Below are 265,205 nucleotides of genomic sequence, written 5' to 3'. Positions count from 1 at the left end.
AACTTTTCTTCGAAACGGTCGCTTTTATACCACCGTTGACCAATCAAGATAATTACTCAAATTTATTTTCCTTAACCCAAAGCTAGCCAATGAAAATCGCGGTATCAGACATTATACGGAATCAGTGCCAATATGGATGACATAATAACATTTGAAGATTTCCAAAATGAGATATCGGAATTATATAATTTAAAAAAAAAACTAGATGGTAAGTGACAACGTTTCTCCCTCTTATGTGAACACGAACTATAAAATTTTAATTATAACCGGCAAAAGTTATTTTTACAGGCAATTTTATCTAAACAATTAATTTGTATAATTCAATTCCGCTACACTCCTTCCCACTAAGATCAAATTATCTGTTATTAAATTAAAGATAATGTGATCAACTAAAATAAATATCCAGATTAAATTTTATTGAAGACAAAGTCTTTGAAGTTTCAATTTATCTCCTATAGCACCTATCCATATAACATTAAATAAAAACAATATAAACATGTAAAATGGCGTTCTCAAAACGTTCAACAATTATTAAAATCTCAAAATATTCAAATAAGGAAAATAGCAATTTCCAAAACTTAAAATTGGCAATTTCCAAAACATAGAAATGGAAATTTCACAACAAAAATTTCTATCATTGAAATCTCAAAATATTCAAACACGGAAAATGGCAATTTCCAAACTTAAAATGACTATTTCCAAAACACATAAATGGGAATTTCAAAACATTCAAATCGAAAATGGCAATTATTTGAACATCAAATAACATAAAATTATTCAAAACTATAACAAAAATATTAAAGTATAAAATAAACATGTATAAAACGCAAAATCAAACAAAGTTCACGATAAGTCCATATAACAATATCACAGTCGAGGTACATTACACAATACGCTACACCACAGGAACTTGTATTCTGGGAACCATCCAGGCTTGGCCTTCAATTGTTACCTCGGTCCCAATCTCGGTACATCGAAAATGTACGCCACTTTGTCTCGAGGGACAGTAATGGCATCTACCAAATTTGGAAATTCTATTTTATGTTCAGCGGCATACCTTTTACGCTGGAGACGTGCCGCTTCTCCTGCCTCAATATTAACACGGGGTTTTACCTGTCGTGGCAAAACATCACCTGGATCCCGGTAATGCATGTTTGGCAGCTGCTCCGGTTGCACCTTTAAAAGTATGGCAATTGTGTCTTCGACAGTCAGGTGATGGAAGAATCTAAGATGACGGGTCAATTCACACCTTCTGCCGAATCTTGACTGGCTAATCGAACACTGGTATATTGGAATAACTGTGATGTGTTTTGCCTTTCAGTGTTTGATATAAATAGAAACGGATGAAAAGAAAGGGGTTTTACACCCCTCTTCTTCACATCTCATTCCCTCTGGTGGCCAGTATTCCCTTTTCTTAATGTTGCAATTATTTGCCGTTAATTGCGCTTGTGTCATTTTGAAAAACTGAAAAATATAACACTTAAATATAAATTTTTTTAAATCAAGATTTACATGCATTTAACATTATCTTTATAAACATATCTATTTAATTAATCTTTTTTTAAGGAGGCAATACATCTTCGGGAGATACATAATTATCATTAATTATATCTTAACATTAACAGTATCTTGAGCGAATTTATTTCCAGTTGAGCGCCATTTAGTTTATGAACAAATCGAATGTCTATTAAGAAGGCACTTTCTACTGAATGTCATATTACAAATTTCACATCCACTAATTGAAATTTACTGTGTGTGTGTATCTTTTTCCAATGCTTAATATATGCACGATATGAGGTATATGCCATCCAGTAACAAAACAAATTTTCATTTTGACTATTTTCGGTTTCCTCTGAAATATCTTAATCCTGTACTGAAGCATGTGGGTCTTCCATATTTTCTTGTGTGGCCATCAGTGGGGTCACAAAGAATGAAGATTTTGCATTTTCTCTTAATATATTTGACACCAATAAGCTTTCATTAGTACAATCAGGACAACCGGTCCTGACACATTTTCTGTGAGGACGCCGGGGCAACCCATCAACATTACTTTGAAGGCTTCCCTTTCTGTGCTCTAAAGCATAATCAAAAGTTTCTAAGATAGTTATCCGTCTAGCCAAAATTCCTGCTGGATCTTTGAATGAACAAAAAGTATGACTATTACTGCAAAGGTCAACTAGATCCACATCTTGCCTTGCAGTTCCAGGACCATGACAGCTACTGCAAACCAAAACTTCCAAGACCTGCTGCAGACTGAAATACCAGCCCCACCAGCAAACAGAATCATAAAAGGTTCTTTTCAGGGCCACCCAAATATAAAAAAAAGAATCTAAAGGTGTTGTACAGTAGTTTCCAAATTTCTTTTCCTTTTTTCCCCCATTCTGATAACACAATATATTTTTTTGCCCGCCCCTGACTAAAAAGAAGTAAGATAAAAATATGAAAGTACCCGATAATCATTTTACCCAAATTATTGTTGTCCATTTTCAACTTCACTCTGCATGGAAGGAGGGGATATGAGTGGCCCAAGCAGGAACTGATTGAAACGCATGACTGCCAGCTGCTGTTGAAACCATGAGGTTCCAACGACGGATGTTCGATAGTATTGCATTTCGAATTGTGGCACAGGTGCGAAACATCATCAGTTATATCAATAATAATATTCTGATGATGCACCATGTAGGCAATCATGTGCACATTCATTTGTCTCCACCCCCTGGCATCTGGAGATATACAATTAAAAACTCAATATTTGCCTTTATGTGTACATAAACCTGTCCCAATTTGACACTGCCATTTATAGCCAGGGGCAGAGCTTTCTGTTAATTTCTGACTATATTTCAAATAAAATGCATCCATTTTGAAGATGTGATGTTTTGTAAGACAATCGAGCAGTAATATATTATTAAATTATAAAAAGGACTGAAACGGGGTTAAAGGTCTGTTAGTGCATCAAAATGGCCAAAAATGCCTTAAATTGCATAATATTACCGGTTTCAAGATTAAAACTGAATAAAATTACACTAAACCAATACTATTTATAATTTGAAGTGACTTTTTGCCAAAAATGTTGGCCCTTTCTTCATTTTCAAGAATTTGGGTATCAGCCTCTTAGGCCACATACCAGATGTTCGATAGTATTGCATTTCGAATTGTGGCACAGGTGCGAAACATCATCAGTTATATCAATAATAATATTCTGATGATGCACCATGTAGGCAAGCCTGTGCACATGCATTTTTCTCCACCCCCTGGCATCTGGAAATTTACAATTAAAAACTCAATATTTGGCTTTATGTGTACACCTGTCCTTATTTAACACTGCCAATTATAGCCATGAGCAGAGCTTTCTGATAATTTCTGACTATATTTCAAATAAATTGTAATTTATTTAATTTATAACCCAAAATACGACGGATGTCTTTAATATTGGTCTCAATGGCAAATATATACCACAAACTTCTGAGTTAGCAATTCAGGTTTCTCGTTCGTTTCTCTGGGGGATTGTGTTTTGGTAGAGAAGATTCATCAAGTTCAGATACGTTATATAGAAATAACATAATTCAACATGTTACAAATTAAAACAACTGTAAACGAGATCCAAAATCAGTATAGTTATATCAAATAGGCAAAGGAAACTATACACAGTTTTCTTCGATTTCGAAGAGACAAACTTGAGCAATCAAATTAATTATTCAAATTTATTTTCCTTAACTGGAAAAATTAAAATTAGCCAATGAAAATCGCGGTATCAGACACCATTCGGAATCAGTGCCAATGGATGACATAATATCATTTGAAGATTTCCAAAATGAGTTATCGGAACTATCTACTTATAAAAACAATTAACACCCAAAAATATGTAAGACAAAACTAGATGGTAAGTTACAACGTCTTTCCCTCTTATGTGAACACGAACTATAAAATTTATTTAATATACGAAAACCCGGCAAAAGTGATTTTTACAGGCAATTTTATCACAACAATTAATTTGTGTAATCCAATTCCGCTGTACTCCTCCCCACTTAGATCAAACTATCTGTTATAAAATTAAAGATAATTTGATCAAGTTAAATAAATTTCCAGATTAAATTTTATATAAGACAAGGTCTTTGACTTAACTTTAAGTTTCAATTTATCTCCTATAGCACCGATCAATATAACACTAAAACAAAACAATATAAAACATGTAAAATGGCGATCCCAAAAGATTCAAAACAAAAATGCCAATAATTGAAATCTCAAAATATTCAAATAAGGAACATAGCAATTTTCAAAACTTAAAAAAAATGGCAATTTTCAAAACTTAAAAATGTCCATTTCCAAAACACCGAAATGGGAATTTCAGAACTTTCAAATCGAAAATGGCAATTATTTGAATATCAAAAATAATAAAATTATTCAAAACTATAACAAAAGTATCAAAATATAAAATAAAAATGTATAAAACGCAAAATCAAACAATGTTCACAATAAGTCCATATAACAATATCACAGTCGCAGGTACATTACACAATACGCTATACCACAGTCAATTGTATTCTGGGCACCATCCCGGCTTGGGCTTTAATTGTAACCTCGGTCCCAATTCCGTTACATCGAAAATGTACCCCACTTTGTCTCGGGGACAGTAATGGCACCTACCAAATTTGGAAATTCTATTTTATGTTCAACAGGATACCTTTCACGTTGGCGACGTGCCGCTTCTCGTGCCTCAACATTAGCACGGGGTATTGCCTGTCATGGCAAAACATCACCTGGATCCCGGTAATGCATGTTTGGCACCTTACAAAGTATGGCATATGTGTCTTCGACAGTCAGGTGATGGAAGAATCTAAGATGACGGGTCAATTCACACCTTCTGCCGAATCTTGACTGGCAAATCGAACACTGGTATATGGGAACAACTGGGATGTGTTTTGCCTTCTAGTGTTTGAGATAAATAGAAATGGATGAAAAGAAAGGGTTTTAAACCCCTCTACTTCACATCTTATTCCCTCTGGTGGCCGGTGTTCCCTTTTCTTAATGTTGGAATTGGCTGCCGTTTTGAGCAATATCTTATACCAACTGTTCTCGTGTCCCCTTCTACTAAATAAGAATAATTTTCACCAGAACCTCTCTTAAATCCATGATTTATTCCACCGTCAATTCATAGTCACTTGTTGCTGGTTTTCTTTCTCTGATCCTTGTCTGATCTACCTGTTTTTGCTTGCTTTTGCTTGACCATATTTTTTATACCACTTTCTCTTAGTTTTTACGTGTATCTTTTTTATCTCACCTGGCCCGAAGGGCCAAGTGAGCTTTTCTCATCACTTGGCGTCCGGCGTCCGGCGTCGTCCGTCGTCCTGCGTCCGTCGTCGTTAACTTTTACAAAAATCTTCTCCTCTGAAACTGCTGGGCCAAATTAATCCAAACTTAGCCATAATCATCATTGGGGTATCTAGTTTAAAAATTGTGTCCGGTGACCCCGCCAACCAACCAAGATGGCCGCCACGGCTAAAAATAGAACATAGGGGTAAAATGCAGTTTTTGGCTTATAACTCAAAAACCAAAGCATTTAGAGCAAATCTGACATGGGGTAAAAATGTTCATCAGGTCAAGATCTAACTGCCCTGAAATTTTCAGATGAATCGGACAACCTGTTGTTGGGTTGCTGCCCCTGAATTGGTAATTTTAGGGAAATTTTGCTGTTTTTTGTTATTATCTTGAATATTATTATAGATAGAGATAAACTGTAAACAGCAATAATGTTCAGCAAAGTAAAATCTACAAATAAGTCAACATAACCAAAATGGTCAGTTGACCACTTTAGGAGTTATTGTCCTTTATAGTCAATTTTTAACCATTTTTTGTAAATCTTGGTAATCTTTTACAAAAATCTTCTCCTCTGAAACTACCAGGCCAAATTTAAACAAACTTGGCCGCAATCATCATTGGGGTATCTAGTTTAAAAATTGTGTGGCGTGACCCGGCCAACCAACAAAGATGGCCGCCATGGCTAAAAATAGAACATAGGGGTAAAATGCAGTTTTTTGCTTATAACTCAAAAACCAAAGCATTTAGGGCAAATCTAACAGGGAGTAAAATTGTTAATCAGGTCAAGATCTATTTGCCATGAAATTTTCAGATGGATTGGACAAACTGCTGTTAGGTTGCTGCCCCTGAATTAGTCATTTTAAGGAAATTTTGCCGTTTTTTGTTATTATCTTGAATATTATTATAGATAGAGATAAACTGTAAAGGGAAACAATGTACAGCAAAGTAACACCTAAAAATAAGTCAACATGACCTAAATGGTCAATTGACCCCATAAGGAGTTATTGCCCTTTATAGTCAATTTTTAACAATTATTTGTAAATTTTAACTAACATTTTCCACTGAAGCTCTTAGGCCAAGTTCAATATAGATAGAATGATTGTAAGCAGCAATAATGTTCAGTAAAGTAAGATATACAAACACATCACCATCACCAAAACACAATTTTGTCATGAATTCAAATGCGTCTTTGTTTAATATTCACATAGACCAAGGTGAGCGACACAGGCTCTTTGGAGCCTCTAGTTTAGTTTCTGTTAACTATTTCATTCTCGTTCTGCTCTGCGTTATCGCTATTTTCATGTTTTTCTTCATCCTGTTGTTGATGTGCCCAATCTAATTCTTCAAAATCATTCAGATTGAGAACGTTCTCAACTGTCTCTTTACAGTTTAACCTTGAATTCAGACATGGCGAAAAAGTAACTGGTTCTTTTGTTCTTTCAAAACAATCAATGTTTGAAGAACTTTTATTTTGATCCATTTTAATAACATTTGTCGCAAATATACATGTTCCAACTACAAAATATAAAGGACACGCTCAAACAACTTTTGACAGATTTTTAATATATTTGAAATGAAAATGAATCACATTTAGCGCAACGAACCAATTTTTTAATAATTATTAAATCATTGTTTTATTGTACAGTACTTGAGAATCCAGTTTATAGACATTGCATAGAGGTATCTAAAAAAAATTCACGGACATCCTCACAATGACCAGCAAGACACATCTCGTTTCATCTGCAAAATGATTTAAATGAGTATGAATAAAATTTACATTTTTTTGCAATGTGAATTTCGACTATAGCTGCTAGCCATCTTCTTGTTTATTTTGTTAATTTCAATGATATCTTTTAATCGTTTGCTAACTTCATCTTCAAAAAGGCTAGAACCTACATCTTCATTTCATTGCAAAGTTGGTGGTATTCCTTATCTTTGTGTGGCTTCAAAGACATCAGTCTTTTAATTGGTGGCCGTGTCTGCGCGTACCCGCATGCTGGTACGAATAGTCATATTGCCGTCCGTAGGCTATGGGTACCCACATCCGGTTTTATAACAATAAGCTGATCGGGAATGAATCGTGAAATTCAAACGGAAATTATCGATAACATGGGAATTTTGTGGACGAGAATGAAACATAATATTTTCAAATTGTATTCACTAGATAATAAAACATAATAAACGTTGCAAATTAAATGCACACTGGTGGAAATTAAATGAAACTGTACTGACCCTGTAAACAAAAAACATGATAAAAACTATTACTAATATAAAATGTAAATGCAAATTAAAAGAATTAAATATAACTGAATTTGAGAAATACCCATATGAGATTTAAAATAGGGCTGTAAAAGAGGGGATACTGAACACGGAAACACGTGAAATAAAAATCGCTAAAACGAAAATAACTCTTTACCACCCTCCTAAAAAATAGTAATATGTAAAACAAAATCAAAAAATTCAATTATCTTAAACTACTGTCAAAATAACCCAATTTTAAAAGATTCTTGTAAATAAATGAGATTTTGAACAATTTTTATACGCCCGTCAAAATTTTTACTGGACGTATTGTGGTATACAAATGTCCGGTGTCCGTCCGTCCGTCTGTCCGACGTAAACATGTCGCACCGTAACTTGAGAACGACTTATCCAAATTTCATGAAACTTAATATAGTTGTTTCTTATGATGGTCAAATGATCTGTATATTTTTTTAATGAAAATAAGATTAAAACTTTTTGAGTTACGGCACTTTGTAACTAAAACAGGGGTGTGTTTTTTTCACATGTCGCACTGTATCTCAAAAACGATTCTTGATTATGGCTTAAAACTTTAAACACTTCTTAGTTATATTAATCTTAATATCTGTATACTTTTTGGTGATGATTCAAAATTTTATTTTTGAGTTATTGAGTATTTTGTAAAAAAGGGGGAGGGGTTTTTTACATGTCGCACCATATCTCAAAAACGATTTATGATTATTGCTTAAAACTTTACACATGTCTTTGTTATATTAATCTAAAGATCTGTATACTTTTTGGTGATGATTCAAAATTTCATTTTGGAGTTATTGAGTATTTTGTAAAAAAGGGGGAGGTTTTTTTACATGTTGTGCCGTATCTCAAGAACAATTTATGATTATTGCTTAAAACTTTACACACTTCTTTGTTATATTAATCTAAAGATCTGTATACTTTTTGGTGATGAATTAAAACTTTATTTTGGAGTTATTGAGTATTTTGTTAAACAGGGGAGTTTTTTTTTACATGTCGCGCCTTATCTCTAAAATAATTTATGATTATTGCTTAAAACTTTACACACTTTGTTATATTAATCTAAAGATCTGTATACTTTTTGGTTTTGATTTAAAATTTTATTTTAGTGATATTTAGTTTTTTGTAAAAAAAAAAAAAACAGGGTTGGGGGTTTTACATGTCCCGCTGTGTCTCAAAAACAATATATGGTTATTGCTTAACTTTCTCAGAAACTATTTATGATTATTGCATAAAACTTCCACACAAGACGTCGGGCGTATCATGCGCTCATGGCGCAGCTGTTTATTCATATATCCTATAGGATAGTTTCGGCACATTTTTCAACCCTGCACATTTCAAATGTTGCAAGTCCAAACAACAAACACAGGCCAAAGAGTCCTGATCGTGTTGTTGTTTTTTTTTTGTTTTTTTTACATTAGATACATATTACAGTTGATTCTGTTAACATTATAATTTCGCTTTTTTTGTGCGTTTCTCTTTCTGCAGCTGCAATTGACTCCGAGTTTCTCTAAAACAAATGTATAAAATTAATGTCTGGTAGTTTTGAACAAATTGGTTCTATTTCTTCATGATAATATTATCCCCAAGGGTGACTGGGGTATAGAAATATGGTCACTTGGTCTTCTCCCGACCGGCAGTAAAACGCTTGCCGAAGTGGGGCGTCCGTTTGGCTGTGCGGGATGTATCAAGTTCGCAGTCACGTCCGGTCAGAAGGGGGACGTTAAATCCGGTGCCTTGTGTAAAGAAAGTGCCACGCTCTTTGCACGTTAAGAACCCTTGCAACAACTCTCTGAGGAGTCCATAGGTGGCCTGTTGACAGGCTAAATTTCTGTCCCTATCCAATATACCCTCTTTTTCCTGTGGCAGTCCAATTTTCTCCGACCATCATCCCAGATGGCCTCTATTGTATCAACCTACCTACTGTATTTATTGTGAACTTGTTCTCGTCCTGAATATGCATGAAATATTTGCCACTGGACGTTAAGCAACCAACAATCAATCAATCAATCCTGATAATATTGAAATGTTTTCCCTACATGTTTATCACTCTTCCATTTTTACAAACCTTTAAATAAATATTAATCAGTAAAACTTCTAATAGTTTTAATCAATTTATTCACTATTGGCGACAAATTGCGTATAGAACAGAACAGAACATATTTTATTTCCAATTAAGGGCCCAAAAGGAGCATACAGAGCATACATGAATAAGAAAAAAGAATATTAATTTGATAGATATATAGATACAAACATTTTTTACATACAGTAACAATACAATTACTAACTCATATTCACTTTAATAAATTTACCAACAGCATTAAGGACCTGAGTGTCTTCACAGTTTAATAAATAAATAAATTTATGCTGATTATCAAGTATAGAAAAATTTGGAATTCTTTGGCAAACAAAGTCAAAGAGAGCATCTCTATCTGATTTAAAATTTTCACAGTTAAAAAAAATGGATCTCATCTTCAACACAGCCAGAGGAGCATTTTTTGCAAATTCTTTCATTTCGTGGAATATTTGAAAAACGTCCAACTTCAATTTGAAGTTTATGAGCAGAAATACGTAATTTGCATATAGATCTTCTTAAATCAAAGTCATTAATTAAAGAAAGATAATTTTCATAACCAGAGTTCTGCTTAAATTTCACATAATTAAACAATTTTCCACCAGAAGCTTTATTTTGGCTAGCATACCAATTGCTAATATATTTAGCGTGAATTAATTTGCTAGATATGTTCAAAAATTTATATTGTCCAAAATGTTTTACTTCTTGTTTAATTTCAAAAACTTCTAATACTTTCTTAGCAAATGAGAACCAAGAAGTTATGTTAGATATGTGAAGCTCTTGGCTGTATGTATTAGCATCTTTCAATAGACTGAATTCAGTTGTAAGATTTTCAAATCTATACCAGTATTTTACAATTGACTTTACAATATCATAATGTAAGGGGAAACGCCCCAGTTCTGATAATACAACAAAATTGACACTTTTTTTTGTGTACACCAAGTATAAATTTAGAAAATTTAAGATGGAGATTCTCACACTTAAAGATTTTTAAAAATATTTCAAGATTAAATAAGGAAGACTGTAATTTATTACAAGAAACATTATAACCTCCCAATACCTCTGAATTATATAACAGAATGGGTTTAAGGGTATGATCAAAAATATGAACACAAGATTTTATTCCAGGAGACAAACTGATAAAATCCTTTCTAAGTTTATAGTAGGCCTTAAGAGCCTTATTATAAAGTTCAGTTTTAGCTAGATGAAAACTTCCAGATGCAGTAAAGTGAACACCTACATATTTGTAATGAGCGACACAGTCAATCAAGTTATTCTGCAGTCGAAAATTCGCCTGAATTTTCCTTCCAGCCTTATTAAAAATTATGACTTTAGTCTTTTTAATATTAACTTTGAGGCACCAGTCAGCACAATATTTTTTCTAGCTGATCAAGTCTACTTTGAAGCCCTGTGGCTGATGTTGACATAATCACAATATCATCCGCATACATCAAACAATTTAATTTCTCGGAGTGCAGGGAAACTGCATCACGACAGGAGTCAAGATAAGATGGGAAGTCATTTATAAAAAAATTAAATAATGGAGGACTCAAGTTGTCTCCTTGTCTTACACCTAATTTATTGCTAAAAGGGTCAGTGAGAGAAGCTCCAACTCTTACACATGCTTGACTATTGTTATACATATCTGATATAATATTATAAAATAAAGTACCAACTTTCATATTAATAAGCTTCAGTTTAAGACCTATATGAATTACACTGTCGAATGCTTTGCGAAAGTCTACAAAACAAGTATATAATCTACCCTCTTTACTGTGACAGTATTTGTCTATCAGAGTTTTTAAAATAAATATATGATCTGAAGTTCTGGCATTTTGTTGATCATATTTGATGATCATATTTCACGTTTCATTCCCCGCAATCCGTTGCCATTTTATTATAAAACCGGATGTGGGTACTCGTAGCCTACGCACGGCAATTTGACTATTCGTACCCACATGCGGGTGCGCGCAGACACTGCCTTAATTGATAACCCAAAGTAAGTATTGCTTAAAATTGCCATAGCTTTAGAAATTTTTCTCTCATTAGTTTTAAATCTGGAGTTTTGGATTTTTCAGATTCGAATCAGTATTTTTAGATTTTCTTTCAAGGAATTGCCATATCTCAGCATTAACTGGGGATGCTACCAGACTTTTACAATTTACCGGTATCTTCATCTCTCTTGTCATTTCTGACACATCCGATTTTTTTTTAATCGTATTTTTTCATCATCATCAAAGAGAGTGCCACGCTCTTTGCACGTTAAGAACCCTTACAACAACTGTTTGAGGGCCCGTAGGTGGCCTGTTGTAAGGGTAAATTTCTGTCCCCATCCAATTTACCCTCATTTTCCAGTGGCAGTCGACGTTTTCCCGACCATCATCCTTTATGGCCTCTATTATGACAAGACCTACCTATTGTATTTATTGTAAACTTGTTCTCGTCCTGAATATGCCTGAAATATTTGCCAATGGACGTTAAGCAACCAACAATCAATCATCTTTGCTTTCAGTTGTCCTAACATAATTTGCATGTGTTGTTTGAACGTTTTCCATGCTGTCTGTAAGTCACCACATTGGCGAATCCAGGGATGGGGGTCCGGGGGTTGGACCCCCCCCTTTTTTTTGACGATTATTTTTTTGTACCGTTTTCCATCTTACAGGTTAATTTTCAAAATCGTATTAACTTATTATACATGCAATAAAAAAAACAGTAAGCATTATCGTAAAAGTCAATATTACGGAATTTATTAACTTAGTCCGCGCTTGTTTTTGCGATTTTCCAATTCTGTTTTCATCAACAATCGCCGCAATGTCACTATTTGCGGATGATTTGCAAAACTTACGGTGCTTGATAATTTTAAAAGGGACAATGCAATAGAGAATATGTTTCAAGAGTGTAAAACTTTATTGAAAGACAGGCGAACGTCAGCGAATACCTGCTTTGATGGTTTTTCGTTTAACACTTTATCAAATCCATTAAAACCAGAGGAAATGGGAACTGCCGTTACAATAGTATTATAGGGTTATTGCATGAATGTTGGGGAATATTGTCCCGAGTAGAATTTTATATTGCACGAGCTTGCGAGTGCAATATATGTTCTACGAGGGACAATATTCCCCAATATTCATGCAATAACCCTTTTATTGTATAGCAATATAATATTTGAAAGTAAAAATTGGTTTAAACTAAGTTTTTGTCGTTGATGACGTCATGAATTTTGAAGATTTATTGCACTAGTGCAATATTAGAATTTATTGCATGCTAACTTTTGGTTACTTTCTGTGGGAAATATTATTTATATTGCTATACAATAAATCAATGTATATATCAGATTAGTAGGTCCGAGAACACAATTAATTCGTAGTGCATTTCTTTTAGACCATAAATGAAAATAAATAAAATCCCACCTGCGCTTTCTCAAAGAAATTTTTAGTGTACTTTTGGGACAAATTATATCAAATTTATAGAAAACTTCATCGCCTCTAACTCAAAATATGGATAATTTTATGTTTAGGGCGTCTTGAAATCTTTTGACAACTTCCGAAGTGCTCATTTTCACCCTTTTTCAGCTGGACCAAATCACTACTTTCCTTTAAAATTCTGGACCCAAATTTTTTTACAGTGTAATTTCATCCCCCTACTTGCAATTTGAGGCATTGAACATGGAGAAATAAATTTGGAAGGGGTATAAAAATTAATGGCAAGTAACCCACTGTCAACACTAGGGACTATATTTGTATGGTGGTTTCGGACCAGTTCTTTTATTTGTATATAATATAATGGCTTGACAGTGAGACGCCACGTCGTTTCACCCCACTGCAAGGGCAGGCTGTCTTTTCCAATACATGAATTTAACCAATCACGCAAGCAGTAAACGCGTGTGCAATGACAAAATAATATCAGTATGTTTGCTTAGCCTTTGTATAAAAAGTAAAATCACAAAAATACTGAACTCAGAGGAAAATCAATACGGAAAGTCCATAATCACATGGCAAAATCAAATAACAAAACGCATCAAAAACGAATAGACAAGAACTGTCATATTCCTGACTTGGTACAGGCATTTTCAAATGTAGAAAATGGTAGATTAAACCTGGTTCTATAGCGCTAACCCTCTCTCTTTAATAACAGTCTCATCAATATTGTGAGGTTTTACTTTAATACAATAGAATTATGAACTGTTGAAAAATGAATGTGTCACTGTGAGTAAGTAAAACATGCTTGTTGTCATTCAGATCAGTCTCAAAAAGTGTATTCATGGTGACGGGGTGATGTATTTATTTACTTAAGTGTACATTATGGTATTTGATTTATATAGTTCTAAGCGTCTGCATTGTTTATTTTCATTGTTTATATGTAAACTGTATATTATGTATAAATTTTAAACATTATTTAACTTATAAAGCCATTGGCCCATGCTATGGGCATAAAGTGTTTTTCAATAAAGTATTATTATTCCCCGTCCCTAATTTTCTGAAGTAATGATTTTTGTGCGTCCGTACATCCGTCCTCCTGTCACATAATTCTTGTGACAGTAACTCCTAAACAAGCTGACATAATTTTGTGAAATTTCCATATGATATTTTTTTAAATGTTATAAAAAAAAGAAGATTGCCAATGAGACAACTATCCACAAGGGACCAAGAAATTAACAGCTATGTGTCATCGTACGGACTTCAACAATGATCAAACCCCATATCGCTTAGTCAGCTGTAAAAGGCCGTTCTCTTTATTCAGTTTGTTCATTTTTTGTTTCCACAATACAAATTAAGTTTGCATTTAATTTAATGCTATTAAATTTTTACACCATTTTCATTACACCAAACACATATTAAGTGTAAATTTGGGCGGCGTAACTTTCACCATTTTTATACGACCGCAAATTTTGAAAAAAATTTCGTCGTATATTGCTATCACGTTGGCGTCGTCGTCGTCGTCGTCCGAATACTTTTAGTTTTCGCACTCTAACTTTAGTAAAAGTGAATAGAAATCTATGAAATTTTAACACAAGGTTTATGACCAAAAAAAGGAAGGCTGGTATTGATTTTGGGAGTTTTGGTCCCAACATTTTAGGAATTAGGGGCCAAAAAGGGCCCAAATAAGCATTTTCTTGGTTTTTGCACTATAACTTTAGTTTAAGTTAATAGAAATCTATGAAATTTTGACACCAGGTTTATGACCACAAAAGAAAAGTTGGGATTGAGTTTGGGAGGGTTGTTTTTAACAGTTTAGGAATTAGGGGCCAAAAAAGGGCCCAAATAAGCATTATTCTTGGTTTTCGCACAATAACTTTAGTTAAAGTAAATAGAAATCAATGAAATTTAAACACAATGTTTATGACCACAAAAGGAAGGTTGGTATTGATTTTGGGAGTTTCGGTCCCAACAGTTCAGGAATTAGGGGCCAAAAAGGGACCCAAATAAGCATTTTTCTTGGTTTTCGCACCATAGCGTTAGTATAAGTAAATAGAAATCTATGAAATTTAAACACAAGGTTTATGATTATAAAAGGAAGGTTGGTATTGATTTTGGGAGTTTTGGTCCCAACATTTAAGGAAAAAGAGGCCCAAAGGGTCCAAAATTAAACTTTGTTTGATTTCATCAAAATTGAATAATTGGGGTTCTTTAATATGCCGAATCTAACTGTGTATGTAGATTCTTAATTTTTGGTCCCTTTTTCAAATTGGTCTACATTAAGGTCCAAAGGGTCCAAAATTAAACTTAGTTTGATTTTAACAAAAATTTAATCCTTGGAGTTCTTTGATATGCTGAATCTAAAAATGTACTTAGATTTTTGATTATTGGCCCAGTTTTCAAGTTGGCCCAAATCGAGGTCCAAAATTAAACATTGTTTGATTTCATCAAAAATTGAATAATTGGGGTTCTTTGATATGCCAAATCTAACTGTGTATGTAGATTCTTAATTGTTGGTCCAGTTTTAAAATTGGTCTTAATTAAAGTGCAAAGGGTCCAAAATTAAACTAAGTTTGATTTTAACAAAAATTAAATTCTTGGGCCTCTTTGATATGCTGAATCTAAACATGTACTTAGATTTTTGATTATGGGCCCAGTTTTCAAGTTGGTCCAAATCAGGATCTAAAATTATTAAATTAAGTATTGTGCAATAGCAAGTCTTTTCAATTGCACAGTATTGTACAATGGCAAGAAATATCTAATTTCACAATATTGTGAAATAGCAAAATTTTTTTTAATTAAGAGTTATCTTTCTTTGTCCAGTATAGTAAGCAAGACATATCTGCAAGATTTTTTTTTAATTGGAGTTATCTTTCTTTGTCCAGAATCAACTTAAATCTTTGTTATATACAATATACAATGTATATTCACTTTTTACTACCAACTGATAAATTTAAATAATCTTTACCATTCAGTGATAACAAGCAGCTTTTTTACATCTTAATATTTTATGATGTATTTAAATGAGTAGTAATTGTTGCAAACTCCATTAGAATATTTTAATTGAAATTAGTTTTGGAATAAGGGAAAGGGGGATGTGATTTAAAAATTGGGTTCAATTTTTCTCATTTGAAATTTCATAAATAAAAAGAAAATTTCTTCAAACATTTTTTTGAGAGGATTAATATTCAACAGCATAGTGAATTGCTCTAAGAGAAAACAAAAATTTTTAAGTTCATTTGAATACATTCATTCTGTGTCAGAAACCTATGCTGTGTCAACTATTTAATCACAATCCAAATTGAGAGTGGAATCCAGATTGAATGTTGTGTCCATACTTGCCGTTCAACCTCTGCGGTCGTATAAAGCTACGCCCTGCGGAGCATCTGGTTTGTTAGTTATACTTCGTTTGTGCTCTTATCACCCACAGGTCCATGTTAGCTTATACAATCACTTGGCGTTGTGACGTCGTCGTCGCGTATGCGGTGAAATATATTATGAATCTCCGCTGAAAATACTAGGCTATTTACTTCCAATCTTGAATTTAATGTTCCTTAGACTAAAAAGATTCAAGATTTTATCCCGGACAATCCGATTTTAACAACAACAAACAGCCGGCGTTGCCAAAATTAAAACATTTGGGTAAAATTTCGTTTTAGACGCCAAAACGAAAACAGTCATAGCAAAACAGAGGGGTGTTTAAATGATTAGAAGGTCAACATCTATCTGCGATAAAATGTGCAGGCTCCTTTGATAACCAATTGTTGGTTTAGTGTCTAGAAATATATCTGTTAAGGAAATTTCACAGATTTTGGTCATCATTTATATTACTGAGTATAAAATTATAGAAAGAGAAAGCTGTAAACTACTAAAACGTTAAACAAACTGAAAGTTATATTTGCTAAAAGGGAAAAACGAATGAAACTAAAACTGAATATCACCTCTTATTGAGCACCTGAGATCACCTCTAGTTTTTGGTGGGGTTCGTGTTGATTATTCTTTAGTTTATGTGTACAACTTTTTGTAATGTTTATTTGTCTTTTTCATTTTAGCCACGGGGTTGTCAGTTTATTTTCGATTTACGAGTTTGCCTGTCCCTCTGGTATTTTTCGTCCCTATTTTATTGGAGTTAGCTACCTTAAAACTAGACGATGCTTTCTTCAGACACATTTATCTAAATATAAACATATATAGTGGTGATGTAAAACTATTTTTTCTGGGTCCGTGTTTTGCATTGGTTTTTAGTGTTTATTGTTGTGTGCCTTTTCTGTCCCTCGGGTTTTTTTTTCTATTGGCTAAACTTCAGTGATTAACTCTTCCTTAAATCGACATGGGAGGTTCACAAAAGTCACCAAAAGAGCGTTTTTTTAATCTTCCATCGTCTGTTGAAAAAAGTACACAGTACTTACATAAACCTCCCATTTTCGAAGGACTATACACTAACCATGGATATTGATTTAACCACGACCGTTGAAAGGATAGGGTATACTGGGTTTTTTTTTGCTTTTACCTTTTGTAGCAACTTGCTCTAACAAGCTAGTATAACTTGAATCCGGAATAGAATGGTTCTTAAGATATTGATATTTTCTGATAATCAGTGACCATCCTTTGCGAATTTCCAATCAGATCGCCCAAACCAAATGAAGCTATCGATGTACCAATATTGAGTACCGCTGCTTCCGTTGCGTAGTAGTCATATGACACGTAGGTGTCTGTTGTAGCATTCTCGGGTTCTCTGTTTGTGTTATCTCCCAGTTCTGACACTTCCATGTCAACATCTGTTGAGCCAAACTTATCTCCGTCATCCATTTGTATGTCACATGTCGGATCATTATCAACATGTTCTTTGTGACTTTTCATTATTCTGACTAAATGTGGATACCAAAGTATCTGACAAACCTGGCAATAGAGTTTTAAGTAACTCTGTCTAGTCTAACTGTTTCTTTGCAGTCTGGGTCATTAATATTCCCTTCTTTGAGAAAACTAGAAAATGAAGCATCAACTTCTTCGTCCGAAGCAAATAATTTTATTTTTCATCATTGTCACTATGTACAGTATGAATATAAATGAATTCTGTATAAACAGCTGACAGATTCTGCAAGTTTTGAAATTTGTTTTCAATATTTCCGATTCGGATAAATTAGTTTACAGTGTGGGAACGAAACTGTACGGTTTTCAAATAATTTTGTCAATCGGGTAAACAAAATATGCAAAAATAAACTCATTTCTTTCTTTAAATTGAATTTATATAAAAAGAAGTGTAGCTATCTAAATATTAGTGTTGAAATATCGGAACACCCTTTCTTTGGAAAGTCGAGTGCACCGCGACACGTTGATGAATATAGCTAATCTACTTATACATTAACGTCGCAAAATTACTAAATAAATCTAGAATATGAAGAACACACTGCGGTGAACGATTGAAAAGTGTTACAAAATAAAATTCTACATTTTTATTTTAAACTTAACCAGTCTACTTAGAAGGGGAACAATATTTAATCAAACTTTTAGTCACTGACAAAATCTCGGCTATATATATAGAGAAAGGAGAGAGAAGTAGACCTTACTCAAGTCACTGACCAAGAGACAAACCTATCTTCGAAACGGCCGCTTACATACCACTGTTGACCAATCAAATTAATTATTCAAATTTATTTTCCTTAACCCAAAATGAGCCAATGAAAATCGCGGTATCAGACATCATTCGGAATCAGTGCCAATATGGATGACATAATAACATTTGAAGATTTCCAAAATAAGATATCGGAACTATCTACTTAAAACACAATTTACACCCAAAAATATGTAAGTTAAACTAGATGGTAAATGACAACGTTTCTCCCTCTTATGTGAACACGAACTATAAAATTTAAATTATATACAAAAAAACGGCAAAACATATTTTTACAGGCAATTTTATCAATTAATTTGTATAATCCAATTCCGCTGCACTCCTCCCCACTAAGATCAAATTATCTGTTATTAAATTAAAGATAATTTGATCAACTTAATGAATTTCCAGATTAAATTTTATTTAAGACAAAGTCTTTGACTTAACTTTATGTTTCAATTTATCTCCTATAGCACCTATCACTATAACATTAAAACAAAACAATATAAAACATGTAAAATGCCATTCTCAAAACGTTCAAAACACACATGGCAATTATTAAAATCTCAAAATATTCAAATAAGGAAAATAGCAATTTTCAAAACTTAAAAAATGGCAATTTCCAAACTTAAAAATGGCAATTTCCAAAACATAGAAACACGAATGTCAAAACATTCAAATCGAAAATGGCAATTAATATTATTTGAACATAAAAAAAATAATTATTCAAAACAATAACAAAACTATAAAAGTATAAAATAAACATGTATAAAACGCAAAATCAAACAAAGTTCACAATAAGTCCATATAACAATATCACAGTCGCAGGTACATTACACAATACGCTACACCACAGTCGCTTGTATTCTGGGCACCATCCAGGCATGGCCTTCAATTGTAACCTCGGTCCCAATCCTGGTACATCGAAAATGTACGCCACTTTGTCTCGGGGGATAGTAATGGCATCTACCAAATTTGGAAATTAATTTCTATGTTCAGCGGCTTGGCTTTCACGTTGGCAACGTGCCGCTTCTCGTGCCTAAACATTAACACGGGGTTTGGCCTATCGTGGCAAAGCATCACCTGGATCCCGGTAATGCATGTTTGGCAGCTGCTCCGGTTGCACCTTACAAAGTATGGCATTTGTGTCTACGACAGTCGGGTGATGAAAGAATCTAAGATGACGGGTCAATTCACACCTTCTGCCGAATCTTGACTGGCAAATCGAACACTGGTATATGGGAACAACTGAGATGTGTTTTGCCTTCCAGTGTTTGATATAGATAGAAAAGGATGAAAAGATAGGGATTTCACACTCCTCTTCTCTTCCTCACATTTCATTCCCTCTGGTGGCCAGTATTCCCTTTTCTTAATATTGAAATCAACTGCCGTTAATTGCGCTTGTGCCATTTTGAAAAACTGAAAAAGTATAACACTTAAATATAATTAAAAAAAAATCAAGATTTACATACATTTAACATTATCTTAATAAACATATCTATTTAATTAATCTTTTTTTTAAGGAGGCAAAACATCTCCCGGAGATACATAATTATCATTAATTATATTCCTAACAGTAACTTGGGCGAATTTATTTGCCATTTGAGCGCCATTTAGTTTATGAACAAATCGAAACTGTCTACCAAGAAGGCACTTTCTATTAAATTTCATATTACAAATTTCACAATCACTAATTGAAATGTACTGTTTGTGTATCTTTTTCCAATGCTTATAATACATGCACGATATGGAGTATATATATGCGTGTTACATGATGGCACATTGCAAGCTATTCCTTCAACAGGCCATCGTTTTCGGAGATCATCATCTAGTCTCATCATTTTATAATCCTGAACTTCTAATTCGTCCATTTTGATTTTCTTCAAAAAATTACTTAGATATTTATTTTTCAATGTGTACAGTGTATTCCGGTTTGGTAGCAGCTTCTATGAGGGCGCCGGGACAACACATCAGCATTACTATGAAGGCTTTCTTTTCTGTGATCTAAGGCATAATATGTTTCTAGAATATTATTCATCTAGCCAAAACTCCTTCTGGATCTTGACATTTTTAAGCCATATCAATAGAGGCATGGTCAGTTCGAACTTCAAAGGGTCTTCCCCACAAATATTGGTGGAAATGTTTAACAAAAGAAACAGTTGCATGAAGCTCTTTGTAAATTGTACAGTATTTTCTTTGTTTTAATTGGAAATCGGAGAGATATATAATCACTTGACGTAGGACTGTTAGAATTGGAAGCAATGGGTTACATCTGGGGCTAAGCCCAGTACATGGCTAAGGACGGAGAGACGTGTAGGCAGTTTGTTGTGGCCTTATATCCCAAAGATGATAAGTTAGAATGTAAATACAATGTGTCCGTGTCTACACTAACTTGCGACAGTTTTACAAAGTGTATGGCGGCGTTCACACAAACGCTATATACAGTTAACATGTTTTATACAATTAGTTTTATGTAGTATACACTGGTTTCCCCATTTCATGTGTTCACATCCATACGCCTTGTTAAATTAACTGTACATGAGATTTGTTCACACGTGTAAACTATATGTCACTTCAATGCTCATTACATAGAATCAAATTCAAATATCTCGGACACCTTTTCTAGAGGTAATGAAAGCCATAATGATGATTTGCAGTACTTTTGAAGATACTATTAAAGATGTCTCGATCACGCAATAGAAAACGTAGGATGCAGCAGCGTACTTGCCGACGAAGGCGGATTGAGATGTTTAGGAGATTCAGAAAGTATAAAAAAAAAAAATTCTCATATATTCGCACACATTCGCATAGACACAATAATTAAATAAATATATAATATAACGAGTCGATGCTTTAGTTAACCAAATATGCATTTTCTCAATTCAATGGTTTTGCATGAATGAAACGGTAACATATTTGAACCAAAAGCAATGACCTGATACTACCGTGCAGATATTTCTTAACAATTAATACTTTGACTTTAAAATAACAGTTCGTACATAACAAATTAATGCTTTTTTTTATTTCTTATTGCATTTTACCGGATATGGGATACTAGCGAAACAATACAATTTACCGTACACACTTTAGAAATGCACTAAATAGTGAATCGTTGATAGAGTAAATACCAGTGGCAAATATTTCATGCATCTTCAAGTTCTTCGCACAGTTGCAAAAAAAGGGACATAATTTATGTGACGCCAAATCTCTTCGTTTGCTTTAACAGTTTTCCGGTATTTTTTTGTCATTTTATGAATTCTTACTTCACAATGTTTTCCTGTTCTTTCAATGCGCTTGATTGTTATTCGTGTTGATATGTCTTTCGAAATTGGTTTCTTTCTGAACTGTTGAACAGCTTCTGAATATGACTTGTTGCATATCAAACCGCTTGTTTCTGTGTCCATTCGGTCGATTTGGGAAGACATTTAATGAAATATGTATGTAGCTTAATTATGCCCGGAGTTTTGTTAAGGGTTAATAAAGCTACCTTTATCTTTTATCAAAGCAATAAATCGAATGTAGACAAATAAATCCAGTGAAGAACTTTATTGTCTATTAATGTTATAAACATAAAATTGTATTAAAAAAGTTTATTTACCTTAATCATGAAATATCAAAGTTTAAAATATATAAGAACCGAAACTATTGCAGATCTATTTAATCGTATAAGACTATAAAATATTAAACAGAACTATCTGAGTTCAACTTTACACAATGGGACAATGGTGCAACAGTACAACATAAGAACGAATTACAAAAAATCATTTGAAAAAGGTTTAACTCATTAGATGAAAATAAATAGAAATACATGTAACAAAACACAGATTTGACGTGACAAAAAGACAAGTACTGATCTGAGACTACTCGCACTTATTGACAGCTAATTCAAAGTCACTAAAAACTAATAAAAAAACACGCATCTAAGATTAAATTATCAATCAGTACACATCCAATGGATTAAGTGTAACTACGCAGAGAACAACTTGACCTTGTGCAATGTCAAGATTCAGGTTTCGACGTATTTTTTATCCATAAAGGTGTAGATGTACATAACAGTCTGAGAGAGTGGTAGACAAGATTGTTACCCCGAGAAAACATAGTCAACCGAGGCTCTATCACCCTCTCAGACATGTGTTATTTTATTTATCGTCACCACGAGATTCAATATGGCCGAACAAAATAGGCGGAGAATGTATACAAATGGTAACAATTAGATGATACATCTGGTGATTTACCATCAATCTGGAAGCTTGCAACCGTCGTGCCTATTCCAAAACCAAGTAAAGATCATACGGATCCTATTAATTATCGACCAATTGCTCTTACCAGTTGTGTCTGTAAAACATGTTGGAATCCTTGGAAATACAGCTGTAGACCTTGAGGCAAAGAATGCCCTGGGTGACCCTCTATCTAATTGTGATATACCATATACTGATTTTAAATCTAATATTAGAGAATATGTTTTTAATATATTGAAAAATAAATGGAGTAAAAAAGATGATAATAAATTGCATGAAATTAAACCTAATTTAGGCAAACCTTTTAATAATATTATGTGCAGAAAAGATCAGTGTGTTATTACTAGATGTCGTATTGGTCATACTAGAATAACACACGAGTATCTTTTAAAAAATGGAGATGAACCACAATGTGTCCCTTGCAACTGCAAGTATACTATTAAACATGTTTTAATTAATTGTATTGACTTTGCTGATATTCGTAAGAAGCATTTCAGTGTCAATAATATGTATGATTTATTCAATAATGTTCCATTTACAAATAGTGTTGCTTTTTTAAAAGAAATTAGAGTTTATTATAGAATATAAGAATGTTATTATATTTAAATCGATTTTAATTTTTATCACGTTATTTTATTGTTGAATTTTATTTGTATATAATCAATTTGCTTCAGTGAAGAATTTTAGTATATTGAAGGACTTTTTGTCTTATTTTAAAAATATGCTTTAAATTGTAAAAATTATTCGAATTAGCTCTCGCCGCGATATAGCCTTTTTGTTCTAATGCGGCGTAAAGCAACCAACAATCAATCAATCAATAAGGAAATGAATATTCAAACATAAATAGGTACGTCATATCCTAGAAAAATATCTGACGAAACGAACTACATATATTGACAAGCTTTGCATTGATTATAAACAATAGATTTTTTGGAAAATAAGTGAGAAACCTGGGTCGCAATTCCGAACTTTTTGACATAGGAAAAATCCGTAGCTCTATGGTCCGCAAATAGTAAAAAAAATAGCATAAGGACCTAAGAGCTACGGTTCCGCATAACTGGGATGTTGATGGCAACAGTTTACCTTTTTAAACAGATTGTTAATTAGATCTTAAGTAGACCAGGCTTTATGGTGTATGATAGGAAGTCCTACATACAGATTCAAAAAGCTGTTCATTACCATAGTTTGCAGAGGCGGATCCAGGTGGTGGTCACCCGGTGCCGGTGACCACCCCCTGAGTTTACAAAAATGGTGCACCTTGAAGATTTAAAAAAAAAATAATTCGTCGATCAAATCAATTTGTCTATCGTAATCACCAGTCATAAAGTTGTCATTACATACCTTAAGGCTAAACACGTGTACCTTGACAGGTATGTTTATACAATGAACATGTAATCAACAATCGCTAATTACTTGGTTGATTTCTTTGATGTTAAGGTGTAAAAATGAAGAGACAGTCCTCAATCTGAGATGTTTTTAGCAGGAAATTTATACTTTTTTACATTACGTTTATCTAATTTTTAAAGTTTGTATAAGATCTTTTCTCGTGACCAATAATAATATCTTTTTACTGTGATGCCAAAATTCAAAATATTTTTAAAGTTTTAAAGTCACTTAAATATTCTATATTTAAAGAATACCCCCGTTCCATCATCTGTATGTCTAAAAGTTTCGTTCATTTCAATTTTTTAGTAACTAATACCCTCTATCCTTCAGGAAACGCCACAAATCAACCCCCTTTGAAGTACCAACGACTTGTAATGGACTAGCATTGATACGAAGACAAGTGATCAGATTAAAGAAACAACCCCCGACTTACATATATTAAGTGCAAACGACATTCGTTTTGTAAAACAATCAACACTTAAATAAACAAACGAAGAGAAAACAACACGCTCATGTAATACTCGAGAACATTAAACCGTTTCTTGATTTTTATCACTCTGACTTGCCTAGTCCATTTGGAATTTCGTCGGAAGTAGATAGGTGGTTGCATTTCGCGAAACATACCACATATACATTGCCAAAGTCAGCTGCTGAAACCATTAAAAATGCAACAAACTTGATTATCCCAATATATATGCAATTCTCAAAATTGTTTGCACAATGAGTGTATCAAGTTGTGAATGTGAGCGTTCGAATAGTGAGCTCGGGTTACTGAAAACATTTTTACGTGCAACAATGGACCAGGACCGACTAACTGGACTTGCACTGATGCATGCACGTGCATTACAATTTAGAGTTAGAACTTCATGTCATAGTTGTCATGTTTGCATGCAGGCATCCAAGAAAAATGAAATTGGAATCAATTTTATAAATAATGTGTAACTTTTGTCTTCTATAGTTGTAACTTTTTTCATGATACCAATAAAAAAATTGAATTTTAATTTAAGATTTCAAAAGGTGACCACCCCCTAATAAATTCCTGGATCCGCCCCTGGTTTGCGTTTCTGTCTCGGCGCCTTTGAAACCTAACCCTAACCAGTTGAAAGTGTATATAGAGGCAAATGACACACATTCTCCAACAGACGTTTGAAGCTTAAAGTTTAATACGCTGTCAAGCTAAAAGCATATACACTGTGTTTTAATCAATTTATTAAGATATATTTGCAAAAATGGAAAATTAATTTCCTCCCTTAGGAAATCGTTTAATCCACAAGTTGAATCTTACAATTCGTAATGGTCACTGTAAAACTTTTATTTTTGAAGGAGACATTCTTTCTTTTAAACCAATGAGTGACTGAAAAAACAGAAATATGGTCACAATTGGTCTCCCTGTGACCGGCAGTACAACCAGGGATGGGCACGATTACTGTCAAATATAATCTCTTAATAACCGATTACATGAATGATTTTGCTGTAATCGATTATAATCGTTTAATAATCGATTACTCTGATTTTTGTTTGTAATCGATAACAATCGATTATTTTAACAAAAATAATTACATTACTTTTCGATTACAGTAAATTACATTCTACAAAATAAAAAGAAATAACTCTGTAAAAGTTACAAAAATATTGCTGTTCAACATATTTATAGTGGAAAATAACAAAATTTACATTAGCATAAATTTAAGCTTTAAAGTCAGAAGTCAGAATTTCATTTAATCATGATCAGTTTGTGGAAAGTATTATCACTCAAGCGACATCTGTCTGGACGAAAGATTTTGCCAGCAATACTAAAAAGTCTTTCAACTGGTGCTGAAGTGGCCGGTATTGCAAGGAATCTCTTAGCTATTGATGCTAGTATTGGGAAGTTATGTTCATTTGATTCCCAAAATCCTAATGGGTTATTTTCAATGCATGGTTCCATCAAGTATTGATTGACTTTAAGTTTTATTGCATCACCAAACAAATTACGAATTATCTTCTTTTTTTGGTGTCATGAAACTTAGAATTCAAGATGCTGGTGAGTCAGTTCTATACTTTTCTATGGTGGGAGTCATCAGTGTCACATGAATCTGAATCTACATGATTTGATGAAATGTACTTTTTGGCATTTTAAAGCAATTTTTTTCCATCTCCATTGAATCTGAGCGGTTGCACCATCTTAGTTTTATGGTCGGGTCTATTTGCTGCCGATAAGAAATTGTCATCTGACATAGAACCACCAAGACGTTTCTCTAAAAGACAATTTCAAAGTTTGGACCATTTTGTTATTATAGGTAACAGACAATTCGTTAATCTGATGAGTTGAACCCATATATATAGGAACAACTATGCTGGCAGACACAGACTTGTCTTTCTGAACCACAATTGTGGCGTCTTCAAATGGTTTCAGAATAGAACAAAGTTCGTTTAAAAGTTTTCTCTCATAAGGAGACAACTGAACAGATGCCCCAGTTTTTGATAGTATTCCTCGGGTACTGCTAGAATATACCTAATCATGATTATTTGAGAGTTCCAATGAGTTGCATTGTTAGATTGAAGTCTTTTCTCATGTTCAATGATATCTCAGGCATTATCAGATTTTCTTACAAATTTAACTATATTTGCAGCTTTTGAAATCACCGTTTTTAAACTAATGCTAGTATCTTTCAAACCATCTTTCACCACTAATTGTAACGTATGGGCAAAGCAGTGACCTAGTGTAGGGAAATTATGATCTGGTTATTCAACCTTAAAATCGTCAAGTTCAGACTCGCTATCAGATTCGTCACCACTTTCATTTTCAGATTGTTCATCAATTAATGTGTCAGGGAAACCCGAAAGAGAAAAATTGAAAGCTTTTTCATATTGGCAGCATTATCACTTACAACATTTCTGACTTTCTCTGATATTGGAGTTTTTTTATCCTCAATGCTCTTCAACTTTGTAGTTGTTTGGATTAATAAATATTTTGATTTGAGCGTCACTGATGAGTCTTATGTAGACGAAACGCGAGTCTGGCGTACTAAATTATAATCCTGGTACCTTTGATAACTATATGTCATACATCGCAAGAGTTTTTTCATACCCTTGGCGGACTTTGTCTACTGTATGTCTCCCCCTAACTCGCTTACAAGAAATCATCACAGATTCTATTTTCGAATTTGAAAGAAAGTGACCAGATATTCCAAGAAAGCCACGCATTTGGCGATAAGACCACATATCAAGAATTGGGCATAAGTGTTCAATAGAGTTCAATTTATTTCTCAAATTTTCATCAACCTTTAAATAACCTGTTTCCAAATGCTTTGTTGATAACTGTTTTCTAGAGGGAAGTTCATATCGAGGATCCAAAATATTTATAAAACTCCTGAAAAATGGGTTTTCCACTAGAGAAAGTGGTGATAAGGTGCCTGCTATTACATGGACCAAGGCATTTGTCACTTATTTTGTGTGGGGTCATTTTGACCATATTTTGTACTTTTTTTGTTTACAAACTGAATTAAATTTTGTTGTTTATTTGATTCATTGCTGGCAGATGTATTTATAAATAGCTCATTGCGATGTTTTCTCTAAAAAAAAAAATAAAGTCTTTAAATGTTTGTCCAGATAATTTAATAAGTTAATATTTCAAGTAAAATTCAATTAATGGTTTGTATTATTTCTTTGTTTTGACAATCACCTTAAATACAGGTTCATTTTCCCGTAGCAGCCCAGATTTGTCGACTATTCTTTCAGTTGAACTTTATTACCAGGCCTACTTTAATATAATATTAATTTTAAATGTGTTCTCGTCCTATAAAGTATAGTATCGTGCATCGGCGAGCGTTGTGAATTATCTGAGACATGTAATATCCGTGCGATGGATCAAATGGTTTGTCACTTCTAAGAAAACAAAAATTGACAATCATCAAGTTTTTTTTTTTTTAACTCAAAATGGCCTATTTGTAACAAAACCTAGCAAAAGTTAAAAAAAATCGAATCTAAATTCGGACAAAGTGTAAATACAAATTTGATATAAGTATTTTAAAAAAAAACCAGATGAAATAATGCTTATATATCACTTTGCAAACACTGATAGTTTAAGAAATATTTTAGTTTTTCACACTCTGTTCAAAATTAGGGTTTACTTCTTGTTGCATTATTAAACACAATGAGTCCATAGTGCAAGTATGCCCCACTCGCACTATCATTTCCCATTTTCCATGGACCGTGAACTTTGGGTCAAAACTCTTAATTTGGCATTTAAATTAGAAAGATCATAATAAGGGTACATAAATACTTAGTTTCAAGTTCATTGGACTTTAACTTCTTCCTTAACTACTTTGACCAAAAACATGAACCGGCAGCGGGACAGACAGACGAAATGACGAACGGACGCACAGAACGAAAAACACAATGCCTTTTAACTGGTATACAAATGAAACACAGTCACTTCAACATTACTTTATTTCATTTTTATTGTTGATAATCTCTGGTTATAACAAAGAACCATTTAATCAGCAACTAGATGACCTCAAACAAAGGAAACAAAACAAATTGTGTTGTCCTGCAAAATATTTTATTTGATTATTCATTTATGATTTTTATAAATCACACGAAACTAATGTAATTGTTATTTTATGTATTGTTAATAACTTAAACGGTACCAATTATTTTAAACTAGAAGTAAAATTCGACACAGATTTTTCTTTCAACCGAAATTCATTTTTTTTAGCAAAATATGCTTAATTGGTATTCCTCAGTCTTTAGTGTGTTTTGTTTTGTATACTGTTGTTTGTCTTTGAATCGTTTGTCTTTTTTTTTTACATTGCTGTTTAGTTAGTTTGAGATATTCCTTTATAATTAACGTTTGGATGTATAGCGTCTTCTGATTGGCTGCCAATGTTTTTCTCTTAGCTCATATTACGTAATTTCATCATTTGACCGTGACGTCATCAACGTTTTTCCATGATTTACCCCGGTTTCAAACGGAATTTAGAATAAAATTATAAGACATAACTGTATTTTTTTTCTTCTGTTTATTCGAAATAATATAAATTATGTCGTGCATACTCTAGAATAACCCGCTATGCGGGTTATGCAGTCTGCACCACATTTTTTTATGTAATTTCTTCATAAACAGAAACATATTACAGTCATTCCTTAATTATAATGCCCCTTACTTTTACCTTAAAATGCGTTCTTTTTCAATAGTAGTTGCAATGGTGTTATTGGAAAGGGATTAATATAAGTTGCAAAACTTGTTTCCCAATCCACTATAAATAAATATGTTTAAACTCAATATGGTGTTATTAACATATATTGTCATTGAAATCGTGCTTTCTAACAAGACTAATGAAAACTTGTGTTTATATATTATATGGCAAGTTATTTCAGTCAAATCGATAGAATCATTTAGTAATATTTTCTCACCAATAACTATGTGGTCATCTTGATTTTCTGTAGAAAGAAAATTTATTAATAAAAATTAATATGTATATTAATAAGTTTGTCGTACATTGTTCCCATATTTGTTTTTGACCCCATGTGTCTTTGTTCTCTTAAAACTACAAAGATTATACTTGTTGTAAGCTTACTCTCATTTTTGCATTAATTTGTGTAAAGAATAAGTTGTTTGTCCCAAATCACCAATTCAATTTCCCTACATATTCCTGCAGATGTTTTATTCATCAGACTTCAAAATATATTTGACACAATATCTATTAATGCCAATGTTCTTATTGAATTTTGTCGGAATACACATAATTCTTGTATATGCAAAGAAACACTGCGTCAAAATTACTGTTTAAAGTACTCTCTCTTCAACGACACACCACACAATTTTCTGAATCAATAGCGGGTCTTGGTTTACTTATACAAACAACGGTGACTATGGTGAAGTAAACGGATCTTGTCATATAAGATCTAGTGCATTAACATTAAAGTCATATTTCCAAGTCTTTGGAATGTAATGATATCTCTGGAATGGTACCACCAAAACATTTAAAAATAAAAAAATAAAAATTTCTATCAATTACAAATTTCTTGAAGATTTTGTTGTAATAGATTTAAGCAGTAGATTTTTCATAGGAAATAAATTATTCATAGATATCAGGATTGAAATTTTATATTTGCGCAAGACGTGTGTTTCGTCTACAAAAGACTCATTAGTGACGCTAAAAAAAAGAAGGTAATATTTCGAAGTTGATGAGCATTGAGGACCAAATACTTCTAAAGTTTTGCCAAATACTGTTAATCGGATTTATTCCTGAGGTAGAAAAGCCTTAGTATTTCAAAAATTGTAAATTTAATTAACAGTTAATTTTCAATTATGACCATATCAATGATAATTCATGTCAACACAGAAGTGTTGACCACTTGGCTGTGTTAAAGATCGAACTACGGTATACAATACCACGCAGTGGCGGGTTCAAGGGCGTTAAATGTCCTGTATCAAGTCAGGAATATGGCGTTTGTTATCCAATAGTTCGTGTCTATGTGTTGGCGTTTGTTTTGGTGCACTTTAGCGTTTCAGTTGTTCGTTGTTTTTCTTTTTTAGTTGATGTGGTACCCTCGCGTTATATTGTAACCCAGATTAGTTTTTTCTCAATCAATTTATGACTTTTGAACATCGGTATACTACTGTTGCTTTTGTTTCATTAAACGTATTTAATTCAGGATTAAAACCTGTGGTAGGACACCAATCGTGGATTTCATGGTTAAGATTGGAACCACGAGTTGCTATGTCTAACAAATCACACATGTTATATAGAATTGTATGCAGACTTTTGCAAAACAACGAAATCAAATATCCACGAAAATGAAAATGAAAGTTTACAGTTCTATTAAAACAAACTCGAAAACGTTAGATTACCGCCTTTTTAAGAAACTTTTCGGATACGAGAAGAGTTTCGACATTTTGGAACCCATTGATATATATATATGCCAATTTAGACTCATTAACCACAGATTATCGATAGAAAGTAGATGGAAAAAACAAAATTCAGAGAGATAAAAGAATATGCGAACTGTGGGCCCTAAAAGATCCGGGAGATGAATTCCACTATGTAAAGAAGTGTAAATTTATGACGATAGAAAGACAAAAGTTTATTGAAAAAGTAAGTAATGCATAAGAGCGAAAAAAGAAAAAGAAAGCTAGAAGAAAATGTGTAAAATAAAGAGAAAAAAGTTTACCGCACTATGCTTATTATTGTATATGTTCACAGGAAATGAATAACACCTTTTTCCAAACTGTAGAGATCACAAAAAACACCTTCTAATTTAAGTATGATACAGGCCCCCCTTTTCTTTTTAAAAAGCTAAAACTTGTTAACTTTAGGTTTAAACGTGCAACAGACAGGCCCGAACAAAAATAAACTCATCAATTGTAATGCAAGTGAATTTTCGGTCTAGATTTATCAAAATGTGTATCATATTCACCAAGTATTTATATGCAAATATAAGTAACGTCGATCAACGTCATAAGCACTTTTTGTGTAAGAGTAGGATTACTTTTACAGATGTGATGAATGTTAGTGAGTAAATTGGTGGTGTGAACCGTACTTCGAATTCATTTAGAGAAGACTTTAGATTTCAAAGGAAAAATATTGTTTAATGATTTTGGATACACATACTAAGGGGTAAAACCCAACACCATAAAACACCCCAAACCATATCTAGATGTTTAAAAGTGCATTTTTTTTCTATAAAACAAAGGATTGAATGGACGTAGAAGTAATTTCCATGACCCATAATCTTTTGCGTTATCTTGAAATTAGATAATTTCTGACAAACAATAAATGTACATGACATTGTATACCTTCATTTGAACAGTGCGCTCAAATCATTTTAATTCATGAACAGGTTGGTTCTTTTTTTTAGTTGTGTGCTCGTTGTTCAGTCAAATCCTTTTCAACTGATATAAATTGTGTCTCATGTTGTACTGACTCAAGGGTGACTGGGATATAAAATTATGATCACTACAGGCCTTCTTTAGCCACTCAGTAAAACCATTGCCAAGGTGCAGTATACACAGTAATGCCAAGTCAGAACGTTTAATCCGACGCCTCGTGTAGAATATGGGAAACGCTTTCTGCACGTTAAGAACTCTTGCAACAACGTTTTGAGGGTCGTCATTGACCTGTTGCCATGCAAAATTCCTGGTTCCACCAGAAAGTGAGTCGTTCATTAATGCCTATAACTTCTTCAAACCATTCTTTACTTATTTCATGCTTACCTGTTAGAGAGGATGCTTCCCTTCTGACTCGTTTACTTGTGTAGCTCTTATATCCGGAACAGAAGTCTCTGATACGCCTGCCAGCAATCGATTCAACTTCGGCATCTGATAAAAGGTGATTGTCTGCTTTGGAGCACTGTTCTATTGGATGTTGCTGAAAGTTATGCCTAGAAAATGTACCCAAATTATTGATATTTTATTAGTTTGTGTCTCATTTATCAAAGTCATGCATTTGATATTATCAATTTTATTCGGTGACATAAAACACAATGGAAAGTCATTTTCTGTAAACGTACAAATATTTAACTTTAAAATCATAAAAAACTATTAATGTTTTCCACACGTTACAAAGATGGCCGAATCCATATTTGGGTCTATGATTTAAAATCTTCGGTTTTCGTTGTCGTAATTGATCCAATATACCCTCATTTTGCAGTGACAGTCCAAATTTATCTGACAGTTAACCCGGAAGGTCTCTATAACAAGACCTATCTGTTGTATATTGTTAACTCGTTCTCATCCTAAACATGCATGAACTATTTGAACCCAGACATTCATCAATCAATCAATTATACAAGTCTAACAAATCAAAAGTGTATTTAAATATTGGTATATAATGTTATTAACTAGTTATTTTTGCGGTGGCCCTGTTATAGATCCGAGGTGAGCTGTATTGTTCCTGAGACTAGAAGAAACGACGGCTAGTACAGAAACAGCCAGTTCATAACACTCTAATGAAAATTAAAAATCATCGGAATTGCCTTTGCCTCTAAAACTGTGACGCTTTTACTTTGAAGTTTCGTGAAATATTATATTCTAGAATGGAAAGTTGATATGCACAACTATTTTATTCAAAACATAGGGCTTTGCAGCATATTATCAACATTTATATGTCCAGATCATGTTAGAGTTTAAACTCGTACTAAAATTCTCTACTAACTTTACCTGTACTTTTTGCCAAATTTAGAAAAAAAAATTCACCGCAATAGTATATTTTATACCGCTAACAGTCACAAGTTATGTCTCTATGAGATGACACATAGAGCTTATATATAAGAACTAGTATGTCAACAAATCAATTATCTTTCAATATTATATATCTCCCTAAAAGAGGCAAGGTTTGCGAATCAGCTGTATTTACAAAGTACAACCTATAACGATACGACCGACGATAGCTGTTAAGTGAGGTTAGGCGTAAGAAAATTGAAACCGGAAGTGAACGTCCCGTATTGCCCATGGACCAATACGACTTTTTTTTATCGTATTGGCTGTGTCCGAAATGCAATAATATGAGACAGGCATTACCTGTTAAAGTGGACGTAGTCTGTTTGAATTAAAAAAGAATTGTAACCTCAAGATCTGTTAAAAAAAAACGGAAATACCGTAACGTTTCCGATTTTGTTTTAAAGGGATTTTACTTGTAACGTTATTTAAGGTATGACATCATGTTCAATGTAAACAAAGAAACGCGATCATTCAGGCAACGTTAATTCATATCAAAGACAAAGAATTATGAAAACTGAAATTGGCATTGTATTCCTTGAGTACCTAAATTTTACTAGAGTACTCAAAGCCTCATGACAACGAGACTGGAAGAAGGAAGTCGATTTCTACGTTCTTCCAAAAGCGGGAATTAAAAAAAGTGACAAAAAAAAGTTAACGATTTTGAGTTCATAAGAACAATCAAAAGCTGATTTTTTTCAACTGTAATAGGAGACTTTGTCCCCATATACTTTTTTTTTATACTAGTATCTGATTCTTTTTAAAATTTATCACACATGTTTGAAATAAGTGGAGTAAAAAAAAAACATAAGTATACACCAAAAAGTATCCGAACATATTATTTGTGTCTCCGCAGACTTTGTTTTTATCTCTAATAGGAGCATAATCTGATATCAGTAGAAAAAAGGTCGACTGATCCCACTAACTTAAACAATAATATGAATTGTTTAACTTAAGTTGTAAGGTATATAACAAATTAACATCCCACTTGCAATCGATTTTGGGATGCACCTTTTTATATTTATATGCATACCTGATTATATTATCAAGTACCTGATCAACCATGCCAATTGTTTCAGATGTCTGCATTATATAACATTCACCACTGTCAATGCTTTTGAACGCCTTCATACTCTGTAAGTATTAGTTTGGTGTTTTAAAAAAATAATGTTATATTGCTTGAAATAACGATTCTATTCGGTAAAGGTAATACGAAGACATAACTAAATTTGAACGTAACAAATAAAGAAAAAGGAATTTAATCTATGTACATTGTAATAGAGTAGCTGGCCAATTCACTTTTGTTCAGTACAATATAATTAATTAATTGATTCGTGTGATTATTTAGTTTTGTAATTTTTTGTTATTAATATTTTTGTCAGCAAATTTTTTCTTTTAAACTGATGACGTGAGAAGGAAATACTCCAAGGATTCGAGTTCATTTGCAAAATATCTAACACAAGGTTTGCGATAAAGGTCATTTATTCAGAAACCATAAAAACATAATACAACTGAATGTTATGAACAATTATGTAATTAATCTTGACCCTGATCGTGAGATAACCCCACTGTAATTTGCCTGTAATCAAAAACTTAGACAACCCCATGCAAATTTACAGTTTCATATTACTCTTGATACTAAGAATAATTTCCTGACAAAAATGTTTTTATGTCTCATAAAATGATTTTTTATTATTGTTCACTCAATATCATGCGAATAATGCATTCGGGTAAACTGGATACGTTTAAAGTGAGTAACTTCAGTCTGAAGCACACGATTTGTTACTGATAGTAGAATGTATGTAAAATAGCTAAACACAAAATGATATTATTATTGAAGATTTTCAAGCGTTTCTTGTCTTATGAGCTTAAAACCCTTTAGTGCAATTTTTGACTTTTACGGTCTGGAGTAATGGCTCTTGAAAGATTGAAAAATGACGTTTCCAGTCCTGTCCGTGCATTAAGTCATGAACCGTTCAAACAAAGCTTTTACAATTTTAATATGTGGTTACTGGCAACAAAACGGGGGTCAAGTTTAATAATGACGATTTTGACTTTTACGTTTCTGGAGTTATGGTTCTTGAAAGATTGAAAAATTGTGTTACCAGTCATGTTGTTGTATTTACTCATGAACCATTCAACCAAAGCTTTTCAAATTTTAAAATGTTGTTACTGATGACGAAATTGAGGTCAAGATTGATATTGATGATTTTTACTTTAACCGTGCATCATTTATGGTTCTTGTAATATTGAAAATGCCAGGACACGGATAAATATTAATAAATCCGGTTTGCTGTCGTTCTGATAGCCTCTTGTTTCTTATTTTGTCGCTTTTGAGATCGTTTGAAAATGTTATAATTGTACATCACCGAAGTCACCTGTCATTTATCTGATATAAAACAATCCAACCATATGTTTTGTTGCTGAAGCGACATACTCGCTTTCATTTTCGAATTATATGTTCCTTTTCAAAACTACTCCAAGGATGACAATAATTGAGATATTTGAATTTAAATTCATCAAATGTTTTATAGAAGTAAAAATGCTTACCGTATTAAAGTCATGGTAATTTGCCGTTGGCAGAAAATCCCTTGGTAAATTGGAAGTACTTGTGCTAACTATCATTGAATTATCTTGTCGATTCAGTGATATATCAACTACCAGCTGGTGGTTTTGAATGAAAACAGGAACTCTATAAATCTGGAAGAGAAAATCATAAGCTTTGCATTTGTAAATATTAGTACACACCCGCGATATGTAAAGTATTTAATTATGTGTAAGCCTTGTTTTAGCCTGGATTTTTTAAGTATTTGTGTTGTCATGAAATCATGCTGATTACAAGATGCACATTTTTCTCTGCTTTTAAAATCTATCTGTTTTAACCCGTCGACCTGTAGGCCTTTTCACAAAACATATTAAGTGTAAAATTAGCCTTACGGTATAAAAAATCAGTTGAATTGTTAAGGAATATTTCCGACTTACGATACAATCGTGCTGATTAAAATACTACAATAGGAAACAATGCGACAATGATTGAATTTAGTAGAGTCAACCCTGTAATTATGACCCGTGTATATAGCAAGTCATAAATACACCGTTTCGTGATGCGCCTGACAGATGCGGCACGTACATATAAAAGGTAATCGGTAACATGTGACATATTGTCATGACTAAAAGGAAATCGCATCGGTTAGTTCCGGAACCTATTTATTTATCTAATTGCTTATTGTTTGAAACAGGAATAGACATAAACCGGTAGAATCTGAAGTAATTATATATCATTCATTAGTATAAAACTATTCATTGTTTTCCTTTGTATTAACAAGAAAAAAAGTGATTAATGTAATGACAGCGTGTACACGATTTTATTAATTAGGAACAAGTGTATAAGAAAATATCTGTGAATTAGATTAGGCCTCTTAAATAAATGGTTTTAAAGTCAAAAGATGTACACTACATGTTGAATTTGGACGTTTAATTCGACGACTTGTGTACGAGTAGTGTCTCACTGTCTGCACCTCAAAGAACACTTAAACAATTAGAAATTTACGCATGAATAATTAAGAAACAGTATTTCTCAACAAATCATTAAGGATTTTTTTTACATGTTCGTATAGTTACTCTGTGTCTTCTGTCGACAGTCAAACACTTGCCAAATTGGATAACCGCTTAGCTGTTTGGGTTGTACACGTACGCAGCCACGTCTAGTCTGGGGACGTAAATGTCGATGCCTAGAGATAGTGCCGCACTTTCTATCCACGTTGAGAACCCTTCCAATAATTCTTTGAGGGGTCCGTAGGTGGTCTGTTTCTCTTTTCATATTTCTTTCTATATCCAATATACCCCCATTTCCCCGTGGCATTCGAAATTCCTAGACCCTAATGCCAGACGGCAAATATTTCCAGACCTGATTTTTTTTATTTTAAAATGTACATTTATTTTTTTATATTGAAAAAGATTTCATTTAAATAAAATGCTAAATATCGGCAGCAAAGGTTCGAATTAACTAAAAGCATAATCAGATGTCTTTGAAATGGTAGAAATTTATAGCAAATCATCTTTACGAATTAAAAAATCATACCTCTGATGAAAAACAAACATGAACAACCACTAACATGAGAAGAATTAGCCTCATTGTCTGAAAAGAGAAACAATATTAAGCTTATTTGATTTGATCAAAATATTTATTGAAAACGTTTCGATATAAATTATTCCGAAAAAGGGCGATATAATTTGTTTTGAATTTTGTAATATATATATTTATCTAATAATGAGTAAATTGCTTCTTAATTAATGTTCAAATATTACATCTCCATTTTATAATTACAACCTGCTAACTTACACTTTTATGGTTTTAACCCAATGTTGTTAGTTTCTCCAGCATACGTCGATTGCAACCTCGACGCAACGTTGTTTTTATATCAAGATAGTCACGAATATACACCTCGTATCACTGCTACAAGGACTGACTTATCAATACAGAATTTGACATCGTGATCAAAAGTTCACATCACTTGAAGATTTTATTATTGGAATTTCAATGGTGAACCAGCAAAAAAGAAAGTGCAACACATATACAGGCCCAAATGTCTGCCTATATCCACATTATCAAGTTACAGTCTCACAATTCTGAGTCATCACCCAAATCAACCAACTGGTTAAACTTATATTTTTTTTTTTTTGTTAATTTTTTTTCACAGATTTTCAAACAATAAAACCAGGTTCAACCCAATCATTTTCCTTAAAATGTCTTTTGCGAAGTCGGGAATATGGCAGTTGTTATCTATAGTATGTGCTTATGTTTGTTGTCGTTTGCTTGTGGTGTAGTTCAGTGTTTTTTATGTTCACTGTCTGCCTCTTGCTACTGATTTGTTTCACTCGGTTTTAGATAGTTATCCGGAATTGTTATTTCTTAAACGAGTTATGACGTATGAACAGCGGTATGCTACTGTTGTCCTTATAGATAGATACCCATGACATTAACGTCAAGCTAAACAACAATCTTGAAATCATACCTTTTTATGCTGAAGATCATAAACGTCATTTTTGAAAATTAAATATATTAGCAGAGTTATTGATTTTATCAACTTATCTAGTTTATAATGACTCTACCGTTCAGAGCTTGATACCTCCCTATTTTGATAATATAGAACCACATATAATATCATACACATATACAAAACCCAGCAGAAGTTTAATTTGTGATTATACCTCGGTTACATTAGACGTCAATATAGATAGTAATACTTCCTTAACTTGAATCTGTGAATCGTCGAAGTTTAGATATGTTCCCTATGACCATGTTATTACAGGGGACCTCAATATCGTCCAGAACAGAAAGGTTAAAAACGGTTTGAAAAAAGGACCAACATATCGTCCTTCATCCAAAATAGATTGGAAAGAGTGTCAAGTCACCAAAGATGCTCTTTCCTCATTTTGTAACAAATGGTGTAAACGGGGAAAATCTGATAAAAATCACTTGACTCTTATTTGATTCTTATTTAATTAAATACATGTATGAATGTGGTAGATAAGAGAATATCACATTTTTTAAATAATTTAGAAGTAAATAATTGAGTACTTAATACACCTATTTCCGGAATAAGAAATTAACTTCAAATACTTTCAAAGCGGTTTGTGTTGGTACCGGCCGACAAAGCAGACAAGAATGTGGTGGTGGTATGCCGTAAATACTACACGGAGGTTCTTAAAAATGAACTTAAAAATTCATCTACATTCAAGTCCATCTGCTCAACAGAGAGACATATAGTAAACAAGCATATCACAACCATATCAAAGCTTAAGGCTTCTTCTTAACATTTGAATGTCCCTACTGTGTATTGGCTACCTTAACTACACAAAACATTTAAATATCGTTTCATCTCGGCCTCTTGTGAGTGTTCTACAACTAATCTGGCAGTGGTCTTAACTTGTTCATGTACTAATATTAAAGAGCTTATCATAAACTATTGTAATAAAATATATGAACATAGTGGTATAAAATAGAGTGTAAACAATCTTGGGATGTTTTAGATAAATTACATGCTTTTGATGGTCCTTTTGGCACATCTCATCCCCCTGGAGATTATTTGGCTGTCTTATTAGTCATGGTATATTGACCCTAAAAGTTTTACTAAGTTTACATGTTTTAGTTTATGATTAGGTCAGCTCAGTGGGAACCATTTAGGGTAGGTCCCGCCCCTTGAGTTATGGTCTATTGACCTAGAAACTATTGGCATTTGCAAGTATCGTTTCAATGGAGATTATATAGCCCCATAATCTCCATGGTTAATTAGATTTGAAACTTAGGTTTACAAGTTCATGTTTGTGTTTATAATTGTTTAAGAGGAATGACTTGTAATAAGTCAGTGGCATATGATTTGCAGTTGTATTAGCTTTGGATCATCTCATATACATAGTGATTGTTTAGCCATGTACATCAGTCATTGACTTTGAATATCTACACAACTTATGAAACATGTTAATGTTTTGCAATTCTAATTGCAGCATTTGCATAATCAAAATTAGAAAAGGGCGATTCATTGCTCTGTGATAACAATATTTTCAATATTAGCATGATTAGTCTTTTTCAAAAAGTACACAAAAACTCACAACGAACAAACAGTACCTGAAACCTTAAAATGTTATTGAACAAATAGTCCTAATGAAAAAATAAAATGTTTGATCAGATAAAAAAAACTTTCATTTAGAACAATTACTTAAAATACTAAGTATAAATAAATAGATAGATACTAAATATATATATTGCATGGTAAACGTTTAAGAAATACCTTCAGGGAAAAAGTCTGAAAAATATGTGTAAGGAAGGTGTCGGACAGGGTGTAAATAAGGCGACGTTCTAATTTCGCCGTCTACTCAGGGAATATATTCTCTGAGCCGGAAATGTAGCATTTAATACCCTGTCAGAGACCTGAATAACATGTTATATTACACATGTTACAGGAGTTGTAAACTAAGATTAATTTGCTGTCTTGACCTCGATATATCGTCTTCAAATATATGGGTGAGATGGTCACAGAAATCTCCTTCACCGAAATACAAGATCTCTGTGCGCCATTTGTATGATTCTTAGGTTTATAGAAAAGTGGAAAGACGTTATAATTTGAATCAATTTATCAATAAAACAATTCAAATTATCATTATACATATATTATAAATATATTAGTTACATTTCTCTCTTTTTTTAAATTTAGATTAATTTCAAGTTCAAAATTTTAGTTTATTGAAAGACATTTTGTGTGATTTTAAAAATATAAATAAATATCAGTTGAACCAGTTGGTTGAACTGAGTAATTGCTGAGAATTGTGAGACTGTAGCTTGACAATGGGGATATAGGCATATAGTTTTGCCCTGCCTATGCCTTGCACTTTCCCTTTTCCTGATTTATCGTTGCAGATAATGAAATCTTCTAGTGATGTGAACTTTTGATCACGATTAAAAAAATATGCTTAGCACTCAGTAGACTAACCTCAGTTTGTGCAATGGAATAATTGCAGCTGTCAAATTCTATGTCTTAGTCTGTCCTTGTAGCGGTGATACGAGGTGTATATTCGTGACTATCTGGATATAAAAACAAACGTTGCGTCGAGGTTGCAATCGACGTATGCTGGAGAAACTAACATCATTGGGATAAAATCATAAAAGTGTAAGTTACCGGACCTTAATTATAAATTGTGATGATATGTTATAATTCATCAAAGGATCATTTACTCTATATTATAAGATAATGTAAATTATAGAATTCAAATTAAATTACATCATCCGGTTTATGAATTATGATTTATAAGTTTTAAAGAAATAATCGTTCTATTTAAACATGCCTTATAAATTGTTTCCGTGTTTTTTTTCCAGACAATGCAGCAAGTTCTTTTCATGTTTGTCGTTGTAAATGTGTGTTTTTCAACAGAGGTATGACAACAATTAATAGTTTTTTGTGTTAGATATCTATAGATATGTTGTTGGTCTTTTTAATTTCGACTATCTCAAAATCGTTTTCAACTGTCGAAAGAAGTAAGAACGGGAAACTTATATTGACATGAATGTGCAATTTGATCACGATTAATCTCAGTAAATAACTTCTTAAAGGTATTTCTCAGTAAAAGAGGGGCAAAAGATATTCAAAGGACAGTCAAACTCATAGATGAATTATAAACAGACAACGCATTGGCGAAATAATAAAAATACCTACAAACAAGTAATAGTACAAAGACGCAACATAGGAAACTAAAGAATAAGCAAAACGAACCCCACCAAAAACTGGGGGTGATCTCATGTGTTCCGGAAAGGAATGCAAATCCTGCTCCACAAGTGGCACCTGTCGTGTTGCTCATATTATTACAAACCGGGAAATAGTATAATTTGGTAGGTTATATTCGTTTAAAATTATTCGTTTTTGGTAGTGAGATCAATTGTTAAGGTGAAGCCATTGTTTTATCAATTATATACAGTACAACATATCTGATACATCGAAACATAGTACAATCTATATAATATTCGAGGGAAGATCATATTTAATCCCCCCTCCCCAAGGATGACTAGGGAATAGAAATATGGTCACTTGGTCTTTTTCCTACCGCCAGTAAAACGCTTGCCAACGTGGGACTGTACGTCAGAGGAAGACTTTGAATAACTTTGTTCTAATCACAGTCATCCTAGGGATTTCTGATTTGAACGTTTGAAAAAAATAAATGGATTATTTGTCATGAAAATAGTGTTTCTTAATTAATACTTAATTAGTCTAATTCGTCACGTGTTCTTTGAGGCAGAGAGCTCAAAACTACATTCATACGAGTTTTCGAATTTTACATTCCAATTCTCTTAGCATTGGTTTACTTGCGGACGTTTAGGTTAAAGTTATTTTATATCCAAGTCCACCTTTCGTCGAGGTGAACACCGTCATCACCATTATTTCTTCTCCGTGCTTATGCAAACTTCTATACATGTTAGAAAGACATTGTAAACTACAAAAAAAGATATAAAAATGGCAGTTAGGATTGGTAAACAGAGGAAAACAAATCATGATTATAAAATATTACAACTCTAGAAAGCAAAAAGTAAAACTACAAATATAACAAAAACAAACGATACTTAGTAAAGTAACACAACATGAATTGTTAAGCTTATGAAACTCTATTGCAGATTTATAGAGTTCCAGTTTTTATTCAAAACCATCGGTTGGTTGTCGATATATCCCTGAATCGACAAGATGATGCAATGATAGTTAGCACTATTACTTCCAACATACCACGGGATTTTATGCCAACGTCAAATTATCATGATTTTAACACGGTAAGTCTTTGCTATAAGACGGACAGTAGTAGATTATGACAATCCGATGCAAATATGAAACTACGTACAAATTTTATCAATTATCCTTCACTAGCGGACAAGTATAACTTTCTAAAATACCAGCTGACTGTCATACATTATAAGAGAGTGGATTATGATAAATGATAAAAAAAAAAATCAAAATAATTGATAATAAAACTAAAAATAACAAATCTGAATAACCAATTACATTATCGTATTCAACTAAACAATAGTGTATTGCATTGGTAATGTTTTATTATTAATCCAGGTTACAGCGCTTACTTTTGAAAGGAGTAATGACCGAATAAAACCTCAGTTTTGAATCATATACTATAATCATTTTGAAACACCATATAAATATTTACAGAGTATGAAGGCGTTCAAAAGCATTGACAGTGGAGAATGTTATATAATGCGGACATCTGAGACGATTGGCATGGTTGATCAGGTTCTTGATAATATAATAAGGTATGTCATATGTATTATATAAACCCCTGAAATGTACTTTTTCTTCATATGAATGTTTGTTTTGGAGTTTATTGTAGCATGCATTTTGAAATAATATACGTTATTGTTAAGTACCAAGTTGAAGACCCGTATTTGCCCTTCTGCTCCCTGTTTGTTATTTCTTTGCCATATTCCTCGTTTCCATTTTTTATCCAATGTATAACAGAACGAATAAATACCGCAGTTAATCACAAATTCAGAAAATTGGTTATTAATACAGAAACAAATATATTACCCTTATTATTTGATACATATGATGTGTTTCGGCTTGCTAAGAACTATCAATACCACTCGAATTGAAACGTAAGAAGGCGAATGTAATTACGAAAAAACTTTGCGCCAAATCCGGATGGGGCCAACTATGCAAGACATTAAAAAAAATAGAAAGTTGTCGTTGCTGTCAAAGTTTACCAACCGCTCCTTTACAGAAAATGAACATAAATGGAGTTATATGTCACTACAGAAGCATTGACTACAAGATTGATAACTTCAATTAGTGTACAAATGGCTATTCGTGACTAAAACATCAAAACTAGATAAGAGACCAACTTTATTACCAGGTAGCAAAAATATGAAAACCGTTCCAGGTTTGCAAAATGAGACACAAAAATCACAAACTAACAACTTATTAATAATTCGGGTGCTGAAGAGATACATCGTACATTTTCTAGGCACAACTTTCAGCAACATCCAATAGAACAGTGCTCCAAAGCAGACACTCATCTTTTATCAGATGCCGAAGTTGAAGCAATTGCTGGCAGGCGTATTAGAGACTTCTGCTCCGGATATAAGAGCTACACAAGTAAACGTATCAGAAGGGAAGTATCCTCTCTAACAGGTAAAGAAAAGTAAAGAATGGTTTGAAGGAATTATAGGCATTAGGCACTCACTCCATACATATGTCTCTTGTACCGGAAATCACATTATTCAGCAGTATTAGAAAAGGAAATAAGTGTAACTGCCAAATTGAAAATACTGTAGGTGTCACACCAATAAACTTACTTACAGTTAGCACATATTTAAAAAGTACCCTTACTCTGACAAAGAAATAGTGGTTTTAAAGTTGTTATTCACTAAAATTTGAAAACCAAAATTTCATATATATATTTGCTGAATGAGATGTACATTTTTACAATTTTTTGGCAATTTATTTACTTGCATTTTAATGAGGAGTTTGTTTGGTGTTCTTATGTGTTTTTATATTTAAGGATATATCGACAGTTTTATGTGACTATCGAGTCATCATTTGTACAATTCAGCTTTTAGTTTCTAAAAAGCATTTGAGCGCTTCGCTGTATCATACTTTTTAGTATTGTTAGGTTTATGTTGAACAGTAAAACATATTAAAACCAGCTGGCTATGGGATTGATAAAAATAACGTTTATCCAGGTTTCCGTTTTGACAGAAAGTAATTGACTGGTAGCGTCGTATATTTTGCATGAGAACGTTCTCTCTCATTGTAAAATGTAAACTCCAAATACAAACACCGTTATAATATACAGTGTATTTATTAAAAGTTTTTTCGTGATATGTCTGAAAAACATTGCCACATAGAGAATAAGAAGTGTTGCTGCTGCCGAATAAAAAATAAATTAACTTTGTTTTACACATCCAATCGACTTCTGTATTAGCAGTCTCTGAATTGTTAGCTTCACTTTATTTTGATCTCATCGTTTTCATTTGTATCAGATTCCTTTACGTTTCATTTTATTTAATCCATTTTATTTCCAACGTTTGTATAGATGATCAATGAAAATACTTCTGGCAAACGCTATTTCATCTTAAAATTTTGAAAACACGATGTTAAGTTCTTCCTTCACGTGTTGAAAAACTTGTCAAAGTTACAATATTTTCTGACAAAATTCGTGAAGATCAAGGCCAATAATATGTCTTTTAAAGAAATAATTGTCAGATAAGTACTCATGTAAATTTTTCCATCAAATAATGGTTCAAAATAAATTTTACGCGACACAATATGGCAAGGTGAACAAGTAAATACAAAAGGATTCATTGGTCTGATATCGGGTCGCATCATGAATACCAATACTGGAATATTTTACGTAATATTTTTGTTTCTTGTCCGCCATAAGTTTCAAATTCTATAAATCATTCTAACCAATGGAATATTTCCATTATCATTAAACATCTAATGAGAACCGATATATGTTACGTAATGATTTCGTGATGGTGTGAATATCGTACGAAATTTAAAGCTCCGCATTGAAATACAAAGTACTTTGAAGACTAAAAACTGTAACATTTGGTTGAAAGTATATATAATTTGAATAGGTGAGGTGAGACAAATAACAGATTATCGATGCAACGATGATAGTAGGTATAACAAAGAAAAAATTATAACAATAGTATGTACAAGAAGAGATGTGAAATCTTTGTAGTTTAAGGGAAACATAGACACATGGGGTCAAATACAAATATGGGATCAATGTACGACAAGCTCGTTAATAAACATTTTGAATATTTATTATTAAATTTCTTTGTACAGATAATCCAGTTGGACAAAGTATTATCGGTGAGAAAATATAATTATATCCTTTTATTTAATTTGTCCAAACTTACTTGTCATATGGTAAAAAGAAGCATTCATTAGACTTTTGAAAAATACAAGGTTTTAATGGCAATACTTGTTCATGACACCATTGCAACTATTGAAAAACTAAAAGAATACGATATATAATAAGAAATGAATATTTGAAGTCATCAATCTAAAATTAAATAAACATGCCATGTCAAATAACAAAAACAACGATCAACGGACAATAAAAAACAGTTTACAAGAGAACTACAAAGAAAACTAAAAACTTAGGAATTCCACTTAACATATTGTATTATGAAAGGTTGAAGAAAGATGAATTTAATTTGAAATAACGATAAGAACATAGTGTATGATGACTTCGACTACTAATTATATTCGCTGTCATCGACTAATGAAAATGATAATACTGTTCTATTAAAATATTCCAATAAAATCTCTTTTGCAGGACAAAATAATCTGTTTTGTCTGCTTTGCTGGAGGTCACGGAGTTGCTGAAAAAATGGTTGTTCGTTTTATCTGAAGACGGTCAACAATCAGAATAAAATAAATTATTTTGAAACGATTATGATTAATTTTTACTAATGCCATAAAAGTCTCAACCAAAACAGACTAGAATTGGGATATACAAGACCCGACAACGTCCACTCTGTGTAGTATTTTTATTTGTATCCATCTGAACAGTGAAATCTTTTTTTAACTGATTTTTAAAGTTTGTTCTTATGTTGTACTGTTACAACACTATCCCAGGTTAGGAAAAGGATTGGAATACCGCTTACATGTTTACCCAGCCATATTTTGTATGTATGTGCCTTTCTCAAGTCAGGAGCCTGTAATTCAGTGGTTGTCGTTTATTGATGTGTTACATTATTGTTTTTCGTTTGAATTATTTATTATTTGTCATTTAGGGGCCTTTTATAGCTGCCTATGTGGTATGTGATTTGCTCATTGTTGAGACCGTATGGTGACCTAAAGCTGTTATGTTTTGGGTTCATTTAGCCTGATGTGGTGATTTGTCTTATCGGTAATCATTCCACATCTTCTTTTTCATAGATCTTAAAAATTATCGTTGTTGAGATGATTGTTTTTACCTTGAGTTTAAAATGACAAGGATGAAGACAGATACATATCTATATGTTGAAGTTACCCAAAATTATCTGCAGGGTGAAGACATATTTCTAAAAGTATCATTTTCGTTTTCTCAAAAAGGTTATATTTAATCATACAAATAAACTCAGCATAGATACAAGGACTAAAACTTTACACTTACCCCAGAATCACGTTTCGTCTACAAAAGACTCATCAGTGACACTCGAATATTTTTTTTTTAAAAGATCAAATAAAATACGAAGTTGAAGAGCATTGAAAACCAAACATTCCATAAAGTTCTGTTACAGTTGAGGTAACCTATTCCTGAGGTAACCTATTCCTGAGGCAGAAAAGGCTTAGTATTTCAAAAATGCAAAGTCTGGTTAACATTTGATTTATTATTATGAACATATTAATATTAACTCAAGTCAACACAGAAGTGCTGACTACTGAGCTGGTGATACCCTCGAGGAAATAAATCTCCACCAGCAGTAGCATCAACCTAGTGGTTGTAAATAAACTCATCATAGATACCAGAACTAAAATTTCACACTAACGCCAGACGCACGTTTCGTCTACAAAAGACTCATCAGTGACGCTCGAATCAAACATGTTGAAAAGATAATGCAAACGCTTTTTTATTTTGAAAAAGGAAAATTCATATAGACATATAGGTAAAAATTTAAAAAATAACTTGTTCGCTGATGGGAATTAAACGCCCTTGAAAAATATACAAAAGTAATAAATATATCAAATAGTCTTATGGATGAAGAGAAATGTAATCTGGAAAGAGGAGAAAAAGTGGCACTGAGAAAGCATCGAAGTGGAAAGAGATACCGACTATTCAGATTGATGATGTAATTGTTTACTAAACAACGAACGGGAAGAATAGACAGGGCAGGGGAACAATCAAGGTTTGGACATGTAGAAGCTGAGCAAAGAGATTGGACGGTTGTGATATCCAGGCGGACACGGGGAGTATAAGATTGTAAGCAATGGCGACGAACCCTCGTAAAAAGGAGGGTATGAATTTAACAACTATATTTGATATGAACATCGCATTACCAATAAAAAAGAAAAAAAGAATTGATTTTTTAATCTCGAAAACTGGCCTAAAATAAATACAGTCAAATTATAAACACAAGTGGTTAATATATATTTTCTATTCTTTCAAACTAAAAACTCGTCGAACTTGGATTTGACGATTCTATGTAGGAATACAGTACCTTTATGTTTTTACGGTTTTTTTTTAGCCCGCGACGTCCGTCACAGATAGCTCGACATATTGATAGTGATTCGGCGGTGTCTTTAACTAAGTATTTAAAAGCATTGTTTTTTAGAAGGTGTAAGACATGGATTCTTCATTATTGTAAAAAGAAGCCTCATATTATGAAGTTTCCGTCGGTCATCTGTTCACTGTCCTTAACCTCCATGCCAAATCGTTAAGATAATTTTGATCTCGTCCTGAAACATTTGTGAAGGTGGATGATCATTTGCTTCAGCCATCTGACGAAGTGTGTAATAATTTTGTTTTTCAATTATACCCTACAAGAATATTGTTGCACAATTTACTGATTATACATGCATCAGATTGCCATTAATGTATTTCTAGTAGTAGTGCATACCCATACAACTTTTTGTTATTAGATGTAAGTGTGAATAAACTCATCATAGATACATAGATACCATGATACAAACATTATATTTACGCCAGGCGCGCGTTTCGTATACAAAAGACTCATGAAATACGCTCGAATCAGAAAAATGTTTAAAAGGCTAAATAGAATGCGAGGTTGAAAAGCATTGAGGAACAAAAATTTCCAAAACTTTTGCCAAATACTGCTTAGGTAATCTATTCCTGAGGTAGAAAAAACGCTATTTATTTTGGGTAGTATTAGGGATTTATTTTTACAGGTAGTAACATAAATACCAAGGTGTAGTTGACAGAAAGAGTTGTGCATACGCATATCATATTGGTTACAATACCAGAGATTATCAGTTAAATGCATATTTGCATGTACTTAAAAAACAGTTATGGCTTCTTTGCCAAGTTAGTCTGAGAAAAGGTAGAAATGTTGAAAATGCCGTCCTATTTAACTATTCTTTAGCCATATTTGAACTCTTGTTTTGCCTATATTGTCCATGTCTTTTTTATGTAATACCTAGCGGTTTCGCGGGAGGAACCATATATTAAATAATGAATATTTTAAAAGCGGAAAATTTGGCCCGGTAAAAACAATAAGTATGTTTTGCACTAAAACCGGGATGAAACTTGATATTCCTCAACACAAAATACAAAAAACAGTAATATACAAAAGCGAAAAATAAATATTTGGAGAAGAAAATAATGTTGTGTACCAACAACAAATTTGTTTTTATATCGTACCAAGAATTACAGACAAAGGTTATCCTGCAAACAAGTACAATCACAGAAATATTATCGCATACGTCTGGTAATTTGTAGGTGAAAGTCAAGCAGATCATTCGATGTTATAAAGTGCAATGCACGAAGATAACATTAACACATTGAAGAATACTACAAACGCTGTATAAGTTAATAAATAATGTAATCCAAAGTACTGCTATTGATCACACCATTGTTCTCCGATCTTTTAAAAAAAAGTTTTCAGGGATACTAGTCTTTAATTTTTTTTTACAGCATTCGCGCATTTCTTCTCACAACATTAAAACATTTGATACATATGTTAATAAAGGTCAAATTCGGACCTACTGTTGTAGTTATTACAACAATGAGTAGCTTGTTGGATTTTAATTTATCAAAACGTATACGGTATCTTTTGCCAAGTGGTCTCAGTAAATCAGTCACGTTACATAAAGGAAAAAACAACCATGTTAGCTTTTCCTTCCCACGTCTTGCAGTAAAATACGTCTGTTTCGATCCGGAATTTATGCTCATAGGTAACATATCTACTATAATATATATACTATTAAATGAGAACACCTAATTTTGTGTTTCGTTTCTTTTCCTTCCACAATAAATTAACCATTATGACTCCATGTCTTATAGGTACCATGCATAGTCGCATTTGTCATCCTTGCTTATGATTTTTTAGTTCGGGTTGTTTTGGGAGGAAAAAGAAAATATTTTTTTGTATATGTATGTTCATAGTATACAGATCTAGATAATGTTCAATGGCACTATACACATAAGACAGAATTGGCACATAAGTTGTTAATTAAGACATAAACAAGATTAATCTGTGCATTGGTTTATTCTACCTAGTAGACTCATGCACACAAGTCACGATTTACCAGATTTGTAATAACATAAGCAACATGAAGGGTGCCACATGTGGAGCCGGGTCTGCTTACCCTTCCGAAGCACCTGAGATTACTCCCACTTTAAGGTTGGATTCGTGTTGCTTAGTCTTTAGTTCAATGTTGTGTCTTCTGTACTTTTATCCGTATGTTTGTCTATCTACTTTAAGCCAAGGCGTTATCATTGTTTTTTTCGATTTATGAGTTTGACTGTCCCTCTGATATAGTTCTTCCCTAATTCAAAAGAACATGCTTCTTGAATTTTTCATCCTTTGAATTACTTAATAATTGTTAGCAATTTAAAATACCATCTATAGGACTTTAATTTCTTGCTTTGTTTGACCTTTTAATTTTTATAAGTGTAATTGAGACGACACGCACGTATGACAAACCAAGTTTAAAGCCGGTGTTTTATTTTTCGAATAGTTAACATGATCATCATGATCTTCGTGCAATTTACTTTACATCTTATGCTCTCCTTGACATTAACATACAAATAACGAGACGTATGCGATAATATTATTGTGATTGTAATTGCATTCAGGATAACCTATGTCTGTGAATTTTAATGCGACCGAAAGTATGTCGATTTTAAGTTCAATAAATGTATCATCAAAACCCTAGAATAATCTAACAAGTACAAATATATACAACTTCTAAACTGCAGACTCAATAATATAGTGTTTATGTTCCGGACCATATGAGTATTTGGACCAGACGCGTATGGTCATGACCATATGGGTATATACTCATATGGTCCGACCATACGCGTATGGTCGGACCATACGCGTATGGTCGGGGTTATTAACACTCTGTTACAGTTTACTTTTAATACTTCTAAACTCTTCATATGGTATGACCGTTCATTCAAAAGACGCTATCATATAGGTTATTGTATCATTATATTATAATAAAAAGATAAGCTAAATAAAAATAAGAAGTTTCACATTGTTTATTTTACTTAATTGTCAAATTTAAAGTGAACACATTTTATACCGATGGTCGTTACCGATGGTCATTACCGATTTGTTATTACGAGTAAATGGCAATATGTCGACTAAAAAATTAAATTCCAAAAATTTCTTAATGAACTGTTACATAAGAAGTCACTGGAAAGTAGCATACTATTAGTTTATTTAAGTTGTGTTGTGAAGATGGTGTATTGCAGTCATTTTACGATACTTGAGATCTAGAGCTTCTTAAAAACACCGTAGACATCAGAATTGCCAAAGACCTCGGTATCACTGTACGCAGCTGCAAAAAAAGCTTGTTTTTCACTCGCAAACGAAATGTGTAAATGAAAAAGATCGTGCACAAATTTCTTGCAAATGCAAAAAAGCTATGATACCGTGTGGAAGTGAATGTCATCCAAGCCTACATGCACAAATGTTACTAGCGATGAATACTAACTATGGCATCAATATTAAATTTTTACGTAGTTTTTTGGATTATAAAATTAAAAAATTGTCATGTTTTAAACCATCACTGTTTTTTTAGATAAAGTTCTTGTATTATTGAAACGTTTATAATGTCATTTGGAAAAAATAAATATACCTATATGGTTCAAATACTCATATGGTCCGGCCCGTTAATAACCAAACGAGTATTATACTCATATGGTCCGACCATACGCGTTTGGTCGGACCATATGATTATACGCATATGATCATGAGCATACGCGTATGGTCCAAATACTCATATGGTCCGGAACATTTATATCATATTATAAACGTAACTGTCATCTTACGAAATCTCAAGCTCTTTCTCTTATCTCTTCTATATCACTTCTATTCGCGCTACCAAACCGGATAGAATAGTACATATAGATAAACTAATAGTTACTAATTATTTAACCGGGAACTACGACAAATGTGCTCCAGGCTCTATTACTTTAATTCGCTTAGGCACTATTGCAAATCACTAGGTCTTACTAGTCAAACAAAAATATCTAAATATAACTCTTACTTCTTATGTCTCGTAATATATAGCTATACTTAATGACTATTAATGAAAACAAGTAAAAGTGATAAAGGTATGATAAACACTTGACTTAAACTTAAAAAAATGTAATAATGTGCATATGACGTTTAATTTCATTTTGATGCGACATGTACTAATTACCTATACAGTCAACAGCAAAAATTAATTGATGTGCGTACATGATTAACTTATTGCAATTCACTATAAACCAAATTGGAATCAAATGTTTTAAGCCTGGTGGTATTGTACAAGTGTAATTGTATGTCTATTGTAATTAATTTTGTCATATTAACGTTTTGGATATCGTCTGTTTAAGTCATTAAGTCAAATGGTTATCCTGCTATAAGAGATTAACTGAGCATTTTTTCTAAGGTCACGTACTAAATACTCTTATATGATTTATATGTTTTATTTTTGTAAACAAAGAGTTGGAGAATATTTGGAGATTATTTAGGTCAGTTGTAGAATTTGTGATCATAGGTATATAAGAGCCCTCTGTTTCAGTTATGAAAAAAAATGAAGGTGGGAAAGGAACTATACATTATGAAACGTTAAAAAAAAATATTATTCTGGACAGGTTTTATTCGATTTTGGGAGAACTCTTATAGATTCATAGAAAGTTGTGTTACATGAATATTCAACTGTATGTATTTTTGATTATTTGTCCGCTCAGACTGTTGCGTGTTTTTTTTTTGTGTGCATAGTATTGGACACTGTTGTCGATTTTATACGGAGTGTAATCAAATCCGTTTATGATACCGTATGAAATAAATGTGCCAATAAATATTTAAACTATATGTTTTGTAAACTGTATGTATTGTAAATAGTATCATGGATGGAATTTTAATAAACAGATTAGTGAATTTACTTGTATGTTTCTTTGACAACAAGACTACACATTATTGGATTATTTGGTTTTGAGTTATCAGTTATTTCAATATACCCGGCCTGACCAGAAAGTTTTATGTTACTCGACCGCCATGGCATTATCGTCCTTTTTTTCTATTCTATGTTGTACATGTTGATCATATCATTAAATGGTACTAACAAGTTTTTCTTTTACTTCTTTAAACTCGGAACTTTTTCTTGACCTTATAATCAATAGCATTACAACGAGAACTTGAAAACACCAGGTAGTTTCAATTTCTTGAGGATTATGTACCCTTCTGTTGATTCAATGCTAAACATATGGAAATTTTATAGAAAATCCACAGCCTTTATCTTTGTACTATCATATTTACAGGATTTACAGGTTGGTTAGAACTTTGTGTAAAAAATAAATCACTAGCACATCATAGAAAAGCAGGTGAGTAATCTATGTTTCAAATTTCATTACAAAAATCTCTGTATTAAAGGCTGTGGAATTTCTATAAAAAAATCTTGGTTTATTTGTCACAAAGTACTCTTTATCTTTTAAATGCAATGAAACAGTAAATTATAATGCTTTCCTTCATGTTTCCCCCTAGTATATGTGCAACATGGCCTGTCTCTATTATTCATTTTATCTGTAGTTTTCACACAATTGATGTTTGAAAAATTCGTACAAAAATGGCTACAGAAGAGGTCATAAACCTTAATGGTTGCATTTGAGGATATTTTTCATCTCCACTAAAGTATCATACGATATGTTGATTTTTACATTTCCATCTAGCGAACATATGAGTAAATGAATTATCCACAATGTAGGACCGTTCTAAATATTTTGGAGGTTGTATGAAGTCAATCGGATAGCGTTTTTGAGGGGCTTTAACGATGTATTCAACATTGTTTGCTTCAATCTCTTTTATATATCTAGTGAATATTGCGTACTTCATTTGATATGTAAAAGCTTAGTATCTTTGTTCAGTTTTTAGTATATAAAAAAGTTAAGAAGTTTGTTTTCAACTGACTAAAGCACAATTTTACTCAAATGGAATTGAATGATTTGTAAAATGATATAGTTGATTCTAGATAAAAATTTGGAAAGCGAGGCCAATTTGTGATAGTATGACATAATATATATCTTAATGCATATGCACAATTTCTGACAACCAGATCATCATAAGGTGAACACAGTCCATGGTAGAGGTATGAAACTGATATTATTGTATGAACAAAATTATCCTTTGTTACTTTCTTTTTGCAATATAATTGACTTTTATCATGTTTATGCAGCATCTATTTTTTTTCATTTCCTATCAGAAAAAAACATGTCTTTTTGATGTGTCTACTGTGTGTATTTATTTCAAACTTATTTTAGTCTGATTGCCGACATAGAACCTTTAGAAATTGCAATGCTCATTAATATAGGGTTTGTGTATTCCTTATAAAAAAAAATGCCATGTAAACATATTTAAATTATCATTTATTTTTAATGTATGGAAGAACCGCATTTTTAACAGTTGTTTATCGACACGACGATTTATTTTTATTTCTTTACACTTACTTAAGAAAAATAATCATTAACAGAAAATTGTATTTTCTCTATCTCAAAATACAAATACAAACACATTTGAACTTTTTTCTTTCTATTCTGTCTATACTTTTTTTTGTCCTTACAGCATTTTCAATAGTACAATTTTAAACTTCTCCAAAAGCTTTGATAAACTCCGCAGTATTTGCTTTCGTATTTTATTCGATAACAATAAATAATGTTAAATCATGGTTTATTTTTATTTTTTTTCAAAATCTTTAAGATGAAGAATTGCTGCTGTTTGGAAGATTTCGATTTTTCAATTGTTTGGCCAAAATAAATTATTTTTCAATCTTCAATTTTGACAATAAAATTAAAAAGTGTTTGAAAGATGGTTTTTATATTCTTTATAACATCAAAAGCTTTTCCCTTTATTCCAAAACAAGTCACTTTAAAGCTTTTAGAAATTTAGAAATTACTCATTTTTCGTAAATAAACATGGTTGCTACTTTTTGTTTATTTTGAAAATAGGAGGAAATCTTGACTCGAGAGATAATACATGATCACCTTCATAAAAACAGTTAAATGCCATGTGTCTTTTTAGATATGATTTAAACTAACAATAGACATATTTATACTTAATGTATTTACCAATCATGTTGTACTCAATATGCTTTTGACGTCTTCTATACAAACTCACTTATACTGTACATCCGCTTAACATATGGCTATACTTTATTTCATTCGAAAGCATAGTACCTTTTTCTTTTCGCATTTGCTATATGTTTTGATCGTAAAAAACATACATACAAATAAAGTAAAATATAGTTCGAGAATATACATTTGTAATTGTATACTTTTTATATCTTGAATGATACAAACGTAAAGAAATTTCAAGTACAGATTACAATATTCGTAATGAAATAATTATAACAAGGGAACACATGGTTGTATCCTAAAAAGATTTCCATATCCAAAAAGAGGAATATTTGCTGACTGACGGACAGTGATAAATTAAATTCATCTTACTTGAATGCGAATTAAAAAGTATTCACAAAACAGAATTGAATAATCTGTCAAAAAGTAAAAAATCACACAAATACTGAACTTCAGAGGAAAATCTATTCGGAAAGTCCATAATCACATGGCAAAATCGAATAACAAAACACATCAAAAACAAATGGACAAGAACTGTCATATTCCTGCCTTGGTACATGCATGGTTTTATAGCGCTATTCCTCTCACTTTTATGACAGTCTCATCAAATTCCGTTATATTTACATTGATGCGTTAACTAAACAGACACAAGACATACTTAGACGCCAGATATACTAGAAGAAATCACAAAAGCTAATTTGTTTTTTTCCTACAGCTAAATTTGTTACCTCGTATAAAAAAAAGAGAAAAAGACTTTGTTTTGTTGTCTAATAAATCTTCGTTTCCAATGTATGTTTCAATTGTCTGTCATTCATTCCAATCATATGTTAATTGCTCATTGTGTTCCGTCAACAATATGCAAAACATAAATGCAAATGAACTTTGAACGAACACAATCAATCAGTATACAGCTTCTATTATATCATTTATATCTTTACTTGTTTTAGATTTTTAGTGTTTAGACATTTCAGTTTATATAATTTCCCTTAGTTTGTATTTCTACTACACTATATGGAAATAACATATTTCACTTGTTAATATTTTCTGTTTAAAACCTATTAATTATTGTTTTATGCTTAGTGCTTATATACGAGTCCATTATTAAAAAAAGTCGTTAAAATCGATTTATTTCAAAAGGTTATGTAAATTTCATTGTGGAGGCCTTTTTAAAGGCGGGTTTCCGATAATTAAATCAAATAAGTAACAAGAACACACTAAACAACAATTGGGATTTTTTTTTCTAGATCACAGTATAAAGACAATCATGATGTATTGACTTAGTATATAAACGATAAAAAGTTTCTGTCTGAAACGGAGAAAAAGCTCGGTAGAGCCTCGCATTTCCACGTTTCTAAGCCTCATCCTTATTTTAGTCAAGTCAATACACTATTATTGTCTATATATTTAGCATATAAACAATTTTGCACAGACCGTTCGTCATAAAGGATGATCGCTAATCTTGTTTTTAAATTTCTGTCAGATATTTGGAATTCTCTCCACATGCTCCATGTATTGACCTTAATGATTTTGCCTCTATCTTTAATTTTCTTTTCATAATTTTACGATGTATTGTTTCAAAAGCCATATTTGAAAATCATATAAAATCCATGGGTTTTTTTTCATACTGTTTTGGAAAAAGGTTCCCATGATAAATAGATGACAAATCTAAAGAAAATCATTTTCCGTTAAAATTTCACTGACTTACAATCTGGCAAACAGGGCCACATACCCTACATATTTTATCTAAATCATTAGTCCTGTTTTTTATGCTCCATGTATGGGCATTATGTTTTCTGGTCTGTGCGTCCGTTCGTCCGGCCGTTTCTTCGTCCGTTCGTCTGTCTCGGTTCAGGTTAAGGTTTTTGGTCTAGGTAAAAGATTTTTTCCAAAGTAGTTTTTATGGAAGTTGAAGTCCAATTTTAATGCCAAATTACAGATTTATCTTATTTTCACGGTCCACTGAACATAGAAACTAATAGTGCAGATGGGCCATTCGTGTACTTGGGACATATTCCTGTTTATTAACTATTAATTAAATACAGTCTTTTAAAAAAGTTGTTATTTTGAATAAGATTAGCGATATCCTTATATATATGACTTTTAATTATATTTGTCTTTATTAAAATGTGTATTATTTTGTAGAATCATGAATATAATTTACCTTACCCTGTTATTAACCTTTTGGTCTATCGAATGGTAAGTTCTGACTATATCTATTTATAATTCAAAAATCGAACATTATATACACTGTTGGAAATAAGAAGATATCATCAGCCCACCCTAAGACCCTCTCCAATTCCTTTTTTTAAATGAAAATCAAGTGTATCATAAATCTGCTTAACCATCATCAGATATGTCTGTCGGCCATCGCTTTGTGTATGTTGGAATAGAGGTCGAGACTTACATTTTATTCAATTGTCAAAAGAAACCCTCTATTTTGAAATAATTTTCCCTTTCAAATATGTTTGATATCTTTACCGAAAAAGACAGTTTGCTAAAAATTTATTTTACAAATGAGTTAATGTGTGAAAAATTTCGTTTGCATAAAGCTGTTCAAATACTTTAATTTCGACATGTTTATGACGTAAACACTTAATTTACCCGTCCTCCCCTAAAAAGAACAGCATTTGTGTCACTCAAATTAAATAGTTTAAATGCAGATAGTTCCGTTTTAGCTCACCTGGTCCAAAGGGCCAAGTGAGCTTTTCTCATCTCTTGGTGTCCGTCGTCCGTCGTCTGTAAACTTATAGAAAAATCTTCTCTTCTGACACTACTGGGCCAAATTTAACCAAACTTAGCCAAAATCATCATAGGGGTATCTAGTTTAAAAATTGTGTCAGATGACCCGGCCAACCTACAGAGATGGCCACCATGGTTAAAAATATAACAAAAGGGTAAAATGCATTTTTTGGCTTATAACTCAAAAACCAAAGCATTTAGAGCATTCTGACATGGGGCAAATTTGTTAATTAGGTCAAGTTCTATCTGTCCTGAAATTTTCAGATGAATTTGACAACTGGCTTGTTGGTGGGTGCTGCCCCTGAATTGGTAATTTTAAGGAAATTTTGCTGTTTTTGGTTATTATCGTGAATATTATTATAGATAGAGATAAACTTTAAACTGCAAACATGTTCAGCAAAGTCAGATTTACAAAAAAGGCAACAGGACCAAAATGGTCAGTTGACCCCTTTAGGAGTTATTGCCCTTTATAGTCTATTTTTAACCATTTTTCGTAAATCTTAGTTATCTTTTACAAAAATCTTCTCCTCTGAAACTACTGGGCCAAATAAAATCAAACTTGAACACAATCATCATTGGGGTATCTTGTCTAAAAAACAGAGATGGCCGGCATGGCTAAAAAATAGAACAAAAGGGTAAAATGATGTTTTTGACTTATAACTCAAAAACGAAAGCATTTAGAGCAAATCTGATTGGGGTTGATGATGTTCATCAGGTCAAAATCTATCTGCTCTGAAGTTTTCAGATGAATTGGACAATTGGTTGTTTAGAGTGCTGTCCCCGAATTGGTAACTTTAAGGAAATGTTGCCGTTTTTTTGGTTATAATATTGAATATTATTATAGATAGAGATAAACTGTAAACAGCAATAATTTACAGCAAAGTAAGACCTAAAAATAAGTCAACATGACCAAAATGGTCAATTGACCTCCTAAGGAGTTTTTGCCCTTTATAGTCAATTTTTAACAATTTTTATAAAATTTGTAAATTTTTACTAACATTTCCCGCTGAAACTACTGGGCCATTCATTATAGACAGGGATAATTGTACGCAGCAAGAATGTTCAATAAAGTAAGATCTACACACACATCACCATCACCAAACACACTTTTGTCATGAATCCATCCGTGTCCTTTGTTGAATATTCACATAGACCAAGGTGAGCGACACAGGCTCTTTAGAGTCTCTAGTTTATTATTTAATGCATGCAGATAAGTGTGAAATACGTATCTAAACTACATAATTTCGTATCGGTTGAGTAGTAATGGGGAAAATTATATTTTCAAATTTAACTAGTTAACTAAAATAAATCAAACCCATGTTATAAAAATAAGACGATATGGTATCATTGCAAATGAGACAACGCTTCACAAAAGACGAAAATCCACGTCGCATAGTCAGCTTAAAGAGATACGAAATGTTAAATGTAAACCTAATAGCATAATTTATGTACAAAATAATGAATAAAAATTAGATATGTTACACAGCAACAAACGACAACTACTTAACTGAAGGCTCCTGACTTTGGACAGGCACATAAATAATGGCTTGTGGTTGAACTCTGAAATATTACTAGAATATTTTCTTTTGCAGTAAACTGTCGAGACAACAGCTATGGTGGTTTGTTGATGAAAATTTTAAAACACTTGACGTAAATCATGATGGTTTATTAGAGTTAACCGAGTATGAAAGGGTAATGAAAGAAGACGATGGCAATCGTGAGTAAGATAAATAACTGTTAATGATATCTTTAAAATGAAATTAATCGGAAGTAAACAGATAGTAATCCAAATTTTCTCAACTTTTTCCCAGAGCCAGGAATCCTATTTAACACCGTCAAATCCTTTATGATCATGTCTGCAGTATAAGATTGTAAATAAGTGTGTTAATCTAAATTGATGTTGATTTATTTAATATCAAGAATGCTAAACCGATATAAAATAATAAAACGTAATTACATTTAAATACATTGAATTAGTCTTCTACAAAATACAATATTAAGAATAACGCATGGTATGACATTCATAAAATCGTTAAAAATTTAGCAGCGTAGTTTCTCAGCTAATTTAAAGTATTTACCAAGATTGTTTTTTTCCTTAATATTTTGTGCAGATAACAATTCTATCAATTTAAAAGAAGAGGGGTGTTTCAATTAATATTGTTTGATATATATTTCATCAATGTCAGCATACATATAACATTCCAACAAACATGATTTTCACCTACAATGGCACTTGTATTACAAAAATTACATCGTCTATCTTTCCTGTCAATATTATAAGATCGGCTTGTCTCTATATTCAAATTATGTGCATAAATTAAGTATTTTATACAAATATAAGATTAGTTTGTCTGTATATCTATATACTAGTAGTTGACATTTATTTAAGACTTCAAAGAAAACATTTGCCCCGCACACAAATTAATCAAACATTCCTTTTAATTGTTTTCTTCATTATCTACCTTTTCACTCAAAGAAGTTAAGTTGAAGCCATATTTACTCAAATTATCTTAAATCCTACAGCACCAGTTCTACTTATCATTTGGTTGTTTTTTTTCATAACAGCTACTTTAAGATTTAATCATAACATTTTTTTCAATATGCAATTATCCGTACGTAATAATTTTATCCAATACTTGACCATTCTGTATTCTTTATTCAATAATGACGTCCTTCAAACGCTTTGAGTACAAACCCGTGGAAAAATATGAATATATTGTTTGGGCTTTTCCGATCGTACTCCCACATCAAATGCTTTTTTATGAATTAGCTTCCCGACGTCATAGAACATTTAAGTAAGAATATACGCATTTTAACACTCTTGTGGGACCGAAAACATCACAACAAATGTGTTATAAGCCATATTTTTTTTATATATATTTAAGATATACAAGTACATTATTATTCAAATTCAACTAAAACTATCTTAATATGTTATTATAAATAGTTTAGGGGTGTCACTAATTCAGTTTGCCTCGTTCTATTATGCCAATTTAATAGTGTGTTTATTTATGGGAACGGCAAATACTTGCCTTTCCTAGAACGCTTCGATCCAAAATAATTGCCGTATGTGTTCTATTACAATCGAAATAATTCATGGAGGCTTGAATATATCGTGATTCTACCACAGGCTGTTCCTTTATACCATATTTAACCCCTCGCTATCGCTCAGGATAAAATATTTGTCACAAAGAGCCAACCCGTCGTAAAATCACGATATATTCAAGCTCCCATGAATTATTTCTTAATTTACACTCGTAGGTATTCTACCCTGTTCACAATATACCATGTTATTAACAGTATTCCAATATTCGTTTCAAAAATATATTATGATCACCTTGAATAACTGGTGGATAATGCCCAAATTTCACTGCCATATAATAAACATTTTATGTTACCACGATTTCAAAATAAGTTAATGATAAAATCTCATAAATTATATAATGTGAAATAAATTCCATATAAACCATGCTTCCCTCATATCAGACAAAACTATGTGTTTTGGTACACTACCTAACCTGTTTGTTCGTTACAGATGACGGAGTATACACCTGTGCAGAGTATTCAAAGTTTACAGGAGAACCAAAAAGTATTAGTTATGATATTTTCAATCATCTCGACAGCAATTCAGATTGTTCAATGTCTCATCAGGAATGGTCGGCAACTTATCACCATATGGATAATTCAGGCAAGGTTTCTATTTAAGCTCATCTGGTTGAAAAGCTAAATGGGCTTTTTTTATCACTAGTCTTCCGTGGTCTGTTGTCGCTTTTGTCGCACTGTTTCATCAATTAACTGCATCACTATAAATATGCCATAACAAATCCAAAAACAATTTTACAAATAAGGCTTGCATGCATTCACAGGTTGTATAACTTAAAACTATGCGGAATGTCATTATTGACTAATATCAGGATGCAGGTTTTACTCTACCCAGATATATTTGAAGAGAAAAGAAAGGTAACAATTGCTTGATATATTTTGTCGGCACGTGTTTACGTTTTAAGATTGTTTTTGTTGCATATGTTCTTTAACTTTAATCCCATCTGGCCCAAAGGGCCAAGTGCCCCTTAATATATACTTGGCGTCCGGCGTCGCCCGTCGTCATCCGTCGTTTACTTTTACAAAACAATCACCTCTAAAACTTCTTGGCCAATTTCAAACAAACTTTGTCACAACCAACAAAAAACTAGAGGCTCTAAAGAGCCTGTGTCGCTCACCTTGGTCTATGTGCATATTAAACAAAGGACACAAATGGATTCATGACAAAATTGTATTTTGGTGATGGTGATGTGTTTGAAGTTCTTACTTTACTGAACGATTTTGCTTCTTACAATTATATCTATCATGAACTTTGCCCATTAGTAACAGAGAACTATATTTGGTAAAAATTTAAATAAATTTACCAAATTAATGAAAATTGTTAAAAATTGACTATAAAGGGCAATAACTCCTTAAGGGGTCAATTGACCATTTAGGTCATGTTGACTTATTTGTAGATCTTACTTTGCTGAACATTATTGCTGTTTACAGTTTATCGCTATCTATAATAGTATTCAAGATAACCAAAAACGGCAAAATTTCTTTAAAAATTACCAATTGGAGGGCAGCAACCCAACAACCAGTTGTCCAATTCATCTGAAAAATTCAGGGCAGATAGATATTGACTTGATTAACAATTTAACTTCTTGTCAGATTTGCTCTAGATGCTTTGGTTTCATAGTTATAAGCAAAAAACTGCATTTTACCCCTATGTTCTATTTTTAGCCGTGGCGGCCATCTTGGTTGAATGACCAGGTCATCGGACACATTTTTCAAACTAGATACCCCAAAGATGATTGTGGCCTAGTAGTTTCAGTGGAGATTTTGTAAAAGATTACTTAGATTTATGAAACATGGTTAAAGATTGACTATAAAGGGCAATCACTCCTAAACGGGTCAACTGACCATTTTCGTCATGTTGACTTATTTGTAGATCTTACTTTGCTGAACATTATTGCTGTTTACAATTTATCTCTATCTATAGTAATATTCAAGATAATAACCAAAAACAGCAAAATTTCCTCAAAATTACCAATTCAGGGGCAGCAACCCAACAACCGATTGACCGATTCATCTGAAAATTTCAGGGCAGATAGTTCTTGACCTGATAAACATGTTTATCCCATGTCAGATTTCCTCAAAATGCTTTGGTTTTTGAGTTATAAGCCAAAAACTGCATTTTACCCCTATGTTCTATTTTTAGCGGTGGCGGCCATCTTGGTTGGTTGACCAGGTCAAGCCACACATTTTTTAAACTAGATACCCCAAAGATGATTGTGGCCAAGTTTGGATTAATTTGGCCAAGTAGTTTCAGAGGAGAAGATTTTTGTAAAAGATTACTTTAATTCACGAAAAATGGTTAAAAATTGACTATAAAGGGCAATCACTCCTAAACGGGTCAACTGACCATTTTCGTCATGTTGACTTATTTGTAGATCTTACTTTGCTGAACATTACTGCTGTTTACAGTTTATCTCTATCTATAATAATATTCAAGATAATAACCAAAAACAGCAAAATTTCCTCAAAATTACCAATTCAGGGGCAGCAACCCAACAACCGATTGACCGATTCATCTGAAAATTTTAGGGCAGATAGATCTTGACCTGATAAACATTTTTATCCCATGTCAGATTTCCTCAAAATGCTTTGGTTTTTGAGTTATAAGCCAAAAACTGCATTTTACCCCTTTGTTCTATTTTTGGCCGTAACGGCCATCTTGGTTTGTTGACCAGGTCACGCCACACATTTTTTAAACTAGATACCCCAAAGATGATTGTGGCCAAGTTTGGATTAATTTGGCCAAGTAGTTTCAGAGGAGAAGATTTTAGTAAAAGATTACTTTAATTAACGAAAAATGGTTAAAAATTGACTATAAAGGGCAATAACTCCTAAACGGGTCAACTGACCATTTTGGTCATGTTGACTTATTTGTAGATCTTACTTTGCTGAACATTATTGCTGTTTACAGTTTATCTCTAACTATAATAATATTCAAGATAATAACCAAAAACAGCAAAATTTCTTCAAAATTACCAATTCAGGGGCAGCAACCCAAAACCGATTGACCGATTCATCTGAAAATTTCAGGGCAGATAGATCTTGACCTGATAAACATTTTTACCCCATGTCAGATTTGCTCTAAATGCTTTGGTTTTTGAGTTATAAGCCAAAAACTGCATTTTACCCCTATGTTCTATTTTTAGCCGTGGCGGCAATCTTGGTTGGTTGACCGGGTCAACCCACACATTTTTTAAACTAGATACCCCAATGATGATTGTGGCCAAGTTTGGTTTGATTTGGCCCAGTAGTTTCAGAGGAGAAGATTTTTGTAAAAGTTAACGACGACGGACGACGACGGACGACGACGGACGACGGACGCCAAGTGATGAGAAAAGCTCACTAGGCCCTTCGGGCCAGGTGAGCTAAAAACGACATGGCTTAATACAAAACATAGGGATCAAATGTTTTGTCTATTATTTTGAAATAGTAACACAAAGAGAAAATATGAAAGTGTGAAAAATTATCAGAGTGATGAGCTCTACAAATTTGGTAACACTTCCAAACTGTAGACTTCTTCAAACAGAGGTTATTGCCCTTAAATGATGAATTTTATCTTTTTTTTCCTTTTGCCTCTCTAACCTTAAAAACTAGAATTAATAGGGAGAAACTTTAAAATTCTAAAACGATCGGCAAAACAATTTTTACCAATACTTTTGCATAGTCGAAACAGTTAAACGAATCCTTATTAAACTTATTGCCATTTAAAAGACAAAATTTTAGGTGTTTGGGCCCCGGGAGGGTTACTTTCTTCACGTTTTCATACCCTGCTTGTTAGAACAGTGTTTTAATATACACTTACCACAGTTCAATCAATATTATACCTGATTCCAACATACACTGAACACAGTACCACCAATATTCAACCTAATTTGAACATGCAACAACCCATGTCAATCAACATTCGACTTGTTTTCAACTTGCATCGACCAAAATCATAGATACCAGGACTAAATTTATATATACGTCAGACGCGCGTTTCGTCTCGAAAGACTCATCAGTGACGCTCGAAAAAGTTTGTTTTTTTAAAGCCAAATAAAGTATGAAGTTGAAAAGCATTGAGATCCAAAATTACTAAAAGTGTTGCCAAATACAGCTAAGGTAATCTATGCCTGAGGTAGAAAAGCCTTAGTAATTTCAAAAACTTCAAAATTTTGTCAACAGTTAATTAATATTCATAACAATATCAATGATAATTCATGTCAGCGCAAAAAAAGTGCTGACTACTGGGCTTGTGATACCCTCGGGGAAATAAATCTACACCAGCATCGACCCAGTGGTTGTAAAAAAACTCATCATGATACCAGGACTAAATTTTATATAAATGCCAGAAGTTGACGTTGAATCAACGTTATGTTTTCCACGTCATATCAATTTTCAATCCATCACTACTTTTCAACATTGATTCAATGTTTCAATCTGACGTTTATTCAATGTTGATTCAACGTTGTTGTGCTTGCTGGGCCTGTTTCATGCCCTGATGGTAAGAACATGGTCGTCTTTTCATGTCCTTCTGGTGAGAACAGGGTCTTGTTTAAACAAAGTATTTGTCTAGAACAGGATCGCTTATTCAACAGTGTAAGATACAGTATAGAACCCGGGTCTAGAACTGCACTTATTTCATACGGTCTAGAACTTAATAGACCTTTACGGAGGGTGTATAGAACGGAGTATGTTTTTTTTAATATTTTGTTTTAGAACAGGGTATGTTTTTCAATATATTTTTTTATACGATAACAATTATGACAGATAGATAGACACTTCAAATCTTTTTAAATAATCAGCATAGCAGATCTACTAACAACTCAAATGTTGCCAATATAGTATGTAGGCTGACTGTCCCTCTTTAAATGAGTGATTGTCTTTAAATGTTAATAGTTTACCCTTATTTGTGTTTTGGGCAAAAACCAAAGAAGATAGAGAGAAGTTTAACAGACGTAGGTATCAGCAATTCAAGATCAAACACAACATAGATTTGTGTAATGCATAATATCCTTGTCTACAATGTTGGAGATTGTCCTTTATTGAATATGTACATTGTCTAATATTTTATTTTTTACCTGCTTTAAAATACGCCATAAAATTGAATTTAGAGGAAATAAATATTTTTTAACGTCGGGATTATCTTAATAAAGAACACTTAAGTCTCAACATTTCAAAGCCGGCGATGTGTAATATGCTGCAATGTTCGGGGATTTCTGACAAACAATTACCTTTACAGATAAACTAATCTTACCTGAGTAACTGTTATTATAAAACAAAGAAAGTATACTGCAGTGTGACCCCTGACAATTTTTCTAAGAAAAATTTAGAGTCGTTCCAAAATAAACTTTTCTTTGCAGGAGACGGCATAGTCAGCAGAGTGGAATTTGATAATTTTATAATCAATGTATGTATGATATTTAACATTTATGTTATATAATAATCAGCTAATACGTATTTCATTCAATCAAAGGAAATCTCTGATTTAATTTTAAATCCTCTGATTGAATATCTGAAAAACAGGGGGAGATTATGCATGACAAAACTAAGATATGGTGTTGCGCAAAAGAAAGCTTGTCAAAGATACCGAACTTATTAGAAAGTACGTCAGACATTATCAGAAGGACGTTTCAGCTATCTGAGATTCATCAGCGGAGCCCGAATAAAACCCATTTGAAGGCTTGATTATATACAAAGGTGAGGAGCATTTGAGTTTGCTGCTTAAGGCGATTTATGTCTTGGTGTAAAAAACCTTAGTATTTTGAAAAATTCATCAAAAAATACACAAAAGATAAATATATATATATAGGAATGGTTTTTATAAAACAAAATAATATGTGTTATGACTGCTAATGAGACAACTATCAATCAAGTTAAATTGCATAAAGTGTATGTGAGCAGTCCCCAACATCGTGAAATCCGAAGATATAAAAGGCCAAGACATGAAAAATATATAACAATTCAATTGAGAAAACTAACTTACTTATTATAAAACAATTTACAAAAAAACAAATATAACAGACACGAACATAGGACAATAACTTAACTGCAAACTCCAGGCTTTGGGACAGGCACATCTCAACTCAAGAGTGCATGGTGAATAGAGGATTGTGACACGCTCAGAACGAAACGCCCACCAGCAGGGGCATACATCCGACATAGATATAATGGTTGCATATAATCTAATCCAAGATACTAGGCTTATAATTTGGTACGTAACGACAGACGTGCGTTTCTATTATTTAAGAATCAACAATGTGGCGCTTTTATCAAACCGTTTGAAACAAAAATCCGTGTTTGAAATCGTGATTTCGATTTATTTTAGAAACTAAAAGGTATAAAGGTATAAATGTTATTCTTTTTAAAATTCATTGTCAACATAATTGCCATAGTAATATGAAATTTTTAAAAAAACATGCAAATTTTCAGCTCTTGGCGAGTTGACACAACACTGTTTATCTGATGAAAATCAATCTTACTGGTTAATTCTTTTAGTAAACTTGCGATATGATGAATACTATTTTTATGGTAAATTGTTGATATCAGATTCGTTGTTTACACAAGAGCGTTATTTCCATTCGTAAGGATTCTCTTATCTATTCCGTTTAAGAAAAAAAACAGGTCAAACCGTCAAACTTTTGCACATAAGAAAAATATGATAGAATTCTATTTAAATGCGACATGTTGTTGTTGATATATTATTCATTTCCCTTTTTCATACCATAAAGATGTTTGATGTGAGCTGTCAAAGAACATAATTGTCGTTTCCTTTTGACAGAACCGAATTCACCATACTATTTTTCTTATATCTAAATTCGAAGACTGCGAAAGTATGTATATTACGAGTTGAGATACAGACATAATGCAATGGTCAATCATTTTGTGATGGTATGCCTATTTTAATTGTTTTCCTAATAATCCTACTGGAGAGGTTGTTTTCGTCAAAAGCTTACACTTGTTATTAATGTTTATGTAGCTTTTACATGGACAGTAATAACTAATTCATTGGGATTTGTTTAAAAACACGCTTCAATTTTAACATTGGTATCAATAATGACCTAACTTTCGCGCTCCATATTTTATTTTTTACTATTGACAACCACATTTACAATAATTTTTTGCATTCTATACAAGAATAAACTTTAAAATGTGTTTGTAGATTGTGTTATTAGTTATGTTATTAATCTATAATTGTAGATCTTGACACACCTTGGACACGACATAATACTTGGAGTTCCTTCCGGAACGGAACCACGATAAGTGTGAACTCTACGCCAAAAACAAAACCTACCTATTATAAAATATGCTTTTTTTATGTTTTAGGATTATATTTCTTTATCTTTAGAAGATTATTATTTGAAGACTTTGAATATTCGAACTGTGATCTAATAAAATGGGATAATAAAATCTGACAAAAATGCCGCTTTTGTGTTAAGCAGGACTAAACACACAATAATGTTAGCAGATCATATCTCGACCTCTTATGTCCTATAACTGTTCTGTCTCGCCATTCGATGTCTGCCAAACGTATAAATTAAACTCGTTATCATTGCAAAAAGCTCTTATAATATAGCAAACATGATTATATAGTCATGTATCACAATAGACATTTTGAATTTAGAGTTGATATGTCTCTGGTGATTTGAATAAAAACGGAGACATTGCAACCAATTTGTGATGGCAATCATCGAAGTCGTATAAAAGGGTTAATGAGTTTCCATAACGGACCTATTAAATAAAGACAATAGTAGTACCGCTGTTCGAAATTCATAAATCGACCGAGAAAAAACAAATTCAGGCCACAAACAAGAGAACTACGACACAACAGAAACGCAACATTAAAATGCAACACACACAGAAACGAACTAAAATATAACAATGGTAAAAATCCCGACCTGGCACCGGACACCCTAATAAAATTCAAACCACTGAAAGCGATGTAGGCAGTTAACCAAAAAATGCAAACATAATCACGAAAACTGTGGCAATGTTGCTTCTATTTCTTTTTTTAAGATTTAAAAGAAAAACATTAAACATTCATAAATTGTTCATTTATGTTCCTTTACAGAATTAATCATTAAGGGAAAATAATTCATATCTTATCAAGGTTCTCAAAAGCAACACATATATCAAGTATATTTTTTTCATGGTCATGAGTCTACAGTGGTACAAGTTTTCAATTATTGCAGTTATTCTAGTTGATAGTTAACGATGGTACTAGTTGACTGTTAGTTGTTCAAGTTGACTTTAGTACATTCTTGGGCTTGAAAGATATGTTTTCTTTAAAATGAGCCATATTAAAACGAAAATTTTGATAGGACCCGAAATAATTCAAAATATAATTAAGGTAAATTTCTATAAACCTACTAATTTTTTTCCATCAATAAAATTTTATAATAAACAAGAAATAGTTGTAACATAATTATGTTTCGAAGTCTCCCAAACAAAGCTCCCATAACCATTCATTCCCATGGTTACCTGACATTGTGCCAGGTTTAGTACACATTGGTTAGGTCTAGCATTTATTGATATGCATATGTGACGCAAATGAGATTGACCTTGTATGTCATTCAATATTGTTGAAATGACAAACAGGAATGAATATGATTTAAGAGTTGATATCTCAATCTTTTACAAGTTCTCAAAACACACATAAGAGGGGGTTGGGTGACCCTAGGGACTAGCCCTGTATTTTATTTGATTTTTCATGTCGTCCCATACATGAATATATATGGTTTAGGGGTGGGGATCTCGACCCTTATCAAGTTTCAAACAAGAGGGGTGGGGTGACCCCAGTGACTACCCGTATATTTCATTTGATTTGTTATATTGTCTAATACAGGAATATATATGGTTGATGGGTGGGGATCTCATTTGTTTCCTAGCTATCAAACATGAGGGGATAGGGTGACCCTAAGGACTCTCCCTATATTTCATTTGATTAGTTCTTTTGTCCCATACATGAATATATATGGTTTTATGTTAAGGTGGGATCTCGACTGTTTCCTAGTTCTCAAACAGGATGGGTGTGGTGACCGCAGGGACTCCCACTATATTTCATTTGATTTGTTTTATAGTCCGATACATGAGTATATATATGGTTTAGGGGTGAGGATCTCAACTGCTTCCAAGTTTTCAAAAAGGAGGGTGTACAGTGACCATAGGGACTCCCCCTGTAGTTCATTCAACTTGTTATATTACCCAATACATAGATATAGGAAGATGTGGTGTGAGTGCCAATGAGACAACTCTCCATCCAATATATATGGTTAAAGGGTGGGGATCTCGACGGTTTCAAATTCTCAAACAGGAAGGGATAGAATGACAATACAAACTCCACCTATATTTTATTTGATTTGTGATATACATTCTTATCAGGGCCTTTTATAGCTTACTATGCGGTATGGGATTTGCTCATTGTTGAAGGCCGTACGGTGACCTATAATGTTTGTTATTTTGTCCCATACATGAATGTATATGGTTTAGGGGTGATGATCTCGACTGTTTCCAAGTTCTCAAACAGAAGGGGTGGGGTGACCCCAAGGGACTCCCCCTATACCTCATTTGATTTATTATATTGTCCCATACATTAATATATATGGTTTAGGGGTGGGGATCTCGACTGTTTCAAAGTTTCCGATCAGGAGGTGTGGGACGACCCCCAGGGACACCCCTATATTTCATTTGATTTATTATATTGTCCCATACATGAATAACTATGGTTTAGGGTCGGGATCTCGACTGTTTCAAAGTTCCCAAACAGGTAGGTGGTGTGATCCCCAGAGACTCCCCCTATATTTTATTTGATTTATTATATTGTCCGTTACATGAATACTAGTATATATGGTTTAGGGAAGGGGGATCTCGACTGTTTCAAAGTTCTAGAACAGGAGAGGTAGGGTGACTCTAGGGACGTCCCCTTTATTTCATTTGATTACAAGTAATTATATAGTTCCATACATGAATGTTGATGGTTGAGGTTGGGGGTTTCATCCGTTTCAAAGTTATCAAGCAGTAAGGGGTACAATGGCCCACAGGACTCCTACTATGTATCATATGATTTGTTTACAATCAGGTATCATATAATCTACAGACTAGTTGCACTATTTGTGAAAATAAAGGAAGAAACTTCATGAAAAGATTGATAAATACCTGTTAAAATTGAAGTATATGTTTACACTTTAAAAGCATCTAACATGTATTACCAACAATTATCACCAACAAACAAATTGTATACTGTCACCAGGAACATATTTATTGTTGGATATACTAACTGTTCCCAGCTGTCACATTGAATTGAATTTTGACATTAAAATTTGTCAAAAAGTAATTTTGAGTTGCTGTACAAAATATTTTCTGCTTTATTTTTCTTTTACATTATCTTTTAGTTTCAATTCTAGTATTTACATTTATTTACCATGCATATATATATATTGTAACCTGTCTGGATTTTTAAAGTTGATCGCCAAATCCCGGAATTACCCTTATACGCTTCCGGAATCGGATCCGATATTGTAATAGTCTTCTCACTGGCATCCATTTTGTTTTCAATGTTGTTTTTGTCAGATACGATTTAACTCGAATTTACACATTATGTGTCGGCGATTTTATGTGTATAGCTAGCAATTGAACAAAATCAACATCGCTGTCATGAATAATAATGATAAAAATAAGTTTCGAGATCGTTTATTTGGAGACTTTGATAAAAAGGTTAGCAAAGTTATTATTTTTATTTTCTTTCAAGTGAAAGCTAAGGTGTCACCGTAGCTAGTAACCAAGTCGAAAGTCCGACTGAAAAATGGAAGGTCGCAGACCTCGGAACACCGACAGCCCCCCCCCCCCCCCCCCCCCCCCCCTCCCCCCAAAAGGGTGACTGGGGAAAAGACATATGGTGACTCTTATGATGCCTTGTGTAAAAATAGTACCACGCTCTCTGCACGTAATGAACAACAACTCTTGAGTGGCCTTTCAGTGGCAGTCTAAATTTAACGAACTTCATCTCGGACGGCCGCTTATACAGGACCTACCTATTGTATTTATAGTTGACTTGTTCTCTTTCTGAACATGCATGACATATTTGCCACACCACATGAAGCACCCAACATTATCACTCTATCCTCTTAATAACAACAGTGGACTTCTTTTCATTTTTTTTATGTTTCCATCTACACTATAATGTTATATTAATTTCGTCAAAATATTCTCAAAAATATGCTTATGTGGTATTAAAAACCCACCAATCAGTCAAATGAAAAGAAGGGCATATTTGCCGGGACTTTTCTCGTATTGGCATAAGACAAAGGTGTCCGTTTGACTGAAGTAGATGGATAAGTATGGAACGATTTCTGGTTGATTTTGTTTCAACCGTCAATTGGGAAATATTTTATCTTTATTCGGGACGACAATAGATTCAAGATATAAAAGATATAAAAGGAGGATTCTGAAAAGTGGCCCCTTCCAGAATAAAAGCTAATATTTTCACTCTCATCACACACTGTAGCAAGAGAAGATTGATCGACTATGCGTCCAAATAATGCGTCCGGGTATTGTGGCTGGTCTTTTGAGAGATTTTTTATGAACTTAAGACATTCCGGCTCAGCCTTAATACAATAAAGACTCATATCACATTACCTTGTTATCACCCTGAATCTTCTGCAAGTTTAATTGTCACTGGACCTTTAAAATCCATTGAGCGTGTGCATCGGCAAAAATCCAATAGACGTGTTTGAGACCTTTTGTCTGCTTTGTACAACAGGACCTTGTTTAAATTTAATGAATTGCCCTCGATTTATGCAAAGGCGGAGATAGCAAACAATAATTAACCAAACAATCACAAAAGCTTGATAAGAAAAGGAAAGAGATATTTTTATAACTTATTTATTGATTAAATTATATTACAGAAAAATATGCATTGAGCAAATATTTAAATATAATTTAGCACAAAACAATATTACAATCAATATTTACATCAGACAAAGAGGTAACACCAGTATAAAGGACAATTAAACCTTGAATCTAAATATATATTTCAAACACATAATTTTCATTAATATACAAATTATTAGTAATCTTTGGCATCCGATTTCTTTTGTTGCGCATGTGTTAAAATATTCACAAAGTTGGCTTTAAACATGATCGTATTTAAATAAGTATTAACGTTGATATCAGCTAAGTAAATACTATAAACATATTATCTTTTTAATTCAAAAATTGTTCAATGATAATTAATCCTTGTTTTTATAACTATTTTGTTCCTTGTAGTATCAGGAACTGCTTTAGATTGGCATAATGCATATTTCGACTTGTCTGGTGTGTGCTCAGAGCAACTGCACTAAATGCTACATTTTTAACATCTGAAAGACGCACACTGTCAGTATAATAATGATTGTGTAGACATCTTTCTCCTAAAAGATAAAAACAAATATATACTATAGGTAATTGAGAAAAAAAGTCTTTACACACCATTGCTTGCCTTTTTTATGCCCAGCAGGATATACCTTTCCAACGAGATACAAAGTATGGATGGTATGGTATGGTATGGTATGCATATGCATATGCATAAATTTATTCAAATGTTTTTAACATTTTTATACACCTGTCACCTTGTAAACAGTCAATCTGAACTCTTGCTGGTATTTTATTTGACTGTCCCTTTGGTATCTTTCGTCCCTCTCTCTCTTTTATTTTTATGAGTTCTATTGGTTAATTGGTAAAAATGTAGACCACATGCTATTTGTAGTAAAGTAGAATACTTTTGTGACACAGATATGGACTGCTTTTTATCAAAACAAAGTACATGCATCAGGTTCTAGCATCATTATGATATGCAATTTTACTGAAATGTTCACAATTTTAGGATTTGTGCTTATTTTTAGACGGGTTTTGTCTAAAAATGGAACTAACCGCACTTGTGTTCAGTCGTAATTATATTCGAATATGTGTTGTATTTGGTGATAATACATAAGAAATAAGACTAAACATGAACGCGGCCACTTATATTTTAGTCAAAGGTTAAATTGCTATCCCTATTTAATTATACCCTCATTTCCTGTGTCAGTCTGAATTTTTCCGACCTTAATCCCTTAATCTTTTTCAGAACCTACTTATTGAATTTATTGATATTTTTTTTCGACCTGAATATGCATGAAATATTTGTCAATGGACAATAAGCAACCAACAATCAATCTTAAAAATGACGTTTTATGACATATTGGTAAGGTTTTTCATATTTAAGCTTGAATTTGAGCGTCTTTAATGACCAACTCACTACAAATATATTACATACACTAATTAAATTGACTGAAGTAGACTTTTCATTTTTCAAAAATTGTAAACAAATCGTTCATCAAATATATCTTAAATTTTAGGCCAAGACTAGTCCCCTACTGGACCTTATGGATTGTTATAGATAGATAGAAGATTTAAAACAGAAACATATATATAAATATGTCAACTTGACTAAATTTGTTATTTAACTCTTAAAAGAGTTTTTTTCCATTTGATACTGACTTTTACTAAAACGTGGACATTGTTGAAGATGCAGATGAGAGATCCTTAAGAATAATTTTTAAATTAAAAATCAAGTAAAAGTATATATACGCCATGATTTTTCTGACAAAAAAGAGATCCATTTGTCTTCAAAACGTTTTAATTTTAATATCGGGACTCAGCTATCGATGTTAAGTTGAAGCTAAATAAAAATAAGATTAAGGTAGCACAAAACAAAGATTTTTCATCCCTAATCAGACATCTTAAAACTGATGGAATTCCATTCGTCCTTCCTTAAATTTTGTAAATGAGGTACCAAAAGAAAGAAGAATGATTAATCATTCTTATTGTGATAATTTCATTATGACGTAATTATTTCATAATAATTTTTAAGAAATTAGTTGCTATATTGTGATGTCCACACTTGAATAAATTAAGCTTCTTTGTTATTCATAGCATCCAAAAATATTTTATAGAATCTTGCACAACACGGTTTGACCTCCAAAACTATGTCTCAAAATTTTTCCTCTTGTATTTCATTCTCTCATAAATCTTAAATGAAGTTTGCAACATCAATTCATAAGGGATCACTAAAATCAATTTGGTATAAAATTTGTTCCGTTGATGTTTTTGGAAATCTGAAATCTCAATAACTTACCGGTGACCCAGAAGGTTGTGACACATCCTCTGCTGGCTGAACTGACTGTCCATCACCAAAAGATAAATCACACTGTGATATAAAACCATCAACATCGATCACATTTATGTATAAAGATGGCGTACAACAGTCACCACTGAAAACATATAAGTATATGAGCTCATATGTTCTTTGTTCTGGCATCATTGCTATTGTCCGTTTTGTTTTTATGCTTTGATTCTTTTATATATTTGGCTTTATAAATATTATACTCCGCCATACATGATGAAAGGTAGTTCATGAAACATGTCGTGCGGAAAAAATTGTTATCATACATTTTTCAATTCTTAACCTTTATGATTGGTCTGTTATCTGTTGTTAGTGAACTGTATTATCATAATAAGCAGAATGTTATTATTAATTACACATAAGATCTTTCGGTCAAATTGTATATTTGGGACGAAAAAGTGCCAATATCACAATGCAAATCATGACAATTAGATATTAAGGTTGTTGGTCAAGTTGAAGAAGATAAAGGGGAAATATATGTTTATAGTGACAATGCGAAACGATGTGCGTGCTATTTTCGTTTACCTTAAGTTTTGTTTTGATCCGAAATATTTCCGCTGCATTTTTATGTTATCGATTTTGTTAAACTCAATGCATAGTCGGATAACAAAGGAGGGTTGCACATATATGAAAATTTACATCATAATGAACCCCTGTTCCTATACGATTATGTCATGCATCTAAACACAACCCTATTCTCATACGAGTCATGCATTTACCTGATGTTAACAGCTATAGGTCCAGTAGATAATACCGTTATATTGACATGAGACAATTGAACTGACATTCCCACAGTTGATGATATACTATTTAACAGTGTCCCGGAAAATGTCACTTCAGCTGAGGCGGTCCAGTTGTACAAGGAACAATTAGCTGTATTAAGAGATGATATACCACATACTCCAGCCGTCTGTACAATAGTACAATCAGGTCTCTCAACATCTGTTCCCTTATACAAAGGAAAATTTGAAGAAATATATTAAAAGTGATACATAATAACATAAAAAAACATGCTTTGTTTGTAAATTGTAACGATCAAGTTCTGAACCTTTCGATGTAATGTACTATAAGCTTGTTCCAAAACATTTTCTTTTTCTTGTGTTTGTTGTTTTGTAGAGGGATAGCTCCTGAAAATGTCCATGATCATGATTAGACCAAAACTAGTAAGAAGGTTAGTGATTTGAATATCATGTGTAATAATAAAAAACTTTAAATGATAAACGGAAATACCGAATAAATTGAACAGTACAACCGACTTAAACAATACCCCAAAACAGAAAAAAAGTGTCTCGAAAGCCTGTTTTGGTAAACATTTTACTCACTTTAAAAATGCTAGAACAAATGTTGTAAAGGTGATAGACAAATAACAAGGTGCACAGTCAAGAACTATGGTAGTACTAAATAAGATATGCCTAGTCGAGAAACATTTGAAACGTGATACTAGGAAAACATTAGTCGACAAACATTTAAAAACTTCGAAAATTGTATAAATCAAGTGGATTTTTTTTTTACCATTGGACACTATTGAAATGGTTAAGCGTTATATTGGACATACAACCAATACTTTATTCGAATCCACGAATTGGCAACAAAAAGTAAAAAAACAAAAATACCGAACTCCGAGGAAAATTCTTAACCTAAAGTCCTAATCAAATGACAAAATCTAACACATCAAACGAATCGATAACAACTATCATATTCCTAACTTGGTTCAGGCTGTTCTGATGTAGAAAATGGTGGAATAAACCTTGTTTTATAGCTAGATAAACCTCTCCATTGTATAACAGTCGCAAAATCACTGACAAAATACCTACAGAAAATTCATCCAATTTGTATCAAAATACAATTGAGGTAAGATTTTCAACATTTAATAGTATCAGTATCGAAATTGTTAATGTTAAATTTTATTTAAGTGATCAAAATATTGTTTACATAAAAGTGCACTTTCAAGAAAATTATTTAAAAAAATAGTTCTTCTAAGTTGTGATTCAGAATTTTGAACATACCACAAGTTTCCTAGTGATACTCTGTTGAATCTTTCCAGTTGATTTAATTGAAGCTGATATTGTATACGAGCTAAAATAAAAGTTGAAATGTAAGGAAAAAGATTTGTATGTTTCTGTAAGAGGCACATAGTGTATATATATTGATATAAGGTATAGAAACCCACATCTAGCTTTTTGCCAAGATATTTACTGCAATAAAAATATATGTCATTCATGCAAAGTTCTATATTATATCAAAATATATTATAGGATCGGTTCGTCATGTCAAAATTAAAAAAAAAAATACACTTTAAAATTCCATGCGTACGAAGGAATTTTCTGGATTTATCTTCATTAGGAACGAATAAAGCCGAATATTTGAAAGCCAAGGATTTGTAAGAACCGAAACAGCTGTTAAAATATATGACCAAAAAGTATCTTAAAATGATAGCCATATCTTTGCCTAGAGGAGTTGAAACCTTCAATTCTTGATGATTTATAAATTTAAAGGAACAATTTAATCGAAGTATAATATAAATCATGATTTTCACAGCTATATGTTTGATTTTGATTGAACGAATATGGTGAATTATATGAACCGAATTCCAAATGACGCTTTTTATTGAACAAATAATACATACAATATAGTAGAGGGTGTAATAGGCTTAACAGCCAATAACACATACAATATAACAGAGGGTGTAGTAGGCTTAACAGCCAATGACACATACAATATAACAGAGGGTGTAGTAGGCTTAACAGCCAATAACACATACAATATAACAGAGGGTGTAGTAGGCTTAACAGCCAATAACACATACAATATAACAGAGGGTGTAGTAGGCTTAACAGCCAATAACACATACAATATAACAGAGGGTGTAGTAGGCTTAACAGCAAAGGTTCCATTAGCACCATCTCCAGGAAGAAGAGTATACTCTACAGTTGTGGTTCCTTGGACAAATGAATGGTCGTCTGATATTGACACTTGATAGGTTTCTGTCACATTACCACGATTTATAACTTCATAACCAATCAGCCTTTCCTTTCCAACTATTACGTCATCTGGAAAAAAGTAACTTGTGCTATATGGGACTGAAACAGTTTGCTTGGATAATCATTTGTGGCGCCCCGGTAGAAGAAAAGATACTAGTCGCGAAATGATAAAATGCTCAGCCTCCAACTGTCTTGGTGTAATTTGAAAGCTGCAATTTCAGTATCTCTTTTTGTGAGTATATACTTTTTTTTATCATGCAATAATACTGGAAAACTCATGGGTAAAACGGTAAACAAAAATTGTTAAGAACTTATATATCATTTTTGATCATTCATTAAACCTAACTTTCCAGGAGTGGAAATAATTAAACGCAATTTGTTTGTGTTTAAATACCTTTCTATTAAAATAAATTATGTTCATTCTGTACATAAAATGTTGCTAGCAAAACTTTGCAAAACTTAAAATGTCATACCTGTGTTACAATTTTTCTGTGTATAGAAATGACAAAGTTAATTAATGTATTTCTCTATAGTAAGTTCAAAACATTATTTGGATATGAATTGAATTAAAAATTCACAAAATTCATTAGATACTTTTTCATAACCACAACCTCCAGTACATAGAAGTAGCAAATAAACTCATCATAGATACCAGGAGACTCATCAGTTACGATCGAATTAAAAAGGCCAAATAAAGTGCTAAGTTGAAGAGCATTGAGAGACAAAAATTCCTGTAGTAGAAAAGCCTAAGTATTTCAAAAATTCAAAGTTTTGTAAACAGTTAATTTATAATGATGACCATATACATGATAAGTAAGAGAATGCCTGCCAAGGGCGGTTCGTGACATTAAAATTGAGTAAATAAATACGGAATCGTTATAGTACAGAGTAGCAATAAATATGTCATTTGGTGTTAAAAAAATAAGCGCATACATGTTCTGAAACTTCTCAAAACCGGCCGCCCGTGGGACCGGAGAATACGACCGGTTTTCATGGTTGGTCGCTTTGTTGAAAATTGAGTACTTCTCTTTAATATGCATGTTTTAGAATATTTTAATTGAATAAAAAGGTATGTTTTCCTGTGTAAATTATAGTTTGTTTTTATTTATCTTAAATATACTATCAAATAAATACTACAGCATCAATTTTATTTCTATTCTTTTATTATTTATTTTGCAGGGATAAAAGATGGGATACACCTTAAAATAAAAGTGTTTACAACTAATTAACAATTATGCACTGAATCGACAAGTGATTAAAATATAAACTTTAGTAATTATCCGGTGACATAATATTAAAAAAATATATACTACTAGAACACACCCGTGATCTCACGGGTCCGTGACTGAATTAAAGTATATAACTATGCGCAAGCCTTATTTTATTATTAGTATTGTCATCTGATAAAGTCATGCCGATTATAACATGTATAAGATACACAGTTTTCTCTGCTTTCAAATCTTTCAGTTTGAACCCGTCGAACTGGAACTTATCAATTATTGGTAATATTTATTATTTGGAAAACAATAAGTCCTGGAATGGAGTCAACAGCATTGTCCTTTATTAGTTATAAATAAAGTTGAATTCTTTGATTCGCTGTTTTACGTCATGCCCACTAACAAATTGAAAATTGTACCTATACGCCTTATTTTAGTCCAGATTTTAAGATTCGTATTGTTATCTTAGAAAGTCTTACTGATTAAAATACTACAATAGGTAACAATTTGACAATTTAGTAGTGTCAACCCTGTGATTATGACTCGTGTATATAGCATATTAATCCTGAATACACCGTTTGGTGGTGCGCCTGTCAGATGCGGAACGTACAGATAGGGTAATAGGTAACAGGTGAATATACTATTGGTATCGGACTCGACCCGGAACTTCTTAATTATTGGCAATATTAATTACGTGGAAAACAAAAGGGCCTCGAGTGGTGTAATTTTTAATCTACACCTTTGTACTATATTAGTTAAATATAAAGTTGAATTGACTCGTCGTTTTTACGTGATGACGGCTGACAAATTGAACCTCGTAATTTTAGTATTATAGATAACGGCAGTACCTAATAAATATAAGAGTTGGAGTACTACACTGTACAAAAACGTTGCATTTTATTAAAAAAAATAAGTACTAAATGTTGCAGCATTTAGTCACATAAAAATAACACAAGGAATCTGCCAATGGCACATATCTTCTTTTGGCACTTCTTTTTCACAATGAGCGCTTCTAAATCTGTGATTATTGCCTGTGCTGTTGAAAGGATTGAAGTTGTTGATGTACTGGCGGGATTTCTTCTGGGTTCGACTAGAGTTTCTTGCAACGTCATTTTCTTTTCTGGTTCTTTTTTACTCTGTTCCATGATGCCGTTGTCGTCGCACTAGTGTGTTGGCTACCATCTGATGATGTCCCTTTTCCAGTCGTCTGAATCATGTTGGTATCGAATCGTCGAAGCATATGTCTATGTTGGGTGCCAATTGAAGTTGTTTAGCAAGTTTACTTAGTTACCATCGTCGTCGTCGTCGTTATCATCTGTGGTGCTATCAACTATGTCTGGATTAGAAAATTAAAAGTACTTCTTAATTGTTGATTCGTTTGTGTTGTTCAAGGCTCTAGTTACACAGTGGATGAAATCTAGCACATTTATCTCTCCGCACAATTCACCGGCGGATTGTGTCTGATCTATCTTGGTGAGTAAAGAGGAAATCATCATCTTGTGGTAGCACGCTTTGAAAACTCTAGAGATGCACTTGAAGTAGTGTTTAGGGTAGAAACTTGGGTTTTAGATTTACTGGGACTTAGTTCTTTTGAGAGAGAACAAGAGTATGACTTGTGTCGGCGCTGTAGTCTCATAGTTGTGTTGATGGTGCGTAACTAGTCGATGCAGGCATTAGATGCCACCAGCCTTTCTTATTAGAGAAGTAGGTAACTGGCATGTTAACGTTCTTTAAGCAGCGAGGGTTGTAAGACTTCCCTATGCCAAGTGGTTCAAACTTTTCCACAGTGGAGCTGCAGGCAAACATAACCTTTGCCATTTTACCATCTTTGCAAGATTGATATTTGATACTTAATATTTTATCTGACAACGACCGATTGAATAATCATAGATTAATATGTCCTCTGGTGCGTACCCCATTGCTATGTCTGGTAACCTGCTGCGATATTCTGTGCTGTTGACACTCTCTCCATTTACTTTAAATGCAGGTATGGATTAGCGGGACGCCCATCTATCTAACCAACCATTTGGCGCTTTGACATTTATAAATGTTGAGTTCATCTGCAATCTGAAGTGCATTTTCTTGGATAATTAGTCCGGATATGCATTTGAAACGGCCTAAATTGAGCCATTTCCATACAATGATATTGATATCATGGAATTTGCATTTGGTGTTAAATCTCTGCTTTGAAGAATTATCAAAATTGTTACAGGTTGGCATATTTTTTGCGTAAAATAAATGCCTATTTTATACTTTTCAGCAAGCTCTGTGATGGTCTCGGTTCTTTTATCAATTTAACTTTGGCACTAAGTGATAATTCTACGCGTTTACGTTTCGCTGGACGAGACATGATTGATGCACAACTGGAGTAACTGAATTTTTTGTTTTACTAACATCATTAGTGTAAATTAAACATCATTAGTTTATCCCGACCATGTCAGTTATCGATTGTTTTTAGAGGGTTTCAAAAATCAAAGTGATTAATTTTCATAATTCATAATTTTTCTCTAAGAATTAATTATCTATCAAAATAATCAAACAATGTAGCTAAGCTAAAACTTTCAATGAAAGTCAATTATCACCATTAATCACCGGACTACCTTTCTATCTTTCCTAAATGAAATGTGAGACTTTGCCATCTCTTGGCGTCCGTTGTCGTCAGTCGTCCGCTTACCATCCGGTGTAAACTATTTCAAAGATGTTCTCCTCTGAAACTACTGAACCAATTTCTAGCAAACTTAAGCTGAATGATCCTTAGGGTATCTAGTATATAGTTGGTGAATTATTTTTTGTTTCGTAAAAAAAAACATGACTGCCATGGATAAAAAAAAGAACATAGGGGTAAATTGCAGTTTTTGCTTATTTCTCAAAAAGTAAAGCATTTAGAGCAATATAACATGGGTAAAAGTGTTCATTCGGTCAAGAACTACCTGCTCTGAAATTTCAGACGAATCAGACGATTTTTGGGTCATTGCTCCTAAATTAATTATTTAAAGGAAATTTTGCAGTTATGACTATTTTTATAGAACAGTAAAATGTTCATTAATGTAAGATCTACAAATAAGTCAACTGATCAAAATTGTCTATTAACCCTTTAAGGAGTTTTTGTCCTTTAAGGGTAATTTTGCATAACTTGTTCATCATGTTTGTAACTTTCAAAAATCTTCTCTGAAACTATTGAAGGGAATTCAGCAAAACTTGGGCTGCAAGAACCTTAGGGTAACTTGTATGCATTTTTATTTCGATGCACTAATTGGGGTTCGATCATGCTCACCAAAATAAAAATAAGAAGATGTGGTATAGTTACTAAGGAGACAACTTTCCTCTATGGACCAAATGAGGTAGATGCAAGTAGCAATAAGTTAGTGTACGACCTTCAACAAAAGATAAAATCCATACCGTATAATAAAGCCTATTTGGGATAAAATACACTTGACAGTTTTGAAACATATTTGTTGAAACATTACATAGTTTTATCAATAGCAGATATTTAAGTTTAAAAATCACTTGTGTATGGGCAGATTTTTCTTAGGTCAAAGGTGTAGTAAATACTATTAAAAGAAGTTTTAGTGTACCTATACACCTACCGCTTGGTGCTGTTATTTGTAGTTCAACACTTGAAGGTTTGTTAAATTCCGAGAGCTTTCTTGTGAATGATCTCCCACTGTTATCATTTCCATATAATTTAACTTGGAATTCCTGAAATATAGACCCATATGTTCTATGTACACTGAACGGTATCCAATTATTAACAATATCTTCCGTGAGCGATTTCTCACAAATGGTACATCCATTATCTTTAAGTATTTGGTATCCATGAAATTGATGAACAATGAATTTGACAAGTCTTATTCCTGGTACTTAGAGGGATGCGACAAAATTTCATGGGATTGACGAACAGAGTTTAGAGCGTTATACAAATTATTAAGATTGAAACATTAACGGTATCAATGGTACTGCACCATATGAGGATTTTGACAATAAATATAACTTAAGAGATGCTCGATGTCAAAATATTTAAATATTTAAAAAAAAACTTTCACATATTTTAGTTTTTTTGGTCATATCGCTCTTCAATTGTTTCGGTTCTTATAAATTTTTGGCTTTCAAACATTTGGCTTTGAGTGTTCCGGATGAAGGTAAATCCAGAAAAAAACATTTCTAACGCATGCAATTTATATAACGTGTTGTTTTTATTTTTTAAACAAACTATGAAGAGCTAATAAAACCCCAAATGACCAAATTAAATCCACATTTCGGCAGGAAAAGCATTGGATTAGGGGACTAGTGGTTTGGTTTTTTATTATTGTGTACTTATGACTAGTTTCAATACACCATTCATTCTTACAAAAGTCAATTCCTTAAACATGGAATTAGACCAGTTGTTATTTTTACTAAAATTTTTATACTCATGTAAATTTCGTTACTTCAAAATAGACTTACAATATTTGGCGTTCTGAAAGTTGCAGCACACCAAGTATTGAAATCTCGCTGCAACTGTGAAGCCTCGTGTGACGATATAACATTTCCGGCACTATCAGTCAATGCAATGTTGTGACATGTACCATTTGGTCCCAAGTTATACACGGACAAATCAACAGTATAGTTGGTATCTGGGAAACAATAGAAAATATTAGGAATTAATAATTGTATAGCAAAACAGACATGTAAGAGACGACAAATCATTTTTGTTAAATTAATACATATCAAAGGCTAAGTGATATTTCTTCAATTGCCTTCTGATATTTTTTCAATTGACAGCGACGAAGATTTAAAACTTCACACACACCAGACGTTTTTTTGTGATATCGGCTTTTGTTTTACTCTATTAACCAAAAACCATTGATTGAAAGGTGTCTGAGGCTGTAATAGAAACCCCAATTTCTTTATCAGTATTTCACGAGTATGCATTTGCATTTGAACAATATCAGTGTTTCACTACCCGTCAAGCGTTTAGTCAATCAATGAAATGATAATTAATATGGTAGTTATGATTATCTAAAAAAACATAATTACCTGAAATTGGACTGCCACTTACAGAAAACATTTCACCACTATCTGATTGTTCCAAAAGTTCACCATCAATCTTGATAGAACTCTGTGCTGTAATATTTACCTTCCAGTCTTTATTGACATTCCTTCTTAGTTTCATGATACTACTTGGAGGATGCTAAAAAGAAAATTATTATTGTACCGGTATAATGCAATTGCAATGCCGGAAAACAAATGTTAAAGTCAAGTTATTTCAAAGAATTGTGGCCAGCCAAAACCGTTAACACAAAACCGTTTCATTTTCCTTAAGTCTTCTTTCACTACTAAACGCCAATTACTTAAAAAAAACAGCAAATACCAATCCAGCTCTAGGATTTAACCAAGACATCCCGCACTCGAGGTTGATACGTTACAACAAGACCGTGTAGACCTTTCAAACGGGATTAGAAACCCACTAGTCCGCGAAATTAATGTTTCGTAGAAAAATGAAAAATAAAGCCAAATGAATCCCACCAAACACCGATGGAATACAGCTGACAGATACAAAATTAAAATGTATGTTGTAGTAATTTAATTGGGTTCTTCATCTCCCGAATGTATTTTGTTTATCTCTATAAATTTGTCATACTTAGTTGACCTATAAATGGTTAGATATTGGCCATTAAAAGTTGTTTTCATGTTCATTCACAGATCGAGATGATACCAGAGAGTTCACAACTAAAAAACATACTGTTTCCCGCCAAATTGTTGTTAACGTGTTGTTCCCATTCAGTAATTAATTTAATATTTGTAGACGTTTATTATGGCTTTTTAACTCAATCTTTGGTGTAAACGTTGCATCTTTGATCTCTGTTGAACGAGTTATATTGTAGCTTGTTTTGCAAACTCATGTCTCTCTTTATGTTTTTTTAAGAAAAAAAAACTTTTTCACGTTACTTTTTCCGTTACATTTCCCTTCTATTATTTTACTTTTATAGTCGAGTAACATTTGATTTTTTAATGCACCAACCAAACATACGGCTAAATCATATATCATTCGAAGGCATATCATCTGAACTATCATTTTTCATACCCGGTCGTCAAAAATTCGTACGGTGTAATTTCTGTCAAATCACGAGGAAAGGTCAAGGGTAGACAATTTTCTTATTTTACAAGAGCCAAAATTTTTGCATATTCTGTCTTTTTAATAATAATATTATGTATGGAAATATTGAAAACCTTTAGAACAGAGACTATTGGTCAATTGTCAAACGCACTTTAAATTCAAATTGACTTATTCTTAATAAATAGCGCATTTTCCCTGGAAAGAATAAACAGGTGTAAAAACCTTCTTTTTTTTTGGTCTGTGATTCAATTGCTTATCACCATAAAAGCTTATTTCATGAAGCATTTAAGTGCTTAGGAAGTTTTTGACATAATGAAATTACTGCAATCACGCTTCTTGCTAATTCAACGGTCCATCATAACAACCCATATAGGTGCCCAAAACACCACCATCTGCAAATAGATAGCTTTTTAACTGTTCTACGTTCAAAATACTTTTATGTAGTCTATTTTTAGGTTGAAGAAACACATTTGAAAATTCAATAATTATTTTAAGTAAATAATACTCGCGGGAGGCATGTTAATGGAGAATTTAAGGGGCTAAACTTTGTATTATTTTGCCAGCCTATTAAAAAGTCTTCTGCCTTTTCTTGTTTTTTGTTTGTAATTTCATGAATGTCATGAAAAGAAATAAAGGACTTTTTATATAAATATATATGTTCTAGATACTGAAAATGATCTTTGAGCTTGTCTGAATTAGGAAACCCTATCAAACTACGTAATTTTCTAGTTAAACAATGTTGTAACTACATGCAATTGCATGTTGTACTTGGCAAAACCTTAATGCTAATCAAATTCGTTCTGTATTTGGCCTTTCAACTTTTTTTAATTCGAGCGTCACTAATGTGTCTTTTGTAGACAAAACACGCGTCTGGCGTGCAAAACTTAAGCCTGGTATCTTTGATGATAAAATTGAGAAAGGAAATGGTGATTGTGTTAAATGAGTTTATTTTTCAATCATTGGATCGATGCCATGGCTACAGGAGGTTTCCTCGCCAATGGTATTACCAGCCCAGGAATCAGCACTTTTGTGTTGACATGAATTATCATTGATATGATCATAATCATTCATAAACTAATTTACTGTTAAAAACCTATTTTATTTTTTAAAATACTATTGGTTTCCAACCTAAGGAACATATGACCGTAGCTGTATTTGGCGAAACCTTTCGGAATTTCGAGTCCTCGCTTCTATCCAACTTCGTGGTTTATTTGGCCTTTAACCCGTTTTTTTTATACGAGCTTTATTTGTCTAATCACAATTGTCACGAATACAAGTTTGTTGCCAAAACTAGTTGGTTTGAATAAAGTGTTTTCAAAAACTAAACTTTAAAGAAACCCTTAAATATAATTATCCAAACAATAACGTGAATAAGTAGCATCGTTTTTTTGTCATTCCAATGCTTTACATGCTTTAATCTGTTTGCTTGGTTTTCTAATGGTGTGAAGTTCGCATAACTGCAATAAGTGTCTGATTTTAGTTGACCAATATGGTATATTTATATAAATGTGAGAAAAACAAGAGTTTAAAATGAAATAAACTTGAAAGCAGGAATGTAATGGTAAATTTGAATTGCTTGCATATGAACTATACTTGAATGTGTTTATCATGAAAAAAAATGTCATTTATATGTACAAACTCCATATGTGCACTTACAAACTTTGAACTTCACTTAAATTTACCAAGCAGTGTTTACGTAGGACATGTAGATTTTTTTTAACTAACATATAGACATATGCATGAAGTGAACACACAAAAATAGCGTAGGGACAAGATAATTCCTACATTTCCTATAATTACACATTTGACATCATAACCAACGCAATAATAGTAGGACAGACAAAAAAACAGTCCTCAAACACTACACCGAAATATACGAACACCGGTGCTGACGGGTATTCAATCTTCCAGAATATCTATGTTCATTCATATTTAATAAAAACAAATTATATAGTATGTTATAATGTGCTATCATAAAAGAAACGCCGGATTTGTAATTGTTCAGCGCGTGTTGCAAACAAGTATTCATTCGAATATTGAACGAGAATAAACTTTGCAACATGTCTATCACTTTCGACATCGAAAAAATATTTGTTTTACTGTATATATACCTTGTATATTTCTTAATCACTTTCGTAATCACATTTTTAAATATGTTAATTTATGTTCACCTGATATTACAATTGACAACAATCAATGTTTTATCTAAACAATGAAAAGTAAAATGATTCCTATTTGCAGATTGTGGTATTAAGGGCAACTGCAAAAGCTTCTTTAGAGGGCTGATCGCTGACTATTATTATTCATTTCATATCGGTTAAAAATAAGCTTATATCATTGGATAAAAAGAGGTCACATGACATTCTTTATATTTCAGAAATAAATTTCATCGGTCATTAACAGAACAAAACGGACCGGAAAACCGGTCTTAAACAGACTTTTAAATGATAATGACCGGTGGTGCGCGGTTTCTCTGTTTGAGTGACGTCCCGTTATAAAGCGCAATCGCGATTCGGGCGTGTTTAAAGCTTACAGTTAGATAAATGGAAAACAGGTCTGCTAGTGCAAACAGTTCTTATAAAGACCGTTTTACTTCTTATAAAATTAAAAAAAAACTGTATTTGGTATTATATATACTGACAAATTACACTCAAAGAAATGGCATTGACATATAGTCATTTAAAACTATGACCGGTCTTTACTCTTTCCTAGAAAAATCGTACATATTCTCGAGGTTACCTTCAACAATATGAATTTATGAAATATTTTCAAAACATGGTTTCTCAATGAAATAAACATAATAGTTATTGAAAACTGGTCATTGTCGTGATATATGGACAGCCCGTATGAAAGTAGTATTGACTCAGTCATTATCGCTGTCTCAGTCAATACCACTGTCCTGTGGGCAGTCCATATATCACGATAATGACCAGTATTTCGATAACTATTATGTAAATCAATTGCAGTTTGAAATGATGGAAACATTTCTTCACCTATAAACGATAAATTAAACTTATTTTTGACATATGAATATTGATATATAAAGAGAGCCGTGGTGTAGTGGTTAGCGCATTGGACTACTAACACAAAGGTTCCTGGTTCGATTCCCGTTTGGGATGAAAATTTCAGGAACTCAATTTTCGGCTCTCCCTTGACACCATTTGCGAGTATGGTCTTGAGGAAACGATGATAGTCCGTCGGACGGGGACGATAAATGGCTGACCCGTGTTAAGAGAGAGCCATATCTCTTGCACGTTAAAGACACCCTTGTAGATTTCGAAAAAGAGTAGGCTAATGCCGCTACAAGGCAGCACTCGCACCCGCAAAGTGGAAAGGGATTAATATAAGTTGTAAAACTTGTTTCCCAATCCACTATAAATAAATATGTTTAAACTATATATAAAGAAATATCTTGCTTTTAGCGCAGTTTTATCATTTTCAAAGGATTTTTAAAGCATTGCAATTTCTGTAAATATTGCGCAGTTAACATTTTGATATGCATTTGATTACAATTATAGTATTTTGTTCTATACTGTTCATATGATTTTTAGGAAGAAAAATCATACAAGAAACAGCAAAGAGCATTTTGTTTTATTCTTGTGAATTTTAGGAATGTTCATTCTTGACCTTTGGCCTTTATATAAAAAAAGCACCGTACGAAATATTGACGACATAACAAATAATGAGATTTCGAATGATATATAATATAGCCGTATGTTAGGTGGGTGGAATATAGTAGTTAACTAAGCGTCTTCTTGAAAAATATCACTCGCCTGTTACGCTATTATTTATATTACATGATACTGCATATAGACATATTTAATATTATACCTGAATTGATATAATGGTTTCGCCTGATGAGGTATATATTCTTGTTGACATTCCAGATGTGTATGTCTCCAATGTCCCTATAATACAATTTAAAATTTAAAATTAGAGATACAAACTTAATACAGGTTTCAGACATGAATGAAGTGAATAAATATAAATATTAGTAGCCCGATAACTCAACAAATTTTCCGTTGGATAAACCTATCATAGATACCAGGACTAAATTTATAGTGCGGTGACTGAAGGCAGATTTTTTCGAATTTAATCTCCCCACCGAACACACACCTATATAATATATCGTTGGAAAGAGGAAATCGTGATCTATAATAATATGCCTGTCGTCAGGACCTGATATGGTCACATATTTTACAAATTGAGGTCAAAGGTCATATGTAAAAATCTGTGAAAATTTAGGAGGGTTTCAATTTTGACATTTTTTTCTATTTCTAAACTGTACCTAAATACAAATGATACTGTTTTGGCTTTAGTAATGTTTATTGTTATACATAAACCTAAATCATTTAGATTTTTTTATCAGAAAAAATACTAAAACGACTTTTAATAAACAAAACTTTAAAAATCAAGTTTTCAACCTATAAAATGTTTTGAGCACCTTAACCTTATGAAAAAAATCGATTTCAGGTAAAAAATTAAGTATCATGCAAGACAATACTTTAAAATTATTTTTTAAACTATCATATTGGGTGAGGTATGAAACCAAAGCAAGAGAACTCTACAGTCAAATATGACTTCAAATTGAATTTGCGGATACTTCAGGCTTTTTATAGACTACTCATTGCTTTTAGTTTTTTTTCACAATTATTACTGCTTCCATAGTATTATCTGTTGTTACATGTATTTTACTCTGGTTAATATCTATTACATTATAGTTTTTGTACCTATATCCCCCTTTTTGCCCTTGCAACGTACCATAAACTTCAAAAGTATTCCATATGAGAAAAAGAAGATATGATATGATTGCAAATGAGACAACTCTTCAAATGAGACATAAATTAACAATTATAGGTCCCGTACGGGCTTCAAAAATGAGTAAAAGTTATACTGCATAGTCTTCAATTCCCGAAATGAATAATGTAAAACAAACGAAAATTCTAACGGCCTGATGAATGTTCAAAATAAATAAGAAACAAACGACAAACACTGCATTACCGTCTCGTAACTTGAAACAGACACATACAGAATGTGGCGGGGTTTAACTTTTTACGGGCGCGCCAACACTCCCCTAACCTGGGGGTTGGGACCGTGTGTACCAGTGCAACAAGCTACCAAATCAACCTTTATATCCATCTTCTTCATTGTCATCAGTTGTCACAAGACTTTTTTTAATATTTCTATACATTTTACTCATGATCACAGCTCTGCACTTGAAAGGTTCTGCTCAAAGCAAACACGTTATTTTGAGTTTTTCTCTACAAGTGCAGACAAGGTATTGTAGGAAGTCAGAAGACATTTGTTCAAAAAAAAACAAAAAACAATAGCTTCAAACCATTCCTATCAATTCATCCAAAATTTAACAGATATCTAAAAGGGGGGTTTAGGAAGGTGTAATGACAACCATATGCTTGTCTGCAAATTAAAGATGCTGGGGAAATATTATACGAGACATACACACTATCTTGAATTCGCTCAATTTCATGGTTGGCAACACATTAGATAACGTCGCACTTCACCTTAAGAAGCATAAAATCCATTGGCATTCAAAGTTTGAACAGGGTGTTTTGAACTAAACTCATGGTACATTTGTGAAGCCAATTCTAAATGAAAAGGAGTAAAAAGAAAATGGCCACACAAACGATTGACTCAACAATTGATTAGCATTTATGCAATTTCTCTGGTGCCATTTCATGAAAAAGTCTTGGCTGTATGCAGTTTTATCGAGTAACCATAAAATGAATTGCAATAAATACGAAGGCATTGACTGAATGGAAGAAGGAAGAAACAATTCATCGGAAGTTGGGTATTCTTCTGTAGAGTTTCGATGTCTTTTCTAAATATACTTGCAGCGGAATGAAATATCTGTCCGTTATTTGTATCTGTTACTGTGTTGAGTCGTTTCTGTTTTCTCTTATTTTTGAGATAAGACGTGGCACGGTACTTGTCTATCCCATATTCATGTATTTGGTTTTGATGTTATATTTGTTATTCTCGTGGTGTATTGTCTGTTGCTTGGTCCGTTTCTGTGTGCTGTTGCGTTTCGGTGTTGTGTCGTTGTTCTCCTCTTATATTTAATGCGTTTCCCTCGGTTTTGGTTTGTTGCCCCGATTTTGTTTTTTGTCCATGGATTTATGAGTTTTGAACAGCGGTATACTACTGTTGCCTTTATTTACAGTTGACATCGCGCTTTTGAGGTCAGTTTTCAATTGACTGGCAGCTGATATGGCATCTCAAACAGTTATTTTGCTACTGAATATGATGTTATATTTGCCTTGAACTTGTTGAAGTTGTTTGACAGCTGTATTTCTATAGAAATCAATGCGTTTCGACTGCATTTTATAAGTAGAATATTTCATATTAGAATCAGCCGGAAGGAAAGATCTATGATATTTATCAAGTAACAGTGTCATAAGGAATGACCATTAAATCATTATCAATAGCCAAAATAAAATTAGTAAAAGCAGTATCGTGATCTGAGATATCTGCTTCCACGGGTTTGGATTTTATTTTCTTTTTTCTCTTTTAGCAAATTATTTGCAATGCAAACAAAATGACAGAGTGCTCGAAGTTTAAAAGATGGACGGGAAACTATTTCAACTTTAACTTTGTCTGACACGGATAAAGCATTCTTAATACGCTCATCTAATTCAAACTTGAGTAGTTTTTGATCTTTTGAAAATGTTTTGTTCCAACAAAATAAAAGCGCTCCAGTTGAACGACTGCATTCTAGAACGCCTACAAATACCCGAAACTAAGGGACAACAGATAATTGTATTTCGTCATTGAATATCAGAGATAAGAAGCTTCTTTGCTCTAAAAAGGGGAACACATATGTTTACTAGTGTAACTTTTGTAGCACGAACGATGGTAATCTGCCTTCACGGAGTTCTTCAAATTAACATGTTCACCTCATCCAATCTTTTATCCAATGCAGATACAAAAATCGACTTCCCTATACTGGTAAATTAACTCACAATATCAGTCGAATTTTTTTTTTGGGGGGGGGGGGCATATAATTTAAGCACTGCATGAAATTTAACGGCTTTTGTCTTTTCTTTTGACTTATTGGAGCAAGTTGCAACGGACTTAACATATCACGGAATATTAACTGAAACTATCCGTCAATTGTTTAGATTTTACAATAACACTTTTTTTAATGTTTTATAAGAAAAAATCATAGAATATAAACATATACAAACAACGTATGTGGCATATATCAGTGCACTTTGATAAAGATGTGTGTATATAATAGCGAAAAAGATAGTAATTTCATATATCAGTTGAGAGCAAATTATTGACTAATACACAAAATGTGACGGAAGGCAAGTGATTGAGATCCGTGTTGCAATTAAAGTTTTTTTCTCATTCTTTTTCCATTGATTTCTTAAGTTTTTTTTCATATTTTGGTTCCGAAATTTTGATCACTTATTAGTTTTATGAAATACTATATGCTTAAAATATAATGGGATAATCTTTATTACTACTATGAAGAAGAAACTAAAGTTTGTGTCCAAATTTGCAATTAAAATTACCACAATTTTAAACAGTCAAACTTCGCAAATTTCATAGATTAGAAGAAAATAAAGTACTGAATAGAATATTTTGACATATAAATATAGCTTCAGGAAAAACTATTTCAATTAAATGTAGACAAACAGACACAATTTTTCATTTTGAAAAAGGGGGGTTGAAACTCTCCAATATACTACTAGTCATTAAAACGACTTTTTAGAAACATGTGACCGTACGAAATTCTGACGACAGGGCAAAAACGAAAGAAGACATATTTGTCTTTAAGTTAAGACCATTTTTAGCCGTGTGTTATTTGGGGAGATTAAACTCGCGATCTAGACGACTTTTTACACTTCTGTCACCGCACTATTAGTATATACGCCAGACGCGCGTTTCGTCTACAAAAGACTCATCAGTGACACTCGAATCACAAAAATTTAAAAAGGCCAAATAAGTTAAAGTGAGATCCTCATCAACTTGGTCCGGTTTGTCCACTCAATAAATTGTACCAATGAATATCGTGTAAAGGTACATACCCTTGGATAATTGATGTCAAATAAGCAACTTATTATTTATATGATGTACATACCGAATGATACCGAGAAGATACCAATGTACAGGCATTAAAAGACTGAAAATATACCTTATATAGACAAAAACCCAAACAACAGTCCACAAAACATTAAACAGAAAACTGTAGATTCAACAAAACCAACCCAGATGAACTCATCTTCTCCGGAAGATTAGTTTTGGGATTATTGTGTAGTTGTACCTCTTGCCATAACTGTAAGTTATACCGTTTGTCGTAATTGTTAGTTATGCTTCTTGGATCATTGTGCAGTTGTACTATTCGAATTGTGCAGCTGGTATATGTTATAGTAAAAGTTAAACCATAAAGCATGAACAAATTAAAGATATGAAGATACAAAAATATTTGACTTTGAAGATGGAAAACAAATATTTAATTAATTTTTTGAATATATCTATAATCTATAATACTAAAATTACGAGGTCCAATTTGTCAGCCGTCATCACGTAAAAACAACGAATTAAAGAATTCAACTTTATATATAACTAATATAGTACAAAGGTTAAGATTAAAAATTACACCACTCCAGGCCCTTTTGTTTTCCACGTAATTAATATTGCCAATAATTAAGAAGTTCCGGGTCGAGTCCGATACCGATACCGATACCAATAGTATATTTACCTGTTACCTATTACCTTATCTGTACGTTCCGCATCTGACAAGCGTAGGATTAATATGCTATAAACACGGGTCATAATCTACTTAATTATCAAATTGTTTCCTATTGTAGTGTTTTCATCAGTAAGACTTTCTAAGATAACAATACGAATACTAAAAATCTGTACTGAAAAAAAGGCGCATATGTACAGTTTTCAATTTGTTAGCGAGTATGACGTAAAACAGCAAATCAAAGAATTCAACTTTATTTATAACTTATATAGGACAATGCTGTTGATTAAAAAATACTCCATTCCAGGACCTTTTGTTTTCAAAATAATTAATATTACCAATAATTGATAAGTTCCAGTTCGACGGGCTCAAACAGAAAGATTTGAAAGCAGAGAAAACTGTGTATCTTATAATCGGCATGACTTTATCAGATGACAAAACTTATACTTAAATAAGGCTTGCGCATAGTTATATACTTTAATTTAGTCACGGACCCGCGATATCACGGTTGTGTTCTAGTAATGAATAATTAACAGCAGATATATATAGTATACCGTTATTGTTTACTAGTATATACATTTGACGAGTAGAACACATTCTGTACATCGATTAGAAGCGAATATTTGAACTTGCTAATTTTATTTATTATATTCATGTGCTAATTATTTGTATCTGTCTTTTTACCAATGGCCGTGTATTGATTTTAATTCTGCCACTCAAAACACAAGTTCTTGTTGCATCAGAAAATGTATCAGAATTTATTTCTAATGATAAAAACACTTATACTTTAACTAACTACAAATATACATACCATTTGCATAAAATATATCTGCATCTGTTTCTGCGGATGACCCAGTAACACTTATTTTAAGAACTGTGATCGTACTATCAACGGTAATATTTTGTTCATCAGTTTCACCGGCAGACCAGTCAAACGAGTCTATAATTATTTCACTAGACGGAAATGTTTCCTACAATATATTTTTTTGCCAATAAATAGCAGATTCTAGAATTAAAGCAAACATAATTTGTATTCTGAGTTAACTCTTTCTGATCCTATTTTATGTTTCCTTAAACCACCATATCAGTAGAATAACCTCACACCATGGAGTGATCTTTTTTCTTTACATACTTTTTTTGAGTTCTTAATACTAAATTTATAGTGTAAGATTTGGCTTTGTTAAAAATAAGTAAACATAATTAGATTTTACCTTTAATACAGTGTCCAGGACATTGGCAATGTTTTCTTTGTCTGTTTCATAGACAGTGCCACCCGTTGCTTCTGCTATTTGTTCGTAATATGACAATGACGATGCAGACCTTTCATTCCGACCTAAAATATCAAATACAAATGCAAACATTACACACTTGCAGTTGTTTTTTCAAATGTCAGCGATGAGTTAAACTTGATACATGTATTGATGACTGCTTTTATATTTACTGACATGATATATCATTGACATTATGTGTAAATTTGCTGTTCATTAACAAAAGAGTACCAAAATCTAAGGTTTTTCATGCATCCTTCGTAAATGGCATTGGCCATATTTGTCACAAATTTCGGATTTTTGGTTTGAAATGCTCTTCAACGTCTTTTTTATTTTGGCCTTCAAGATTATATGATATTTGTATTAATCAGTCTGACCTTATATTTTTGGTTATTTTTTATGCATAAAAGCATTGCTTGAATATTCAGATATCGTGTATAATAATTGTAGTATTTTAACCTGTAAGGTTAAGGGCGAAGGCAACAATTTGAATGAAGTAATATCACTCTACTGATACACACATCTGAATAATATCCATCTAATTAATGATCTTACGCCAAAATGATGAAATATCAATTTCAAAATCTTTAAGACTTTGAACTAGCCGGGGTCGAAACTACGTCATCCGACATCGAAGGTGAGCAGGCTAACAAGATATCACCGAGAGGGTTTCTTTGCAATTCAATGATAGCCTCTTGACTTGTAAAATTAAAGTATTGCAACTTGTGGTTTCAGGATTAGAAGAAGCAAACCAGAAATTGAGTCAAGACCTTCGTAAAATTGTGCTGGTTTGTTGAACCAACTAGAGCGCCATATATGATTGGAAAAATCTCTAGCGTTTAACTTTCGTCGATTGTCAGGTGCAACCAATTTAAATACATAAATTTGACTTTCCAAGGTAGTTAAGAAAAAGTTCTCGAACTAAGAACAAACTTAAATAATTTGAATGAAACTCAATGACATTACCGATAGGACAAACTCGGTACCTCCTACAGCATTCAGTTACAAAACCTAATAAAATCCACATAAGAATAACATGAGAATAGATAAATAAAATCTGCATTTTCATCCTGTTTGCGACAACTCTGCATTGTTTAAATAATGTTAATTAAAATGTCTGAGATGCGCATGACATAAAAAAAACTTCACTGTTTTAGACGAATGGAATGAAGCAATTACCCATTGCCCAGTTTTATTTATAACTTAAATATACCAACCTAACGCTGATCGTTTTTTTCGAGAACATTGATTAGTTAGTAATGACGAGACTGGTATATTCTTTGCTTTGGCTGCATTACAAACTTCTAGAAGGCGATTAGCATCTTTTGCGTCTGCATCCGTAAATACATATAGAGGCGAGTTATCTCTCATCAGTTCTATTGCTGTACAAATGGGAAAATATCGTTATTCTCACGCATATGATGTAAGAATGATGAATACAAATATTACAAATTTAGAATTACCCAACAATTATTCAGGATAATTTTGACAGAAAAACATTTTCAAAATGCATTTATCGTCTTCAGATACAACCTTTACTCAAACCGTCGATAATGTGTATTTATTTTCAGAAGAAGTAAACAGAGTGCATTACTGGACAAATTATATTGTATTTATTATTAACAACCGGTGAAGAGCTAAATAAATCTAACCAAGCATTGGTCTAGCAGAACATATCAAATATGAACTGACCCAGCATTGGTCTAGCAGAACATATCAAATATAAACAGAACTGAAATAGAAAATCATATACTACTTTTAAAGGTAAAGGGGCTCTATACAGGGGGTAATTAAAATATAAATCTAACCAAGCATTGGTCTAGCAGAACATATCAAATATGAACTGACCCAGCATTTGTATAGCAGAACATATCAAATATAAACAGAACTGAAATAGAAAATCATATACTACTTTTAAAGGTAAAGGGGCTCTATACAGGGGATAATTAAAATATAAATCTAACCAAGCATTGGTCTAGCATAACATATCAATTATGAACTGACACAACATTGGTCTAGCAGATCATATCAAATATGAACAGAACTGAAATAGAAAATCGTATATTTCTTTTAAAGGTAAAGGGGTTATGTACAGGGGGGTAATTATAATCGAAGTGTATTTGAATATTTTGTTAAAAGAATTGACCAAAACATTAAGGAACATTATAATACTATATCAATTTCAGACAGTATGATGAAAACGTCTGGATTAGATACTGTTGTATACTAGAATAAATATTGTCTCTCAAGTGGGCGATTTCGAGGATACTCTAGTCCTGCCAGAGAACATAGGTGGCATACTGTTTAGGCTTTTGATTGCTATTTAGATTGTTTAAAGTTTCACAAATCTATCTGAAATAATGATACAGGTATATGTACCGAAACATGATATCATCACAAACATTTGAGCTCTAAATCGTCCTTCTTCTAAGAGTCAACATACAGATTTTTGTTATAGCTAGAAGCCTATAAAGAATTAAAAGCCCGAAACTGCAAAATGAATAAATAATACGAAGTCAGTGAGTTTTTAGACAAGTGTTTGGCTGCAAAATTTCATGTGCTCTTTGTTAATTTGAATATAAGCAAAACGCTGCATTGTAAAGTAACGGTAAAATAAATAATGATTATGGATGACGGACGTCAAGTGGCATACTAAATGAATATTCAGAACAAATAAATCAAATGGAAATATAATATGAAAATTAATCCTGCTTTGGTACTATAGAACGAGACACCAAAACGGATTTCTAACGTGTAATACTTTTGTTTTTTTAAAACAGGGATGAAAGATACCAGAGGGACTATTTAAATAGTTTGTAATTCCACGGTTTGTATGTTTCACACCCGGGTTTCACAATTTTAACGAACACAATAGTAACACTAACTGAATTGTTATCTCGTCAAGATACTGGTTCATATAAATAAGAAGATGCGATATGAGTGCTAACGAGACAACTACCCAACAAAGTCACAGCGTAAATACATATTTGCTTGTCACAGCGTAAATACATATTTGCTTGTCACACCGTCGCACTGCCTTTGAAAAATTAGCGGGGAAATATAACGTTATTTTCGGAAAACGTCTTAACTTTTGGCGCAATTTGTGAGGCTTACAGGAGGGATTGAGTAAACAATATTATATTGCTCAATTTTCCTCAAAAACGAGTATGGTGACAAATATTTTTCAAAACGTTATGATGTTCCATTTTTTTCAAAGAATAACATATCTTACTTTGGCCAAATCGACACCGTTAGAAATATTTAAAAAAATAAAAAATGTGCATTTCAAATGTTTATTTCTTGTCGTTGTTTGGGTTCAACATGACGTTTTTGGCTTTATTTGAGTAAAAATGAATGCTTTAAATGGTAAAGTTAGATTTTTCTTACCATCTTAAATTATTTAGCTCAATTTAAGCCCAATTATATAAGTTTATATTGATTAGAAAATACTAATTATTTTTTTTGAATAAAAAACGTTTTTTACTCCAAAATTGCAAAAATGTTCAATTTTCAGCAGCATTTTTTGCAAAAACGAAATCGACAACATATATTTTTTTTGGCAAAATTTGATTCTCTGTCAACTGAAGAATAAAATATCTTAAAGAGAAAAAATTCTCACCGTCAGAAATAAACTGTTGGATATGCCCTTAAAGATATATTTGCATTGCATTCTTCTGTTCATTGAACATATAAAAAGAAGATGTGGTATGATTGCCAATGACACAACTCTTCACAAGACACCAAATGGCTCAGAAATTAAAACTATAGGTCATCGCACGGCCTTCAACAATGAGCAAATCCCATAACACATAGTCAGCTTTTAAAGGCCCTAAATGACAACTGTTAACCAATTCTAACGAGAAAACTAACGGCCTATAAATGACGTACAAAAATATGAACGAAAATCAAATATGTAACACAGCCACAAACGACAACCACTGAATTACAGGTTCCTGACTTGGGACAGGCACATTCATTCACAATGTGGCAAGATTAAACATGTTATCGGGATCCCAACCCTCCCCCGAACCTTGGACAGTGGTGTAACAGGACAACATAAAAACGAACTATAAAAATCAGTTGAAAAAGGCTAAACTCATCAGACGGATCAAAATAGAAATACATCTAACAAAAACACAGAGTGGACGTAGCGGCTACTTGTACATTCCAACCACAAATAGACACTAAGTATATATCTGAAAGTACTCGCAGTTACTGACAGCTAGTTCAAAGCCAATAACAACTTGTTTATGTTTTATGTTTGAAGCAATCATTACTATTTTCGTCTGTCTAAAATGTAAACAAAACGTTTACTACTGGAGATATATATCTGATATCGTTTTAAGCGTAGTTCTTTATGTGACGTCCATTTTGTACCTGCTAAAGTCCCTGATGCTGCGTATTCAGGACAGTCAGGGTCATAACTGAGAACTGTTTTGAGTGTTTGAACTTTGTTAATCATTGCATATCCATTAATATACTTATGGGCCGTATTCAATGTTTCTGAAAAGGAAAATTCGATATTATAAAGTGACACCAAGAATATATTGACAGGGACAGGACTGATGATATTTAAAAGTAAATTGTATCTGATTCAGTATATGATAAAATGTCTGTTTGGATACTCCAAATAATAATGAAGTCTTGGCAGTCTATTTTGCTTGGATGCTGCCATATTGATGTAGGTAGGCGTCCGGGAATTTTTTGTTTAAAAAGCCACACAGGACATCAGACTTAATTGGACTACAAAAAGCCCGAAACATTAAATTAAATTAACATAATATAGTTATTCATGGATGCTAAATTAAAAAAAACCAGTTTTTATAAATTCCGTTCGACTTGATTTAACTCTATCAGGAACGCACACAATGTATATTTGAAACCCATGGATTATATATAAATACGAAGAAACGTTAAAAACCTTATGAGAATAGTCAAATTTACCTATGGTGAACTTTGCAATGAGTTAGCTGGAATCTTAGTTTCTTAATCAAATTTCAAATCAACGGGAAATTGTTACCGATAAGAACAGAAAGTAAGCCTATAAATTGGCAATTTATGAAACCTTTTCTTTCAATTAGTATTGTGATTGTATTTTTTTTTTCTGTTGACTCTAATAATAATGGCTTATATATATATATAAAAAAGGCTTACAATTTAGATAATAATAGATCTTAGACGCTAACTGCAGCTAAATTTAGTCATTTGGTCCTAATTCAGATAGCACAATTTAAAACTGTTGAAGTAAAACACTATATGTATATATAGCACAATTTAAAACTGTTGAAGTAAAACACTATATATATATAAAATGCCTACCTGGATCATGAAACAAAGACAGAACATAATCAGCAGGTTCATTGGCAGATCCTACAGTATTCGTTAACAGTTCTATCACCTTTGTTTTCACAGCGGTAATATCGTCTGTCATAGATGCTGTATAGTCTATTGCTACTGCTAGAGTCATATTTCTCCGTCTTTTAACATGAAATACATCTTCAAATAATGTTTGCCCAATAATGTATAGCACTCCAGTTCCTTGAAAAAATAAATAGCATATTTGACATTATTTTTCACTGGCTAACCTATGAAGAACTCGTGGTCGGAACCACTTCTTTCATTGGAAAGTTTTATAGAAGTAAATAACAATCGGCAATGCATAGTCTTATAATATAAGACTTTGTTGGACCATATCGTTTGCTTCAACGTTTTTTGTCGGATATTTGTTATTCCTAGCAATGTTGAACCACGACCAGTTATAGTAAAAATATATTCGAAAAAAAAGTAGAAAGAAAACAATATGGACGTAGGCTTATAATGTAAAGACAGGTACAATGTCTTTTATAGAACGAATCCCTTAAACCCTTCCCTTTATTTCTTTTTATATCAGAGCCTGTCTTTATAAATTTGATTATTAGTATGAATATAGCAAGGCAACCAAACAAAATATAATACATTTATATACATATCAACAGCTTTATAATTTACTGCAACATTTGTATTTCCAATTGCCATCTTTCCATGCACAGTTATTGAGAACCGAAACATTGGTAGTACTTTGCTTAGTTATTCTGCATTTATGCAAAAAAAGAATATGAATTAAATGAGATATAGAGGATGTATCAATGAGTGCAATGAAACAAAACTAAACATCAATATCTATAGGCAATATAGGAAAGGTGTACTGACATAAGTAGTCTCTAAACACATTAACTCCAAATGGAGTTTTCGTTAGTAGAAGCCATATTAACTATGTGTATCAGTGAGAAAAATGTAAAAGCATAAAAATATAAAAACTGGATCTTTCTGTACTGTATTAGATACATAAGTTACGAGTGTCCCTTCAAACAATGTTATATTGCTGGATCTGCCACTTGATCTCTTTCTAAACTATTTACACCAATTTTATCAGCAATCAAAGACGTGCTTCAGGGAAATTGTGAAACTACCTATTATAGGGACCGTGTGAATCATATCTGGATAGTCCAAAGATCTGTTGGAGCACATACAATATAAGTTTCTTTCATCTTGTACTTTTCTACCCTTTACACAAATGTTCCACATACCAAACTTTAAAACAAAATAAAAGGTTCGGGCTAGATTTGTTTAATAAAAAATGGCCAACATAGATACGCATACCTTTTTTAAGGGAGGAATAAAAATGATTTGAAAAAAAAACTCTACTTGATACAACCCATTCTCTGAAACTGACATTGTCAAGATGATTGATAACATATCTGTAACGTTTTGCGAACTGACTGGAACTAACTAGCTGACTATGCAGTATTGGCTTTGCTCATTGTTGAAGGCCGTACGATGAACTAAAGTTGTTAATTTCTGTGTCATTTGATCTCTTGTGAAGAGTTGTTTTAGTGGCAATCATACCACATATTTTTTTTTAATTTACTGGAACTAACGTTGATTATCCTGATGTCAAAATGTTCCTTTATCCATATGAGGCCGACTTAATTATATATATATACTGAAGCATCTTCGGAAATAAGGAAAGAAGCTAGCATATTTTTTTAGCTTCACGTACGCTAAATGACGATGACCTTTCATTGAACAATTCAAAGTGAGGACTACTATGTTGAACGCATCTATCCCACCAAACATGAAATAAAGGATACCACAGATACAGTTAAGTCTCCTTACTTTCTTAACTTACCTAGAAATTGATGATGACGGTCGATTAATGGCAGACATTTACAGAAGATTTGATTTAAGCTTCTCATCAATTGTAAACTTTCCATTTATATGTAGCAACATTAATGCAATATCATTTGGTCTTAGACTTATGATTTTACATATAACTTTGATATATTCCGCCTCTCTTGTACAGGGTATAGACTTCAGGATATGGCGAAAGTCAACCCTTAACAGTGTTTTCTATAACTAATAGGCACGTCAGGACATTGTAAGGCTAAAGAAAGTAGAAATTAGTTTGAAACATATTGTATAGACATCTGTCCATTGCCGAAGACCTTACTGTGTTGACCATCAGCATTTTTTTGTGTGTTTGTGTGTTGGGCTCTTGTATGATTGATTATGCATACATTACATCTCGTTTTATTTAGAAAAAAAAGTAATATCAAGGCAAACCATGCCATGAGTAATTTGTAAAGGGACACTGAACGTATGATATCATTTCAAACGTGATTAAAATGAGTCTTTTTCACTGACCATCAGCAACAAGGAAGTTCTCTGTAGCCTGGACAGCGGCCGTATATGCTTGCTCGTGTAGATTAGAATGTGGTGACCATTCAGGGGTAATTGAGTCCTTATTGATGCCACATCTTGCCACAAGTTTTCTGCTGTCATCGTCGGGACCTCCATGACTACATTTACCAGTTGATGAACCAATTGCCTCTAAACGAAATGCAGAAATGGTCAGATTTAAAACTATTAACATATTCGTAGTTTATGTTCAATTTTTAAGATTAAACCAACTAAATTGCATATAGAAATTAGAAATGTCAAGCTTTTTAATATTAGAAATTGTTATCAATTTTAGTCAAATTCTGCAAATACGCATTTTCGAATAATATGTCTATTAAAGTATTATCAACCGGACGCTTTAAAATTTCTATTTGGTTCATCTATTTGAATGTCTGAGGTTATATTTTACTTCGAAGAATGTTGGATAAAAAAAATATGCACTGCACCACATTTTCCTGTCAAACATCATAGTATCCACCCAATAAACACTTATTATGTATATAATAAATTTAAAACTTTATCATCAAAACTCAAATAATAGGTTATAAAATAATGTAAGTTGTTTTGTGATTGTCTCTAAATTTTCAAGAAGTTATCAAAAAGGTTACCTACTTGCAGGTTTGGTGTTGCCTCTTCCTTGATGGTATCCACTGGTCAGTTTATCGTTCACTTTGATGTTGTTCTTACATTGAGAACTAAAACAGCAAAATTATGGACAATTCAACGCAGGTAGGCAAAAATATGGAATGTACTTACAGTGTTTCTCAAGGGAAAAGGATAAAACTATGATATACATGTACTTTATTAACCGGTCTATGCAACTCTCACTGACTACTTTTCAGGGTATCGGTAAATAATCGACGAAAGCTATTACTTCAATGCCCCGTTAATACTAAATAATGGTTTTTCTTCGGTGAAGTTATTGTTAGTGTACTGCTTGTGTAAATTACAACAAATTAGGCTTACGATTTTTTTCAAATGCCAAATATTCACGCCATACCGCTTTCCAACATAGTACCTTCGGTTTTATAAGTTTCCCTGGACCAACGTGCCAAGTGAGCTTTTCTCATGACTTGGCGTCCGTCGTCAATTAACTCTTACAAAAAATCTCCCCTAAAACTACAACGCCGAGGCCACAATCATCATTGGGGTATCTAGTTTCAAATATGTGACAGATAATATAGCCGGCAAACCAACAGGGATGCCATTACTGAAAAACAGTACACCATTTCGAAGATAATTGGTAAAGATGAAGAAAACTAGGAAAATCGTCATTTAAGGGCAATAAATCCTATAAGAAGTCGTTTAACAGTTTTGATGAAAGTGTGCAGTATATAGATCTTAATATTCTGATAATTTATACCGCCGCCAGACTTGCCCGATTAGAGTAATTTTGTTAAATGATATTTCTCCCAAATACCTCGCACTTTAGCCAATTATCTGATGTATCTTGAAAACTATGTTCGTTATTTTATTTTTATTTCTTGTTTTGTCTATAATGTTGAAAATTATAAAAGAGAGATAGACAAAGAGCAAAAATGATCATCAAGACAAGATCTACATAATTTTGCCCAAATCACAAATAGGCACTGTATAGGAGTGATGCCATACGATGTTAATTTTTAACCCGTTCTGTGTTTTGGGCAAACACTTAAGTAGATTAATTGTAAACAGAAAAAGTGTCAGCAATACAAAATCAACAAAAGAGAGATTTTAGTCATTCGTTCTGACCTAGTCCACAATGGTAGAGCTTGTCCATTATTAAAGATATGAATAGACCTAGGTGAGCGACACAGGCTCTTGTGAGCCTCTGATTGAGGGTTGATTTGGTTTTTATAGAGGGGTTTGGGGTCGCAGGATTTTTCGGATTTGTTAATGGCATGTTTGTTACTCATGATCCTTAATAAATACTTATTGCCATACATATTTATTGGGTTGCTGTCTTGGTTAAATATACTAAACATCTCCTTTAAAGGGAAACTTCGCAATTGATATTATGTCCATTCTGTATAAAAATGCTCAAATTTATAAATATTAAAGTTTTATTCCGCTAGATAAGAGATCACCATCGATTTTAAATTTTGAGTATCAGTTCTTTGCGTTCCGCCATTTTGTTATCTTGTCCAAATAAAAATCACGATATGTCTATAAACCACAAAGAAACAAAACTACAGTAACCGATGTACAGTATTGGCTATAAATACCTTATCTATTTATACTACAGTAACACGACCTCATTATGTTAATGAGTTACACGTGCTATGATAAGACATGCTTTGTATACTGTGTATTGCTAGTCGCCATTAAATAGTTATAAGTCTACTTGGATTATATACATCTTTATGCCTTCATCCAAATACTTAAATATGGTGTCAGATGTGGTAAATTAACTTTGATAAAGAACCAATGTCCACGGAAAGTTCAGAAAGCGACACAGACATCGGAGAAGAAATTGCACATGAACTTGAAGAACCGCAAATAAACATGGCTGCCGCCGCCCCATCGTTAATTCCATTTCCTCAAAAACTTGATCTTGATGGAAATATTGCGACGAATTGGAGAAAATTCAAAAGAACATGGGACAACTACGAAATTGCGTCAGGACTATCAGAAAAAGATGGAAAATTACGCACAGCAACACTTTTAACTTGCGTCGGATCAGATGCAATGGACATTTTTGACGGGTTCGCGTTTGAAGAAGAAAATGACAGGAAAGATATTGCAAAAGTAATTGAGAAATTCGAAGCGTTTTGCGTAGGAAAAACAAATGAAACTTTTGAAAGGTACTCTTTCAATATATGTGATCAAAAAGAATGCGACAGTATTGATGGATACGTGTCAAAACTAAGAAAACTCGCGAAAACGTGCAATTACGGACAACTTGAAGAAAGCCTCATCCGTGACAGGATCGTGTGTGGTGTAAGAGACAACACTTCGCGTAAGCGCCTACTTCAAGAAGATGGACTGACTTTACAAAAAAGTATAGACTTGTGTCGCTCATTCGAGTCAACAACGAAAAAACTACAAACAATGGCAGGATCTAACGGGATAAATGAAAGCACAGACATTAAAGCGGTAAGACACAAAACTACTAAATTTCAAAAGCGTAGTCAATACAAGCATGATAAACAATCAGACAATAAGAAATTTCCAAAGAAAGCAAACAATTGTGATTATTGTGGAAGGCAATGTGAGAAAGGAAAGTGCCCCGCATATGGCAAACAATGCAATTCGTGTGGAAAATATAACCACTTTTCATCTCAATGCAGACAAGGAAAGTACATGAAAAGACGCTCTGAAGTAAAACATGTTAGTGCAAATGTTTACACAGATGACAGCGAAAGTGAATTCGAAATCAACACAGTAGAATCAAGTGAAATAAACATGGTGCAAAGCAAAATATTCGCTAAGATGCTTTTAATTGATCAAAACAAGCAGATAAAATTCCAATTAGATAGCGGTGCAACAGCTAATCTAATTCCGAAGTCACTGGTGCATGAGTCACTCATTTAAGAAACTGATAACACACTAACGATGTATAATAAATCGCAGATGTCAGCGTATGGAATTTGCAAGCTACGGTTGAAAAATCCTAAAACAAACAAACGATATAATGTGAAATTTATAGTTGTCGGTGATGAATACACACCTCTGCTGGGGTCAAAGGCAATCCAGCATATGAGTTTGATCAAGATACAGTTTCACAACATACTGACATGTGAAAAGGGAGATAACGTGAACGATTTTTCAATGCAGAAAATTGTCAAAGAATATGCAGATATATTTGACGGAGAAGGAAGCTTTCAAGGAAATTTGCACCTTGAAATTGATGAGACAATCACACCTGTAAAGTCACCGTTAAGACGCATTCCAATCGCGATGAAACCGAAATTGAAAAGTGAACTTCAACGATTAGAAACGAACGGAGTGATTAAAGCGGTTGATACGCCAACAGACTGGGTATCAAGTCTTGTAACTGTCAAGAAGCCGAATGGGAAACTTAGAATATGCATAGACCCAAAGCCTCTTAATAAAGCGTTAAAGAGATGTCACTACCCTCTTCCGATCATAGATGATTTATTGCCCGAGCTGAATAAAGCGAAAATATTCAGTAAATGTGATGTTAAAAACGGGTTTTGGCATGTGAATATGGACGAATCGAGTAGTTACTTGACTACATTTGAAACACCGTTTGGTCGCTTCCGATGGATGAAAATGCCTTTTGGAATCTCGCCCGCCCCTGAATATTTTCAACAATTTCTAGAGCGCGAAATCGAAAATTTACCAGGTGTACGCACAGTCGCGGACGACATTCTTATATACGGTGAAGGAGATACGGTAGAAGAAGCAACTGCCGATCATGACATTAAGCTCAAAGCATTTCTCGACCGATGCCGTTCTAGAAATATTAAGCTAAACCGAGACAAATTTCAGTTACGCCTTACTGAAATGCCTTATATCGGACACCTACTTACAGCAGACGGTGTTAAGCCCGGTCCGGAGAAAATCGCTGCAATAACGCAAATGGATAAACCGAAAGATGTGAAAGGAGTCCAACGTTTACTGGGAATGGTAAACTATCTCACGAAATTTATGGAAAATCTAAGCGATTTGTGCGAGCCGATCAGAAATCTTACACACAAAGAAAATGCGTGGAACTGGACAGATGAGCACGATAACGCGTTCGCACGAATTAAAGACGCAATAACCAAAACGCCAGTGTTAAGATACTTCGATCCGAAACTTAGAACAACCCTACAATGTGACGCGTCCGAAACCGGACTTGGTGCAACGTTAATGCAAAACAACCAACCAATCGCATACGCAAGTCGAGCGTTGACTAAAACAGAACAAAATTACGCACAGATTGAAAAAGAACTGTTAGCTGTTGTATATGGTATGGAAAAGTTTCACCAATACACCTACGGTAGAAACGTGTTTGTGGAAAGCGACCACAAACCACTTGAAATTATCTACAAGAAGTTACTGTTTCAAGCGCCGAAACGACTCCAACGAATGCTCTTGAGATTACAACGATATTCAATAGAAATAAACTACAAACCAGGAAGATACATGTATATAGCAGATACTTTATCGCGTGCGTACCTGAACAATGGAAAAAATAAATCGGAAAAGCAGGACGAGATATGTCATGTAAGATCGGACATTGAAATAGAACTTGAAAACATCAACATGGGGGATTACCTTGCAATATCAGCAAAACGTCAGAAAGATATTGCCGACGCGACAATGAAAGACCCTGTATTACTCAAACTTGTCGACAAGATAGCTAAAGGATGGACTGAGATAAATACTCAACAGGATATCGCGCCGTACAATCACATCCGCGACGAACTGTCGATACAAGGTGGAATTATATTCAAAGGGGACCGTTGTGTAATTCCTAAGTGCATGCGGACAGAAATTTTAGAACAAATTCATACACATATCGGTATAGAAGGATGTTTAAAAAGAGCTCGTGAATGTGTATATTGGCCGCGTATGAATAGTGAAATCCGAGATTACATCAGCAAATGTGAAACGTGTCAATCATACGGAATGAAACAACAAAAAGAGACTCTAGTGTCACACGTTATTCCAGACCGACCTTGGGTTAAAGTAGGAACAGATCTATTCTCGTTAAACGATCACGATTATTTGATTACGGTGGACTATTTAAGTAGTTATTTTGAAATTGACAGATTAAGTGACACTACATCAAAAACAGTAATCAACAAGTTGAAACAACACTTTGCGCGTTACGGAATTCCACAATTCGTTTGCTCGGACAACGGACCACAATATTCATCTGAGGCATTCCGCGAATTCAGTAATAAATGGGACTTTAAACATATAACCTCAAGCCCAAGACATCCACAATCGAATGGAAAGGTGGAAAACGCGGTGAAAACAGCAAAGCGTTTGATGAAAAAAGCCAAAAAGTCGCAATCCGATCCTTTAATAGCGATTTTAAATTATCGAAACACTCCTCAACAAAGTACAAACTATAGCCCGGCTCAACAACCATGACAACTTATGAATAGGAGAACTCGAACATTGCTACCAACCAAATCTAGTTTACTCAAACCGGAACTAGCCGAAAGTGTGCGCGAGAATATTGAAAAAAGTAAAATAAGACAATCTCATTATTACAACCGCGGTGCGAGTGATCTTAAACAACTCAAACGTGGAGATATTGTCCGAATCGCGCCGGAAAGTAAGAAACAGTGGGAAAAAGGAATTGTCACGAACACTCACAGTGCAAGATCATACGACCTTAGAAAAGAAAATGGACAAATGATACGCCGAAACCGACGAGCCGTGCGAAAAACAAATGAACAATACAAACCGTTTAATGAACCGGAGAACATAGAAGTTAATATAGATGTTCCTAAAACTGACAATCAAGACAATCAAAACGAGACGCTAAACAATTCAAGAGACGAAACAGAATCGGTACCGTCCGACCCAATGGTTACACGCTTCGGGAGAAAGATCGAAAGACCAGCAAAATACAAAGACTTTATTATGAACTGAATGTACTTTGACTCTAGTTTTAGAAATAAATTATAATAGAAAAAAGGACTTTAACTAAATATAATAATTTGAAAGTAATTTGTTAATTCAGAAAATAGACATTCGATTTTGAAAATGAATTAATGTTAAAGATAATATCTGTTATATATTCTTATAATTGATTCAGCTTGATATATTACAGTAAATTTAATTACACTCATTTGACAGTTTAAGATTAGACATTATCTTATTTTCTAAAAGAGAAAGGATGTAACAGTATTGGCTATAAATACCTTATCTATTTATACTACAGTAACACGACCTCATTATGTTAATGAGTTACACGTGCTATGATCAGACATGCTTTGTATACTGTGTATTGCTAGTCGCCATTAAATAGTTATAAGTCTACTTGGATTATATACATCTTTATGCCTTCATCCAAATACTTAAATAGTCGTAATTACGTGTCGATATCTTGTCAATCGTACGGTTGTTTTATCTGACTAACCTGCTAACTAACTTGATTCGGAAAATGTTCTTATTTTTTTAATAACCATATAGTCTGTTATTTTTAAACTGTTAATATTGGAATTAGTTAAAAATACAAAGTTCAAATCATAAATAAGTGTTCCGTGAAAATTGTTTTCGAAAATCTAAATCGTTCATAATTCTTTAAAGTAATATACTTTATTCAAATAAATTAGGATCTTCGCTCCACTGATCACCCGCATGGCTTAAATTTATAACTTTTTGTTTTGTCTACAAAAATAATTCGAATATATGCGTTTAACATAGAAAATTTATCTCATGAATATGTACAATTGAACATATGTGCGTTTTATCTTCTTATTATCGGATGGTTATTTGATAAAGCATAAGTCATCGGGCGCGCTTACGATTACGTTAAAATATGATTAAAAACCAAGACTTTTAATGATTGTATTTTAAATCCCGGCATGCAAAAACCAGGAGAAAACGTCACGACTTACAGGAAGTAGTTAATATTTTTTCATTAAATATTGAATTTCTCCTTTATTACTGCACATATAGCGATAAAACTTTGTGAATATATATATTATGTCATAATGAACATATTTAAACCATAAGTAAAAAATCGTGAATTTTCCCTTTAAGACATGTAAACGCTCGACACAAACATACAGAAAACACGCAAATTTAAGCTTTTGATCAATGCAAGCACCTAACACAACCGGGTAAACGATTTATAGTTCTACGGTTTAAATGTTTAATTAACCTCAGACACAGGTTTTAGAAGTGTCAATATCATGTAGTCATCACTTCTGTGTTGACATGATTTATTATTGATATGGTCAGAATTATAAAGTAACTGTTTATAAAACACTGAATTTTTGAAATACTAAAGCTTATCTACCTCAGGAATATATTATCTTAGCCGTATTTTGCAAAACTTTTAGGAATTTTTGGTACTTAATGTTCTTCAACTTCGTACTTTATTTGGCCTTTTTAACATATTTTTTTATTCGAGCGTCACTGATGAATCTTGTGCAGACGAAACGCGCGTCTGGCGCAATTATAAAATTTCAATCCTGGTATCTATGATGAGTTTATTTATTATCCATAACCACACAGTTAACAACCACATTGTTTATTTTTCTTCATATATAGTATTATCATCGACTTCAGAATTTTTTTTCTAATTTATTTAAAAGTATTTGTCAAAATATGAACTTGATATTTTACTCATCAATTTAAAAACAAAGTTATTTTCGCGTTCAGTAAATGTATGTGTTATTTGAAACCGTTGAAGGACGTCCATTATTTATTTTTATAAATTCAAAATATGAATATTTTATATATCATATATATAATTTTTTTTTTTATGTATAATGAATAACGAAATAGCTTTTATTTCATTATTCAAATTAAAAATTGAATAAGGAAGTATATCATGTTTCATTTCATACTATTCTGAATTTCTGCATTTGTCAAAATTGCATGTGTAACATTTTGTAATGATTATGTGTAACACCAGTACGAAAACAACTTACAGTATCATCATTAAGTTTTAAAAGATCTTATAAAAACAAGTCATTAAGGTGGTACCTAACATTATAGGGAGATAACTCTGTAAGATCAGCTAAACGTTTCAGCTACGTTGTGTTGTAAAAAAAATATTAAGCTTCTCAATGATCAAAATTGGTGTGTGTCAAACTGTTATATAACCAGTGTATTTTTTCTGAGAAATTGGTTGGTTCAAAATTTTTCAAATGAATATGTTTTGGTTAAAGGGTCAAAGTAAATACTTTGTCAAAATTTTATGAAAATTAAACGAGCCAAATTAATTTAAGTGAAAGTGTTGGGTACCATCTTAAATGAAACAGATGTGCTCAAATTTCATTTAAACTAAATTTATTTCTTAAGGTAATCGAGGTTATCGAGAATATATTTAATTCTGATAAAACAATAAATACATATTACTTGTAATCTGCATTATCTAAACAGGTGTCTTCGTCTAAGGCCGCTACTTCCATTAAATTGTTTATTCCTATTATAAAAAGAAATATAATGTAAGAAGCTTGGATGAGATGTCTTGTAAATCGGGGTATTATTTGTACCCCCTTTTTCCCCGAATCCACCACTGGTCAATTGAAGTTAATTTTAAAACTATAATATCATTATGATCATGCAAATGAAATAAAGTTAGTTTTGTGAATCGATTCGTCCCTTTAATTTTATGCTCTATTAAACTCAATTAATTTCAGATTGTTCCTTATATGTTCACTAACCCAATGAATGATCGAGTGACATTTCTTTTTCTGGATTCCTGTTTCGAGCGTCACTGATGAGTCTTTTGTAGACGAAACGCGCGTCTGGCGTATATACTAAATTTAGTCCTGGTATCTATGATGAGTTTATTCACATGCTTTTACCAACATCATTTTCTCATATTTACCAAAATCTTCATACGCAACACCACCAAACATTTCTACCCAGTTCGTATTACTGTAAAATGACTGTACGGTATAGAGGCATTCACCAAGCTGGGTTATGAATTCGTCCAGATCATCCTTTCGTGCAATCAATTTCTGTTTACAAGATTTCACGAAGTTGTGCGCTGAAATCAAAACAAATTATGTGTGAATCAAGTTCAACAACATCATTATAAAAAGTAACAAGTATGTAGAAATTGTGGTGGAAATATGTACTTATGAAACTATCGAATATCATCTAAAGTCGTAGTATGTAATACTGGCAATTAATGTTTTATGGCAATCTAATGTACAAATGTGTATTGTGGTGTTTTAAATCATTAGTCACATAATTACATTTTACACAATGTCTGTTGAGAATAAGTAGTACTAGAAAACAGCAAGTCTATTCTGTATTTTGAAAATTCTAAAAGATTTTTGTTGTAGTTTTCTCAACAACAACAACATTTTTTTTTTGGGGGGGGGGGGGGGGGGGCAGAACTGAGTAAAATGTAATTATTATTTTCAAAAATCATTTAGATTTACATGATTTGGTTTCCGTTTTGTAAGAAAATTTAGTATTACAATCGACTGTATTATTTATTTCAAAGCTATAGTCTATTGTGTTGGTATGTTCGGAACTTCCTTTTAGTTTATGTTCAGAATCAATACTATTCAAACTACTGGCCATTTATCAGAATTTGATATATTTAAAATGACTATCTAAAGACTATTTGGAATTCTACGATAAAAATGTTAATTCGTATACAATTTACCGAGAAAGATTTGATCGGCGTGACAGTGTATATAAGCTGTATCCTTCCTCTTCCCCTGTGTATCAGCAGCTGCCTTTCTCAACGCAAATACTTTCTTCATCATGGTATCTTTGCCATTGGGATCTAAAACAATTGTAGATAACTCTAAACTGTATGGTTTTAAGTAATTGATATTTGTATGAGAAATTTTTCATATTTTGATAATATGTAGTTTGGGATTTAGTTAACGCGATTTCTGGTAGCATTTGTTTAATATACTAGTAGTAATCAGTCTTATGGACTTTGGGCGATATAAATTTTGATATATAGTATATAGACACACAACAACAAAACACCAACGGAATCTAATGAACTATATACAGAGCAACAACGAATGCATAAAGAAGGGTAAGCGTTCCTTTATATATGTGATACAAAAATACCCGCTTTACGAAACAAGACTATGTAGAAATATCCTCCTTGTAAAAAGCAACCCTCTATCAAGGAAATCGTGATAGGAAATACAAACATTAACTTGGAGATATATACTTCGTATGCAGGCGCTGTTGTAATGTTGCTACATAGAAATGGATAGTTTAAAATTGGGAATCTGAAATCAACTCTTTTGTCGTAAAGTTTTGCTTTCAACCGACCCTCTTTGTCAATTTCTAGATACGAGTCAAGATATATGGTAGACTTAACTGTATCTGCTGTATCCTTCGATTGGATAGATGCGTTCAACATAGTCACCAAATTTTGATTTCTTTAGTGAGAAACATTATCTATATAGCGGAAATTGAAGAGAGAAAATATTGCTTACTTTTTTTCTTTCTTCCTAAGAAGTTCCTGTAAAAAGTAAGTTTCATATGAATAAGAGGACTACTCGGCAAGAAGAGGGGCATAGTTGGTTTCCATGGGAATGCCGATAGTTTGTTGAAAAACACGTCCTCCAAACGTAACAAATATGTTGTCAATCAAGAAATCAAGCATCTGGATAATGTCAGTTTCACGGAATTTTTTGTTTGAAGACAAGATGCGTTTTTCGACGTTTGACATTCTTTTTATGAAACAAAGTAGGACCAACTCTTTCAAATTGTCTTTTAGTTTTGAATGGGGAATACTTGTGTAAAGCGTAGGAAAGTCAAAGGTTTGTAACACTATTGCAAAATGAAAGTCTTAGACTGTATGTACTCTAAAAGATCTTTGGAATATATTTGTATCCACATCTGATTCACGCCACCTCTAGAATAGTTAGTTTTACAATATATGTAAAGCCCATCTTTAATTGCTGATAACATTGATGTTAATAATTCAGAAAGACGATTCATGGAGCATTTGAAAGACCCAGGAATATAACGTTGTTTGTAAGGACACTTTCGAAGTTAAGGTATCCAATACAGTGACGGAAGATCCAGTTCTTTAATTATCTTTGGTTGAAAATCCACAACACAGAACAGACCCATGATTATTCAGGATTTCCTCCTTGGTGAGTGTCGTTGGGTAAATGTTGAGTTTTCAAGTGAATTGTCAATACCTAATCTATTTATCACGCAGTGGACGTAATGTGATTTGCATACAAAAACAATGTTGTTTGGGGCTTTAAAAAGTGAACGTGAATACATTTATCAGAAACTATCAAGATCTGCAACTAACACCAACATCTCTAAAAAAAAAACAATAATAATCAGAGACGATATACGAGAGAGACGGCTTCTCTGACAAGCCAACTATTAATATTTTTAACTTATTTTTATTTATACGGGTTCAATGTCTCCTTTTTTTTACCATGCCTATTTATTTAAATTTGATTGTTGATCAGTAAACTTAATAGTATAGTTTTATATGCCATTTACTTTGGATATGTTTGTTTTTGGAATCTCATAACATGGGCTTTCATATTTTATTGTTAATACTTATATATCTGTATGAATATGTTGTAAAGCGGTTAGGGTAATTTTGATATTATATAATGCGCTGTTATAAATACTGTATAATAATAATAATAATAATAATAATAATAATAATAATAATAATAATAATAATAATAATTATAATAATAATAATAACGGAGAAGTTGAGTTGAAAAAGTTATATTTGAACAAAAGTCATATAGGATCGCTGTTAATCGTCGGCGGACCTTTATTCGTGTGTTTATCGGTCATTCGGCATCATAATTATCTTTTTGTGTATTGCTTTACAACCTTTTCTCTTGAGCTTACCTGATGGAAATGACAGAAACTGATTGGTGTATAAAAAAATCATCATAGATACCAGGACTAAATTTAGTATATATCTATGGAAATCACAATGTAAAGATGCGGATTAAGGGGACAGGGGTCCAGCCCCCTAATGGAGCCACATATATTGATAATAAACTTGTAACATTGCATAGTGTGTCCCATCCCTTTCACAATCCTGGATCAAAATATCTGTTGTATATTTGTTCTGTGTCCTTATTTTTACATTAAAACTGCGTCATTGATTAATAAATGCATCAGCATTAGATGAACATGACTGATTGGGTATTGATAAAAAGTAAAATCACAACAATACTGAACTTAGAGGAAAATCAATTCGGAAAATCCATCAGAGAGTAACGACAAGCCAAACATTATTGCCATAGAGAGTATCTTACCATTACTAAAGAAATCGTCAATAGATCCAAATCCCTTGTTTAATCTGATATACTTCTCAATTGCTTTTAATGTTCCCGTTACTGTTATATCTATGTGTGTCTTCGTCCTCCAGTTTCCATCTCGAATTGTTCTTGCAAAGAAACCATTGCTCAGTTCGATACATAACGAAAAAGTTATAATTATAACACTAGCATACATCATTTTTAAGTAGAAATCGAATCTCTTTATAACTTCTTGAGATTATACACACATACTTTTCCGATATGCATTGTGTTATGACATGTATTTTATGAAAGCTAATAACCTAACAGTCACCAAATGAATGTATCAGTCTTGGCAACTGTCCAGTCATTATATACATTTAGGAGGTATTAGCAATATTTTCTATCACTTCCTTACATATGTTTATTTTTTAACCACTGGAAAGTCTCAATTATATAGTCATTGATTTGGTTATATTTATAAATTGACTGTTTACAAATTTTTAAATTTTTTTTAAATACTAAGTCTTTTCTACCTCAGGCATAGATTACCTTAGCTGTATTTGGCAAAACTTTTATGAATTTTGGTTCTCAATGCTCTCAACTTCGTACTTTATTTGGCGTTTTTTTAACTTTTTTGGATTCGAGCGTCACTGATGAGTCTTTTGTAGACGAAAAGCGCGTCTGGCGTATATACTAAATTTATTCCTGGTATCTATGATGGGTTTATTTATATTAAATAGATAATATAAAATAAAAGGTAGATAAAACAGGTTTGTATTCATATAGGTTGCATTTTGTAAATACAGCTGATTCACAAACCATGCCTCTTTTGGGGAAACATTTAAGATCCGGATAAAAAAAAATGTTAACCTACTGGTTCCCAGATATGATCTCCATTGTTCATCTGAGAGAAACTGTGTGTTTCCCTACCAGTTCCCAGATATGATCTTCATTGTTCATCTGAGAGAGACACATTGGGATTTTACAAGAGAATAAATATTGTTGAATATCGGACAAATTGAATGCCCAGGAAGACTCAAAGTAAAGTCCAGAATTTTAGTTTTAGTTTAACCTATAATAATGTAAAGGCAAATCAATTTTGAAAATATGCCATACAACGCTTTTTTGACCTTTGGAAAAAATAGAAGTGAAGACGAACTTTCCGTTTCAATATTTAATTTTCACTCAACTACATAGTAAAGGTGGCATGGTGTGCAGGTGCTAGTGACCTCAAATGATATGCATGAGGCAGGGGCAGTATTTCATATCTGGTGAAAGAGAAGCTCAAACCCAATTTGGAATTTACTGGACTCACATAAACAGACTACTGGAAAACTGGCCAATTATTAAAAGTGATCAAGACATGGTCGACAATGTCAGTTCGGCCAAAATGAACAGGTTGCAATGACATAACTAAGAAAGTCGTTCCATCACGCATATCTACATATAAGGGTCTAAAAATGTACAAAGTTTCATATAGTTATAAACCGTATAGGAGTTGCAATGACACAGTTTTAAAGTTTCTAAGGTGAAAGTGACATTACTCCAATAAACTATACAAAATAAAAATTCCTGCACGGGTTAATGTTAATGCATAGCTCAAGCTTCTACCAAATTTGGAGTGATTCAATAAAGGATAAAAAAATATCTGGACTAACAGACAGGCTGATTCCTTCAAACCCCCAGAACTTTGTAAGGGTAACAATCATTCCCTCAAAGGATTTGAATTTTAAGTTGATGATAGATTTACAGCAATGTTCCCTGTGGTGTTTCCATCATCTGAACCGACTCTGTCAAGAATGCAATAAAACATATCTATTTCGCACAGAAACATCATCAAAAACAATTTAGGGATTTGTACAGACGGACAAAGGTAAATCTTAAGTCCCCCTCTTTTAAAACAGGAGCATTATAAAACGTTATAGGTAAATGAAGACCTTGTACAGCTTGCAATGCTGTATGGCTTTTACTCTTTGTTTATTTAAGGCATCAATGTAAATATAACGGAATTTGATAAGACTGTCATTAAAGTGAGAGGGTTAGCGCTATAGAACCAGGTTTAATCCACCATTTTCTACATTTGAAAATGCCTGTACCAAGTCAGGAATATGACATTTCTTGTCTATTCGTTTTTGATGGGTTATGTTGTTTTATTTTGCCATGTGATTATGGACTTTCCAAATTGATTTTCCTCTATGTTCAGTATTTTTGTGATTTTACTTTTTGGTCTCTGTTGGAGTTGTGTCATTGGCAATCATAGAACCACATCTTCTTTTTAGATAGAAATTCTTTCAGCATTCAAATTGATAATATTGTGCTGGTAATTCAAAAATAGGAATAACAAAAAACAGCACAATTCAACAGACCATATAAACCAAATGACTTCTCCAAAATAAGACATTCAAAAAACGATATACACATTGTACTGGAACAAAAATGTTGTAGAGTCAACCTAGTTTCAATGATATTTGCCTTTCTAAACAATGGTCAAAATACAAAAAAACTGCTCAAAGCCTTTAAAAATCAAAGAAATACAAAAAAAAATCTGATTTTAATTTACATATAACAATACATTATTTCAACAATTATGAAACATAATAAATTGTACAAATGTATAAATATATAATATCTTCCTAAATGGTAAACTAAGTGAAATTGAAGGAATATATGTTATTCAAAATGAAACATGTAATACACAAGCCTGACAACTTCCAAAGGAGTTATTCAAGATAATAAATATTATTTCTAAGTTTCCTTCTGGAGTTATAATTAAATACAATAAATTCATATATTAACATTTTCAAAAGACTGATTATTATAATAAAGCAACATTTTATAATGAGATTTTAGAACTTTCTCTGAATTATTCAAGTCTTAAAATGTTATACACACGAAAATATGTTTCATCTACAAAAGACTGGTATAAAAAAGGCCAAATTAAGAACAAAGATTTTGACAAATTCAGCTAAGATAGTCTAAATAAATAAAATAATTAAATATCTCTAACATTATTTTTTTCTGATTAGAAATTTCACATACCCCTCACATATAATATGGTATAGACCACATTTTTTTTCTATTGATATCCAACTCATGATATATTTTGATGGAAGAAACCTTCATACAAATTTGAACAGATAATTAATTAACATCTATTCTTACACAGTGCAAGAAATACAGTAGTGTAAGTTCAAATATTTTATCGTTGCAACAGTAAAGGTTCATAATTTTTTTTTAAATTACATTTTGATTTATGATAGCAATATTTGCATGCAACATTCCCTGAAATTGCAATAATAAATCTCCACTTTTTGTACATTCTGCAACAATCTTAACAATAAATGCACAAGAAAATGTATGGTTATGTAATTCATTATTTCACTGTACCTGTAATGTAGAGCCAGGATATTTAGATTGTTTTAAACTTATGTTATAAAATGATGACATACATGTAAGTGCTAAGTCGATACAATGTTTCACAATCTTGATGCATCTTCTGACTCACTAGTTTTGCATACATTGAGTCCAGACAGATTTTAAGGAGTCCAAGCCTTGAAGTCATACCTTTCGAGTCAGTTTTTTGTACTCATACTCCAAAATCAACCAATCAAAATGCTTGATTTCATGTTTCAATCATGAATTTTGTGCTCCGAGCACTGAGCAAAGTATTATGACAACTCATAAACTCCTCTCAGTAAGAACCCTGGATACACCAGATTGAAAATATCTTAATCACATGGTTAATTGTGTACAGCGTCAATTTATCAGTCTTAATTGGCATCATCCTTAATAACAAATTTGAAACAAAATATTTTTTTCATGTAGGTTTGTTAAATTACAACCCAGCGTTCTGTAAAGGGAAGGCCCAGTGTTCTCCCCAGGGCCTTTAAGCATCATTGTTTTTGTGATGCTATATTGATAGAATGTGATACTATATTTTATAAAAACAAGATGTTATTTCACAATTCCATTGTTACCAAGTTTGAGGATAACACTGATCGGTCTATAGCATTTTCAATAAGTTGATATATGGATAGACAAACTTAGACAAGGAGTTTAAAATATCTTCAACAGAAACTTTTTACACTATGCAATTTATTCAGGTGATAATTCAATTCAATTTAAATGAATTTTCAATGATTATTTGTCAAATTTAATCCCTATTAAGGTTTTTATTTTGTAAAAGAAAGCTGAACAATTTGAATTTCATTTTCTAACCACCAATATTTATCTCCCCTATTTCATTACATTCCTTGGAATCATGATTATAAAACACTTTATGAAAAGCTCTGATTAAAGAACAATGTAATTTCATAGATCATAATTAATAATTACTTGATCCAATTGAAAGCACCTGATGAGAATAGAGAAAAGAAATCTGTTTATTAAAGATATTATACAGTTGATAACGTTTTTTTTATATATTTCCATCAACAAAATTTTGTCAACACTCTAAATTCTGTTAGTACTTTACTGATTTCATCCACACAATGTGGTTTAAAACAGTCAGGTATATATATTAATTTCTATAGGATTATTGTAGAAAAATAGTTCATGTGTTATTACAGATACTTTTATGATTTTCTCTACTCTCTATTCCTTAATATTTTTAAATCGATAGTATAACATGTGTTTGTTTTTTGTTAAATAAATGATAAATATTCTATTTTTTAGTTGGTATTTGGGAATCTTAAAACTTTGCACAGAAACTAAATACAAAGCTTTGATAACAAAATTAATACATTTATCATCAACCATGGTAAATCAATCAGACAAGGCTTTTAAGGGATAAACTTAGCTGTTATAACTAGGCTTAGTGATTAAAGGCATGTAACTTATGATTCGAAATTACTAGGAAGCTTGAGGAGAACCTCATTACATGTTCCCAATGATTATTTTTTACTATAAATTAAAAAAAATTGTAATTAAACAAATGTACATTTGAGCAAATGCTTTAGTGTGATTTAGAGAAGCTGTGATAACACCATTTAGTTTTTACAGGCATATTTTTTTTCTGTAATAACATAGGTTTTCTATTCCTATTTGGCAAACTATGAACTGTTATATCTTCCTAAAATTTAGTATACATAAAGCCAATTATAATATCAATAGAACTTGTATACATTTTAACAAAACTTATAATGTATATTGGTCCTATGAAACATGTAACATGCATATGCTGTAACAGTTCTCTTGATTTTTTTCCCACAATAACAAATGAAGGTTACTTTCTCTAATAAACCTATAGATTATATCTTTGACTGTTTAAATATCAAATAAAACAAATTATCTTATTTTTCTGACAACAATATTGCAAGTTTAGTTCATATGATGAAAATAAAAAAATTCTCAATACAAGCATTGTAAAAATCTATAAATGAGGCTCAGGAACTCTGAGCCCTTTATGTACTCATAAATAAGAAACAACCAAAATACAATGGACAGTCGTGTAATTCAATCTCCATTAAAAGAATCTGATATCTTAAATTAAAATTAAATCTTGATATCTATAGATTTTTTTTGTTTTCACAGGTACCAAATTTTGTGGATTGAGTATAATTTGCATTTTCACGAATTTTGGAATTCATGGTTTTACAGAAGTCTACATATATTCATATAATAAAATTCGTAACTACTTGAAAATTTACTGTAAATTTGAGGTTTACCTCTACCCACAAAAATTGGTATCCAAATAATAATCCATAGTTTACTTCTTTCTGAATACAGAATCTGTTTATTTACTTTTAAATCAGCTAGTTTCATTACCAATTCAAATGGATAGTGTTGATATCCAATGTTCTCGATGTTTAATCTCCTGATTTTAGCATAACTAACTACATTTATGTGAAGAAAGGATGTTGATTACTATATCTATGTGTATGTGCAAAACAAAACAAAATTCAAAAATAAATATCTTAGTATATACAAATATGTCTTTCCTGTACATATTTTTTGTGCAAACTTAAAATATAAATAGTTAAAAATTTCTTATACATTTTTTTGATTTCATACTATTAAAAATAAAAATCTGGAAACATATATTGAGACATTTAACACTGTATTGAAACTCATAATGTGTAATTTTTGTTTTATTTTATCTTACAATCTTTTATTCTTTCATGTAATAATCATATGAAAATATACCTATTTAAAAAGATATAGAGGCAATTCTGGTATTGTCACTGTACCAAAAAGTATTTTATTTTATATTTTAGTATAGAACCCATAGTTGTGTACCCAAGTACCATGTTTTTGAAATATTCTTAAGTAAAAAAAAATTGTTGATATGGTTAGGCAGCCTATATTAGCTGTTTGGTATTTACATTGTTAACCAATAGCCTAGCTAGATTTTTCCAGAAAGGGCACACATAACTAAACTAGTAAGGATAAATGGGCTACCTGTATAGTTGCATGTAAAAAATTGGTTTAGTATAATAATTAACAAATCTATAATTATGAAAAAAATACTTACAATTCTTTCAAATAAAAAAAACAAAAATCTTAAATAAATCATTAATCTTTCAGACATAAAACTAAAATTGTTCCTATCTTTCACATCTTCCATTCTGAAATCACTATCATCAACATCCTCTACTAACATTCATACATTCGCCCTGAATAAAACATCTAAATAACCTAAAAATCTCTTTCATCACCATCTTACATCAGCCTTGAATTCTTCCTTTAAACTAAAACGTTTAACTGATTCATAGCCAAAAGCAATCATCAAAGAGAATAAACAGCTGGTGGTCATTCTTGCAGAGATTCCCTTGGTCAGTATGTTCCATCTCTCTTCCCGCCATAAAATCTTTAATGTTTCATTATAACTCTCACCAAGTACCTGGAAAATACAAAGTTTAAATAAGTCTGCTGGCTCACATGTTTTCTAGATGCATAATGTTGACAAATACATTTTGTCCCAATATGTGAAAAGTATATTTACTAATATATCAGTCTGCTAATATTCTTCTAATGATAAGGCTCGCAATTAGTAATTATTACCCACTGATTTAACAGATTTAGATCATACATTGTGCAAAATGCACTATTATGCCAGGCTAACGAGGGTTGAATGCAAACAAACATTTTCCCCTGATCCCCTTTTTTCCACATTCTGTATATATGTCAGTCATATGTCAGAAGCCTGTAATTCAATAGTTGTTGTATGTTGCTATCTGTTAATGGTGTCATATTTACTATTTCATTATTATTCTGTCAAAAATCATGCATTTGATTTTTTTCTTTGAATTGTTTCACATTTTGTCATGTCAGGTTTTTATAGCTGACTATAGAATATATGGGTTATGCTCAATGTTAAAGGCTGCTACCAGTATGTAATTTGAATTCTGATGGATAGTTATCTAATTGGGCAATCATACCACATCTCCTTAGCTCATATAGTACCTTGGCTGTCAAAATAGGACTTCAATTCTGTATAGCAGGTTAATTTCGTGGGTGTAAAATTTTCAAAGATGCTGCTTCATATGTTTCTCTTTTTATTGAATGAGTTATCTCCACTTACAAGTCTCCAAATGTTTCTAAAAATACTAGTAATATATATAGTTTTTTTTACAACTTGAAGTTATCATGATTAATCTTTTGAGCCTCTCCATTTATACATGTACACGAGTTATAAAATTAGTTTACTAATGTATGTAAATAAAAAGGCAACAACAAGGTTAGAAGTCCTTAGATTGGTCAATACTCAACATTTTTGAACTTTTGTTCTAAACACACCAAGTGACTTGGTCAAAACATAACATTAGTAAACTCTTGGCTTAATTAATTGGTTAATACATGCCATTCGTGAACTCTAGTTCTTAACATCAAATGGATTGGTCAACACAAATTAAGCCATACCTGAACTCTGGTTCTTAACACATCAAATGGATTGGTCAATATGACAGAACTGATTCCAGCCAATGGAGCTGCAACCATTTTAAGTGCAAGTCTTGATGTAGATACTGGGAAAATTTCAATCATCCATGCTACAAAATAGTAAAACATTTAACCAATCATCATTTAAACTCTGCATGGTTACCCTTTCTTTGTTGATTGTTAGGCTTTTCTTTAGACAAACAAGAAGGAACATAAGAAGTAGAACTTAAATAAACAGTCAATTTCAAATGTTTTCCAAAAACAAAAGAATATATATTAAATTCATGTGTGAAATTAATAATAAAGGAAAAGTATTAAATAAGATTATAAATACACATTCATTTAAAATATTATTTAATCATATAAAAAATAAGATGTGGTATGATTGCCAATGAGACAACCATGCTATTTTTCCAATAACTTTTCTTTCAAGAAAGTGTACATTTATACCAAAACTCAGTCATAACCTTTTTTCTCATTGATGTAACTTATCTGACTTTAAAATTGATGAAGGGTTAAATTTGACAGACAGCTACATTGTAGTTCTACAATTAACCCTCTATACATTGACTTACTTCCATATAAATTATAGAAAAGCCACCAAAATCCGCTTCCAGCAGAGTAAACGGCTAATGACACACCAGACCCTTTATAAAAGCCACGTAAACCTTCTGATTGCATTATCTCTCGACAAATTGCCCTCACTGCACCAAATTTACTGTTTTTAATTTCATCGCTGATATGTATTTTTTGTAATTTCTGTAGTTTCTCCTCGATGCGTTTATTTGAAGCCGATTTTTTTCCTTCCATTAACATTAAATGTTGGGACACAATGTCTAACGGAACTATAAAAAGTTGATTGACACATGACGCAGAGAAACCAGCCACCATTGATGCAATGTGGCCGTTATTTAATCGTGCCGCCCAGTATTGTCTCACACTTTCATAAATAGTGATATAAATCACTGAAGAGGGGATCTGTATACAACTGACACCAAATCCTTGATAGAATGCACGGAATCCTTCACGACTACCGATTTTAACGATGGCATCGAACATTCCTTTGTACACTGTTTTACCCGTCTGTGTCTGTAAACGAGTTCTGACCATTGTTAGTGGATACAGTAAACCTCGGACACTTAAACTTGTCATTAAAGTTAATGGATAAAACTTAATTTTGTCCAGCATATGGAATTCAACCACATGAATTTCATTCTCTAGATCTCTGCTCAACTCCATATTTTCTTCTTTATGTTTATATTTTGACTCTTTCTTTTGATTTTGGTTTAAAGGCTTCAATTTGCTATCCTGCTTATTTTTTTTTATAATTTTGTTATGCTTTGATAATCCTTAGAGCCCTCTCCATACTGGTTCACTAAATGTACTGTACTTGTATGTACTATTTCAGAGTTGAATAGTTTTCACTTTCTGCATAATTCTTTAAAAATGTGGTAAACATTTTTTAAAACAGGTTATCATATCTACAAAAGATGAAATTTAAATGAAAGTCTTGCATACATGTATCTTACAACAGCAAATAGTAACAAAATCATTACACGTCTGAACATGACATGTACAAATGTATGTGTTATGTTTCATTAGAATCTGTAATTCTCAGGGTTCTTGCTAAGGAATGTGTGAAGGTGAGTTCAGGGACTTGTCATTTTTAGCCATGATGAGTCCAACAGAAAGAAGAAAATATGTCATTGCAATACTATGTAATATCTAAGTCTCCATTTTCTAACAGAGCAATGAAATGACATTAAATTCCGATCACTTTTAAAGTTTTGCTATAAAATGATGATATTTGTGTTTAACTGTGTTCAGTTTATACAAAATATTTGAATTTTGATGCATCTGTGGACTCACCAGTTTTGAAAATAATGAGTCCAGGTCTCATGGACTCGCCTTAGTGAGAACCCTGAATTTTCTTATTTTATTGGTTGACAACAACACAATTATATATTCTACATTTTGTATAACATATATAAAAACATAATAAACAAGATTGTGTCCCCAGTACACAGATGCCCCACTCCCACTATCATTTTCTATGTACAGTGGACCTTGAAATTGGGGTCACGGTCATTAATTTGGTATTAAAATTAGAAAGATCATATCATAAGGAACATGTATACTAAGTTTCAGGTTGATTAGACTTCAACTTCATCATAAACTACCTTGACCAAAAACTTTAACCTGAAGCGGGACAGACAAAAGAACGAACAGACGGACAGACAAACAGACAGACTGACGAACAAACGGACGCACAGGCCCCGAAAATATAATGCCCCTCTACTATCATAGGTGGGGCATAAATACAGCAAATATGACTACTTATGCTTCCTTGACAATGTAAATTAAATGCATAGAAAAAACAAATGAAGATTCCATGTTAAAAGTTGTTTGGTTATAACTTATTAGTTGCAACATTAACTACAAATAATGTACAGTTGGTGTTTGGTGAACAGTTGTCTCAATGACATTTATACCACATCTTTTCATTTTTAATTTATGTATGATAGTTGTTAAAAAGTGAAATGATTTACATTGCAGTAACTTAGGTATTAACTTTATAAAATAGTTTTATTCCATGAACCTATTTAGATGTAATTTAGTACTGTAGTAGTCGTTTGGTTGTTGCTGTTTTTCTTTGATTTGAATATAAATCACACCTTTATTTTTCTTATTTGAATTGTTAATGGTTGTTTCTGAAGCCCCTATAATTTTTTTTAACCAAAATCAAGTTAACCGATCAAAAATGTTACAGATTGGCATGTGAATGATTTTGTTCACAATTGACTTGTATTTGTAATGTCAGAATGTTGTTCAACTTTGCTAATTTTAGCTTCTTTTATTTGTTAAACAATCACATGTGAGAGGAAAAACTAATCTTGACTTTAGCACAAAAAATGCACATTAGCGTATAGAGACATCAGGCTTTATGGTGTTCCATTGAATAGCACAATCCATCATACTTTAGTGTAACATACCATCTATAGACCTTTAGCGTAGACATGGTAGACAAGGGTTGGCAAAAACACAGTTTTTATGAGTATTACGCAGCCCAGTGGGAAATATTAAGAAAACCAGGGTTTTTACTGAGTTTTATTGGGTAATACTGGGTAATATGAATGAGTGGTTCAGATTTACAAAAAAAACTTGAGCACACCTTGGGGAAACAAATGGTTACAACTTACACACCATTATTCCCACAGCCCATTAGTCCGACAACCCATTGATATAACAGTACAATACTCTGACAACCCATAAGTCGGACACTTATCAAATCAAGTATCAGGGTAAAACAAAATTTGTCTGTCTGTATTATTATGTTTAGATATATATGTGATAACATATTTTAAGAAATAACTCCATATATATAACATAAGGCTAAGGTAGTTCTAATACTTTCTATATACTCAATTCGAAATTTGTATATAGAATATAACAGAAAAGAATATTTCATTTTCCAAATTAGTAGTTCTCCCAACACGGGAACATATAAAAAAATCGAGGAGCAAATGATGAGAACTTATTTTAATAAGTGACATATAAAAAATCGAGGAGCAATTAAGTGATGAAAACTTATTTTTATAAGATTGGTGTTCTCCAACAATTGTGTCTAACTCCTACATATTTATTTAGGTAGTCAATAGTGGGGAAACCTCACTCCCCTGATATGCAAAAAGGGGGAACCGAAGATGTAGTAAAAGAAAGTAGATCAAGACACACATGCACAAAATAGCAACCTAGAACAGCACAGACTGATAGTGAACACACAAACAAAGAAATATAAAGATAAATAAAGTACCTAGACACGTAAAATGAAAGAGGGATGAGGGAAGGACTGAGCAGTTGCTATAAGCATGTGTATCAACTCCAATATACTGAGAAAAATATCCCACATGGAAAGAATGATTGGAACCAAACGGACAACCACAAATATCATATAGAGAACAGAGTTCCTCTTTTTAGAGAAAATCTACCTATACACCTAAGAAAAAAGAATTGTCGGAATAATGATCTGTCGAAGTAATGAGTTGTTGGAATAATGGGCTGTCGGAGTAATGGGCTGTCGGAATAATGGTTGTCGGACTAATATATAACTAACTTACTAACCAACTGATTTTATTCAGTATAAAATCCAGTACAAAAGGATCATGGCTGAAACATGTGAACACATATAAAAAAAACATATACAAAACAAAACAACAATAAAACATAACAGCCAACAATTTTGACACGTATAACAAGCAAGAGACAGAACTCAAACTTCAATATTATGCAGGATGTCACCAAACAAATCATCAAAATCGCTCTCTGAACAATGTCTCTCTAAAAAGATTGATATGACTTTTATGTAACTGTATGATCCTATATCTGACTGTTACTTGACATGTTTTTGTGACAGTTTTGTACAAGCACCTTTGTTGATATCAGTGGACAGCCCTAGATTTACAAACTATAACAGAAGTATCATTTGTGTTAATATATAAAAAAAGTTTACTTTTCTTTTGGTATATTATGTGTGCATTAAAAACAAACGTGTAGCCTGTAATTACATACTTTTTATGCAATCTGACCCTGAGATTATGATAGCAGACAACTTTCCACAACGGAAGTTTAAGTCTGAATAAAGGACAGATTTTATCTAGGAGCTGTAAACTGGATTGTGCTAAAATGAGAAACGAAATTGAAACGCCATAAACGAAACGAAACTTAACGAACAAAATGAACAAAACGAAGTATGATTGACTGAGGCTATAAGAAATAATTCATTGCAGTTTTCAGAATTCATATTTTTAACACCGGGAACGGAAACGGAAAGAAATATTTAAATGGACGGAATATAGGGGGAAATGGAACTACGAAAATAAATAACGACTGAAGTATAAATGAAATCACACAACAATTAGTTTGACAATATAATAGGAGCTAGCAAGGACCTGGAGCTAGATATCAAAGAAAACAGTTTGGAAACAGTTTAGAAATACATAACATTGATATCTTAAAAAAGAAGATGCTAAAAAGAGTACGTAACATTCATCTAGGTCTATGTGAATCTTAAACAATAGGAACTCTCGAACATTATAGACTTGAAAAGTTTATCTCTTTCATATTCATTTGTTAAAATTTACTGTTTGCAATAGTGTGAATTGTTTTATATAATATGAATGTTCATATCCTGGGCATACAAACAATGCCGTATTTGGCAAAACCTTTTCAACTTTTGATCTTCAGTGCTGTACAATTTTGTATTTTGTTCGTCACTGGTGAGTCTCGTGTGGACTAGACGCGTTTTTGGCGTATTAAATTTTAAACCTGATGCTTTTTGTTATCTATTAATCATGCTTTTCTTTGTCTAATATGTTCTGCTTTTTATTTGTATTGTAGTCCTGTAATATTTGTTTTCATTTCAATGTTATATTTAACTGTGCCATTAAAGTGCGAGGTTTGGCATGCCTTAAAACCAGGTTCAACCCACCACTTTTATTCCCCTTTAAAAGTGTCCTGTACCAAGTTAGGAAGATGGCCATTGCTATAATATTGTTCGTTTCTGTGTGTGTGTGTTGCATTTTAACGTTGAGTCGTTTCTGTTTTCTCTTATTTTTGAGATAAGACGTGGCACGGTACTTGTCTATCCCATATTCATGTATTTGGTTTTGATGTTATATTTGTTATTCTCGTGGTGTACTGTCTGTTGCTTGGTCCGTTTCTGTGTGCTGTTGCGTTTCGGTGTTGTGTAGTTGTTCTCCTCTTATATATAATTTGTTTCCCTCGGTTTTGGTTTGTTGCCCCGATTTTGTTTTTTGTCCGTGGATTTATGAGTTTTGAACAGCGGTATACTACTGTTGCCTTTATTTATGATAAGCATCTCTCTGTCTTCTTCGGTAGTACCAAAACACAAGAGAGGATGAAATTCGTCCGTCATTTAAGGTCAATCATTACTGTAAAAGTCTACTTGCTATAACGGGAATATCAACTTGTTTGTACAGTTTGTCTTACTGATCATTTTTGTTTCAATAGTTTCTATAGCTATCGGTCATAGTTTTCAAGATGTTTGATACGTAACAACACCAAAGATTGGTAAAATCATTAAGAGCGAAGATAATAACGAGTCGACTTACGATTTCGCCGGTTATTTTGACCTCCTTGTTAACCTTGAGTTGCTGGTAACTTTTACAATTATTAGTTTTTAACGATTTTTATATTTTTCTTTACTATTAGGCAAACATGGAAAGTGGTAAAATGTGTCATATAAGGGCGATAATTCCTATTACAATTTTTTTTTCGTGAATGGAGAAGTTAGGTAGAGCTCAACTTTCTGAGGCAGGTTTTTCGCATCAGGTTTTTGCTATTCATACAGGCTTTCAATAGACATCACTTGCATTTCAGCCATGTCGGTTATCTTAGCTGGCAATCAGGGTTATCCAGCCCACTTTTTAAATTAGATACACCAATGATAATTGTTGCCAAGTTTATAACTAAAACTGTCAAACGACTTCCTTTAGAACATGACTGTGCTTGGTAGCATTTGGTCCAGTATACGTAGTTTCAGAGACGATTTTTGGAAAAGTTAACAAAGCCGAGAACGGACGACGGACGTCACGTGACATGAAAAGCTCACTAAGTAGGGCCAGGTCAAATTTTGAAAAAAGAACTCTCAAAGTATACCACCACTTATGACTAAAACCAGCAGAAAACGAACATGACAGAGCAGAAGCACCGAATAAACAATTCAATTTATATATAACTACATTAACTCAAGAAGACATTAACAAAATATTTATCACAAAAAGAAACGTTAAATCCAAAATGAAAAGACATAATCAATTAAGTAGGGCGAGAAAAAAATAGAATATGGACTCAATACATCAAATGTATGAAGGCCAAGAGAAGAGAGTCATAGAATGTCTAATAATATAATTACAACAATCATCAATACCAGCTGAATACCTGATGACAACAGCAGACGTTTGTACATTTGCGCTATAGACATGATAGATGCATTCGCTCTAAGATGCATGCTCCAACATATCTTATGTTCTAACATAAACCGGCTGGATTATTATAATATCATCAATGCTTTTCGTAAATATCGCAGTTCGACTTTGTGATGTCTTCACCTTTAGCTTATATGTTGTGTTTTGTGTACTATTGTTTGTCCGTTTGTTTGTCTATTTGTTTTTTTAGTGTTTTGGTCTTTTGTTTTGTGTTTTGAGTCATGATAATCTTGTATATCTTTATTTACCAAAGTCATAACAACTATAGGCATACAACATATAAACTACACAAGAATACATAGATAGCAGAAGGTAATGTGTTAAACATATTACATCATGTTAGATCTTAATTTTTGTGCACGAAATATAAATTTACCCAAATTACATAATTCTTTAAGATTATTAGAACTCATTAATTGTATATATTTATACATAGAAGGTTTTCTCCAATAATATGGTTTTATAAAATAAGATCTAACTTCGACCTTGATAAGTAGGACATTTTAAAACAAAATGCATCTCATCTTCAATGACGTTTTTACAAAAACTACATATTCCATTACTTCTTGGAATTGCAGAATAGCGACCACATTCTATAGCTAAATCATGACTACTAAGTCTTATTTTGGTAATACATGTCTTATAAATAACTGGTATTGGTTTACATAAATAATTTTGTAAACAAAAATTTTGAACCATATATCTATAACTTGTACATTTAGTGAAATTATTCATTTGGCTGTCAAAATCTTGCTTCAGACAATCAAACAGGCGTTGTTTAATTGTCAAGTAAAAACTACCGGAGAGCTTACTATCTAAAAATAAACCTTGATTATACCAAATATCACCTAAACCTATGCTGAGCAACTTATTTTTAATAAAATACAACCAATTTGTCTTACTATTTGGACATTTTTGTAAATCGTCATATAAAAAAAAGTAACAGTTTTTCAAAATACAGTTTGTAGTACATAACAGCTTAAACCAGTATTTAAACATTCGACATTTTCTGGTGTGCAATAATGGTAATCTACCTAGCTCATAGTACACCATGACATTACTAGTAGAGCTTTTTACTTTCATAATATTTTCACAATAGCCCAGATGTATCCTTTCTATAGCTGGTGCCTTGTGAGCACCCCAAATTTCACAACCATAACAAAGTACACTGTTTATATAAGTATCAAAAAGTGAAAGTAAAGTTACAAAATTCAAATATATATCTTTTACATTTCTCCTTAAGGCAAACACAGCTTTTCTACCCTGTTCTGAGAGTTTCTGCTGTAACACATTATATTTACCATTAAAATTTAACAAAATATCAAGATAACTAAACTTATCTACAACTTCTATTTCCTGGTTATTATAATACCATTTTTCATTGTCATGTATTTTACCACCCTTTCTAAAACAACAATTTTCGTTTTTGCTATATTCACACTAAGTGACCATTTGGAGGTATAATCATACAAAGTATCAAGTAATGTTTGTAACCCAGATACAGTTTCTGAAAAAATAACCATATCGTCAGCGTACATTAGTAAAAATAAATTTAGTTCCTTCATCTCATAAGGAATAGAGTCACTATTTATAAAAGCCATTTCACAATCATTGACATACATAGAAAAAAATATCGGTGATAAGACTTCACCTTGCATCAAACCTACTTCATTAGTAAAATAATCAGAATTGAACCCATCAACACTTACACAAGAAGTTACATTAGAATACATTGCTTTGATAACCATTAAAAATTTACCTTGTATTCCAATTTTTGATAGTTTATACCATAACATATATCTTTGAACAGTGTCAAAAGCTTTTGTGTAGTCTACAAAACAACAATAAAAACGATTTTTGGCTGATAAAGATTTGAAAATTAATGATGTATGAGCAAAAATAGCATCTACTGTACCCGGACCGGGGCGAAAGCCGAACTGGGCATCGGTCACAATATCAAACGTTTCCGACCAGTCTATTAAACGTTGATTGAGAACGGACGTAAATAATTTTCCAAAATTACTGACTAAACTATAATCCCTCTATAGTTGTTCGGATCAAGCACATTACCCTTCTTGAATATAGGTATAAGTATGGCTTTAGCCCAGTCCGTAGGGAAAATTCCGGACTGTAAAATTCCATTAAAAATGTACAGTAATACAGGCATAAACACATCTTTGTATTCAATAAAATATTCGTTAAGAATTCCATCAACTCCATGACTTTTATCACGTTTAAGGTTACGAATAGCTTTCAAAATGTCATTTTCTGTAATTTCTCTATCAAGTTCCTCATAGACGCATTCACCATTAGTGTTATTAAATTGGCTGTCGTCCAGTACAGCATCTGTGTCTGATGAGCACAATGACTTAAAATGTTCATGGAACAACTTTAATGGTACAGCATGTTTAGGAGACGCTTTCCTTTTAAATTTCTTGTAAAACAATTTTGGGTTTGTAAGTCTCATTATGTCTAACATGTTTCCTTCAGTGCGCATATACTCTCGTTTCAGGCGACGTTCTAGTGTTTTATAGTCCTTTTTCGCTCGGATTAAATTACTATGGTTCAGTTGTGATTTTAATCTATTAAATATATTTAAACATTTTATATAGCGGTGATGAAGGTCTTTACACTGGGCGTTAAACCAAGGTTTATCATCACAAATGTTAGATCTGTCAGATTTATAATTGCTTGACCTCTTTTTAAAAAAATGGTGCCCCATAATGTCATTTAACGTACTAGTGAATTCGGCCAACGAATTGTCGAGTACTTGCTGCCCATCAAAGTCAATGCGTTCACGACACATATTTATCTTTTCCATATTATTCAGTAAACAATCTCTACATTGTTCTTTTAATTCATCATTCCATTTAAATTTGTCCTGCGACAGTTTCTCTCTGGTTTCATCATCCGGATACAGTGTTGAATTTTGTTTGTTACACAGTATTGAGTGTATATGTAGAAATGCGTGGTCGGAAAAAGTTGTAAAATTAGACACAATAAGTTGACGCACTATCGGGAAAAGTGACACTGGGACTAATAGGTAGTCTATAACGCTCATTCCATTCGCACCACAAAATGTAAAATCATTCGCAAAACCATTTTTATGCCGGCCATTCAATATTCTCAAACCCGAGGCTTTACATAGCGAGATAAGTTTTTGACCATAGCAGTTCGTATTGTTGACAGGATTATTTCTTACATTGAGTTCTATATCAGCAGAATAATCAAAAATATCATCAAGTCTACTCCTTATAGTAGTATGAATACTATCGTTACTCACAAAGTCATCTATTGCCCCAGTTCGGCTGTTTGTCAGTTTATTTTCGATTTGTGAGTTTGAATGTCCTTGTAATAACGTTCGCCAATAATCTCTTAATATTTCAAATAATAGCTAGTAAAACATCATATTGAATGAGTGACACTATTTTCCATTGTTAAAATGAAGAAAAAAATCACGGCTACTTGTGACTGGGACTGATTTTTCAGAGAAGAATTAAGCGGTATGTTATTCAAAGCAGACTGAGTGTGGACATTTTTATTTCAAAAGGCCTAGGACATGGCTACGACTATCTTGGTAAGGAAACTTTACAAATCGTATATCCATGTAGGCTACTAATTTTCCGCCACTTGTTTCACATCAATTGTGTTTATTAGTTTTAATTTCTAGGAGATGCATAATTTGCTTTTCCGACGTTGATACCAAACAGCGTACTTCAATTTTGTAATCGGGTGAGAAAGTAAAATTGAGAATGGAAATGGGGAATGTGTCAAAGAGACAACAACCCGACCATAGAAAAAACAACAGCAGACGGCCACCAACAGGTCTTCAATGTAACGTGAAATTCCCGCAACCGGAGGCGTCCTTCAGCTGCCCCCTAAACAAATATATACTAGTTCAGTGATAATGAACGCCATACTAATTTCCAGATTGTACACAAGAAACTAAAATAAAAATAATACAAGACTAACAAAGGCCAGAGGCTTCTGACTTGGTACAGGCGCAAAAATGCAACGGGTTTAAACATGTTTGTGATATCTCAACCCTCCCCCTATACCTCTAGCCAAGGTTTGTATGGTGAGTGATTTTGTCAATTTAATTATTTTCTACATAAAAATAAAGATTATATACTAGTTTCCGGATTTTCTTATCGGTTGATGTTCGTACATCATTGTCCCGGCATTAGGTTTCCGGATTTTTAGTTTTCTTTCCATTATATACACGAAAAGTTAAAACGTAAATCACTAATGCTGAACAACGCAACAAGAAACACCACATCAAAATTCAAGACAATTAAAAATGAAACAAAAGAAAAAAATCGAAGCATTTTCCCTCAAAATGTATTACTTCACAGCCTATCTATAGAATCGAGATCCGGGGCAATGTCCATCTGTTAAGGCCATATGTAGATTTATTTTTGTGCAGTTGGATTTCTATCTTATTGACACTTATTCACCTTTTTTAATAAGATAAGTCGAACAGATTACTGAATCGCATAAACGACGTATGCATGATCTAGCATGGGATCTTGTATTTCAAAATCATAGTCTAACCATGATATATATGTCCTACTAATTATTTCAATACTTTATGCTCCAAAATCTTTTATTTCAAATTTATACCTCTGGTTTTCTTTCTTTTAAACATAAAATTGAAAAAGGAAATGTAAATGTAAACATGCCTATGCAGATAAGTTAACCAAGGAGAAAACTGAAATGTCAATTAAATTCTTTCAGTTTCCGTTTTCCGTTTCTGTTCCGTATTCCGTTTTCCGTTTCCGCCGCTTAGCAACACCCGAATCAAGTTTGTGTGGAAGTCGTGTTGCTCATTCGTTATTTCCTGATAGTTTTTCTTACATTGTAGTTTTTTTCTATAATATTTACCACGTTCACTTACGGGAAAATTACCAATCCCGATGATTTCGACACTCTGACTGATCAATCATCGATATCCTATAATTGATAAAAAAAAATTAAGATGTGGCATACCCATAAACAGATAGCACTAAACTCAAATCAATCAATAAATCATTAAAACAAATTCCTCAATGGATTAGGTAAAAGAAGGACGAAAGATACTAGAGCGACATTCATACTCATAAATAGAAAATAAACTGACAATGCATTGTTAAAAAAACCCAGGTACAAACACTATTACATAAAGCACAACATAAAAAAGACTAAGTAATTGATTGATTGATTGATTGATTAATTAATTGATTGAATAATTGGTTGATTGATTGATTAATTTATTGATTTATTGATTGATCAACAAATTTCCAACCAAGAAATCAATCAATCAATCATTCAATCATTATCAAACCAATCAGTCATCAACACAATTAATCATCAAGTTACTCAACCAATCAATCAGTTAATCAATCAACCAATCAATCAGTTAATCAATCAACCAATCAATCATTTAAGAATTGAATGCTTCTTTTCAGTGTAAATTCATTGGGGTGTAAAAGCGTTGACCGAAGTATATTTTGTATGAAGCGCTTTATTGTGGGACCACGTGTTATCATGAATGAAAAGTTTTATTGAGTGATGCAATTGCTTACGGAATAACACGTGATGTGCAGTTAGCCAATCAGAATAAAGTATTATAATGAAACATGCATCTAATGTAATTATAAAGTTATAAAAGTTCGAACTGAGAAAACGCATACAGTAGAATAGATAAAGTGTTGAATTGATAATCTAAATTTCATCCTGTTTTTCTGTAATTTTTTTTTTTGGTTTTTGTACTTACCATTCCCAGAATAGAATTTGATAAAATGAAGTCTTGCGTTTATTCATTTGACAATGTCACACGTGACGGAAGCAAAAGTGAAAATGGCGACCACAACAGGTTTTAAAATTTTCTATATTTCTGCCTTTCTTTATAAAGAAAACATTAGACTATTCCTTTATAGTAGACACAATAGTTCATCTTATCCACATTTAGATTTCCACGTATTTTTGTATATATTCCTATCACCTGTCAACCCATATTTCCAAAGATCCTGTTATAACAATCGCAAGGTCATAAAATAGGTCGTCTTTAAAATATACAAGATTAGGAGATGTCGACTTAAATAAGAATAAAATCATACACAGTTATTGTTTTGATAATTCATGATGTGAGTCTCAGTCCTTTTGATTATCTGTACATGTCACATCATAACTGTAGAAATAATACATGTTGCTACAGTGTCTGCTTTCCTATTTTGCAGTTGAAAAATACAACAAAATGTCTATATAGGGGGGGGGGGGGAGACCTTTTTCGGGACGCCGGGATTGGCTGATTTTAGCAACGGGAAATTGGGATTGCCTTGTTCAAAAATCGGGAATTCGGGATAGAAAAACATCGGGATACAGGAAACCAGTTTTTAGCCATGGGAAATCGTGAGTTTTATGTTGAAATATAATGGGATTGTCAAAAAAAAATCACAACCTTCCCTTTTTGAAATTGGTAAAAATACAACTTGTGCGCACGAGTTATTAACTTGTTCGCACAAGCTACACATGATCTTATAGACATACGCTGTTTTGCTAAAGAGACTACTTTATGGAACGCCGTAGCTGCCAAATACATACATATGTTTAAATACATGAATCCACATAATTTTCAATATCTGCACATGTTTTTTTCTATGTATACACATACTTTTCATATATATGAACATAGTTTACTTTATTTGCACTTATTTTTTATATTAGTAATATTATTTATATTATGAGTATTAATTCATGTATTGGTAAACCATTGATTTTAGGGGAATACAAATTAAACCAGGGGCGTAGCTAGGTATTCAGTCAACTGTAGGCACAAATCGGCCGGGGGTCTTGGCACCCTGGTAGGGGGTTCAGGGGGGCGAAGCCCCCGGACGGAAAACGGTTTTCAGCGTTTTAGTTGCAAAATTTTATGTACAAAATATTAAATTTACTGGTTATTTAATCATGGAAATTAAAATATACATGATAAAAAGTTCGAAGAATTATGAATAATTTACCGTAACATCTGACTGGTGAAAAACGCAGTACAATCGGGAATAAAAAAATAAATATTTCAAAGTATGCATTGCCCAGCATAGATCAGCGTTTCCCTTTAATTAACTGCGGCAGTACACCCTGTTTGGTATTTTCATATCTAAGACTATCCCGTTCTGACTGATATATACCTTTAACTTAATTTATAGTACATATTGACGATCCTTCATAAAAAAAAATTAGGCAAGTCGTTTACACTGATATTACTATATAATCAAACTATCCTTTTGGCTAGACATCAACCATCAATCTTTTGATTCTTAAACCTTCACCCAAGCCACACAAACACATACACACATAGTCGATGCCTAATCCAAAAGTTCTGATCTGTTCATACTATCGTAACAAAATTCAAGAATTCATACGTCTTTATATCCTCTACTGTAAAATCCCTACCTGCTTAGAAATTTGTATAATTGTGGTCATCACACGCAGATCTGAGAGTACTAAAAATTACTGGAAGCTAGTTGATTGATTGATTTTTAAACATCCAGTGTCAAATATTTATGCAAATTCAGGACAAAATTTTTTTTTTTACAATAAATGCAACAGGGAGCTAGGTCCTGTAATAGGTGCCGTACGGAACGAATGTCTGGAAATTTGAAAATGGCATGCATTGGATAGGAGCAAAAATTATGCATTTCAGTAGACTAAATACGAACTCCTCAAAGAGTGGCATTCTCTCTACAACTAGGCATCGGATTTAATGTCCCCATTCTGACCAGACGTGACTGCGTATTTATACATCCTGCAAAGCGGTGGGCAAAACGGACGACCAACATTGGCAAAGGTTTGATTGTAGGTCGGGTGAAGACAAAGTCGTAAACTAGTTGAAAACTAACAACAACTAATTACAAAAATCATGTGTCTAAGTTTTGGTTCATTCAAGTTTTTGTTCATAGAAGTGAAATGATCAGTACCAACAAATGACCAAAGTTCTAGTTTATAGTTTCTATATAAGGTAAAATCATATAAAAACATTCAATTATATCCAATATTCCATTCACTAAGGAGGAGATGCTAGTGTACACCTGACATTCGATAATCAAAGAGTTTTGACAACTTCACTGGCGTTCATCTACAGATAATGTTGTTTATTATTTTTTTAATTAAAAATGAATTGTGAAAAAATTATGTGTAGGCACGTGCCTATAGTGCCTAACGGCAGCTACGCCCCTGTAAACAGATATTTACCATACATTTGAACATGTTACACATGTTACATGTAAAAAAATATCAATTTTTATATGTAATAGAAAAATCTATGTACAATGTATATGATCGATGATTTAATGTTTTTAATGATATTTTAGGAATGTTGTTCATTTTGCCTGCTTTCTATTCAACGTAAAAAATGTTCAGTCTACAGTGCTATAATCAATTTAAGAAAAACAGAAGAGACTCTTAAAAGGCATTATTTAGTGATAGTTGATACTGCAGTTGTATGCATAATCTAAATAAAATCTTTGATAAGTTTATGTTCAAGTTAAACTATAAACCAACAAATGTTTATCATGTTTATCAGCAATTAGTTTTGCCACTTCATGGATGAGAAACAAATCACAACTAAAAAGTGGTTTCATGCCTATAAACACATATTAAACCATATCTTGTAACTTTTTCCTCAGAAAACCCCTTCCAGCGTTTGGTGCAAACAGCTAATATTGGAGGCAAAGACTACAAATTCTTCAATCTGTCAGCATTAAATGATCCTAGATATCGTGAGTATAATTAAATGATCCTAGATATCGTGAGTATAATTAAATGTAACAACACTACTACATTTTATTCATGTCACTGCAAAGCCTCTATCATGTTCATTGTATGTTTGTCCTCTTCAAGTAAATAAAAAATACTTGTACAAGTAGTACCCCTGACTGTCATATATTATCCTATATATAGAGCAAATTAATACATTTTGAAGACTCCATATTGAGGTTCAGCAATACCCATGAAAACTGGTATCCCACAAGTAATGATGAATCTACATGTAACAGTATTATGATTACAAAGTTATTGCATTTATGGAGGAGTCATCTATGATTGTATTTTTTTTAAGACAGCTGAAAAATCAATTGCAATCCCCCAAATTTTTTTGGAGATATAATGTACATGTATTGTGCATGCTGTGAGATCATAGCCTTAAACATGTTAAAGAGGGAAAAGATGTCACTGCATCAAAATTTCAGTTCAATTATGAAAGATATCCTTCAAATCAATTTCTTTGTGAAAGGAAACACTTATAACGATGATATTCAAGTTTTTATTTTTCAGAAAAGCTTCCTTATTCCATCCGAGTACTACTGGAGTCAGCCATCAGGAACTGTGATGATTTTCAGGTACTACAGAAAGATGTGGAACATATTCTAGACTGGGAGAAAAATCAGACTAAAAATGTGGAAATTCCATTTAAACCAGCCAGGGTCATCTTACAGGATTTCACGTAAGTAAAGGACAAAATGCAAAGGTTTTGACAAAATGCTTGCTTCAAACAAAATTTCAGTTGTTAGTGGTCTAAGTAGCTAAGCTACAGTATCACTTGTCAGTCAACCTGAGTCTACAAGTACTTTATGATTAAAGTTGTAAGAAAACCGGGACCGATTCAAACAGAAAGATTTTGAAGACAGAAAAAAACATTATAATCAGTATGACTTTATCAAATGACAATACAAATACTAAAAATTCAGGCTAAAATAAGACATCTGTTCCTTCATCCAGTCACAGATTGACTATGTTTTGGGTATGTTCTAGTGCAGGGATGGGGTAATCGTAATCTGTAATCGTAATCGATTGTAATTGATTATATTTTTTACAGTAATCTGTAATCGAAGACATTTTCGATTACATGTAATCGTAATTTAATCGATTACAGCAAAAATCATGATGTAATCATCGATTACTTTCGATTACATTTCGATTACTTTAGTAAAATAGTTTGATGAAAATATAACCTATTTTAAATGAAAACATACATCACTTTGAAGTAGTCTGATAAGACTTGAAAGTTTATCAGATGCCTTGATATTTCTATCTATTGTCTCAAGCTTCGTTATGCTCACCCAGATCCCCTACCATAATTTACTTTATATCTAGCTGTTGAAACATATGGATTTATGTGCTTGTCAATAAGTCAACTCCTTGTATATCACAATAAGAAAATAAATTTGAAGTCAGAAAATAGATTTAAAATAAGAAAATAAATTTGAAATAAAAAAATAGTTTTAAAATAAGAAATGTGTATTAAGTTTAGTTTTGAACTTCCTTAAAGTAGTAAGCTTATTTGATTAGATTTCCTAAAAGCATAATTTTCAATAAGATGTAAGCTTAGGAAAGATAAACAGTTGATTTCTTATAATGTTATGATATACATGTATGAAAAGTAAGGAGGTACACACAATCCTTTAAACAATGAACCAATGCCTTTGCATTGAAACTCTTTTTCAAAAAAAGATACAAGTATCCCTCTTTAACACTATAAATATATACTGTGTATAGTTTTATTAGAGAATGAATTAAAATCTTAACAAAATTTCTTGCCTTTACTAATCAGATGATCAAAGTCTACTAAACACTATATTAGACCCGGGAACAGTATATCTAATATATATGTTCCTGATTAGACACATACTTTGTTTTTATTTCAATTACTGTTTGTCTAATTAAGAAAGAGATTTATATGTTATTTTGCCCCAGGTTATAAAATTGTACTCCATTGGCAGTTTGATAACCTATAATTGGGGTGGTTATCCAACAAAAGGATTAAATCATGTCTGTCATTATAATTATAAATTTTGATTTTTAAAATTAACTGAACTAATTAATAATTCTATTTTTTATATTTTCTTTAGAGAAAATTTCCAACATTGTAAATAAATATGCTAAAATATACCTGCTTTTAATGAATAAAAACCAAAAAGCGTACTAAATTCAGTATAAATGCAAAAGTATTGAAAATACCTTAAACATATAAATAAGTGATTGATGGAATGCCAAGTCATTCTAATTCATGTGCAGAGTCAAAATTTCAAGATTTTTTATAATAATTCTGATCCTCAGTAAGAGATTCCATCTAGATGATAACTGTCAACTTATAATTTAGATACAATGTTTTAAATGCTTTAGGTAAAGTTCTAAATTTCCACTAAATTACAAACGTTAAGCAAAATAATTGTGTATAACTCACTATATTTTTTTTTTAAATTTTAAAGCATGTAATTGACAGTAATCGAAAAGTAATGTAATTACTTTTGATAAAGTAATCGATTGCAATCGATTACATACAAAAATCTGAGTAATCAATTATTAATCGATTGCACAAAATACCTACATGTAATCGATTATTAATCGATTACATTTGTCAGTAATCGTGCCCATCCCTGTTCTAGTGTAATTGATTTGTCTAGTGGGAAGCATTCAATAATTTCAATGTCAACCTTAATCTTGTAAATTATATTTTACAGTGGGGTACCAGCAGTGGTAGATTTTGCTGCTATGAGAGATGCTGTGAAAAGACTTGGCGGTGATCCACAGAAAATCAACCCTGTCTGTCCAGCTGACCTAGTTATTGACCACTCCATTCAGGTGGACGTCTCAAGGAGGTATACATTTTATAATTAGGCTAGTACAGTGAATCCATATATTATGTATAGTTACCCATCCAAAATCTTCCTTTCTATAACCAGTTTATCACATATAGATACAATATTCACGGTTTTAGAATCCAAAGGGTTTTGGGTAATTTCTCAGTCCTGACTTGCAATAATGCAAATAATGTCATGTCCTTGGTTGAATTTCAATTGTTTTAGGTTTCTAACTACATGAACCAGGCACTTTGCTTTGGTGAACATTTTTGAAAATATTACAAAAAAAAGATTTTGAAATAGTTAATTGAATTGCACCTTTGTCCTCCATTACCATGATTAAAGTACATTTTGTAAAAAAACTTCTTTTGAAAAAAATCATGTCTTTTGGAAAAATCTAATATATCTAACTCAATGAAAAAAGTGTTGTTCTGAAAAAAACTTAGGATTTCAACCTGAGAAAATCTTTAGGGAAGCAACAAATCCAGACATAATATTCAAATCAAGTATGCTAATGATTGAGGTTTGTGATATGTATAGTTCTTGAAACAATTTCATTAGACTAAAATATGTTTAATTAATTTTCTATGTTTTTATTGAGGGGCTGCTTCTTATCTTGAATATCATTTATTTTCCGAATTTAAATGGTTAAAACATGATTTTTCCTTTAAGTAAATCCAATTTTGTATTTTTTTATTTCTGATTTAAATTCCTACCTGCACATTTAACCATTTCTTGCATGTTCTATCTCTTAATAACTTGTCCCGCATAATTGTTATTTTCAAATGGCGCTTTGGTAGGTGAGAATGTTTTGTCCATAAATGGACAAATATATACCCCCCCCCCATTTTTTTTTTAAATATTTGTATATAGTCAGCTGCTGATAATAACTTTTAAAAAATGATCTCCTCGTTCAATTCAACCTCAGCATCTTCAAAACCTAATGTCGCATTTAAAAAAAAAAAAATTATTTGCTTAATTGTGACCATTTGGTGACCTGAGTCAATAATTAAACATGACCTTATGACCAAAGGGGAGTAACCTAGTATAGCCCCACATATTAACATCATAGGTAGACCCTCTTTGTGTCGTTATTAATTGTGATTAAGCCTCTTTTTAATTCAATACTTATATCATAATCATCTAATAAAGCTTTTTATATCTATTTATGCTGATTTTTTTTTATTAACAAAAGAAAAAAGAAACAAGAGACTACAATTTGTATTATAATCATGCTTAGTTTTTGAAACTCTTTTGAATATGACAAATATTGAATATTGATATGCAGTGTCAAATTTTTTCGTGTATAAAATGATTTTATAGTAGCAGAATAATCATGATAATATCAATAGATATTTAAGATTTTATGATGTGAGTGAAAAAAAATTATTTTGTAAAATTCAAGATTTTTTTTCTCCTTACAGTACTTTGAGATTCTCCCCTAATCCTGGAGGAGGTCAGCCCAAATGTTTGAACTGTGAAGGTCCTTGCTCTGATAAAATTTGTCCATTTCATGGCCACAAAACATCTAGGTTGGTAGCCATAGTTACAAGGTGTTTGATTGTTGTGTTAATTTGTCATATTTTTATATAATATTTGAGTAGAAGACTGTGGAAATATCTTCATAGAAGATGAAAACTGTGGATTCATAATTAATTGTTGGATACCAATTGTTGTGAACCACAAAGTTTAATGTTTAATTTATATAAATATTTTCTATAGGCTTGGTAAACAGAGATTGGAAAATTCACAAAATCAAATATAAAAAAAAGTGCAAGTTTTCATCAATCCACAAAAATTGATACCCATATAGATAAATGAATCCACAGTAGTTTGGTAAATTTAAGTTTGATTGTCATATATACTGACAAGACTGTTCTCAAGGTACTGAATTGTTTAAAATTTCATTATCTTCAATGAAGATGCTCCTTGACTTTTTACATATTTTTTTATTCTGTCTTTGTATATATACATGTATAAAAGTTGTTTTCCATAAGTCAGATAATATTATAACTCTTATTATTTGACCCGATTTAGCACGACTTGAACAGATAAATGTTTAAAGTTTGTCTTATATATAATGTAAAAGGTCTATTATAGTAGGTTGTAGAAATTATATCTACTCAAGTTATATATATACATATATAGTTGAAATTTGAATTGGTCATTTGTGATTTGACTGCTTATTTGAGGATTTATATAAACAGAATGTCTTTAAATTACAAAAATGACATTTAAATATCTGTTTATGTTCTGCTTGATCTGGTAAAATCAATTCAATAACATGAACTTAGACTTAGCCAGGTAAAATTATTGACAGTTGTAAACTAATTATGGGACAAAAACCTACTCTGTACCTTGAAATTATAATTTTATGATACATGTGTTTCTTCTGACAGCTGTCCAAATATATACATGCTAAAGGGAACTTATCTGCTATTTGTTCCGCTAATTTTGTTTTTTACATTTTGCATTTCTTTTTTAAATTTTTTGTCATTTCATTATTACATCTTTGGCGTTCTTAAATTTTAACATCCACTTTCAAGAAGTATTTTTTTGGTGAAAATTAAAGAAAATCTCAAAATTTCAATGAAAATCTTTTTAAAATGAAAATTGTCAATAATATTAAAATTTGTGTTTCATCTGATATACACACTGTTAATTGTTAATAAAATGTTGATAGTGAATAAAATGATGTACAAATTGATTTTTATTGATGCTAATTATATTGCTTTTTTACAGTGCTGATGCTTTAGAACAGAATCAGGAATTAGAATTTACAAGAAATAAAGAAAGATTTGTATTTTTGAAGGTGAGTAGAAAATTAAGGTTGTCTATTGAACTATAGATAAGGTAAATGAAAGCAAAAAAAAAATACTCCCATGAAGGAATGAAAATTAGCAATATATTATTGCAACTAAACCCAATCATTTGATAAACAAAAATTAATTTCAAATAGTCAGTTGAATATTATTTTACCAATGATATGTGGGTCACATGTTAAAAAAATCAGCAACTGAATGACACAAAAAACTTAATGCAAATATCTTGATAATTGGTGGTTTCTATGTGCTATAAACCACCAAAAGTGTGCAGCCTATTTTAAACATTGAAATTTCTGTTATTGGAACATTGTAATTTAAATGTATATGTACTAATATTCAAGTCTCACGAGACATGACAAAAAATTATACACTGCATGAATATTCAAGATGTTTCATTTAAGGTCAAGTTACAGTAAATGGGCTATGTCTTAGATTTCAGTAAAATTTGGCATACAACTCGGGCTCAATGAACTTCACCTGAAAATCGAAATGATAATGCATTTATCTCAATCATCATTTGAAATATTACTGATTGAATTCTTACAAAATGGGTGAGCATTTGTATAGAAAGCACATAAAATCAGCAAAAACCCTTCTAAAATTTGTCTTAAAATCGCCAAATTTATAATTCTACTTCATAGATTTTTCTTAAAAAACTATATGATGTTGATACATAAATTTCCGTTATAATGATGCAAAATAAAGATAGGGTCATCGACTTCGTTTTTACTGTATCCATCATTCAAAGTTGCGTTCTTTGTGAAAAATCCAACAAAACGTCAAAATAATCGTAACGTTATCGCGTTACAGGCCGTTAAACGTTGATTTTTGACGTTAAGGTAACAAATTAATTATTAGACAAAAAACGAAGTTGGTGACCCTATGATTATTTTATATCATTAAAACAGAAATGTATGTGTCAACAATATATAGTTTTTTAAGAAAAATCTATGGAGTAGAATTAGAGATTTGGTGATTTTAAGACAAATTTTAGAAGGTTTTTTGCCGATTTTATGTGCTTTCTATACAAATGTTCACCTATATTAATTGAAATCAATCTGCAATTTTTCAGATGATAAAAGAGATAAATGTTTTTTTTTTCGATTTTCAGTTGTAGTACAACAAGCCAAGGTTGTATGCAATTTTTTAGCAAAATCTGCGACATAGCCCATTTACTGTTCCTTGACCCTAAGTCAAAATAATAAGTAAGAGAATCATGTGCTGTCACTTTCATAAAAGTATCGTTTGTTTTTCTTTTTCAGTGGGGAGCAAGAGCTTTGAAGAATATGTTGATCGTACCTCCAGGATCAGGAATAGTCCATCAGGTTAACTTGGAGTTCCTTGCCAGAGTTGTTTTTAATGATAATGGGACATTGTATCCAGACAGTTTAGTGGGAACAGATTCTCATACAACTATGATCAATGGTTTAGGAGTTGTCGGCTGGGGTAAGTTATTCCTCTTGATATGACACTGGATTTAGGCCACCGTTTTCCTATTAAAATAAGAAAGATATGGTACAAGTGCCAATGAGACAACTCTCTACCAAATGACATAAGCCTGACAACTGTATATATTGTTTTCTAACAATGAACATGAAGGTTGCGGTGCACCAGATGGCGGGGATTTAGGCAGTCATGTAAAAAGTAAAAACACAAAAATACTAAACTCCTAGGAAAATTCAAAAAGGAAAGTCCGTTATCAAATGACAAAATCAAAAGTTCAAACACATCAAACGAATAGATAACAACTGTCATATTCCTGACTTGGTACAGGCATTTTCTTATGTAGAAAAGGGTGGATTGAACCTGGTTTTATAGCTAGCTAAACCTCTCACTTGTATGACCATTGCATCAAATTCCATTACATTGTCAACAATGTGTGAACAAAACAAACAGACACAATAAGTAAACATGTCAAAAATAGGGGTACAACAGTCAACATTGTGTTATCATCTTAATCACTATAAAAACAACAAATGTTAACAGGCCAGAGTTGACAGTATTGACAACTCCATTTTTTTATGCAACTATGAAATTTTCAATTCTGACTGTTCTTTCTGAGTTTCATATCTTTATTTTTTTTGGCATTCAAACTGTACCATGTCATGTGTACTTGTAAATCCTTTAATTTTATGGACATCATGTTATACAATTTTGACTGCACATTTTATTTTGTAGGTGTTGGAGGAATTGAAGCAGAAGCTGTAATGTTAGGCCAGTCCATTAGTATGGTGCTTCCTCAAGTTGTTGGTTACAAATTGACCGGAGAAGTTGACCAAATGACTACATCAACTGATGTTGTCTTAACAATAACAAAGGTAATGTTTCAATCAAAATGTTTGAGCAGACAACACCTCTTTATAAGAATGTCAAGAAGAAGCAAATATATGTTAAGAAAACAAGGCCTCATATTACACATTATAATACTGTTGTCTCATTTATTTTCATGGATACCGATTTTTCATGGATTTAGGAAAACTTACATATTTGTTGACATTTGATTTTGTGGTTTTGTTGAATCATGCATACATGCCTATGGAAATTTGGTATCCAAGAAATGCATGTAAATTAGTATCCAATGAAAAAAGAGTCCGCAGTATTTTAACTATTATATAAATATAGAAAGATGTGGTGTGAGTGCCAATGAGACAACTCTCCATCCAAATAACAATTTTAAAATAAGTAAACCATTAAAGGCCAATGTACGGCCTTCAACACAGAGCCTTGGCACACACCGAACAACAAGCTATAAAGGGCCCCAAAATTACTAGTGTAAAACCATTCAAACAGGAAAAGCAACAGTCTTATCTATATAAAAAAAGGAGAAACGAGAAACAGTTATATATATTACATAAACAAACGACAACTACTGTACATCAGATTCCTGACTTAGGACAGGTGCATTATGCCTTTTTTCAAACAAAGAAAAGGGACCTTATATTGTTTTACTTATTTTCATGTTTTACAGTACATAACCTGTCTCTCCCTTTTTTCTGATCAAAGCTTCTATTACTTGTCAAAGAACATTTCATTTATCTGTTGGTATACATATGAATGTAGAATATATATATATGCTCACAAATCTTGAAACAAAAATTGAGTCTTAATGTTAACTGCCAAAAATGAGATAATTTATAGCAAGTGTCTGCCATTGAAACTTTGTATTAAAAATAAAATTGAGAATGGAAAAGGGGAATATATGTTAAAGAGACAACAACCCGACCAAAGAGCAGAAAACAGCTGAAGAATGTTTTTGAAACTTTTAGGCGTTATTGGTACATGTCTAGGGTTAATATCTGCTGCATGTTGTTAAGAGAACACACTGGAACATCTTTGATCTGGCCACAATTTATTGAAGGAACACTTTGTCTATTTTAGCACTTAAGGCAGATTGGTGTTGTTGGGAAGTTTGTAGAATTCTTTGGACCTGGTGTTTCTAAGCTATCCATTGCTGACAGAGCTACGATTTCAAACATGTGTCCTGAATACGGGGCTACTGTAGGATACTTCCCTATTGATAATAAAAGTCTGGAATATTTATTACAGACAGGTCAGTATTGCATTTATATTATGATGAATTAAAATTGTCAAAAGTTTGGAAGTGAAAAATTATAAATCCTTCGAGAGCATCAAAATCAAAAGGCTCTAAATAGAAGACAAAAACTGTCTAAGACCAGCTCTGCTTGTGGTAGCTGCAACTAATAGTTTTAAAAAGCATAATTACTGTAGATACTGTTAATTCTGAAAATTTTGCATATAAAAATGAATATGGTATGATTGCCAATGAGACAACTATCCACCAAATTGCAAATGAAATGGATGTAAGCAAGAACATGCAATCATACAGCCTTCAGCAATGAGAAAAACCTATACTGTATTGTTGGCTATTTGAGGCCAGCATTTATTATTGCGATTTGTGAACAATTGATCATAAATGTAGGTTTTATTATTGTGATATCAGGAAATATTACATAAAAACAATTTTATTTTAAGTATAAAAAAGAAGATGTGGTATGATTGCCAATCAGACAACTATCCACAAAAGACCAAAATGACACAAACATTAACAACTATAGGTCACCGTATGGCCTTCAACAATGAGCAAAGCCCATACCAGTGTTCCAGCTAGGATTTGAAAAAAAAGGGGCGCGTTTTTAAAAAAGGGCACTTTAGCGCGTTCTCACTGAAAAAAATCAAATACTTTATATACCCACATAATGACATATTTTTAGCAAGCATGTAGCTTAGTTAAATACTCTATACTATCAATACAAGTTTAAAAATATTTATTTAGAACATATAAGTTAAAATCAAACTGAGAGCACAGATAGTCATTACTACATGTATATTCATTTCTCATTCAGAACTACAGATTTTTTCAAAGAAGAGTTCAAATGCAAATAAATATTATACAACATTGACCAGTCTTCTGTTTTTCTTTTTGAAGAAGGTTGTCACACATTAATCAAGAATTTTTTTTAATTTAGTTTTATCATAATTTAATCTAAGTTACAGTTGATATTTTTGTTAATGTCTGTGTTTTCAAGTTTGCCCTGTGACTTGTCTTTATCAATTTGACCTGAGAGAATATTCTCTCCACCTCTGCTGTACTGAGAGGTTGTATTATTGCAACACTGAATAGTTTTGCAACAAGAGGGTACATAGATAATAGGTTTTTATCCTTATGACAAGGTGAATGAAATGGCCAACTGATCGATTGTGTCAGTATCCTTAAATCTAACTGTTATATTTTCAATTAATCCATTGAGAAAGCATTATTACTGAAAGAAGATAGGGAGAGTGGGGTAAACTTTACATTGAAAATTGTGAAGGTTTGGTTGTGAATTTGAATAAGAGTGTCACTATGATGAAACAATTGTCTTTTAATATTTCGATCTTGAGAAATAGATTAATTCAACAAATAAGTTTGTTTATTCAACTTTGAAAGTTTATGATCAATTCAACAAACATCTCAGTATAGTTCATGTTGAGCGCATCTAATAATATCAATAAGTTTATCAAAACGGATTTCAATAAGAAAATTGATACAAAAATCGGACTTTCGAGAGCTCCGTAATCGGCACAATAAAAAATTAATTCACCTTTGAAAGTTTATTATCAATTCAGCAAGCATCTCCTTATATTTCCTGTTGAGCGTATTTAAAGTTAGTCAAAACGGATTTCAATTCCAAGAAAAAATATAAAAAATTGGACTTTCGAGTGCTCCGTAATCGGGGGAATTCACAATAGAAGAACAATTGCGATATCTGATAGAAACCTTTTTTCTTCTAAATTTTTCATAAAAGTAAAGAATTACATTTTTTTTTATCTTTGATGGTCATTATTCTTGAAAAAAGATGTAATAGACCGGCAAGTATTCCATATTTTCTTCTTGTCATTTTCGAGTTGGTCAATTTTTCTTTTTTTCGTCGGCATTTTGCGTGTTGATACTATTGGAATGATTCTTTTTTAATGAACGTTATTTTATAAATAACAAATACAATAGAAATGAACATCGTTCACATTTATTTTATAAATTCTATTTTGCATCGTCAGGTGTTAAAAAATCAATTCATTTAACTTGGATGTTTGATGCTTCAGGGCAAAGGGATTAGACAGGGTCGTAAATTTCACCTGATAAAGTAATTGACTCTAATCAAATAGGTGATTATCTACAGGTAACAAGTGTCAACAATTTAAATATGTTGTCTTAATAAAGTGTGTGTATAAAGAACTCAACAAAATGGCGACGATATGAGGAAAAAAGATCGTTTTTTAAACCTTTTTCAAAAGGGCACAGAGGGGCGCATCAGAAGGGCAGAGGGGCGCTTAAAAAAGGCAGAGGGGCGCAAAATTTCGGGGGCGGGGCGCGGCGCCCCTCCATTTCATGCTAGCTGGAACACTGCATACCGCAAGTGCTTGTTTTTAATTTTGCGATACCTATATGGTTTAAATATTTACTATAATGAAAACAATGCACGAATTTCTGACTTTAGTGTACTCTATTAACTTTATAAATTGATCTTCTTTTCAGGGAGAAGCAATGAACAGATCCAGTTTATAGAGCAATATCTACGATCTATTACAATGTTCAGAAACTATAATGATCAAGCTGAAGATCCCATGTTCTCAGAGGTATTACATTAGATTTAGGTGTTACAAAACAGTAAAGGGAGATAACTCTATAAATATATCTATAGAGGTATTACATTAAACTTATAACTAGCACATATCTACCCCTCTTTAGAACATGAAGGAGTCAGTTCATATTTTCTTGAAAAAAAGTTTTGAAATATTTTAATTTCATAGATATTATATGAGAAAAAGAAACTGTATTTTTGTGACTATTTTTGTAGGTAAACGGGCGTAGAACTTATGATTCTGTGTTAATATTGTTTTTCTAGATAATACAATTTGTAACTTTTAAAAAATGTATGTATTTAAAGCTGAAATTACAAAAAAAAGTTTTTTTATGGTTAAAGATCATTAAATGTGTAAATTTTTTTTATTTTTTTTTTTAGATATATGAGCTAGACTTGTCAACAGTGAGAGCCTGCTGTTCTGGACCAAAGAGACCTCAGGATAAAGTGGCTGTCACAGACATGAAGTCTGACTTTACACAATGTCTCAACAACAAAGTTAGCTTTAAGGTAAAAACAACAGAATAGTGTAATGAAATATTTACAATATAAAAAAGAAGATGTGGTATGATTGCCAATGTGACAACTATCCACAAAAGACCAAAATGACACAAACATTAACAACTATAGGTCATCGTATGGCCTTCAACAATGAGCAAAGCCCATACCGCTTAGTCAGCTATAAAAGGCCCCGATAAGACAATGTAAAACAAGTCATGTTTAGTTTGAAGAAGGACTATCAGTGAAGCCATACATCAAAACAAGTCATGTTTAGTTTCCTTGTTAAATCCTTGCTGTTTTCTTAAGTCATTTGTCACTTTTATTCATTAAAATCGACAGTAAAATGTTTTTGTTAATTTCAGGGTAAAATGCCTACCATTAATGTAGGAAAAAATGTCTATATCAATTAGTGATCAGTAAGAAGCAACTATTGTTAACATATTCAGGACAAAAATATATTTAATATGTATCAGGTTTGAAAGTATTTGAAAATCAAACATTGGTATGTTAGAATGAAAGGATTAATATCATTTAGACAATAACCTAAACAATGCTAAAAGAAAAAAATATAATGTTTTTTCTTTCAGGGCTTTGCAATACCGTCAGATAAACAATCCACTACTGTACCAATTGTCTTTGAAAACAAAGAGTATACACTGTCACATGGTTCTGTTGTCATAGCAGCAATTACTAGTTGTACAAATACCAGCAATCCATCAGTCATGTTAGGAGCAGGTGAGTAACCTCCCTTTGTATAGAATATATATATAAATGTTTGACATGGTCATACAATAAAGTTATCTACAAAAGAACAAGTGGACCATGTCAATCTGACAAAATACCTGTTCTTCTTTTTCTTCACAAATAAGATTCAACTTATTTGTATTGTCTTGTTACATCTAGTGTTTCAAGTGCATGCAGTTATTAAATCAATTTCTACATTCTAAGTGCAGTCCCAAGTGCATGACAAAATAAGCATGAATACATACGACATGGTTGATTGATTGCTATTTCTGTGCAGTTGGTTTATTTTTTGGTGTAGGAAACTGGAGTGCCATCAGAGAACAAACCCACCTTCGATAGGGAAACTGACAATTCTTGTTAATTAGAATTGAGAGTGGAACACACCTGACAAGTGCTAGATTCAAGCTCAAGACCTCAGTGATATTAGCCTAGCAATACTGTAGTTTGATAACTTAATTTAATCAGCCAATGAGGCCCCATCTGACCACACCTAGATCTTGAAAGAAAATTGCTTCTGTTCTTAATTCATTTTAATTTAAACAATTGAAGAAATTGACATTTTCTAAATATAAATATATTTTGTTTGTTTTATTTTTAGGACTTCTAGCAAAGAATGCAATAGAAGCAGGATTATCAGTAAAGCCATACATCAAAACTAGTTTGTCACCTGGCAGTGGAGTTGTGACTTTTTACCTCAGAGATAGTGGTGTAACTCCATATCTAGAAAAACTAGGGTGAGTAAAGATAAAGACTAACAAATTTACTACAAAAGATGTTTAAAAAATTTAATATCAGATATAGTCATCAATTTGGAAATTAGTATGGCGTTCATTATCACTGAACTAGTATATATTCATTTAGGGGCCAGCTAAAGGATGCCTCCTGGTGCAGGAATTTCTCGTTACATTGAAGACCTGTTGGTGACCTTCTGCTGTTGTTTTTTCTATGGTCGGGTTGTTGCCTCTGTGATACATTCCCCATTTCCATTCTCAATTTTATATACAGGTATTGTTTAAGGTCAGGAGAATGAGAACCTAATCAACTATAGGTCAATGTACAGTCTGCAACAATGACCAAAACACAAACTCTCTAGTCAGCTATAAAAGGCCATACAATAACAAATATGAAATTTTTTAAATCAGAAAATGGACAGTTTGATAATTCTAGCTGGTTAATTACACAAGAAAAATGTTAAATTTTGATACAAAATGGGTTACCAAAAAACATACCAAAAATAAGAGAATATGGTATAATTGCCAATGAGACAAGTATCCAACATAGACCTGCATGTTAACCATACATCCTTAAACAGTGTTTATCAAAACATGATATATAATTTTCTAGTATGAAACAAAGACGAAATAAGTTATATATTTGTATTTTAGGTTTTCAGTGGTAGGGTATGGTTGTATGACTTGTATTGGTAACAGTGGACCATTACCAGAACAGGTTGGGGAAGCCATAGAGAAGGTTAGTTTGACTTTTTACCATCAGTTTCTCTCTCCTTTATTTTGTTCTCTCAGCCTACCATTCACTTAGAAGATTACCTTTCAAAAGAAAGACAAAATCCCAAGCAATATATGACCCTAAATTTGCTGGGTTTTCTAAATTGTTATACAAATTTTTGGTTTTTTTTTTAATTTTTTTTCACCCCTTCAACATTCAGTAGACACAATTGATTGGAAAAATTGTTGCATGTTTTTTCTCAACTGTTCTAGAAAACTCATTAGTGTATCAAATTATTGTATTTACATTGTGTAGGATGAAATGAAGAAAACTAATCTGTTAAATAATATTTTTTTTACATTTTTCAGGGAGATTTGGTAACATGTGGTGTTCTCTCAGGTAACAGGAACTTTGAAGGAAGAATCCATCCTCTGACAAGAGCTAATTATTTAGCTTCACCTCCATTGGTCATAGCTTACGCCTTAGCTGGAACTGTTCTTATAGACTTTGAAACAGAACCTCTAGGTAGGTCAAATTTGATCCTTGTCATAAACAGGGAATGCTATTAGTGAGAAACTCACATCTTTGGAATTTATAAGAGTTCTATTCAAATGTGAATTGGGTAAAGTTTGATTATTTTGAAAATAAGGAGATGTGGTATGGTTGCTAATGAGAAAACTACTCACCAAAGTTCAAATGAACTAGATTTAATTGATATTAGGCAATCATAACCTCTTCAACAATGAGAACAATCCGTACAGTATGATCTGCTTGAAAAATTTGAATCTTTGCAATTGAGAAAACAAACTAATTTATAACAAAACAATTTAAGAAAAATAAATATGACAGACATGACAACTATATGCTTCTAACTTGGGACAGACACATAAAGACTGTGTCAGGGTTACACATGTTTGTGAGAGCTCATCCATCCCCCTTATCAGAGAATAGTACAAGCTAAAGAATTCAAATATTCGGATGACAAGAGTTCTTTGAAAAAATTAATGAATTGTACTTTTGTAGAAAGATAGCCTGGTATTACATGTACAGTTATATATAATCAATTAAAAGTTTATGCAGACATATTTCAGCATGGTAACATAAAAGGTGTCTCACTTTCATGATGACATTGTGGATTTAAGATGTTAGTGAGAATTAAGACTGAGAATTTTTTTTTGATCTGATATATTTTATTGCAGGAACAAACTCTGAAGGTAAACCAATATTTTTGCATGACATCTGGCCAACAAGGAGTCAGATACAGGAAGTTGAAAAAGCAGTAGTGGTGCCATCTATGTTCAATGATGTATATTCTAGAATACAGGTAAATAACAACTGCAAAAACAAAATTTACAAACCTAGGAATATATACCTTCCAATGAAGCATTGTCTTACCTAAAAAGTACTTAAAAAGACAACAATGATTGATAAATAAAAAGTCTCATGGCTGTGTGCAATGCTTTTAAATTGGCATTGATATTTTATGTGGGATAATTTTGGTAGTAAAATGCCTTCGGTGAACATCCTAAAGATAGACACAAGTCAAAACACCCTGACATTTGAATTTGTTCTTCTTTAACATTTTAAATTCACTCATTCTCAAATAGACCAAATTGTTAGTTTATTTTTTACTTATGAGTTCTAATGTCCCTTTGGTATCTTTCAACTCTTTACACAGATGAACTCTTAATTTGACCTGTTGACCATCTAACAACCTTATTCATAGCTTTTAATTTTATTATTACAGAAAGGAAATACCAGATGGAATAGTCTAGAGGCCCCTGAGGGGATGATATATCCATGGGATGATAAATCTACATATATCAAATCACCACCATTCTTTGAAACAATGGTAAGTCAGTTACCAATTATCCATTTCTGAATCTAATGCATTCTGGGTAAATCTAGGAGGATCAATTCATGTTCTGTACTCACAGTACCTCAATTTTCATCAATGTTCTAGATAATTTCATCTAGGAGATAATATTTTATGCATGGTTTATTTTGTTGTAAAATATTATAGACAATTATGTTGATGATTGGATGAATGATTTATTTATATAATATTTATACATACATATTGCACTTCAATTTCACTGGCTTCTCTTTTATAATACATTATACTTTTTTCAGTGATTTTATGCCCCACCTACGATAGTAGAGGGGCATTATGTTTTCTGGTCTGTGCGTCTGTTTGTCCGTTCATTCGTTCTTCTGTCCAGTTTCAGGTTAAAGATTTTGGTTGATGTAGTTTTTGATGAAGTTGAAGTCTAATCAACCTGAAACTTAGTATATATGTTCCTTATGATATGATCTTTCTAATTTTAATGTCAAATTAGAGTTCTGACCCTAATTTCACGGTCCACTGAAAATAGAAAAAGATAGTGCAAGTGGGGCATCCGTGTACTGGGGACACATTCTTGTTTTTCCTAAATTTGCAGAATACTTGTACACAATGATATATTTGAATCTGATTGGAAATAAAACATTTCTATAAATTACAGGGTAAAGATCTTCCAGTTGTGGAAGGTGTGACAGATGCTTGTGTTCTATTAAATTTTGGTGATTCTGTAACAACAGACCATATCTCCCCTGCTGGCAGTATAGCTAGGAACAGTCCAGCTGCCAGATATCTAGGCTCTAAAGGGTGAGTTAAGCTAGAGATCTAAAAAGTAAATAAATCTATAAATAGACCTACAATTTAAAGGGTAAGAAATATTAGAGATCTGAAAGTAAATGTAACTAGAAATAAACTGTTGACTCCTTTAAAAAAAAACAAATGCTACAAATAAATTATATATATGTTGACCTATTCATGAAAGCTCAAAAATCTTTTTTGTGAAAAGGTCTATAGCTCTACATGTTACCAATTGATCTAAGTATAGCTATGGAAGAAAAATGGCTAAAAACAAGCAAAGTTAACTAATAAAAACTTGTCAGCTTTATGTCTTGTATCTTAAGGACATTATATTATTGCTAGAAACATCTTGAATGCTAGACAATTTGAAACTGAATTATAAGAATAATAAGGTACAGTCCTGTAAGCATATAACTCTGCAATCATCTGAATATAGAATATAATTGTGTATCATTTGATAATTGGTTTTTTTTTTCATTACGATTTTGACAGTTAGAGAATTGAATGTCAATATTTTGTTTTTCAGATTAACAGCTAGAGAATTTAATTCCTATGGTTCCAGACGTGGTAATGATGATGTTATGGCCAGAGGGACATTTGCAAATATTAGATTAGTTAATAAATTTGTTGGTAAACCTGGAGCTAGGACAGTCCATTTACCCTCAGGACAAGAGGTAAATAAACATACACATAAATAAGTTCAAGCTGTTCCAGAAAAAAAATACATTATTCTTTGAGGCACTGTAAGTCCTTGTCAACAGTAGAAATTTAAAAATAAAATGATAATGTGTTTTATGCCCCCAATATAGCAGAGGGTCATTAAGTTTTACTCTTGTCTGTACGTCCTGAAATTGGGTTCTGTTCTCAAACTTATGTTTGCCTCAACTAAATGTTTAGAAACTTATACACAATGCTGATTACCACAAAACACAGATCAAGTTCTATTTTTGATTGTATCACTTTTATTGTCCTTGAGTTATGACTTTTTGAAACCTTTACAAATGGAAATTATAGCTGCATTCTATGTTTTCATTCTCTTATTTAAGTTTGCCTCAACCAAATGTAAATAAACAAAAATAACGTGCTTACTTCCACAAGACTCCAGTATGAATTTGGATTGCATCACTCTTACTATCTTTAGTTATTTCCTTTTATAAAGTTATATGGACACATTCCCTATTTATTTAACATCTGATTATCAATAAAGTATGGCTTAGGAACATGTAAATCTTAGCTTTGCTCTTATTTTTTTTTCTGGCCTTAGAAAATTGTGTAGAAATGTTGCACAATTTTATTTATACATTCTTACTTGACTTGTAGAACAAACCTTGAGGCAAATGTCTATGTATAGAAACATAATTCTGGAAGTCTAAATGGTTTTTTTATGATGTTTTTTTTGATAAAATGTTTTAATATACATGTATGTATTAAAATACAGTGATGTGTATCAACATACTATTTTCAGATGGACATCTTTGATGCAGCTCAGAGATACAAGACTGAAAATAAAACTGTGATAATTTTGGCTGGAAAAGAATATGGCTCAGGATCATCAAGAGACTGGGCAGCCAAAGGTCCATGGATTCTTGTAAGTTATTTTTTAAATTTGGATTTTCATATTTTTTGTGTTACTTATTTTTAGTTCATAGTAAATTCAGAAATAAATTCATGCATTTATTATTGTAATTTTGTCGCTCTATTTAAGAATTGAATGCTTCTTTTTGTAAATTTATTGGGGTGTAAAAGCGTTGACCGAAGTACATTTTGTATGAAGCGCGGAAGCGCTTCATTCTAAAAATGTATGCACGGTCAACGCTTTTACAACCCTATAAAGTTACAAAAAGAAGCATTCAATACTTATAATTACATTTTTTAGCGAGGATTATAAAAACACGATTTTCATGAAGTTAAATTTTTAAATTCACCTGTGCACTTTATTGTGGGACCTCGTGTCATCATGAATGAAATGTTATTGTCTCATGCAACTGCTTACGGAATAACATGTGATGTGCAATTAGCCAATCAGAATAACGTATTATAATGAAACATACATCTAATGTAATTATACTAAAATGCAATTTTACTTTTTGAATATTGAGTAAAAATCCTATTTGATAAACAAAAAAAATCAAAATACGAGTTTAAGTTATTGTGTTTATAACTGTTGCATTATTCACAATAATAAAACATCGTAATAATTTCTAAATTTACAATATTTTCATTTATGCTTGAATTTGAGGATTTGATCAATTTCGTTATTCATGATTGATGTTGCTTCTAAGCTGGTATTAAATTAAAGATAATCAAATTTATGAGATATGATATTTTTCATTATGATATTTTTCATTATTTATCTTACTGGTGAAATATAAGAAAATGTATATTTATCATAAATATTCCAAACATTACAGTTTAAATGATATTGCAAACTTTGTAATTTCAGGGAATTAGAGCTGTGATTGCTGAGAGTTACGAGAGAATCCATCGTAGTAATTTGGTAGGAATGGGTATCATACCATGTCAGTATTTAGAGGGCCAGGATGCTACTTCACTAGGATTAACAGGAAAAGAGTCGTACACAATAGAAATACCAGCAGATATACAGCCTGGTCAAAATACTACTGTTAAGGTATGTACTTATAGGCAATGGACCACAGAGAGCACAATCCTTTAAAAAGGGCACTTTTTGGTGGAAATCTTTGTGACAATACAGATTTTTCTTTTATGTTGAAAAATATATAAATAGCCTCTTCACCGATACCGTATTTTTAACCCCTTTACAATTTCCAAAAAAAGCAAGAAAATTTGTAGGAACCTTAACAGTTTTTCCAGGAGAAAGTTCCTCCATCGTTAAATTTTCATCCATGGAGATCACTGATTGTTGAGGGTTCCTGATAGGGAGGTCTCATCACAATTCAGGATTTTTTTGTCAATCACAATTCACAAAAATTAAATTTGCATCATCACGGATCATGAAAATATATTAAACAAAAATCTAGAAAAACGAATTATGATAGCGAAAAGGCACTGATCACTAAGAATGAAAATAACCCATCAGGCCCCTCATTGTTATGGACACCAAATTCCTATAGTTGGAAAAAAATAATGTGTAGATGTAACTAGCAGCAACCATTGACTCAGGACTCCTATTGTGTACCCCTGTAAATAAATCATTCTTTATATTGAATTCTAATCTAAAGCAGTCAAAACATTAGTCTATAATATGATAGATAACATCATGATATCAAAATAACTAATATCCCTTAAAAATCAATGAATACATCTAAAGAGGGCTGGTTTTATATCATAAAATGAGTGTGGTCCAGTTGAAAAAAATAAAGTTAATTCTACATCAAGCCATCAAAAAATTAATATCTATGCACAATAATATAGAGAATGGAAATGGGGAATGTGTCAAAGAGACAACAACCAAACCATAGAGCAGACAACAGCTGAAGGCCACTAATGGGTCTTCAATGTAGCGAGAAACTCAGGCACCCAGAGACGTCCTTCAGCTGGCCCCTAAACAAATACTTATACTAGTTCTATTGTTACTTAGAATCTATAGTAAAATCATTTTTATTTTATTTTCAGCTAAGTGATGGCAGAACATTCCAAGTTAAAGTACGTTTTGATACCGAGGTAGAACTGGTGTATTTCCGTAATGGTGGAATCCTGAACTACATGATCCGTCAAATGTTATAACAGCCACTAAAAATAGAAAATTGTTACAAAAATAGAACTTGGGGAAAATTTATTGTTGACTTATTAATAGATGTTTATGTCTGATTCTTTGATAGAAGAGGATTTTGTTTTGTGGATGCTACCCTCAATATTTGAGTAAATGTATTAGTTAAATTGTTTAAAGATGAAAAACTTACAAAATGACAAAATTAATTTGTTAAATGAACTTTATGTCTATATAAACATCAGCAACAATGGTCAGATTCTAAATTTTGAGAGATTAAAATACTTTTTTCTGTTAGGTATTTTCAGTTGTTGAAATCCATGACAATTAGAACCTTTTCAGCTCACCTGGCCCGAAGGGCCAAGTGAGCTTTTCTCATCACTTGGCGTCCGGCGTCCGTCGTCGTCCGTCGTCGTTAACTTTTACAAAAATCTTCTCCTCTGAAACTACTGGGCCAAATCAAACCAAACTTGGCCACAATCATCATTGGGGTATCTAGTTTAAAAAATGTGTGGCGTGACCCGGTCAACCAACCAAGATGGCCGCCACGGCTAAAAATAGAACATAGGGGTAAAATGCAGTTTTTGGCTTATAACTCAAAAACCAAAGCATTTAGAGCAAATCTGACATGGGGTAAAAATGTTTATCAGGTCAAGATCTATCTGCCCTGAAATTTTCAGATGAATCGGTCAATCGGTTGTTGGGTTGCTGCCCCTGAATTGGTAATTTTGAAGAAATTTTGCTGTTTTTGGTTATTATCTTGAATATTATTATAGTTAGAGATAAACTGTAAACAGCAATAATGTTCAGCAAAATAAGATCTACAAATAGGTCAACATGACCAAAATGGTCAGTTGACCCGTTTAGGAGTTATTGCCCTTTATAGTCAATTTTTAACCATTTTTCGTAAATTAAAGTGATCTTTTACAAAAATCTTCTCCTCTGAAACTACTTGGCCAAATTAATCCAAACTTGGCCACAATCATCTTTGGGGTATCTAGTTTAAAAAATGTGTGGCGTGACCTGGTCAACCAACCAAGATGGCCGCCACCGCTAAAAATAGAACATAGGGGTAAAATGTAGTTTTTGGCTTATTACTCAAAAACCAAAGCATTTTGAGGAAATCTGACATGGGATAAAAATGTTTATCAGGTCAAGAACTATCTGCCCTGAAATTTTCAGATTAATCGGTCAATCGGTTGTTGGGTTGCTGCCCCTGAATTGGTAATTTTGAGGAAATTTTGCTGTTTTTGGTTATTATCTTGAATATTATTATAGATAGAGATAAATTGTAAACAGCAATAATGTTCAGCAAAATAAGATCTACAAATAAGTCAACATGACCAAAATGGTCAGTTGACCCCTTTAGGAGTTATTGCCCTTTATAGTCAATCTTTAACCATTTTTCATAAATCTAAGTAATCTTTTACAAAATCTCCACTGAAACTACTAGGCCACAATCATCTTTGGGGTATCTAGTTTGAAAAATGTGTCCGATGACCTGGCCATTCAACCAAGATGGCCGCCACGGCTAAAAATAGAACATAGGGGTAAAATGCAGTTTTTTGCTTATAACTATGAAACCAAAGCATCTAGAGCAAATCTGACAAGAAGTTAAATTGTTAATTAAGTCAATATCTATCTGCCCTGAATTTTTCAGATGAATTGGGCAACTGGTTGTTGGGTTGCTGCCCTCCAATTGGTAATTTTTAAAGAAATTTTGCCGTTTTTGGTTATCTTGAATACTATTATAGATAGCGATAAACTGTAAACAGCAATAATGTTCAGCAAAGTAAGATCTACAAATAAGTCAACATGACCTAAATGGTCAATTGACCCCTTAAGGAGTTATTGCCCTTTATAGTCAATTTTTAACAATTTTCATTAATTTGGTAAATTTATGTAAATTTTTACCAAATATAATTCTCTGTTACTAATGGGCAAAGTTCATGATAGATATAATTGTAAGAAGCAAAATCGTTCAGTAAAGTAAGAACTTCAAACACATCACCATCACCAAAATACAATTTTGTCATGAATCCATTTGTGTCCTTTGTTTAATATGCACATAGACCAAGGTGAGCGACACAGGCTCTTTAGAGCCTCTAGTTTAATATAATAGGTGTTGTTAGCCCTCAATGATCCTTTTCTGTATAATCACTAATCATTGCTATATTAGCAATATTTACAATATTATAGTTTTCTCTTTCAAATAATCCACAGATTGTCCTGATATACTAATTGGTGTAAAGATTTATGGCTAAAATATGTTGGATCAGGGAACTACTTTTTTGTCACTTCACTCAGTTATGAGTAAACTATTGAAAATATCGTTTTACTAGAGGTTCTAACAGATTCTTAACTTGTAATTTGTCCATGAACAAGAATAGATTATTGACTTGATTTTGAACCAGCATAATAATTACTAAACTAATTTAAATAATATAAAATTATTGGCCACAAAAGCATGTCCTTGGTTGAAAAAAGTATAGCCAGACCTCAAAATCATAATCATTTGTTTTAGCCTTAGAAAATATTTATTACTTGAATGATAAATGTTAACTATTAGCCTAGAAATGTTTCTGTTGAATGATAGAGGAAGTTAAAAAAAAATATGTCAGTTTTATTCTTATAAGTGTAAAAAGCAAACAAATTCTAAAGACCCAATACCATTATAATTTTGTTAAGGGTGATGATCTTAAGTATATGAAAAATTGTGTGAAATAGAATTTTAATACCTGATACATTTGTAAATTAAGATTCACATGTACTGATCACTATGCTTTAGATATGAATACATGTTGTATAATTTAATACATTGTATATGTGTGATGATGTAGTTGGCCCCACCCACATTTTTTACAGTAATTTAAAATACAAAAATATGATGATGTTGCATAATAATGGGTCTTATGAGAAGAAATGATATTTACATATTTCAATAGTTATTTGATATTAAAATGAACATTAGCAATCATTTTTATTTCTTCAGTTATAATGCATTTAAGTGATCTAAAAATCTGATAAGAAATGATAATTTTTTATCGTTGTAAAATTGGGCATTCTCATGTTGAGAAACATTCATAGATTGTGAATAAATTTTAACAAATATTAATTCAGATTGGTCTTATGTGAATGACAAGTAACCCAACACCATATATATAGTACATGTAATTAGGTCAATAGGTTAAAATCCTTTATTTAATAAATAACTTGACAAAATGTTAATGATTTATCTTAGTCAGATTGACTTGTTCTTCACAATGAGTTATTCAATCAGAAATTTTATATTGTAATTCATTTGTGTAATAATTTATAATAAAATTTATATCAAATTTATTCTTGCTGTTGTCTTGATTTTTGTTTCCAAAACGTATGAACTAAACTGTGATGATCTCTGCATGCTTCCTTCACCATCACTAGCCTAGTTAATATGTTTTCTATTGCTTAATAATTTAAATTTGGATGTAATGCGCTGACGTTATTTTGTTATGAGCCCATAGACATAACTTAGTCATGTGACCATGACGTTATCAACATTTTTTTCATGGTTTTCTAAGGTTTAAAATGGAATTAAGAATTAAATTATAAGAAATGACTGTAATATTTTTTCTGTCTATTGGAAATAAAAAAAAATTATGTTATTTCTTCATAGACAGAAAAGATATTACAGTCATTCCTTAAGTAAAATGCTTAAATTCATCAGTTACTTTTGTTAGATCTAAGGTGAGATGACCATAATTGTTAACTTTAGATGTGCAAGCACACAACTTTGTGCATCTTTTCTGCTGTTAGTATTCTGATTTAATCTTAATCAAGAAGGTCAAATGGACAATCTTCTTCTAACGATAAGCAATCTGAATACAAGATACAGAATATTCATATATTATCCAGCTCTAATGTCTCATTCTGAAATATTCATTATATGTAGCAGACCATACAATAAATGAAATGTCATGATAGAAGATACTAATTTGTTTCTTCCAATTTTTTATTTTTGTCCATGATGAGTTATGCCTTTTTCCACTGATTTTTATAGTTCGTTCTTATGTTGTTCTGTGATACCACTGTCCCAGTTTAGGGGAGGGTTGGGATCCCTCTAAAATATTTAACCCCGCCACATTAAGTGTGTATGTGCCTGTCAGGAGTCTGTAATTCAGTGGTTGTTGTTTATGTGTAACATATTTGCTTTCGTTCATTTTTTATTATAAATAAGGCCGTTAGTTTTCTCGTTTGAGTTGTTTTACATTGTCATATCAGGACCTTTTATAGCTGACTATGCGGTATGGCCTTGGCTCATTGTTGAAGGCCGTACAGTGACCTCTAGTTGTTAATATCTGTCATTTTGGTCTCTTGTGGAGTTGTCTCATTGGCAATCATACCACAGCAACAATACAAAACTTACATGTGGTTTTATTGCAAACGAGACAGAAATGAATAAACCAATTAACAAGGATGGAAACTTCTAGTCCTCATGTAGCTTTAACAAGGACTAAAACTAATCATTAAGTTCACCTCATTTTAGTTGAGTTTTGTGTTGTGTGGTCTGTATTGATGTGAAGTTTTTAGTCAATCTGTTGGTTTTTTTTAACCCATGGTGTTCTTTATTCTGAAGAAGGATGGCTGCTTGAACTCCAAATTAAATGCATTTTCAGGACATCACATGCATATAAAACTTGCTTTATACTAGACCAACACACATAGTCTGATTTGTATTTGCTAAACTATCAGTCCATAGGAAAATATGTCACACTAGCCAGACACATTACTGCAACTTGGGTGTCAACCAACATTGTTTGTTAATGCCATGTGCTTAACAGAGAAACAGCAAATACCAATTTTTCAAGTCCTAGGTTTGAACCCAATAACTCAAATTTTGATTGTATATACTATTTCATTAAGATATCATTATGCATCACACTATCATCAGAAACAGCAGCATCATTTGTAAGGCAATGATGACATAAATATCCATTCAGGCTTTCTTTAAACCAGAGAAAAATTAAATCCAGGCTACCAGTAAAAATAACTAAAACTACATATAATTCTTAGATGAAATTTATTACCAGAAAAGTTCAATAAATGTAAGGTTAGGGAATTAAAAAATGTAAAATTGTCTAAATCTAATGGAAAAATTTAAACTGTGAAATTATTGTGAATGCTTGGCACATTATATATACTAACCTGTAATAATACAAATCAAATGAAAATAATTAAAATATTGATTATATATCTGTATTTCATCAAAATGTGTAATCAAGATTTTTCTTTCTAACATTTGCCATATAATTAACAGAGGTTTCACATGCAAAGAACAATTTAAAATAACATAGGTTTCTATGGTCTAGATTGAATTTCCTCTTTAAAGCCACATAATAATTATGAACATGTACCAACAAACGGTCCACTTTTTGTCATAGTATGTAACTTTTCACAAATGGCATTTTTACGAAAATCTCCGTTATTCTCTTATACAAATTTTGCTGAAATTCAGATTAAGATTTGGGAAAGCATTTGGTCGTGTAAAAGCCATTGTTATGGAATGGATTATATCCGATATGATTATCAACAATTCTTTGATATTATTGCTGCAAAACAAAATAACAATTCACAACCTGACCTTGTTTTTTTATAAACAAACATATCACAGATTTGTTCGTATGGTATACTGGGTCTCAGATCTTTAGAATGTAAATTTGATTTCTTGTCTCTTCTGTTCTTTGTATCACACCTCCTCAATCCTCAGGGATTTTAATAAAATTTAATCTCAACCATCATTAAGACATTTCACAATGTCATTTTTCTCTAAGAAAATGTTAGCATACAGTGTAAAAAGTTTGTGACAACCTTGATGTATATTTACACAATTTTATCAAATCACATTGACCTCTGCCTTTGTTCTCTTTTGATACAAGGTCTGAGTACAAAATGTTTCCACATTATAAATGTAAGACATTATGATTTTCTATAAAACAAGGACAGATTGTGGCTTTTAAAAATTATAACTGAAATGAAAAAAAATACAATAAAACAAAAAAGTACAATAATAAAAAAATATCCATGCCTGCTTTACAAAGTAGTCTTCATATGTCGCCATGTTTTTGTATTTTTTAACTTTTACATTTTTTTTAATTTTTTTTTCTCGTAAGATTTTCTATACTTATTATAGTGTGTCTAATTAGTGACAGAGAACATAAATGGGATTTAAATAAATAATCATGTCATTCGTGGAGTCTTCAACAATGAGCAAAATATATTTTTTTTAATGTCAAACATTACATATGCAACAATTGTGTTTTCTTATTATTCTTTCTTGAAATTCAAATTGTTTACGGCTTGAGTGAACAGCTTTCTATAAAATCAACTTTTAAAAAACCAATTTAAAATTTGGGGGTAGAAAAAAGCATATATTTTCCCTCCAAATTAAAAAAAATTTCCTGCAATATTTTGAATTTTCAAAAACTTACTTTTTGTTAAAATGGAAATTACCCCCAAAAAAATCAAATGACATGATTATATATTCACATGTGAAAAAAATGTTTTGTTCAATATATACAAACAACATCAATTAAATGAATTTGACAGGCGGTGCTAAATATATGCTAAAAGTTAATTCATTGAAATCAGACGTTAATCCCCAAGCTGTTAATCATCGAAATCGCCGGGGTCAATATTGTAGATCATGAACATCACATCGGCACTACCAATTGAATTATTTCCTCCAGGTGGCGCTAATGTGAATCCCATGAACATGAAGGTCCTTATCAAGGAAGCTGGAATAGAAAATTGAAAATTACATTAAATTGTTAAAAAATTAGGTCAGTCTGTAGGATGTTAATTAGATTAAACATATTTATTTATAATGGATTGGGAAACAAGTTTTGCAACTTATATAAATCCCTTTCCACTTTGCAGGTGCTAGTGCTGACTAGTCGAGGAATTAGCCTTCTCTTTTTGGAAATCTACAAGGGTGTTCTTTAACGTCCAAGAGATATGACTCTCTCTTAACACAGGTAAGCCAATTATCGACCCTTCCGACAGATTATCATAGATAATTACACTGTCAGATAACATGATCCTTGGTTTGTAGTTTGGTTCATGAACCATATTTCTCAGTCCTTATATATATATAAGTTTCAATGTTATAGTGTACATGTTTGATGCTTTATTCATTTAGCAGAAAACAATTGTCATGATTGTGTTCACAAATATCCATACAAATAAATATAACAAAATAATTTTCAACAATGTTTATTTGCTTATATCATGTATATTACTGTTTGATGTGTTGTTTTTGTTGAAAATCTTGAATATTACTTTACATAGATAAATTCAGCCGTATAAGAAAAGCAAAATGAGAATGTTAAATTAATGTATGCCTTTTTGTGCTTCTTTGTTACATTTGTTGTTTATGTAGAGATATTAAGATGATAACACAATTGACTGTTGTACCCCTATTTTTGACATTTTTACTCTTTGAGTATGTTTGTTTTGTTCATGCATCGTTGACAATTTAATGGAATTTGATGCGACTGTCATATAAGTGAGAGGTTTAGCTAGCTATAAAACCAGGTTCAATCCACCATTTTCTACATTAGAAAATGCCTGTACCAAGTCAGGAATATGACAGTTGTTACCCATTCGTTTGATGTGTTTGGACTTTTGATTTTGCCTTTTGATTTTTGATTTTCCTTTTTGAATTTTCCTCGGAGTTCTGTATTTTTGTGTTTTTACTTTTTAATAATAAAAAAAATATCCACACAAAGTTTAAGAAAAATATTATTGTATGTTTTTTTTTCTAATTACAATATACATTTCGTTCACTTACCTTGGTCAGACCGATTCTTCTTAAAACAGATGACCACGTCATCACATCCTAACACTTCTTCGGCATATTCTAACAATCTGACCAAACTAATAAGTAAAAAAAAGTTAAAGTCATGAAGGTGTGCTATTAATTTCTTTATATAATAGATAATGTACAACTATTTTTTTCAAATAATATGAGTGGAAATATTGAGTTTATGTATTGTTATACTGCTTGACTGAATCTGTTTCATTAAGCATTTACAATGTTAATGTATTCACAACCTTTGAAATCACAACAACTAACATATACAAAAATGTAGTTCATATGGATTTTTTTTCAAAGAAACATTTGCTATGATCAATCTCTAAAGCAGGATTCACAGATTGAAGAATGCATAAAATATAAAGCAAACAGTCTATAGATGTACAATAAAATTGGGAAAGGAAATGGGGAATGTGTCATAGCGACAACAACCTGACCATAACAACCGAAGGCCACCAATGGGTCTTCAATCATGTCAATGTAGCAAGAAATTCCCACACCCAGAGACGTCCTTCAGATTGCCCCTTAAAAAATATGTATACTAGTTCAGTGATAATGTACATTCTTTAGCAGCAGAAGTATGAATTCATTTATGAACAGTGACTTAATTTGAAAATAAGTTTAGTTTAGTTTTTTTTTTTAAAGTTTTTTAAAAGTTTCTGTTTAAAGGAAATATTTGAACACATATATCTGACAATTTATACCTTTCTTTAGATCCTTCTGGCAAGATTCCATTTGGGACTTCAACGTACAACCTCTTATCCACCAAGACGGTCTCCCAACAAACTTTTATGGAATCGGCCAAAACTATTTTGAAGCACAAGTTCGAGGCTACCTGGGCTCCTACCAAAAGACTGATGCTGACCTTACGATCACCATTCTGGAACATCTGATTATCAGTGAACTGACTTTTAGCATTGACAGGGGGCTCTGTTGAAACCCCCACACCGCTGCCCTCTGTCACGAATGACACACTGGCGGCATGGGGAACATCAGGAACACGACAGAGGCCCTGGGCCCAGTGATATACTGTACCGCTGACTGGACATGCTGAAATGAAAAACATTTTATTATCAATACTGTAAAATAAGAATGTTTTAATTTTTTTAATTTTACAAAATATATATATCATGTATATGAATATATACACTCTAGAGGGGGGAAAGGAGGGGTCCTGATCCTGAAATCCCAGGCTTAAAAACAGGAAATCCTGAGGTCCCGAATTTAAATAAAGTAAATCCCAACGTCCCGAAATTCGAAAACAAGAATTCCCGGATTCTGAAAGGGTCAATCTTGATATCCCGAGCTTAAAAACACCTGATTCCGGAGTCCCAATAAAGGTCCTATCCCCCCTCACTCTAGATATTAATGTTCTCCAAAATAATTATTTGAATAATCATCTTAATAACCAATTCAACAAGGCATCAGATTATACCTGTTTAAACCTTTAAATATATTAATGACCTCCCCTTGATAGGCAGATAAAAACATTTAAAAATCAATAATATTTATTTACTTTTTTAAAACATTTAAAGTAATGACCTTGACCCCACAATCATTGAAATCAATATTCTTCCTCCTCCTTCTTCACCTATCTCCCATAAATTTTATAAAGCACGATTCCTATTAATCAAAGGACACATTCTTTTAATAATTTGAGTAATAAAATATGTAACATACAGTCACACTGTCAATGACCTCGAAAATTAGTCAATAATGATCAGCTGATAGGTCATTTGATCACAAGATCTGATTGAATAACGACAACGCTAAACACAATGAATGCATCTTAAAAGAATATGATTTGTCGTTTAAATACGTTAGCATGTGTGTGTGACAATGAATAATAAAAGTGAGAGTCCAATTTTATTTTAGAAAATTTCCATTGTAAACAAACATCCGCCATGACAGTGACACCCTTTTGTTTTTCGTTTTATTAAAAGTAAAAACTGCATGATCTTATGACAAATATCTTACATCTGAGTACTGTGTAAAGCAGGCATCTTCTCCCTTTCTTCTTTCGCTTTCGGGCCAAAGTTTTCGTCAATAACGATTGCCTCAGCGGCCCTTAACATACTCTGATAATTCTCGCAGCTTCCTAAGAGCAACGAAATATTTTTTACTAAACCACGTCGGAAGATCTCGTCTATTTATAGCAAATCTTTACGTCATCTGTAATATTTATACAAATCTTGGAAAAAACGAACTTAAAATTTTGTCGAGCTGAATAAAACGATAACGGAAACGTGTTACACATATGATCACGTACGCAGGATTGGTAGAATTAAACAGTTAGAGCACGTGTTAATAAATTGATTAGAAAAGGTTTTAATCTGTAACTTTCACACACATATTTTTTATAAAAAAAGCCTTTAACACAGAAAAAGCATTAAACATGTTAAACACAGAATGTGCTATAGAAAGATTAAATTACTATAAGCAGACTATGTTGCTTTGTGACAAGATATTAATTTAGATTGGGAAAAAGAACTAGAACATAAAAATACAAATGATATGTCAAAGATTTTATAGATAAGTCAGAAATATGACAGTTGTTATCCATTCGTTTTATGTGCTTGGACTTTTGATTTTTGATTTTCCTTTTCGAATTTTCCTCGGAGTTTAGTATTTTTGTGTTTTTACTTTTTCAACCAGACTGTGATCATGGTGAGTAAGCACTGATGTACCAAAGAGCACATAAAAATTCAAAACCGGGTAATACCGTGAACACTCAGTAAAGAGATTCTAAGTAGTGTTAGACGTAAGCATAGACTTTGGAAAATATACATGAAAAAAAGAGTGAAGAGAGCTATAGGGAATTTTGCAAGGTAAGTAAACAAGGTTAAAAAATTAACAAGAAAAGAGAGAAAGGACAAGGAAAGAGAAGTAACTGTTGCAGAGCGAAAACAAATAGTAAACACTTTTGGAAATATATGTTACCGCTAAAAGAAAAAACAAATCTGGTGTGTCAGAATTACATATTAAAACAGAAAACAACACATTAAACGTGGTAAGTAGTGACTCGGACAAAGCAGAAGTTCTTGCTGATTTCTTTAGTAGTGTGTTCACTAATGAAAAATGATAAGAATATGCCAGCAATGGAAAAGGTAGATTATAGCCAACAGTACTTGTCAAGTGATGCATTATTTAATAAAGAAGAAATCAGAATTTTTTTACTAAATCTGAATATTACAAAATCACCAGAACACATGAATATAGACAGAATTTATTAAGCAATCAACTGAAGCTTCCAACCCTCTGTTTCCGCCGTTTACGAGGTGACACGATAGAGACGTTCAAATTATTGACCGGGTTATATGACACTAAAGTCACAAATGGTTTGCTAGAGATGCACAACACAACTAAAACAACAAGAGGCCACACAATGAAACTTATGAAACAACGAAGTCGTCTGGATCTCATGAAGTATTTTTTCACCAAGAGAGTAGTGGCCTCCCTGAAGAAGTTATAAATATCAGCAAAAACTTTAAACACTTTCAAAAACAGATCAGATAAATTTTTGGCCAACCAACCATTAATGTATGATTTTGAAGCAGAATATGAAATTTTATCCGGCATTGAGAAACGTACCATGAATACAACGATGATGAAGTAGAGCAGAATATAATGGTGCAACAGTGCCAGCGTTCTGAAGATCAATAGCTATCAATTGTGACTTTGTCAGTGTATTCAAGTATTTTATAGTAAATATACAAATCCTTGGTGTATTCAAATAATAAAACTATATAATCATAGGCGGATCCAGGTGGAGGGGGACTTTCGAGGGAAAAAAATGGTGAATTATATAGGGAATCGCTGAAACTTGACTGCATGGAGCGGAAACCCCTTTGGTTAGTCAGCGGACAAAAAAATCCTATACTAGTATACCAAATAAAGGTATATAGGATTTTTTCTGAGACGAGTGCCTGTGAGCAGACCCCCTTGTGTAAAGTACTGAATCCGCCACTGATAATACTCAGTGTAATATAGTCGCTTGAAGATATTAGCTATGAACCAACCCTCAAAATTCAATATGGCGGCTTATTTCAAGATGGCTGCCGCACGTTCTAAAATATTTTCCAGCATTGCACAAACCATAGTGGATTTAATGCTGGAAGCACAAAAATCAACATATTTGAATGACTTGGTGTACTAAGCAAGATTTTGTTTTGATCTATCTTTGAAATATAATTGGCGGCTATTTTCAAAATGGCCGCCTTGAAAAATAAGCAAATATTCATTATTGAGACTTGACCTGAATATAAGCATGTTATTGATGTATAGTGCCATTTAGTATCTGTCCAAGTTTTGTCCTTTTTTTATTTTGCCTTGTTAGTCATATGCATTTCATACACAAAGTTGTAGCTTTCATAAAATCTACAGTAGTAGGTTTCATAAAAAGCTGCAGTAGTAGCTTTCATTAAAAGCTGTACTATTTGTTGTCTTGGGTCACACATAAGAGCTGTGATTTGGGATTTATCTTCCTTAAGAAATTATTCAGTGCCTATCTTATTTCGGAGTCGCAATATTTTGCAATTTGAGATATTATACTGTGAATTGAGAATCATTTAAATACATATCAGTGAATTGGCAGGAATTGGGGACAACAAGGACAAGAACATTGAAATGGCAGAAATTGAATCACTTGGGGATATTGAGAAACCCACAGCTGAAGACGCTTTAACAGAGGACAGCTCAGAAGTGACTATTAAACAATAGACTACTTTCGAGTTCATCCGTCACCGTCAAAAACTCGTCAATTATGCACGCCTTTATGACGTCATTTACCAGATAGAGGGGATCGCCTGTATCCCTGCACTATTTACGTTCATCAAGCGTCTTAGTGATCATCTTTGTGCAGGATAAACTAGAAATAATGGTTGCTCTGTAGGTACTTACTGACAATTCCCTAATGACATCCGTGTTGATTGTCAATTTTGAGAGTTCAATTTGCCGAATTATTCGTACAATATAGAATTATAGTTTTCCAACCACTTGCTCAACATTGGAAGGGAAGTGACGACGCCCCTCAACGCACAAATGACGGTGTTAAAGGCGCGTATAATTGACGAGTTTTTTTCCGGTGACGGATGAACTCGAAAGTGGTCTATTGTACCAAGAACGTTAAGCGGATAGAAAATCTAATACCCAAAGAACAGCTAAGAGTTACAGCAATATAAAACAGAGCGAAGCGCGAATTGTGTTGGTCTCATTACGATTCAAGCTGAACAGAAAAAGGCAATGCATATTTATAACGAACAGATGGGAGCAATATCTCAGCAACTGTAGCAATCTGAAGACCGGATAGACCACAAGGCTAGTAGTAATTGATTGGCGGAATTGATGGTCAGACCACTAAGATATTTAATGTTGTGGTGAGACAGATGGACAAGCTGATGACAGCTGAGGAAGGAGACACAGTTCAATTTAAAAGTGCATTTAAACAGCAGGGTACCTTCCAACAACTGGCATCTGTTGTAAATGAATATTAGTGGACAATCGGAATAAAGAAGTTAAAATTCTTGCAATGAACACATCATCTAAGTAAAAATTTGACCTTAGCCAGTACAAAGCAAGTTTACCAAAAGTGCACAACAAAATCCATGCCTTGGGTCTGTCCCAATTGTAGTCCACATGAATCATCAACCGCACCAACTCTGTTGAAGGTGTCTTCACCTCAGGTCAAAAGTGCTATGTCAGGGCCATTGGCCCTGCATGAGGCAGTTTAAATTATTCAACAACAATCTCCTTTAAGAACATACTATAAACCTCTAGTACTAATCAAGGACACCAGAAAAAGGCTTATGTGTCTTTTACGCAAACTTAAAATCTACTATGAGTCAATAATATTTGGTTCAGAACAGCACATTACATAAACAATTGGCTGCAAGTGGATTCTATCAAGTTTCTTCAATGCTGAATGCAGTGCCTACTGACGGTATCATCCCTCTTTAGCTCCTGTAGCTCTAACATGCTTCCCATAACATCAAGCTGACTCCACTGACCGACACAAGAAAAGGACAGAGGAAACCACAAATGTGTGGCAACAGCTCTTCTTCAGACTCTTTATTGGAGAGAGAATATACCCGATGGCAACAAATCATAGTGCAAGGGACCGGAGCCGAAGCCCACAGCCCAAACATGCAAAAACTCAATTGAAGAGGATCCCTGAATTCGGAGACGTTCCTTTACTAATTTGAACGAACTGCCGGTAGATGACAATTGAAAAACAAGAAAAATGTGTGTAGGCCACAGATTACCAGACCAATGTTGGCTTTGAGTACGCTCGCAAGGTAAAAACAAGGCCTTTAATAGCATTCATTTGGAGCAGCGCTTTAGCAAGAAAGATGATCAAACCAGATTGGAACCACATACAAAGAATCAGCCCAATATCTGAAGGCGTTTAGAAAAAAAAACTCCGTATAATGGTTTGTTGCGGAACGACAGAATTAAGTATTACGAAATTATGGAATTACGGATAAAGGTAAAACTATATCGCATGGATAACTTCGTTGAGGGGCAATAAAAAAAACCACCAACAATGACAACAATGAAAAACAAAATGTTCACGATAATATTACAATTGATAGAGTTTTCAAAGTGTGATGACAGGAGCAAAGAGCGATGAATATGGACTATCACTGGAAGATGAGGATTAGTTCGATAGAGAAAGACAGTTTGTCCTGCGACAAGCTACATATAGATCCCTATAGTTGTCAATGTAACTCACATCATATTTGCTTGCGTTACACGCTTTTTCAACGGTTTACACGCATGGATTTTGTCACATGACGTGTACACGTATTTCGACACCTTACACTTCATAGCACGCTTTTTCGTGGTTTTGATTTTTTAGTCATTATAGCGATCGATATCGCTAATCACGGGTTTTACCTTTTAATAAGATGATAAATCTCTAAAAGTTCGGAGTAATAGTTGGGACACAGATTCCCTCAAATAGAAGGTGTTATTCTTCGTTAACGTTCAATGACGTGGAAAAATTTAATCTGCTTCGATATTGAATATCTGTTCAAATTTCCAACCAGTAGCCCTGGTCAATCCATTGTCAAATATTTCGTTTGAAACTTATTAATTTTGCGTTTGTGCAAATTATACATGAGCTATATGTCAATGCACTTTCAACTACACACAACTAGGAATCAACGAAGATAGACAATGAATCAACCAACAAAGCTTCAACTACCACTATAATTTATTACGACAAGACTAAGTTATGCTTTTAATTATATTGCAGAAAAGTATACATGGAATACATATGTAAATTGATTTTGGCACAATACAATATCACAGTTAATGTACACTTTAGATACACAGGATACACCAGTCAGTTGAATAACATATCAAAACTTAAGCAAATAACTGTTATGTGGGAATACTGTAAATTCGTAAATTGATTTTTAAAGAATAGACTAAAATACAAGATTATAATTGCGCTCTTTAAAGAAAAGACAAAATTTCTAATAAAAAATGCGATTTTTGTAGAAAATACAAAAAATCAAATAATACTTGCGATTTAAATCAAATATGCATATATTTATGTATCAGATACCAGAATGCAAGTTCTAATTATTCGTGTAATTGTGATACCTACCCAGTCGCATTTTCAATAAATAAATTCACACGCAATTATTTCCGAATTTACAGGAATTGAATACTTTTGCGCCAATGCAGTGATAAAATTTTGAAACAGTAAGATTAAAATTAGCATTAAGCATTATTTGAATGATTACTATTTAAGTTAATGTCTGGTCAGCTTATATACACAAGTAGTTTTTGTATTCAATCATTGTTTAAAGATAGATAATCCTTGTTGTTAGAAGTCATTTCAGCGTGGAATTTTTCATTCGTTGAAGTATCTGTGATGACTGTAGATCTAATCAGTGCATCTTTCGACTTAAGCTGATCCTTGCGCAAAACAAATGCAATAATTACTGCAACTACTACAACTGCTACGCAAACGGTCATTACAATAATGATTGTGTAGATATCTGTTCCCTAAAAGATAAAGAAAGTAAATCATAATTAAGTAATTGTGCCTGTTGTTATATATCTGTATGTTGAATCCGTACTTTCCGGAAACGTTGTATTGTCTTAACCATGATTGTTGTGATGATTACATGTATCAGCCTCTTTTGGCGTTTGCATCCAAAGTAAAGGATCATAATTTGAAAGTTCTTCTTTTTATTTGCAATATATATACTTCGTCTTTAGTCCCCCAAACCTAAGTCAGGTATATGACATGGTGGAGGAACCTAAAATCGAACAATTGGTACCTAATATTACAAAATGAACATATGAAACATTAAAATGAAGATAATTGTCAACAGTGCAAAACACGTGGTATGACTCGCAACGATACAGAAAGGGCAGAAATGGCCATCGATGTGTACCTGGAGAAAAGTCCCAGAGGGACAGGACAAAAGTTTAAGTTTAAACAAGCAAGGCATATATTATTCATTGCATAGCCAGTCTTCATCTTTATTCAATGCACAAGAAAACAGACTAAATTATTCTACAACCAGTTCTCAATATTCGTTTACAGTCACAAAACGCAACTTAAATCGAAGGTAATCAGTTAGGACCACCGATAGGTGCGTGCCTCATTGAAGTCCAGACCACCTCCGTTTATACCGTCTGTGAGATTTATCTCATGACAACACAATCAGAACCCTGCATATGACATATTTTGCTGTGGGATTTATCTCATGCATGCCAGAAGGATCCAGAAGTTACAACACATTATTTACTATCATTGACCATTTTGATCAACATTTAACTGTTTTGAAGAAACATTCTATTTTATAAGTCTCATTTTACTTAAGACAATCAGTTAGGACCAAAGGCGTGTGCCTTATTGAAGTCAAGACCCCCTCCGATTATTCCGTAAACGCATGTCTGTGAGATTTATCTCGTGACAACGCAATCAGAAGGCTGAATAAGACATATTTTGCGGATTTATCTCATGCATATCGAAAGTTACAGAACAAGATACAATTTACTTGAACTGTTTTGAAGATACATTTTATTGATACATTTTATGATTAGTACATGTAGTAATATCATTTATTGCAAACATATATTGAAGATGGTTTTTTTTTTTTTTTTTTGGTCACAGAACTGTTATTTTTTAAGTATTTTAACTTTTTGAATATAACAACAAACAAAGTTTTGAGAAAAGTATTAATTTTTTCTTTTTAAAAGTTTCCATTTGAAAAGACTTTCATGTTTTGGCTCACTTAAGACAGTAGATTGTTTTATTACTGAAAAGATTAAAATGAATCAGTTAATTTTTTTGAATACACTGAGTGCGAAAATACCGTCAAAGTTCACTGTGTTGAATGATTTTGTTTTTTGTTGGTTCACATGTACATATGTTGATTAGATTAGATAGGCCAGTTATCTTATTGGATTCATTGTTGTATTTTTAAGTAGTTGAGTTGCTAATGGTTAGTTTTTTTTTGGTATACCTCAATATGTGAAATATTTTGACAAGTCACAGAGGTAGAAGTTAATGTTTTGAAATGAAGTACTGCGATACTTAAATTTACTTGTTAGTAAAGATTGATGAAGAATTGTTTTGGTATGATAACGAACATTATGTATGACTGATTTGATGGAAATCCTAGCATTTAAATTTTCAATCTGTCTGTGCACAGTAAGAAAAGAAAATCTGATTTGTGTGTAAGTGGTGCATTAGAGATGACTCAGAAATGAACCCTGGTTGATAGTCTTGTTCTGCTGAAATTTATTTGTATCACTTTATTGTTTTATTTTATCGAGAGAATCTGTGTATGATAGGGATGGTACCATGAAAGTTGGCGCAATAGTTGGATTTTTTTTACATAGTGTAACCTATAAATTTTATTCATTATAAGGTGTATCTAACCATTAGCAGGAGTAGGGACTCCACTGAATCTAATCTCGTACTGTATATCAATCACTTTTTAGCAAGCACACTAAAATTCAGTAAATGATAATATGCTATATTTTATAAGATTTCGCCACATCATATTTATGTTGAAGTTAAAGAGTAACTAGCATTTGGTCATATGTGTTTGTATTTACATGTCTGTGAAACATGAGAAATTAATAGATGATGAAGTTTAAAGGTGCCTGTTATTTTGTATGTTGTATTGTTCTATATGAAATTTTGAATCTTTTTCTTCTTGGAGTACGAATTCAACATTTTCGAAAAATATGGGAATTTTTCATTTTTGGGCGGGGATGTTATATATCTGTATGTTGAATCCGTACTTTCCGGAAACGTTGTATTGTCTTAACCATGATTGTTGTGATGATTACATGTATCAGCCTCTTTTGGCGTTTGCATCCAAAGTAAAGGATCATAATTTGAAAGTTCTTCTTTTTATTTGCAATATATATACTTCGTCTTTAGTCCCCCAAACCTAAGTCAGGTATATCACACTGTATATAAAGTAAAAACATGACTGCTTAGACTTTACATGCCCAGATAAAAAAACACGTTCCAACGAAACAATAAAAAGCAATTAGCAAGGGATCACGGACAGCATAATCATCCGGAGTCTCATTTTGACTAGGTTTTTTTCATTGCAACTTAAACGCAGAACCTGTACATTAAAATTCTTGTAAAACTTGGGACCATACGGCTATGCAGTATATATCAATGTACGCATTCACGTCTGATCTTGTTAAATCTGAATCCCTGCTCAGATATAGTATCACGCTCTCTTGTCTTTAAATATACCTGTTCTTGCTAATCAAACGTCCCTTATTTTTCTTGTAACAGTCCAAATTTCAAAATCCATCTACACGGTCTTAGCAGAGCATACCTGTTGTATCATTTGAGGATGTATTATGATGCCTGTGATGACTGTTATCCTAGGCATGCGGATGCATGCAATAGTTATTACTTGACGTTTTGCAAGCATTAATCAACAATAGCTCTTGGTGATGTCTTTAATGGGTAAAAGCAAAAACAAGATTGTGTCTTCGATAGTCGGTTATTATTGTGGTTGTTCATGTTGAATGTTCATCTTTTATATAAGCTTTGGATTTCAAATATTTTGGCTACGAGCATCACTGAAGAGACATGTATTGTCGAAATGCTCATCTGGTGCAAGAACATTGGTACCGTTAATTTTATTGATTGTCAGTTGGAAGTTTGACTTTCAAACATGTATGTCTGTAAGACGATATTAAACTCCAAAGTAAAATTAACAGTTTGTTTTGTTATGTATACCAACATAGTTTATCAATAGAAGTTGTCAAACAAAACCAGTTAATAGTTGAGTACGACAGATGGTTGCAAAAACTCATTTCAGTCTTACAGTCAAGACAAAGTAGTAGTCGTGTGGTCTGGCGGGACGGCTGCAGTGCAGGCGATTTGGTTTACGATATCACAGTAGCATTGGTTCGAATCCCGGCGAGGGAAGAACAAAAAATTTGCGAAAGCAAATTTACAGATCTAACATTGTTGGGTTGATGTTTAGACGAGTTGTATATACATTCTGTACACAGCCATGTATCACCATCATTGATGGCGATCCGATGGATAAATCTGTTTTAGAGTTGTTACTGACTCAGACGTACTTATATATATACACTTCGGTGTTGACATGAATATCAATAATGTGGTCAATTTTATAAATTTCCTGTGTACAATACTTTAAACTTTCGAAAAACTAAGGATTTTCTTATTCCAGGCATATATTACCTTAGCCGTATTTGGCACAAATGTTTGGAATTTTGGGTCTTCAATGCTCTTCAACTTTGTACTTGTTTGGCTTTATAAATATTATGATATGAGCGTCACTGATGAGTCTAATGTAGACCAAACGCGCGTCTGGCGTACTAAATTATAATCCTGGTACCTTTGATAACTAATTAAAGGTTTTTATATAAATAACTTACTGACACAACCTCTACTGATTGAACTGACTGTCCATCACCAAAAGATAAATCACACTTTGATATAAAACCATCAACATCGATCACATATATTGATAAAGATGACGTGCAACAGTCTCCACTGAAAACAAATAAGTGTGTGAGCTCAAACGTTCTGTAGATAGGCATTATTGCTATTATCCGTATTGTATTTATGCTTTGATACGTTTTATTTAATTGGCTTTCAAATTTTATACTCCAGCACAACCGATGAAAGGCCATGAATGAAACAAAGATTGTTGACAGAGTTCAGAAATTAAAATCATACATTTTTTATTGAAAATTTGAGTTTTTTTTTTTAAATTAAAAGAAGAGATTCAAATAATTGAACCATAATGAAAACTAATGATTAACTTCAGGTATTTAATGCGTCAGAACTCTTGATTGGCTGTATTGTGTATTGATGGTAAAACGAGGAGTGAATAAAAGATCCATTGGTGCTTTAATTGGCAATCCTAACTCATAACCTCAATGTCGATAGGTTAGTGGTCGCTCTACCTAATAACGTATAGTGGAAATGTTTTTAAAATACATGCTATCGTCATGTATATACAATACTTCTTTTTGGGGGGAGGGGGACAAGCAGTAAACAATTCAGTCACACCTTGCATTGTAGACGGAAAAAGAGTCGGGCTCCAATACAAATCTTTGTCACAGCGGTACAAATTTTATCTTTGAGAACACAAGGTTGTAATGGGTGAATATATTATATTGGTACACTCGGAAACACTTTCTGTGTTAATTTTCCTATCCCTTTAAATATAAGTTTCATTCTTAAAAAACTCTGTAGCTGAATTTTAAATTATCGAGTATGTTTAAATTGGTTGCATATACTTTAAATCTTAATTAATCCTGTTTCTCATACGATTGTCACACATCTTTATAAACACATTTTCACATACAAGTCATGCACTCACCTGATGTTAACAGCTATTGGTCCAGTTGATAATCCCGTTATATTAACATGAGACAATTTAACAGACATTCCAACCGTTGATAATATACTATCTAACAGTGTCCCGGAAAATGTCACTTCAGCTGAAGCAGTCCAGTTGTACAAGGAACAGTTATCTGTATTTAGGGATGATATACCACATACTCCATCCGTATGTACAACAGTGCAATCAGGTCTCTCAACATTTGTTACCTAATATAAAGGAATATTTGAATATGTATAGAAAGTAATAATAACAAACCTCGTTTGAAGAATGTTGCGAAAAAGTTCTCCAACCAATAATGAAATATGCAAGATGATGCAAAAAATAAAATCATAAAATACTGAACTCCGAGGAAAATTCAATCGATAAGTCACCAATCACATGGAAAAATAAAAAGAAAAAACACATCAATCGAATGGACAATAACTGCAATATTCCTGACTTGGTACAGGCATTTTCAAATGTAGAAAATGGTGGATTGAACCTGGATTTATAGCGCTAAACCTCTCACTTGTACCATGAAATTGTTTCTTTTGTCGATGTCTGGGTCCTAAAATGTTCAACGAAAAATGAGTTTCTATACCTTACTCTATGCTCATTTGCATCATAATATACTCGTGAGCTATTGCTTTAAGCAAATAGCAATATCGATAGTACACATTTTATATGCGTTTGATGAAATTTAAGCATTTGAAAGCAAACTTAATGAAATGATTGTAAACACTAGTATAAAGTAATATGCAAGTTTGAGTAATATTATATTTAAAATTTTGAACAAACCACAAGTTTCTTGGTGATGCTCTGTTGAATCTTTGCAGTTGCCAAAATTAAAACTGATACTGTATATGAGCTGAAATACAAATTACAGTTTAGGGAAATATTGACTTATTCTGAAATAAAAATGTACAGAGTTTGTTCTGTCATACAAGGAATATATATATATATATATATTATATTAACAAATAAATTTTCGAGACCTTTATAATATTTTATATCAACTACCATAAAGATTCGTATCATTCATGCAATGTATTGTATCATGTCGATGTCGATAATATGAAATCAGATCAAATCGCCATGAGATACTTAAAACCTGTCTGTATTATACAATATGACTATTACACAGTAGGATACTACTGATGTTTGATTGAAAAATACGATGATAATTACAAACTGATTTTGTTTTTTCAAATGAATCATTTTTAAAGACAAAAGATGAATTGCAATACAACAGAATGGGAAGATTAGCCTAATAACCATTGAAACATACAATATAACAGAAGGGGTGGTAGGCTAACAGCCAATAAAACTTACAATATAACAGAGGATGAAGTAGGCTTAACAGCAAAGGTTCCCTTAGCACCATTTCCAGGCCAAATAGTATACTCTTCAACTTTGGTTCCGTGTACAAATGAATGATCGTCTGATATTGACACTTGATACGTCTCTGTCACAGTACCAAGATTTATAATTTCATAACCAATTAGTCTTATCTTTCCAAGTATAACGTCATCTGAAAAAAATAATTGTTGTTATTTAGTGTTTTAGCAGGGATATAAACATATTTGAATTGACAGTAAGTTTCTAGGGTGTACAATACATCGACATTGCATGATGTCGGAGAAGAAACAAATGAAAGGATGAATAATAGAGTGGAGACTAAACAAGGACAAGAACGATAGTTTGCATAGTTATTTCTCAGGTAAGGATACATTATGCAGTCTTGTACACACTAGTATGTAGAAATCGTTAGCTCTATATGTTTATCCGAAGTCAAACCACGAAAATCATAAAGGACGAAAACCATAAAGAGATACTAACAGGTAGTAAACAATTAATACTGAAATCTATACACGTGTTAATAAATAAGCTGTTAATACATAAGTCGAATTGTCGAATTGTCTAATTACAATCATAGCCAAACGTCTTTTTCGAATTGTGTATTCTGAGACAGAACTCCCTTCTGTGTTTAGCTTAACAAACTACAGTTGATGCCTTAATACTCAATTCAACACAAGAAGGTTTGTAAATTTCCGACAGCTTCCTTGTGAATGGTCTCCCACTATCATCATTCCCATATAGTTTAACTTGGAATTCCTGCAATGAATATGATGTAATCTATTTACACTAAACACCGTTCAACTATCAACATTACATTTTTTATAGGAATGATGAACAGAGGAAAAGCAATATACTCTTCATTCGTTTCAAGATTTACGGTTATTTACATTGATAATATTAAAAATACTGCACTAGTGCGCATTTTGACAATTAATATCTCTTTAGTGATATCAAAAACTTGAATAATCAAAGACCTGAAACAAACCTGGGCATGGACTCGGAGTTTTGCATGAGGGGTCAATGTTTGCGTTTTTCATTTAGTATGTATGACTATTTTCAATACACAGTTTGTTCTTCAAATAAATCTTTTTTATAAATCCAATTTAATAACATAAAGAAAAGGACAACAGATAAATTGTTATGTTTAGACTTAAAAAAAAAACTATTTCAAAATAAACTTACAACATATGGCATTCTGAATGTTGCAGCACACAAAGTATCGAGATCACGTTTCAACTGTGAAGCCTCGTGTGACGATATAACATTTCCGGTACTATCAGCCAATTCAATGTTGTGACATGTACTATTTGGTCCCAAGCTATGCACGAACAACTCAACAGTATAGTTATTATCTGTGAAACGATTGGAAATATTAGAAAAAATAAATAAGTTGCAGAACATATATAAAAACAACAATTTTATTTAAATGATTACATACTAAGGCGCAGTGTTTTGATTGATGATATTTCATCACATGGGATTTCACTAGAATTTTCCCCCTTTAACCGACGTTTTTTTTATGCATGCTGATGTTGTACTCTATTTAAAAATTGTGTTTGAACGCAAGATGTGTGTTGATGGATACAAACATTGTATGTCAATTCATATTCCACGAGTATGCATTCGTTTGGTGATAACTTCAATCTATAAATGGTATAATAATAACTAGTATTGTAGTTATAAAAAAATAGTTACCCGAAATTGGACTGCCTTTCAGTGAAACCATTTCACCGGTTTGTGATTGTTCCAATAGTTCAGCGTCTATCTTGATAGAGCTCTGTGCTGTAATATTTACCTTCCAGTCGTTGATAACATTCCTTATTAGTTTCATAAAACTACATTGAGGATGCTATTTTAAAATAAAACAGAATTATCGTATCAATATTGACATTTTATTACCGGGGATAAAATATAAGAATAATGTGGTATGATGGTGGAATGACACAACGCTCAACCAAAGTTCAAATGAAGTGGATGTCATCAATAATAGGCTCCACTCACAATATTCAACGATGAGTAAAACGCATATCCTATAGTTGAAAACTATGAAGCAATGCAACTGAGAAAACTAACTACCTTATCTAAAACAAAACAATTAATGAAGAACAAAATAGAAGAGCCATGAAACCACTACCTTTGGACAGGCACATACAGAATATCTTCAGTTTGCTCTGAAGTCCCTGATGGAATGTCGAAGTTATAACATAATCACGGTCGATATGAAGACCATGTGTACCGCTTTTGCAATATTAAGATATGTTAGGACATGTAGAACGGACATTGATAGATATAAGCAATAAAAATGACAATTTACTACTAAGTTGAATTGGTATACACAAGTCAGTTTTTGGCGTGCTGTGCATACGTCTGTCTCTAAATAGAGGTTTCCAGATTTGCTACGAATCAGGTACGGTTGGTACGTAACACAACCGTTGGTGTTGTTTTGGAGGTTTCATTGAATGCCTGAGATTATTGTATGTATCATGATGAAAATAAAGAAACGAAATTGCTTATCAGTGATAAAAATCTTAATTTTTTTATTTCATTACGATTTCTCTGCTTCTAGAAAACCTTGCACGTGATTTTATACGATATAATTTATTTTGTGCACAAGAGAATGAATCAAACAGTCCTTACTGGAACTGAGTTGCCTCGACCGTTATATCTAAAAATAGATTTGCGTTTCTGTATTGCTATGTTTTTGTTTTCTGTATGTATTAAGAAAAGGATAAGAATAAAAAATGTTTTCTAATACTCAAATATAAATTGGAATAATTAGAAATTACTTGTTAATAATATCTTACTTGTACCTTAGGGTGTCGTTAATGACTACATAGACGGATCCAGGGGGAGGGGGCTTGGGGCCAGCCCCCCTTTTCGTGGCAAAAATTTGGTTGACTATATAGGGAATCACTGAAGCATGGTTGGAACCCCCCCCCCCCCCCCCCCTTTTATGAAAAGTTGTGGATGCGTCACTAAACTAGTACACGTGCTTTAATGGCAAAATTGAGGTCAAAATTGTGTTGATTTCTCATTTAAATATTTGTTTATTTATTAAGCTATCTTTTCGATCATTGGAGCAACATTTTTTCATAAAACGCAACACATATTGTAAAACCATCGATCTATCTTTTTCCTTATATTTTGTCACTGAACTTTTAAAAAACATTGTTGATTACATTCATGATCATTAATTACTTAAGTACAGCTCTTTATAAGAACCAGGCAGTGTGCCATATACATGTGATACATGGGGGGTTTCAGATTTTATCTATAATTGGCCTAGCAGAAGCAATAAATGAAAAATGCTCAAAAAATAATTTTGAGTGGGAAAATATAAGTGGTTGCCATGGTAACGGACAAACAATTTTTTGGTTGTTATGCGTTGTAAAATCTTTCAAAAATCAGCTAAATCACCACATTTCAGAGCCTGATTATGAATAGAATAATGCATTTTGCATTAATTTTCATATGTAATATTGATAGAACTTGGTTTAAGCTTCATTTTAGTGAAGATTGCATGTCAACCAAATTTGTAATTTTTTTGTAAAATTTTGTGAAAAAATGCATATTTTCAACTTTTCTGAAATTGGGATTTTTGCTGAATAACAACATTTTCTCTGGTGTTTTTCAGAAAAGTGCAAATGTGTACAGAATAGTTAGCACTGTAGTTTGGATACTACTCTACCAAATTTAATAGAAAAAATATAAATTTTATGACACTAACGAAAACCATTTTTTGAGTCGAGATATTAATTTATCGTCACGATGTTACCTCATCGTGTGCGCTTATTATTATTATTATTTCACTAGATATTGTTATTACATTATTATTTGTAAATATTGTCGCGAGTAAAATTGTGTATTGCACGTGTCTGGGAGTAGTATAATATAATTTACGAGGGGTAATGTTAAACCAACATCCATCCATTGATCCTTTTGTCGTACAGCATTCATTTGCCAAAAAAACTTCATACAATACAGCGTATTTTGTTCACTGATAACGGCAATAATTTGACGCTATATTTACACTTAGTCTAATGCAATATGAATATGTCTTTCTAACTCTTCGAAATGTTGCACGGAAAATACTATGTTGCTATATAATGTCTTTTGCACCATTTACAACTGATTGATGGACTCAAAATTAAGGATCATTTTCGTCGGTTTGTAAATGTTTCAATGTAGTTTGTTCAGGGTTATATGTACTAGTATCATGAATACGATACTACTTAAAATAGTTAACTCCAGTTTTTCTGAGTTTTCTCTCTCGGCTTACTGCGAAAAAGATATATGAGCAGTTGTGTTAATAAAAAGGGCATGTTTCTAAAATTTATAGAGCATATTGATTTTATGAGGGGTTTTTTATGAAGAAAAACTTTAAGCCCGACGGTGAAGATAATTGTCCGAAAAGGAAAGATGTCAAGTAAATACGATATCAGCCATATCTCTATGCATAATTGTTCAAATTGAAGATGTAAACAACCTTGTATTTTTTTCCTGACGTCTGATTTTTTTTTAATCTTTATTTTAATTCTTCAACATATATATACAACAGATATACTACATATAACACAAAATTATCACAAGGCAATGTTGTTTAAAAGTATAATGACATACATAATCAGTACAATAATTAGAAATCAAACGTTTTGACACCTTCGGTTTTTTGTAACAGAGTATTAATTTTATATAGTATATCTCCCTGGACTTTTTTGTATTTTGATTGAATGCCCATCGACAAGGGTTTTAAATCACACGCGTACAGACTGAACAACGATTTGGTTTTATATTAGTTTTGTCATTTTTCTTTTGTTATTAAGGTCAATTTATTTTGTTCAAATTCATTTTATTTGATCATGTTTTCTAAAAACTTACCACAATAAATACAAAACTTTAACATTTTACAATGATACATAAAGTTATTACAAACCAAATTTATAAAGTTTTAAATTTGTTTTGTAATTTAGCTTCTTTGTATCTATGTAGTTTCACGGGGAAATAACTCTTAATTATAAACCTTTCGTACCAACGGTTACTTGCAACGGTTGGTTGAAAGCATAATCGAGTGCACACACTATTGTTTCCTACGAATACAAGAAGAAACCACATGAAATTAGTCCCAAATTACAGCTAAAAATTATCAAAACTGTTCTGCATATGATTCCTAAAACATGTGTTGATATCAAGCGTTTGCATCAATAATTTTCAAAAGTTAAATGACGGCTCCCACTTCGTACTACGGTTGGTACGGTAGCAAATCTGGAAACCTCTAGTAAGTACTATCAAGACCTTTTCGTGCGTTTTATGAAAACCATTTCTTCAGTTTGTAGTTTCGGTACTATTTAAACTATTGATATTTAGTATTTTAAATTTCACTTTTTATCTAACTTCATTATCAAAATTACAGGGTTCTGCTTATGTACATAAATTATATTATACCCGGATCGATAAAATGGTTTCGTCTGATGAGTTATATATTTGATATTATACCTGGATTGATATAATGGTTTCGTCTGATGAGGTATATATTCTTGTTGACTTGCCAGATGTGTATGTCTCCAATGTACCTATTATAAAATACAAAATTAATTAGAAAAAAATCCTTAAAGTTGAAGACACGAATGACGTGAACAAAATGTAAATATGAGTAGCTAATTATCTCATCAATGTTTCCGTTGATGTGCAACCAAGCGTCATCTCCAATTCATCAACTATTTGTTCAGGTTTGGCCATCTATAATCATTACAATGACTGTTTTGTAAACTTATTTACTCCTGGATGTATATGATTTGTTTTTAATTTGACGGAAGGCAAGCAACTAATTGTTCATATCATGTACGGTCCAAATCTGCTGTTGCTGCTTTGGGATCTTCGTGGTGCAAATATGCTTAAAATCGTTAAATTGTCAAGAGGGGAAAATGCAACCGACAATACAAAACAGACCACATAACGACAAACAACACCTTAAAAACGAGCAATAACTATAGATTCAGCAATATGCACCCCATCAAATACCGATGATAAACTATTGTTTCCAAGAGCAGTTCTGTTTGAAATATTGTGCAATTGCAGGGCCTCATATCTTGACTTACATCTAGAAATTGACAATGAGGGTCGTTTGAAAACAAAACTTTACGACAAAAGAGATGATTTCAGCTTTACAATAAACTGCTCGTAGATACCAGGACTCAATCTGTATATACGCCAGACACGCGTTTCGTCTACAAAAGACTCTCAAAATACTGAACCGCGAGGAAAATTAAAAACGCTAAGTATCTAATCAAATGGCAAAATCAAAAGCCTTAACAATATCAAACGAATGGATAACAACTGTCATATTCCTGACTTAGTAAAGGCATTGTCTTTTGTAGAAAATAGTGGATTGTAGAAAAAAGTCGAGTACACCTTACACTGATATAGACGTATATTTTGCTTGTCCTGTTTTGAAGTTATATTTTCTATTGGATTTGGATATTACCAGCCGGAATAGTTAAAAACGCTTTCCTAACAGTAATGTAAGTTTTATTACTGACATTTTTGCAAAAATAATGCCTTAATTAGATGTTTGAGTGAACTTCACTTCTTCATGTGTAAATATTGAGGTACGAAGAAGGGATATTATAATGGAGAAATTACCAAAACCATTAGTTGCGCTTATTAACAGTATTGTAGACGAATATGAACATTTTACTTGGAATTCGAATTACTTAGGCGATAAAATGAGAATTTCGTTGATTTGGACCAGAGGTGAATATGTGAATACAAACAAAGGTGTAAAACATAAGTCGAAATCAAGTAAAGCCAGGGACACTAAACGGTTAAAAACGTGGCAAGATAAGAAAGAAAATTTACATATCGACGATTATATAGATACTAGTGATATAGATACTGATAGTTCAGAGGAAGATATGAGCGAATCAAGTGATGAAAATCAACAAATCGACAAGGTAAATGTCCCGCTGGTAACCCCTGAAAAAGTAAACATTAGACCGGTTACGAAAATTACTCACCCGGTACAAGTGTCTATTATTAGAAGTGGGACATTAAAAGATGTATCATATCCGTATCTGATACGCTGACGTATCTAAACGTAGATATGGGTTATAATTCAAGTAATCATTTACGTGCTTTAAAAAATAGTACTAGTACTCGAGAACAGGGAAAAGAGATTGGGAGAAAAGGAAACGGCAATATATATATTTTTTTACCTCTTTCATTTCTAATTTATAAATTATGTTGAATAACTGTTTAATTTATGTATTAGTAATGTTTACATACTTGCTTCTTGTATGTAAAAATCTGGACTTAATTATATTTATTGCGCTAAAAGTGATGTTTCTATTTTATTTCAGTACTTGAATTACTATACAATTATGAAAACATAATCATTGCACGGACGACAACAGTAGCTAACATTTACACACATATAACAATCACGTGATTTCCGTGTCAATCTATATGTCGTGTACAAGTTGCGATTTTGTACACGTTATAACATGTACAAAATTATTGTACATGTTATAACTTGTATAATGCAAAAATACAAGTTATAACATGTACAAAAGTACCTCATACATGTTATAACCTGTACAAAATATTGCTTTAAAATGGTTTTAACTTGTACAAAATCGAAAAATAAGGATATTTTTCTATTATCGTAACAGATGATATTGACCTCAATAACATTTTCATAACTTTTTTATTATTCCTTCATGTTAGTGTGTTTTGTCCTTTTTTGATACAGGTAATGTCTAGGGGTCGGTATTACGAAGCATTCCTAAGACCTGTCATAAGATACATGTATATCTTAGGACATGTCTTATGATCCTCTTATCTATAGACATATCTTTATTTGATGAATTATAATTGTGAGTGTCCAATTTGAAGGCAATGGTAAAATACTTTCATTATAGTTGACCCTTAAAGACATAAGAGGATATCCAGGATATATGTGTCTACAGATAAAATTTGGAATTGAAATGGGGTATGTGTCTAAAAGACAACAACCTGCCCATGGAGCAGACAACATCTGATCCAAAGGCAACAAATACATGCTTTCAAAGTAGAGGATATATATTTAAAACATCAAAATGACATTCGCCTCATGCAATGATCTTATAGTTTATGAACAAAAATTGAGTTATAAATTTACATAAGTCATGCTGAAGGCCAAAAAATGTTGAAGAGAAGATCCAAAGATATTGATAATGAAGCGTGGTCCAATGAAAACTATTTTAGCTCTCTCTTGCTTTTACAGAGTAAGCATATAAGACATTGTTTTAGTCTTTCCATGCTATTAAATCGAGAGGGAGTTTTCCCAAAAACTATTAGGAATCGATCTTAAAACTTTTTGGAAGAATTTAGTTACTAGTATCTAATTATAATTGTCATTGAGGAATGCAAGCTTTTAGTAAACAGTTTCACACTTATTTAAGCCATGATGGACTGCATAAAACATACAGTTACATGAAAACACATTTTGCCAACATAAGTCATGAAACATATATTTTTGAAATTTTGTGATCATTGTCCTTTACAGAAAAGACACTTTGTGGCCTATTTATTGTTGTTCTTTATGCATTGGTAAATTTGAATGTATATTTTACTTCATTACAAATTTTGTACAAGTTAACACCATTTTAAAGCAATATTTTGTACAGGTTATAACATGTATGATGTACTTTTGTACATGTTATAACTTGTATTTTTGCATTATACAAGTTATAACATGTACAATATTTTTGTACATATTATAACATGTACAAAATCGCAACTTGTACACGACATATATACTTGTATATGTTTTGAAACTTGATATTTAAATCATTAGAACTACCCAGGCGTGAAGTTGAAATTCAAAACAAATAAAGGTAGCGTTAAGGTTTATGTACCCTTCTGTAGCCATTTTTGTACGAATTTTTCAAACCTCAATTGTATCAAAACTAAAGAGATAATAAATAATAGAGATAGGCCATTAAGTACATGTTCCAAGAGGAAACTTGATGCAAAGCATTATTTTTTAATGTTTCATTGCATTTGATAGAAAAGGAGGACTTTGTGGCAAATAAATCAAGATTTTTATAGAAAATCCACAGCCTTTAATACAGATATTTTTGTTATAAAATTTGAATCATAAATTACTCACTTGATTTTCTATGATGTGCTAGTTTTTATTTTTTTCAAAAAGTTCTAACTAACCTGTAAATTCCAAAACACCTCGTGTTGAGTCACTAAAGTCGATCGCACCCTTAAAGGTGTATTGATTTTGGCCATATTTATACTTGTCTTCACCAATAACTACATTTATAAACTTGTTTTAAAGAAATCAATGCTAGCACTGCATGCAATAATCCTATATCTATCAGTCATCAAATTGCCAAATATGAGAGTACAAAGATAAAAGTTGTGGATTTTCTATAAAAATCTTGATTTATTTGCCACAAAGTCCTCTTTTTCTATTAAATGCAATGGAACAATAAAAAATAATGCTTTGCATCAAGTTTCCCCTTGGAATATGTAAAAAATGGCCTATCTCTATTATTCATTATATCTGTAGTTTTGATACAATTGAAGTTTGAAAAGTTCGTACAAAAATGGCTACAGAAAAGTACATAAACCTTAATAATATTCATACACTTACTTTAGATTTGCTAATAAAAGGGAATTGAATCATCCACAGCATATGAGTCGAATTGATTACTACTACCATTAAACTAAATTTAGAAATTCAAATGTAGCAGGCAATCCTTTTTTTCAAATATGTAGTGAAGTACACCTTCTAGAGTGCGCTCGACTTTAGTGATCTAATCTCGGACTTAATACAAGTTTTGTTTTTGAATAGTTGTTACATTGCAATGACTTTTTGTTAACAATAAACGCTATCACATTAAGAAGTGTGTAAACTATGTTTAAAATTTTATAATAAAAATCCCTGTATTCAAGTCTGTAGATTTTAATATATTTGCCACAAAGTCCCGATTTTCTGAACGAAGTTTCCTTTGTATTATATATGCACAATATGGCAAATCTCTATTGGATCATTGCTGTTTTGATTTTATTACACAATTTCGTAATACAGATGGCCACAGAAGGACTCGTAAATCTAAATTCACGACGGAGAAGTGGTGATGGTTAAGATATCGAGTGATTACTTATACACGAATATTCATAAATTGAAAACTATCATGTAATAAAAAGAGTGTAGCAATGGGTATAAATGAAAGAAAGATATCAAACATAGAAAGACATATATTTAAACCTGAAAATAATCTATTAAACACTAACACATATATTTTTCTTAGATACGTCAATGTATCAGAAACGGATACGATACGTCTTTAAATGTCCCACTTCAAATAAGGCAATCAATAAAAACAATCTTGAATCGCCACCAGAAAAAAAAGAGTGTGTCGTAGTTCGATATGTGGAACGAGTGTGGAAGTTCAAAAACAAAGTGTACACACAAATATAAAGGAATGTGAACATGTAGAAATAGATGACGAAATAAAAACAGTCGCATCCAAATCGATAATTACCGGGAACAGTCCGTGTAATGACAGCCACTATCAGAAAATAGTGTTTAATAGACGACTTGAAGGTGATCTCGTATTAGGAAAAATTAAAAGAGAGATACAATAGTTATTTGTAATACAACAAAGCAGAAAATAATTCATGTGAATCTTAATACGAACAAATCAGGTTATGAAGACACAATGTATTATATTAATAGATATAACGATTTGAGAAAAACGGACGATGAAGAAATTAGTAGTTATGTTTTTCATGTTCCGAAATTAGAAAGATACGCGAAATTTCACAAACTTTGTCCGTGGTGTTTTTTGGAATGAACAGTTATTTGGAAAAAACAAGATCCGTTTCATGCGTGAATTAACTCTTTAATTATATTGTTTATTATGTATCAAAACTTAGGTTTGGAAACCAACCTATTTTTGTTAGGACTTAAAAATATTAGTTAAATATAACATTTGCGTATGCTAGCATTTTGTGTATTTTTTCTTGGAATAGTTCAAAGGCTATTTTATTGTTTTATATATGTTTTACCATAACCTAGAAGTTGAAATGGGAAGATATAAAAATGTACCCAGAGATCAAAGGTTATGCAAACTTTGTAATAAAATTGATGATGAATACCATTTTTTACTATACTGCAAACTAAACTCAACTTTAAGAGATTGCTTATTTTTAAAGATTAATAATTTAAATCCTGATTTTACAAATTATCAACCACTTTTAAAGCTAAAATTACTTTTAATTCCTAAATCTGAGCTTTTGACAGAAATTGGTGACTTTATAAAGCAATCATTAGAATTGCGAAAATGAGGTCCATGTCCATCAAAGGCTACATTAATTACCATTTATAACTATGTTTTTTTTATGTTTATATTTGTAATTTTTCACTGTCTGTATTAAATGTTGTATTTGTGTTTGCTTGACCCATATGGGTGTATTTTTGCAAATAAAATTATACTATATAAAAATGAAAATATTAAAAAAAAAGAAAGTATATTTATACAATTAGTTTATCATAGGATAGATTGATAAAAAGTGACATAGATATAATCACTTTAGTATATGACAATTTGATGACTTAGAGTAAATGAGCGATTTGTTGACTTGAGTAAATGAGCGAGTTGTTGAGATAGAGTAAATGAGCGATTTGTTGTTGTTGTTTTTTTCTTTTCAGGGAAAAATGACAATAATTGACATAAATGTTTGATATATGTGTAATTGTAATCTGTGATATGTATATAGAAATGAGATTATAATAAAGATAAAAAAAAAAAAGAAGAAAATAGTGGATTGGACCTGGTTTTATAGCGAGCTAGTGTTTAATACACATATAGTTAAACATACTAAAATATTACATACCATTAGCATAATATATATCTACAGCTGTTTCTGCAGATGACCCAGTTACACTTATTTTGAGCACTGTGATAGTACTATCAACGGTTATATTCTTGTCATTAGTTTCAGTGACAGACCAGTCAAACGAGTCTATTAGTATTGCAGTTGAAGGAAATGTTTCCTACAATATAAAGAAAAGTTGTTTTTATTTCCCCAAAATAACAGCTTCTAAAATTAAAGCTAACATCATTTTTATTCTAAATAAGACGGTGGGGTTCTTTTTCCTTATATAAACTAATCCTACCATTAGAATCACTACACATTATGGATATAGATCGATAGTATTATACTTTACAACTTGTTATTGAGTTCCTTACACTGAATTTATAGTGTAAGTTGTATATTTGTTCGACATTACTAAACGTAATAAGAATTTACCCCTATTACAGTTTCTAGGACTTTTCCAATGTTTTCTTTGTCTGTTTCGTGGACATTTCCGCCTGTTGCTTCTGCTATTTGTTGGAAAAAGGACAATTCAGATGCAGATCGTTCAGTTCGACCTATAATATCAGAACAAATTCATCAAACATCAATGCAGACTTAGCCTGTAATTCAGTGGGTGTCGTTTGTTTATGTGTTACGTATCTGTTTTTCGTTCATTTTGTTACATAAATAAGGCCGTTAGTTTTCTCGTTTAAATTTTTTTACATTTTCTTATCGGGGCCTTTTATAGCTGACTATGCGGTACGGGCTTTGCTCATTGTTGAAGGCCGTACGGTGACCTATAGTTCTTAATATTTTCTTTTGTGGATAGTTGTCTCATTGGAAATCATACCACATCTTCTTTTTTATATTTAATACATTATTTACGTCAAAGATCAAGGATAAGTCGAAATTTATTGATTTATTGATTTTGTGAAAATTTACTGTAAATAAAACTTTAAAAGCTAATTCGAAAAACTATTTTTTTTCAACATTCGGGCATATATGACCTACACTTTAGCAAGTTTTGGCCACATGTTTTGATTTTTTCATGTTTTAAATGCCATGCAAGTTCCTTGTTGATTTTATCCTTCTAGTTGTTTTCATTTGAACGCCACTGCTCATTTGAAGATTAATCCCGCGTTTGGTGAGTTGTGTGTACAGAGACAAACATTTCCTAAATATTCAGATCAATATCGATATATCATGTATTCTGTTTAATCCTGTGGCGGATCATAAGCAGAATCAGGAAACTTACAATTTTCTGCATTTTAGGTTTTGTTTCCTTTCTATATGTAATGACTCTGAAATGTTTGATAATGTAAATTGAAAAGGCTACGCAAGACAATAACAAATACTTTCAATTGTTTTGCGACGAACGTAAAAACACGAATACGATTTTTTCAGTTTTACTTGTATCATAACTATACCAAGCTAATACCTACCTAATGCTGATCTTTTTCTGCGAGTACACTGACTGGTTATTAATGGCGTCACTGCTATATTCTTTGCTCTGGCTGCATCAATGACGTCTTGAATGCGATCAGCATCCTATGCGTCTGCATCCGTGAATACATACAGAGGTGAGTTATCTCTCATCAGTGCTATTGCTGTACAAATGGCAAAATACTATTTTTTCACGCTTGTGATATCACCATCCAAAAACATATTTCACAAATTTAGAATTACCAATAATCATTTGGGATATTATTGACAGAAAAAACATTTTCAGTTTATTTTCAGATAAAAAACTACACTTGGAAGAGCACGGACGATGTTCAAACTGTTGATATTTTAAAGTTGCTAAAGGGCTATGAATCAATCAAATTAAGGTCATCACATAAGAAATGTTACGGTCGCTATCATGAGCTGATTGGCCATTATGACAAACGTGTGTCAGAAATCATATCTGATATTCTTCCTCAGTCATAATAACCTTCCATTTTTACCGAACTGAACAAAGAAAAAACGACGGGTGCCGTATACGGTGCAGGAAATGCTTACCTTTTCGGAGCACCTGATTTCTCTCCCGGTTTTTAATGGAGTTCGTGTTGTTTCTTAATTATTATTTATAACTGTTGACGTAAATGTCATTTGTTTTTGCGAGTCTTTGTTTACTCCTTGGTTTTGATTGTTATTGTCTTTGTATGTATGTTCCGAAACATGTAACCACAGATTACAATACAGAGCCCACCAAATATGAATAGAACTGTAGTGAACAATAAAACCGTATACTAGATTTACCAAATAAAAGTGGAAGAGTAACGTGGTTCATTTGCATTGGTAAACTGTTTAAACTTGGTTAGAAAAAAGATCGTTACCATAAATTGCTTCATTAAAACCTCTACTAAATTCTTCAATAGATATACAGATTTGGTTTTGAAGTTTGTTTGTACATGTAGAAAACTTATTTCAAACGGGATAGCACATCCTAATTTTTACAGAAATGTTGTTTACAGTGCCCGGAAATTTAGAAACGATCCTTGTAAACTTATCGATCCTTTAAATAAACTTATCCTAAAAGGTTACCAATTCAACACTGTAATTAGATCACAGAATATTGATTTATTGTTATTGATATTGATTTTGTTATCAGTATATTAAAAGCAAACTAATTTTTATTGTTATATACATATACACATTCATGGATCTACAATCAGTCGATATCTGTATTTTGGCATTGCAGGTTATGTTTTTCTCTGACTGTTTATGACGTCTGTACACTAAATCCATTGGATTTTGGATATGTACTGATTGATAACTTAGCTTCAGATCCAAATTCTTTTTATTAGTTATTAGTGGCTTTGAACTATCTGTCAGTAAATTCGAGTACTCTCAGATCTGTACTAAGTGTCTTTTTGTTGTTGGGATGTACAAGAAGACGACCACATTCACTTGTATTTGTATTTCTATCCATGATCTGATGAGTTAAGCATTTTTAAACATATTTTTATAATTCATTTTTATGTTGTAATGTTACTTTACTGTCCCAGGTAAGGGGGAGGGTTGGGATCCCGTTGACATGTTTAACCCCGCCACATTTTCTAATATATGCCTGTCCCAATTCAGGAGCCTGTCATGTAGTGGTTGTCGTTTGTTTATGTGTTACATATGGTTTTTCGACCATTTTATGTACTACATAAATTAGGCCCTTAGTTAGAATTGTTTTACATTGTCATTTCGGGGCCTTTTAAATCTGCTATGCGGTATGGACATTGCTCATTGTTGAAGGCCATATGGTGACCTATAGTTGTTAATTTCCGTGTCATTTTGGTCTCTTGTGGAGTGTTGTCTCATTGGCAATCATAACACATCTTACTATCTTTATATGAAATTTAGTTATTATAATCAGACATTCAAACATTAAGGTTTTTCTGTTTGAATGGTTTTACACTAGTAATTTTGGGGCCCTTTACAGCTTGTTCGTTTGGTGTGAGCTCAGTGTTGAAGGCCGTACATTGAACTATAATGGTTTACTTTTTTAAATTGCTATTTGGATGGAAAGTTGTCTCATTGGCACTCACACCACATCTATCTATATCTGTTAAGGCATATTATTAGTTATACGGGTACCATTTCAGACAACATATATGACAACTGCAAGATAAAATACTGTGATATACAAGAGTATGTATTGCCCCATCATTTGGGTATTTAACATGATTTCAGTCTCTGGGTATGGATGCATACTATAAGCCCATAATAGTTGATATTTGCATTGGTTCACATTTAACAAATCTTATGGAAATAAAAATGATACAGGTTTATTATTCGAAGAGAAATAAAAAAACAACATAATTTAGTCCAATAGGAATGATACATGTTGTCTTCAATGAAATACATGTTTCAGCTCTAAATCGCCGCCTCTCAGACACAAGGCTAATAAAACTTTAAAACTTGAATTCAAAAGATAAAGCAAGAACATATTCCTGCATAAGAAATTGGCCAAACATTCATGTTTGTGTCTAGTTATAAAAAAGAATATATAATATTATTACAAATGATATAAAAATTGAACTGCATACAGTGAACAAAAAGCAAAATAAATCAAATAAATCAAACACATTAAACGAATGTATAACAACTGTCATATTCCTGACTTGGTACAGGCATATTCTTATGTAGAAAATGGTGGATTAAACCTGGTTTCATAGCGTCCTAAAAACTCACTTATACGACAGTCGCATACAATTGCAGTATATTGACCATGATGTGTGAATAAAACAAAATAGACATTATAGATGAAAATGACAAAAATAAATGCCAAACAGTTCAAACGAGAATACCAAAAGATTTAAAATGACGTTTGATTTCCGGTTTGTAATTATGGCCTAAATTCTGCCTGAAATGTTAACAAGAAAGATTTCAACTGCAGATTACGTAAACCTCAATTAAGGTCGTAGTTCTATATCTGATGGTAATTTGATACCTGCTAATATTCCTGCACCTGCATATTCCGGACAGTCTCCGTTATCTCCATGTCCCGCTTCAATTGCTTGAACTTTCGTAATCATGACATACCCATCAACGTATCTATGGGCGGAATTCAAGCTAACTGAAAAGTAAAATTCGATAAAACAAAGTGAAAGTTACAACAAGATACTGACCAGGACAGAAACACAAATATCTATGAAATGAAATATAGTGATCCAGAAATTTTATTCAAAACCAATGAAATAGATTTTTAAATAACGATAAATTGGGTGTAAATTATCAGACTAAAAGACGTTTCAACTACACATTTGGACACCAAAAGGGACAGAAAATTAAAAAAAAAAAAAAAAAGGAATGCAAAAATTTCAGGCGAAAACTGCGGAACAATTGTTTTTTCCTTTTTTCATTATTTTTTCATTATGTAAAGTTTTCTTTTAGGTAATAATTCTATTTACGAATTTACATTTAGAAATCAAATGGGTGCCTTCTGTTTTTTTTTAGAGCAAATTAATAATTAATATACTCGATAGTACAAAAAAATATAATTCTAAAAAAAAAACCACACCTACCTGGATCATGAAACAAAGATAGAACATAATCAGCAGGTTCATTGTCAGACCCGACAGTGGTTGTTAAATGCTCTATCACATGTTTTTTGACCTCATCAATATCGTCTGCCATAGAACTAGTATAGTCTATTGCAAAAGCTAGAGTCATGTCCTTCCGTCTTTTAAATATATCTTCGAACAAAGTTGATCCTATTGTTTTCAACATTCCAGTTCCTTGATGAAAAAGAAAAATTATAGTAAGTACATACTACTATACATTAGAATGTCCAAAGATGACTCGAGATCAGAACGACTTTAATAGGAAAGGAGGTTTATGCGTACCTATCGATGAAAGGTAAGCTGGGATAATGCATTTTGTAGACAAAAACCTATTGACCCCGTAACAGTATCGGCAACTATACCGCTAAATTTGATTGCAAGCATCAATAGAATAAGGAATAGGCGACAGTAGTATACCACTGTTCGTAATTCATAAAACGAGGAAGAAATTTAAACAAATCCGAGTTACACATCAAAAATAAGAGGAGAACAACGACAAAACAGAAAAACAACACTAAAATGCAACACACACAGAAAGGAAATATAATATAAAGAACTGATATTCTAGATTTACATATAAATATCATATTATGGGTGTGATCCAAAAGAATGGTGCTACCTTGCTGTGTTATTATGTGTGTTAAACGAATAAAAATGTGAATGAAAGGAAATTTGATTTCAATGAATCTGCATAAACAAAACAATACATTTAAGAATTGGATGCTTCTTTTTGTAACTTTATTGGTGTGTAAAAGCGTTGACCGAAGTATATTTTGTATGAAGCGCGGAAGCACTTCATTTTACAAATGTGCACACGTTCAACGCTTTTACAACCATATGACGTTACAAAAAGAAGCATTCAATACTTATCATTACATTTGTTAGCTAGGATCAAGAAAACACGATTTTTAATAAGGTTTTATTTAATTTACCTGTGTACTTTATTGTGGGACCTCGTGTCATCATCAATGATAATTTGTATTGTTTAATAAAATTGGCCAAGGAATAACGCGAGATAACAGTGTAGCCAATCAGAATAACGTATTATAATAATGAAACCTACATCTAATGTAATTATTTATTAATGTAATAAAGTAGATTAAGCACTAAGGTGCAAAAATTGTCAATAAATGTTATTGAGATCTACAACGATATCTTGTCAACACAGTTATCACGATAGACAATTTTTGATACGATTGTTTTACTAGTGGTTTTAATACCTGTTCTGAGTTAAATAAGATTTAAACATATATGAGAAACCTGTTCACCTAGACCTTACTATATGGACTACTAGTTGGTTTTTTTACACTTTTCTAGTATTTGGTGTATGATGTTGGGTGCTGTTTAAATTAACGTTTATATGTGTATACCCGTCAAATACCTTGCTATGTGGACTTTTCTAGTTTTTTTGTGTGTGTTATCAGTAGCCTTCTTATCACCGTTTGTATATATGTACATATCCTATGAAATCGTAAACATAATAAAATTTCTATAACCGTCTAATGAGTTTTAAGTGCTACCAAAACACTTGAAAGAATTAGAAAATTTAGGAGGGGCGACAGATTCCGGAAGGAATCGAAAAACAACCTGACCACGTCATGACTAAAACAGACTATCTTAAGACTTAGCAACACGAATCCCACCAAGTGGTTTGTCCAGTGATGGTAGTTTACTGATATATATATATATGTATTGGGTTTGTAATAGCAGTACATATTAAGTGATTTGTCGCATTTTAACAAAAAACGAATTTGGTATATTACTTGATTTACATTAATAAATGATATAACTATTTTGTTTGTAGATTATAGTAGATGTTTTTGTGTTCTGTTAAATTGTTCCTTTTAAAATTGTATTGTTTGTAGATAGTAAAGATGTTTTTGTGTTCTGTTAAATGTTTCCTTTAAAATTGTTATACGATGATGCCTGATGTACCCATATTTTGACTATTTTATTTATTGTGTCTGTTTAGTCAACGCATCAATGTAAATAAAACGGAATTTGATGAGACTGTCATTAAAGTGAGAGGGTTAGCGCTATAAAACCAGGTTTAATCCACCACTTTCTACATTTGAAAATGCCTGTACCGATTATTATAAAAGCTATCTTCTCGTATTCTTTTTCAATATGTTGTATTATACATTTCTTTGTATTCACATTTTTAAATATTTTTTTTATTAATGATCTTTGAAAATTTGGAGGACTTTTAGCTTAAAAGATAGCAATGTGACAAGTCCATTTTTTATCATATTTTTGGAACAAGCATGGAAATATCTACATTTTGTCAAAGTATATTGTGGCGTTAATACTGATTCACTTAAAGGGTCTTTGCATCGGAACTTAACACATTCATTCAAAAACCAGTTGTTGGCATGGCACGGGTAATGTTCTTCTCATATATCCTATGATGGTTTGATACTAAACCCCTAACGGGAAGGATTGTGCCTGATATTCATATGATTAAATCATAATCTTTCAATCAGTTTAATTGAAGTCTGGAGCTGGCATGTCAGTTAACCATTAGTAGTCTGTTGTTATTTATGTATAATTCTCATTTTTTTAATTTTCTTTGGTTACATCTTCTGACATCAGACTCGGACTTCTCTTGAATTGATTTTTAAATGTACGTATTGGTATGCGTTTTCTTTTCTACATTGGCTAGAGGTATAGGGGGAGGGTTGAGATCTCATAAACATGTTTAAACCCGCCGCATTTTTGCGCCTGTCCCAAGTCAGGAGCCTCTTGTTTTTTGGTAGTCTTGTATTATTTTAATTTTAGTTTCTTGTGTACAATTTGGAAATTAGTATGGCCTTCATTATCACTGACCTAGTATATATTTGTTTAGGGGCCAGCTGAAGGACGCATCCGGGTGCGGGAAATTCTCGTTACATTGAAGACCTGTTGGTGACCTTCTGCTGTTGTTTTTTCTATGGTCGGGTTGTTGTCTCTTAGATACATTCCCCATTTCCGTTCTCAATTTTATTTTATGACAAATATATTTATGAAAATATATATTGCTGACGTACCTTAAAATGAACATTTGAAATCCTTTCTAAAGTGATTTGATAAAATATTGTGATCTCTGGATCTTTTAAATTTGACATGATCATAGTGCCTAACAGTACCTAAATATGTATTTAGTTTTCTATATGCCTTCATCGTATAAAGGTACATAACTGAATGTGTTTCATATTCTTCTGATTTTAATTTCCTTTAAATAACCATGAATACCTTTTCTTTCAAATAAAATTCAAAGTATTTATCAAAGGGAAAAGAACATGCAAGTCTGTTTCACATTCAATTCAGATAAAATACAAATTCGTTTATTTCTTGAAGCTACTAGTTATCGATAATATAGATCTATCAACTATATTTTACCATTTAAATCCCGTACGTCCTTAGATAGATATAGGAAGATGTGGTGTGAGTGCCAATGAGACAACTCTCCATCCAAATAACAATTTAAAAATTAAACCATTATAGGTTGTTTATTAAATTCTGATTAACTTTTTACATACTTGTATTCCGCATTATCTAAACATGTGTCTTCCTCCAAGGTCGCAACTTCCATTAGATCATTTATGCCTGTAATAAAAAAAAAACCATGATGAATGATCATTTGTCTTGTAAGTCGGGGGTAATACAGTATTTATTCATACGAAATAACCGCAAAATTATCATACATTTTACCATTTACCTCAATTTTCATATTTTCATGTATTATGAGTCTTGACAAAGGAACATAAATAAATAATAATAAATAATTATTTTATTATAGTGTCACATATTTCATCAGACAATAAATATATACAACAATTCATAATACATATCCAGCCTTAGAATAGACTTATGAGACACTTTAAAATACAACAGACAACGGTACATTTATATAAAAAATAAAATGAGCATTTCTTTATAAAATTCAAAAATAATTACTGGTTTATCACATTAAGTAAACTGCTTTTAAAATATTTACTAGTAAAAGTATCAATTAATATTAGATATACTATATTAATAAAGAGATTACAGATTAAAAAACATAAGCAATGTTTAAAAGGTTTTGTCAAAACCGGATACACTTCTTTAAATAACAACTAACAAAAAGAAAAAGAAAAAGAAAATATATATTTCTAGGGAAACAAAAATAATTTAAATGTGATGATATGAAATAAATGATCTAGCTAAAAATATCCGTACTTAAAAGTAACAATAGTAACAATGATAGTAAAAAGACATTAAAAATATAACTATGAAAAATATATGTTAACATTCAAATAAATTTCTTTCTTCTCTGATAAAAAATGAAAAGTGCGTATGATAATGAGGATTGTATTTCTTTACATTTCATAAGACTGATAAATTGACTGTCGATATCAAGAGTATCAAAGTTTTCTATAAAGTTTTTGGCTCGAGAAAATAAATTATATTTTAAGTCATCACACATAGTGCAGTTCATTAACAAATGTTTCTCGTTTTCTAAGACGTCATTCGGACAGAATTTACAACTTCTTTCATTAACTGGTATTTGCGGTCGTGCATATCGGCCTGTCTCGATTGCCAACGGAAGCGATCCACTTCGGAACAGGGCAACAACTCGTTGGACAGATCTCGGCAACTGAAGTTTCAAATATTTTTCTGTTTCTACTTTTTCTTTGTATTGTCTATATGTACGTAGTTTATTGCCGTTTGGATTATTCTTGTCATTAAATAGTTCGCTAACAAATTCGTCGTTGTCTACAATAATTACGCGCTCATAAATTGATCTCGTCGCAGTTTTTGTCGTAATGTTATCATCGTTCACTATGTCCGTAGCATTAAACTTTTGTATCATTTTGCTAACTTGGTAGTACCATCCCTTACGCCTATTTGCAATCCATGCTGATATCTTACTGGTAATACGGACATCATCAGATCTAGTAATTATACACATCAGACGAATACAAGCAATACGCTGTTTGGTAAAACACGAGGACCATCCAATGTCACCTCTGACGGCGGTATTTGATGTATATTTACCAGCTGACAAGAATAACTTAGATGCTTTATTCTGAATCGAATTAATCACTGAAAATGTTTTAGTACCCCAAATGCCTGCTCCGTATAATAAAACAGGTTCTACCATAGTTCTAACATATACAACTGGCATATACCTACCACTCTTGACATAGTAAGTAGCCACCATGCCAACTAGCAAGATGAGCGTTTAATGGGTCTGTTCAACAGTTAAAAGTACTTTATGTTAATCAAGTGTATGTGTTGCCTATTGTACATCTATTGAAGAACATCGACCAATCAACGACTTTAACTTGTTTAAAGTCGATTCACTGATATTTGGTTTACTCTTTACATTAAGCTAATTGGACTCAAAGATTTCATCAAAATTAACTCATCATAGATACAAGGATTAAAATTGTATATATACGCCAGGCGCGCATTTCGTTTACAAAAGACTCATCAGTGACACTCGAATAATATGTGTAAAAGGCTAAATAAGGTATGAAGTTGAAGAGCATTGAGGACCAAGATATTCCTAAAAGTTTTGCCAAATACAGCTAAGGTAAAATTGAGAATGGAAATGTCGAATGTGTCAAAAAGACAACAACCCGACCGTAGAAAAGAAAACAGCAGAAGGTCACAACAGGTCTTCAATGTAGCGAGATATTCACGCAACCGGAGGCGCCCTTCAGCTGGCCCCTCAACAAATATATACTAGTTATCTATTCCTGAGGTAGAAAACCTTAGTATTTCAAAAATACAAAATTAGTTAACAGTTAATGTATTATTATGAATATATCAATGATAACTCATATCAACACAAAAGTGATGACTACTGGGCTAGTGTTACCCTCGAGGAAATAAATGTTCACCAGCAGTGGCAGCGACTTAGTGGTTGTAAATAAACTCATCATAGATACCGGGATTAAATTTTATATATACGCCAGACGCACATTTCGCCTTCAAAAGACTCATCAGTAACGCTCGAATCTCAATATGTTTAAAAGTCCAAACAAAGTACGAAGCTGAAGAGCATTGAGGACCAAAAATTTCCTAAAAGTTTTGCCAAATACAGCTAAGGTAATCTATTCATGAGGTAGAAAACCTAAGTATTTAAAAAATATAAAATATGTTAACAGTTAATTTATTATTATGAATATATCAACGATAACTCATGTCACACAAAAGTGCTGACTACTGAGCTAGTGATACCCTCGAGAAATAAATCTCCACCAGCAGTGGCATCGACTTAGTGATTGTACATAAACTCATTATAGATACCAGGATTAAAAATTTATATATCCGCCAGACGCGAATTTCGTCTACAAAAGACTCATCAGTGACGCTCGAATCTATATATGTTAAAGAGTCCAAATAAAGTACGAAGTTGAAGAGCATTGAGGACCAAGAAATTCCTAAAAGTTTGCCAAATACAGCTAAGGTAAAATTGAGAATGGAAATGTCGAATGTGTCAAAAAGACAACAACCCGACCGTAGAAAAGACAACAGCAGAAGGTCACAACAGGTCTTCAATGTAGCGAGATATTCACGCACCCGGAGGCGCTCTTCAGCTGGCCCCTCAACAAATACATACTACTTATCTATTCCTGAGGTAGAAAACCTTAGTATTTCAAAAATACAAAATTAGTTAACAATTAATGTATTATTATGAACATATCAATGATAACTCATATCAACACAAAAGTGATGACTACTGGGCTAGTGTTACCCTCGAGAAATAAATCTCCACCAGCAGAAGCATCGACTTAGTGATTGTACATAAAATCATTATAGATACCAGGATTAAAAAATTATATATCCGCTAAACGCGCATTTCGTCTACAAAAGACTCATCAGTGACGCTCGAATTTATATATGTTAAAGAGTCCAAATAAAGTACGAAGTTGAAGAGCATTGAGGACCAAGAAATTCCTAAAAGTTTGCCAAATACAGCTAAGGTAAAATTGAGAATGGAAATGTCGAATGTGTCAAAAAGACAACAACCCGACCGTAGAAAAGACAACAGCAGAAGGTCACAACAGGTCTTCAATGTAGCGAGATATTCACGCACCCGGAGGCGCCCTTCAGCTGGCCCCTCAACAAATATATACTACTTATCTATTCCTGAGGTAGAAAACCTTAGTATTTCAAAAATACAAAATTAGTTAACAATTAATGTATTATTATGAACATATCAATGATAACTCATATCAACACAAAAGTGCTGACTACTGGGCTAGTGTTACCCTCGAGGAAATAAATGTTCACCAGCAGTGGCAGCGACTTAGTGGTTGTAAATAAACTCATCATAGATACCGGGATTAAATTTTATATATACGCCAGACGCACATTTCGCCTTCAAAAGACTCATCAGTAACGCTCGAATCTAAATATGTTTAAAAGTCCAAACAAAGTACGAAGCTGAAGAGCATTGAGGACCAAAAATTTCCTAAAAGTTTTGCCAAATACAGCTAAGGTAATCTATTCATGAGGTAGAAAACCTTAGTATTTAAAAAATATAAAATATGTTAACAGTTAATTTATTATTATGAATATATCAACGATAACTCATGTCACACAAAAGTGCTGACTACTGAGCTAGTGATACCCTCGAGAAATAAATCTCCACCAGCAGTGGCATCGACTTAGTGATTGTACATAAACTCATTATAGATACCAGGATTAAAAATTTATATATCCGCCAGACGCGCATTTCGTCTACAAAAGACTCATCAGTGACGCTCGAATCTATATATGTTAAAGAGTCCAAATAAAGTACGAAGTTGAAGAGCATTGAGGACCAAAAAAGTTCTTAAAGAAACAGATGCTTGGGTTAACTTTTCTCTTTTTTCTTTTGGAAAGTGGGGTTTGGGAGTCCCTGTCTTTTTTTTACCTATGTCTTTTGTATTCTTTTCTCATATTGTTTTTTTACATATAAACGTTTTATTCCTAGATATTTCCTGTATTTATATACACCAATTTGACCAAAATCTTCATACACAACACCTCCATACATTTCCACCCAGTTAGTATTGCTATAGAATGATTGTATAGTATACAGACATTCTCCCAGCTGTGTTATGAACTCGTCCAGATCATTCTGTCTGGCAATCAATTTCTGTTTACAAGATTTCACGAAATTATGCGCTGAAATAAAAACAAATTGTGTGTGAATGACAAACAACACCTACCATAATGTAAAGTAACAAGATATTGAAATTACGAAATAAAATATTAGATAATTAAATGTCCAATGAGCTTTAGTTTGACTGTCCCTTTGGTATCTTTCGTCCCTTTAAGGGGAAATAAACACTTGTCAAATTCGAATATTCTTCTGTTAAGTCGTATGAATATGGATATAACATTTAATGCTCGACTAATGTACAAATGTATGTTGTTAAGGAGGCTTGCGGGTATAAGATTTTCAGAAAAAAAAATAAACATTTATTTTTCATTACAAATTTTATGAATTACCTGGAGTAGTTGTTACTTTATCAATTGGGGAAAAAATCATTCCAAATTTTTTCTCTCGATATTACCGCTTTTTCTCCTATTAGTTCAACAGAAAAAAACAGGGCAATAACAAAAATGTATGATACTTTCAAAGGTAGATTTTGACGTAAATGAACGGTGACCCCAAATTTTTATTTCATTTTTCTACTAGGTATAAGATAAAGTTCATTTGTAGAAAAATAAAGCGATATCCTATATTAAATAAAAAAAAATGATGTAGACCCGCGAGCCCCCTTAAGTTTTAGATCATAACTCTCTATTTACATCTTTTTAAAAGTCTGCTTAGTATATATTCTTCTAGAAAACAGAAATAAGCTTGCTTGTTGGATTTTTTTGGGACGAATTTTAATTGTAAAAGGCTTTAGATATCTGTGGAAAAGACTGTAAAATAAAAGATGTTTTTGTGGAGAATTGAATAAAGGAATGTTAGTTCTACGAAAACAAACTTTTTATTATACAAAATTTACCTAAGACGATTTGATCGGCGTGACAATGTATATAAGCTGTATCCTTTTTGTTCTCCTGTGTATCAGCAACTGCCTTTCTCAAAGCAAATACTTTCTTCATCATTTTATCCATGCTATTGGCATCTAAAACAATATTGGTATACTTTGAATGCTTGGGACCTTAAAACACATGTTTAACCCAAATGCGTATGCTTGTCAAGAGGCTCTGGCCATGGTCTTTGTTAGTTTTAAATGTTTTTTTTTATTATAGTCAATATCTATGTTAAGTATAACGTTTATTTTCACTGAACTGGTATTTTTTTTCATCAAGGACCTGCTGAAGCCCGCCTGCGGGCGCAGAAGTGTATTGAAGACCCATACGTGATCTTGGTTGTTGTGTTCTAATCTTTTGTCGTACTGTCGTTTCGTTGACACATTCTCCATTTCTATTCTTCATTTTATGGTTCTGTATATAGGATGAATTTGTTAAATTTAAATGATATATTATTGAGTATCATAACATGTAGTTATAAATTACACATTTCTTGGACTCGGGATTGATAGACTTATTAAGAAGGGATATAATTACGATACTGTTGTCAAGTCATTAAAGATTGCATATTTTGGCGTTAATATTGAGTCACTGATAAGGTCTTTGCGTCGGAACTAAACACATTTATTCTAAAAGCAGTTGTTGGCATGACACGGGTTATGTTCTTCTCATATATGTTATGATGGTATACTAAACCCCTAACGGGAAGGATTGTGCCTGATGTTCATATGATGAAATCATAATCTTTCAGTCAGTTTAATTGAAGTCTGGAGCTGGCATGTCAGTTAACTGCTATTAGTCTGTTGTTATTTATGTATTATTGTCATTTTGTTTATTTTCTTTGGTTACATCTTCTGACATCAGACTCGGACTTCTCTTGAACTGAATTTTAATGTGCGTATTGTTATGCGGTTACTTTTCTACATTGGTTAGAGGTATAGGGGGAGGGTTGAGATCTCACAAACATGTTTAACCCCGCCGCATTTTTGCGCCTGTCCTAAGTCAGGAGCCTCTGGCCTTTGTAGTCTTGTATTATTCTAATTTTAGTTTCTTGTGTACAATTTGGAAATTAGTATGGCGTTCATTATCACTGAACTAGTATATATTTTTTTAGGGGCCAGCTGAAGGACGCCTCCGGGTGCGGGAATTTCTCGCTACATTGAAGACCTGTTGGTGACCTTCTGCTGTTGTTTTTTTTTATTTGGTCGGGTTGTTGTCTCTTTGACACATTCCCCATTTCCATTCTCAATTTTTTTAAATACTTATATATAAGTTAAACTTTGCCACTCACAAAGAATATTAGAAATAGAATAAAATTGGTAAATTTACAGATCAGGCAATCATTCTGGTACTTTTCTTAAGATCTAAAACTGTCCACATCGTTATGAGTGGAATAGAGGGAAGTGTGGAGTATGTCAAAAAGACAAAACGGATTGACACAAATAAACAAAAGACATGCATTTGAAGAGGCAATACATATTCTTCAACATCAGACAGGTGTCTATATAATGTATAATCATCCCAACAGTTTATGATGAGTTTATTTACAACCACTGGGTCGATGCCACTGCTGGTGGAGATTTAATCCCCCGAGGGTATCACAAGCCCAGTAGTCAGCACTTTTTGTGCTGATATGAACTATCATTGATATGGTTATATTTATAAATTAACTGTTTACAAAGCTTTGATTTTTTTTAAATACTAAGGCTTTTCTACCTCAGGCATATAGATTACCTTATCTGTATTCGACAAAACTTTTAGGAATTTTGGTCATTGATGCTCTTCAACTTCGTACTTTATTTGGCCTTTTTAACTTTTTGGGAATCGAGCGTCACTGGTGAGTCTTTTCTAGACTTTTTCTATCTGATGAGACGAAGATTAGAGAAAAAGATGTGTGCACAATACAAATCTTAGTGAATATTACGCAGTTCTAAGTTCTCGTTGTTATATATTTCAAACTATATAATTGATTACCATATACTTCAAAAAATGGATAAACTTGATTGATTGGGTATTAATATTAAAAGCAAACTAAACATTAATTGCCTTACAAGGTGTCTTACCATTTTTATAGAAATCGTCAATAGATCCATATCCTTTGTTTAGTTTGATATACCTGTCAATTGCTCTAAATGTTCCAGCAGCAGTTATATCTACGTGTGTCCTTGTCCTCCAATTTCCATCTCGAATTGTTCTTGCAAAGAAACCATTACTTTGTTCCATACAGAATGAAAAAGTTAACATTAAAGTATTCACAACATTCATTTTAACGTACAAATCGTATGGATATATTTTTAACTTGTTGAGATTATACACACATAGTATTCCAATAAACACTGTATATTCATAAGTATTCGCGTGCAATTATTTAAACCTACTTCATGAAAGCTAAAAGTATATCCAAACTGTCGTCAAATTCATTCCGTCGGTATGGCAAAGGGCCAGTCGTTATATACATTAAGTGGTTAAAGACAAATGTTATATCACTTCCTACTTTATGCATGTTATTATTTCTTTTTAAAAGTGGAAATTATAAGTGGGCGTTTTCCTATAAATGTGTAAATTGCAGACCTAAAAAGGGTGAAAAATCAACTATTCATATTTTTACATAAATAAGGCCGTTTTCTCGTTTGAATTGTTTTACATTGTCTCTTCGGGGCCTTTTCAAGTTGATTTTGCTCATTGTTGAAGGCCGTACGGTGACCTATAGTTGTTAATATTTGGTCATTTTGGTCTTTTGTGGATAGTTGTTTCATTGGCAATCATACCACATTTTTTTTATATTGTCTAAAATTTTATTTCAAGGGTTATTTTGAATATCTCTATTATAAACCTGTTTGTGAATAAAAGTGCAATCATAAATACTCTTTGAAATTATATTTTTCCTCCTAATGTATGTACTGTTTCGTAGGTCTTATGTCATTTTGGTGTCTCCTATTAATATTCCAGTTTGTTTTATTTTATATAATAGAAAGATCTTATTATTTTCTGAATAGGAGAACTATTTTTTTAATCGATAAAGATTAGACAGTACTCCACATATGAAGGTACAACTCCTGTTACGTAGTGCATATTTTGATGAGTTTCGTAGTTGACATAACAGTTTTGTAGTGGACAAAAAGTTTCGTAGTTGACATCAACCCTATTCTATGTTCATAAAAACATACCAAAAATTACATGAAACTAACCCTTCAAGTTGTTATTTGTTTTGCACGAATACGATTAAAAAAAGGAGTAAAAAACGACTGCATGGTAGTGAACGTGTCCACTACGAAACCTTTTTCTCCCATACTTGTTTCGTAGTTGACCGTTACGTAGTAGACATATACACATGTTTTATTTTTTCCCACAATCCCTTTATGAAATAGCAACAAAAATGATTATATTCATCAAAGCATAACTTTGAAACCAGATACTGAAAAAGATTTGAACCGTTTCGTATTGGACATTTTAAAAATACGCTATCACTCTGGTCCATTTGATGTGCCAGTTTTTGTTTTTGCCAACAATTAAACTGTCGTTATAAAAGCATCACTTCTTTCGTAAGACCGTAACGTTTACATCTTTTGCAAACATCGATTTTATAAAACTGTTTATTAGCAAAATTTAATGACTTCGTTTCATAGTGGACATTTTGTCAGGAATGTCAGGGACACATGCACCTCCTAACATTAAAAATTCTTTGTCCAAAACTGTTTATTAGAATATGTTGGCTATTAACATACTTTTGAATAATCAAAGAACTTTTAAGTAAAAATAACATTTACTTCTATGTTCTACCTTTTTACAATATTTTAGAGTATGTCTAGGGACATGCAATTTTGTTAATTTTGAACCATTCAGGAATTAATATCTTATTAATCCCTCTAAAAATAGTATGGTTCTTTGCGTTAAAATGTTGAATCTGATTAAATGCACTGACTGCACAAAAAAATACTTGTAAAGACCAAACACATTAATTTAAAAATGGCTGCGACTTATTTAAAAACGCCCAAATAGATTGATAATATGTGAAATTAAAGGTAGATAAAACAGTTTTTTTGTATGCAATTGTAAAATGCACACATGCATTATAAACGTTTATCATGTTTATATTGTATATATCTTATATATAATTTACGTAAAATATCATATTTTGAAGTGAACATTTATGTTTCATGTAAATTCTGCTCCAAAATATTACTTCCTGGTTGACAGTTCATATTGATATTATTCTTCTTCTTTTGATTTACTTCGTTTTTCGTTATTTGTGGTTTTCTCTAAACGCTACGGTATATTGCGTTAGGAACAAACTACTGTGATATGTATCTAACAACCTTTATATCGTTTGTCATCCGTCCAGCATCGATAAATATGTTCAAGAATATTGAAGTCTGAATTACTCGACATGTTACTGGAAAAATTGGATCAAAAAATCGACACATTGTGTTGTTGTATTTAATTCTACCACTGAATTACGGAATATATCTCCTTCATACAAAGCTCTGAATCGTTGACCGGATTCGGCTATATTCTTATAAATTATAAAAAAAGAAAATTTGGTATGATTGCCAACTCTCCACAAGAGACCAAAATGACACAGAAATTAACAACTATAGGCCACCGTACGGCCTTCAAAGATGAGCAAAGATAAGCAAAGCCCATACCGAACAGTCAGCTATAAAACGCCCCGAAATGACAATATAAAACAATTCAAACAAGAAACTAACGGCATAATTTATATACAAAAAATGTACGAAAAACAAATATGTAACGCAACAAACGACAACCACTGAATTACAGGTTCCTGATTGTGACAGGCACATACATGGTCCTACCTAGAGAATGTGGCGGGGTTAAAAATGTTAGCGTGATCGCAACCCTACCCCTAATTAAACTGGGACAGTGGTATAACAGTATGACATACGCAATGATACGAACGAACTATAAAAATCAGTTAATTAACTCATCAGCTGGATAAAAATACAAATACTACAAAAACAAGTGGACGTGGCCGGGTACTTGTACATCCAAACAACATCACAGCATCACTAAGGAGACATTAGCTGACTTTTTGAAAGCTATTATTATCTTACATTTATAAAAATGCATACTTTCGATTAGCGCTAAGGTCAAGTCAAAATATCCATGACATATCGCTTCTTGATTCGTGCTTATTTTTTTAAGGGCATACGATACAGTTTTGATCCTGTATTTACAAGTTCATGAAAATTTGCTTATAGGCTACTTTTTACCTGATTAAATCAAATATGTAATAAAAAATATACCTTCATGTGCTACTTTTTGAGTAAAATAAGGTTGAAATTTTGTATATTTGCTCAAAACTCAGATTTGTTGCCGTAATTTCTTTTTCGAAAGAAAGACATAACTTTTTTGTTATAAAAGATAAACACAACTTGGTTTTTGTTAAATAATCGGTAATTTCTGTATTTTATTAATATCCTAAAAAATATGCATTTTTTTATTCAGAAATAACTCATATTTATCAAATGTTCATGAATTGAGGAAAAAACGTCATTTTTTACTGCATGTTTATCTAAATAAAAAAAAATCCTCTATTTACAGTTTTATAAAATTTGGGTAACATAATCTCCCTGCAAAATGAAACAAAATGCCGTTTTGAAAAATAGGGGTCCATGAACTCGTTTTCAAATTAAATCAGTTTGAATGATAAAAATCAGTCGAAAAATGCATCTTTATCTCACAGTTTGACGTCGCGAAAATAACAAATTACGTTAGCAACGCCATTACCTTCCCTGTAACTGTATCGTATGCCCTTAAACTGGAAAGTCTGAGTTTGAATTTTTCAATTAAACAACAAATAAAAAAAACCCGGTAGATTAAACATTTCTGTATTAAAAAAAATCATAGAGACACAGGTTTTTGCTGCTATTATAATATCATTAACCGTCACCAAATAAAAAAACACACAACAGCAGAAGGTCACCAGCAGGTCTTCAATGTAGCGAGAAATTCCCGCACCCGGAGGCGTCCTTCAGCTGGCCCCTAAACAAATATATACTAGTTCAGTGATAATGAACGCCATACTAATTTCCAAATTGTACACAAGAAACTAAAATTAAAAAAATACAAGACTAACAAAGGCCAGAGGCGGGGTTAAACATGTTTGTGAGATCTCAACCCTCCCCCTATACCTCAAACCAATGTAGAAAAGTAAACGCATAACAATACGCACATTAAAATTCAGTTCAAGAGAAGTCCGAGTCTGATGTCAGAAGGTGAAATTGACAATAATACATAAATAACAGCAGACTACTAGCAGTTAACTGACATGCCAGCTCCAGACTTCAATTAAACTGACTGAAAGATTATGATTTCATCATATGAACATCAGGCACAATCCTTCCCGTTTAGTATCATACCATCATAACATATATGAGAAGAACATAACCCGTATCATGCCAACAACTGTTTTTTAGAATAAATGTGTTTAGTTCCGATGCAAAGACCTGATCAGTGACTCAATATAAACGCCAACATATGCAATCTTTAATGACTTGACAACAGTATCGTAATTATATTATCCCTTCTTAATAAGTCTATTCAAAGGTTTTGTAAGTTTCTGAGGTGAATACTGACACCTTTGTGCTTTATAAAGAATATTTCCATAAAAGATTGGATGTGAAATACCTGAACGTATAAGACGTCTGTATGTTGAGCTATATTTACGAATGATGTCTTTATACCGATGATAAAATTTAGTAAATGTTTTGACTACTAGTAGTTTGTGATATCGAAAACCCTGGTGTAATAATTTTTCAGTAATACATAAATTTCTCTCGTTAAAATCTAAAACATTGTTACATACACGAGCGAATCTTACAAGTTGAGATATATAAACACCGTAAGATGGTGACAAGGGAACGTCACCATCTAAAAACGGATAATTAACGATAGGAAATGAAAAATCGTCCCTTTTATCATAAACTTTAGTATTCAGCTTACCGTTAGCGATATAGATACAAAAATTCATCGTCTCTAACTCAAAATATGGACAATTTTATCTTTAGGGCGTCTTAAAATCTTTTGACAGCTTCCGAAGTGCTGTTATTCTTTTTTTTTACAGTGTAATTTAACCCCCACCAACACCCACCCCCTACTTGCAATTTGAGGCATTAAACATGGAGAAATAAATTTAGAAGGGGTATAAAAATAAATGGCAAAAAAACAACTGTCAACACTAGGGACTATATTTGAGGAAAGACGATGGGATTGTGGTTTCGACATTTGTAACATATGTATACATGGTATGGCCATCTTTGAAAAACATATTCTGTAGCGTCCAACTGGCACCCAACTGGACCTTTGCCATAACGGTATATATTGTAAAGTATGCATTTTGGCGACTGTAACATGTGTAAGGATATATCAATAGATTGCATGGAAACTTGAAGTTACATGGCTAATAAATTGTAAATATGGAAAGATTTAAGATGAGCCATAAAACTTTAACCTGCCAAGTATTTCTTTATTTATTTGAAACAAAGGTAAATTCTGCACATTTTTTAAAGAGACTAAATGGGGAAACCAACTGTACTGTGTGGTATTACTCTTTAACAAGCAGTAGTTATATTATAAATTGGTCGGGTTCACCGTTGTTGTCTTCTTCTGCTTCTTCTTCTTCTTTCGTTAATCAGCAACGGAAAATATACCATCACGCTGATGCTGTGTCATCAAGTGCAGGTGCTGTACAAGTTGTGATTAACCAAATCGGAAAAAAAATTAACTATATACAAGTTTAAAATTGTGGTTGGTGCAGGATAAAAACAAGGATGATCTTTACAGCATCACTGTGTCTCTGGTCTCAGGATGGAGTGTGACCAGAGGTTTTCCTTAAAAGTGTCCGAGTCAGTGTCAGTTGCGATGTTTCCTGGTAGATGATTCCAGTCTCGGATTGTTCTCGGGTAGAAGCTGAATTCGTACTCGGAGGTGTTGCAATGTGGCTGCATGATGCTGACTGTGTGGCTATGACGAGTTTTCCTATTGTTGACGAGGTAGTAAGTCGGAATTTCTGTGGCTACTTGGTGGTAAAGTATTTTCAGTAATAGTATTAAACGATTTGCTGTTCTTCTCGTTTCAAGAGTCGGCCAATTCAAAGATCGTATAGTTGCGGTCATAGAGCCGGGTTGGTAGTTGTAGTTATTGGTTACAAATCTTGCCGCCCTGTGTTGTACCATTTCTATCCGTTTGATATCCTTCTTCCAATGTGGGTCCCATACTGAGCTACTGTATTCCAGATGTGGTCTTACCAGAGCAATGTATGCATGTTGTTTAATTTCTTGAGGGCATCTATATAAATTTCTTCTGACAAAGTTCAGTTGTTGTGAAGCTTTGTTAATTTTTGAGGTTATGTGATGGTTCCAATTGAGCTTGCTGTCCAGCTCCACCCCTAGGTATGGGTTATGTTCTTTTAGTTCCAGTTTTGTAGAATGTAAGAAGTATGGTCTTATAATTCTTTTACGGACGTTATGTGTTGTCTGTAGAACGTAGCATTTCTTTGGATTAAATGACATTTTCCAATCAATAGACCATTTTTCTAATTCAGTTCCAAGTCTTTCTGTAATATTTCTGTATCATTATTGGTTTTGATGTCTCTATATAATAAGCAATCATCTGCAAAGAGTCTTATGCTGGTACCAGTTGTTAAATTATCCCCAATGTCATTGATGTATAACAGAAATAGAAGCGGACCTAAAACGGTGCCTTGTGGAACTCCTGATCGTACGGCTGCAGGGCAGGTGTGATTTACAGCCATCCAGGAGTACTGTCTGTTTTCTATTTTGAAGCCAGTTGTCTATCCAATTTACTGTGTACATGTCAATACCTTTGTTCCTTAGTTTGTGTACAAGATGGCGATGTGGCACGGTATCGAAGGCCTTACTAAAGTCCAGTATCAGTATATCTGCTTGTCTTTTATTATCTCTTATTCTAGCTAGATCTTCTATGGTGTTTATAAGCTGTTGTTCGCACTAGTGGTTTTTCCTGAATCCATACTGGTATGATGACAGAAGTTTGTTGTTATCCAGGTAGTTCATAATGCTACTAAATATGATATGCTCCATAATTTTGCACGGGACAGATGTAAGAGAGACAGGACGGTAATTTGCGGGATCTGTTTTATCACCCTTTTTAAAAATCGAGATGACATTACCGATGAGCCAGTCTGTTGGTACTGTTCCTAATTTGATGGATTTGTTCAATATTATCTCCAAATATGATGCTATTTGTTCTGCTGTTTCTTTCAGGACTCTGCAAGGTATTAGATCGGGTCCTGTTGCTTTATTAGGATTTATATTTTTAAGCTGTTTGATAAATCCAGGTATCGTTATGTTAATTGGTTTCATGTGTACCATAGGTCTTGGTAATTTTGGTAGCCTGAATTCAACATCTGTATAGAATCGTATGTCTATGTACTGGTTAAAATCAATATCAGAAAATGCTGATTCGTACTGCTGATTGAGGATGTTTGCTTTTTCTTCTGCATGTATGATGTCCTTACCATTCTTATTAAGCATGCTGATGTTACTACTATCCTTCTTAATACCTTTTATGTACGACCAAAATTTCTTGGTTGTAGCATATATTTGTTCTCTGCAACTGTCTGTATGTGCTTTTGTTGGTTCTTCTGGGGTCAGAATGTCTTTGACATATTGGTCATGGTTGTTTTGGAGTTTCTCTTTTACCATTTTTCTATAAAATTTAAAATCTTTCCAGTGTTTCTTTTCATTGGATTTTTTGGCTTTGTTGTAAAGTCTCTGTTTCTTTCTTATCATTTGTTTAGTTTCTGTTGTTATCCAGGGAAGATTCCATCTTGTGGTAGTATGTTTTAATGGTATGTTATTTTCAATTGATTCTGTAACTAGGTGTTTGAAGTTTGTCCATGATGTTTCCACAAATACACCTTCTTTATTGGTGTCTTCTTTAAACTTATCAAGTTTTGAACTTAGGTCTGATCTTATACCTTCCATGTTCCCCTTTTTATACATGTATATTTTCCTAGGCGGTTTTTTTGTAAATTTTTGCCTTTGTATTTATAGTGATCTTAACAAGGTTATGGTCGCTTATTCCTGGTTCTACTACTACTTTCTTTACAAGATTAGGGTTGTTGGTGAAACATAAATCTAGAATGTTGTTTTCTCTTGTTGGTTCTGATACAACCTGTTCAATATTGTGATCATTTATGATATCTAGCATCTTTTGGTTGATGTTTGTGCCATACTGAGCTGCTGGTTTGATTGTTCCATTTTCCCAGTTTATGCTTGGAAGATTGAAGTCGCCGGCCCATTAGACAATTCTACAAACCAGAAATAATAAACATGATCAATTATTAAAGGAATTCATTCAAGAACTTAACCTTACTGCTGATAAAGATAAATCTGACAAGCAAACTTTCTTTCACCATTCAGGACAATCAAGTTCCCAAATAGATTATATCTTCTCTTCTAAAGAAAATCTGTTTAAAAACTATACAATATGGAATAGTTCATCTTCAAATGTCTCAGCTCATGTGCCAGTATCAGTAACAACTAACATTACCATTCCAACTGATGTAACCAAAGCCAATAAAGAAATCCAAACAGTTCATAAACTTCAATGGGACCAGACCGATCTCCCTCTCTATACAGAATCTATTCAGACTGAAATCTCAAAGCTGCAATTGACTCAAAAACCATCTAACAGTATCCAAAATATCACAAAAGCCTTACTTGCAGCCTCAAACAAAGCAGTACCAACCAAACCCATCAAACTGAAAGGTCCAAAATGGAAGGCATCACCTAGAGTCAAAAAACATCTAAAAAACTGCAAACAACTATACTCAAAATGGAAATCCGAAGGCAAAAAAGCAGACCACCCATTTAGGATACAACTAAAAGCAGAAAAGAAAAATCTCCGCAGTCAGCAAAGAAAGGAACATGCTGAAGATAGACTGAATTTATATCAGCAAATTATGGATAATCCATCCACAGACTTATTTTACAAATTAATAAACAGGAATAGATCTAAACCTAGAACAAATTCAACGGGTATCGATATAGAGGGCGAACTAGAATTTAATCCTGCTATACAGAGAAAGGCATTCGCAAAGTACTATGAAGATCTTAGTATACCAAAAGAATCAAAATTTGATAATTCATATCTGGAATTATGCCAAATAAGGCAGCATCTCGTGGAAGAAGTTCTATATAACCAACAAACAACAATAGAACCATACAAAGAAGATGACGTATCCAAAGCTATTGACAATTTAAACAGTGGCAAATCACCTGATGAGTACGGACTATGTGCAGAACATCTAAAACTTGCTAAAGAAACAGTCACACCAACGCTTACAAAGATATTTAATGACATACTCATTCACAGAACTGTCCCAATTGAATTCAAGTCTGGAATTCTAACTCCTGTACTTAAAAAGGAAAAAAATCAATGCCTAGTCTCCAGCTATAGAGGAATCACTGTAACCCCTGTGATATCAAAACTCCATGAACTCTGTATACTTGGCAAACTCAGTATTACTCCTAACACTGATCTACAATATGGATTTACAGAAGGGTTATGTCCACTTATAGCTAGTCTCATTATATCAGAATGCAAATGTGAACGGAAAAACAACACTCTTTATCTGGCTACTGTTGATGTCCAATCTGCCTTTGATGTAGTCCAGCATCTGATACTCCATGACAAAACGCTAGATAGGAATATACACCCAGATCTATGGTTTGTCATCAAAGACCTATACTCTGGCCTTACTTCCAAAGTCAAATGGCAAGGAGAACTTAGTGACAGCTTTAATATACTCCAAGGAGTTAGACAGGGAGGTATACTATCAACTCATCTGTACAAAATATTTGTAGAGGATCTCCTTGTAGAATTAGAGAAAAATGCAACAGGATTCAGTCTGGGAGATATTTACTGTGGAGCGCCTACTTGTGCCGATGACATCGCCCTGATAAGCTCGGATCCAGCAGAACTACAAATAATGCTAAACACCATTGGAAGATATGCAAATCAACATCATTACAATATCCACCCAACAAAATCGAAAGTTATCTGCTACGGATCTGCAAAGAATCACAGAACAAACACCTGGAAATTATCAGATAATACAATTGAACTCTCAAACGAAACTACTCATTTAGGCCTAAAATGATCAAGCAAAAAAGAAAATGAAGTAAATATAGAAGACCGTATAAAATCTGCACGAAGAACGAAATATGCCCTTATGAATTCAGGACTACATGGTACAAATGGATTAAGCCCTAAAATCTCCTACACAATATATAGGACATATGTGCTACCAAGACTTCTATATGGTCTTGAAATCCTCTCTTTAACAAAGACCCAGATTCAGATTCTGGAGAGGTTCCATATTGGTACACTGCGTGCAATACAAACTCTTGCCACAAGAACAGCAAAACCTGCGGTATACTTACTTCTCGGAGTTCTCCCTGTAGAAGCAGAAATTCACAAGAGAAAATTGACATTCTTACATTCTCTTACAACCTGCTCCAACAATAAAATAAAAGAAATCATCAACAGACAAATTGCAGTGAACTTTGACAACAACAACAGCTTCTTCTTCCAAACTGCATTATTATTAGCAAAATATAATCTACCAGATATCTTTGACAAAAACATCTCAATTCCATCAAAACTATCCTGGAAGAAACTAGTAAAAACAGAAATCACATCCCTCTGGACCCTCAAACTCAAAGAGGAAGCTCAACAAATGTCCTCTTTAAAATTTCTAAACCTCAACTTTGGCAATGCAGACTCAACTCATCCTGTATGGGACTCAGTAGAGCAGAATCTGATAGAAATTCGAAAAGCCTCAACTAAAGTAAGGATGCTCACAGGGACTTACATGGTGCAAGCCGACAAGCACAAGTTCAGCCAATATACAATTGACCCCATCTGCCTGCTATGCAACAGGGAAATAGAGGATATACTGCATATTCTTACACAGTGTCCAGTTCTATGCAATGAGAGAATAGAATACTTCACTCCCATTAAACAACTTGTGACTGAAAACTCTCCTCCTGGAACTTGGGAGCTGCTATTTAACAATAAACTAGCAGTTACACAACTTGTATTAGATTGTACAAAATATACGAAACAACTTGGATTCAAAGAAGAGTTAATTCTTAAACTGGAATCGCTTTCAAGACACTTCTGTTTCAAGCTTCATTACAAGAGGATATCTCTACTGAAAAAGCTAGACGAATGACAGTTATCATTAAGATACAGATACTGAAATATAGACAATGGAAAATTCAAATAGAAGAATAAATTTTATAAACTAATGATATAGTATATATAGTTATTTCACTATATTTTATAACAAATATTCAGTGTGTTATAAAACTCTAAGAACCTATTTGCTGGTAAAATGATTGACTAATTATTTGAGTTAAATGACTTCTGTAGATCAGTTTATCATTTTTATGTAAATAATTTTATATTTTATATGATATGATTTTGTTTTTTTCTGCAATTCACTGTCTATGTATAGTGCACCACCTATGGATTTTACCTTAATGTAATATATTTTATCCTTGTTTCTTCCCCCTTTTTAAATATTTTTATATTTTAATATTACCCGTTAAGGGGTGTTCCTTATAATAGGAAGCTCATACGAAGAAAAGAAAGAAAGTATAATGTTGCTGCTATTTGTATCAATCATACTCAGTGATCTATCAAGGTTTTCAAGGTCTTCTAGTGTGCTTTTTGGATTTCTGTAGAAGGATCCAATATAGAGGTTTTTACTTCCTTCAATTTGTATTTTAGTCTCTTTGACACATTCCCCATTTCCATTCTCAATTTTATCAATACGGATATTTTCCATTGTTGATCCGAACTAGTTTTCGGTGTATACCTACTCAAAAGAGTTGTCGTTCTTGTATTATTATCGGCTGCAGGAAAGTTTATAAAATGGAATCCGCTTGTATTCGCTTCACTTAAACTATGAACAAAGTGTAGTAGTCGGCCGAGAACCAGCTTAGAAAGTTTATCGACACAGGCAAGCAGTTGAAACCCCATAAGTAAATATTGGGTATTTGCATTCGACAAACTTATGAATAAGTTCTGCAATTAAACTTTAAAATTAGTAAAGCAATATATAAGGCAGTTTGCTTGACTGTACATCACAATACTTGTAGGGAAACCGTAGTCCGAGATTACTCTGACGTCCAACGGCTGTTTTGCCAGACAAGCTGGGGCCGTATCAAAAAGTGGATATTTTGCCCACCCAAAATATAGATGCGCTGCTTCATCGCTTTTGGAGCCGACTAAGGGCCTTGAATTATATTAATCAGGCTTCAATCTCTTCATTTTTATACGCCCGTCAAAATTTTGACGGGCCGTATTATGGTATACAAATGTCCGGTGTCCGTCCGTATGTCTGTCCGGCCTAAACATGTCGCACCGTAACTTGAGAACGACTTATCCAAATTTCATGAAACTTAACATAGTTGTTTCTTATGATGGTCAAATTATCTGTATACTTTTTGGTGAAAATAAGATTTAAACTTTTTGAGTTACGGCACTTTGTAACTAAAACAGGGGTGTGTTTTTTTCACATGTCGCATCGTATCTCAAAAACGATTCTTGATTATGGCTTAAAACTTTAAACACTTCTTAGTTATATTAATCTTAACATCTGTATACTTTTTGGTGATGATTCAAAATTTTATTTTTGAGTTATTGAGTATTTTGTAAAAAAGGGGGAGGTTTTTTTTACATGTCGCACCATATCTCAAAAACGATTTATGATTATTGCTTACAACTTTACACATGTCTTTGTTATATTAATCTTAAGATCTGTATACTTTTTGATTTTGATTCAAAATTTAATTTTAGTGATATTTAGTTTTTTATGATTATTGCATAAAACTTCCACACAAGAAGTCGGGCGTATCATGTGCTCATGGCGCAGCTGTTTATTCATTTATCTCTTCATTTATGTAAGTTTCACCTACCTGCCAAATCTTTATTTTTTTTCTATATCTTAATGTTTTTCACAGAGACCCATGATTTCTGCATTTTTGACTTTCAGTTTCAAACGGACTTCAAGTTACGAGAGAGTTGGTGGCCTCGAGACTCATATATGCAAATATTTATATTTTGTTACCTCCTTTATAGGAGATCGATGTTTAACATTTAGAAGCAACCATGTTTTTTCACCTCCTTTACAGGAGATCGGTAACAAGCATTTAGTTCAGACCACGATAACAATCGAAAGCTCCTGGACATTTAGGTGACTTCCATCGTAAATGAACGAGGTGTTACATTATGGTCATTTGCACTGTTTCGTGGTCACGTGATAATCTTTGAAAATGAAAGGCAAAATGCAGAAATCATGGGTCTCCATGGTCTCTGTGAAAAATGTTAAAATATAGAATTGGCAAGTAGTTTAAACTTACATAAATGAAGAGATAAATGAAAAATGAAGAGATTGAAGCCCTATTTATATAATTCCAAGGCCCTCTGTCGGCTCCAGAAGTGACGAAGCAGCGCATCTATTTTGGGTGGGCAAATATCCACTTTTTGATATGGGACGAGCTGTGACGTCCCAAGGCCCAAGCTTATCTGGCAAAACTGCTGGCAAAACTGCAGTCGGACACCAGAGTAATCTCGGACTAGGGAAAACGGTACTATTTATTCTGCCATTCATACCATAGACATGATAGGCGACAATACTAACACTTTCTAAATTTACCATTTTTTATAATAAAAACCTGGATAAAACAGTTATGTGTGCTGTTAGTACTTTATTACTGTATTCTGAAAATTAAAGCCAAATAGCATCATGACCAATTTTCAATGGAGCTTGTTTAGGGTTTTGTTATCCATGCCCACCGTCATTTTGCACCAAATTTATGAAATTTTAGAAGCCTTTTCAAATAATTCTCAAGAAAATATTTCAATAGGTTTTAAAATTTATATTATTGTGGAAACCTTGACTATAATTAATACTTGTATGTCCCCATTACTTAACCCTCTTGCTGCCAAAGGGACATTTATGGCTTCTACACAGAAATCTTCGTGATTTGTGTAGAAAGTCAAAGGTCCATTGTAACGTCACAATACTCAGGGGCACTGACAATGTCAAAAGGAGGCTTCAAAAGGGCAATTTTGGCAGGAATGAAGCAAACTGAATAAATTGCTTTAAAAGTATACTTATAACGGATGTCAAAAAATATAAAGGATCATAAGCTTGTTAGTACTATAATACCAACTTATTTTATGTGTTTACTAATTATCTAGTTCATCATTTTCATGTAAAATGTTGCATTCTTTCGAGAAATTTGTTTTAAGTTTTTTTCAAACATCTATCAATCAGAATATCTCATATAAATCAAAAATCTTATCCCTGATAAATAATCATAAAAAAGGTAACTGTTACACTTGATTACGTTAAATATTAATATTCATTCACAATACATCATACACAATTTATTTAAAAGAACTGGATAATCTATTTAGGGCTCAAACACCACAATTGAAATCTCAGGATTTTTTTTTGTAAAAGTACACAAATGTTAACAGATGTACAGATTGCCATACACTATTTCAATACATTTTAAACCTGTTTCATCATGGAAGCACTGACTTAAAAATGTTTATTTTCATTCCAAATAGGGACGTTAAATTAGTAGTAGACACAATGATTTCTATTCCTATCAAGAAAGCACCAGGGGAAAAACCAGAATATTGAAATTCAGTTTCCTATATTTTTTAGGATCACCGTATTTGTCAAAGTTGAAACACAATACAGTTTATAAATACACATTGTGTGTTTCTTGTCTTTTCGTTGTAATTATTGATTTGATTGTAAAAAATTTATTCTAAATGTTCAAATAATTGTAATCATTTTGTAATCATTGTACCAAATTTAACTTGTGATTATTCTGCCTGTAATTGGTGTCTTTAATTGACAATAAAATATATTTGATTTGATATATATCACAGATATCTTTTCCCAGTGGTAACCTCTATAATATTTCTACAGTTATATATTTTCCGTAATCTATATATACCGATATATGAGTTTCCCATTTAATCTTTTTATCATTGAAAACTACATCTAAAATCATCCCTTTATCCTTCATGTCCTTGGTTGCTATCAGACGCTTTACCTGTACAGTTGTTGCTAGGGTGCTTTCTTCGAGGTCCGCGTTAGAAGTATAAATTGTGGGTAGCTTTCAGTGTAAATAGTCATTCGTATCCGAGACGTTGAAAGAAGAAGAATAGAAAGGTTGGACCGATAATATTTAAGGACTAGTAGCAGGATTAGGGAGCTACTATTTGATTTTTATGGGGGGACTAGGATGAAAAATTTTGTCCTGCATTTTTTTTTTAGTTGTAATCTCTGTCCTGCCTTTTTAGCTCACCTGACCTGAAAGGTCAAGTGAGCTTTTCTCATCACTTGTCGTCCGTAAACTTTTACAAAAATCTTCTCCTCTGAAACTACTGGGCTAAATTTAACCAAACTTGTCCACAATCATCCTTGGGGTGTCTAGTTCAAAAAATGTGTCCAGTGACCTGGCCATCCAACCAAGATGGCCGCAATGGCTAAAACTAGAACACAGGGGTAAAATGTATATTTTGGCTGATATCTTTGAAACAAAAACATTTAGAGCAAATCTGACAGGGTAAAATTGTTGATCAGGTCAAGATCTATCTGCTCTAAAATTTTCAGATGAATCAGACAACCCGTTGTTAGGTTGCTGCCCCTGAATTAGTTATTTTAAGGAAATTTTGCAGTTTTTGGTAATTATCTTGATTACTATTATAGATAGAGATAAACTTTATACAGCAATAATGTTCAGCAAAGTAAAATCTACAAATAAGTCAACATGACTAAAATTGTCAGTCAACCCCGAGTTATTGCCCTTTATTGTCAATTTTTAACAAATTTTCGTCCGTTTTTGTAACTTGTACAAAAATCTTCTTCTTTGAAACTACATGGCCAAATTAAATAAAACTTGGCCATAATTATCATTGTCGTATATAGTTTAAAAAATGTGTCCGATGACACTGCATAACAAACAAATTGGCTGACATGGCTAAAATTAGAACATAGTGGTAAAATGCAGTTTTTGATTTATATCTTTAAAACTAAGACATTTAGGGCAAACCTTTTAAGATTTAAATGTCCATCAGAATAAGATATATCCCCTTGTAAATTTTCAGATGAATCTGACAACTCGCTGTTGGGTTGCTGCCCTAAAATTGGTAATTTTAAGGAAATTTTGCAGTTTTTGGTTATTATCTTGAATACTATTATAGATAGAGATAAACTATAAACAGCAATTTTGTTCAGCAAAGTAGGATCTACAAATAAATCAACATGATAAAAATTGTGAGAGTACCCCTTAAGGAGTAATTGCCCTTTATAGTCAATTTTGAACAACTTTTCGTCATTTTTGTAACTTGTACAAAAATCTTCTTTTCTAAAACTATGGGCCAAAATAAACTAAACGTGGCCACATTCATTACTATGGTATCTATTTAAAAAAAAGTGTCTAATGACCCCACCTACCAACCAAGATGACCGACATCAGTAAATACAGTAACAGGTGAGCGACACAGGCTCTTGAGAGCCTCTAGTTATTTTTCACTCTATCCGGTCCTGCTTTTTTTTTTAGTTTATCCTGACTTTTTTTTGCAAGTGTCTCATTCTGCCTTTTTTGTTTACTCAAAACTCCTGTCCTGCCTATTATTTCAAATTTCATCCTAGTTGTATAAACAGGGTCAGTGCTAAGATTTTGCGTTCCACATCTCTCACTATTACAGTGAGTATTTGCTGTTAAACCATATCTTAGTGCTACCCTGTTTCAACAGTTTTATAAATATCCTGGTATATTTTAATAAAGTTTCATACGTCCAACAGTTGAAATAGTTTCCATACATTCGTTTCAAACATTTCGTTTTCAGACCAGTTCCAAACGATCTGTCCTTTTTCAAACATTTAGGTTTCAGACAATAGTTCCAAAACGTCTGACCCGTTTCTAACATTTAGGTTTCAACCAGTTGCAAACCGTCTGACCAGTTTCGTACATTTAGGTTTCAGACCAGTTCCATACATTTAGGTTTCAGACTGGTTTCATACATTTAGGATTCAAACCGAAGTTTCAAACGGTTGGTTTTAGAAAAAGTATCAGACTGAAAGGGTTTTAAACAGGTTTCAGGGTTAGGTTGATAGGCATGATAGGTGTTGAAATTCGTTTTATGTTGTATAGTATTTATTTCATATTTGATAATGATTATAGTGATAGTGTTAACTGTTTATTGACTTTAGAACTTTGGAATTGCTCTTCAAATCCCAGGAAACTGGTTAGAACCCGAGGATAATAATATCTAATAGGTCCCCGCCAGGTTAAATGTTACATTTTTATCAACATACAAGTGTATGCTACTCTTCCCTAGAAAAAAAATTGAAATTAACAAATTTCAAAGATTATACAACGGTATTTTATTGTTTCTCGCGTTACTTTTCGGTTCCGAAGTGCATAACGCTGACTGATTTATAAATAATCGTCACCGGCAAATTCGTAATTTTTGCTTTAAATTTACAAAGAACATGGATAAATTGGAAAAGTCAGAAGAAATTGCCTGGAACTGTAAGTATTTCTGTTGCAGGTGTAAAAACAGTGGTGTTACTATAGTTTCCAATTTCATAACGCTATTTTTAAATGGTTAATCACATGCTTTCTTATGATTGCAGTCCAGATGATTAAACAGGTAAATCAATGAATATTAACATTTGAGTTTCGTTCTTCTTGTTAATTATGCTAGAAAATGATGTTATTTTTATGCATTATATTTCACCCAAAACAAAAGTCTATTTTTTAGGGGAAAGACGGCTTCAAGCCGTCAATCCCCTATTCATTTTGTTTTTATAGTGTGGAAATTATTAAAACCCCCAACAAATCTTTCTGAGATTGATTAGATTAGAAGACACAAATGAATAGATTGACTTTAAACACTTTTTTACACATTTCCCTTCTGTTTCTCTAGAAATTATCATATACTGTAAATTCAGAAATTAATGCGAGGTTTTTATTATTGCGAAAAATGCGACTGAGTTGTAAACGCAATAATTTTAACTCGCATTTTGAAATATTTTATATGAATTTAACAGGATTTTTCTCAAAATCGTAAAAATTAAAATCGCATTTAAGTCTAAAATGACAAAATCCCAATAATAAATGCACGCAATAATTTCTGAATTTACAGTATTGAGCTCTCCTTTGTAACCTTATTTACATTTCTTTGACAATCTGGAAATTAAAAATCAGTATGAATAAAACCAACCTATAATAAATTTTTAATATAGTGACATCATTGTTGGAATGCCACACTACGCAGAAGCAGGGATATCCTTCACTGGTTATTTAAATCTTTCTCAAAGATTGTGCACTAATTAAAAAATGGTATTTGTTTAATTTAAGGCAGTAACCATTTGATTTTCTGGGGGGGGGGGGGGGGGGGGGGGGGCTTTGTTTTTTTTTTGGAAAAAAAAGTTTGTTTCCAGGATTTGGTGAAAAAAATAATTTGTTTTGGACCCTGAGAAAAAAAAATTGTTTGTTTCACCCTCAGCTGCCACTTTATCTTATGACAACATTGAAAGAAAAAAATTGTTTTCAGTTTGTCTCTAAAAAAATAGATTCTTCTTCCCCAAAGGCGAAAAAAAAAGTCATAGCCATAGCCCCCCCCCCCGAAAATCAAATGGTTGCTGCCTAAACATAATTATGTTTGCTGTAGATGATTCAAACACCAACATGCAATACTTTAATTTGTAAGTCAACAACTTTCAAAGTAAACAAAGTCTGAGGGCTACATGACATTGGGGAGAGAATTTTTTTTTTTTATTTTTGGAAAATGACGCGTCAGCAGCATTCTTCCATTACTATTGACCAGAACAACAGTAAGTCGATTATTGCCTCCGCCTACCGCACTTGGTTTCATATTTACTATTTTACAAACTAAATGGTATCTGCTTGTATTCCGCTACACTAGAACAAAGCGTGTTAGCCTCGGACGGGAACCAGTTTACATACTTTATTTTATTTAGTACAACAAAAATGTTGACTGTGCATAGGAAATCTTGTATAGTTCGCCTTTATTCTCAACAATTGGACCTTCCAGTAGGGATGCGCATTAAATAGTACAATTAGCAAGAAATAAGAGAATAAGTTCAATATTCGCGGCGAGGTTGTTTGTTTACATTCCGCCATCTTTGTTATTGATATTGTAGAGGGCGCTCTCATGATTTATTTTAACTCGTCCATATTAATAAGTTATTTCTATTTAATATCAAATCAAAAGTGATAAATATAAAAAACTAAACCTTTCATTACAAATTTCTCCTTTCTGTTCAATGCATTTATAATTTGTAAACTACAAAACGTAATCGGTTATTGTTCATTCCGTTTTGATGTTTTATACCAACTTAAAATTGGTTTGTATAAGCTGAGACCCTTCAAACATTAATGTGATAGGTATATCAAAGACTGTTTTACAAAAGGATGGAACTTTTTTATTTTCAAAATCGTATGATAGTGATATCTGTCATGTACGGATTTCGACTTTCACCAGTAATTTCTTCTTTTACACGTGCGTTTTAAACTTCCTTTCAAAACATCGCAAAGTTTCAAAATTGTTTTTTAAGTGAATTAAACTTATTTCAACAATCATGAAGCGTTCTAGAATCATTTTAAAACAGTTTGTACTTCTGTTTGATGATCGAAAACAGGGTTTCTCAAGAAAAAAACGCAAACGATCGCAGAGGATTTGAAATGTTCAACTCAAATCGGCACCTGGTTAAATCGGCATATAGTCAAATCGGCACCTATTTGAAGTCAATTTGGCATCCTATCATATTTGTTATATTATTTTCTATTCAATCAACTTTATATAACTTTTACAAAGTACATAGTTAATTAGTTGTTGTGTATAAAGGTAAACAACGAAGTCCTTACCCAAGCTGTTACTTAACAATGAAACAATTAGAAAAATAAAATGGAAACTATGAGTCCCTTTCAATAAATCTAACTTTCATGCCAAATAATAGCTAATTTTAGGTGTTTTTTTCAGGACAGTTAAAACAACATCAAACCAACAATCCTGTAAAATGCTCAACTGGTTAAAAAATGCATAAAAAAATGAATATTCAATACCTTTAATTCCTAAATATACCTCATATATATAATTAAAAATACATGTTCCAGACCATGAGTATTTGGACTGTACGCAGGGTTTTAGCTAGGATTTTGATGGCTTTAGTCACTTTTGCGCGTGATAAAAATCAGCCTTATTTTTTTATAAAGCAAGGGATCTAGGATGTTTATCAAACTAGCTATACATATATGTCCAAGTCCTTCAAGGACTAGTCTATGATCTTTGAAGACTTTAGGATTGCTAATGTAGGCAGTTATTTGCAATATTGAATGAATTGACTGATGTGATGCTAAGATATGAAGATAAGAACAGGGATCTGGTAATATGGTCAAAACTTCAGTTATTTTCAGGGCACACCCCTTATCAACAAAAGTTGGGTGCCTTTATTTTTAACCACTGCACAAATGAACTTGTAACGACTTTTTCACTTCACAATCATTTATATCCTTGAAAATACGTTTTAATATCTATTTGGAATCAATTTCTTTAATATTGGATAGAAGGATCTGCATCTATACTTAATGGGACAATTCTAATGACTGTAGACTGTAGATCACGTTTACTTTCTATTTTGAAACGAAATGAAATGAAAACGGGAAGTGACAATTGAATAATAATTTTAGAATAAAACCGAATTCATCTACGAACTTTTACGCATGCGCAATGCATTGAACAGGAAGCACCTGTTTGCAAGTGAAAATATTTACGTTTTGAATAAAGTTCATTCTTTTTAATCGAAGTTGTCGAAAGTTTTTGATGAATATATTTATATAAAGTATGACGAAAATACGTTGAAATGACGAAACTACAACAAGCAAACTGCAAATTATAATCCTAAGGGAAATATTGAAATTTAAATAAAGTTGAAATGTCCGGGAAGTTTATCAATTTTGTTCCAATGACGAAAATACGACTGAACTGTGAGAAATGATTAAAAAATGAAATGCTGACTGACTGATTTAACCGGACGGTATACATATACTCATACAGTCTGACAATACTCCTATGGTCGGACCGTATGAGTTAACATGTATGGTCCAGTACAACTCTAACCATTTATCACAATCTTTATTTTTTATTTTATTTAAATTTTTATCATTACAATTACTTTTAGATGGATCAAATGAATAATTGAACAATTGAATTTAAATATTTGTTTAATTGAATATCTGAAATCTGTAAATGAACTTTACATGCATTTGTAACTTATAAACTTAAGCAACTTCTTAATGATATTAATCAGATTATTTTGAAAAAGTACCCATAAGGTCCAGACCGCACGCGTACGGTCCAAATACTCATACTGTCTGGAACATACAGATTTAGTGGAGAAAAATAAATATATACAAAATGTACATGAACCCCCAAAAATGTGAAAGTTAATATTTTCAGACAATCCTTTCCTTAGGTACTTAACTCTTTTTGCTTAAATACTAAAAACAAATCTGGCAACCCCTTTCTTATTTTTACTCTTTTTGCTTAAAATACTGTTAAAAATATATATTTAACATGGGTGACAAATTGACTATATAGGGTGTCGATTTGACCAGGTGCCAATTTAACCAGGTGCCGGTTTGTCTATAATTTTTTTAAATTACCTGAGTTTCATTAGACCTTTGATAAAAGTAACAAAAAGATTATTTAAAATTAATTAAAATTTTCTGAGAGAAGGGACTATGTACCAGTGAGAAATATACAAGCCTTTCTACGGTTTTTATTTGTACAATTCAGGTAGTCTTCACCTATTCATTTGTCTTAAAAAAAAACAGTCACTTCACACACGCACATATATACGAATATCAATTATATGCTTACAAGACATGTTGCATTGTTAAATTAATTACGGTATGTGAAAATCAAGACTTGCATAAAAAATATCCCAATATTAGAGACAGTGGAGTCATTTTTCCTCAGAGCTTTCAGCTCTTTGATTTTCTGTAAAATTCTGTTTTGATAATCTTCCTCCAATTCAGGAGTACCTCAATTTATGAGTAATTATCAACTGAAATAAACACTTAAAATGTGACATTTAGTACACGATAAGTAGTCTTCCATTAAAACTAAATTTTGAGTACCAACATAATCATTGTAATGGTAACAAAAAAAAATGCACAAACTTGTAGTTTGCATTTTGAAGTTTAAACTTATTTATACATGAAATTTTACAAATATTTCAAAATGTAGGATTTGGAAACAAACTTCACACAGTTAACATCAATCATGCTTTTTTTTCATAAGTACCTGTATCCCTGTGATGAGAGTTGTAACTGGGAACTTTATCAATGGATTTCAATATTGCCAACCTTTCTACATGTTCAAGCTGATCTTTTTTGCATTCTTTATATGAAGACTATCAAAAGATACCCCCCCCCCAAAAAAAAAAATGAAATAGAAACAAGGGCCGTCTTGTCTTTCCCCTCAGAGCTATTCATCTCTTTGATTATGTTTTTTTTAATATTAAAATTGATTTTCTCGTCCAATCAAATTCATTTCCTGTATTGATTGTAGCATCCGGTTAAGCACAAGATGGCTGGTTGTATGTTATGGTAGGTGGTAAAAATATGGTGTTTGTTAGTGATGAGATGGTCGCAGACACATTCTTTCTAAATAATATTGTTTAAGGTTCATCAGAAGGAATTGAAAAATATGACCGTGTTTACAACTAAAAAATAACTATGAGTACAGACAAACAGGTACATCCAGGAAAGTTTTATGGCATGGCAGTGATAGTGATATATAAAAGTTATACAAAATCTACGTTTCAGAAAATTGAAAACTTACCTAGATTTTCATGTCAAGTTTTTTTCAGTCTGCAGAAGATAGCAAAATAAACAAACACCCGAGTTTCAGTTGATACGGTCCACTCAGTTACACAGTTTAAATCACCTGTTGTTTACAGGTGTCTATTGTCCATCCATTGTCCATTTAAATCAATACTACTCATAACATTGATTATATGAGGGGAGCTTCTCAATCGTTTTCACTACTTAGTTAATTTTTGCACCTTCTGCAGGAACGAAAAAAACTGGAAGTCAAAATCTAGAAAAGTTTATAATTTTCTTAAACATAAAATGCATTTAAAATTTATATATCTAGTTCCTGCCATCCCTTTAAACCTCTGCACGTGCAAAGGTTAGTCTGTACTCAGAGAAAAATTTGGGGTGTAAATACGGCCCTATTTGCCAAAAGGTTATGATGAACCATAAAAAAGAAATATACAATTTTCAAAGAGAAAGCATGGGGTCCATGTGCAATGTGCTACATACGATTTTCATTGAAAATAAATTCCAATAACTTTGACAAAATCAATTTTAAATTTCATGGACGTTTTAACGCACTTTGTTTCTGAATAATGATTGAAAGGGACTAAGTAAAATTCACTTCAATTACGTCTCTTATTACTCAACCTTTGCTTATTTGCATCGTTTCTTTATATTTTTAATTTAGAAATGGATGTTAACCAAGCCCCTTTAAAACTCTTAAATTACAACTACTAAGATATCCTGCACAAGGCACAGGCTTTATCCGTCATAGTCTGCGAAAATACTTTATTTAGAATTTATCGTGAAAAATTTATAACTACCAGAGCTCCAGATAAGAATTCATAAATTGGGGTATTTACCCACCATTTTCTTATATAATTGGGTGATAAAGTTTTATAATTGCATTATCAATTGCAATTCACCCCTCAGGTTAATATCAAATTGGGTTTTTCACCACCAAGCTCCCTAATGTATTGGTTTTTTTCATCGACGCAATATTGAATATTTAGGCAATATCAACCCCAATTTTTTTCCATCTTAAATTAATATGTTTCTGTCTTTGTTTAGCTCTTTTATTTGGTTTAGGGTTTTGTTAGGGTTAATTATTTGCTAGCTGTTTTATTTGGTTTATTCACTGAGGAGCAATTGTAGGTTTAATTTGTGTCCCGTTTCAAACCTTTTGCCAGTTTTGTATTTTCTCACAAAAAAAGGATATGTGTATTCACAGGCACTTGTCTTATACCTTTATATAATAAATTCTGAGACCAGTGCCTGATCAGTGGCTGTGTGTATTCATTAACCCTTTCCTCCATGGATTTTTTTTTCTCACATACTTGATTCGCATAGGATTTTTTCAATAAAAAAAAATCATCAGGTTTAAAGTATTAATGCAATGTGAAAACAAATATTTCATCAATGAAATTCAAGTCAGATATTCTTATGAATGTCCTTTTCATATTGGATACAAATTGTTTTAAGTCTGATGCACACATTTTGTAGTCAAAGTGTTTCAACTGAGGTACTACACAGGCGTCAAAAGGCGTCATTATGGAGGAAAGGGGGTGGCGTCAAAAAGCGTCATTATGGAGGAAAGGGTTAATTAACTGTAAAATGAATAAAATATAGTATATAAACTCTAATTATACTTGAATGATTTTCTTTTATTCAATTTACATAAATCTGGGTTTAGTTGTCTCTTATTAGAACTTTTGGTTTCTCATGTTTCTGATGCTTTATCATTTCATAATTGATTTGGCCTTTCACTTTTTCCAACTGAATTCGTTTTTGATGAAACCCCGTGTTTATTAGCAATGTTCTCGTTATGGTAAACACACAATCCCGTGCGTTCGATGGACGCTTCCTAAAAACACTGGCTGTGTCTTGTTATCATTATAACTTTCCCTCAGTTTTCCAAAAGAAGCCGAAAAATGCTTCTATCCAATATTTTAACTGGACTTTCACTTTCGTTTTAATTCAATGTATGTTATGGAAAATCCAGAGCAATGCGATAAAAATATGACTACATGACACACGCTAATTGGATAAACACTGAGAAGATCGAAATATTTACAAAATCATGTGTACCTATTGAGAAACGGAAAACTCGAACAGGGACCCATTTCAGCTACTTGATGCAGGGATCTGTTTTTAGAACAACAGGAAATTTCCAATGATAAATATTATAAAAAAAGTTTACAGGACGACTGTAAACAGATAACGGTAAATAACACAAACAGTAGCCAATAAAGGGGTTGAGAACTCATGGTTTTGGCATATAATTGGGTTTTCCGTTGAATGAATTGGGTTGTTGAACCCTTCAATGGACAATGGCATTGGGTTTTCTATTATTTGTATTGCGTGATCATGCAAATACGCAGCTTATCTGGAGCTCTGAACTACTAAGACAATGTAAGATATCCTGCACAAGGCCATAATAAATAATAGGTTTGTTTGCCCAAACGCTACCTACCCAGAAAAATGCTGCCTACTCAAATTCTTTTATTGTCCTGATTTGAAGAAGTTTTTTTTTATTCAAATAGGCATCAAGACTAATAAACATCTGATACTTCAATTTCATTTTTGAAGAAAAAAAAAGAAAATGCCTACCTACCTACCCACTGTCTCAACCTTTGGGTAGGGTTTGGGCAAACTAAAATATTTTTAAGTGTTGCCCAAGGCACGGGCTTATCTGCCATAGTCTGCGAAAATACTTTATTTAGAATTTATTGTAAAAAATTTGTAACTATTAAGATATCCTGCACAAGGCACGGGCTTATCTGTCATAGTCCGCGAAAATACTTTATTTAGAATTTATTGTAAAAAAAAATGTTTTTTCATTATAATTATTGATGTTGGTAATGCAGCCTTGGTATACCAAGACAGTCACAAGCCTGTTTAATGCAGAGTGTCCATACCGTAATATAATTTCATTATCTCTTAATGATTAATTATGTAATGGGCACATGTGAGTAAAGAACAACCGAATTAACAATATAACAGAAGTGTGAGGTAATGATTATTTTGTTTATTGGAACTAATGAACTCATTATCACTATTCAATTATACAATTGGTACTGAACATTTCACTATTAAAACTAATTCAATGAATGAAAATAAAGGAAAGTAGCAATAAAAAAAATGGTTAATACTAATTTTAGAAGAATATTAATTGAGTTTCCTTTTATTAATTTTATTTCTGATTTTTTAGTAACTTAAATTAAGTAAATTTAATACATTTTAAATGAAATAAGAAATAAATGAAAAATAATAAACTTAGTCATGTTAGTGAAAGATTGTCTCCTTTGAAATTAAATATTTTCAGTCAGAGCTCAGACATAAACAAGTCTATTTTTGTTTTTGACTTAAATAAGTCGAAACATGTATTTATTATAAAAATGTAGTTTCAATTTTAGACTTATCTAAGTCAGAAAATGACAGACTTGTTTGAGTCTATTTATGTTGGTGAAAAAACTTAATGTTACTTTGTGGCCTAACTACACCACCTATGACAGCAAAAACCTGTATGAGAGTTCACAAGGACTTGAGCTATCTATATTTAATTATCTAATTGAACATCCTTACTAAACACAGATGTTTTACCTCAGTAAGTGTGATTCCAGGTGGTTGCATTGTAAAGTTAATTAACACTATCTCCGATTTTTTAGACTCTCATTCATATTTTTCTTTAGAAGACAAAGCATTGGCTTTCAATGTTGTCAGTATTTGATTTAGGTGCATGACCTCCTTATAAATATGCGTGGGTCTTGAAGTTAACCAATTTTGATCACTTATCGACTTGTAGGAGTCGATATTTGCAACTTTTTGATTCTGGTCAATTATTTCTTGTTTTACAATATTGGACTTATTCAAGTCGTATTTTGTCATACATTAAAGGGAGACAAATCTTAAAAAAGTCGTATTTTGTCTTACATTAAAGGGAGACAAATCTTAAAACTTACAAATTTAGACCTCTATGAGTCAAAAGCAGATTCAGACTTATTTATGTCTGAGCTCTGACTGATTTTATTTTATTCTTCTTGTACGGTTTTTTGTTCTCTATTAATAATATAAAAACTCGAAAAAAAATTTCCCTGGTGATCCTTGAAGAAAATCTACTGGTCCTCACTATTAATTCTATTGAAAAATGCTGAAATTGTGTCAGTCCTATGCAAAATTTTGGTGTTAAAATCCTGAGGACTGCCTATTTTCGCAAACTTTGACCTTTCTAGGGCCTTGGCCATGTCATACTTGTTGTCTGTAAAGCAGCAGTCCTTACATAGGAACTTTAGAGACACGTCTGACCAGGCCAATAACAATGCATCATCCATTAGGACACAAGCACTGTGAACCCAACGACCACAACAACTGCATTGAATGGTGCAATCAACACATTTTTCATCACATTGAACACACGGATATAATAATGCCATTTTGAAAATGGAAGACAGCACAAATGTCTTCATGGTCTTTTATACAAAATTATAGTTACTTCAGTCTAAGCTTTGTTTTTATCAGCAGAGGTTTTTAGCTCACCTCAGGTTCAGAATATATGCATATATGTATATACATGTATATGATTTTTCTTTCTCTTACAGATCTAGAACTAACATGGCATACCAGACTAGAAAGAGACAAGTTAAAAATAACCATGATGACATATACAGTTCAGGTTCTGAAACAGAAAGTTCAGAGTCAACATCTCTTACTCTGAAGAAGAAGAAGAAGAAAAGTAGTCTATTTAATGCAGAACAACGAGAATATAGGAAAAAGATAAAATCAAGGAAAACTGAAGTGGATTTAATGAGAGAGAGGGAACTTAATAGGATAAGGCAAAGACGGTACAGAGAGAAAAAGAAACTAGATGGCACACTAGAAAAAAAAAGATCTACAAGAACTATAGATGAACATAATCATCAAAGAAAGAAATGGAGAGAGGACAAAAAAAAATATCTAAGCAAATTACCCGCAGAAAAGAAAGAAGCAATTAATGAAGAACGCCGCAAAAGCTATGCTCAAAAGAAAATAGAACAAGGAGCCATACCTCGAACAGCAAGTTTGTATGGAAAACCAGTAGTACTACCCAATTCGCCAGTGGAATATGCTACCACCATATCTGAGCTTATTTCTAATGTTTCACCTATAAAACGAGAAGCTTTAGAGGATGTAGGTATCCTAATGCCTTCACCCGAAAAACTACAAAGGATTGAAAGAAATGAAGAAATATCTAGAATTTTAGAAAAACAAATTAACCATCTATGTGTATCAAATGCTGAACAGCAACAAGAATATAGGAAAAAGATAAAATCAAGGAAAACTGAAGTGGATTTAATGAGAGAGAGGGAACTTAATAGGATAAGGCAAAGACGGTACAGAGAGAAAAAGAAAAAAGATGGTACACTCGAAAGTTTACAAAAAAGTAGATTATCTAAAATGTCTAAAGACCAACACAAATTAAGAGTAAGAGTTATAGGAAGTGGTAATAGGTGTACCAGAATATTAAGAAAAAGGAAAAACAATCTTGGAAATAGAAAAAAGTCTTTGGGAAGAACTTTCAATATGAGATATAAAACCTGGAATAAGTACGCCAATACAGATAATGAGGGAAAACAAAGATCTGATGCCCTTACCAAAGAGGAGATAGATGACAGTCACAACACATATTTAGAAGAAGCAACTCCATTGAGTCAGACAGAAACTGTTGATAACCATGGACATCAAAAGGTGATATTGACAAAAACCACCCACAAAATATACAGGAAGTATATATATTGTAAATTTACACACTGCAGTTATTCATAGGTAAATAAAACAAAAAAATTGTACCCATACATCCAATCACAGCGCTCCTAAGTTGACTTCCTCCACCTGTCTTGGGTACACAAAAGGCCAATCTATATATAGCTAATGCTGGTAAAATGTAATACTACTGTTTTCCCTATACAGACATACATGATACAGATCTTAATAATATAGTCCAAATAAATTATTATGACGTCTATATAGGCTATTACAATGTATATATTTTTTTCTTTGATGCCTTACATATCAGGAAAGCGTCAAAGCAAAATTTAAAAATAGCTTTCCACGACGTCATAATCATGTCAGATAATTATTTGGACCAGGATACATGTCAACTCGTACGCTCGACAACTGAGTCATGTGAGTCTAATCTCAACCAACTCTTACCAGATCTTTACCAACTCGTACTTTGAAAGTTTGAGTTTTACCAACTCTTACCCACATGACCCAATATTTTTTTTACTATCCATACAAACCCCGAAAAAAATCGTGAAAAAAGGAATACTTACATGACATAATAAACTTTAATTAATATTAATAAAGCATATGTAATGGACATACTGAGTACATTAAAAACAGGGTTGGCAAAGTATTACCCGCGCGGGAATTCCCGGGTGGGAAAACACGGGTTTTCCCGGGCTGGGCAATACTCTCTGAAATTGGTAATAGTGGGCAATACTGGGCAATATGATTTTCTATGCTTATTTTAACACTAAATAGTAAAGACTTGGTACAGTTTCATAGTATAACAGCTAAATATATACTTTTATACAGATAACCATTGACAGTCATTTCTAGAAGATTAAAATATCAATTTCATTCTCTTCTCTATTAATTCTATATGTAGACAGAACAGAAGATTTGTACATTTAAAGATACCTTTTTAATTACCAAACATTATTTTAATAATCCAACCTTTGAAACATGCATTTTATTGCAGTGTTTAATTGACTTGTTAATTTTATTTGTTATACATTCATATTGCTAAATAAACACCCTAAGGGATCATGCCAATAAAACTTACTCTCAGTTTCGCTGTGGTGTTGCCCCAATACGTGTAGAGACAGGACGCTACGAGAGTCTTCCAGTAGATCAAAGAACTTGTTTTGTTTGTGACAATAAAATTGAAAACGAGGAGCATGTATTGACTGAATGTCCGTTATACGACGATTTAAGAGACGAACTGTATAAGATTTTAAACTTTGAATACGAACATTTTAGTCTATTGCCGAATTTTTTGAAACTTTCATTTATTTTAGCGAGTGATAATATTAATGTGATACAAAAAAGTGCCAAAACCTGCAAGCTTATTTTAGACCGTAGAAGACGTTTTTTATACCGATAATTGATGTAAATATGTTTTATCATTTAACTTTTGTTTTATAATTGCTTTTTGAAAATTTGTAAATACTAGTTCCTTTTAATCCGTCTCTCATAATTCTTTTAGAATGGCATTAATAATTTTAAAAAGGTTTACTTTTATAATGTGAAATGTTTATACTGTATTATTGATGGTGAGACGTTAATAAAATATTATTGTATTGTATTGTATAGAACTATAAGGGCTGATTATTGTTACATTTATAACAAATCTGTGTTCTAATCTGAGTAATTACTAATTAATAAGTGACATTATTTAAATGTAATTTTTCTTACAATTAAGTAATTGTTAATTCTTAAATTAGGAGTTAATTTATTCATGTTATTTGAAAGAACAAAATGTTTTGCTTTATATTTACTGTTTGCCAATCTAGACAAATGCTAGACAAACAAATTAGTGTATAAATATCTTATTAAATGTATTACCTTCGTGATTATCACAAGTATTTTTATATTACCCAGTATTGCCCTGTATTACCCACTAAAACCCAGTAAAACCCGGGTTTTCCCAGTATTTCCCACTGGGCTGGGCAATACTCATAAAACCAGGGTTTTTGCCAACCCTGATTAAAAAATGGAAAATAACACAATCATGTCTCTGATTTTTTTTATTCTATATATATATACCTTTTCGCACTATAACTTTAGTAAATAGAAATCTATAAAATTTAAACACAAGGTTTATGACCATAAAAGGAAGGTTGGGATTTATTTTGTAAGTTTTGGTCCCAACAGTTTAGAAATTAGGGGCCAAAAAGAACCCAAATAAGCATTTTCTTGGTTTTCTCACTATAACTTTAATTTGAGTAAATAGAAATTTATGAAATTTTGACACAAGGTTTATAACCTAAAAGCAAGGTTGGGATTGATTTTGGGAGTTTTGGTTTTAACTGTTTAGGAATAAGGGGCCAAAAAAGGGCTCAAATAAGCATTATTCTTGTTTTTTGCTCTATAACTTTAGTATAAGTGAATAGAAATCAATGAAATTTAAACACAAGGTTTATGATCACAAAAGGAAGGTTGAGAATGATTTTGGAGTTGAGATCCCAACAGATTATGAAAAAGGGGCCCAAATAGGCATTTTTCTTGGTTTTTGCACCATAACTTTAGTATAAGTAAATAGAAGTCTATGAAATTTAAAAACAAGGTTTATGACCGTAAAAGAAAGGTTGGGATTGATTTTGGGAGTTTTGGTCCCAACAGTTTGGGAATAAGGGGCCCAAAGGGTCCAAAATTAAACTTTGTCTGATTTCATCAAAATTGAATAATATGGGGTTCTTTGATAACCATGATAACTGTACATATGTGTATGTTGATTCTTAATTTTTGGTCCCGTTTTCAAATTGGTCTACATTAATGTCCAAAGGGTCCAAAATTAATCTTAGTTTGATTTTAACAAAAATTGGATCCTTGGGGTTCTTTGATATGCTGAATCTACAAATGTATTTTAATTATTGACCCAGTTTTCAAGTTGGTCCAAATCGGGGTCCAAAATTAAACTCTTGATTTCATCAATAATTGAATAATTGGGGTTCTTTGATATGCCAAATCTAATGGAGCTACCATTTGATTTTTAGGGGGGGGGGGGGGGGGGGCTAGGATGAAATTTGAAAAAAATAGGTAGGACAGGAGATTTTTGTAAAAAAAAAGGCAGGATGAGACAATTTATGTAAAAAAAGTCAGGATAAACTATAAAAAAAAAGCAGGACTGTTTAAAGTGAAAAATAAAAAGGCAGGATAGAGATTAAAAATCAAATGGTAGCTCCCTTACTGTGTATGTAGATTCCTAATATTTGGTCCGGTTTTCAAATTGGTCTACATTAAGGTTCAAAGGCAAAAGGGTCGTAATTAAACTAAGTTTGATTTCAACAAATATTGAATTCTTGGGCTTCTTTCATATGCTGAATCTAAACATGTACTTAGATTTTTGATTATGAGCCCAGTTTTCAAGTTGGTCCAAATCAGGATTCAAAAATATTATATTCAATATTGTGCAATAGCAAGAAATTTTCGATTGCACAGTATTCAGTAATAGCAAGAAATCTTCAATTGTACAGTATTGTGCAATAGCAAGAAATCTTCAATTGCACAGTATTGTGCAATAGCAAGTATTTTAAATTGCACAGTATTGTGCAATAGCAAGACATATATCTAATTGCACAATATTGTGCAATAGCAAGATATTTTCAATTGGAGTTATCTTTCTTTGTTCAGAATAGTAGTTGAATCAACTTAAATCATTGTTTTATACAATATATACAATGTATTTTCACTTTTTCTACCAACTGACATGACTGATAAATTAAAACAATCTTTACCATTCAGTGATAACAAGCACTTTTTTTTACATTTTAATATTTTATGATGTATTTAAATGAGCAGTTATTGTTGCAAACTCTTTTAGAAATTTGAATTTAGATCAGTTTTAAGGGAATAAGGTTAAAGGGGGGATGTGAGAAAAAATGGGTGGTGGGGGGGGGGGGCAATTTGTCTCATTTCATATTTCATAAATAAAAAGAAAATGTCTTCAAACTTTTTTTTTGAGAGGATTAATATTCAACAGAATAGTGAATTGCTCAGAAGCAAAATTTTTTTTTTAAAGTTCATTAGACCACATTCATTCTGTGTCAGAAACCTATATACTGTGTCAACTATTTAATCACAATCCAAATTTAGAGCTGAATCCAGGTTGAATGATATGTCCACACTTGCCCAAACTGTTTAGGGTTCAACCTCTGCGGTCGTTTAAAGCTGTGCCCTGCAGAGCATCTGGTCTATTTGTTTAATCTCTTTGAATGTGCTATTGTTTTTCCTATGATCTGGTTATTGCCTGCAGACCTCTCCAGAGAGCGAGGAAGTTTTTGTATTATTTGTTTGGACAATCAGTATTATCTCCTGAATATATATTTTATTGAATTCTAAAACAAAATTAGTCTCTAAACTGGGAATTCTAGTTATTTTTGAAGTACAAGGGAAATGATGTTGATATTTGCTTAAACTGGAATTTCTCAACACAGTGGAATTTAACAGACATAGACGTAGAAATTTGCAATAAATTTAAAGTCTGATTGATGACAGAAAGTTTGAGTTTGAGTTTTGAGGAGCATCATGTTCCTTATAAAAGGTTTGATGAACACGTTTCCATCTTCACCGCTAGAAAGTTCTCAGTTATGTGTGCAAAGATTTGCTTATTACCCTTCTAGCCCACCTTAGATCACCAGTCTAGCCCACCTTAGATCACCCTTCTAGCCCACCTTAGATCACCACCAGTCTAGCCCACCTTAGATCACCACTAGTCTAGCCCACCTTAGATCACCAGTCTAGCCCACCTTAGATCACCACCAGTCTAGCCCACCTTAGATCACCACTAGTCTAGCCCACCTTAGATCACCACTAGTCTGACCCACCTTAGATCACCACTAGTCTGACCCACCTTAGATCACCACTAGTCTGACCCACCTTAGATCACCACTAGTCTGACCCACCTTAGATCACCACTAGTCTAGCCCACCTTAGATCACCACTAGTCTGACCCACCTTAGATCACCACTAGTCTGACCCACCTTAGATCACCACTAGTCTGACCCACCTTAGATCACCACTAGTCTGACCCACCTTAGATCACCACTAGTCTAGCCCACCTTAGATCACCACTAGTCTAGCCCACCTTAGATCACCACTAGTCTGACCCACCTTAGATCACCACCAGTCTAGCCCACCTTAGATCACCACCAGTCTAGCCCACCTTAGATCACCACCAGTCTGACCCACCTTAGATCACCACTAGTCTGACCCACCTTAGATCACCACTAGTCTGACCCACCTTAGATCACCACTAGTCTAGCCCACCTTAGATCACCACCAGTCTGACCCACCTTAGATCACCACTAGTCTGACCCACCTTAGATCACCACTAGTCTGACCCACCTTAGATCACCACTAGTCTAGCCCACCTTAGATCACCACTAGTCTGACCCACCTTAGATCACCACTAGTCTAGCCCACCTTAGATCACCACTAGTCTGACCCACCTTAGATCACCACTAGTCTGACCCACCTTAGATCACCACTAGTCTAGCCCACCTTAGATCACCATTAGTTTCTGATGGAGTTGTATTATGTCTATGAGTTTTTTATGTTGTGTTTTGTGTACTATTGTTATTCTTTGAATTTTCTTTTGTAGCCATGGCAGTTTGTTTTCAACTTATGAGTTTGAATGTTCCTCTGGTATCTTTAGCCTCTATTTTACTCATGTTGATTTATTTATTTTTCAGCCTCTTCCATTACCTTCCCCCAGACTGGTGCAGAGTGAGGAGTCAGTTGAACTTAGTTCTAGTGGAGAGCTGACAGACCATCATCAAGTTAACAGTCCCAGGAGAAGTACCGATTCCAGGGACAGTCCGAGGAGTAGTACCGATTACAGGGACTTGCTCAGTGAGGTGTGTATACTTTTATGTGTGTAAAAAGTAAAATCACTTTTGTAGCCATGACAGTTTGTTTACAACTCATGAGTTCGAATGTCCTTCTGGTATCTTTAGCCTCTATTTATACCCCCGCTTTCAAAAAAGGGGGGTATACTGTTTTACCTCTGTCTGTCCGTCGGTCCGTCCATCCATGCGTCAGTCAGTCCATCGTATGAAACTTTCTCTCATTTTTAGCAGGAACTACACATCCACCCTTTCTGTAATTTGGTATCAACATTTATATATGTCAGCCATACCGTGTGATGCGTTTTCAGATTCATCATTCATAGACTTCCAGTTTACCGAACACTTAAACGATTTTACACATGATATATATATAGCCAAGTTGAAAATTTTCGTCACATTTTTCTCAGGAACTACAATACAAGGATTTCTGAAAACTGGTTTCAGGATTTATATAAGTCAGCTATACCGTGTGATGTGTTTTCAGATTCATCACTCGACAACTTCCTGTTTACAAAACACTTGCATATTTTTACACTGTTAATATTATCCACTTGCGGCGGGGGTATCATCAGTGAGCAGTAGCTCACAGTTTCACTTGTTTACTCATGTTGATTTATTTATTTTTCAGCCTCTTCCATTACCTTCCCCCAGACTGAGGCAGAGTGAGGAGTCAGTTGAACCTAGTTCTAGTGGAGAGCTGACAGACCATCATCAAGTTAACAGTCCCAGGAGAAGTACCGATTCCAGGGACAGTCCGAGGAGTAGTACCGATTCCAGGGACTTGCTCAGTGAGGTGTGTATAATGTAATGTGTGTAAAAAGTCAAATCACAAAAATACTGAACTTCGAAGAAAATTCAACGGGAAAATACCTTACAATATGGCAAAATCAAATAACAAAACACATCAAATGAATGAACAACAACTGTCATATTTCTGACATGATACACTGCAGACATTTTCAAATGCAGAAAATGGTGGATTTAACCTGATTTTATAGCGCTAAACCTCTCACTTGTACGACAGTCTTATCAATTCCGCTATTTTTACATGGATGCGCGAACATAACAGACATAATAAATAAAATAGTCAAAACACAGCAGTCATCAGTGTGTTACAATCTTAAAACAAACAATTTTACAAAAAAACACAAATATTTGTGACAAAAGCATCCACCAAATTAAAAACACTTTCATTTAAGGAATGACTGTAATATTTTTCTGTCTATTTGAAATAACATAAAATATGTGGTGCACACTGAATAACGTGTGTAGCGGGTTATTTAACAGTGTGCACCACATTTTTTATGTTATTTCAAATAGACAGAAAAAAATTACAGTCATTTCTTATAATTTAATTCTAAACTCATTTTAAACCATAGAAAACCATGAAAAAACATTGATAAGGTCACGGTCACATGACTGAATTATGTCTATGGGCTCATAACAAAATAACGTCAGCCAATCAGGAGACGTGTTACATCCAAAATTAAATTATTGCTTTGAGAATAGAGTAATAGAGTGGGGGTAGAAAAAAGGGGTGTCAAGGGGTGTCAATGACCTCAATGAAATTCTTGTACATGCCGTTAATCAGTCAATGACTTACATATATGACACTAACAATGGAATGACACCTAATATGTGGGTATACTGTCATTTGATAGTTAAGGTTAGGCAGTGGCTAACAACCGTATTTTACTTGGGCTTTAAATATTTCTTTTTTGTCAGGTGTATGCAAAATTGGAATTTACCATTTTCCAAGCAAGACAATCTTTAATATTAAAGATTGAATTTTAGTTCACAGTTCAGCAGCAGATATAATACCAAAAATATTGGACAATTTGTTAAACAGCTTGCCAACACCTACACCCTGCCATCTGGCTACTTTGAAAAATAAGTTCAAATAGTTAAAACAACAACAAACAACATATGTCGTGCACACTTGCTGTTGTAATTACATAAACCTTTTACATGGACAAATAGATCGTCAATGCACTTGCAACTTATGTAAATAATTATAAGAGCACGCCAAGAATAACTTATTGAACTTAAGTTATATTGGGAGCATCAAGATCATTTTTCGAGTGTCACAGACCATCACAGAACGAGATACCATTGTGTTTTAATGTTAACACTGTGTCATGCCGACCCAAATCAACTTGTCAGGGATGATTCCAGGTGATTTCAGATGGGTCCCTTGACCATTGAATTTGGAATTTTCATCCTAATTGGGAATTTTTTATGCATAAAATCGAAGACGAAATAACATTATTTTCCTGTTAAAAAGGAAAATGTATATTAAGTTTCACCTGTAGACTGCTGTAATAAGTTGTAACATTTTGAATAATCCTGGACAGGCTACTGATTATGATATACCGGTATATGATTACCAGATCGCTTGACAGTTATTGGATTGTAACCAGGGAAGTTGTTATATGAAGATCATTGCACATGATGCACTATCTTCTCTTAGCTATGGTGTTAACCTTTTACATATAAAACAGCTAACATAAACCACTTAAAAAAAATCATCCATTGGGTAATTTTTTCAACAGCAGGTCATCTTTATAAATTTACCTTGATTCAAATGGATTTCAAATTGAACTGGTCAGTTGTCGAATTCAGAAAAGCAAAATTTTACAAAAGTTCTGATCATGGACCCTGCTTACTGTTTTGTCAGATTCTGTACAAACTATGTTTCCATTTTTCATGCAAAATAATTTGAATTTCATGTGTCCTTCCTCATTTTAATACAAAAAATGTCTAATCCCGCATCACTCTTAAATTAGTCCCAATGAGACCCACTTTAGGAACAGGAAAATTTATACTGCTTCCGAACACTCAATGCAAACAAATAATACTAAAAAACCTACTTTTTTGTTTGGTCTATCATGCATGTGTAGTATCAGAATCAACAGGTTTATCAGACAATTTATTTCTTTTCATTCTAGGCCATGGAGGAGGAGTTTTTTCTTGATGATGTAGAGGATGAGGATATAGATGAGGAAGATTTGGTGCTGGGAGATGAGGATGATGTCACTATGGTTACAAAACCACAGCTAAATGATGAACAAAATTATGTCTGCAGTACCGATACCAAACCTACTCAGAGAATAACAAAAATGGCTTTGCGAGTCTTTTTTCAGTTTGTTTGCAACCATGGGATTGAATTGGACATAAAAACAGCAAGCAAAAAAGAATTGGCTCAGGTTTTGCAACTGTTTTTCCTAGAAGTCAGAAAAATTGATGGGCAGATGTACAAAAGAAATGCTTTTAGTGCTATTAAATTTGGATTGAATCGTGGTTTTAAGAAAATGCGTGAAGATTTCAATTTTAATGATGTAGAATTCTTTCCTGCTGTTAAAGCTTTCAAACAAGCTCTGAATGAATTAAAAATCAATGGAAAAACTGTTGACTCCATTGAAAGACTTAGTACTCCTGATATGGGGAAATTGTACAGTGGTAACGGACTAGATATACATCGGCCCATCACCTTACAATGGAAAGTTTTCTTTGATGTCCTCTTCTTTTTGCTCTGTGCCAAAGGTCGAGATATCTTACGCATGTTGAAACCCTCTCATATTCGCATCAAGTTCAACCAAAATGGAAGGAAGTATGTACAAATTGTTATAAATGATAAGGAAAGTAATTCTACTGGTCAGCAAGGTCAAGATACATCAGAACCAGCGGTCAAAATGGATGACCGTCAAGGTGCAGGCTGTATGTTTGAGATACCTGGTCATCCTAAATGTCCAGTAACATCTCTTGAAAAGTACTTGTCTAAGTTGCCATCAAACTGTAACTTTCTTTTTGCCCAACATGGTGACCGTACAAAGTATACTAATGATAAAGACTATCAACTAATGACCTGCTGGTATCATAACGCACCTGTCGGTAAAAACACCCTCGGTGTTATGATGAGGGAAATATCTAAACATGCTGGACTTTCAAAGATATATTCAAACTTCTCTGTCCATGCCACAGGCTGTGCAGTTCTGAACTATAAAGGTTATGATATAAAAGCTTTCTTAGACGTTAGTAAAGGTTACGGCAGACAGTTTTCTATGTTCAATGACCTGGATGTTCGAGAGAAAATATCTGATATACTGATGGAAACTTTGATTCCAAATTGTACAGTAAGTTTAAATAGATACGTTGTATGTGAAGATGTGGTATGAGTGCCAATGAGACAACTCGACTTCATCCAAGCTGTATGTATTACACAATCAGAGACTTGATACTAAGTCCTAAAATAAAATATCCAATCCCGACCGGCCCTGCCAAAACAGTGCGACTTATTGACTTTTATAGTCAAAACAAAATCAAATATTATTTTTTATAATATATATATATATTCATCAATTTCATGAATTTCTGATTCTCAGGCTTGCCAGTCCATCATTGTACATGTACGACCAATATTGTTCCAGCTTTAAGGGAATAAACGAAATTATTTCCCTACCTAACTGTGCCTACTTGCATCTTGCTTTGCGGGGTCTGGATTGGGGAAACAAACAAATTAATTTAGGACTAAATAAATCAATTTTGAAAAATAAAAAAGTGAGAAAACTATCGACTTGATGCCTAAGGACATGGAATCAGTTTTTGATCATCTAATTTGTCAAATGCCAGAAATGAAAAATGTTTATAGCAATACCCATACATTTATATTTTAGTTTATTAGTAATGCAGGCGATCTGTTTTTCTTTCAGAGTGCTCTGGCTTTCTCAAACATGAAATACTAAAATTTATGCTACATGTGCTAAAGTCAATTCAAGGTTGGCGTTAAACACTGACAATCCAATGACAAACACAAAAGGTCACTTTATTTTTATTTTTTATTTATTTTTTCAATAGTCCGGATTTAATATCTCCCTTACAGCACCACCTGACTAAAGTGTTACAGGGTTTCATATATATAACAACAAAAGACTATTGTTTTATCAAGATTTACACAATCTAAAATATAATTTTTTTGAAAATCTTTTTTTTTTTCTCTTTCTCATTTACTCTCTCACAAAAGGTCACTTCTAACATGTCTAAATTTAAGTTTAGAGAATTAAGTATTGACATTGATATGCATAAAGATTTCTCGTCTACTTCAGTGAAAAACAAATAATTACTCTTTTTATTCATTTAATGTTCAATTTATGGGCATTATGTCTTCTGGCCTGTGTGCGTTTATTCGTCTGTTTGTTTGTCTATTCATATGTTTGTCCATCTGTCCCGCTTCAGGATGTTCAGGGTAAAAGTTTTTGAAGAAGCTGAAGTCCAATCAACTTAAAACTTAGTACACATGTTTTCTATGACACATGTATGATATGATATTTCTAATTTAATGCCAAATTAGAGTTTTTACCCCATTTTCAAGGTCCTCTTAACATAGAAAATGAAAGTGGGGATGAGGCATTCTTTTACTTGGGACACCATCTTGTTTGTATATATATATTATTGTCTACAGTAAACAGAAATTGTAGGCATAGGATAATTCAAGATTATATTGCCTAAAAAATGTTACTTTTCTTGTAATCTATGTAAAAGATGAAAAAGTTCCTTAAATCATTAAACTATTATGTTTATAATCATGATAATCATGATCATACATTAATCGCAAAAACAATTTTTTTTTTTTATTATTTATACTGTACATTATTAACCATTCATTAAATAATATCAAAATCCCCTCTCCCCTAAATAAGCATGATATAAAGCCTGTGATATGCCTTTTAATCATGATAATACATTAATCGTAAAAACAAAAACATTTATAATTATAATACATTTTTTTTATTATTTATACTGTACATTATTTACCATTCATCAAATAATACTAGAATCCCTCCTTCCCTAAATAAGCCTGTGATAATCTTTTTTATGCAAATACATTAACTAGTATTAACTGATTTTACTTTTTTTGTAGAACATACACGGAAGTGGACTAACTACAATAAGACTAGGAAATCCCTTTGTACCTGTGGTAATACCATCTCAGCAAGCACCACAAACTATAGCCTTTGTTTCTAGGACTCCTCAAGTTATAATCCGTCCTTTGATGTCCACTGCACCACCTACAATACAGAATAGACCACAAACAGTATGTATTCAGCCAAGAACATCAGGTCTTAGTCAAGTGATGCCACAAGTGATGCCACTGGTCCAGACATTTCAACAAAATATTGTTCCTCAAGGTCTGATTCAAATGCAGGTTCAGAATCCACCAGATAGACAAGTTTTAACAAACCCACAACCATTACAGCAAATTGTGATTAAACAAGAACCTGTAGATCCAGATAGTCAACCCACTGAGTCCAGTCCATCAACAAGTCACATGACTTCTACAAGTACGACCTGTATACCAGCCTGTCCTCCAATGGAACCAAGAACAGTATTGACCTCTGACAATTTTACAGGGGTGGTAACTCCGTCTTATTTTTGTCAAACAGGTAAGCAGGATGATGTTTATTTAAATTCCTCTGATTTTTTTAACATGTTTAAAGTAGTTCGCAGATTCATTTATCGTAGTTCCTTTTGGGTTTTATAATGTTAACATTATTAATTTCAATAAAAAATCAATTTATATTATTGAAGTTCTTTGAAAAATTGCATGTACATAAATGTACTGGATATCTAGCAAAAGCATATTTTTTTACAGAAACCTTTATAACTCCGCATACATGTAAGGAATGCATAAGACATCTTTTATACTCAACTTTATAAACTTGTTCAACAAATATTTTTTTTAATTGAGATTTTGATTTTCTCTGATGCATGTGATAAGGACTGTGAGATGTAATAGGAAACACACATAATTATTCTATTTGGTGGTTATAATAAGAGAATAATTGCCTTTTAAAAAGACAACTGAAAACATATTGTTTTGATTTGATTTTTATTTATATTATAAAATTTATGTTACCATAATCATGTCAATAGACTTGATAGATCTATATAAGAATATGCGGTATGAGGGCTATTCATTTAACTCTCCATTCAAGTGATGTCCCGTGTACAATTTGTAAATATCAAACCATTATAGGTCAATGTACAGCCTTCAAAATGGCTCCCACTGAAATGCAAAATGTTATCTTAAAATCATTTAAACTAAAAAACCAATGGTTTAAACTGTATAAAAATTATATGTTAATGTTTTCCAAATAGATCCCTTTCCAATGATTGCGTGTAATTACTTTATGTTATATTTCTAATTGAACAATGAAAAATGTTTTCTTTAACTTCAGATGATTCTTCAACTAATAAATCAACTGTTTCCAAAGAAGATCAGTCTTTGATAGAGCTAAGACAGGAAGTAACAAATTTACAAAACCAGCTCAAGCAGCAGGACACATTACGCCATGACTCTTCAGTCAAGTTAAATAATTTAAAAGTACACTCTGGTGAATACAAAAGACTTCTACAAAACTCTAAAATCCTTCAGCAGCATCTGACTTCTAGTCAGGAAAAGAATGTAGAACTCAAAAATACAATTGCCAAATTAAAACAGGATAAAGAATGTGTGATTGATACTAATATCTCCACCTCTTTTGAGAATTTGTGTTTGAATAGGCCAGTTTTCATGCATTACACAGGGTTCAATCCAGTTGAGTTTCAAATATTGTTTACATTTTTGATTCCAGACATCACACATGTTCCATACAGAGGAGCAGGACACAGTTTGTCAACCAGGTCACAACTTTTGTTGACATTGTTTAAATTAAGACATAACTTCACCTTCATAGACTTAGGACATCGTTTTTGTGTGTCTAAAATCAAAGCTAAGAATATATTCTGTGCCTGGTTATATCAGATATCAGATAGATTTCAGGAGGTGTATACATGGCCACATCGTGAAACCCTCAAAGCTCAAGTTCCAAGACACTTTCAACAAAACTTCCCAAGCACCTTTGTTTTGCTTAAAAGAATAAAAATCAAAGTTTTCCAGGAAAGGAACAGGGCAAATTGTAGCAGCTTGCCAAGAGACCAGGCTTCTCAGAAATCGGAGAAAGCACGACATGGTATCTTGGCCGTTGATCCACGTGGTTCAGTCATTGGATGTTCCCAATTGGTGGCGGGAAATTTGTCTGATTCAGATCTATTTGAAAATTGTGGACTTAAGAGACAATTAGTTACCCTTATGAACAATGGCAAGCTAGATAATGGGGATGGAATATTGTGTGAGGGTTTAGACATAGAAAAAGACCTAAATGATATAGGACTTAAGCTAAACAATGTAGCATTTATGAAATGTGATATTTCTGATCAACTGAAAACTATGCTTCAGAAGCAACATGTTCAGAACCACAAAATATTGGTGGACAAAGCTGTAAATCGGTTAAAAAAGTTCAGAATTATTTCTCAGACTGTGTCATCTACTTTATCAGCATCGTGTGACAAAATCTTTCAAGTTACAGCATTTCTTACAAACTTCCAGCCACCTTTGACCTTTGACCTTTGATGTCACATCTGACACTTAAAATTAAAAGTATTTAAGGATGTACTGATGTTGAGGTTTTGGAATTCGTGTCAAATTTTCAGACTCCTTGGTGTTTTTCCATACAAAAAAAATGCAAATTGAAAGGTAAAATATTTTGCCCGATAACACCCATTTATTTTTATACGACCGCAAATTTTGAAAAAATTTTCGTCGTATATTGCTATCACGTTGGCGTCGTCGTCGTCGTCGTCGTCCGAATACTTTTAGTTTTCGCACTCTAACTTTAGTAAAAGTGAATAGAAATCTATGAAATTTCAACACAAGGTTTATGACCATAAAAGGAAGGCTGGTATTGATTTTGGGAGTTTTGGTCCCAACATTTTAGGAATTAGGGGCCTAAAAGGGCCCAAATAAGCATTTTCTTGGTTTTCGCACTATAACTTTAGTTTAAGTTAATAGAAATCTATGAAATTTTGACACAAGGTTTATGACCACAAAAGAAAGGTTGGGATTGATTTTGGGAGTTTTGGTTTCAACAGTTTAGGAATTAGGGGCCAAAAAAGGGCCCAAATAAGCATTATTCTTGGTTTTCGCACAATAACTTTAGTTAAAGTAAATAGAAATCAATGAAATTTAAACACAATGTTTATGACCACAAAAGGAAGGTTGGTATTGATTTTGGGAGTTTCGGTCCCAACAGTTTAGGAATTAGGGGCCAAAAAGGGACCCAAATAAGCATTTTTCTTGGTTTTCCCACCGTAGCGTTAGTATAAGTAAATAGAAATCTATGAAATTTAAACACAAGGTTTATGACTATAAAAGGAAGGTTGGTATTGATTTTGGGAGTTTTGGTCCCAACAGTTAAGGAAAAAAGGGGCCCAAAGGGTCCAAAATTAAACTTTGTTTGATTTCATCAAAATTGAATAATTGGGGTTCTTTAATATGCTGAATCTAACTGTGTATGTAGATTCTTAATTTTTGGTCCCGTTTTCAAATTGGTCTACATTAAGGTCCAAAGGGTCCAAAATTAAATTTAGTTTGATTTTAACAAAAATTGAAACCTTGGGGTTCTTTGATATGCCGAATCTAAAAATGTACTTAGATTTTTGATTATTGGCCCAGTTTTCAAGTTGGCCCAAATCGAGGTCCAAAATTAAACATTGTTTGATTTCATCAAAAATTGAATAATTGGGGTTCTTTGATATGCCAAATCTAACTGTGTATGTAGATTCTTAATTTTTGGTCCAGTTTTAAAATTAAAATTGCAAAGGGTCCAAAATTATTTCATATTATAAGACTAAATAGCTCATGAAAGGTCATTTACCAAAATTTAAGAAGATTCTAATTTTCTTTCTTTTGTTTTAGAACCCATATGATACCAAAGCAAACATAAGGTAAAAGTCTGAGTCAGCCTTTTCCCGCCATATTTTAAATCTCAAATATCTTGAAAAAGGAGTTCCATGACCTATCAATATTTTTAGCTTATTTTTATCCTTAAAGAATACTCTACAAGCTTATAGTATGGATTTTAAATTCTTGATTTATTAATTTTCACCTAACCTTACCTAAGTACATCCTTAAGTAATTATACTGACAGTGTCATTACAAATGTTATCTGAACGTTGTTTTTCCATGTATGTTAATGATTGCCATTACTTTACTGTTTACTTGACAAGGTTGAAAATATAACATTCTAATATAAAATGAATGTTATCTGTAGATATAGGATGAAATGGATTGTAAAATATTAGAAGATGTACATGTTTGATTTTGATTTTTAACAAAATAAACCAAATTTTAGGCTATAATGCTGTTCATCTGTAAGACTTATTGTTTAATGAAGAAAATTATGTGATATTTTGTGTGTTTCAACTGTTTCTACATGCAAATGATAAAAAAAAACAATCAATCATAGCCTTATATTTGTTTTAGTTGGAGATAACTTAAAATATGTATACTCCTATTTTTTTATTTTGTATATAAGATAATTAATATATATGAAGCTAGAACAAAAGAACATTGCATATAAAAATATTAAGATTTAGTATAATTGCCAATGAGAAAACATTTCACAAGAGATCAGATGACATAGAATTTATTAATTATAGGTCACTGTTGGGTCTTCAAATATGAGTTAAACCCATACTGCATAGTCAGCTATAAATGTTCTTTAACCGACCAATTTTTTTTTACTTTCTGAAGCATTTTGTAAGTTATGTCATCTAGTTATCTTTCTATATATTCACAATGTGACATACAAATCAATTTTTCAGATACCTTTTATGCTATGAAGTTTCTGACTGTCATATTGTCCATTATTCTTGACCATATTTATATGGTTCATTGATTAAAATGTAGAATTGAAATTGGGAATGTGTTAAAGAGACAACAACCATATCATCGAGCAGACAAGAGCCGGAGACCACCAATGGGTCTTCAATGCAGCGAGAAACTCCTGTATTTGAAGGTATCCTCCAGCTGGTCCCTAAACAAATATGTATACTTGTTCAGTGATTATGGATTTTATACTAAACTTCAAATTATACACAAGAAAATAAGATTAAAAATCATACAAGACTTACAAAGACCAGAGGCCCGCTTCCTGATTTGGGACGGGACCAAAATTGCGGTTGGGTTAAATATGTTATTTGAGACCTAATGAAGAAAAACAAACGCACAACAATAATATGCACAGTAAAACTTGGGTTACGAGAAGTCAAAGTCTATGTCAGAACATGAAACAAAAAAAGTAAACCAAATGAAAATAACGCATACATAACAACAGACAACTAGCAGTTACTGATGCATGCCAGCTCCAGACTACTTGAAAAAAATTATGATTTGTAAAATTATTATCAGATTATGAGTATCTTTGTTATGTGTTTACCTTGCAAGGACCTCATGCTTGTCAGACAGTGTTTACTTTACCTTGAACTCATATAATGGACCAGTGAACAAGGTAATGTTGTCAAATCTATATCTCAGATACAATAAGTAGGAGGTCTTGTGAATGTCTACTATAGTTGGTGTATGAAATGATTGTAAGGTGGACATGTCCAACTTGCAGGTGTCATCTTACCTTGACCCCATTTTCATAGTTCGGTGGTTATAGTTAAATTTTGTGTTTTGGTGTTTACTAATACTAAGTACTATATGCTATAATAGGTCAACTTAATGTGGCGTATGGATATTTTACAAAGCATTTGTCAGTCTATCATGTTTTATTTTACATTGACTTCATTTTTACAGTTCATTCCTCAATAATTATTTATTGTTATTTTCTTTCTTTTCTAATATTATAAGCAATTGGTCAAATTTATTTTGTGTATTGAATGATTGTAAGGTTTATATTATGTCGATCTGGCAATGTTTTTCCCCTAAAAGATGAACTGAGGAAATGCTCACCACAATATTATATCATGATGGGGCTTGATTTTGATTTTCAGAAAGTTGCATACGAAAAAGGGTAGAAAATGTTTCCTTGAATGTGACAGTTGTAGAAAAATAATCCTATATTGAAGAAAAACAATTCTGAGTCATATTTAATATATATATCTTTGGTATTTTGCTATGAAAGTATTTTATATTCGGGTTTTCTATAGAATACTTCGGAAACTTGAGATAAAATGTACTCGTGGAAAATTGTGGTGAAAATTTTATTGGTCGTCTTCCATTCATGGTTATTTTCTAAGTTAAACATGCAATGACAGGATAAAAGGTTAACCTGGCAAGAATTTTTTTTTTAAGAAAGACAAATTCTGCACTATTTTTTTAATAGTTTTCAAAGGTAAAAATCTTGTAATGTAATACGCCAGACGAGCTTTTCGTCTACATTTTACTTATCAGTTACGCTCAGATCAAAATGGTGGGAAAGCCAAACAAGTACAAAGCTTAAGAGCATTGATGACCCAATATTCCAAAAGATGTGACAGGTACGGCTTACGTTATCTATGCCTGGGATAAGATAACCCTTAATATTAAAATAATTTATTCTTTTGAAGAGACTAAAAGGGGAAAAAATACTTCTCTACAGCACAAAATATATTATTAAAACAACATTTAACTGCGTGTATTCGGCTTTCCCGTTTTGACAAAAATAAACATGAATTAGGAAGTGATATGAAATCTGCCTTAAACATCTCATGTATATTTTGACTTGACCTTTGCCTTAAACAAAAGTATGAATTTTGACGACTGCTAGGATATCAAAAGCTTTCATAAAGTTGGTTAATGTCTTTCTAGTGATGTTCAAGGTCTAATTTTTGAATACTTAGTATCCAAACTATAATACACATGTACTGTCATGTTTTGGGGAATGAAAAACATTTTTTTAATAAAGCAACAAGATTGGTGGAAATAACTGAATATCACGTTAAATATTAATATATTTCAATGACGTTAACTTTAAAACCAGAATATATTTTAAACACAATTGTGGTTAACAACTATGCATTTTTATACGACCACATTTGAAAATTTTTTCGTCGCATATTGCTATCACGTTGGCGTCGTCGTCTGCGTCGTTGTCGTCGTCGTCGTCCAAATACTTTTAGTTTTCGCACTCTAACTTTAGTAAAAGTGAATAGAAATCTATGAAATTTTAACACAAGGTTTATGACCACAAAAGGAAGGTTGGTATTGATTATGGGAGTTTTGGTCCCAATATTTTAGGAATTAGGGGCCAAAAAGGGCCGAAATAAGCATTTTCTTGGTTTTCGCACTATAACTTTAGTTTATGTTAATAGAAATCTATGAAATTTAGACGCAAGGTTTATGACCACAAAATAAAGGTTGGGATTGATTTTGGGAGTTTTGGTTTCAACAGTTTAGGAATTGGTGGCCAAAAAAGGGTCCAAATAAGCATTATTCTTGGTTTTCGCACAATAACTTTAGTTTAAGTAAATAGAATTCAATGAAATTTAAACACAATGTTTATGACCACAAAAGGAAGGTTGGGATTGATTTTGGGAGTTTATGTCCCAATAGTTTAGGAATAAGGGGCCAAAAAGGGACCCAAATAAGCATTTTTCTTGGTTTTCGCACCATAACGTTAGTATAAGTCAATAGAAATCTATGAAATTTTAACATAAGGTTTATGACCATAAAAGGAAGGTTGGTATTGATTTGGGGAGTTTTGGTCCCAACAGTTTAGGGTCCCAACAGTTTAGGAATAAGGGGCCCGGCCCAAAGGGGCCAAAAATTAAACTTTGTTTGATTTCATCAAAATTGAATAATTGGGGTTCTTTGATATGCCGAATCTAACTGTGTATGTAGATTCTTAACTTTTGGTCCCGTTTTCTTATTGTTCTACATTAAGGTCCAAAGGGTCCAAAATTAAACTTAGTTTGATTTTGACAAAAAATGAATTGGTTCGGTTCTTTGATATGCTGAATCTAAAAATGTACTTAGATTCTTGATTATTGGCCCAGTTTTCAAGTTGGTCCAAATCGGGGTCCAAAATTAAACTTTGTTTGATTTCATCAAAAATTGAATAAATGGGGTTCTTTGATATGCCAAATCTAACTGTGTATGTAGATTCTTTATTTTTGGTCCTGTTTTCAAATCGGTCTACATTAAAGTCCAAAGGGTCCAAAATTAAACTTAGTTTGATTTTAACAAAAATTGAAATCTTGAGGTTCTTTGATATGCTGAATCCAAACATGTACTTAGATTTTTGATTATGGGCCCAGTTTTCAAGTTGGTCCAAATCAGGATCTAAAATTATTATATTAAGTATTGTGCAATAGCAAGTCTTTTCAATTGCAAAGTATTGCACAATGGGAAGAAATATCTAATTGCACAATATTGTGAAATAACAAATTCTTTTTTTTTAATTAGAGTTATCTTTCTTTGTCCAGAATAGTAAGCAAGAAATATCTAATTGCAAAATATTGTGCAATAGCAAGAATTTTTTTTAATTGCAGTTATCTTTCTTTGTCCAGAATCAACTTAAATCTTTGTTATATACAATATACAATGTATGTTCACTTTTTATTACCAACTGATAAATTAAAATAATCTTTACCATTCAGTGATAACAAGCAGTTTTTTTTACATCTTAATATTTTATGATGTATGTATTTAAATGAGTAGTTATTGTTGCAAACTCCATTAGAAATTTTAATTGAGATCAGTTTTGGAATAAGGGAAAGGGGGATGTGATTAAAAAAATTGGGTTCAATTATTCTAATTTGAAATTTCAGAAATAAAAAAAATATTTCTTCAAACATTTTTTTGAGAGGATTAATATTCAACAACATAGTGAATTGCTCTAAGAGAAAACAAAAATTTTAAGTTCATTAGAACACATTCATTCTGTGTCAGAAACCTATGCTGTGTCAACTATTTAATCACAATCCAAATTTAGAGCTGAATCCAGCTTGAATGTTGTGTCCATACTTGCCCCAACCGTTCAGGGTTCAACCTCTGCTGTCGTATAAAGCTACGCCCTGCGGAGCATCTGGTTACATAATAGCATCATTTATAACTGATAAAGACCATTAACTGCATTGTTGCATTTTCTTTTAGATAAACACCTGATTAATCTACCGCCTATTATTTATGCTTTATATATATAATATGTTACAGAAAATAGATGAAATTAGGAATTACATGTAATTAGTTCCTGTTGCACTTAGAAAATACAAGTAATTCCTAAAACTGCCCAGTTATTACCAGTAATTACTAATTTTTGAATGAATTTTAACACCTTTTTACTAACTGATAAAACAATGTTGCATTGCATGATCAGCTGATGAAACGTCAGGACAATAATTAATTGAAGATCAGTCAGTATTATTACAAAGTGATCATCCTTAAATATATCTTGACGTTAAAAAAATGAAACTGTCTAAAACACATTGACTGAAAATGAACGATGATGAAGAATAAATATTTACTGAGACTTTGTTCAATTTTACTATGAATAAACGTGAGTCTTATTACTAAAAAAATACTCATAATCAGCAGATTGAACACGAAAAAAAAACCTTATGAAAAACCAAGAGATAATCAAAATCTCATCTCAAAATAAATATAAAAAAAGAAAATGTGATTTGATTGCCAATGAGACAACTCTCCCTAAGAGACTAAATGTCTAAGAAATAAATAGCTACGGGTCACCGTATGGATTTTTAATATGAACAAATTCCATACCGCATATACACCAGCGAATATATCACTGTCATACTGGACTTTTTAATTGACAACATATTTGTTTAATTTGGAGTTTTGGTCTTCCAACAGACTAATTGAAATCCCAATTGGTACCAATTGCGCTCCTCGACTTGCAGATTTGTAGTTGTCTTCCTATGAGGCACAATTTGTCCAAGGGCTTGAACAGAAAGGAGAAAAGAAATTAGCCCAGTCTTTTTATTTCACCTTTCGATATATTGATAAATCTGCTTCATATTTAGACCTTTTTTCTCGAAATAACTACTGATGGTAGGTTAAATACCAAAATTTATGACAAACACGATGTTTTTTATTTTCCTATAATCAACTTTCCATTTCTGTGTAGCAATATCTCAGCGGCACCAGATGCTGGAGTATATGTGTCTCAATTAATACGTTACTCAAGAGCTAGCTCAAAGTACGTTGATTTTATTGAACGAGGATTACTGTTTTCTTAAGGGTTGCTAAGACCGGTCTATGAATCAATCAAATTAAGGTCATCACTTATTTACGATCGCAATCATGAGCTGATTGGCCATTATGACAAAAAGGTGTCAGAAATCATATCTGATATTCTTACTCAGTCATAACCTTCCATCATTACCGAACTGAACAAAGAAATAACACGACGGGTGCCGTATATGGAGTATGGAATGCTTACCCTTTCGGAACACCTGATTTCACTCCCGGTTTTTGTTACAAAATAATAGTAACTATTATAAATTAAGAAATGTATCTCCCTCGTGCAAAGCTCTGATTCCTTTTACAGATTTGGCTATACTCTTTGGACCTTTAGGATTATAGCTCTTCATCTTTTATGTAAGCTTTGGATTTCAAATATTTTGGCAACGAGCATCACTGAAGAGACATGTATTGTCGAAAAGCGCATCTGGTGCAAGAAAATTGGTACCGTTAATTTTATTAGTGGAGTTCGAGTTGCTTATTATTTATAGCCTTGATGTAAATGTCTTTCGGTTATGTGAATCTTAGTTTACTCCTTTGTTTTACTTGTTATTGTCTATAAATGGTTTTCAAAACATTTGTATTTCAAATAACTCAACATATAAAAAGCTATTTGAACAGTCCTAATTATTGAATTAATAGCGGGGTGCAATAAAGAGCGAGGAGTTAATGTGCAACAATTACTTTGTCAACAATGAGCCTCAACCGTTCCCTTTCACGGACCCCCTTTGGAGCCTTAAATCTTGACTTATGACAGGCCCATGTATCTTGCGGCGCGGTTAGACTAGTTTTGTCATGTCTACACCGTCTCCAATCTGTATTTGTAATTCATGTTGTGAATATTGAATTAAGTCTGTCTGCAATTCAGGTCCAGATATTTTGTAAGTATAAGTGTCATAAGCTTCAAATCCGACACTTTTAGTACGTCAATAGCTAGCCTCTTAACATCTAATAAACGGGTATTAATATTTGCTACAGTAAAGATGGGGTTACTGCAACATAACATGTATATTGACATTTTGCTGCAAGCATTAAGGCCAGGTTACGTTTATGTCACAGATTTCCTCAAATTTGGCACACACACTTGTCTTGTTAAAGTATACCTCCAGATCCAAAAAAAATAATGCATTAATCTTTTTTTTCTGAACTATTATTGAATTAGTTCTTTCAAGATAAATAGTCAATTGTATAGAAAGCACATTAAATCGAAAATTTACTTAAAATCACCAAATTGTCAATGTTTACTCCAAAGATTTTCTTCTTTTCTTCAAAAACTTTATGTTCTAGGTACCAAAATTTCCATTTCGATGATGTAAAATAATGATAGGGTTATCAACTTCGTATTTACGGTATACAGAATCCTTCAGAAAATGCACTTTTTTAGAGTTACCTCCCCTTAAAATTCCAATTTAAAAAAAACAAAAAAAAACAACCAAAAATAATCAACATTTGCAAAAATATTAATATCTATAAGTTATATTCATATAAATTAGTTCTTTTAAATGAAAACTCACATAAAATATCTGCATTCCTGCATCAAATTTTGATAACTTGATAGAAAATATGGACCTTTGGTTCTCTGTTTTTTACAATCCAAGATGGAGGAAGACACCCATACCACCTTAAAACGGATATTTAAGTATCAACAATATTATTTTTTTTCGATTTTCAGATATAACTAAACGACTCCAAGTCATATGCAAAATTGTACCAAAGTCTATGACATAGCTCATTTACTGTTCCTTTACCTTAGGTTGGGAGGTCTTATAAAAGTTAAACTCTTGCAAATTATAAAAAAAACCCAACCATTTTCCAGTTTCAAACTCCGAACTGTAATTAAAGAGCATATAGTCTTTAAATACCTTTGATTTTTTAATACATAAGAAAACATGTAATCAATAATTCAACCAGTACATGTAGTAATTACAGGTATTTACTGAATTGTTTACTAATCACGTGTAATTCCTTATTTCACATATTTACTGTAACATATATATAGACTTATTTTGTTTCAACACTGAGACTAATACTATTGTGAACTTATATTCTAATGTGAAATCTCGAAAGAGAAAACAAAACCGAATAATGAAAAAAAGTAAAGAGAAAACAAAACCGAATAATGAAAAAAGTAAAGATTAAACAGAAGAAAATAATGGTCAACGAGGAGTCATATTTTAGAGAATTATGTATCTGAAACACAATAATGTCAACTTCTGTGATCTTTTACTAGATATCTATTTATACATATATAAATACACATGGGAAACGTTTAAGGTAGATACATGGTATAAAAGCATATACCGCCATCTTGGATTGTATAATCACAGTAAAAAATCGGTCTAGTTATTTGACTAAATCTGCAAATTTGGAGACAGATTTGCAAATTTAAGGTTAGACTGTTTGATAATATAAAGAAAAGATGGTTATTTATTTTATTATTCAAAATATTTAAACAAATATATTTGTTTTTGCTTTTAGAATCATTTTTTTCAAATGAGTCATTTAAGGGAAGATAACTCTTTTAGTAAATATTTTATACTAGACTGATAGGGATTTTTTTTCTTTTTACTTGTAGCAAGAAAACAAGTTCGGTGACACCATTTTTTCTTTTTATTTTCTTAAACTATAGTACAAAACCTATCTTTTCACAATTTATTTCAAAATTCTATCTCATAGATTTTTTTTTATGCACGCAAATGTGTTTTTCCATTAACAATCTAACCAAATTTAGACAATTTTCAACGACACATAGCTTGAAAAATAGCACGGTGACCCATACTTTTTATTACATTTCTGAAAAGAGCATACTAAAATCTTCATTTTGGCTAAGTATAAGAAAATTCTGTCTCAAAAAATATTTACTTATGATCTACCTTAAAAGCATGTGTGAATTTTTCAATTCCATAAAACCTGTTTAATCTACCTTTAATTACGAAAGCCGAGAAGGCTCATCTATAATTCAGAATTCAGCATTCAGAATTCGGCATTCAGAATTCAGAATTCGGAATTCAGAATTGGGAAATCATTTTTATCAAATGTTATAACATGCATATTGTAATAATTGATATATGTTTTAGTTGTGATATGAAAATTGTATGCCTGTCTTTATGTGAACTACTCAACCTTATATAAATAGTTTATATCTATTTTGTTGTCCATAATATAATCTATAGTGGGGGTTGCTTTTCGTCATATCTTTGTGCTTTTGCCGTTTTGGAATCTACCCCTGTAAGTCTCTGGTTCAAAATGTCCCCCTCATCACCGTCCTAACATACACCCTACGTTGTTTTTCAATCCTAGTTTCATAGTCTATTAACTCCCTCAAAATATGTCCATTACACGATAATACGAATATTACCCCCCACCCCCGAATGTATCATGTTTGAAAAAAAAAGAAGCAAACAACTGTTTAACGTCATATTAATCAGTTCGTCTTCACTATAGGTGCGAATCCAGGTGGATATCTTCACTGTAAAACGAAAAACATGCGAATCAGATAAAGATATTTTTTACAGTACTGACCTTAGATCAAGCATCACTATATCGGACTCGTATCTAAAACTGTCCATCTGTATTTTGTTGCAGATTTCATACTCCCCAAGTAATTAACCCTCTTCAAAGGTCAACACATTGATGTTGACTCGAATTCATCCGACAAAATTTCCAGCAATTGTTTATATGAATAAGGTAGCTCTTAAGTCATAATCAAAGGTAATAAAAAGTTTTTAAAAAGATGACAAGAGGTGTTAATTACAATTGGATCTACTGAACATATGAAAAGAAGAGATGGCAAAACAAAACATGAGGCTTTTGTGTCGCTCACCTTGGTCTATGTGCTGCAGTGCATATTAAACAAAGGACACTCAAGAACTATGAAGTCATGAATATAAAGAATAAAACTGCCAAATGTCCTAAAAATTACCAATTCAGGGAAGTAATCAAACA

General features: G+C 32.5%; 8 protein-coding genes, 1 long non-coding RNA gene and 1 pseudogene across 15 annotated transcripts; 5 read left to right on the top strand and 5 right to left on the bottom strand.

Moving 5' to 3' along the window:
- Positions 1-28,725: 28,725 nt before the first annotated feature.
- LOC134719509 (uncharacterized) lies at positions 28,726-37,980 on the bottom strand. Its single transcript, XM_063582503.1, has 7 exons — positions 37,857-37,980; positions 37,596-37,652; positions 36,065-36,214; positions 34,548-34,648; positions 32,513-32,679; positions 29,710-29,736; positions 28,726-28,843 (listed from the first exon to the last, which is right to left on the bottom strand). Exons 2-7 carry the CDS (start codon positions 37,647-37,649, stop codon positions 28,794-28,796), a joined length of 549 nt encoding a protein of 182 aa, XP_063438573.1. The 5' UTR covers positions 37,650-37,652; positions 37,857-37,980; the 3' UTR covers positions 28,726-28,793.
- A 3,426-nt stretch (positions 37,981-41,406) lies between these two features.
- Positions 41,407-46,468, top strand: LOC134719508 (uncharacterized). The gene is made up of 6 exons (XM_063582502.1): positions 41,407-41,444; positions 42,675-42,824; positions 43,213-43,313; positions 44,024-44,190; positions 45,856-45,882; positions 46,352-46,468. Exons 1-6 carry the CDS (start codon positions 41,409-41,411, stop codon positions 46,399-46,401), a joined length of 531 nt encoding a protein of 176 aa, XP_063438572.1. The 5' UTR covers positions 41,407-41,408; the 3' UTR covers positions 46,402-46,468.
- Positions 46,469-54,253: 7,785 nt separating this feature from the next.
- Positions 54,254-68,609, top strand: LOC134719507 (uncharacterized). Its single transcript, XM_063582501.1, has 6 exons — positions 54,254-54,318; positions 57,443-57,496; positions 59,632-59,756; positions 61,575-61,727; positions 66,484-66,530; positions 68,321-68,609. The coding sequence occupies exons 2-6, from the start codon at positions 57,447-57,449 to the stop codon at positions 68,381-68,383; spliced, it is 438 nt and encodes a 145-aa protein (XP_063438571.1). The 5' UTR covers positions 54,254-54,318; positions 57,443-57,446; the 3' UTR covers positions 68,384-68,609.
- A 4,449-nt stretch (positions 68,610-73,058) lies between these two features.
- LOC134718656 (uncharacterized) lies at positions 73,059-211,056 on the bottom strand. Of its 3 annotated transcripts, none has more exons than XM_063581310.1 (20): positions 210,687-211,056; positions 113,562-113,684; positions 112,770-112,931; positions 112,295-112,361; positions 103,928-104,010; positions 103,280-103,465; positions 100,916-101,134; positions 99,974-100,099; positions 96,814-96,978; positions 95,540-95,661; positions 95,140-95,299; positions 89,444-89,520; positions 84,532-84,685; positions 83,959-84,128; positions 83,103-83,214; positions 78,169-78,367; positions 77,324-77,393; positions 76,037-76,266; positions 75,270-75,405; positions 73,059-73,527 (listed from the first exon to the last, which is right to left on the bottom strand). In XM_063581310.1, exons 1-20 carry the CDS (start codon positions 210,886-210,888, stop codon positions 73,462-73,464), a joined length of 2,829 nt encoding a protein of 942 aa, XP_063437380.1. In that variant the 5' UTR covers positions 210,889-211,056; the 3' UTR covers positions 73,059-73,461. The 3 variants fall into 3 exon arrangements, with proteins under 3 accessions (XP_063437380.1, XP_063437379.1, XP_063437381.1); XM_063581309.1 differs by lacking the exon at positions 210,687-211,056 and adding an exon at positions 116,176-116,477; XM_063581311.1 differs by lacking the exons at positions 99,974-100,099; positions 210,687-211,056 and adding an exon at positions 116,176-116,477.
- LOC134718655 (solute carrier family 25 member 44-like) lies at positions 118,697-128,699 on the bottom strand. 2 transcript variants are annotated; one of them, XM_063581307.1, is made up of 4 exons: positions 128,608-128,699; positions 124,614-125,519; positions 124,021-124,148; positions 118,697-123,001 (listed from the first exon to the last, which is right to left on the bottom strand). In XM_063581307.1, the coding sequence occupies exons 2-4, from the start codon at positions 125,275-125,277 to the stop codon at positions 122,813-122,815; spliced, it is 981 nt and encodes a 326-aa protein (XP_063437377.1). In that variant the 5' UTR covers positions 125,278-125,519; positions 128,608-128,699; the 3' UTR covers positions 118,697-122,812. The 2 variants fall into 2 exon arrangements, with proteins under 2 accessions (XP_063437377.1, XP_063437378.1); XM_063581308.1 differs by having other exon boundaries at positions 128,549-128,663.
- On the top strand, positions 136,845-160,981 carry LOC134718654 (cytoplasmic aconitate hydratase-like). 2 transcript variants are annotated; one of them, XM_063581304.1, is made up of 22 exons: positions 136,845-136,899; positions 139,709-139,801; positions 140,355-140,523; positions 142,541-142,678; positions 144,085-144,192; positions 145,403-145,472; positions 146,748-146,931; positions 147,664-147,803; positions 148,864-149,035; positions 151,520-151,620; positions 152,007-152,135; positions 152,714-152,861; positions 153,469-153,604; positions 154,256-154,340; positions 154,685-154,841; positions 155,516-155,640; positions 156,064-156,168; positions 156,821-156,963; positions 157,481-157,628; positions 158,420-158,542; positions 159,398-159,583; positions 160,549-160,981. In XM_063581304.1, the coding sequence occupies exons 1-22, from the start codon at positions 136,854-136,856 to the stop codon at positions 160,657-160,659; spliced, it is 2,817 nt and encodes a 938-aa protein (XP_063437374.1). In that variant the 5' UTR covers positions 136,845-136,853; the 3' UTR covers positions 160,660-160,981. The 2 variants fall into 2 exon arrangements, with proteins under 2 accessions (XP_063437374.1, XP_063437376.1); XM_063581306.1 differs by lacking the exon at positions 144,085-144,192.
- LOC134718653 (ornithine decarboxylase antizyme 2-like) lies at positions 165,685-170,658 on the bottom strand (annotated as a pseudogene).
- Positions 194,669-199,727, bottom strand: LOC134718659 (uncharacterized). Its single transcript, XR_010107412.1, has 5 exons — positions 199,579-199,727; positions 199,005-199,130; positions 196,021-196,185; positions 195,032-195,153; positions 194,669-194,774 (listed from the first exon to the last, which is right to left on the bottom strand). It is a non-coding gene; the product is annotated as an uncharacterized LOC134718659 (long non-coding RNA).
- Positions 211,057-218,770: 7,714 nt separating the features above from the next.
- Positions 218,771-220,792, top strand: LOC134717739 (uncharacterized). Its single transcript, XM_063580233.1, has 2 exons — positions 218,771-218,785; positions 218,978-220,792. The coding sequence occupies exons 1-2, from the start codon at positions 218,771-218,773 to the stop codon at positions 220,790-220,792; spliced, it is 1,830 nt and encodes a 609-aa protein (XP_063436303.1).
- Positions 220,793-222,552: 1,760 nt separating this feature from the next.
- Positions 222,553-253,800, top strand: LOC134718651 (uncharacterized). 3 transcript variants are annotated; one of them, XM_063581301.1, is made up of 7 exons: positions 222,553-222,683; positions 238,184-239,309; positions 245,042-245,206; positions 245,826-245,990; positions 248,146-249,330; positions 251,115-251,637; positions 252,433-253,800. In XM_063581301.1, exons 2-7 carry the CDS (start codon positions 238,197-238,199, stop codon positions 253,644-253,646), a joined length of 4,365 nt encoding a protein of 1,454 aa, XP_063437371.1. In that variant the 5' UTR covers positions 222,553-222,683; positions 238,184-238,196; the 3' UTR covers positions 253,647-253,800. The 3 variants fall into 3 exon arrangements, with proteins under 3 accessions (XP_063437371.1, XP_063437373.1, XP_063437372.1); XM_063581302.1 differs by lacking the exon at positions 222,553-222,683 and adding an exon at positions 233,327-233,372; XM_063581303.1 differs by lacking the exon at positions 245,042-245,206.
- Positions 253,801-265,205: the final 11,405 nt, after the last annotated feature.

Source organism: Mytilus trossulus, chromosome 5 (genome assembly GCF_036588685.1).
Source record: "Mytilus trossulus isolate FHL-02 chromosome 5, PNRI_Mtr1.1.1.hap1, whole genome shotgun sequence".
Taxonomy (NCBI): Eukaryota; Metazoa; Mollusca; class Bivalvia; order Mytilida; family Mytilidae; genus Mytilus; species Mytilus trossulus.
The sequence above is the reverse complement of the archived record's forward strand: the minus strand, read 5'-3'. Positions and strand labels throughout refer to the sequence as shown.

What these genes read in the sequence shown, in the direction of transcription:
- LOC134718651 (XM_063581301.1), top strand. Translation starts at nt 238,197, where the DNA reads ATGGCATACCAGACTAGAAAGAGACAAGTTAAAAATAACCATGATGAC. An exon ending in CTTTGATTCCAAATTGTACA is followed by an intron (nt 249,331 to 251,114) that starts GTAAGTTTAAAT and finishes CTTTTTTTGTAG; the next exon opens with AACATACACGGAAGTGGACT. An exon ending in GTCTTATTTTTGTCAAACAG is followed by an intron (nt 251,638 to 252,432) that starts GTAAGCAGGATG and finishes CTTTAACTTCAG; the next exon opens with ATGATTCTTCAACTAATAAA.
- LOC134718656 (XM_063581310.1), bottom strand. Translation starts at nt 210,888, where the DNA reads ATGAATGTTGTGAATACTTTAATGTTAACTTTTTCATTCTGTATGGAA. An exon ending in ACTACACCCTCTGTTATATT is followed by an intron (nt 77,394 to 78,168) that starts GTATGTGTTATT and finishes CTTTTATTTTAG; the next exon opens with CTCGTATACAATATCAGCTT. An exon ending in CCTATAGCTGTTAACATCAG is followed by an intron (nt 75,406 to 76,036) that starts GTAAATGCATGA and finishes ATATGTTTTCAG; the next exon opens with TGGTGACTGTTGTACGCCAT.
- LOC134719508 (XM_063582502.1), top strand. Translation starts at nt 41,409, where the DNA reads ATGTTTGTCGTTGTAAATGTGTGTTTTTCAACAGAG. An exon ending in ATGTGTGTTTTTCAACAGAG is followed by an intron (nt 41,445 to 42,674) that starts GTATGACAACAA and finishes ACTCTATTGCAG; the next exon opens with ATTTATAGAGTTCCAGTTTT. An exon ending in GTTCTTGATAATATAATAAG is followed by an intron (nt 43,314 to 44,023) that starts GTATGTCATATG and finishes TACATTTTCTAG; the next exon opens with GCACAACTTTCAGCAACATC.
- LOC134718655 (XM_063581307.1), bottom strand. Translation starts at nt 125,277, where the DNA reads ATGGAGTTGAGCAGAGATCTAGAGAATGAAATTCATGTGGTTGAATTC. An exon ending in TTTCTATAATTTATATGGAA is followed by an intron (nt 124,149 to 124,613) that starts GTAAGTCAATGT and finishes ACTATTTTGTAG; the next exon opens with CATGGATGATTGAAATTTTC. An exon ending in TGTTAAGAACCAGAGTTCAG is followed by an intron (nt 123,002 to 124,020) that starts GTATGGCTTAAT and finishes TGTATTTTCCAG; the next exon opens with GTACTTGGTGAGAGTTATAA.
- LOC134718654 (XM_063581304.1), top strand. Translation starts at nt 136,854, where the DNA reads ATGTCACACGTGACGGAAGCAAAAGTGAAAATGGCGACCACAACAG. An exon ending in CACCATTCTTTGAAACAATG is followed by an intron (nt 156,169 to 156,820) that starts GTAAGTCAGTTA and finishes TATAAATTACAG; the next exon opens with GGTAAAGATCTTCCAGTTGT. An exon ending in GTCAAAATACTACTGTTAAG is followed by an intron (nt 159,584 to 160,548) that starts GTATGTACTTAT and finishes TTTTATTTTCAG; the next exon opens with CTAAGTGATGGCAGAACATT.
- LOC134719507 (XM_063582501.1), top strand. Translation starts at nt 57,447, where the DNA reads ATGAATATAATTTACCTTACCCTGTTATTAACCTTTTGGTCTATCGAA. An exon ending in TCACCATATGGATAATTCAG is followed by an intron (nt 61,728 to 66,483) that starts GCAAGGTTTCTA and finishes TTTTCTTTGCAG; the next exon opens with GAGACGGCATAGTCAGCAGA. An exon ending in TTGATAATTTTATAATCAAT is followed by an intron (nt 66,531 to 68,320) that starts GTATGTATGATA and finishes CTATAATTGTAG; the next exon opens with ATCTTGACACACCTTGGACA.
- LOC134719509 (XM_063582503.1), bottom strand. Translation starts at nt 37,649, where the DNA reads ATGAGGCTAATTCTTCTCATGTTAGTGGTTGTTCATGTTTGTTTTTCA. An exon ending in ATGTTTGTTTTTCATCAGAG is followed by an intron (nt 36,215 to 37,595) that starts GTATGATTTTTT and finishes TTTCTCTTCCAG; the next exon opens with ATTTATAGAGTTCCTGTTTT. An exon ending in GGAAGCATCCTCTCTAACAG is followed by an intron (nt 29,737 to 32,512) that starts GTAAGCATGAAA and finishes TTCTTTCTACAG; the next exon opens with AAAATCAAGATGACCACATA.